Below are 288358 nucleotides of genomic sequence, written 5' to 3' on the forward strand. Positions count from 1 at the left end.
AGGCGGGATTGGTGAGAAGTGCCTAGCCTACGTGACAGTGCTGGCGGACCCAGTGGGCTGGCCCAACCAAGATCCCAGAGCCTGACGGTGGCCGGGAGGGGCAGGCTGCGCGTAGGCTGCCTGGTCCGTAACTCCCTGGTGCGCTGCGGTGGGCGGGAACACCTAGCCGGCGCAATTCGATCAGGCTGTGGCTGACAGGGAGAGAAGCTGGGCCTCTTATATAAGCTTGCATATATAAGGAACAGAGAATATGGGAAGAGGCAGCAACAAGAAAGGCTCCTCAGCCCCCAATTCTGAGAAACAGGCAATAGCGGACACCGCACCAATAGACATTAAGCGCCATATAGAGAGCCTCATAGATCAGTTCAGGAATGAAGTTATCAATGACCTGAAGCTAGAAGTATGCAGAATAGTTAGAGAAATGCTAAGCACCACCCAAGAAAAAACAGATGGTGGAATGGAAGAACAAAAAAAGAGGGGAGAATTTTTTGATGGAGAAAACAGAGAAAGCATAGAATACGTGAAGCAGGTTCAAAGGGACTACCAAGAAACTAAGAAGTCTATCGAAGACTGGCATAACAGCTTGAAAGAAACTAAGGACAGACTATCTGAACTGGAGGGCAGACTTGTAATATGGGAGAATGAAATGAAAAACTTCTGAAAAATAACAAAGAAACACACAGCAATAATACAAAGACAAGAAGATGATAAGAGGATCCATAACTTAAGGATTAAGAACATAAAAGAAGAAGTAGGGACACAAACAAATGAACTACAAAAGCTGCTCACAGAAATAATCCAGGAGAATTTTCCTAATTTAGCAAAAGGTAAAGATACTCAGATGTATGAGGCATACAGGACCCCAGCTACCTACAACCCACACAGAGCAACACCCAGGCATATAATAATAAAAATTCCAGAAATTCAATACAAGAACAGAATATTGAAGGCTGTCAGAGAAAAGAAACAGACCACTTACAAGGGAACACCCATCGGAATTACAGCAGATTTCTCTGCACAAACCATCAAATCACGAAGAGCGTGGGGAGAAGTAATTCAAGCTTTGAGAGATAATAATCTCCAGCCAAGATTGAGATATCCTGCACAACTGTCCCTGGAAATTGATGGAAAAACAAGGTGCTTCCAGGACAAAGAGAAACTGGGGGAATTTGCAACCACCAATTCAACTCTACAGAAAGTATTGCAGGATATTCTAAAAAAAGAAAAATACAAAGAATCCAGAAATAGTGGCAGGGAGGCCACAATGAATGGAGCAGAGAACAAAATGAAGAAGACAAACTGACAGCTACTGACACAAAAAGAGCTCAACAGAAATGAGGCAGAGAAGATTGGATGATAGGAACAGCTATTTTGGAGAAAATGACATCTTAATAGGTAATACTGATTTAGTATCATCTTGTTTTGAAGTCTCATCTAGCTTTTGTTCTTCTGTCTCCAATGGTCTAAATAGGTTGTATCTTATTGGATTTTATTATGTACAATAGTATAAGCAAAAACCTTTTAAAGACAAGATTATACAGAAACTATTGTTCATTTTCTGTTAGTCGATTCTAAATACTCTGTAATGCTGTCATTCTCTTAAATGGTTTTACATTTTGTTTTGATATATTTAATGCTACAGTATACCAAGTTGTACTCAAGGATTTCAAGGAAAGAGACAATATGGTAACTACTTTTAGGTCAGGATTATCTGGTGGTGAAACACTATTCTGCTTAAATGGTTATGTTTTGATCTGTGCTGTTTTGTTGTTATGCCCTCTTTTATCTCAATCGCCACTCCATTATTTACTTTTTTATCTTTATCCTTTTAAAGGAAAAATAAAAATAGCAGGATATATTATAGTAACCCACTTTGACTTTCCATTATCTCAATTTAAAGCCCTGTATTACTCTCACCATCTTGTTTTTGACTGATGTTCCCCTATTCTGTTTTGCTGGATAGTATCAGGTTCGAAAGTTTAGGCATCAGCTGTGAAGATAATGAAATTCATTATAACGCCCATTCTCATTGACTTTTTATCTACTTTTGAAGACCTACAATGTCTCCAATGTTTTGGTTTTGTCGGTCTTGTTCTTTACTGTTTTATTCAATTTTATTATAGCTAATGACATAGGCAATTCTATTAGAGATAGCGGGAGGCATTATGGTAACCACTGTTGATAACCTTGTATTATGTTTTTGTATTATCTATTATGTCCACCCTTTTGACTTGACCGATTCTGTTCTGTTATGTCACATTTGGTTTTACTCTCTTCCAAAAAAGTAATAAGAACCGTGGGAGCAATGAAACCCAAAATGTGTAATAGTCATTGTACAAAAGAGAGGAAAAGAAAGTGCTCTAAACCATAAAACTGCATGTATATTTAAGTGTATAAGATAGAAAATGATATCACAGAGTTTTATTGGATCATTGAACAGAACTGTTTGCAGTATCATTGTTGGAATGTCCACTTTACAAGCTTTAATTTTGTGACTTGAACAATTATTTCTAAGATGACAATATGTAATCCATTAACTGGTGATTTCCTACTGTTTATTTTTTTTTTTCTGTAAATCTGTATAACTTGTACCCTTTCTCTGCTTTTTTTTTCTCCTTAAATAAAATTTTAAAAAAAGAGTCCTATGCATACAGACTCTGATTTAATGCTGAAAGATAAATAGGTATAAAAATCATTCCTGCCTTCACAGGTTTATGATCTACTAGACCAAAAATCACCTATACGATTGTTATATATGTGCTTATTAGTAAAATGCTATTGCTTGTAATTCTCTCATGGAAATATATATACAATGCAGATCTGCATATGGAGATTCCATCTGTATCTCTACCTATAGATACTGTCTATATTTAGTCTTAAATATCTATCACAAAGTATACTTATCTCCAAGACCAGTACAACATTCTTCTAGTATTTTTAATTGCTACATTTATAAGTCCCTTTTCCAAGGTAATGAATCTGGCTCTCAAAATTATCAACACTTTTGCCAATGTTCTAAATCTTACAATGCTCAGGAAATAGGTTTAGCCGAACTAACCAACTCACTTGTGGAAAATAAAGCTCCTTAGCAGACTACAAAGTCTGTCCAGTATTTTATCTTTAGTTTGAGAAACTTATACTGAAGTAACGTTTCAGAAGTTATGTAGTTTTTGTTGTTTATATTATTTGTTTGGGGGAAAAGTGAATTTGGTTCTCTTTGTAATCCATTTCAGGAATTGCCCCTCTTACTGTCCATTTAAATACACATTTGAATACACATATACATTTGAATACACATATATTTATATACACATACATTTAAATACACATACCACAAATATTTATAGGAATGCAGAGAGAAAAGGACCAAGCTCAGAAATTTCAGCTGAGAATGAGGATTCCATTGGCAATTGTACTTAAGAACATGTATAACAATACACTGGCAAGAAAACAAAAAACAAAACAAAACTTGTATTTTTCCCATGGCCTGAGGTTTTTCAGGAGACTGACATCAACAATAGTGGACTAATTTATCTTGCAGAGAAAATTCAAAGGGACTCGAGTATTTGGGATGTGGTCTGGGTACTGCTGGCTACTTTAAGCCAGGTTTGCTTTGAGAATTGGAAGCCAAAGGCAGAGAAGGAAAATGTGAAAACTTAAATTTTGGCCCAAAGGAATTTGAGGTCAAAGTGTGACTGCTGAATAGATTAGTGCCATTAGAAAGAAATGAAGTACTCTGCACAGATGTAAGAAGATTCTTTGAGGACACCTCAGGAGTCACTAGTCGCCAATCATCATAGGCTCAAAGTTGCAAAACTGTAAACCTTTCATTTGAGAAGAGAACCCCTGGGTTCCCTGTTCAAGAAAGACCACTAGGAAATTAAAACACTGAGATTCATTTTATCATGCTCAGCCAGTCAGGAATTCAGAGGCTGCTGCAACCATGGGTGAAGGGGGCCTGGTTACTGCCCATGCTTGTGACTCTGTCAAGTTCATGTGATACTTGTTTCTTCAGTAGACAGAATATGAGTTGTAGGGTAGGAAGGCTTCAACCCAGATTTCAAAAGACTCCAGAGACAGACATCAAGCAAGGTGCCTCTGGGAGGGCAGTGCATGACATTGTGGGAATGAAGCCAAAGGTGCAGTTCATACTCCAAGAATTTGCAGATGACAGGAATGTGGAATATCAGCCAAGGAAACCTGCAGGCTTAAAGCAGAGTCAGTCTAACAGACCAGCTCTGAGGGCCACTAAAGTCATTTGGAACTCACCTTTTAACACCATGGGCCCCACTGTAACACTTGATATGGAGCTTTATGGGACCTACTGTTTGTCCTCCTAGTTTCAGTCTTCTTTTGGTCCAAGTAGTCTACCTCTCTATTCCTTCCTTTTGGGATGGAAATGTTAACCCTGTGCCATTGTACACTGGGGCTGTGTAACTTGAGATTTTCACAGTGGTTAACAGTTAAGAGCTTGCCTTGACTGTCATGTAAGACTCAGTCAGACACGGGCTATTGAGAAATGCTGGAATTTGGTGAACTTAAAGAAGGGATTCTTGCAGTTATGGTTTACATAGAATAATCCTGTTATATTTGGTACAATTATAAACTTGCCATTGTCTTTATTTGGAGATTACATATAGGTTAACATGTATTTATTGATAAAGGGTAGGGATGTGGTGGACAGTAAAGTGTTAACTAGACTGGCTTTCAGTTGCACTAGCAAATTGCTGGAGTACATATCTGACTTTGCCTGGGTGGGTCATGGAGGTGTACCCAAGGGTCTATATCTGGTCCTTCCCATCTTCTTTCCTCTCAAGTATTGGTCTCCTACTCTGTTTCCTGGCCACCATGAACTAAGAAGTTTTTCTCTGTCATGACCTTCCACCATATTTCTACATTTGACCCAAAATCCCTTTAAAATACAAGACAAAATAAACCTCTCTTCGTTTAAATAGTCAGTTTTGGATGTTGTGTCCAGCAGTGGGAAAGCTAATACACTGGCTTCCACTATCCTGGCTATGATGTTGAATCATCCTCTAAATTAAATACCCAATCAAAAATGGGCAACTGAAATAATATTCACTTCTCAGAAAAAGTACAAATGTAGAATATATAAAAATATTTAACATTTCTGATCATTAATGAAATGCAACTTAACACAACACTGAGATTCCATCTAACTCTCAAAAGAATGGCTATAATCAAGAATTCAAATAATAACAAATACTGGCAAGGCTGAGGAGGAACACTTTTACATTGTTGGTGGGAATGTAAACTAGTAAAACACCGTAAAAACCAGCATGGGAATTTCTCAAAAAACGAAGTAGAAATTACATTCAACCCAGCAATACCTCTTGTGTCTATTTTTCCAAGAGTTAAAGACATCATATTACAATGATACATGCATACTCATAGTTACAGTAGAACAATTCATAATAACTAACTCTTGGAAGTGGTCTGTATGTTTATCAGCAGTTGAGTAGATTTTAAAAATGTAGCATTTATCCCCAAAGGAGTACTACTCTGCTATAAAGAAGCATAAATTTGAGTCATTCATAGGACAATGAGTACACCTTGAGATCATAATGTTAAAGTGAAATATGTCAGACACACAAGCTTAAACCACACATAGCTTGTTTTATATGAGAACCTTAAAACATAAACAATTTAAAGAGCAAGATAAGAAACAGATGATAGAAAACAGGATGATAGATCTTTTGCAAATACGAAGGGGAACAACAGATGCTGGGGAAGGAGTTGGAAAAAGAGGGTGTAACAAGAACTAAGATGTTATGTACATGTACCAATTCCCCACAATGAATGTAATCATTATGTACTACAAATGAACTAATAAAAATATAATTTTTTTAAAAAGGTGATGGCAGCAAAGGATACACCTGTTCAAACAGAATGGAGGTTTTCAAAAAAGGGCACACTTCCTTTTTTCCTTTTTTGTTCCCTCCAGTCTGCACACTATTGATTGGTGCCACCCACAATCAGGGAAGGGTTTGCTCTCTCAGCTTGCTGGCCTACATCCCAATCATCCATGGACCCACACTGAACTGGGTGTTAGTAATCTGTTAAGTCTTTCTTACTCCAGGCAAATTGAACTATTACAGTAAACAGTCATAATTGTGGTTTTCTCAGATTCTTTTTCGGTATTTATATAGACAGCCGTATGTTTTTCCTTGTTGCATCTATTAATAAATCCCCTTAATATTAATATTAGTAAATCATGTGTACATTTCTTAGAGAAAGTCAAACTTGGATAAACATCGTCATTTTTCTAAAGTAGCAGTGCATTATGTTAGGTAATATTTATTCATTTTTTACTATTCATAGAAATATTGTCTTTCCCTGTCATACTTAAGGCCTTTTGGCTTAGTCAATTCATATTCTTCTTGATTTTCATTTTTTTTCTTGTGACTTTCCTTTTTGATGCTATCTATACTATGTTTAGATGTCAAGGATGTACCAGACAGGAATAATTCTGAAAAAAGAATAAAAATCATTCCTCAATTTGTATTTGAGAAGAGAGATAAGCAGTACTATATAGGAGATGAGGTAGCAATAAGGAAGATAATGAAGCAGGGAAGGCACCTCTGAGAGACGACTTCATAGAAGGCCTGAAAGAAGTGAACTAGCCATGCAGATAGTCAGTCTTTTTTTAAAAATTTTTTTTATTGCCATCAATATCATCCCTAGTCTTTTTTTTTTTTTTTTCGTTTTTGATCGGCACCGGGGATCGAACTCATGACTGCCTGCTTGCAAGGCAGGCGCTTATGCCACTGAGCTAAATCCCCAGCCCCCCAAATAGTCTTAATAGTTACATGCTATGGGGAGCCTTGTACCCAGCATTTCTGAGTGTACTGTCTGATAAGAATCCTCACCATCATGTTGAGTAGTATTATATTATCTCCTTTTACTTATTTAATCAGTACCAGGGATTGAACTCACGACTGCCTGCTTGCAAAGCAGGTGCTTACGCCGCTGAGCTAAATCTCCAGCCCCTTATCTCCTTTTATTTTTAACAAAATGCATCTGAGATTGAGATCTGCCAAGTGTCTCTGACTTAACCAGGATTCCTAAACACCATGTTAAATGATGTTTTTTTATAAACTTTAATAATTTGTAAATAATTTTTGCACATGTAGCCATGTAATAAAGATAGCATCACAAATCATAAGACTTATCATTTAGTTTTTTGGTTTTCTCTTTTTGTCTTGTTATTAGGAACACAAATTGTCGGTATTGGTGATGGAAGACCTTTTCTGGTTTTCAAGTGCATTAATGGTAACATTTGCAGTTTTGAGTTACTTGTATATGTACTCTTGTCTATACACATAGATACATGTCCGTTATTAGAAAAAATGTTTGGTTTTATTTTTGTTTTCTAAGGATTTTTTAAAAACATAAATGAATATTGAATCTTATCAAAATGTTTTCTGCATCTCTAAGATAATCATGTAACTTCATTCATTTAAATTATTTGCATTAAAAACATTTGTTTTTAAAATCTTTAAAATTTTGCAACATGCAAATGTTCAGGAGTGTACAAAATATAAATATACACTTTAGAGAATATAAATAGAAATTTGCTTTTTCAAAAAACTCTGCTTCCTTTCCCTGAGTCAAGTGTTACTCTGACTTTCATAGGAAATCACTTCATTTGTCTTTCCTTACCATTTTATCAACTTTACTCAAATCTTTAAACAATAAAATTAAGTATTGGGCTGTTTTGTTAGTTGCTGTTTTTGTCTTTTCACTTTTTATCATTTTATTTTTCCTCCTTTGGAAGCTATATACTGTTTTTATTCTTTTGATGACTACCAAAATGATTATGACATGCACCTTTCTCAAAATCTAAGTTACAAAGAAAGTTTAAATGTTTTTATCATAAACAAATGATAGATGTTTAAAGAAATAGATAACATTTAAACAGATTTACATACTGCACAATATATATGATGTATGATAGGATGAATGTATAATTTTAAAAAATTCACTGCAGTAAAACACACACACACACACACACACACACACACACACACACACACACACATATCCTGTCAGTAATTCCCCTTACTTCCCTTAACTTCAACCACACTTATTCCATCATTCCTTCTAGTTTCTGAAACAGTTCTGGAAAGCCTCTTTCCTATCTTTAATTGTGTTATCACAGTTGCCTTGATGTCTTGATTAGATTCAAAGTATTTCCCTTTCTCAGTTATTTTGACTCTGGGAAAGAGCCACAGTCACATAGTGCCAGATCCAGTGAAGAAAGAGGATGCAGACATATCACACTGTTCACAAGGCTGCCTTTCCATTGGATGGCACTCAGTAGCAGCCTTTACCAAACTTTTTTTTAAAAACACACCTCATAAATACACTCACAAAAGATGACTTCCAGAACTGCTTTAGTTAAGTGGCAAGATAGGCTGTGTGTGTTCAAAGCAGGAGAATATTTTGAGGGGAATTAATGGTAATGTGTGTTTTCCTGTAACAATTTTTAAAAATTTAAACATCCACCATATTTCTATCACACTACGTACATGTATCACATCATCACATGGTACTCTATAAATATGCACATTTTTATGTTTCTGTCATTCAGTTACAAATAAGTATAAATTTAAAATGTCTGAATTAAGCAGTAATCTTTACCTTCCTACTAGTTTTATCACAACCTTTTAACATAATACCATTCCTCCACTCCAGATTTATGTAAGAAGTTGTATACTTTAATTTTCTCTACCTAGTCAACATTTGTATTATCAAATAAAATGTCTGTGTAGCAAAACACACATAAAGGCCTGTACTATGCAAAACAGGCACCTATAAAACCATCTCCTAAATCAAGGAATGGAAGGCAGGCAGCAATTCAGAAGTCATCTTAATCACTAATCTTTCCTTCTCCTCAAATTTAAGTATTGATTACTCAAAGATAATCAATAGTCTGATATGCATGGTAATCTACTCCTTGATTTTCTTATATTACCACAAGTCATTTATCTACTTAAGTATTTATGTCAAATGAAATGTATAAATAATTAAGAAAATTCTTCATAACATGTTTATTTCATGCAGAGCTACATAAATTTCTATATTTTAACAACTAATCATATAAACATTTCAAAAATTTCATTACATCACAATAAGTTACAGTACTACAAAGGAATTGCAAGTCACCAAGTTTGTCAAATTCAAATGCAGAAACCGTTATGCATAGATAAGGTAAAAAATGCTAATTTACTTATAGGTAGCACTTTAGAAGCTATTTACAAATACCTATTTGAAAATGTAGGGAGAATTTACAGAGAAAAATAGTTAAACCTACAACACACTGGTCAGATAGGAAAACATTTATCAGATCAGGTAATAATGGTTGATTAAAGATAAATTTAGCATCATGCACTAAAAATGAACATAGTTAACATTTTGAAAAACTCAACAGATGCACATTTGAAAAAACTTTATCTTCTATTTCACGAATCACCTGAATTAGAGGAAGAGAAAAATAATAAGCACTTTATTAATGCAACATATAAGTTAGGCTTTTGGTATAATTTGCTTGGGTACTGAGTATCATATATCTTTATACAGATATAGATATATGATGTAGCAGTGTTTCAAATTCATGTTATTCAACTTTAGAATATTTTTCCTAAGATATGATCAAAACCTATTTGAGAAAAAAATTTAAACAGTAAAAGCAGTACTATAATTAGCTACTTACACAAAATGTTATAAAAATTAAATAGCAAGAAATAATAAGATCAATATTAGAGCAATTTTGTATTTTTCATTGCTATAATTTATAAATATATATTAGAGTATGATAATTGAAAAGGCAGGTCTACATAATTTATACCCTCTAAAATGAGAAAAATATTTCAAGTTGGTTTAAAAATAAGGACAAAAACAAATCCATTGGATTGCTTAAAAAAAAAATACAGATTCTCTCCCCTACAACTTGGTATACTAAATAGGGAAGATATTAGCCAGCATTCTTTCGATAAATACAGCTCTGAGTTAAGTTGACAAGATTTGTTAATAATATCAACTCTAAATGGTGTTATACTGTTTTAAAAGTATGACTTTATATATGTCTGCCATAGTAAGATGTCTTTCTACTCTTCTGAACCAAATACAGTAAAATTCTCCTTTTACAAAATAATTTGAGATTAAGATAATCACAAAAGAAAAGGTTTTCCAGGGAAAAGAATGTTAATTTAAAACAAATATATCTTAGGAGACCTATGACCTATGACCTTAGGAGACCTATAAGAGAAATACACCAATAATCTTGCTTTATTAAGAAATATAATAGTCAGATGCACATCTGTAGTCCCAGCTATGCAAGAGGCTGAGACAGGAGGATCACTTGAGCCTGAAAGTTCATACTAGTCTGGGCAAAATAAGAGATCCTGTCAAAACAGGAGAGGGGAGAGGAAGGGATAAGCACAGAGTTGAAGAAAGGAGGAGAAAGGAAGGAAGGGGAGTATGGAGGGAAGAAAAAACTGATTGACTGAAAAGTTATAGCAAAGCTTCAGCTGACATTAATGACCAAATATTTGAAAATGGAAATAAAATTTTAAATAAATCAGGCTTGGAACAGAAGAATTGGGGAGAAGAGCATGTTTCCTGTCCAGTGGGAAGGGGACACATACTGTGGCTGATGATTCAAGAGGGCTTGGTCTCTAGGAATTTGGAAAGAAGATAATACCACATGATGTGTTGCTGGACAGGAAAAAGTCACTGAGTTGGAAGTACCCTACACAGAGAGGCATTTGTATTTAAGAAAATCTCCTGTATTCCTCATATTGTTTCAACTTTCTCAAAGAAATTTTTAATATTATTATTTATAAATTTCTTTTTATTGAAAAAAAGGTTTCATAGTTCTTAATGAGTTTTGATTTTCTTTTGTCCCTTTTTTGGGAATACATTTTTATGGGAAAAACATTACACTGAAATAATTATTTCACTAAAGTGCCCTCCTTAGTGACCTAAGTGACAACACACTGACCTTGTAGCATACTTAACATTTCCCTTCAAATGTGGCTTAGTGTCTAGCAAAATCTGTTTCACCACTTTACATTAAGTACGTTACTGCTATTACAAGCAGTGAGATTTGTAGTCAGATGTAGCTCTGTTTAAGTGTACTACCCATTGAAAACAACTGTGTACATAAAACAGAAGAAAAATCTATTGGCATTTTGAAAGCCACATAAGACAGGTCTCAAAAAGGAAGGAACGAAAAAGTGACAGAAGTGGCAGAAAAGACAAAAGCCTAAATCCATTTACTTCTTAACATTTAGTGCAATCTATTACACCTGGAGTATGCTAAGTTTCTCAGGAACACATTTTTTAGTGCAAATATACCTTCCTCCTTCTGATTTTCAGGCCTAGTCCACTCACATCATAAGTATAAACCTTATCTTACTGAACAGTGTGAACTGTAAATACAGAATGTATTTATCCTTTACTACAGTAATCAATACAACATCAAGAACATTCCCTAAAACTATTAAACATAATGAAAATGAAGTTTGTTATTGAACACAAATGAAACTCCTTCATTAACATGCTAAAACATACTTTAAAAAAGCATACATATTGACTTTCCTACTTACATTTAATTTAGGTATATATTTTGCTTAAATTTCTAGAGCAATAATTTAAACAAATAGGCAAAAAAAACCCAAATCAACTAACAGGATTATTTTTTAAATGTCTACATTGTTGAATTCTTTGATATAGTCTTTATAATGTGGAAAACTAATGCTCTGATTTAGTTTTCTGCCACTTTTATGAAGAGAAGGCCTTTTGTACCATTAAATTATCGTAAAGCCCCTGTATTCATTTGGAATACAGTCAAGTTTTAATAATTAGACATAGACTTTATTTTTTAAGAATGTTTTTAAGTTGGGCATAGTGGCCTTTGAGACAGGATTGTGAATTCAAACTCAGCCCAGACAACTTAGCAACTTGGTAAGATCCTGTATAAAATGAGAAAATTTTTAAAAAGGGATGGGATATACTTGAAGGCAAGGACCCTGGGTTCAATCCTTGGCACTGCACCAAAAAATAAAATAAATTTTTTGACAAAAACTGCTCTATTGATAATAAGTTGTTTATGTCATAAAACAACCAGCAATTTACAAGTGATTCATGAAATTTACAGGTTAGTATTACTTTCTGCAATGGTTATTTGAATCACTAGCTTACTGAATATCCTTGCCTAATAATTACTTAGAAAAATAATTTAGAAAACTCTAATCAGGTACTCCTCACCATGTAAGAAAGAGATCAAAAAGTAATTATCAGAAATAGTCTTTAAGAAATGCACTTTGCATGTAAAGTATATGAATTTAGTAGTAATATTTTACAATCAGTCTCACATGTTAATAAGCTTCTCAAAACAGAAAATTTTTTGTATATATGTTGTTTACATAAGGTAGTTTAACAAATATTAACTTATTCGCCAGAATAAAAACCCTCTTAAGTCTTCAAAGGTTAAATCAATGCTTTCCAAACTGAAATTTACTCAGCAAAGTAACTTTCCTAAGTGGCTGCATATAAAATGCTTTAAGACAAACTCTGCTTTAAAATTTGAAGACTTGGGATCACAGAACTAATCAAAAATTATTTTGAAATAACTCAAAAGTCAAAGGGACTCTATAACACTTGCAAAGTATAAATACATGTGCTTCAATTATTATAATCATAAAAATTTAATAATAAAGAAAGAGTAACATTTCTTTATATTTTTAACTATCACTATAAAAGTTATTTATTAAAGTAACTGGACAATTTCTTCTTTTTCTATTTCTTTACAACAGCATCTGAGTTTCATGACAAAACCTTATGAGAAACACGATTCTTTAAATCTAAATACTAGGCCGAATAATAAAACAGATTTTCTACAGGACATTTGATGAATTAATTTTAGAAAGTTTTTGCTTTGAGGACTTGTAAGCTTCTCTGTCACAACAAGAACTTCGATCCCTTTCTGGGAAGATCATTTCTCTCATTTGACATCTTCAGGTACCACTAGGAGGACATAGCATCTAAATTCTTATACATAAACCACAGCTCAACTCCCTCACAACAGTTTTGTGAGTATTTCAGTAGGAAAATTGCAAGTATCTTCTTCATTCTGCAAATGAAGAAACTGAGACACTGAAATGTTACATGGTCTGCCCAAAGGAGTCACTGAATCAATTGTGAAATTATAAACAATATTAAATTATCACTTCTTCTAGTCTATTGCTAACAACACTTCAGAATAAAAAGTTCAAATGTGTATCCTCAAATGAGCAGGCTATATGATCTCCAACTGAGAATACATCTATCCATTAATAATTATTTTAAAGGGGGATATAACTTCAAAGATCATTAAAACTGAAAGATCAAAAACAGATAGGGACTGTAGGTTTAGCTCAGTGGGGAATACTTGTTAGCATACACAAGGCCTTGGGTTCTATCTTCAGCACCATAAAAAAAGTAAAGAAGAAAAAAAATTAATACTTGGATAGGAGCATGCTTTTAAAATTTTTCATGATAACATTCATTAAAGAGGAAAGTAAAAATTTTTAATTTATGACTCAGGAAAATTATCTTCAAGAAACATATAATTATATTATTAGGATAATACTAGAATCTTCTAATATAGACAGTTGAAATGGAAAATGAGCACTAGTAATAATTATAAGGACGCTACTCTGAGAATCAGCAGCCAGGTATATTGGCTTATTGCCTTATACCTGTAATCCCAGCATTCTGGGAGAATGAAGCAGGAAGATTGCAAGTTCAAACCCACTTTATGAATTTGTGAGACTGTCACAAAATAAAATACAGCCTGGAATGTAGCTCAGTTTGAAGTCTCTGAGTTCAATCCCCAATACCATCAAGAAAAAAACCAAAAATTAAAAAACTGAGAGGCAAGCTCAAGTATGGTTACCCCATGTGGCATGGATTCTATGAGAATTACAAGTATTTTCAGAACTATAAATACTCTCTGTGAGCATGTTACACTGTGCTACTTCCACTTTGCAATAAAATGCTGGTGCTTTAAAATATAATACTCAACTGTGGCTTAAACCAAAAAGATTAAAACCATCAAGATGAAATAATAAGCACATTTAACCAAAAAGTTATTATTATACAATTCTGTTCTAGTAGTTTTCTATAAAGCATAATTTAATAAATTCATGTTTTATCTTTGAATAGCCACATGTTTTCTTTTTAAAAAGTGTAAACAAGAAACTTTAAATAGATAATTCTGAAGAATTCTTTGGTTATTAAAAATTATCATTAATACTTAAGATTGCCCCTTAAACTGAATCAGTACTTAAATCAATATACTAAACACCCAAAGTGAATTATTTCCCTCTGAAATGGAAATCTTTTCTAATGTAATACCAAAGCGTTTTTAAAATCCAGTTACTTCAATGACTGAAAAATAATATATTGTTTGGTTAGTGTATACATGCTAAAGATACTAACACTATTAATCGAAATATAATCTTAATTATTCATGCAAAATACCTCACAAATTTGCATACAGATTTGAAAAAGAACTTTTTACATTCAGTTATGTCTAGTAAGTAAGTTTTAAGACATGAGTTTTGTAAATATGGTTATTACTTGAGGTCTCCATTCACTTATGTTTCTTTGGGAAATACAGGTTGAATACATTTTTTAGAAACAACAATAATGTAAATCACAACAATAAAATGTATGACATTTAGTACCTTTATGGCTTCCTTGAATCTTTAAGTAACTTTCCTGAAAAGAATTTGCATGAAACTGAAGTATATGTTCTCTACATATACTGATCTTTATCATGAATTAAATCTTTCCACTGTAACCCTACTTCTAAGGCAGACACTTAGGGAATGGTATGTAATAAATCTTTTAGAAAAGATAATACCCTTTAATAAACTAAACTGTGATTAATTCTTTTTGTTGTTGTTGTTGTTGTTGTTATACTGACACTTCCTTGACAGTAGGCAGGAAATTCTAGGGCGTACAGATGTTCACAAAAACTGAACCAATGTGATGTGTTGACCCGCTTAGTTGTTCCACAAATTTTTTCAGACTTTAGATATCTTCAAATATTATACTGGAAGACATTGAGAGATATCGTCCACCAGGCTGATATCTAAAGGGCAAACATAAAGAAATCATCTGAGGCATTAAAAATAGAAAACGATAATGAGAACACTATAAAAGAAACTAACCACATAGCTTGTGAGCTAAATCAATCAGCAGCTAAATGCAGAAACTTACCTTCCAAACATATTATCCAAAAGAACTTAGTTATAAATTAACCAGCAATTGTTTTAGAGTCTAGAGTATATATATGACAGAGAAATATTTTTTTAAAAATGAGAGTATGTAAGACATATTCAGGAGACTTAATCAGTTTAATAACCACTCTCAATTACTGAATATAAATAGAAGATTTTAGGTTTTTGCTATTTATAGTAATAATACAGCAACATCTCTGTGCATCTGATATTTGTTTTAATTATTTTTGCTTTTATTTAATTATTTCCTTGTACCATAGTTGCTAAAACTATAGTCTTTGCAGTAAGAATACTGGAGTCTACATGCCTGACTTGCCATTTAGAGGTGGCTCTAGCCAAAGTTAGGCCTCTCTGTATTTGTAACCATAAAATATCGTTAAAGTACTTAGAAGTGTATCTTCCATCAAGATATAGATACACAGTTGTTTGCTAAATATAATAAACTTCATAAATAGAATTGCCAGGTACAGGCATACGCACATATATGTGCATATATATAAGAACTTCAATTCTTATGTATAATATAAACATACCAATTTTAATTACCATGATTGAATGGTATATTTTTTTAAATATAAAAATATTAAAAGGAATAAAATAGTATTGAAGGTTGTAGTAAAAAGGGCTATTTTTCTTACCTTACCTTATCACTTGTTTCTAATCTTGTCAATATGTTATTAAAATTTCAGAGGAATGTTTGAGTCAAAATGACATAATCAGAACCTACCTTCCTGATTCAGATTCAAGAGGATCATCATTGAATGTTTCTGCATTAAAATCCAAAGGTTCTGCATCTTGGAGAAGTTCTATTCGATCTCTTTCAGTTCTATTATTAGCCCTCGTATATTTGGATGCTGTTCAAAAGGAGAAAAAAGAGAAATGCCTATTTCCTTACTGTCTTTTTATTTATAAATCACAATTCATGGGTTCACAAGAAGAAAAACCAAGATTTTACAGGATCTGAATTTTGACTGGGAAGAAAAATAATGAAAGAAAAGATAACTACATAGTTCTTTAAAGTCTGATTAAAACTATAAACAGTAGAATAGCAAATAACAGGAAAAATTTCCCCAACCTTGCAGCTAAGTTCAGAAGCAGATACAGCAGACTTAGTATGAATGAGAATACTTAACTATTGTATTATAACAGTGAAGCTGTTCATTATCAAATCAAGTTTCAGTAATAGTGACACTCATTTTTTTGGCTAGCACTAAAAAATGTAATCAACCAAAGCTCTTAAAGAAAGTCCAGCAGTGGTCAATATATATAAAATGCAAGTTCCACGTTTAATTTGAAATTTTCTAGTAATTACATGAAACAGTAAAATATATAGATTAAATTAACTTTAGTATATTTAATTCTAACACATTACATACAAAATATTATCAATATGAAGCACTAGCCACATTGTGAGTACTCAGTAGTCACATGCAACTAATGACTACCACACTGGGCAGGACAAATCTACAGAGCTCTGCCTTTTCTCCATGGATGAAGATTTTCTCTACAAACAATTTAAGTTCTCATGAAATTATCTAACAGTCCAAGTAGCTTCGAAACAACTTTAGGATACAGCTCTTTTCAAAAACTTAAAGCAACTATTCATGTCTCACATTTTGTCATCTTGAACTCTGACATAAATTCAAGCTTTTTATTTATTTATTTATTTTTTTGGTCTTTTTCCTTTATATCGGTACCGGGGATCGAACTCACGACTGCCTGCTTGCAAGGCAGGCGCTTATGCCACTGAGCTAAATCCCCAGCCCCAAATTCAAGCTTTTTTCAGTGTTTTTCATAATTTTTTCATTCATTTAATAGTAATTAACTACCACATTCTAGGATCTCAGTAACTCATCATCAAAAAAGTCTTGTGTCTCCTCTTCTATTAACCATTTTCCTATACTACCAGATGTTTCCATTCTGTAAACTTTATGGTAACACCCAATGCCTTTACAGAATCCTGCTATTCCACAGCTTTAGCTGTTCATTATTTTATCCCAATTATGTCAAATAAATCCTTTTCACCTCTGAGATCTCTGCCTTACTTTAAACCCTCTTTATTTCTTGACTGTATTATCAAAATATACTCCAAATTCATTTTTCTAAATCAAACATCCTATCATGCTTCTTCTCAGATTAAAATCCTGTTCAATACAAAACCCAACTTTTGAGTATGACAATGTCTGTTGTCCACATCTGTATGGCCTCCTCTCTTTTCAGTCTCACTATACTTAAGATGCTTAATCACAGAGAGAAATACAAAGGTTCTCTCATATCACTATGTCTTACACTCATTCACTATTTCTCCTGATTAAAAATCCTTCACTTGGCTAAATATTATCCACTCCTAAATATGGAACTATTTTTTTGTTACAGAAATATTTATTGGTCAAACCTATTCCCCAGACAAAACCCTTTTTCTATTCCCCAAGATGAGCTTTTCAGTACCACATATGTACACATCTGTAACAGCTCCCATGAGAAATCTACAATAGTCTAACAGCTCCCATGAGAAATCTACAATAAATAGCCTAACAGTTCCCATGAGAAATCTATAATAAAATCTGTCACTAAAATATTTCTAAAATTTTTATGTAGCTCTTTTGTGGTTTCTATATCTATAATATTCTCCCAACTGTTCATGCACCTCGTTCAAGCTTTCCAATTAGATCTTTTCACATACTAATTTACTATTTTAGTCACTGTACTGTCTGACAATTCCAATATTTGAATCACTTCAAAGTCTAATATGTTGACTGCTCTAGGTAAAAGATGGCTCGTATTTTTTTTTTTATAGTTTCCTATTTTCTTGAATACCTCCTCATTTTGCCAGACATTTTCTACAAAATAAAGTAGAAATTAAGACAAATACCAATTTTGCCCAGAATGGTCATATTTCTTCTATTGGTAATCCTATTGAAGGCTGAAATTAACCTAGTTGAAATATGTAGCTAATCTGAATTTGGACTTTGTTGTTTTATTTCCCTTAAGTCCCACAGATTGTACATTTCTCCAGAAATGGACTGTCATTACCTTAGGCTTTGTAGGACTTCAAGTATCAAATGGTTCTCTCTCAGTATTATTTCCAATCATGCATTTCAGCAGTCACTGCAAGCCTATGCCATGGATGGGGAGAGGGGAGTATGTTTCTACTTTTCTACTTCTCCATCAGTAGAGTACTGCTGTGCAAAATTTATCATTGACTGGAAAGGAGGCCTTGGTTTTCCTGTTTCACCTTCAGTCTTTTGCAGACCCCTGTACATTGAAACCTCAGTGATGAGGTCCCTCAGTATTATATCTCTCCCAGAGACAACAAACTTTGCCTTCTCTACAGTGCAAGGTTCTACACAAAAATAAGAGACAAATGGCTTCTTTGCCTCATGGCAGTACAAGGTCAATGCTATGAGAGTATCAGTCTCTCTCTAAAATGTGAGCATCCTAAAGTCAAGTCATTTGTTTTGTTTATATAGCTATAAACATAGGAAAGTATCTGACATATATGGGTTAATCAATAAACTATTATAAAAATGACTGAATAACCAACATCTACTAACAGAAAAATATAGAAAAACATCAAGGTAAATAGTAGAAATAAGTACTTGCCTAGAACATGAGTGGCCTAAGTGCTTATGTTATTCAGGTTAATATACTTATTCATTTGGTGTTTTCTTTATTAGAATATATATTTGAGTTTCCCTTTCCTTGTGTATATGGAGGAATATAAGAAAGTAAATCACTGAAGATAATTATTACAAAATCTAGGCATTTCTAGATTGGTATCCTAATTCTCAGTCTCTATACAGGTAAACATAAGAAAAAATCCCAAGCAAATATAAACTACTTACACCAATTGGTATTACCATCTGAGAAATTTGACTCTTTTGGATCAGAATGAACATTTCTATTCCTAGTGGAATCTTCTCTATTGTGTCCATAACGTTCTTTCCATTCCTAAGAAGGAAATATAAATGAATATGTAATTAAAGAATAGGAAATACCCATTAGTGTCAACAGATTCTATATAGAGAGTAATTATTTTAGTCAGAAATACATTAGTATCAATACCTTTAAAAATCACAGGCCAATGTTTATATTTTTATATGTTTTATTCAAATCAATCTCCGTAAGCCTGAATTTTCAGTGAAGACATTTATAGACATTTTTGCTAGCTATGATTATGTTAAATATTAATCTATCTAAAATTCAAAAACAATATTACAACTACAAACTTGACCATGTAAGAATCATGAAAACTCATAAATGACTTATCAGATGTCAGTAAAATTTTCTTTCTCTCAAATAAGCTACCACAACCTTGAAAAGTCATTTTTGATGCTGTGATTCAAGTTGTATAAGGTATAATTAGATGATGACTAACAGAATTGTGAATTATCTTAAATGTAGTAAAATCATATTCACTGAGATTGTACTCATTAAGTTCTTAGAATTGTAATGGCCACTAGAATGTAATGGCCATTCACCTAATTTAACCTGCCATGAAAGAACTCATTCTAAACTATGTTTTTCAGTTCTTTGATTAGGTCACAGTTTTCCACATTTGAGCAGGATATTGCAATTTTGGTAAATAGTGGAAGTTAGAAATTCTCATAGAGAGTGAAGTCTTTCTCCAGTAACTTTTACTCTTTGATTTTAGTTTTACCTCTCGCAATAAATGGAGATATGTCTATATGTGTAACTCCTGAAAATGTATATATTATGTACATGCAATTGTATTTCAATAAAGCTGTTTATTTTTTTAAAAAAGAACACGTCTTCCTTTTACATGATATATACTGTAAAATAGACAACTATCAAATTTCATTTCTCCCTTCATTTTATCAGGAAAATACATCCAGCTATTAAAATTTTGTTGTAATTATGACTAGGTTTTTTCATTTGTTGCCTTTTCATAAAGAGAAAGTTAGCTTGTATTAGCAAATGGAGGACTAAGAAAAATTAAGAAGGAATAAAGTTTACACTATGTTATTAAAAAAGCATAACAATTTTAAAACAATCAAAACCACTTTAATACAAAGGTTTCATGAAGTTTTTCATTCATTCAACAAATACTACTGAAAACATACCTTAGGCAACAAACTGCTTGCCACTGACCACAGATTAAGTAGTTTGTCACCAGTATCTTTTTGGAAAAAAATGACAGGATACCTAGTATTTGCATATAAAAGTACTAAAATCCCCTTTCTTGAAAAATATGCCCTGTCATTTTTCCACTGTTTTTATATCTTTAACCAATTACCTTAAATCGGTATGATTCTTACTACTGTTAAGTGATTTAGTAAATACTGTACTTACTCTTCTTCGATTTTCACCTTCTTCTTGCCTTTGCCTTTTTCTCTTCTCTAGAGACAGAAAAATAACCTCAAATTTGGTTGAATATTGTTTAATTAGACATAGAGTAATTGCAATAAGATATTTTCCTTATGGTGACCTAAAATTTGTTGCTCTCTAACTTCTTTTGTTTCTAGCTCTATCTTCTAGGCTGACTCATACTTTTTTCTCTGTGTCTAATAGGAGTGCTTTCTCTTGTTACTCTCTCTCGTTACTCTCTTTAAGTCATATACACTCAGCATTTAACATCGCCCCATACAGGATATACTATAATTTTGGTTGTCCTTCAAATACCTTCTAATTTATTGTCTTATTTGTGAAAATCAGATGAGGTCTAATTAATTCAAAAAACAAAACTATTGTATCAACTCAATAGTAGGGAAGAACTATACAGTACTTGAAAGTGTCAGAGAATGTCCAAATCCCAATGTCCCAAAGTCAAATCCCTCCCGTCCCTACATTCTATCATCTCCTCCACATCAGTAAGTTAATACATTCAATTTTGTGACTGGCTTTTAGTAGAGTGCCATATATTCTAACAGTGCTCACGTTCTCACATTAATAACATGATAAGAGAAACAGCCTTGAATTGAATGATTTTCCATGCAGTATCAAACTAATGACTCTCTAATGAATTTTATAGAATATAGAATTTGGAAAATATGTTTCAAGGGAAATATGAATACAACTCCAAAATGATAAAAAGCTGTTTTTAGTTGTAGATATAATTTATGATGTAGAATCTTTCTTTCTTTCTTTTTCTGTCTTTTTGAGACAGGGTCTCACTAGGCAGTTCAGGCTGGCCTTGAGCTTACTTTGTAGCCCAAGATTGTCTGTCTTGAACTCACAACGATCCTCCTACCTCAGTCTCCCAAATGCTGGGATTACGGGAATGCACCACCACGCCCAGTAAGAATTTCTTAAAGAAACATGAAATATGGATGTTTTCAATTTATTTTTCCTTACAAAAATATATAGATAGATTTTTAGCTAACCAGCATTAATTTCTAATTTCTTAAGATATATTAAAGGTTATTTACAAATTATACAAACATTATTTTTATCTTAGCACTTAGCATCTTCTTTTCATTTACTTTAAAATCTTACCTCGTTTGATTAATTCTTTTCCTTCATCAACTAAGTCTGATGTCATATCATTATCTCCCATAAACTGCTGGAAACCAAGCAGATTCAGACAACGAGTTCCCAAACTAGTAAAAGTAGATGTTCGTAAGACAAGCATTATTTTCCATTGTAAACAACTAAACTATTCTTTAGTATTGTCAACCCCAAAGAAGCCTATGGTTCATTATTACTTATTATTGCCAAGTTACATAGTATTACATCTATAATTCTTTAAGCAGAACTAATTTCTCTTTCTAGGAAGCTTATACCCAGCAGTTTTCTCAGTACTGTGTATAGATTCCTTACGGTATAGACTCCTTACAGAAATAAACTAGGTCAGGCTCAGAACCACCTAAAAATAAAAAGCAAAAAATGAAAGAAGGAAAAAAAAAACCAAAGTGCTTAACATTAATAAAATGTTTTTGAATTCAATGTATGTGAAGATATGGACAACTATTTCAGAGAGAACAGGAGCCATTAGGATAGCAACTGGTGATTTCCTGTTGTCTTGTTTTGAAATCCTGTATTGCTTGCATTGTTTTGTTTTGTTTTGATTTGCTTTGTTTTGTTTTGTTCTCTTTAAAACAAAAAACAATGTTTTTGAAGAAGTGGTATTTTTGGTGTGTTATGAAGCATTTATGAAGTAAGAACAAACAAAAGGATCTTCTACATGTGAAAGCAGAGGATACAACAAAACAGGCACACCTGTCCTTTAATTTCTTTCGAATTTTATATCTTCCAAGCTTCTATCACTTACTTTAATTCCATAAAACAAGCAATCCATGAACCTTGCAAAACTAGAGAATTTCTCCTCCAATCCTAGATGTCCTTCTTGGTTATAACTGCTCCTAACCTGACTCATCATAACGGGTGTGATTTGAAGCATTTAGAAACCCAGCAATGATTATGAGGAAAGCCCTAAGATTAAATTATGAGTTATTAGAAAGAAGTTAGGTATGAAAGGGTCAGGCTATATCGGACTTCACTGACAAATGCCAGGAGTTAGGTGTTAATATACTGTAATTAATCATACCAGTTTGTGCTTAAGTAACTGTAGTAAAATAACACTACTTCTCTTTTCATTAAAATATCCTTAGAGGGAAGAACCTAATTTCTTCATTAAAGCAATTTCTTCAAACTATTCTCAGTTTCCTCAAAACCAAAATCAAACAAACAACAACTATCAAGCAAACAGTAAATATTTAAAGAAGTTTTACAAAGAAAAGATACACAGATCCCACTATGGGTATAAGGAAAAATGATAAATTTCTTACCTAAAATAAGTAGCAATGCAGAGAATTACCACCAACATAGGATAATAAATGTAGAATCCATCTGCAATAAATGATAAAACTTTCATGGAACCCATAATCTGAAGAGCAAAAAAAAAGTTATATCAGCATAGTTGTATATTTTTCATTTGTTTCCATCATTAGAAAATCTGCTGATAACCAGTTATATCAATATAACTAAACTTTAAACTTTTCAAAAGCTAGACACAAAAGCAGTAAGTGATCTGATTTTTTAAAAATTTGCTTTCTATTAAGATTTTCTACTACAGAAAACTGCTATTTTAAAAATACAACCCAAAAGTATATGTAAGTCTATAATTACGAAAATGAACATTATGTTAAGTTAGGTCTCTTAATATTACTCAGCTAGACAACCTAATGAAGTAAAAAACATTTTTCATAATAAGAAAAGCAAAATCACTTTATCAAATTATCAGTAGTTATATGTACAATCTTTAAAAGAAAGTTTAAGTAACTGGAGTCCAATAATGTTACAGAATTTTTCAACCAACATTAAAAGAAATTTTACAGTAACATTTCACACATAGATAACAAATCTAAAGAATTCCGCTTTTTTTTTTTTAACCATACTTACAGATGTATAAGCAGTTGGCTGAGTATTCCGGTGAGAGATGGAGGAATCCATATGGGTCAAACCCAAGAAATTAAGACATAAAGGAGGAGTCAAACGGCAAAATAACCTACAGTAAACAATTTTTTAAAAAAGAATATATAAAAATAACGCAGAAGAATACATTTTTTGTTAAACTGAAATGTATTCAGGTCACTGTACCTATAATTTTCATCTAGTTGTATAATACATACTCTGAATTCTTTTTTTTTTTTTTTTTTTGTCTTTTTCATTTTTATCGGTACCGGGGATCGAACTCACGACCACCTGCTTGCAAGGCAGGTGCTTATGCCGCTGAGCTAAATCCCCAGCCCCATACTCTGAATTCTTAATGTGCACTGCCCTTACTAACTTGGAGTGACATTCACTGTCCTAGTAATAACATCTGTCATGAAAACATCTGTATCTACAGAGCAAAACTACAGCCTCAGGATGCCTGGTATGGCTATTCTACCATTGCTTTATCTGCATAATTTGTGGCAGGATTTTATACTTCTCAATTCCACCACCTGGGCAAGCCCCCATCTTGCTGTATGACAAAAACAGTAACATCCACAAGGCAAATGGAACTCAGTACATAAAGGATCAGAAGTTGTATCACAATGTGTCATTTTGACAGGCACAGCTATAAAAAATTGTTCAGTTTCATCAGATAAAGAAAAAGTACCTTATAAAACTAAAGTTGAAGAACTGGGAGTGGATGGGGTATAAATATAAAGTAATATGAGGAAATTCCTTTGTGGTTAAAAAAATAAAGATGGATTAAAACCCCAAAAGGCTAAGTGTGATGGTGCATGCCTGTAATCCCAGCACTAAGAAAGCTGAGGCAGGAGAATTGCCATGGGTTCAAGACCAGCCTGGACTACATTGTGAGTTCAAGGCCAGGCTGAACTGCAAAGTGAGATTCTGCCCAAAACACATACAACTCACAAAGAAAAACCTCAAGAGAACTAAATAAGCCATATAATGTAGCCAACAGTAAAATTGTAATATAAATGTCCTGGTTTTAATATTGATATTTTAAAACAGCTATAAAAGATATCACCATTTGACAGGCCCAAGACATAAAAGCAAAAGAAACTTAAAAATGCTTGAGATAACAATGTTCTCTGAACTTTCGAGTCTAGCCATCACAAATACATCATAGGATTGACTGAAGAACACATAATATTATGCAACCTAGCCCAAAGAGCCATCTCTTTAAATTATCTCTTTAAATTCCTCAAGAAAAAGTGTTCTAACCAGTTTTATTAGTCCTCCTCAAAACAATTTCAGGTCACCGACTTTCAGATTATTTTGCAGGTATGAGTTAATTTCTAAATTTAGCACCAAAAAATTAAAAAGCTAAACTTCCAATTGTTTCTACTACTTAAGTCATCTATAAACTGACTCTTGACTGGTAACCTCATTTTTCCTATATTTCTTTTCCTACCCAACCTGGCATAATTAACTTTAAAAGTGAAGCAGGATTTAGCTGGTAACCAAAAATGGTACTTATTATTACCTAATCAATTGACTCATAGAAATGTAGGTGTTAGTACAACATTCATAAACAAAAATAAGAGATCCACAGAGATACATGCAATGGAGACATTTCTGTGTTTCCAAACTCAATCCTACTTACATGCCACTGAAAAGTAGACTGTATGCATCAGTCTGGTGATGGGAAGCCAAATAATAATAATTAAATACACGAATCCTGAATACAGTAGAATAAACACAAATACTGAGGAAGAAGATGGAAAGGAAGCAAGCAATCTGGAAAAAAAATTTGTTTAAAACTAATGAATATTACAAGATTTATATTATTCATTTGCAGAAAATATTTATTGATGTTCTGAAATTTAAATATGATAATGGAAGTTTTCTTTATACTGGGGATCAAATTCACAAACCTCACGCTTGCTAGGCAGGTGCTTGTGCCACTGAGCTATATCCCTGGGCCCAATAATGGAATTTTAAAAAATGATCTAAGAAAATGAAATTACAGAAAAAAAAATCTACATTTCAACCAGTTCAGTATCCTAGATCTCTAAGTTTCAAATCTATCTCCTAAAGTCAGCCTGTTTTCCCATTCCCTTGAAAACTCCACATGAAGACTCCAAGTTATGCAGCTTCACTGTGATAAACAGCAAAGTATTCTCATAAAATTATCTTGCAGTATCTTGCACTTTTTCATCTCTCCTTAATTACAGCTCACTTTTTGTACCCTGGGTAAGCTCATTTTTGGAAGTCTCCATAATACTGTAGAAAATATCTCTGCTTTTATTATTACTATATGAAATAAATATATGAGAAACAATACAATAGTTAAGGGTAAGACTATGAAGCTGAATATACTTATGTTAGATATAAAGTCAACTGACCTCGATATAAATATAATTGTATGTTTTTTCTGCCAGCTGTATGAAGACTGCAAAGAGGGATAAGACCGGAGTTGTGCTGAAGAATGTGCACTCTGACCACACAACAATCACTGAAAAGATGGATAAAACCACAGCAAGAATCCTGTAAAACCACGGTCGCAAAAGACATTCCCAGTACCATTCTAGAAGATGGGAAAAATAAAATAATATTAGGAAAAATAAAGTAGTAACAGAATATTTGTACTGTTTCAAAATATATCCAACAAGATAATTACAAAGAGAAAAATAGCAGCTTTACACTGGAGGAACCATCACCTTATCCAGACAGACATCACCCAAACAACAGTTTGTGATAACAAACTATCATCACATGTGCTTCCTTGCTGTGATACACTGAGCAGAAAACAATGTCACTGCCATGGAATTCTTTCCCCAAATGCATAACCTGTATCTAATCATTAAGACATTCAACAGAAAACTGACCCATACCCTCTACAAACATCGATGTCATAAAACACAAATAAAGCCTAGAAAACTGTTCTTGATTAAAGGAGACTAAGAAGATAGGACGACTGAATGCAATGCATGATCTACAATATTTTACAAAGGACATCACTGGAATAATTAAGCAATAAGGTCTGTGAATAATGGCCATATATCAATAACAATTTTCTGATTTGGGTAGTAATAATTGGTTAGGTAAGAATGTACCTTTAATTTTAGAAAATACACACTGAAATGTAGAAGCAAAGAGGTATCATGTCTGACTATAACTCTAAAACATTAAAGGAAAAAAATACAGAGAAAGATAAAGCAAATACAGTAAAATTTTAACATTTGGAGAACTTTATATGAAAATATTTTGTCAGATTCCAGTTTAAGTCTAAATTTAGGTAAAAATAAAAGTTAAAAGAAAAAAGAAAGCACAGTAAGTTGAAAAGGCCTTATTTACATTTTGGGTGTTAGGGAATAAACCCATGGCCTCATGTATGCTAAGTATGTGTTACACCACTCAGGTACACCCTCAGCAAGGCTATGTTTTCACTTCATTCACTAAAACATTGAGCTCCCATCTCAAAGAAGTAAATCCTTTCAACTCTAAACTTAGCATAATTTCTGCTGATTTCATTATCCACACAGGTGATCTTACTTTGAAGACTGTGATCTCTCATTTTATTTCTTCTCTAATCACCTTGTTCTCAACACTATCACACTCCTTCCTATAGTCTTTTCTAAAACAAAACACTGAGAGTTAGCACTATTTTATACTTTCTCCTTCAAAACCTTCTGCCCCCTATACCTACTCTTAGCATTTAGCTAAGCAAACAGAAATATCAGAAGAGAACTTCCCCACATTTCTACTATTATATCTTCTCACATCTATGGTAATTCTGTGCCTTACTTCTAATCAATAGCATGCTTGTCACTGTTCATTATTTTTCATCTGTGAACACTGTTTCAGAATTTTCCACTACCCTATCAAATTTCTTCTCTTTATCCATTCCCAAGTTACTAGCTATAATTTCTCTTCTACCCTTTACCCACTGATCCTCCATCAACTGCTACTCCTCTTTTCTACCCTTTTCTATAAGGTAAACATTGCAAGAGTTTTCTATAATATCTTTAGTTGCCTTACTTACTTCTTCTAAACCTCAATCAGGCTTTATTACCTTTCTTCCATCTCTCTTCTCTGAAATCCAGTTGGCAAATCTTAGTATTCATGATGCAGCCTATCTACAACAATTGAAAGGTATGTTATACACCTTTTTCCTCAAAAAATTTTACTCTCCTGGTTTACATCATATCTCACTGGCACTCCTATTTTAGTGTCTTCTGCTTGCTCCTCTTATCAATTAATCTCTGAAGTCTGGATTGCTTCAGGTTTGGGCCTCACTTTTTCTCGTCTCTGTCACTTCATTACTGATTTTTACCTGACCCATGGCTCACTATCCATTGAAGGCACCCTAATTTGTATTTGCAGACCAGTCTTCTGCCCTAAGTTTCTGTTTCTACCACTAACAACCTGTATGCATTTATTGTGTGTTTTTCTCAACTCACAAGGGCATGAATTTTGGTCTTTTTAAATTGATACATATATAGTACCCAACAATACACAAAATTTATGTACTCAAATATTTATTGAATAAATGAAAATGTATCCATCATACCATGCCTTTGTTTAATTAGAAAAAATCTTTGTTGAAAAAAAATTTTCTGAGGTATTTGTTTGGTTATTAAGTCTTCATATTGAAGATCAAACATTCAAAAGATGATCAAGTGAATACAGCTGTTAGAATAAAAGATGTTTATTTGTAGTTTTGGTACAGAGACAATTTGACACATAGATTAAGTTTCTTCACACTAAATTTGGTAACATTTAAAAGGAGTGTCATAAGCAATCATAGAAGTGAAAAAAAACGATGACTGAAGTATGTAGGTTTCATAAAGAAAGAAGATGAAAATAAAGAGGACTTCTTACTGGGACTTTTCTTTTTGGTAACAAGGATCAAACTCACAACCTTTCATTTGCTAAGCAGACACTTATGCCGCTGAGCTAAACTCCCGGTCCCCTTAGTGGAATATTTTAATAGACTGTCAAAACTGAAGAACAGATTCAAATTTATGCTGTAAATTTCTTAAAATACTAATTAAGTGTATATCATCCATATACAAAATATGCTTGATGTATTATTACATACATTTTTGCATACAATTTCAACAATTTGTGAAGTAATAGTGACAAATGATGGATACACTATATGACAAGTAAACTGGTTACTTCAGAGAGGGAAATTTACCAAATATCACCCCATAATATAAATAATTCAAGTGAATTTTGGCTTTGTTTTGATTAAAATACACTCTTATTTTCTTGCATAAAACTACCATTCAACTTTGAAATTTATATAAAATTACTTACCAACTGTAGGATTATAAAAATATTGGATAAATCGATTTTCTGGCTCTGGAGACTGGAAGGTATGAACGAACTGATGGGTGGCACTAGTTTCATTTTTTGCTACATCTTCCAGATAAAATGCTTGTTCCAAAAGAATCTGCCATTGCACTTGAGTTCGACGGTGCCTCTGAACTGAATAAATCACCTAAAATAGAGAAGTGTAAGGGGTAGACTTGTCATTGTTCTGATCTAACAATGGCTGAACTCTTTTTTTAGTAATTAGTTAATTAATTTATTTATTTTCCTCACAAAAGACAAGTAGTAGTCGCATTTACTGGGTGGGAAAGTGATGAAGAATTCTAACAGTTGCATTTTTCTCTGCCCAATTTCTAACAGTACCCTTGTCTGGAAACATGAAGTTAAATATTTCAAAAATACTGATAAAGACAAGATAAAAAGAAACTTTTAGATATATATTCAGTTAAAATTTCTTCTGTGTAGATAACAATTATAAATATATTTGAAATCATCTGACAGTGAAATAGCTATAATTAATAATGAAAGTTACCTGTTTATGCAATTTTACTAGACTTTTTTCACTTGGGTAGGTATTACGCTTTTCATCAAAATCTTCATAATCATCCATATTCCTACCCATTTTTTCCTGATACTCTGTAGGGCACTAAAAGGAGCAAGCAGATTTTTTAAAAAAAATTTAATTTTAAAACATAAAATTTCACAGAAAACCATACTACTAAGTTTTTGTTAGTTCATCAGACAGAACAGTTTGTACTGTCATTGTTTGACTGCCCACTTTTTATGCTTTGATTTTGTGATGTAAGCAACTACTTCTAAGACGATGATATGTAACTTAATCAGTTAGTGATTTCTTGGTGTTTTTTTGACATTCTGTATCATTTCTACTCTTTTTTCTGTTTTGCTTTTTTCTCTAAATAAAAAAATAACATTTATTTTCATTAAAAGTATCATTCTCAGTCATCTCTAAAATTTTCTTAAAAACAAACTCTTCCTTTATTAGCATCTCCAAATAGATTTCTCCTTACTAATACTTTTCGATAATATCTTAAAAGATGTATTGACTTTCTTCTAACTTCCACTTATACTAATCTTTATGTTCAGTTATGCTAACTGGAGGACATCGAAGGCAGGGAAGCTTATCTACATAAAGTAACTAGTATTTGAGAATTATCCTAAATAGGCAATTGATAAAAACTCACTGATTTTCTAGGTTAGGTACCTTATAAATCCAATATGCTGAATTTTTAAATGTTACATTCAGAAAATTGCATATTCTATACGGAGTATCTTCCATACTATTAGTAATTTATTATCTATGTGAACTTGGACAAGTTAAGTTCCATAATAGGTCTCAAGAAGTAGCAAATAAGAGACATGGTTAAAAAACTTATTCCTACAACAGGATTTTAGCTAAAGGAACACTAGCTAATAATCAATATAACTGATTTAAAACACAGAAAAAGACATATTTCAGTGATTCTGTGGATGCATAAAAGACAATAAGGGAACTCTGCAAATAATCACTTTTGAAAGTATATAAGTTCTAATTTAATACTGCCATATCAAAATCTTAGCTGCATGGCTTTCTATTAAACCCCTACGTCATATATTTCATAATGTTGCTTATTTAATGATAAATATTTTGTAAAGTGACATGTAGGAAGTTTGCTGAAATGGATTACTTTTCTGTGTGTGTGAGAGATAAGGTTTTGCTATGTAGCCCAGGCTGACCTGGAACTCACAGCAATCTTTCGGTCTCAGCCTCCCAGATGTGAAAATTATAGGTATGTGCCACCATGCCTAGCTTCGAGTTTATTTTCCTATAAGAGATATGCCTTTAGTGACCATTTACAATGGCAGTTTAAAGGTTCTACCACTGAATCATGGCATGTACTACACATTATTCAACATCACCGCTATCTCCACATTTCAATAGAAAACAAACTTTAAAACTGATTTAACAAAAAAAGCATTATGTACACATTACCATTAGCTTATGGTTAATATTTCCATATGGGCTGGGAAGACCTCACTCATAGTTCTTTTCATACTTTGCTGAAGCTTTTGTTACTATATAAAACAGTAATCTATATTATATAAATTCATATTTAAAAAGGAAATAGACGAGATAATATAATTTAATTACCTTTTTAAGTATTGTGTCAACACACTTTCTCAATGGGTGGTTATACTTGATGCATTCATTCACTTTACGAACTTCCTATAAAAACCATGAGAAATAAAAAATTTTCACTTTTACATATCAGACATTTCAAATGCGAATGCACTAAATGCTAGTATCCAAGTTTAATTTCAACTCAAATTATTTACTATTACACAAAGTTCTTTTCATCAAGTAAAAATTCCTAATAACCTATATAAAAAATAAAGTAAGATGTAGAGTGACTACTGGCAATCCTGGAGGCCTCCAAAGAGAAAGATACTGGTGGAATGGTGCAATGGACATAGTAGATGATGGTGGCGGCTGAGTTAGTCATGCTCAGATGTCCCCCAGGAAAGGACAACTGGCTAGTAACCATCCTGAAGAGAGGTCATTTGAGCTCAGAACTCAGAGGAGCTGCAGGCTGGCTCCATGTAGCAGCTCTCAGTGTCAGGGTGAGGCTGCTGAGTTCGACTCAACACAAGGTCATAGAGCCAACTTCAAGCTGGCAGGGAGCTACTGACCGACAGGAGGCACATGGGCCATTACAGACTGAACAAACTGGGTAATAGCCTCACAGCTAGCAACCTGCCTGCACTTCTGTGGAACTGAAAGTTCAGGCTTGCTGGAATTATCCACTACGCCACTATAAAGCTATAACTTGCTTGCTGGGATTAATCAACTTGGGTCTGGACTCTGCCCACACTGTCTAACAGTGACAGCATACACATGCCTTGAAGTGGATATTTTTTCTTATTTACTTTCTTTCTTTTCTTGAATTTTTGTTGTGTTTTGATTTTTCTTGTTTATTATGTTTTGTATATAAGTGTTAACATGGTTTCTCATTCTTTTGTTGTTCTTTTCTATACTTGTTTTAATTTCTTCCTTTTCTCTTTCCCTCATATCTTCTTCACCAATTTCCCAAAGTTTGTGTTCTCTTTCTGTGTTTTCCAGGCTTGCTTCTAATCTCTTCCTCTTCTATTTCTCTGTCCCCTCTCCCTAAAATCTTTTGAAGTTTAATGGCAATACTGAGGACTTAGTTATTATTTATAACTTTCTGGTTTGTTTTAGATTTTGTAATATAACCACAGATCCATTTCATATAACTAAAGATGACAAATTAATTATTATCAGTTTGTCACTTTCTAGACTGTGTTTGATGTTACTGTGATTGCTAATTGTACTACTTCAGCCAGGTGACAAAATTATTCTAATCAGTTGTTTTTCCTGATATACCAAGACTGAGATTGCGTAAAAATCATAAACAATGCTATAGACCCATACTAAAGAACCAGGGACTGGGCCAAATAGGGAGCAACTTTCCTTCCTCAATAAATTGAAGATGCAGAATCTTTTAAAAGACGCAAAACCCAAAAGCCAGCTACATTTGGAAGATATCTCCAAGCAGTCATTTCCTAATGGGTTGAAGTACTAGTAATAAAGCTACTCTATATAAGCAATTTATAAGCATTAATCAAGGAATTAAATGGAAAATAAATTAGAAAATGAGATGACATTTGAAAATAAGACACAACCCCAGACTTCCAGCTCACGAAGGCAAGGCCAGGCAGCAATGAGGTGGAACAATCTGAAAGCCACCCACCTGGACTCTTGAAGTGGTAACAACAGAAGGAACAAAGCAGATGAACAAGGTTCTAGAAAAAAAATCAAATCAGAAATAATTTCTCAGATAACTACAGAGGTGGTGACAACAGTGAAAGACATGGTTAGTGACCCTAGAGCAGATACAGATTAAAAAAAAAAAAAAAAAGGAGCTTAGAAATTTATGGAAACCATGAATGCCCAACAAAGCAAGGAAATGAAATCTATGAAACAGATTCAAACAGCTATCTAGGACATTAAAAATTCCACTGAAAGTATATGCAGGAAAATGAACCAATTTGAGGACAGAGTATCAGATATAGAAGACAGGATTGCAGTTAGCAATCATGAAATGAAAGATTTATTAAAAATAGCAAGGGACCATGAAAAATTCAGCTGTTGCTAGATGATACAAATAATAATAATATAAAATTGGTCAGAGTTAAAGAAAAAGAATATAGTGCAAATGAAACAAAAAAACTTGTTTACAAAAGTAAGGACAGAAAACTTCCCTAGCAAGGAAAAATAATTTAACAAACAGGTAAGTGAGGCATACAGAACTCCAATTTACCATGATAAAAACAAAAACAAAAAACAAAACTACCAAGTCATATAAAAGTCAAGATTCCAGAAATTCCACACAAGAACAAAATATCAAAAGCTGTTGGAGAATAGAAACAAATCATCTATAAAGGAAAGCCCATCAGAATCACAGCAGAGGTCTCAACACAAGACCTCAAATCATGGAGATCCTAGAGTAAAATATCTCAAGTCCTCAAAGAAAACAACCTGCAACCCAGACTGATGTATCCAACAAAACTATCTTTCAAAATTGATGATGAAGTAAGATACTTCCATGACCACCAGAGAAAATTCATGAACACCAGACCAGCACTCCAAACTGTCTCAAAAGACATTCTTGAAAGAAATAACAAGGAATACAGTTCCATGAATCCCAACAGAATGAATCTGCCAAGCAAGATAAGCAATTAAACAGAGGGCAGTAAAAAAGGAAATCAACAACAGTAAAGTAACATGACGAAGGTAAGTCAATATAAATCAGGTATAACCATCTATGTTAATGGCCTCAATTCACCAATTGAAAGCAATTAGCAGAATGGATCAAGAAAAAAGATCCGTCAGTGTGGTGTATACAAGAAACACACTGATTCAAAAACAAAGTCACAGAGTGACAGTGAAAGGATGAAAAACAATACTTTATGCAACAGGAAATCAAAGAAAGCAGAGGTCACTATTCTATTTGCAGACAACAAGCATTTAAGCCAAAGCTTATTAGGACAGACAAGGTCACTATATCTTTGTAAAGGGAATAATCCATGAGGAAAAGATAACAATTATAAATATATATGCACTAATACCAATACATCTAACTATGTAAACCAAATACTAATAGACATGAAAAATCAACAAGCAGAAATACAATTGTAATGGGGGAATGTAATACCCAACTGCAACAAATAGTCAGAAAAAGTAGACAAAAATCAATAATGAAATATCAGAAATAAACCAAACTTTTGAACAAAGACTTTAATAGATATTCAGAGTAGTCCACCTCACATCAAAATGTACTTTCTTTTCAGCTGCACATGAGATGTTCTCCAAAATTGAAGATACTTGCTAATAGAACATGCTTGGGTAAATACAAAGGAACTAAAATTATCCCATACATATTAGACCATAGTGCGTTGAAATGGGAAACCAAAGGAAAAGAAACCTTAATTACCTCATAAGCACATGGAAATTAAATAACACCTTCTTGAACAATTAATGGGTCCCAAATGAAAGAAATTAGACTGTTTTTACAATTAAACAATAACGTCAATACTATATACTAAAACGTTTGGGACACAAGGAAAGCAGTCCTATTTAGGATGTGAAAGATCACTTGGACAGCTCTCCTTGAACGCAGGACAACTACTTTCAGTTTAGGTACACCTGGCCCCATCTCCATGTACTCATAGAGCTGGCAAAGTTATTTCCTTTTCCCTTCCATTGGTTCTTAGCAAAGTAAATAGGGCTAGCTGAAGTAATCATAAGACTACCCTATCTCCTCCTTTGTGTTTCTCCCTCTAAAAAGCTGAGCACAGCAGGATGACAGAGCAAATGCTCCAGCAATGTCAACTGGGTTTGAGTCTCAAGATAAAAGGTTATAACTTCCCAAGGCAGAACAAGTTTGTAGATTGAAACTGAAACACCAGTAGTCCCCCAAACATAAAATGCTATCTCGACTGTGTTATGCAGATTGGCTTTCTGCATACACTTCTCTTTATATATTGCAGAGTTGCTTTTTGGTCACCTAGCTAGCACAGCTCACACTACTCAAGTAATTGCCGCCATTCTCACCATCACTTATCCTCAAGCCTCTCCCTTCTTCCAGAATTAATAAATCCTGGGTTAGGCTCTGGGTTGGGCCTTTGTCCTGTGAATTCTCATCTGGACTGGACTCAGGACCCCTTGGCTGTACACAACTATGAATATGTCTTAGTATCTTTATTCTCACCATGCATTGCCCTGGAGGTCATAGATCAATCAGAATTAATTCACCCAGTGTTCCAATAACATTTCAATGGTATTACAAATATAAACTTTCCAGACTAGGAGGAGGTTGGAAAAAGAGATTACAGTATTTGGTTTATAATATGAAGGAATGTACGGCAGAGCATACTCATATGAAACAGAGGAAACTCACAAACAACCTAATGTTGAACCTCAAGCTTATAGAAAAAAGAACAAGTCAAGCTCAAAGCTTGTATGATGGAGGAAATTATAAAGATCCGAGCAGAAATTAACATAATAGAAACTAATAAAACAATATGAAGATCATTGAACTGAAAAGTTGGCTCTTTGAAAGATTAAATAAAACTGACAAACCTGTAGAAAACCTTACCAAAATGAAAGACTCAAATATACGCAATTAGGAATAAAAAGTGAAATCAAAGCAGATACTACAGATATCCAAATATTCATCAATACCTACTTTGAGAACTTGTATTCTACCAGAAAAGAAAACACACAAGAAACAGACAGACTCCCAGATATGTACAAATTACAGAAGCTAAATCCAGAAGATATAAAAATTATAAATGAACTACCATCAATTAATGAAACTGAAGATGTAATTAAAAACTTACCAACAAAGAAAAGCCCACACCATGATGAATTCACTGCTGAATTCTACAAGAAATTTAGAGAAGGCCTAATGCCACTACTTCTCAAAATTTTTAACGAAATTGAAAGAGAAGCAGTACTCCCCAATTCATTCCTAGAAACAAGCATTACCCTGATAACTTCAGAGAAGGATTCAACAAAAAAGACAACTACAGGCCAATCATCCAAGTAAATACTGGCACACAGCATACAGGCTGTCATCAAGAAGATTATACACAATGACGAAGTAGGATTCATCCCAGAAATAGAGAGATAGTTCAACATACACAAATAAATAAATGTAATACAAAATATCAACAAAGCCAAGGACAAAAACCACATGATCATCCCAATAGATGCAGAAAAAGTGTTGACAAAGTCTAACACCTATTCATGATAAAAACCCTACAGAAAATGTAATAAGTGGTCTTCATCTTAATCTGAAAGCCATCTATGAGAAACCAATAGCCAACATCATACTAAATAGTCAAAAACTCAAAGCTCACTATAAAATCAGGAACAAGAACAGGATATCCACTGTCACCACTCTTAGGTAGTTCTGGAAACATAAGCCAGAGCAATTAGACAAGAGAAAGAAATATAAGGATTTAGGCTAGGAAAGTAAGAAATTAAATTATCATTATTTATATATGAAATGATATTCTACATAGAAGACCCCACTAACTCCACCAAAATACTTTCAGATTTAATAATCAAATTCAGTAGCATGGCATCTGAACACTCAAACATCAACAGCCTTCCTATATACAAACAAAAACTCACTGAGAGAGAATCAGGGAAAAACACCTTTCATAATAGCATCAACAAAAACTGAAATGCATAGAAATCAATCTAATGAAGGAAGTAAAAGACCTGTATACTGAAAACTACAGTACTCTGAAAAAGAAGATTGAAGAAGCTATCAGACAATGGAAAGATATGCCTTGTTAGTGGGTAGGAAGAACCAATATAATGAAAATGGCCATATTCTCAAAACTGTTACATAGATTTAATGCAATCCTGATAAAAAATTCCAAAAGCATATCTCACAAAATCAGACATCAACCCAGAAATTCATATGAAACCAGAAGAGACATAGGACAGCAGGAACAATCCTGGGCAACAAAGGCAAGGCAGAGGACATCATAATCCCCAACTTCAAACTATACTATAAAGCAACTGTGATAAAAACACCATGTTACTGGCAAACAAACGGATCTGAGGATCAGTGGAACAGATTAGAAGGCACAGAAACAATCCCAGACATACCCCTTTGTAATAATTATAGATATATTTTATACCAATTCTGAATCTTTAGAGAAAACCAAACAATACTCACTTTTGGTAACTTTCTAGATATATCTCATTATTTGCTCATTCATTATACAAAGATTATTCAAATTATTTTAGAAGTTCACAGAAGATCTGACAAATTTTGTGATTCTTAAAAAACAGGATTGTATCCCACCATCCTGTCTCTCAATATCAATTATCTCATTATCTTAAATATAGTAAAGAAACCAAAGGAGGTAGCAAATGCTACATGTTACAAAATACCTGCTCCTTTTCAGTAAGAGACCACTCTAGAATAGTCACAAGTGATTCATTCTACATTTGTTTATTAAGACTATAAATTAGTTTTGGATAATCTACACTGGACAGTGGGTAGGAAGACTACAACTAACATAACAGCTTGGTGGTGACATAAATAACAGCAAATAGAAAAGGAATAAAAGGTTAAGGAGCGGAATCCTTAGAATTAGCAGTACATAGGGAATCACAATATTATATACTATGAAATAAAGATAAAATTTTGATCAACTATTTTAAGCAAGAAAAACAGCATGACAGCATATGAGTCAAGAAAGGAGTTCACTGGGGTATTAAAAAGAACATCTGAGCTGTAGCGTACATAAGAGTATTAAAGGATATAGAACTTGAGGCACACAAACCATCTGACATGTCAAAAATTGTTATAAATATTCATAACTGATATAACTAAGTATCACTGCCCTTCATAGGTAAAGTTTTGACAATAAACAGAAAAATAAGAATAAAGAAGAAATATAATTAGCATCTACATGTATAAAAGAATGTTTAAGCTCACTAAAAACAATTACGGATACAAAAAGTACACAGTTTTGTTGCAAAATCAGAAAAAAAAAAAAAAACCAGATACCATGTTAAAGCAGAACTCAGGGCTTTGCAAAAATCTTCCCAATTTAGCCTAGCAACTGCTGGGGAAACCCCTCCCCCCCAGGAATGTGGACCTGTTTTTCTCACTGATAAAGTTGACATTTCAGTAGTTCTGTCAATGGAATCTCCTCCCTTAAAGAGGCAGTACTGGGTATCAACACAGACAACACTAACAAATGGGGTTGTAAACAAGCTTTACAGCTCTCAACATCCTGAGATACACAGGATGTGCTTTCTTTCAAGGCTAAAATAAGGTTTAGACACTAGGACGACTGACTGTCTTTGCTTCATCTCTACTTGCTTGATATTCCAAATTGTGCAAAACAGGACTTCCTAGTTTGGGGCTAGCCTAGTTTTGAGCGTTTCTAATGGCTGGGCCAGTGCATCATTAAAGTGCTCCTAAAAAAAAAATCCCTTCTTTATCTCTTCAGTTTTTTGGAATTTCTACAACAATGTAGTGATGTAAGATCATAGAGAAACAGGTGTTTCTATATAGAGTTAAAAGAAACATAATCAATATGGAGAGTAACTTCACTGTTGCATACCACAAGCTGAAAAAATAATTACAAAGACAATTGAATTTTATAATCTATTAAAAGACATAATCAACACCAATGTATTTTAAGTTTTCTCTCAAACTAACTTATTCACACTTTTGTACCATTTTTTCCTATAGCACATTCTATATACCTCCATCAAACTGATTGTCCTAAACCAGCATCACATTTCTTCCTCGTTTAGAAAATGTCAGTGATTTTTCATTACTTTCAAAATAGTCTGGACTTTCCCATTTGACACTGAAGGCCCTTATAAGGCTTCACGATCACTTTAATTTGGCTTTAGAACTTTCTAATATTTGACTGGAATGCTATGAGCAATCAAAATGCATTCTTCAATACTCAAGTCATATTTCATCTCCTCTGATCACTATGAAGATGTGAAATCACTCCATATTAGAAAATGTCCTTTGTACTTTCCACATCACATTCAGCGTACGCTGTAAGGGAGTGTAAAATTTTCTGCTTTAGACAGTTACTATCCTAATGCTAGTACTTAACATGGCAGGGAGATAAATACTTGTTAAATGATGAATAAATTTTCTCAAATGTGTGTTTTTGCATATTCAAATTATCTTAAAGTACACGTATAAAAAAACTCATACCTGAGAAACAGCACTTTTTTTTGGTGATACTGTTTGCAGGGAGAGGGAAAAATTCTGGTATCCACGTGAATGTGCTACAAAATATCCAGTAGGAAGAGCAGTTTCTTGTTTACAGGGAAAATTTTCTCTAAATTTTTTAAAATAATCTACCTGTTTAAACCAATTGAATACACAAAAATAGCATAGAAGGACCAATGCCAGTTCTTAATTTCCTACATCTTATTCCCAACTAGAGGACTCTACTTAATAACAACATCTATTTCTTTTTCAAAAAAATTTTCCTTATTTATTTTAAAGAGGACAAAACAGAATAAAACCAATCAAAACAAACCAGTGTAAGAGATACAGGCCTAAAAACATTACAAAATCAACAATAGTTACATAATGCCTTTTGATGTCTTCAAAATAACTGCAGATAACTTCAGACATAGTAAATATCAAACAGAACAGAAATAGAATAGAAACAACAAAAGCAAAGACAATGAATGCAATAAAGGACTTCAAAATAAGCCAATAGTAAATCCAAAATGGTTACTGTAATATACCTTGCTATCTTTGAAATAGCTACTCCGGCCATCAGAGTTGACATAATCAAACAAAACAAACGAGAATAAAACCCAACCCAAAAAAACAATGGAAAGGATACAGGACTTAAAAACAAGATTACAGGGAATCAACAGTGGCTGCAACCCTCTGAAGGAGATCCCCCCTGCATGTCACCCAGCATACCATTATCCTCTGAACCCATGATCAGACCACTGGCACTACACCTGCAATGTTAGTGAAACACCAAAGCATCACAGGCATCCCATTGCATTTCACCTCCACAGCTACCATCACAGCCTGTGTTTCTCTGGATAAGCTGGCCACTTATGGGGATAGGTAGGGGGCTGGTTGTGGGATGGTACAGCCCACATGCCAGAAGGGGCTGGGAACTGGGATTTGGCTGTCTCAGTCTGGTGAGGGTCCATGTATGGCACTGGTTCCCAAGCTGGGTTTGCTGGCTAAGGTGTCCTTTGTTCTCTCAGTCCCTAATCCACGAATGGTGCTGACTCATGGGGAGAGGTTAAGGTCTTAACATCTATTTCATTCAGACATTGAAGCTTCCAGAAAAATCCAGATCTCAATAAAATTAATTTACATATTTGTTAAAGGAATATTAAATAACCTGGTGAAACTCAAATTCTTCAAATTTGAATCAAGTGAATAGCAACTTTTAAAATCTATAATTAAATATAAATTTAACTAAATAAAAATAAAGAATTTTATCAATAAGTATCTATCAAATATAAAATTTTAAATATCTAAAACCTTCTTCAAACATTTCAAATTTCTAAGTATATCAAACATATAAAAAATTATTAAATATCAATCATCTTTTGAGATAGTAACATTTATTAAAAGCCAGAGAAAACACGTGAGTATACTATTTATAGGTTTACTCCTACAGTTTTGAATTAATGTTTTCTCATGTAATTCTTTACATTTTAACAAGATTTTTTTTCTTGGTTCAGGGGATCAAACTCATGACCTCATGCTTGGCAGGCAGGCACTTATGCTGCTGAGCTATATCCCTGGCCTAGTAATTCTTTATATTTTACAGAATACTAAAAAGTCAACAGAAAGTTTTGCAATCACAGCATACATCCATTTGTTCATTTACTCATTCATTTAAAAATGGTTGCAGGGTGCCTAAGAGTCTAAGAGTAGAGAAGACCAGGAAAGATACTATGAGTTGAATTTTGTGTGTCCTAAAAATTCACGATGGTGTCCTCATCACCAGGATCTCAAAATCTGATCTTATTTGGAAATATAGTTGTTATAGATATAATTAACACAGTAAAGTTGAGCTCATAGCCCCTTGATAGCAAGTCGTCTTTCAAGAAGAGGAATGTAAGACACAAGGAAATACAGAGAGAGCAAAGGTTGGATCTGCAAGTCAAGAATACTAAAGGTTGCTAGACGTTAGGAGAGATGTGAAAGATTTCACCTAGTCCTCAGAAGAAAGCAACCCTGATATCTTGATACTGTACTTTTTGCCTCTAAAAATGTGAGACAATAAATATCTGTTAATTAAGTCTGTAGTACTTTTCTTACAGCAGCCCTAGGATGCTTCCTAGGGGAAAAGCTTCCTTGAAAAATTTTCATTTATGTTACAACCTGAAAATGAAGTAGAAATTAGCTAGAGAGAGTAAAGCATTCCAAAAATTTGAGACTAACATGCTCAAAGACAGGAAAGAGAAATAATAAGTACAATAGTTAAGAAAAAGAGTCATTAAACCAGATCAAAGCTGGTCCACCTCCTGTTCTTGAATTAAAATACATGCATACTCATTCCTTTATGTATTGTGTATGACCACTTTCATGCTACGACACAGTAGTAAAATAGAGACCTTGTGGCACAGAAAGTCTAAACTATTTACTATCTGGTCCTTTATAGAAAAATTTGCTAATCCCTATTAAAGGATTAAGTAGTGTTACACTGTTTAGATTCTTGACTTACTAGTTGTACAAATGTAGTAAAGTTAAACTCTCTGTGCCTATCTGCTGCATTTATAAAATGGGCATTTAAAAAAATCTCTTTATAAAGCTATATGAGAATTAAATATAGTTGACCCCTGAACAATATAGCTTTGACATGTACAAGTCCATCTATATCATTTTTTGAAAATTTCAAACTTTATACAAACCTACAAATCAAACACACAGCATAGAAATATTTAAAAAGTGAGACATTATACATGTAAATACTGTATAAAATATTTGTGAATAGTCTATTTTGTTATTTACTACCATAAAAAGCATACAAATGTATTATAAAATTAAAATTCATTAGAACGTATGAGTACATTTACTTACTACACATAATTAAGTCGAGAAATGTAAATCAATGTAAATATACAGTATTAAGTCATAACTGCATAAAACTAACTTACTGAACTACCATAATAATTTCACAATTACCTCTTTTTGTGAGTGGTGAGTTCAAGTGTGGTATCTGATTAAAAACACCATGTGATACTGAACATCCCACATCAAAAGGTTCTCGCTTAAGTGAATTTTTTATGTCGGTAAAAAGGATTTCTTGATTCTAGGGTATTTTTCGCCATGTATAATGTATATAACATATGCAATATGTGTTAACTTTAATACATGTAACATAAAATATATTACTCAGCTGTTTATCATACAAGTAAAATTTCTGATTAACTATAAGCTATTAGTAGTTAAGTTGTTGGGCAGTCAAAATTTATATGGAGTTTTGACTGCACAGGGGTCAATGGCCACAACTTTTGTATTACTCAAGTGTCAATTATATATTCATATACGTAAAGTGCTTAGAATTTAGGTACATAGTCTACATACTGTCATTATTATTACCATTATCAAGTTTAAGGAGGTAAGGCTGAGTGTGAGGTAAATATTAAGATAGGATCATAGTACGTATAACATATTAGTAATTATAATGCACATATATTAATAATATATATAATACCGAATTGTTTATCATTTCATCATTAGCAAGTTTAAGTAGCCAAAATGAGCAGACATGAAGGGGATGGAGGCCTCGATTATGATAAGGCTAGAGAGCTAAACATAAGCTAAATTGGTTTTTAAAACTGTTGGAGTTTATTCTCACGTGAATGAAAGGCTTTCAAAATGAGATTTTCAGTTGGAAACAAACGTTACCAAAGCAAAATATTTTCCCCCAGAGCAAAAGTGTGAAGAGACTATAATGATCACTTGTAAAACCAAATTATTACTTAATACAGCAAAAGTTTTATAATTTGTTGTGTATTTTTACATAATTACTCAAACTTATACTTTCAAAAGCATAGACTCCAGAAAAATGTGGTTAAGTTTCTTTAAGTCAATTGAATTTTACAAGGGAATAAAATGAAGTGCCTTACAGATAGAAAACAAACTTTGGTGATATAGACATCCATACAAATTGTTCTTTAAAGATGTTTCCAGATTTGGTGGGATTGACTAGCTTAAGCTTTCAGAGAAAAGTGTTCTCTGACCACTTCTTCACTTCACTATTTAGAGCAATCATATAATCTATTGCCTAATCTAGGAAATACTTGAGAATAAAAGAGGTCATTGCTTAAAGCTACCCCAAGCCAAATATGGTGGCTTATAAAGCTACTTAAGAGGTAGGCGGAGGCAGATGAAGCATGAAGTTCATCTTGGTCAACGCTGCCTCAAAACATTTTCTGCAAGAGTTGCTAGAGAATCCAAGTACTTGCCTGGTATGGTCACCCAAGACCACAGTTTAAAAAAAGAATTACCTAAGACAATAGGCTGAACTATCAGTAGAACATCATCCTGAATGAGCATCAAATTTGTAGATGAAGCCACTTGATTTGCTAACAGAAACCCAGCAGTATCAAAAAGGAAACACATTCAACATGGTAACTATCACTTGTGAAGTTTAAATTCGTCTACCTCCATAACATCTTCTAAATTCTCTTCTGCATCTGCTTTCTCTGTCATCAGTTTGGCTGCCTTAAAGTAAGTCTTCATAAGTAGGTAACCTCTTTTTGCTCCATTCCAGTATGACCGAGGTATTTCCACCAAGCCATACCCCAACAACAACACGAGAAGAAACAAACCCCACGTATTGGCAGCAGCTATACCAATTGTCTGAAGTTGGTTCCTAAGAGAAAGCATAAACAGAGCTGTGATAAACATATTTTCCTACAAAAAAGTAAAATAGAACTTACTAGTATTAAGTGTCTTTTCAATAAACCACTTTAAAGGATGGGTAGGATTTTATATGAAAAGTTTAGAATTTCAAATACTGAGATTCATATTTTCAGTTAGAGCAAATGTATTTTAAAGGAAAAAAAGAGGGTTCACGAACTTAATTCTTTCAACAATTCTGGTTGCAAATTTAATTAGATGATAACCAAATTAAATTTCTCCATAAGGCCAACATTGAATCTAACCATTGAATTTGATTCAGTTTTCATCCGAGTCACAGAAAGAATTATACTCACGAACTAGGTACCACTATAACTCAAAAATGGACTTCGACATAGAAAATACTGCTTCTATTACAGTTAAAATTGGAATGTGGGGGTACTTAATGTTAAAAAAAAATGCCTAGAGATTTTTCTCAAAGAAAACATACCTGTTACTGATGCTTTTTGAAAATTTTTAATTTTTTTCTTTTTATTTTAAAATTGTCTTGCTATATCACTTAGTTGCCAGGGCTTCACTTGAACTTACGATCTTCCTGCCTCAGCCACCCAGGATGTTGGGATTACAGGCATATGCCACCACGTGCAGTACCTAACAGTTACTTTTTAATGATGTTATCCTGCATCTTCTTTCTTAGTAATAAGAATTATTCAGATTTTTGTGAAGTAATCTATAAAACACATAAATTGCTAAGTTCCTTGATAAAATGTGTTCTTATATATGAGACAAGAATTTCAAGGAAAAATATACACAGAAACAATATTAAGAAGACTACTTTTCTTACCATTCTAAATGCAAACGTGGGTTTACAGCTACATAAATTAAAAATGCTCCAAAAATTAGCAAATATGTCCCATAGTAGATTGCATTCTCAATCAGTGCAGTTTTTATCTTTCCAGTGATGGAAAATCCTCCAGATCTTGCATATGACTGCATAAAAGGTAACAGAATCCTAGATGGGCAGAAAAAATGTAATTAGAAAAACAAAGTAATTATATATCTGTTGTTCTGGTTTATATTTGGATAACTCCCAAGAGCCTCACATGTAGACAGACAGGCGGGGCTTAGGAAGAGGACTGGACAATGGGGATGCTATAGCTGACTTGCTGTTTGTTAGTGTGGGGAAAGCAGACCCCAGGGATGTGACCTGAAAATGTGTATCTCCTTTCTGGCTTCCTTCTGCCTCTGACTCATGGGTGCAATGACAGAAGCAGGTGTCTTCCTCTGCCATGTTGCTTCTACCTGAAGCTGGCATACCATGCAAGCACTGAGACTTCTGAAACTGCGAGCTAAAATAAACCTCTCCTCCTTCAAACTGTGGATGTATTTTGTCCCAGTGACAAAAAAGTAACTAAGATAACAGTATAGCTCAGAATGCTAGAAATATACGAATCTCAATTTTAATGGATAATTCTCATTAATAATTACATGTTAACAGTGAATAAACCATAAACCAGAACCAATAATTGACCAGTTCTATAATATTAAATTTGGGGGAAACAAAGGCCTCAGGCAAGAGAAAGTAATAAACACTCTTGGGCAAAGGAGACCACAAGGATCAGCAGCACACAACAATGTGAAAGATTTCAGATAAGCCTAAAAATATGACTTTAAAGGCCGTATGAAGAATCCAAGCTGCATTCAAAGAATGAGGAAACTTTTTTAATAGAAAGGATATATGATTAAATTTCAGAAGGACTGAAAGAGAACAACACTGCAACTAGTTGGGAGGTTAAGGAAAGTGATGATAACAAAACAGGAGGGAGAGTCAGGCATGGTGGAACTGTCCTGTAATCCTGGCACTCGCCTGGAATCCCAGCACCTGGGAAACTGAAGTGAAAGGATCAGGAGTCTAAGACCAGCCCGGGCTACACAGTGAATTCAAGGGCAGCCTGGGCTACACAGTGAGATGAGGTCTAAAAAAGCAAAAGAAACAGGAGGGATTGATTGTTAGTCCTAGTGCTCCAACTTAAGAGACATCCAACAAGAGTTGCAATGGGAAGAAGTAGTTGGGCATCCAGCTGCAGTCAGGAAAGACTAGAAATGCAAACAGATTCTGGAATCATCATCCACATAAATGGTACAAAAATAGTATCAGTAGATTAGCTCTGAATATGTGGCATGAAGAAGGAAACAAATGAAAAATATCAACTTTTTAGAGATGTAGAAAAACAGGAGAAAAAGGATTCAGTGAAGAAGGCCAGAGAACAGTAAGGAACAAAGAAGAAAACCAAAAAGTAAGTGGAAGAGAAACCAGGAAAATGAAATGTTTAAAACTGGAAAGAGAAAACAACAGAATCAAATGCTGCCAAGAGGTAAACTAAGTAAACAAGTAAACAAAGAACTGGTATATGTGAGTGTAGACATCAATACAGAAAAAACAGCTGAGCAGTAAGAGTTGAGCAACAAGTAAACAATGAGCAAATAGAGACACCAAGTATGGGAGAGTTCCTTTAAGTATAGCTGGGTAGGCAGGATAAACTATTATATACACCTAAAATGGAGTATCTTACAGAAAAGAAAAAGAATAGAATACTGATATATATAACAGATAAATATCCCAAATATATTATAAGCAAAGAAAAGAAAAAAAATTATATACCATACAATTCTATGTCTATAAAAGTCACAGTCAAGCAAAATTAATTTATGGTGATAGAAGCCAGAGTCATGGTTGTCCGTGGGGACAAGGAAGGAGCAGGAAGACAGCTTCTGAGAGCATTGTTAATGTCCTATTTACATTCGTTCTGAAAAAAATTTAAGTAGCTGGGCACAGTAGCACACACCCATAATCTCAGCTACTTAGGAGGCCAAGAAAGGGAATCAAGAGTTTGAAACCAGCCGGTGCAACAGGACAAAACCCTTTCTCATAAAATAAAAGGAGTTAGGGTTGTACCTCAGTGGTACAGCATTTGCCTAGTACACTCAAGGCCCTGGGTTCAAGTTCCAGTATTTAAAAAAAAAAAAAAAAGTCAAACTAAACACAATCTGTGGCTTTTTCAGTAGAAATATATAATTCAATGTTGTAAGATCTCCAAAAAAACCTTTAATTGTAGTGAAATGAACAAGAGGCTGGAAAGGGATTTGAGTTGAGAGATTTTTTTGTTTGCTTGCTTGTTTTAAAGGGTAAGGTAATTACTTTTTCAAAACTAAAAGCTATAAGTAGGTGACAAAAGCTGAATATGGGTCCTCAATTCAAGAAGAGGGAGCAACTTTGCAAAAATAATTCTTCCATCCTTGGAAGGGAAGAGAGAAAAAAGATGGACAGGAAAGTAATTTGTTAGTGAGAAGCTAAAAGAACAGCCATCCGAAGACTTCTATTTTCACTGTGAGACAGAAAGTAAAGTCATATGCCAAGAGCGAAGGTGACTTTAGTGGGAGAAAAAAGCCATGAAAAGGATAGAAATTTTAAGTGACTGGAGATGTTTGATGAAGAAATGAATAGCAAACCGATTAATGAAACAAAGAAAGAAATGCAATGCTGTGGGTCCAGTAGAAAATGGTAAGCATGAATTTACAGAGGAACTCATTTACACTGTTGTATGATTTTTTTTACACACAATTTACAATACAATATTTGAATTTTACAATATTCAGCCCAGTTTGAAACTTAGCTGCATCTCAAAGATGTTCAGTAGGCAGTGGGTAAATATGTCTATGGAACCAGCAAAGACAGCAGAAAGATGAAGCTATAATAGGTCTATGGAAAAATTTGGGATGCATTATTGACCAGTAAAATCATGCCTCTGATTAAAACTGCCCAGGATGATCACGCTTAACATCCATCAAGGAAATTCAGAATGTTAATTTAGCAGGTAGAAGAAATCAAGGAATAGTGGTGACCTTGGCAAGAATCCTTGCATGTGAAAAAAAGGACTAGAAAAAAGAGTTGTTGAAGGTCAAGAGAGAGGGCAATAACTGGAAGGAAACCATAATAAGGGAAACTTTTTGTTTTTTTAATCTGTTTTCTAATTGTTTATTTTTCTTTTCTTTTCCTTTCCCTCTCTCCCTTTTTAAAAGGGGAGATATGAGCTAGCAGAAAGGGAGAAGATACCAATATAAAGGGGGAAAATACATTGTAAAATACAAAGGTTCATTGAAAAATAACCTCCTCTTTTTACGTTAGCCAGAATTTAAAAAATTTTATCCTTCACTGTCACCTACCATGTTAAAAATTGTGACGTCCAATATACTACCCTCCAAAAAACTGGCATGATTCCATCAGGAATGTAACTCCATGGCTTAAAACATGGATGTTGCCTGTATAATAAAATTTAAAGTCAATTAATCATAAGTGATTATTACTTAAATAAATCATACAATTAATTTATGTGCAGCACACATAATCAGATTAATAATTACTGACTTTGCGTCATAAGACATCATAGAAAACTTAAAATGCAAAGCTGACTCTTAAATTAAAAAACCCATACATACATACAAAGAAAACAAAACAATTTGTTCTAAAGAGAAATGCCATTTAGTCTTCAACTTTCAGAGTATTTTTAGTCAAAGAGTAAAAAGAATGGTCAATTAATAGACTAATAATGCAACAGTCTTCAAAAGTAAATGTGATTAAATCAAATCTTTAATGACTAGTCTTTCCTATTTGTGCAGTTCATTAAGGTTTTTCTTTGGTTTTGTTTTTGTTTTTTCCAAACAGGATCTCACTATGTAGCCCAGGCAGGCCTTGAACTAGTTCTATAGCTGAAGTTAGCCTTGAATTTTTGATCCTCCTGTCTCAGCCTTCCAGGAAGTTTTATTCTGCTTTTGTTTTGTTATGTAGCAATGGGAGTTGGAGTGAAGAAGATATTAGGTGATTAAGTTCAAGAAATTGGAGTGCTAATTAAATTAGTCACTATAGGATTTTTTTTTTTTTGGTACCAGGGATTGAACTCATGACCTCACATCACCAGGCAGGTGCTTATGAAACTGAGCTAAATCCCCAGCTCCTAAGGATAGATTTTATGCAGATGTACACCAGTATCCACACATAATTGTGTTTGAATTTTCTGATGAGTCTCTGCCCACAGATTCTTCCATATAAGTCTTTTAGGTGCAAGGACATCCTTCAATCCAAGGATTTAACAATATTCTATAATTTCAACTGATCTATAAACGATTTCTAATGGTGTTTCAAAGGGGACGAACAACTGCAATTTAAATTATTCAATGTAGGGTTTTTTAAAAGTTGCATAAAGAAACGCAAACTACTTAAAGCATTGGCCAAACTTTATATCAACATAGATTAGTTTCTTACTTGGACATTTGATATGAATTCAATATTACCTTGTGACAACTTGAACTATAGTCACACTTGGTTTAAAACACCAATGCTTTTAAGGAATGTACAATACAAAAGGAATACCCCATATATAGAATAACCTTGTAAGTGAGGCAAAAAATCAAAAACAAAAAACTGCATGCTACTTAATTTATGTGTTCATGGTGCTGAAACCCAGAAATATTCATGCTCTGTTTCTTTAGATATGAGACAGCCGCTGCAAAGAAATAAAAACTCTGGAAGTCTCAAACTTGGAAGTAAAAAAATCAAGACTCCTCTGAGTTTTTTTACTACCATCTACAGTGTATCAACAAATATTTAGTTTAGATTTAAACAGAAGATGATATCATAAAAAGAATACTGGTGAAGGATAAAAGTGGATCAGTAGAGATTTTTTTTATAAATGTAAAAAATATGGGTGATAAAAACAGTTTTTAAACAATTTTTCTCTTATAGGATTAAGTAAAAACAATAAATAAAAAATACAAAGAGCAAAATACCTGGGAACGGGAGCAATAGTTGCATATGATCCTGTACTGTTGTTACTCTCTGGAGGGCTTGAATTTGCAGCAGCATTCCTGCACCGGTTGTATATTGTCTAAAGCAATCATAGTTAAAAATGAAAATCAAGTTATTAAATTTTTAAGAGATAATGTAGTTTATAAATCTACCTACCTAATGTTATCTTTTTGTCTATGCTGTTTAATGATCAAATTCTTAAAATAACACTTAAATTCAAAATATAAGCATAACCTGATGTAATGTCGCTCAGTGAGATATAGTGTATCTCAAACAAATTATATAATTACAATTGCTTCTAAAATTGTGAAAATCAGTTTTGCTTCTTACCGTACTAACATCCAGAGGCAGTATGAAAACAATAAGAAAGCAGAGGTACCAAGCAAGCAGTGTTCCAACAATTACAAGTCTATGCTGTTTCTTGAAGTCTCCGTATCGATGAAGTAGAAATAAAGCCAGAAAAAAGACAAAAATAATCTCGAGTCCCAAAGCTGCACCACTCATTATTGAATATTCACTCTGAGTAACTGAAGTTATTCATGTACAGTTCTGAACCATATCTGTTCACTGAAAACAAACAAAAAAATGAATTTTCTATACATTTAATGGTATTGGGCAAACTGTCATGCTTTACAATGGACTGAGAATAAAATGAAAAGAATAATTCCTAACGTCAAGTCCTTATATCTTAGCATTTAAAATTTATCTTAAAAATTTCACATTGTACCTTCAGAAAAAAAGTCACACCGACTCTTAAAATATTACAAATTAAGACATTTTTAATTCCATATGTGAACAATTCTAATACAGTGTCATCTGGAGTTTCTCATTGTTCTAAATCCTTAAAAAAAAAATTTAAATATACTACTCTAGGAAATTACATATTTAAGAATCTTAGCAAATTAAGATTCTAGAAATTAGATACTTAGCAAAATAAAAGTTTCCTAAGATATTGGAAATCCATAATTTAATCTTTCTTTTTTTGAAAAAATATTTTCATTTTATGCTATTTTTTTCTAACAATTCAACTTTCAGGATTTAAAAATTCTTATTTTTGCTGACATGGTGGCGTACACTTTAATCCTAGCACTTGGGAGGCTGAAGCATCACAGCCAAGGTCAAGGACAGCCTGAACTACAAAGTAGGATTCTATCTCCAACAAAACAAAACAAAAACTTATTTTTTGCTGCCTCACAGCTATACTTTTCCATTTATCTACATAAATCTCATTTTCTTTAGTCACTTTACCTATTTTTATATGCAAAAACAATCACTGAATAATCATACATTTAAAAATATTCTTAAGTATAAATGTTGATGACATGGACATCAGCAAGTGGTTTATTTGATATCACTCTACCAAGAAAAACAATTTATCTTTACTAACTGAATTCAATATACAATTTTCGTTATGTCAGTGTAGGCCAGTTTGTTTTGCTCTAAATGATTAATATGTCAACACTGAGAATTAAGATCATATATAACCAAACAAAGATCAAAAAAATACCTCAAACTGACAACATCTCCTGTGAAAACTAGTTATGAAAAGAATGAAAACCTGAATATTTTAATAGGGTTAAAGGGGGCCTGGAAAAATGTAGCAGGATAAGGAGATAGATAGTAAACCTCATTTGTTGGTGTTTAAGAATGAAAATACACAGAGGACTGGAAAGAAACGTTCAACAATATAAAATAGCAAGAAAATAGTTTATTAAATGTGATTTTTGTTTATGATATATCATGTAGAGGTATTTCCTATATAAATTTAAATTTATTACAGTTCAACTAAATTTTCTTAGAGTCTCACAAAATTGCTTTCCTCTCTAGAGAAGAATCTCTAATTTCTAGTTTCTCAACATGCTAAGATTGCTTGAATCTTAGCACTAGACTCCCTGGATACCCTAATCGCATGTACTGGTTCCAGAGATGAGGGGAGGCCACCTTGTGAGTTAGTCTGTTTACTTCATCATCTGCTTCTCTCCTTTTAACCAAATGTTTTCTTCCTATGAAACAAGTGAGACCCACATTATGAAATGGAGATAAAAATTAGGGTTTCCTTAATCTGAAATGACAGTCACCATTTTAAAGCCTATCTTCGAACTTCTGACTAAATTCAAAAGAATAATTGTTAACAGAATAGCACCTTCTAAGATTTCTTAGGAATTCTGTAGCCTGTCCTGGCCATTTCAACTGCAAGTTTTCTGTGGAAATCTAAGGGTATCTTATTCTCTCTGATCTAGTTATCTGGAAATTAAATTAGAATTTATTACAGAAATTTCAGTTAAACTCTAATAATAAAAACTGAACAATCCAATAATTTAATAAGCCCAGCTTATTAAATAACTCATTGCTAGAAGGGCAGCAATTTGTCAACACATATAAAAAATCTTTCAAAAATTATGTATTCTTTGTCCAAGCAATTTCTCAACAAGTAACTTTTTTCAAGAAAAGCTAAAATGGCAATAAAAATATATCTACAGTATTGTTTTTCTCTATAGCATTATTTAACTCTGAAGACACAGAACTTAAATATTTGTATTAAACAGTCCCATCCCATTGCTGCCCACTGATTTTTTGAGAAAGAGTTAAGGATTTTATAACTTACTAATTCTACTATTTTAGCCATGCTTGACAGAGCAGGGGGTCTATGCTTAAATCAAACACTACCTAACAGCAACACTCTATTGCAGACAGTGATTAAAGGAGATCATCAGATCTCCCAGCCTAGGAAAAAGGAGATATGCATATACATATACATATACATATACATATACATATACATATACATATACATATACGTATCATAGCGGCTATCACATTGTAGTAAAGAGATAATGTCTAATTTTTTGTGTTTTCTTCCATATGTAATTTTTAATAATTAATCTATATTATTTTACAATTCTAAAATTGTTTTTAAAACAGCATAGTAATATGTAGATAAAATGCAAAGAAAATGAAAAGTTTTGCCAGATGTTAAATGCCTAAAATGACAACTTTTTAAAAATATTACACCTTAGCAAACCTAGGCTCCAAATTCCAACTCTATTTCATAATTATGTAACTTTTATGCAAGGCAGGCTGCGAAAGGAGGAAAACACCTTAGATAGGTTGCTATGATCAAATAATACACAAAGTAGAAGTTTCAGGCAATGTACATCTTCAATAAATGCCAGTGCTAATCTCTGCTGCCATACAACTTGTAGAAAATATCTGGTTGCCTCAGTGGTCTCTCAGCATGCCTTTACCCCTAACTGGTCTATTCCTTGTCTCCTCAAAAAATACTGTGACTAGAAAGCAATTGTTTACTTCTCATTCTCTGTAGCTCCAATAGTCTGGGCCCATCATTGTTGCTACATGAGAATGTTATATAGGCTCACAGCAATTGTTTCCTATGCTTCTCTCAACAAACTAGGATAATCTTCCTCAGTCTGCAAGGTTGCCCAAACATCCCTTCATGTTTGTTTTGAAAAAACAGAACACATTTCAGAACCATATCAAGAAGGTATACCTAACACACTCATGGCATTACAGAAAGACAATGTCATTCTTCTAGGTGCATGATTAAAACACAGATGGACTATCACAGGCCATTTGCTAAACTATAAGCATCTGTAGCTTTACAAAAATTTTCAAGGACAAAATTAGAAATATGTCTCTGACCCCAACAGTTGACTAATATTACTCTTCAAATATTACAATACGTTTAAGGAGAAGGTCAAGATCATACTACAGTTTAGAGGCAAATCAAAATTTGTTCCAGGTGATTAGAAAAGACAGGAAAGCCAAGAAGGGTAGCATGTCCCTACAATCCTAGTTACGAAGAAGGCTGAGGCAGGAAGATTTCAAGAGCCAATGTTGGTAATACCGGTCAACTTTCCTATTGGTAGCACAAAATACCTGACACCAAACTTAAAGGAGGAGAGGGTTATTTTATCTCACAGTTTCAGAGATTTTAGTTCTTGGTCAGCTGGCTCCAAAGCAGACATCATGGTAGAAAGGTATGGCAGAGAAAAGTTGATCAACTCAGGCCATCTAGGAAGCAGGAAGCGGGGAAGAGCCCAAAAAGATAGGAACCAGAGACCAGATTTAGTCCCTAAAGCCATACCTCCCTAGCTGACACAAAAGTATGCTTTACTGGTTTCCTAGGTAGCTCTCAGGCCAATTAACCTGGTGATCAAGATTAACCATCACACTGGGCAATTTATCAAGACCCTGTCTCAAAATAAAATTTAATTTAGTTTTAAAAGGACTGGGTATTTAGTTCAGGTAAACCACTTGCCTTGCCTGTGTGAATTTCTGGGTTCAATTCTCAAATAGAAAGGAAAACAAAACAAAAGAAGAGTATCAGGATGGAGTGTTACAGCTATCAAAGGGTATAATTAACAGCAAAGCAGTGAAAAGTTGATTTTACTCAAAATCAAAAGGTCAATTCATTCTATTAAATCTTAGTGCCTGATGTGTAGTTAAAATATCAGTTCCAAAACCTTAAACATTCAAAAACCAACTTAAGTCTTTTTCCAATCAAGATATTATTCAATATTATTTTCAAATGCTTTTAATGACAGATAATAGTTCTTTCAGGAAAACTTCAGAGGTTAATTTTGGAATTTGAGGAATTCTAATGCTTATAAGGAGAGAGAGAGCAAAAACTGGTAGCAACTGATGAAAACACAAATAAAAACCTGACAAAAATTTTATCAAAAGCAAACATTCCTAAGGACCTAAGTCATTAGACTTACTGTTAACTTACACAATTATCTTTACTCAAATATGTGACAAAATAAATAATAAAATAATAGATACAAATTAGGAGACAACTCAAGATCCTAATAATAAAAAACAAAAATAACCAGAACTAGAACTGAATAATAAAAAGTCAAATATGTCTTTAAACGATCATTATTCTCGTATTTAAGGTTTCAGACATAAAGCGAGTTCAGTTTATGATATAGAGTACCACAAGAAACTATCCCTCTCATTTAAAAATAAGAGAAAGCCATTTAAAAATAAGAAAAATAAGAGAAAGCTTTTGAAGCCATCTAAGAGCTGAGCTGAGCTGGCACACCAACCAAAGCCAAAAAAAGCCATATAGAATTAAACTTTTCACTTTACATGCAACAGTGGCACCAATTAATGTAAGCTAATACATGACTATAATCCATATGGGATATGTAGAAAGCATATAGCAAATTAGGGCTTTTTGTTCTTGTCCCATGTATCACGGAGCATTAAATCGATGAGAAATAAAAATCTGCTTTAAGACTAATCAAGGGAAATGACTGCAATTTTAACTAGCAGATGAAACCTTGTTGCTATGAAATCCTAAATAAGAAAAAAAAAACTAAAAGAGTTTTAAAATTTACTTCATGATATGACGGAATTAAATTAAAAAGCACATTGCTCTTTGATGTAAATAGAATTCCCCCTGTTATAGTCGATTTTCAAAAATGAGACTACTGAATACATATATAGTGGGGGCTGCATTTTAAAATATCTTCCATACGTTAATATTAGTTTAATGAATCTTGAACTCAATCTGATATTCTTAGCCTCATATCAACCAAAATCAATTTATTAACGAATCTCTTTATATCAATCATTGCTTTCAAGGGTAAATTAAAGGTACATAATTCCTTCCTCTGCCAAGAGATAGTTACTTTTCAAGCCAACCAACCACTAAGCTTTGAAAGAAGCACACACCTGGGCAAGGGAGATTTAATTTCAGAGTAAAGCAAGTAAGTTTGTTTGCACAGAAACACAAGAGTCTATCATACAGTACACTGAATTAATATTCTACTATGTTTGTGATGGAGCTTACTTCTAAACATTATAAATCTTTTTCGTTTTTGTTAGAGTTAGAATTCGACCTCGTTCTGGCTCCCACTGTTTTCCTAGAATCACAGTTGCAATACACTTTGCACAGTGGATTTCGCATGGTCATCCTTGCCTGGAATATGGCATGCTACCTACTCTAACCGCCCCCATCCTCTTCCAATCAGAGATAAGCTAAATGCAGCTTGTTTTTAGGGGGCCAAGCAAACGAATATAGTCGCTTGAGCCAGTATATCCAAATGGCAGCGCTGGTGGCGTCTTGCTTGCCTGGCAAAGCCCTTTACAACATCTTATTTATTCCCTTGCTAGCACGTACAAGGCTTGTTAAGACTGCAGGAGGACACACTGCTTCCCCACTGCGGTCCCCGGTTCCTCGAAAAATAAACTACCGTTTTTCGTTGGAACTGCGCTTTACCTTACAACAGGCTTTCACACTCATTATCTCACTTGATCCTCACTTCAAGCCTGTGAGATGTACCTCGTCGCCGTGCCAATTTTACAGATGTGGGAAGGATCCTGTCCACCGACGCCGTCCTAAGGGCGGCCTCTCCCCAACAGAAGCAGCTTTACGGCAAAGGGATCACTAGGTGTGATCCTCCGGGCTAGTAGCTTCTCTCCTGTGGAAGGCTGAGGCTAGGAAGGTGGGCCTCGCGGCGGCGGTCACTCACGCTCCCGGACCCCCGCTATCTCAATCTGCACTCGGCCGGGACTCTGACCCGAACGTGCCTCAGACGCCACCCCTTTGGGCTCACCGTCGGATCTCGCCAGACAGCGTCTGGAAGGGACGAGTAAACTGCGTGTCCGCCACAGCCGTCCAGGACTTGAGACCCACACTCAGCGGAGACGACGGTGGGGGTCACTAGAAGGCCTCCTGGCTCCCAGGAAAGAAAATCTCGCTCAGGCAAGCGGCTGACATTTTCCAGTCAATTGGAGCCCCGCCCACTTCCGTCTCCCCGCCTACCCCGCGAGGTGGCCAGCCCTGCGCCGCGTGGGGTTGTGGGTATTTGGAAGGCGGGCAAAAACTGCTTGTACCGGAAGTGGGAGCGAGCCTATGGAACTGCTAAAGGTAAGAAACTACAATTCCCAGCAAGCTGCAGGCACGGACGGCAACCATAGGGAGAGCCGATCGAGGAGCTCTGCGCGCGCTGCAGGGATGGAACGTTGCTACAGTTCGCGGGTCTGACTGCTAGGGGCCAAAACTGCACGCTGGGAGCAGCTACGCGCCAAAGCGGGAATCCAGGAGGCGGGCAGTCCTGCAATTAATGCACGTATTTAAAACTCCGGACCCAGTGGACGCCATGCACAGGTAAGTTGATTGCAAAGAAGTCAGACCGTGGCTGGACCTGTTGAATTCTTTTAGGCCGCGGATATTGCTGCATACTAAGATCGTTATTAATGCTGTTAAGTGAATGATTGCTTAGCCCCTTGGGAAATGTGCGGATTGATGGATGTTTCAGTGCGGGAGTCAGATGCAATTTAGTTTGGCTTCCCTAATTGGGTTTTCCTACTGCCGTTTACTATCACTGTGTGACTCAGTCTTTCCTTGTTTCCTCCACGGAAAGAAAGTCTGGAGGCCTTCTGTATGATCTTAAATCAGAAAAGACTTTTCTGTTTTTTTCTTTTCTTTTCTTTCCCTCTCTCTGTCTCTTTCTCTTCTCTGTTTTCTGTTTCCTCTTTCCTCTTTCATTCTTGGGAATTAGCTAGCAGTGGGCACATAAAAGACACAATTCTGTTAATTGCAGTTAAAGTTGTCTACGAAGCATAACTTGCTGCTTCTTTCATGCCTACCTTAAAATTATTTAGGGTTGGGTTTTCAAAGAGGAATGATATTGGGCCTTTCCACAGGAAGCACCTCCAGGAGATTCCAGACCAGAGTAGCAACGTTACCACCAGCTTCACCTGGGGATGGGATTCCAATAAGACTTCTGAACTGTTGTCAGGCATGGGGGTCTCCGCCCTTGAGAAGGAGGAGGTGGACAGTGAGAACATTCCCCAGGAACTGCTCCCAAACGTGGGCCACCCACAGAGCCCCCCACGGAAAAGGCTGAAAAGTAAAGGAAATGATAAAGATTTTGTGATCATCCGCAGGCCTAAGCTCAATCGAGAGAACTTTCCAGGTAAAGTATGAGGATAACATTGTCAGTTATGTAGGGGTGGACTGAACTACTTTGTTGTTAAATCTTTGTTAGAGGATCTTTAGGATGGGTTGCTTTTTAAATCGCCCTGTCTAGAAGTTATTTTCCAATGAAATGGGTCCAGCCATCATTGAAGTCTGCTGGAGTTATATGTAGTTTATATCTTTTAGTGTGCAATCAACTTGAAACTTTTAACCCTGTGAGAAAACATTCGTATGTTTTTCTTTAGAAGGGAATCTGGCTGCCCAAAGTCCAGCTTCGGGCCACTGATAAATGGGAAGTAAAAAGTGATCTGCTTGAAAGATCATTTTTGTTTATACTCTGCTGCTTTGAGCCCCTGGGTGAGCTTTCTGTTCTAACCACATTAATTATTTGTCAGTGGACTGCAAAAACAAATCTTAATCAAAATGGACAAGATTTGTCTCACCGGCCCGCTCTCAAATGGGCTGCTTCTGGTATGTTCTGTCTTATTGTGGCATAATCTGTTCAGTAACCTAACAAAAACTTAATTCAGTCTGAGTACCTCAATGTCTAATGAATACTTCAACATCTGATCGGTCATCACATCTTTCCTTCTTACCTAGTAAATATTTCTTAAATCTTCATCATCTCTTGCCTAATGTAGTACAATAGCCTCATAATTATTTCAGACTTACTTATCCCAGGGTCATCCTCCACAGGTAGAAAAGATTGTCTAAAATGTAAACAGATGTAACCACATATTAGCCTTTACAAATAGCGCCCAACCTCTGGATTTCTCAGTCTGATGAATGAATGTCTTCTGAATGGATCACAACCATGGAGTACTTACTCAAAGCCATAGCATCGTACAAGCCATGGCACCCTGTATTGACTTGATCAGTTTTTCTTGCTAGTATTTGAAACAGTAGTTCAGCAAATATTTGCTGAGTGCATACTATTTGTTAGGCATTGTGCAGGTGAGGAAGCTGGACAGTGAGCCAAATGTGAACATTCCTACTTTTGTGGAATAGGAAAATATAATTTTATGTAGTATACAAGAACATAATACTAAGTGCTGTGGCTAAAAATAAAAATAGAGCAACCCAGAAGATAGTTGGAGTCCTAGAATGAAAAGATAGATTCCAGATTTAAACAGGGTTTTGAGGAGGCATATAGAAGACTGGGGGATGTGCTGTCCTCTTATCTTGTAGAACAAGCCCCAGGCAAAAGGAATAGCCTTTAAAAGATCCTTAGGGAGAGACTTTTATAGGTAAATGGGTGCAACTGGAGACCATGCTCATAAGTGAAATAAATCAAACTCACATATATAAACATCAAATTGTTTCCCTATACTAAGAAGTGGAAAGAGTAAAAAAGATCCAGAATGTATTAGATATTGTGAAATGGGAAGAAACTGTATGAAAGTAAAGAGAAACTGGGATCGGGAAAAGGAAAAAAAAGGAAGGGAAAAGAAAAAATAAAAAAATAAATAAATACATATATATATATACACACACACACACACACACACACATATAAGTTAAAATAATTATGTTACTGTTATTCCCCTATTATCTTCTTTTGAAATTTCATATTATTGCTTTCATTGGTTTTTTTTGTTTGTTTGTTTGTTTGTTTGTTTTAAAAAGACCTGTTTACCTAAGGAACACAAGGAAGCCATGCAGCAAAAGTGGAGTGGATGAGTTAGAGTAGGGGCAAGTCCACTAGAGGTGGTCTTTGTTTTTTTTGTTTTTTTTTTTTTTTTGCTGTCGTTGTTTTGTCTTTTTGAGACAGGCTCTCACTATGCAGTTCAGGCTGGCCTTGAGCTTACTTTATAGCCCAGGATGGTCTCAAACTTGCAACTATCGTCCTGCCTCAGCCTCCCAAGTGCTCTAGAAGTGTGTTAAGCAAAGTTGTGATGTGATCTGATTGAGCGCTTTAAAAGGAGACCCTGGTGCTGCAGTGAAACAGTAGTGAGTGGCAGAGAGAAGTTTGAAACTTGTTGGAGGAATGTGAGGATGATAAATAGTGGTCAATTAGGGATATTAACATTGGAGACAACAGAATGAGCAGGCTGTTGAAATTGTCTATAGAAGCAATCAGAGACTGACAGTAAGTAATGATGGAGAAGACAGATTATAAAAACATGAAGTCCAAAAAGTAAAAAAGAGAGGCTGGGGATTTAGCTCACTGGCCTAAGTGCCTGCCTACCAAGCCTGAGATCCTGAGTTCGATCTCTGGTACCAAAAAAAAAAAAAAAAAAAAAAAGTAAAAACCAGGAAGTCCTGTAGAGCCAAAGTAAATAAGTATATCTCTTAAGTCCTCCTCTCCATCCTCTTCTGTGGAAGGGTTTATGGGCTGGGTATTTGCTTTAAAAAAAATTGCTTTCTTCTCCCTAGAAAAGATACTTCAATAGACAACATGGGGATCTACATTAAGAATTAATCAGAGAAACAATAGAGAATTGGGAGGTTAGGCAAATCTGAATTTGAATCCTTAATCTGTTCTTTGTCTACCTTGGAAAGTTATTTAAGCACCCTTTCTCTCTCAACCTTAGTTTCTTTTCCTATGAAATGAAGTAATACTCCCCACTTTATAAGTGGCTGAGAGAGCTAGAGATTGTATAAACCTCTTAGCATGTTGCTGAGATATAACACTCATCAAGTAAACCCAGTTAATATTAGTCAAAAGAGGCCTGTGTTTGTAGCTCACTGCATATCACACAAGACGCCTAAGTTCAATACTATGAACAGAAACAAAAGTCCAAATATCTGACATCCATTTGGAAGACTACTTTATTTTTCTCCATAATTCTCTTACTCTGCCCCTGATAGTGTAGAACTTGTTTTCTTTTTTTGTTTTTGTTGAGATGGGTTATCACTATGTTAATGCAAGCCAGGCTTGAACTCACTGTGTAATCCAGGCTAGCCTTGAACTCATGATAATCCTGTTACTTCAGCCTCCTGAGGGCTGGGATTCCAGACATACGCCACCATGCCCCGATAGACGTCTTTTTCTTTAAAATTTAATGTCACTCCTGTTTTAAGCAACTGGCATATGGCACTGGAAGTTTGGTGTTTGACCAACCAAATATGGTGAAAGACACTTACTTCTGCTAAGATGAACAGATTTCAATTAAGTTGTCTTGTGTCAGGAGTTTTCGACATGAAGTGTGATTGCTGTATATCTTTCCACATTCACACATACACAAATTAAGTAAAAAAGACTTTTCTTTAAAGCAAGGCAGTATGGTAACCAGATAGAAATATAGGGAATGGTTTTTCTGTCCTAGAAATTTGCAGATCAAGTTAGAGAGAAAAAATTTAAGAGCAGCTCACTCTGGAAAATATGTGGCTTCTACTAAGACCACTAACAGAGGGGTAGCTCAGACAGTAAGTGCTGTAGGAGAGTGGCGACAGACCTATGGCAGGCGTGACTCAGCAGGCTGTGTGTGTCACCGAAATCTAAAAGGTTTGCCATCACTGTTCCAGGGTGTCAGAGAGGAATTCGGTGGTACAAAAGTGATTGAGTTCCCATTCAGATAGATATGGACCATCTTCCTTACCTTGAACAACAGTGAAAGTTCCAGGGAAAAAGAAGAGCTGAAATAGGGCCAATAATAAGTCTAGATTTTAAAGTTGACTTAAGAAAAGAAGTGACCTTTGTTTTTTAGTAACTAAGAAAGAGGTATAGGAGAGGAAGCTACAGGAGACAGAAAACAGTAGTGTACGTTTATGTGTCCATGATTTACATACATGTATATTGATTAATTGCTGCGGAGGGAGGCAGGAAGGTGTCCAGTGATGCAGAATGAGAGGCAGCTGGTGTAGAGAATTCCTAGTAAGCCTCCATAAACCTAGGCCTTGAGGATAGCTGTGTCCTCATTCCAGGAAGTTTTGCCTCCAGTTGTCAGGACAGGTGGCTGACAGCTCTGCCAGAATTGTGGTAGGATGGGCCATGCCTACTATACATACAGATCTGATGACTGGCCTGGGTGTGAGTTTTTGTTAGTTTTTTGCTAAGCAGTCTTTCCCTGCAAGCTCCAATCTAGCCTCACATCTGGCAGCAAAATCTTTTTTATCTGTTTACTTTGAAAGATTAGCGCTGTGGGGCCTGCTGTACCAGCATAGGTATGATTTGCCCTGGGGTGAGCAATGGAAGACTTGGAAGGAAGCAGCCTAGCAATGAGGCCAGTAATACGTGGAAAGCAGACAGTCACATTTTATTTATGATCATTCAGTGCCTATTCTCTGCCCTTTAAACAGGTGATGTTCTGGAAACTGTGGTTGACTTAATTTGTTGATCAGCTCTTCCATGGCTGTTAGACTGTTTGAAATTCCAGTCCGAACAAAGGTTCTCAGAGTGGAGACTAAAGTTCAGAGTATACCAGAATCTCCAAGGGAACTTGTTCAAAGTTCAAGATTCCTGAGATTCTCATCCAAGAACTTTTTTTAGGACTGGAAACCTGTTTTAATACCCCAGGTGAAACATTTTCATGCAACTTTTTATTTGTTTACCAGTAAAGAAATAGATTTTATATTATAATTCTTGATGTGTATCTGAGGTAAGAGTTTCACAAAAGTATATTTCTCCTTACCAAGATATTTCTAGTCAAACTTACTAAATGAATTTTATGATAAATCAGTTAGTCTCAGCCAACAGTTCCCAAACTTCAGTTCTAAGGGAGACTTTCAGGGACTATCCCATTCATCTTTGTGTTTTTCAGTTTCCTGTTATTCATTCATTTGTGTATTCATTCATTCATTCATTCATTTTAGCAAATACTCATTAAGCATCATTCTTGGGATTGGGAATATAGCATTGAACATGAGTAAAAGACCTTGCTTTCATAGTTTATATCCTCAACCTTATTTCCCAAGTTCCAGTTTCTATCGTTTTTGTTTATTCCTTTCATCCCCAGGGTTGAGCCCATCTTTCATAGAACTAAGAGTTGTAGAACCAAGGTTACACTGGGACCCCTATTGCATTTTGCTATGTTTTGTTTTAGCCAAAATATATTAAAAGCTAGTACAGTCTCATGTTTTCTCTTTATTGTTTCTGGGAAGAGGAAGAACTCATTAGGAAGGTAAAATGTGGATGTAGTTCCCCAGAAAGGAAGTGTTGCTATTTAAAACAAGCCAGGAAAACCACTTGTGAAGTGAACCCCTGGAAGAAGGAACGGTGTCAGAGCCTCAGTGCCACATTATTGAATGCCAGAAAAAGAATAATTTTAAAAGTCAAAATTTGGGATACTAGAATTACTTCGAATTTTTAATCTAAATATGAGTTCTGAGAAATAAATAGCTGAAAAATGCTGAGTTATCTGTATTACAATGACCCAATGCATAGAAAACTATGCTTTTTCCAGAGGAATTTGAGAGGCACAGGAATTGATCGGCCACAGCAGTGGAAAGTTGAGTTTGCACTCTGTAAGTGATCAGAAGCAGTAGTGGGTGTGGGTGATCCCCAGCATGCTCTGCTTGGGCCAATTTTTGATCTTTTCAGGCTCTGAAATATCCCTTATCAGCATCCACGATACTGAAGATGAGAAGCTTCAGGCCTAATCATTTATTTCCTTTTGTCTAGGGCTGGTGTGCAGCCTTTATAGATTTAACAGGAGCAAGCAAAGGCCTCTGCATGCTCCTTTCCTCTCAGCAAGCAGACCAGGCAGCAGTGTAATCAAGAATCCAGGAAACAGATGGCTGGTGTTTTGAGATTTAAATATGGCAAGTAAAATTGGATTAAGTGTGTCACAGCCTAGATGCCAGCCACTAGAACAGCTGTTAAAGACCAACTTCCATCCCCATGTGCTGAGAGAGCAGCCAATTCCAGGCTGTTGCACCCCCATCCAGGGACCCTAGGATGGAGAGTTGTCCTCTGTCAGCAGAGTACATAGAGCCCCAGGTGCTTGACTTTTATCTAAGGCTGTGCGCATCCCTGTTCCTTCCGCTTTGTAGTGAACCCACTGGAGCCTCTGCGGGTTAATATTTCATGCCTTCTTGCATGTATGACTCACTATCCTTGCTAGATTCCTTCCCCAAGCAAGTCTGTCTTCTCACTTTTTGTCAAGTTGTAGAATAATCAGGAGAGCCATAGACTTACTTAGCACATGATAGAGCAGAAAGAGGGCCTGTTTTGAATTCAGACTGGGGTTTGAGTCCCACTCTGCCATGTACTGTTTGTGTGACCTTGTACCTTTTATCCTAGTTGTGGCTTCTCTTGATCCCCCAAACCCCACCCCCATATAACCCTCTCTCCCCCAAAGACTGCTGGTGTACTATAGAGGATACATCATTGTACACTCACCTCTCTTACACCAAGGGTACTGTGCCAGTCCTTTATAGGTCCTGCTCCCCCACCTCCAGTGCTCCCTCCCCAAGTCATCACACTTTTACTTTTGGTGACTGCACCTTCTTGGGGAAGGGGAGTTTGGAAACTCAGAGTTGCCTTTTGCTGCAGTCACCTAGTTTTTGATGAAGTTATTTAAAGCCATTAAGTTAATTCTTCATTTTTAAAATGGGAATAATGCTGTACTTGATACACAAATAGCTGCAAAGGTTAACATCTAAGACTTTTTAGGATTCCTAATGGATGGCAGGTTTTTAATTCATCAGCTGTGTATTTATTTATTAGTTCATCTCCCAGGGCTGCCACTGGGCAGAATCTGTAGTTTAATCTAACTCCTACCATTAATGGACTGTCAAGCCACACAAATGTTGTAGTGGAAAGTAGATTCATAGGCTAACCTTGTCATTTTACAGATGATGAAATAGATCCGAAGAGGTCAATAATCCTCCTAATCTTTAAAATAAAGCTAATATCCTTCTCTGGGATGCCAGTCATTCCTTTGTAAATTACCACTTGGTCATTTTCTAATATTCAGTTCTAGGCTCTGCCCTCTGCACTGAGCATTAGTAATTCATTGTTGGAAGGTTAGACAGACACTAGGAATCACAACATGTACTATGTGTGTAAAAGTGCGAAAGGTGTAATGTACTTGGGAAATATTTATCAAGGGCCAAATATGTGTCAAGCATTGTGTCAGATGTTAAATTTGCAAGCTTGGGCATAGAACTTTAATGGTGACCTAGAAAGCTTCTCTGAGCAAGTAAAATTTCAGCTGAAATCTGAGGATTGAGTAGGATTTGGACAAGTGAAAAGGGAATTTGCAGCTCCTCCCAACTCTGAACTATTCTCTTGCACAACTCTGTTACTAGGTTTGCTGGCCTCTGTGTTCATTATTATGTCAGATTTTTCTCCTAGTACTTTGTCTATTTTCCACTGCTGTTCTTGATTCCCTATATCTTCCCAGGAAAAGAGGAACTGACCTAATTTATTGATGTATTTCGTTTATCTCACTCGCTTTGCATTTCACAGCGAGCTTTCCCAGTTTCCTTTCCCAGTCATTGTTAGTGGTCACTATCGGTGCCCCATCCATAGCCCTTGGAGTTCACATCCCTTTCTGCCAGTGGTTTTCTGCACATAGAGATGACTCCCTTGAGTGTTTTCTCCTGGCAGCGAATGTTGGAGAGTTAATGTTGACTCCACAACTCATCACTGCCAGCAAATGGTAGACTCATAGCTAGCACCCATGTGTTTGGGTGGGACAGCCCTGGGGCAGGTTCCAGATAGTTTCTGGGACTCCCTAGACCATTTGAAGCCATTGCCCTTAGTGGTAATTGCTTATTCACATACTCTGAGTTGTCTTCCTTCCCTTACACGTCTGTCTTCTCCGCTTCTTCCTGTACTTCCTGGCTTACTTCTCAAATGAACTACTTGAAGTCAAACCCTCAGTTTCTGCTTTTGAAGATGTCAATTTTAGACAGATTCTAAACCTTCCTTATTCCTTCGATTTTAGCTCACTGATAAAAATTTGAAACAGCATCGAAATGAAAAGGCAAATATGCAGATTTAGTTAAGACAGGAGAGGAACAGAAATGAGAAAGTTGACTCCCCACTGCTGTTAGTTTCTCGCCCTTCTGACAAAATACCTGAGAAAAACAACTTAAGGGGAGGAAAGATTTATTTTGGCTCATGGTTTCCATCTGTGGTCAGCTGACTCCATTGTTTTAGAAACATCCTAGAAGACGAAAGCTGCTCACCTCATGGCAGCCAGGAGAGCTAGAAAATCCAGAGAAAGAGGCCAGGGAAAAGATATAACCCCAGAGGTCCTCCCCCTCTTAGCTCTCCCTTTCTCCAGGCCACTCCAAGTGGCCCACAGAGCTTGTGAACTCAGTGAATTAATCCATTTATAGGTTCAACACCTTCATGATCTGATCACCTCCCACAGCCCAGCAGCAGCCTTGGGGGACAGTTTAGATCCAGAGTATAACAGCTGTATTACTTAATCTTCCTTTATACATCATTTAATGTTCACATCGTACAACTATGTGAGATAAATCTGTTTATGCTCTCTGCTGCAGATGGAAAACAGGCCCAGAGAGATTGAGTAACTTGCTGAAGTTTGCTGACTTGGGGGCAGCATAGCTGGGATTCCTCTCAAAGTTGAGCTTGTCCCTCAGTTGAGTAGCTTTCAGACTTGCTAGGGAGGCTGCACACCTGGTATCAGGACAGCTTTGTAGGTCATTGTGCATTTTTAACATATTAAAGTCAGACTATGTGAGGATTGAAAGGGTTGCTGGCCCAGACCAGACACTGTAGCCAGAAAAAGCCTCAGCCAGAATTGGGGAGCTCCTGCCTCCCCAGCCCCTAGAGATTTACCTGTAACCCTATATCCCCCACCCTTCGGAACCTGCCCCTGGCGCCAAACGTGTGCCAATGAAATACCTGTGCATCTCTAATGGCCTTAGGGCACTGCCCTAAGCTTAGGCTACTTATATTCCCCCATGCAAAGTGTCCGCGTGAGAGAGATCGCCAGATTCCAGCGGTCAGCGCACCAGTCCTCTCTCCCCATGTTCCCAGAATAAAGGCCTCTTTTGTTTTATACTCCTCAACTTTTGGAAGTATTTTTCATCCTCTGGAAATAATCCTTCAAGGATGATATTTTTTGCCAGCTCAAATACTAGAATCTCACCTATATATGCAAGAGACAGCAGAAGTCAGAGAATTAACAGTTAATGAGGAAAATTTGAGACAAACCTGTCTTTCGACTTTTTCTGACTTGGTGAGTAGGCAGGAACTGGTTTGAGAACCTTTGTCCTCCATCCACGTTGATTGTGGAAGAACTTTGGCAACAACTGAAAGATTGTCACACTGAGAAACCTGAGCACAACCTCCAGCTACCTTCACAGGTTGGGGCCCAACGACCATGTGGATAATCTGCCTTTATCTTTCTACTCATACTTTTCAGGGCCTTAGTCCTTTAATTTTGTTCCCTAAAGAGAAGGAGACGAGCATTGATTTAGCAACTGCTTATCTTCTCATTCTTCAGTAGAGAGCATCACATGTTCAGTAAATACATAAATGGATAACTGGGTTAGACTTTGTGCTCGTTCCTCAAAGTACAAAGAATGGTAAAAAAAAAAAAAAAAAAAAAAAAATTGTGGCTTCTGGTTCCTAAGCACTTGTGAACTAGTGGGAGCCTAGAGAGATGATCAAGGAAATAATGAGATCATAGTACAAAAGAGACTTGTCTTTGATGAGGTCATGAAAACATTTTGTAGGAGTTGGGGCTTTAATAATAATTTGAGTTAAACTAAAGAGCAGCCATAGGGAGGATGGAGCATGGAGGAGGCATTGAGATGTGATGCAAAATGACTCATTCTAAGAATTACAGAAAACCTCAAATGGCTGGAGTACATTTCTAGCTAAGGAGCCCAGAAAAAATGAGTTGGGTCCTGGCATGAAAGCTTTGAACTCCATGCGGAGTAGTACAGACTTCTGCTAAGCATCTAGGGTTCCTTTGGAAGGCTCTAATTGAGGGAAGAGTGTGGTTATCTCAGTCTCAGAAGATGCTGCTAGGGGCCGCAGCTATGATGTTTGTCACTCTCCTAAGCTGTGTATTATGTCCTCAGTCCCCTGCACAGTACTTGGTATGATATAGATGGTCTGTAGATACTGGTGTTTTTAAAGTGCATTTGCAGGGTAGGGGATATCACTAGAATTAGAACATCAATTGGGGGCAGAGAGACCAAAAAAGCGGGTTCTGAACTCATCAACCACTCTTCAGTATTTCTTTGGTGCTACCCATTTACTTGGCCGTTTTATAATATCCTGATTTTGTGGTCTTTTTGTAGATTCATAGGTAAGAGATTAATACTTGTTGAATAGCTACTTAAGACTTGCTATTCTAAGACTTAAGAAAAACAGTTTTCCTCCACCCACCTTTCTACCCTTCCGGTCTGTTCTGAATACAATAGCCAGAGTGAGCATTTTAAAACTTGAGTGAAATCCTATCACTTTGCTCAGAATCCTCTAGTTGTTGAAGTGAGAGCCCAAATCAGAGACACAGGAAGCCTGCAAGGCCCTGCTACTCTTGCCTTCCTCTGCCAGCTTCCTCCCAGCAGACATGCTGTGCCTGGCACCTAGAACACCCTCTGCATATTCATAGCTTGCTCTCGTACTGGCTTCAAGCCTCTGCTTAGTGATCACTGTCTTGGTGAGACCTCCCTGACCACCAATCATACATGCTTACCTATCCCTGCCCTCTCCATTCCCTTCCTTCCTTTGCTGAATTTTTCTGCATAACACTTGTCCTGTTTACCTTGTCACATAATGTCCCTGTTTCTTATGTGTGACTTGTGTCCTCTCTCACTGGCATGTATGCCCCATAATGGTGAAATACACATCTGTCTTAATTTTGTTTGCTGTTCTTTCCCAAATACCTGAAACAACAGTCCTGGGCACTGCCGTAGGGGCTCAGTACATATTTGTAGAATTAAGAACTGACTGCACCTTCTGATACTGCTTCTTGAGGTGCATAGATGACAGTGCGCTTTCTGTAACCCTGAAAGGAGAGGGAGGAAGACTTCGAGTCCACACCAGACAGAAATAAGGCCTTCCTTAGTGACCCAAAGTGTCACAGTTTCCTAATGGGCTGGGAGCTTGCTCTGTGTCCCTGTTAATGTCCTCCCTAGGCTGGCTGGTTTTGAAGGGAAGAATGATAACAAAAGGATTCCTGGTTTTTTCTTTTTGCTGCTAAGAAAATTAGGGACTCACTTCAGAGTATGTAAACAGTGGTTTGGACAATGAAGTTAATATGACTTCACTCAATTCACAATGAGGAATTTAATAATCTCCTTTTTATGTTAAATGGTATGTATTCTTTACATGCTTGGAGAGACTCAGTAGACCTGACAGGGACGATCATTCATGGGAAATTTTTCTCTACCCAGGTGTTTCATGGGACTCCCTCCCAGATGAGCTTCTCCTGGGGATTTTTTCTTGTCTGTGCCTCCCTGAGCTGCTGAGAGTGTCTGGTGTCTGTAAGAGGTGGTACTGCCTTGCGTAAGTACTTTTCAACCCTTTGGACATGTGAGAGAGGAAGGTTGTATAATCATTATAGTGTGGAAAGCTTAAAGAAATACATATATAGCATATATATTTGTGGAGGTTTCAGTCCATAATCAGCTGGCTCCAAGGCAAGGTGGCATGGCACTGGGGCAACCCTTCAAGGCAGCAGCCAGAGCAAAAAGAGGAAACAAGCCTCTTCTCCTCCTTTATGTCATACATAGATCACCCCCAACCCCCAGGGCAGGCATAGCACTCAAAAAACTTATGTATCCTTCTCTTTGCACAGGATGAAGATATTTACAAAGTAAGGATCCTGGCTCCCTGCTGAGTCTGTCAGTTAAATTTCTAAACTTCTCAAGTTGACACAATGTATCAATGATAACAGCCCCAAAGAAACTATCTTTCTTAATTAATATCCTCATTTCACAGCTGAGGAGAGGAGCTTCTGGAAAGTACAAACTCACCCAATTTCTGACAACTCCTTTAACCCACATTGAATTCAGCACCTGTTTGGGCCAAGCACTGTGCTCAGAGCAAACTGAGTTCTGGACAGCTGTGAAGACAGCTGTGTCCCACTGGAGCCCAGAGGGAGAAAAGACAGGGCTCTGATCTCAGATCCTTGTATGAACTCAGCCTCTGCCATGTAGGCTCTGATGACCTGAACAAGTTTCATTGACACTTGTGAGCCTCAGTCTTGTTTGTGAAATGGACATAATGGTGCCTTCCATGCAGGGCGGTTACAAGGATATAGTGTAAAGATGCTGGTGTAGTGCCTGACTCATAGGCATGGTGAGCACAAGGAAACCTTGTAGATTTTTTTTTTTTAGTTTTTGGAAGCACTTTTTGGGTATGGATAGTGAGCTAGGAAGGTAGTAACAGGCTAATGCAAGAAAAAAAGGTTTTTTTGTTTGTTTTTATTTTGTTTTACGGTATTGAGGTTGGAACCCAGGGTTTGTTGTGTATTAGGTATACCCATGGCCATACCCACACCCCCAAAACTGTTTTTAAGTTGCAATTTTTTGCCAACTCCACCCCCTTTTTAGCTGTACTCTATCCTCTGGTCAGTGTTTGCTTTGTTTGACGATCTTTCTGACTTCTCACTCCACGAGTCTAGATGTCTCGTGGAGACTGAAAGAGCTCCTTACTGTTCAGGCTGTGCTGGAAATGAGGTACTGTAGGGATCTGCAGGATTGGGCTTGTTTGCTTAGAAGACAAAGGTTTGCACACCTAGAATGCAAGTGTCAGCCAAGTTGTCCTTATTGCCACCCAAGAAACCCCAGTTTTTAATTTTCCTTTTCCACCAGCTATATATTTGTCTATTCCACGAAGAGTCTGCTTACTTTAAAAAAGTTTTTGTGTGTGTTATTTGTATATAAGGAATGCATAGTATTTGAATGTACATACAGTGACATATTTATCAAAGTGTATTAATATATCCATCGCTTCACATAGCTGCCCTTTTTGGTTAGAAAAACATGTAAAATATGTTCTTTTGGCAAAAATCACTAATAAGTGCAATATCAATAATTAATAGTCTTCATATAATACATTAGATCAGAAAGCTTGTTAATCCTATATATCTGCTGTTTTGACCTACATCTCCCCCACCAAGTCTATTACTTCTTATTTTAGTTGCCATAAATGTCAGTTAAAACTATGTGCCAGGGACTATGTTATCAGTTCAAAGTTCCTTACCATCTTAAGTGATAGTGTTTGTATTATCTCATTTTTACAGATGAAGATACTGCAGAGGCAAGCAGTATAGCAAGAATCTAAGGTCTGGCCAGCTCCATAGCTGAACCATAACTAGTTATGTGTAGCTGAGAACTCAGATAGCTCCTGAATACATCTTCCTGTGTATGCTAAAGATATGTATTTCAGAACATTCCCCAGATTGTTGCAGAATGCTGGGAAGATACTATTTGCTTCCTTACAATGATTAAGGAAACCATGAGATTTGTGATAACTGGAGCATGAGCTGGTATAATTTTCTCAGGAGTGGATCTTAGTGTGGGCAAGAAACTATAAAAAAGTGCAGTCTCTTAAACATGTCTATGTACAGTCTGCCTTTTTAGGAATAAGGGCCAAATCACACACTGATAATTACTCATTAACATGGTTATTTAAAAACTACGGTCACTTATTTTAAGCACTATAAAAAAGAAAATTCTGGTAGATCTAAATGTTTAGAATTTCCCTCATGTGCTTATACTGCACATTTTTTTTTTTTGTTCAGTTGAATTCAATTGTGGACATTAAAAGTCCCTTACTGTGCTGCTCTGCATTTTAGAACTTCCTTTTACTTTGGAAACACTATCCATAATCTAATTATTTTTCTTTGTTCCTTTCACCTACACATACATACATACACATATACACAAATATATGCATAAAGATGTGATTTAAAGTACTACAAAACAAAGCTGCACTGTGACTGAGTTTTCCTAGAAGATAACAGGTCTATAATAGCACTAAATTTTCTTCCTTCAATTATATTTGCATGTTATTTTTGGTAATTGAGGCCTGTCCATGCATAATAAAAATGGTAAGTAGGATTATTTGAGCAAGTTTTGAACCCACTCACCTAGTAATAATCAGTTAAGCAATTTGAATGATCAGTTTTAAATTTGTCATTGCTAAAAATCAAATTCTAGAATTTTATTCTCCAATTCTGGATCATTAGTAGTCCTAATTTTAGTACTAAACAATCTAAATGGGAAATATACAGAAAGATGGATGCTGATCCATGTTATGATCAAGCAATACAAAAAGCATAGTTGGTACATAGTCTACCTGAAAATGAATTTGCCTCAAGGAGATTAAGCAGCTATATCCTCCTAAAAAGCTATGATCTTGAAGACCTGTGGCATTCACTGTAACAGACTTACCAGGTCTAGCCTCTCTTGTCTTTTAGGTTTGACGAGTCTCTTTGGCAGACCCTAGACCTCACAGGTAGAAATCTGCACCCAGATGTGACTGGTCGTTTGCTGTCGCGAGGAGTGATTGCCTTCCGCTGCCCACGATCATTTATGGACCAGCCATTGGTTGAACATTTCAGGTACAAAAGAAAAATCTTTGGGAAAAAATGTTTATTTAAATCTTGAGACAGAAACAGATCAAAACTCCTTTTATTCATGATGCAACCTGATAGTCTGAGACAAGTCATCTGTACGGTATGAGGTGTTAATTGCATATTGCACAATGTGGCCCTTGGGTTGAACATGGCACAGTTTTCAGTGCCACTGTTCTCATTATATTTCAGGATTACTGTGGGCTCTTCCCCAGACCAAAACTGTTCTCCTAGGAGGCTGAGGGTGTGGCTCAGTGTTATAGCACTTGTCTGGCATGCACGAGACCCTCAGGTCAAGTTCTAGTCCCCTCCCCACAGTGTTCATTTAGCTCCTTGGGTCCTCAGCAAATGGGAATTGTGAATCTGACAAAGCAAAGCGGGCAGAACACTCAGCAGCAGGTGAGGACTGCCTCATCCTTTCCTGGCTGCTCATTTCTAGTAAATAAATAAGTGGGAGCTATGTAGTTTGGGGCTTTCTGTCCTATCATGGACAGAACTGCAACCTAAAACAAAAAGCCCTCTTTTTGTTTGTTTGATGGACTGTTTTGAGAAACTGTTTCTCCACTGCTGATAATTATACAGCATTAAGATTTAGCGCTAAATCATGATTGAGTGGCATAACTAATACTGAAAAGAAAAACAAGCTGAAGACAGCTAAGAGTAAAATAGCTCTCTCTCCTGTAAGACTTTTCTGCTGTTTCCATCATCAGAACCTTTTCTTCCCCTGTTGTTGTCTACTGCCATGGCTGGTGCCTCTTAGTCTCCTTTATACATGTGATTTCTTTGGTTCATACTACTATTTATTACTCTTTGCCTTTCTTTTCAGTGCTCACACTGTTGGATAAGCTGTGTCCTGTACACCCACCCTTATACTCAGGGCTCTCTAATCTTTGTCACTCAGCCTTCTCTTTCAAACTCACATTTCTAATTGCCTAAACATAACACCTGAATCTTGTCCAAGTATATCAGTGTTATCATATCTAAAATTAAAACTTGGTTTCCCTTTGAAACTCATTCGTCCGCTGTCTCCTCATTTTAGTACGTACCACCGCTGCTCACCCTCAACAGAAACCAGGAGTCACGATAGGCGACATCGCCTTATAGGTACATCCAGCTCACTCTCCTTAACTCTGTACCTGGGACTGTATTGATGGCAACATCTGTACTTGGCAAAAAATCCTCTCAAATTTTAAAAACCATTGAGAACAGGAATGGAAATTAGCTAGTAGCAGTTTGTTTTATGACCAGAACTATGTCCAGTCTTTGGAATGTGTATTTAGGTTCTTATTTGTAACTCACCTCTCACTGAGACGGAGTAGTGGTAAGACTTGAGATGGTTGTGCTCAGGTGAGACAGCTCATAGAGCCTCTTTCTTCTCGTCTGTGTGTAGCCCTTTCCGCGTACAGCACATGGACCTGTCGAACTCCGTTATAAATGTGAATACCCTCCTTGGCATTCTGTCTCGGTGCACCAAGTTGCAGAATCTAAGCCTGGAAGGCCTACAGCTTTCAGATCCCATTGTCAAGTGAGTAGCAGCCAGATTGTGTTACAAAGGTGGCTGTTGTATGTGTTAATTTTGTTCTATGTGACTGGGGTAGCATTCTGTCCATGACCAGGTAGACAAAGAAAATATTTCACACAGGATTCTAGCTTCTGAAAAACACTCTAGGATTCATCTTGAGGCAACAAAAGTTTGATTGCTAGCTGTATGCCAGGCCCTGTGCTAGGTACTAGAGATGAAAAGATGATCAGTGCACAGTCTGTACCTCATTCATGGGTGAGGCAGAGAATTACACTGCCAATATGTTTGTAAAACGCATTGGCAATTACGTGGCAACACATGGGGAGGTCTAATTAAATTACGAAGGGAAGCCTTAGAGGAAGTGAGTCACAAGTTGGGTATTAAAAACAGTCATAGACAGGAGATCTCTGAGGGATAGGTCACAGGAAGCACATAGGTAAAGCTGTTTGTTTGGTTCCAAATTTTTTAAGTAGCTAAAGTTGCTGATGTGGGAGACTCAGGGAAGGGGGTGACAAGAAGAGGGTCAGATGGCCTACTGTGCTGTGCTATACGGCATCCAGACTTCGGTGGGCTGCAAGCAAGATGAAGAGGGGGCCCTTAGAATAGATGAGACATGGCAAGGCTGAAATTTAGAAAATTAACTTGCAAGGCACTGTGGGGGTGGAGGTCAAGGGGACATGGAAGAAACTGGACTAGTTAGGATACCAGTTAGGAAACTGGACTAGCTAGGACACAAATGAGCGCACTCAGGTGAGTAAAGATGACACCCGAGAGAAGAATAGCACCTTTATTGAACATTAATTATGTGTCATACATTATTACTTAAATGTATTCTCCTTTAATTCCAATAGCAACCCCTTTTTATAGATGTGAAAAGTGATACAGAGGGTGGCTGAATAATTTGTTCAAAATCACACAGGTAGCCAAACCAAGATTTTCATGGCATTACAATATGTTTCCAGAACTCCAGAGTAATGGCTCTTAATCACTATGTTTCCCTACATAGGATATTTAGGAGTATAATAGAGGAGACAGCAAATTTAAGAAATGTATAATTAAATGAGCCTCATAACTTCACAAATAGAAATTTGTTTATAAGCTAATTCCAATTATGGATAAATAAGATATATGACTATTTCATGATCTTTTTAATTTAAAAAGTACATTGATTAGTGTTTCTTGTGCTAGACTGTGCTATGTCCTTTATTACATTATATGCTTTAATATTAGTATCCCTACCAAGAAGATAACTTCTATTGTCATTTTACAGATGAGTCAACTGAAAAGCCCTGCTTAGTGTCACAAAAATAATATAATACAAATTTTAAACTCACTGCTAACTTAGAAGGCCTCTTAATTACAATTATAGCCTGCTTTCCTCTAAAACCTGTTAACTGAATGAGAGAGCTTATCTGTATTCCTGTGGCTTTTTTTTTTTTTTTCTAGTAATCTTGCACAGAACTCAAATTTAGTGCGACTAAACCTTTGTGGGTGTTCTGGATTTTCAGACTCTGCTCTAAAGACTTTGCTAAGCAGCTGTTCCAGGTAAGAAAGATTCCAGACTTGATTGTAAAGCTTTTAAATCAAATGCAATGATCGTTCCCATCTGAATAGAATTGGATCAATTATTGAGATATTTGTAACTCTCTACTTTCTTGTCTTGGATAATGTAGTATCGTTTTTTTTCTAGAAAGTTTCTGTCTGAATTCTGGAGGCAAATCAATTTCATTTGTAATAGAGGGATATATGAAGACTGATTTTTTTTTTTTATTTAGTAATACTAAAGTAAGAAAAATGTAGAAATGTGTTTATCATAGTGTAGTTGAAGGAAATCTAACTCTAATGTGAGATCTTCCCCCCCACTATATCTATAGATCTAACTTGTAGTCTTTGACCCCATATAGTAAATTATAAGTATAAATCATAATATATGTGGGTGAGTGCCTTAATACCTATATATTATGAAATGTCAGTACATAAAGGGTACAAAGCTACAGAATAGCAACGTTCTATGTATAAAATAGCAAGGAACCTTAGGTTTTGTATTTTGTTTGCAACTTAAGACAAACTCATTCTGATTGATGGGTTCATGTTTCTCTGTTATCTCTCTTTCATGCAGGCTGGATGAGCTGAATCTGTCCTGGTGCTTTGATTTCACTGAAAAGCATGTGCAAGTGGCTGTAACACATGTGTCAGAAACAGTCACCCAGCTGAATCTCAGTGGCTATAGAAAGAATCTCCAGAAGTCAGGTGAGAGTTTCCAGGCCAGAGCTGTGGAAGCTTTAACAATAATAACAGATTTCATTTATTGAGCATCTTTTAAGTTGCCAAATGTGTTGACTGTCTTTAGTCCAGTGCATGTATTATTATTTCCATAAGGGGAACTGCTGATCAGAAGTTAGGTAAAGGTAGACAATCACTGACCTAGAATCAAGATTTGAGTGTAGACTAGACTAGAAGGTAAAAACTTTATTTATAGGAAGAACACCTTTAATCAAAACATTAATATAAAAAATAGGTTAAAAAAATAACTGGCCCTCTGAAACCATGTGTTTTGCATGCGTGAATTCAGCCAACAATGGAACAGAAGTATTCTGGAAACACTGAATATGTAGACTTTCTTGTCATTATTCCCCAAACAGTCCAGTATGACTACTTACATAGCATTTACATTACATTCATTATTATAAGTAATCTAGAGATGATTTAAAGTACACAGGAGGGTGGGTATAGATTATATGCCAGTTCCACATAGTTTTATATTAGGTATTGAGCATCCTTGGGTTTACATATCCAAGGGGTGTTCTGCAGTCAGTTTCCCTTAACACTGGAATGTTTTTCTCAAGGTCATATTTAACAATGTTGGGAGACATTTTTGACTGTTGCAGTCAGAGGAGTGGTGCTGGCACGTAATAGGTACAAATCAGGAATGCTGCTGAACATATTATAAAGTAGCAGAATCACACACACACACAATCTAGTCCAAAGCATGAACAGTAAAAATCCGTGTTATAAACGCTGGGTGTGTGTGTGTGTTTATCTTTTGATTGGTCTAAAAGGGCCATGAAGTTGTTTAAATGAACATAGCATCTGAAATAGGGATCTAAGTAGCAGATCTGCTTTATTTGGTATGTGTATACCATTGAGGGAATCTTGTGCAAACATTGATGGTTGCAAATGGAAGGACTTTTTTAACAGTTTCATGTTACAGTATCAAGCTGATATTCAGTCTAGGATGCACAAAACCTCATCTAGTGATGCATATCAAGCAGGTCTCAATGTCCTGATGTTCAATTGAGTATTCATTGAGAAAGTTTTCATTTATTTCATAGCTTTGAAAGATAGGATTCAAATATTTGCAAGTGCTTCCTAAATGTTACTTAGTATTTGAAAACTACATCTCCAGGACTTTGAAATATATCAAGCTGTAGAAAGTAGTGACTACAATTTCATGAATGGCCAGAGATTTGAGTTTGTTGATTTTGCAAGGACTCAAGTTTAAATGATGCCATGCCCAATTCCTGCTTTGTCAGACAAAAGGAACATTCTCTTTAGAGGCCTGTAAAAGCTGCAATCGTATCTTGATTTCTTCCTCTCCCTTCTGTACACAATATTTCTATCCAACATTTTTTTCCTTTATATACACTATTTTAAAACTGATCATGGTATTATACTTCCTCAAAAATACAAAGTATTTTTTAAATAATGAAAAACAAATCACCAATCTAACATACCTTTTTCCAATACAAGTTTTTCTTTTAAATGGGACATAATGTGCAAAATGCTACTTTATAATAGCTTGTTATTTCCCCCAGAGAACCTCATTTTCAGTAGCTATCCTCTATCATCATCAGCTATGTGATATTTCGTCAAACAGATGTGGAATAATTATATTAAATCAGTAATTTACACAATTAGAGTCCTTTCTGACAGCCACTTACACCTTCAGACATTTGTAAAATTTGGTGGTTGGGTATGGTTTGGTTTTGCTTTGTTTCTTTGTTATATTTTGGTTTTGGTTTTTCTTGCTATGCAGTTCAGCCTTACATTTTAGTTACTAACGTATGTAGCCCGTGCTGGCCTCCTGCCTCAGCCTCCCAAGTGCTGGGATTGTAAATGTGTGCTACTGTCACTGTGGTCAGTTGAAATTTGTTGTTTTAAATAAATTATTTATTCTGCTTAGAAGTAGCTCAGTCTATGTAACTTCCAAATTGTGAAAAGTTATTTATAATTTCCAGTATGTTTGCTAACAGCAGTTAATATTTCAGTGTATTTCCTTTTAGACTTTTTCTGTGAGTCTGTATGTAAATATGAATTTGTATTTTGATTAAATTTGAGATTCTAGTGCACTACATATATTTCATGTTGTTTCATTTTCAGTGTAAGGTGTCTCTTAAACCTAGGACTTCATGCATGCCAGGGAGACACTGTAGCACTAAGCTATGCCTCCTATGATAACAACTGTTAGCACTGTAATTCCTGAAATGGGTTAACAAATTTAACTAAAAGATGGACTCTACTTATAATTGTTGCTACAGTGGTTATGCTTGTGCACATCTGTATTTTTCTATAAGTAAAATTATTGAATTAATGGGCCCAGTGTGCAGTGCCCTCAATATTTGTTTAAGAAATCAGTATGCTGTCAAAAAAAAATTCACATTGTCTCCTAAAAGGCTGCACATAAAATTAAATAGCCACTTGCGATGTACAGTGGGTGGACCTGCTTAACTACATTTCATCTATTTGTGGTGTTAGAATATAATTCTTTTCAGTTGGTAGCTGAAAAGTAGTATTTCTAAGTTCACTTAGTATCTCTTACTCTGTTTTTATTATCTTGTATGTTGTAAGTTATCCATTCATGTTCATTGTCTTTTCTATTGTTTATCTTTTTCCTCAATATGACTGTTAACCTTAACTTATATGGCAAATGATCAGTTTTCTGATAATTTTGTAATTGTCCTATTTTAACATGGTAGAATTTTCAGACTTTTATGTAGTAGTTTATAAGTATTCTTTATGCATGTTTATGTTTAGATACCTTACCTATCCTAAGATTCAATAAATAACTGCCTGATTTACATTTACAACTTTTTAAGATATATGGAATATATTAGGATATGTTAGAGTTGGAGAAATATTTTTTTCCAGCTGTGATAGCAACATGTTTTTAATAGACCCGAAATTCCCTATTGTAGTGTAGTGTTAAAGGATAATGGTGTTGGCAAATACTCTTGTCCTGTTCCTCATTTAATAGTGACCATTATGTTTGCTTGTTTTTCCTAGATGTCTCTACCTTAATTAGAAGATGCCCCAACCTTGTCCATCTAGACTTAAGGTATTCTTTGTTTCAGATAAAAACTTGCTTGCTCATTAAATGGTGAAAGAATCTTAGCGTTGAACTGAAGAGACTAAGCGGTAGTGTTCTAGTGGGTAGTTCTGAATATCTTTTCTTCTCTGTTACAGTGATAGTATCATGTTGAAGAATGATTGCTTTCCAGAATTTCTCCAGCTCAACTACCTCCAACACTTGTCACTCAGTCGGTGCTATGATATAATACCTGAAACACTACTGTAAGTATGTTTTGCTTTTAATGCTTGTGGAAGGCAAGGACCAAAAGACATACCCACCTGATGTTAACATTCATTATTATTAGTAGCAGACATTGAGAGCATGTGTATTATTAATCTTGTATATTACTAATGTGAATCAAAAACTAGTTAGGAAAGACCAGCAAGAGAAAAAAAAACAAGCTTTTCATTCAAAACTGTTTGGTAAAAGTAAGTTAACTGATTATTGCCTACATATTATTATTTTGCTGTCCATATTTTTAAAGTAGTAAAATGTCATACTGTGCTAATATCTGTGAAACACTTCCAAAGAAGTACAAGATAGTTTTGAGAGTACTCATTGTATAATTAGGAAGGCCAATCCAATGTGATTATTGTTTTATTTTGTTTTCCAAATCAGCTCTAGTTGATTCCAAAAGTCTTTATCTGGCCTTAGAGGAAAAGTTCTGTAATCTAGTGATGTCTCAGTTGCTTAAGAAATATGAAGAATCAAAACACATAGGTGATATATGTTGTTAAGAACCAAATATACAAAATAGATCAAATGAACCCTCAAATGTAGTTCATTTGAGGGTTCATTTGATCTGTTCATCAGTTCCCACAGGATCGAAGAGTACGAAGCAAAAAAGTCTAATCCATCTTTCTCTTAAAAAAGTGCTTTTCCCAAGGCATCCTGGGAATAATATTATCTCTTTATTTTTTTAAAAATGTTTCCTTTATTTCACTCCAAGTGCTGAATTAGTCTACTTCTGATTGTTAGTCTATAGCAATTTCATGAAAAACCACAAGAGGTCAGTATTTTGCACTTGGTCCAGTGCCCGTTTTCACGATGACCAGTGTGCACAGTAAAGCTGCCATACTCACTTAGCTCACTGTCTGAATGTCAGTCATTTAATTTCAGCTTCCCACCTAAGAAGAGTGGATAATTTGAGCAAATTATTTGTTTAATTCCCAATTTAATGATTTTATGAATTAGTTTCAAAAATTAATGAATAAAGCAGATACTTTAACTGTACAAGATTAAAAGAATTGGGTAATTATGTGATTAATCATTTTTAAACTCAGGATTTAGGGCCTCAGCTGGAAAATCCCTGTCTAAACAGAATACTAGTGTTTATTTGTGTGGCTTTCAAAGGTTGGGCTCTAAATTGATAACTATGAAACTCTTATTAAGATTTCTGTCCTTCTATTTTCCTAGCATGCAGAATTCCTAGGATCCTCTAGTATTTATCCAAAAACATTTCTCCGTCATCTGTTCTTTCCTGTCATTACCATCTGGATACCTGCTTTGCCTGGGCAGTTTCTCAGGAAAGGTTGTGTCTGAATTACTTTTCCATTGCTGAGACACAGTACCTGACATTTAAACGTAAAGGAGGAAACAGGTCTTTTGTCTCACTTTTAGTGCATAGTTTGCTGTCTCCAAGGCAGGAAGGCACGGTAGAAAGGTTTAGCAGTCAGGAAACAGAATGAAGGGAGGAGCCAGGAAGAGACTTCTAGGTCATGCCCCTAGTAACTCTCCATTTCCAACAGCAAGTCAGCTATAAGTGCTCCCATAATCCAGATCCCTTCTAAATACGTGAGGCTTTGGGATCATTTAAATCTAAATCTAAATCATTCTGTTGATTGAGATTGTTTTTTTCTGAAGAGAATACAACCCAAGTGTCTTCTTCATGCACAAAAAAAGAAGCTAACTGGGTAATATCCCAAGTTCTTTCCTTTAAGCTGAGATGAGGGGATACTTTTGTTGTTGTTGTCTTTGAGACAAGGTCTTGCTATGCAGTTCTGCCTGGTGCTGAGCTCAGTGTTAGCCCAGGTTGGTCTTGAACTCGCAATGATCTTCCTGCCTCAGCCTCCTGAGTGCTGACATTACAAGGGTGCACCACCACACCCAGCAAGAGACTTTTGAGCTCTCATATTTTAATAATTTGCATCCAATGGTATAACACTAAAACCTGCATCCCCGCAGGAACTATAGAACTGATAGTTAAGAGCTTGGGCCGGAAGTCATAGACCTAGGTATGAACTTTCTTTACATTATTACTTGTCGGAATTTAATCTTAGAAGAGAAACAGGGATATCAAGGGCTTAAGTGGTGTATTCCAGGTAAGCAGAAGGACAGAATAGGAAAAAGAAGAAAGATACTGTCCTTAAACTGTAAGGTAAAATAATGTTTCTTTAAATACCATGTATTAATAGTATGATTTGTACTCTAAATCCTTTAAGATAAGCCTATTATTGGTGCCCTATCCAGGAGTCTCCCAAAATAAAATGTCTTTTGCTATAATTTCAGTCATTCTTGCAGCTGTCATACTTGAAACTCAGAAGTTGCAGGGTGTCTCATTTCTAGAGAGACAGTCACCTATGCTACAGAAGTGAAGGCTGGTTGGGGGATTTAGCTCAGTGGCATGAACGCCTGCCTGGCAGGTATGAGGTCCTAAGTTCGATCCCTGGCACAAAATAAAACAAAACAAAGTGAAGGCTACTTATTTCTGAAATTGGCAAATAAAATTTTAGGTCTTCTGTAATAGTAATTTTTGTAATACTTGAGAAACTAGTGCCCCCCCCAGTACCCCACTATATTTATTTCCTTATCCTTAATTGATCTTGGGGAAAGTTTGCTGTTCTAAGATTAAGAGACATAAATTTCTATTAGAATCTGTACTTGAGGCATTTCACATTTTATAAAGGAAATGTGATACAGATGAGGTGAGAAATAAACCTGAGTTTAGTAAACCTGAGTTTACTAAACTGAATAAATATCAAGACATGATTGTATTAGAATGACTTCTAAATTCTTCATTTCTCTTTACTGTCTCTGTTTGGTTTCCCTCTCTTCCACTGTAATGTCAAATACATTTTTACATGGTTGTTTTGGTCTGAAAATTTTAAAGATTTTTTCCACTCCTTGACTGGTCAGCCTGCCTTACATGGCTTCCTTCTCATAAAACTCTAGAGTGTGCCAAGACTTCCTTGTTTACCAAGAAAGCTCTTTGCCAACGCTGCTGTAGGAACATTTCCTTCTCTGCTGTCTGCCATTCTTTCTTCTTTTCTAACTACCACCTACAGTTTCTTCCTTTAAATATTATCCACCATAGAATGAATCACAATTTATTGGCTTGGGATATTCCAGAACCAGAATTGTAATAGTTATGACCAATACTCTGCTGTCATCTTCAGTGATGATAAGTATAAACATCTATGAATTGGAATCTTGCTTTTATATTTTGTTGCAAGAGTCCAGAAATTACTTTGAGAATAGCAAGTTATTCTACTTGATTTTCTTTTGTTATGTTAGGATCTCCAAATGTTCTTGTCCCTTTTAAAGAAGCATATTTATTTTACTTAAACAATACTTCTGTTTTCCAAATTCCTCTACATCTTTTGTTCTACTAACATACATTAAACATCTTTAGTGCTTAGGATATTTTGTGGGATGTAGAACAAATACATTTACAAGGGTAATGGGAAAACTAGATGAGCAAGTAAAGTTTGTAAGTCTTAAGGCCTACAGTACTGTCTGGGTTGCCTAAATACACAAAAATCAATGGTTTTAGAACACGTGAGTACGATAATCAGAACAGCGCTTTAGGAGGATGCCTCAAACACTGGTGTGTGGAATGGACTGGAAAGAAAGATGGGAGGACATCTTTCTTTCCAGTTATAATACAAGTTTGACAATGATGATAGAGTAAAAAATAATGGATGCATCTAACACTAGGTCATTGATGTGTTCATTATTATATGGTGGGAATTTTCTGAAATTCCAAAATAAGTGTTCCTCTTCCTGAGACTTTGTACTGTTTCCCAACCTCTGGAACAAAGACAAATCAGAGACCAATGAATTTCTAGGCACATAGGTCTGTGTTTAAAAAAAAAAAAAAAATTCTCAAAACCAAACAAACTTTGGGTAAATAAGCTCTCTTTTTTTGTGACAACCATTTACACAGCTGTATTTCACCTAAAGCGAAATATCTAAGAAAAGGACTGCCTATGACATGAAAAAATGGTAATAAGTCAGAGGTAAAGAGCTGCTGCCCCCTATGCATAAAGGGATATGATTTGGCACCCCTACACCCATCTGCACCCAACTATGTAACTATCTACAGTCTCTTAAGGAATTTGCTGGTATGGCTCATCATACATAATGGACTTGTGGATTGTGAACCATTATTAAGAAGTCATCAGCTGATAGCTCTTTTTTAGAGATGGAGCCACTTCAAATAAAGGTCATATCTACTCCTTAAGTTTCGTGTAACTGGTGGCAGTTCCAGTTGACACTAAAGTAAAACTTACTTTCACCATTACTAGCTTGCTAGTATACCGCTCAGAAATCCCTTTCAGAGCACTGTGTAAAGGAATGGAGAAAGGAAACAAATATGATTAGATTTTATTCTTAAGCCGCAGAGAGCATTCTAAGGTTTCTAAGAGGCTTATTCAACAAAATGCAGGTATAGTTCTGTAAGCCATCTGGGTCAAGCTAAATGGTCTGCCTCCCAGTTTGACTCACCTCTGCTACTCCTTCAAATCATTTCTTGCAGATTCTGCTTTTAGGTTGCATTTTGTAGACTGTGATACGAATTATAACAATTAGGACATATATAACTCCAGTCAGTTTTTCATAGGTATCTGTCCTCTGAAAAATCTTTCTTCCTTCCCAGTGAACTTGGAGAAATCCCTACACTGAAAACACTACAAGTTTTTGGAATCGTGCCAGATGGTACCCTTCAACTATTAAGAGAAGCCCTTCCTCATCTGCAGATTAATTGTTCCTATTTCACTACCATTGCCAGGCCAACTGTTGGCAACATAAAGAACCAGGAGATATGGGGCATCAAATGCCGCCTGTCACTGCAAAAGCCCAATTGTCTATGAAGTATTTACTACAGGATGGTTTCTTTTCTCCCTTTGGAATGGGTGAAGCAAGGAAGAAGCCCAATTGCTGGACACTTGGCTAGTTTTATTACTGATTTTCCTTTAGCCTTTATCCTGCACGTATTTTAGGGAAGCATTTAAAAGAGAAAGCTATGAAGTATTGCTTTTTTTAAAAGGACTTTTAAAACTTCTTTTGGTGCTGGGCCCTTAAGAGCCTTTGGAGGTTTTAGGAGAATGAGCCTGTAATTTCCAGATGACTTTTTAAAAGATCAGAATTTGAGCCACACCTTTCAAGCGCCCTTTTGATTAAGTCTATTTTGAATCAAACTTTAAAAATTACTACAGGCTAACTGTTGTCACAGCCTGTGTGGTAACTTTTATGCATTGAATTTTCTAATATTTTATAAGACACAGCTTAGGAGAACTTTTAGCTATGTATGTACTATGAGCTGAACAGAATCACAGAATAGTGTTTGAGGTAATCTTTTCTGGGGGTTAATGCATTTCAGTTTTATATCTATCTACATTTAAAATTAGTTTATCAGAAAATGTACTGTAATTCACCATAACCCCTAAATAAAAAGAAACAAGTTAAAGATGATCAGAGGTTTAAAAATGGTATAGGATTTGAAGGCTCAGGAGACAGTTCTATGCCAGGTTAATCTGAAGAGTCCTTTAATGTATTGTGTTCTCAGAATTTTGAATTAGGTAAAGAAGTGTTATTGTGGTTTTCTAACTTTATAATCAAATTATGTTATTATGGGTTGTTAGCTTTTTACAATGGCTTGCTTTTAGAGATGATATCATCATAATCAGTCTATTGAAAGTTGGATGGAAGAATTCTGAACTGATACTGCCTGTTTTCTTTTAGTGCTAAAGTTATTACTCTGGAATCAAGTATTTTAAATCGTCTTTTTTTAATGGTCTCTCAAAATAACTGTTTGAAACTACACAGTTTGTAATGTTACCGGACCTATGAAGAGCTTATTCCTTTAAATCACAAATGCACTAGAAGCAAGTGTTCCCACTTTTGGCCACTACTTACACCTACTCCTGTAGATCTCAGTCATGGAAATTTTTGATGGCACGAATAGTTTTCTTTCGAAACCTAGTGCATACAAGCAGAAAGACTAAATGGTTTGTAAAAATCACCAAAAAATTAATAAACCTAGTTTTAAGTTGAGACCTATTTTCACAATGTAACAAAAAAGCCAAAAACCCATCTTTTCTATTAACCATTTAATAGTTTACCCTGAGTGTCACTCAGGCAGCAGATCTGTTTACATACTGACTACCCCGAGTTTTGCTCGAGAAAGTGTCTTTTCAACCAGTTGATTCTTCTATTGAATATATTTGATAAAACTGTTGTTTTTGTATTTCCTGTTACAAAAAAATTAATGAAAAAATATGCAATACTTGGTCATCCTGTATTTAAACAACTGGACTGGTAATTGGTTAACTTTTTTAAGTTAAATTTTAAAGGTTAAAGATATGGTAATAGATGAAGTGCCCTTATTTGCTCAGGCCTAATGAAGACTATTTAGTGTTATACAGGAAATGATTATGTTTCAGTGTCTTAGTTAAAAAGTGCTAACTACTACTTGAAATTGTTGTTTACAGATTAGTGACAAGGGCTGGTGATAGGATCCCGGTGGACTCTGATCTCCGGGTGCCTTCATACTTACCGTGCCTGTGCTTCCAAACTTAGTTCCAACAATAAGCTATTTTTCCAACAGGTCAGAGTAATCTGTATTTTTGTATGTGATTTCTACTTTTATAGACTTGTTTTCAAATAAAACACGTTTTTGTAAAAATGGTAATTGAGCTAAGTTGTATCCCTTTCTTCTTTACATCCTTAAAATTAGAAAGCAGTCATTGGAGGCTGCCATTTAGCTCCATGGCCTCTAAAACCCTATAAAACAGAGCCCTAAACAACATGTCTACTTCATATGCTTGTGGTCAAGTTTAAATGGTAGTTTACAATGCATTTTTAAAAGGTGCGAAATATTGGCTTATTTTCTTAAAAGTGTTTCCAAATGTAGTGGCATTTATAAAACATTTCAATTCCAGTGATTAATGTGATAGTCATGTACTATCAATAAAAGGTAACTAGTAAACATTTTAAATACAGACTCACTTTGTTTATATTGTTTACATATTTTATTGCCATTTGAAAATGAGTTGCTTAGTTTATGCCTGGAAGCCTTCCAGAAATTCAGTTCCTTTTGAAGCCAGCCATCCATTCAAATGGTGCCATAGTATTCTTGAATTCCATCGAGTTTTGGTGTTCATTCTTTTACCTTATCTCTACTGTGGCTTTTTTGAATGATGAAAATATCAAATATATGTAGTAAGTAAAGATTATGACACGTTAGTTCATCATCCATTTTTAGCAACTATTAATTCCTGCCTTGTCTATGACCAACCATTCTTCTTTCCTCACCACACACACACAAAACACATAGATCATTTTGAAACAATACCCAGACCTGTAATTTCTAAGAATTTGACTGTGTACCTCTAGTCTTAAAATATCAGGTAATGTTGAAGATTCTTTAGATCTCACCAGTGTTTTCATACATGGGTTGGTTTTGATCAGGCTCTTAACATGATCCACACATTGCACTTCAATGATATCCTTAAAATTTAATCTTTATATCCCCTCTTTTTTCCCTTCCAGTATACTCACTAATGAAACTAGATCACCTGCCCTATAATTATAGGATAGATTTTGCTATTATTTGGAGTGGTGCTTAGCAGGTTCATCTGTCCCCTATTTCCATAAACTGGTGGTCAGATGTAGCTTGTCTAGTTGTAGACAAAGGATAATTTTTGCCTCCCAGGAGATACTGGGTAATTGAGCTGTATGCCTGTAATCCTAGTATTTAGTCCAGCTGAGGCAGAAGGACTGCTGTAAGGGGTGCGCCTGGACTATAGAGTTAGACCCTGTCTCAGCCAAAAACATAAAAAGTATGCATCAGTTTTTTTTTTAATTGATAGCACTTAATGACCTTTGATTCTTCATTCTCCTTTATAAGTTTCAGACATATGAAGGATACTCTAGCCTAAGGCAAAACTTATTTTTGGATAGGATACATATGTCCCTTCTGTCTTAGTAAAGTCAATTATAATTCAGTGTTTACAGAGAACCTACCATGTGGAAGATGCTATGTTTGAAACAGCACACAGCAAGGTTCAGAGGATGATGCAGGAATGGGCCAATAGAAGGAAACTCCTGGTTACTGTGTATGCTAATCCTAGAAAAGCAATTATTTTTTTCCCCTTCCTACCTGGCCACATATCCCACCCAAAAAGTCAAAAAAGTGTTTTCACCAAGAGGCTAACTCCAAGATATAGGTCCAAGCCTGTACTAAACATTTTATAGCTTGTTTTGCTTTAATATTTTCATGAATCTCAACATTAGAACGCTGGTATTTTTATATTTCTCAAAATGAGTGCCAAAATATTTACATTAGTTTTGAACATTAAAATCAATATATAAGGTGTACTCAGTATAATACTTAAAATACTTTCTATCTAGCTTTTTTAGTGATTTTCTTATAAATGCATAAGACAGCTTTTCTTACTTTCCTTGATGTATAAAATTTAATATGCCTTCTCACTGACAGGCCGTCAACCCCTGGCATATATATGCTTAAAGTCAAAAAGAAACAATTTGAAAAAAATAACTCCTTCAGTTCAAATGTACATATACTCTTATCCCCACACCACCACATATATTTCATCATACTGTTATCCTATCTGGTTGTTAAGTTATCTCTACCATCTGGGTATAGATACTATTTTAAGTATCAACATAAAACAATGGAATGCAATTTTAGTGGTTTAGTTATATATGTATCCTTAAATTTATATTTAACATCTTTAAAACTCAAGTAAATATTTTCAAAATATTTGTACTAACTGGCTGTATTGTTCTACTTTTTAAAAAGTAAAATCTGGGGCTGGAGATTTAGCTCAGTGGTGTAAGCACCTGTCTGGCAAGCATAAGGTCGTGAGTTTGATTCCCGGTACCAGAAAACAACAAAAAAGTGAAATTTGTAAAGTTTTTGTACATGAAAGTTATACATTTACTAAAACTTGGAATATGATTCCACATAGTAGGACCCTAATATTTAAATGGAACATCAAAAATATGTGACAAGTATATGAAGCATCTACCTTTTCCAGGTAAGCATTTCATCCTCTGATTAAATAACTGATCATCATTCTATGTCAAATAACACAATGAAGGAAGTCTTCAGGGCACAGAATAATACACAATAGTGAATAAAATGTCTTTTCTTAAAACAATATTTCAAGAAAACTTAAGTTTCCAAATAATGACCCCATTAGAGTTAAGGAAGTAAGAAATAAAGTAAAAAAGAGATAACAATGGTTTAATTTTATTCACATAGTGACCATTAAAAGATTAACTCATTTATAAAAACATTTTGGCTATTCTAACATCCTTTCTTTTCATCTCTTAGAAATAGATTCCACCATGGAGTAGAAGTTATATTGCAAATAAAACATATTTTAAGTATGGCTTTTCACACAGCAGGTTATCTATTAATATGTTACATATTAACAGATCTATGGTGGCACACAGGCAATCAGGCAATCAATATTCCAACCAATATCCTTGAGATACTATCAAGCTGGCATTTTCTCAAGGTATTTTGAAACCTTCTAAAGCACATTCTATATTGTGGAATTTTAACTTCTTTATAAAGTATTATCTTACATATTTTAAATCCAACTAACTGATACCCCTGGCAAAACACTTTATTTTTATTTTACCTCCATCTTATGTAAATTACCTGCTCTGAGTATTTATGTACATTACTCCTAATTAAGAAAAATACAACAGATTCTTAGAGAATACATCAAAATCTAGGTTAACTTTTTACCTCAACATTCATTTTTAAATTTTTTTTCTAAGAGCAAAGAACACTGGTGACAAAACTAAGAGCACTCAATTTGGCTATATGTCCTGGCTTCAAAAGAATTTTACTGCTGATCTTACTGGTCTGAAATTCTAGTGATAGTATGTTTTATTCATCAACATGTATCCAGCACCTAGTAATACATGGCACAGAGTGGGCACTTATCAGTGACATAAATTTTACCAGCGAGTGAAAAAAACACAACTTTGGATAAATGCCATTCAATTATTCAGCAATATAATTTTTTGTGAAAATTACAGGATTACTTATTATAAGTAGATTCAAGAATTAAATAACAATTTCCAAGAATAAAGAAATTCTCATAATGGGGGAAAAAAGCCATCACATTTTCCCCACAAATTTATTATGTAAAATTTTAAAGATTGATATAACTGAAACCCACAATATTGAAAAAAGCAATTCCAAAATGACTGTTTGACATATTTACTAAACAAACCCATTCTCTTTATAACAATATTCCCAGCACTCAATAAAAATAGTTTTTAAAGATTTTGCCCAATTCTTAAGAAACCATGTCTCATCAATTTATCCTTTTAGTCTCTAAATCCATGTTAAGTGACCTTTAAACACAGAAGAGACTTATGGGACTCAAAACCATCTTTTTAAAAAGATTGTCTTACCTAAAGTAGCTATTTTAGTATATTTGTAACAGCCTCATGATTTTGTCCCAAGAGGTGTTTCATCTGGATATTACTGAAATTGTGATGAAAATATTCATCTATAATTTCAAAAATTGCTGAAATTTTTAAATCAATAAGGATCACATCATTGTGTTTTAGAATTAGGAAATTGTCAGCACATATAAAAACTACATTTAACCTACTTCAGTTAGGTCAATGTCAGGATTTATCAAAATTATCAAAATTGTAAAAATCTTTACTTTCACTTACTATGAAAAATAAGCACTTAAATGCTATGTGACCAATTTCACAAAGAAAGAAAGGGAAGAAAAAACCATCTGTTCAATTAAAATTTCAAATCCTAAACATTTAATCCTTTATTAAACCTGCTTCTAAATTAAAAGATACAACATTCTTGGTTACCAATTATAAATTTAAAAAAAATTCACTGGTATCAATTGTAATCCATTTAGTTCATCTACTTTTTCATACAGTCACCATCCTTTCTCTATCAGAATCCAACAGAAGAAGAATGTAAATCTCATTTTCTTTGTCACTTCTGAGCCCAGGGCAACATGTCTCAATCATAACAAAAAAAAAAGAAGAAGAAGAAGCTTTATGACTGGTGGTCTGTTGCTGCAATCAAAGAATTTTCCCAGTAATCAAAACTTGTCATCTGAGGAAATCCTTCACTGTTCTAGAAGCACAGTTCGAAGCTCATCTTCTTTATTAATCATCATTGAAGCAATTGCCCCATCATTAAACTCAAAAGAAGTTCCTCCATCCACAACCATACAGGCATCCCAACAACGAGAACGAACACAAACCCTAGGTAGAAAGATATTTCATTAACTATTAGTTTTCCTAATTCTAACCAATATATTAACTGAAATTTTTATATGAGCTGGAAAATTATTTGGCCTTGATTTCAAAAGCCAAGTAACATGGCAAAATTTATGTGAACAATATGAGAACAGTGCCACAGTCTCATTTGCACATATTCAGTATACAGCCATTCACTCAAGTATTTCAGTGATCAAGTTCAGAAGGGATAAAATTCAAACGCTGTTTTCATATGACTCTTTAAGTTGTTACAAGTATATTGAGTCGAGCAAGTGCTATTTTCATTTAAAGCTGTTGCATAAAGAAAAACATATATAGAAGAGGCACAAATTATTAGTGGACACACTCGCACCATCCAAATCAGTGCCCCTTTCCTGCTGGTTATGCCTGTGTCTTTCCCTTCTCAAGCATACTCACTATCCTAATTTCCATCATTTTAGTAGTAACAGCTTCATCCCTTCTTGAACTTTATATAATTGGTATTTTAACCATTCGCTTGTGGGTATGTGGTACTTCTTCCATACTTTTATTTTTCATTTTCCAAATGAATTTAAGCTCAAGTGCCTTTATGTATGCTTAATGGATATCCCTTTTTGTGAAAATCCTGTGACCCAGCCATTCTTCTACTGGACTGGGTTAACGATTCGCAGGAATTTTTATTTACAGGTTGAGTATCCCTTTTCTGAAATACTTGGCATCAGAAATGTGTGAGATTTCAGATTTTAGACTATTTATATACAGATAAGGAGATACTTGAGGGATAGACAAACTAAACACAAAATTTACCTATGATTCATATATATCTTGTACGCAACCTGAATGTAATTTTATATCATACTTCTAGTGCACCTACATTTTGATTGTGACCCATCACATGATGCCAGATGTGGAATTTTCTAGTTCTAGTATCATGGCTGTTTTCACAAAGTTTTGGACATTGAAAATTACAATTTCAGATTTTCAGACTAGGGATGCTCAACCTGTACTATATATTGGGCTATGAGCTCATGTTGCATATAGATCCTGCTGATACGTTTCTCTGTAGCACACCTTATTATTGGTAACTTTTATGACTATACGTTCTCAATTCTAGCATAATTTAACTAATTAATCTTTTGTTGTTCAAGTACCTTTTATGACACATTTAAGAAACCTTTCCAACTGCCAAAGTACAAAACTATTCTATTACCAAAACTTCAAACATAAAGGTAAGTGTCTTTGAAGGAATCTTTGTAGTCTCACCCAAACTGAGTATACATTTAATTACTCAAAATTAACTCTCAAATGAGTAAGTAAATATCAAAACAGGTTTCCTTTTTACATATTACCTGGAAAAAAAATCAAATATATACTGTAAAAAAAAAAGAATATTCATAACATAGGTGGCATTTTATAATTAAACTGGCCTTTGTTTCCTATAAGATGACATTTTCTCATAACAAAGTTTTCTTGTTAGTTTGAAAACTTAGGCAAAATTTTATAAAATAAATTATACGCATTTGGGAATATCTTTTCCCCCTCAAAAAAAAAAATGAAGCAAATTCAATGCATGAGGAACTCACATTTAGGAAAAAGCTAAAAGAAATGCATCTGATAAATATTTATACAAATATTTATCCTTTTATTCCACAGCTTACTAAAAAGATTTGCTTTGTAGTCATTTTTTTTAAATGATCAATTTGACCTTGTATCGACATATTAAAAAAAACAGCAAATTAAAATCAACCAATTAAGTAATTATGACTTTTCATTAACATTTTAGTTTCTCTGAAGTCAAAGTTGGATTAGCCAGGTTAAGATAGTTCTTCATTAGTTTCATAGGTACTATTTTTCCTGCCACACTGTTTAAACAAATTAGTACTCTTATTATGGCTGTGTAAAGCAATGAAAATTGAAGTTACACCAAGATTGCTTACTTTGAGGAGAAACAACGCTGGCGGCTGCTGGAGAAAACTCGGTTTGCTATTGGTTCTCGGATACTGAAAAGTATTTTTGGCTCTTCTGGACTGAACAGTAGAGATTCATTATATTCATTTGTTACTACAGAGAAAAAATATTAGCATATTCAATGAAGAGTGGTCATTTTTGAGTATTGTAAAACAATAGATGCTATCCCTAGCTTAAAAGTCTGAGGAGTTTGCTTGGAACTCAACACAAGTCACCAAAAAGAAAAGAAAAAAAAGAATTATAAATAAGAATTAGCTTCCACAAATGATCCACAAAAGCATACATCACCTACAATACAGAAAAATAAGTACAATATAACTGGGCGGGCGGCAAAAACTACTACCTTGTACAAAGATAGTAATTAATTACAAATAGAGGAAATAGACACACTCAAATGTATCAAAAGTAGAACACATTCCAGAATGCTATACCGAACAGTTTTGTAAGTTAACAATCTTGATATAAAACAGTCTCAAACAATAACAGGCTATATTCTTTCTCCAATGAAACTGTCCAGACTCAAGATATTTTTAGAAATCTTTGGGACCTGCCTTCTCTCAAACCAGGAAGCATATGCAAAACATAACTCTAAGTCAGACATGGCGACATGCTCCTGTGGTCTCAGGTACACAAGATTCTGAGGCAGGAAAACCACTTGATTCTAGGAGTTTGAGGCCAATCTAGGCAATGCAGCAATATGCTGCCTCAAAAGACAAGGAGGGGGAGAAGAAAAAAAGAGGAAGGAGGAAAGGAAGAAGAAACTATATGAAGAAATTAGGCTTGAAAGAAAGTTTCACTGATCATTACATTTAAAAACTGACAAGAACATCAGATCTACTTTATTCATGAAAGTGTCATTTGAATTACTCATGTTCAACCTACAATGAATTTTCATCTCTACAAAATCATCATAATCTGAAAATGCTGTAAGTTGAAAATGCACCTAGCATGCCTAACCTATGAAACATCATAGTAACACGGAACATTAGAGGTGTCACCTCCACTGACACCAGACAGGATAATAAAGCCTATTACCAGCTCAGCAAAAAAAAAATTTCAAAATTCAAAGTATAGTTTCTACTGAATGCATATCATACACCATAATAAAGTTGAGAAACCATATTTGGCTCTTTAAAAAACAAAAATCTAATTCATCCAAGAAAATAAAAATGTGCTTCCTTGGGAACACATCACTAAAAATATTCTATATCTGAAAGAAACTTCAAAGGAATAGTTCCAGAAATGTCAGTAACGGTGTTATACCACTATACTAGCATTTACTATTGCTTCTGAAGATAGTTAAATCTTCAAATGAATCATATTACATAAAAACATATATGTTTACTAAAAAAATAAATTGGTATATTTTGTATATACCTTTAATTTATATATCTGATATAAACCTGAATCTTTAGGTCTGTATGTATATGGGTATATATGTGTATCTATCAATTTTTCTACCTATATAATTTTTAGGTTTGCATTTTTGATTGCCACATGGTTGCACATATTTATAACGGACAATGTGGTATTTGGATTCACATTTACCTTGGGTAGTGATCAGCTCAAGGTAATTAGCGTATACTTCACCCTACACCTTTACTACTAGATTCTCTTCACTAAAAAGTAAGTTTTGTGCTATTATCTGTTTCTTATTTATAAGAGAACCTTTTTGTCTATGTCTTGTACTCTTCTGAGTATTTTGAAGGTAATGGCACACAGTGTATTAATTATTACTATTTTATTATGCAATTTTATTTTTTCATAAGATAAAAAGTTTTTAAAAACTTTTACCATTTTTTAGAGTTATATTCTAAGTTAAACTCCACAATTAAGAGTTAATTATTATACTATACTGTCTAATTTTGCATTCTTTGATGTATATTTAGCTAAGGTCCACGATTAAAATAATCCTTTTGTTCTCAAACTGAAAGAACAGAATCTATTTTAAGAAGCTGAAACCATAAAAAGCAAAGCCATGCGTAAGAGACTAATCTGCTGCAGTGGCACATGGAATTTAGATGTACATTTTCTATTTACAAGTTACATACATTTCTATACTTTCATATTCCTCAGAATGTTTATAGTTATGTATAATGTTTCGACAGAAGTTATTAGACTTCATGTACAATATAAATCTAGCTTTAATCTTTATATTGTTGAGTTACATTTAGTGTTATTGTATTAAGCACATGTTTGATTTTAAAAAAGTGCTTTGCTAATTAAACAACTACACTATCACTTTCAAAATACATATAAAACTAAATTAAACTGTTTGTGATTAATATCATTTGTTACTGACCTTTCTCTACCAATTCTCTGTTCAATGGAAGATTCAAATTTCCTTGTCGTTTTGCTGTTGAAAGAAGAATGGGGAACATATCTTCCTTAAATATTTTATTTACCAGCTAATATACAATAACGTAGACGTTATATAACATAATCATATTATAGCATATAATAGTTGTCTTGATACTCACCAATATTTAAAACATCTTCCACAGCCTGAGTTGCTACCCTGTTAATATTAAAAGACCTAAAAAAAAAACTACATAATTATTTCTTGTTTTAATTCTAAAGATATGCTAAAACTGAAAAATCTACTTAATATGTAAATACTTTTTAGAAATTATTAAGACAAGTTATAAATGAACACAGCTAAAAACTGATAAATAAAGTATTGAAATGGCTATGGCACAATACATATTCTCATCCTAATAAGAATACAGAAACTGCAATTCCAGGCCTGGGGATATAGCTCAGTAGCACAGCTCCTGCCTGGAAAGAATGAGCTCATGAGTTTGACTGCAAGTACCAAAAACAAAACAAAAAAAAAGATAAAGGAGAAATTGTAATTGCAATGCAACTTATGCACTATCAAAATTTAAAATAAACATATTTTGCATTCTAACAACTTATCTTAAAACATGTTCCCACATATAATGTACAAAGAGTCATACAAAAATATTTACTAAAGCATTGTAATTGCACAACACATACATAGACACAGGAAGCTGGTTAAATAAATTCCAGTTAGTCATTATGATGTTAAAAAGAATATAGCTATACAGAATGATATGGAAGGATAATCATAATGTTAATTTTTGAAAGGCATTATAGTGTGTGTGTATAAAATGAAAGGGATGCTAGTTTTTCACTGTACAGTGAAATAGTAAGAGTTGGCTTTCTACATTCTCCAGTCTTATGCTTTCACTTTTACACAAATGTGAAAACATTTTGAACATTTTAAGACAAGATGTAAATGTACAAATTACTAAAAATTTAAAATCTATCTTTGACAAAGGGGCCAAACATGTTCACTGGAAGAAAGATAGCCTCTTTAATAAATGGTGCTAGAAAAATTGGATTTCCACATGCCAAAGACTAAAACTAGATCCATGTCAATCATCATGCACTAAAGTAAAAATGGATCAAAGATCTAAATATTAAAATAGAAACACTAAATCTACAGGAAGACTAGGTAGGTAGAAATAGTGAAGATGTTTACAGAGGAAAAGAGTTCATGAACAAATTCAAACCGCACAGTAACTACTTCAAGCAATCAACAAGTGGCATTAAAAAGTTTTTGTACTTCAAAAGAAACCATAAACAGAGTAAAAAGAAAACCCAAAGAATGGGAAAACGTTTAGCCAACTAACTCTCAGACCAAGGACTTCTATCTAGAACATATAAAGAATTGAAAATCATCAGGCCTCCCAAACTCAAAGACAATCCAAAAATGGGCATCTGAAATGGACACAACATTTATCAGATGAAGAAATACAAATGGCCAATAATACACGAAGAAATGTTCAACATCACTGGTCAGTGGAGAGATGCAAAGTAAAACAACACTGCAATCCCATTTCACTCCAGAAAGAATGGCTGCATCAAGAAATCAACCAATAATAAATGTTGGCGGGGCTGTGGGAAAAAAGGAACCCATCTTTACTGTTGATGGGAGTGTAGACTGAACAACAACTGTGAAAATCAGTGTGGAGATTCCTCAGAAAATGAGGATAGGAGGTTCCTTTCAATCCAGCTTTTCGCCCTTCTGGGTATTTTCCCAGAATTGAAAACATCATGCCACAGCAATATATGTGTACTCACATTTAAAGCAGCACAATTTGTAATAGCTAAATATTGGAAATAACCAAAATGCCCATTAACTGCAGAATAAAAAAGATGTGGTATTTTTATACGATGGAGTATTACTCAACTACAAAGAAGGATAAACTTGAGGCTTTTATAGGTAAATAGATGCCACTTGAGACCACCCTCATAAGTGAGATAAATCAAACTTACACGTAAAAATATCGTAATGACTCCCTGGTGTAAAAAATAATCTGAAAGAGTAACAAGAGTCAAAATTTACAGTTATCTATTGTGAAATGAAAGGGAAAGAAAGTGCTCAAAAGGAAAGAACAACTAGGATAGGGAGAAGGATAAAAGGAAGAAGGGAAGAGATTATATGTAGATATACATATGTACGTGTGTGTGATAGATAACTATACTACTAATCTCTGTAAGTTCATCAGAAAGAACAGTTTGTACTTTCATTGTTTGATCATTATTTTTCTATGCCTAAATCTTGTAATCTGAACAACTACTTCTAAGATAACAATATGCAATATATTAACTAGTGTTAATTTCGTATTTTTTGAAATTCTGTATCATTTCTATCCTTTTGTTTCAAAAAAAAACTTAAAATTATTCACATATCAAACTCTTTTGCTTAAAAAATAAACCTAAGATCTGCTCCTTGCCTGCTCCACCTTCCACCATCATCTGCCCTTTGACTTCACAATCTAGCCACACCAACTCATTCCTACCTCTGCGGCTTTGCTAAAACACTTTAAGTCTCCTGACTTTCTTATTCAGTAAATACGTATCTCATTAGTATTACTTTACACACTGCAAAGCATAAACCACTTTGATACTACCTGTGGCAGGGCTAGAACTCAACAAAAAAAAAAAAAGTTAAGACAGAATTCTTACAAGAACTTGCTCTAATGTTCCAAAACTATGATTTATTAGGGATACCATAAATCAACCCTAAATAAATTCTCTGAATTAGAGTTATATTAATATTACTTTTCTATGCTTGTGACCAAGACTAGTCAATTCAGTCTACCTTTTTAGGAGAAATAGGTTATGTTCTATATCAAAGACATACTAAAATTCCACCTCATAAAAATGCCTTTCAGCCAGGCATGGAGGCACATCCTTGTAATCTTGGACAGGCTCAAAAGAACTGCAAATGGGAGGCCAGCATGAGCAACTTGGTGAGACCCATCTCAAATGTTTAAAATAAAAAGTTACTGGGGTTGTAGCTCATGGTAGAGCACTTGCCTGGCATGAGGCACTGAATGGTTCAATGCCAGGATCACAAAAAAAGAAAAACAAAATATGACAAACAAATAAACCCCTACTCCCAACCTTAAGTCTGACAGGACAGAATAAATGCAGGAGGACTGGGGGCAGCCTTAAGAAGAAACTAACTGAAATATGTGATTCCATTCTGTAGTACTTCTCCAAGTACATAGGGTAAATTATGTAATGCACTGTCCAGAAGACTTCAGATAAAGGATAATTCAGACACTTGCTTCTCAATACAATTACTAATCTGAACTCTGAAAAACATATTTTGGAAAAATAAACATGGGATTTCCTCAAACACTTCTGCTTTCTCTGGACACGTAGTTAGGCTTTATTTTCTAGCCCCTTTCACTGTGTAACCATGTGAGTTCTAGCTAAAGGAATCACAGTGGACACAAGGGGCAGCACTTGCAAGCCTGGCTCACCAGCCTCCCAGGGGACCCTCCATGGTCTTTCTTTTTCTGCGGCTTGACATAAAAGAACACAGTGACCTCAGAAGCCATGTTTAGAAGACAACAGGGTCAAGAATGGAAGGAGTCTGACTCCTTGAATAGCCACCTGAAGGAAAGCCACCTACCAATTACCTACTCTTTACTTTATGAGAATAGAAAATAAACTTCTATCCTATTGAGCCACTGTGTTACAAAAACTAGCTTATCCTGAGTTCCACTTTTCCACATTTCTATATTTAAAGCAAACACTGACATTGTCACATTAAAACAAACAAACAAAAACTTTTATTAAAAAAGAAAAAAGAAAACAGACTATCTTAACCTTTTCTTTCCAGTGACTACTCAGCTTTACAATTTAAAGTTAAGTTTCTGATTTAAATCCTGACTTCATTATTTATTAGCCACATGGCTTTGGACAACTTAAAGAGACTTTACACTGTGTGAAGGCAAATAAAATTACCTACCTCCAGAGTAGTTGTGATAATTTACATAATGTAATCACATGGAACCAAAAAAGTATTCAGAAGTGCTGTGTAATAAAATTAAATTATGATATATAGAAATGTATCCTTCTTGCTCCTTTAGTTTCTTTTCTTTTTGCATTTTTCAAAGAGGAAAAAATGAAAGATCTATTTCAGTAAATACAAATCAATAATGGGAAGGAAGAGGAAAAGTGTTAAGAGGTAAACAACTTGCTCAGGGCAAAGAGTTTAAGGATAAGATGTGGAATTCTACAGTAAGTATAGGCATTAATGAGAGACTTTAATAAACAACACAGAGAAGGATGAAATTCTAACCTTAGCCTTTCTTATTCAAAAGTCCACATGTAACCATGGTTACAACATGTACCAATGCAAAGGTCCTGGGTTCAACCTTCAGTATCGGGTGTGGGTGGCTGGGTAACTGTTAGTCTTTATGTTCTTATCATTACTGAAAACTTGACAACTAAAACTACACAGTGTTTGAAGGAAAAAGTCAAAGCCCCCATACATTTAGCAAAAGCACTATTTAACCAAGTTTATTTTGATAGTTTTTCAGCTCAGTAAAACTGCTATGATTTGAGTATGCTCCCTAACGTTCATGTGTCAGAAAATCCACAGAGCAATAGTGCTGAAAGAGGGCAACTGAGTTGATTAGATCGCAAGGGCTCTGCCTGCAAGAGTGCGTGAATTTCATTAACTCAGGCTGGGTTCCTGACAGACAGGTGGGTTCAGCCCTGTCATCTTCTATTAATGGGATAAAGCAGCATGAAGGCCCTCACAAGACGCTGGCACTGTGATAGCAGACTCCCCAGTTAACTGTGAGAAAGAAGTCTGTTTTTCATAAATTACTCATTCTGTGGTATTGTTACAATAAGAAACAGACTAAGACAACAAAGATTCACCTTTCAAGGGTGTGACTTCTATGTATGTCTCGGAACTCCTCCACTCCATTTAAAAGCTGCCTTTCCCCTGTGAGGCAGCACAAGTAATGGTGACAGGGAAAAATGCACTCAAGCATACTGTGCTCACATCCAATTCTGATACCAGTTGTGTGACTTGGCTTAAATTGTCATCCTTGTTAAGCTTCAATGTCTCCCCCTCAGACACACAGTCCTTACAGGGATTAAACCCAGAGCCTTGCACTGAGCTACCGTCCCCTCCAGACCACTCTCTGGGAAAGGATCTCACTAAATGGCTAATTGCCCAGGCTGGGTGTGAACTTAACAATTTTCCTGCCTCATCCTCACTGACAGCTGGGATTACAGGCTTATGCCATCTGGCCCAGCTAACTTCAATTTCTTCTATAAAAAGGAGTATTACTCTATCCTTTCAGGATTTCTGTGAGGATCAATAGACAAAGTGCATAGCACACTACAGAGTAGTAGAGGCTAAAAAACTTACAATGTATGAAAGAGAAACTTGCACAATCTCAGAAGTTCAGAAGACAAAGAAAAACTGTACCTATTCTATGTCTCTTATCTTCCAGATAAGGAAACTTATACTGGCTTACAAAACTAGGTGGTGGCTCAGCCAGCTCCCCTAACTCCCAGGTCAGTATCCTTTTCAATTATACCACTGTGCCCATTTTAATGATGAAAATACTGGGTGGAAACAATTTCTAGAACAATTTCTAATTCTCATTCAACCTTTAACAGATAGCATACTGTGTTCCATATTAAAAAAAATTATCATGACAGTTAATATTTTTAACTTAATCTGAGATTATAAAATAATTTTATAGCATATTATAAGGTTAAGTTTATTTTTTCAAATAATTATTGGAAGTCATTTTAGAAACTTATCATTTTAACTTATTTTAAATATTTGGGGTTTTTTTTTTACTTAACTGAGTTTTAGTAAGAAATTATTTTACTTAACTGAGTTAACCTATCATTTTAAATGCTTGTTTTATTCCCCAAGACATTACTTTATTTGACTAAGTTTTTTAAAAGATGTCAATTTAATATAGTACATGAAGGAAACAACAGAATGTCTGAAAATTACATCAAAATAATATACGACAATGAACAGAAGTACATTTAGGATACCAGCTCAAAAAGTAACAACAGCAACAACAACAAAAAAACAGGCCAGGTTGATAATATTTGGACTGCCTGCTACAGGGATTCATTGCACTATTTTGTCTATTCTTATACAAAGAAAAACACCAGTCACCAATTCAAATCCCTCAAGTTGCTCAAAACTAACTAGATTTTAGCACATTAGATAATAACATGAAAGGTGCTAAATAGCACTGAGAAAATATAGGGAGAAGTAAAAAAAAAGGGATCCACTGCTTATGAAAAAAAACTGAGTGTTACTGAAGATTTCCTAAAGAGAATGACATCTGAAGACGGATTTTTAACTAGCGGATGGAAAGTGGAGAATGTTCAGAAATTCAAAGCAGGAAGCTGCACTGAGAGAAAACAAAAAGCCAAGAGAGAACAAACCATGTGCTGAGAATTGCAAACAGCCTGCTGTGCTGTGGTGTCTTCAGGGTGCTGATGGGTGAGAGGAGAGCAGGAAAGAGGCCAGGAAGGTACCCAGGCAATGCATGGAGCAGACACTGAGTCACCTACGTAACACTGAGCTGCCTCATGCACATGAGGAGCTTCAGATGCACAAATGAGATATCAAACACAGTATGCACTTAAAATATTTCACAAACCTTGATTAAGCAACAGCCCAACTTACCAGGCCTTTGATCCTGTCCCAGTACACAAATTGAGCCCAGAACTCTTCTGTTTTTCCCATGGGCCATCATCCACTGAGATCTCATAATAGGATGCCCTACGAAGACAGAACATGAAACTGTTTGCTGAGCTATGGCTCACAGCAAATAAAATAGAAATAATCTTTCTTACAACTGATAAAATCTAAGTAAGGCAGCTTGACCAAGACATATCTTCTTAGTAGACACACACGTTATGCCTCTAATTCCAAAGTTGATTAAGTACACAAGTTAGAAGAAAAACATTTTTTGTCTGTCTGCATGCCTTTCTCATCTACATGCTCCTCTGTATCAGTACTTTAATACATCAAATAGGAGCTTGTCAACTTTTGGCAAGCATTGCTGCTACCACTTTTGTGAGCTCTAATACAGACATATTTCAGAATTCAAAAAAAACAGAACAACATTCTCAGGTGAATTTCACCTTCATCTAAATCTGTATCTAATGCTTTGAATTACCAACAATTTCTTCTGAACTCCTTTCTTTAGTTATATTATATGTTAATGTACTTTGTAAACTAAGAGATTAAAAAACTGCGAAGAAAAATCCTGATCACTTTATATTAGCAGACAAATTAGAATAAAAATTTTTTTTTAAATTTTTGAGACTAGTTTTCACTATGTCGTCCAAGCTGGCCTTGAACCCACAATCTTCCTGCCTCAGCCTCGCCAGTGTTAAATTATAAGTGTGTACCACCACACCCTGCTTAAACTAATTTCTCAAGAAAATATAAAGTTACTTAATACAGTACATTTCTTAAGACTATTTCATAAGTATATAATGAAGTAGGTTTTCTCATACCAGCAAAAATGGGATTATTCTTTAATCCCAAGAATGTGGAAATGATTTCTGCCTATTCAAAGAACTTTTGAGCTAAGTAAGTCTATTTTATAAATTTTATCTTAAAATAAAGCTGTAACTGTTCAATAGTGGACTGTTCTCCATGAGCTAAAAAAAATTAAACCCTTAGTAGAGCTTTTCAAAATAATGACTATGAGACACTCCTGCAAACATGAACACTCTACAGATAAATTTTATTCTAACCTTTATAATTTCTTCTGTAAGAGCTTAATTTGTGAGGGTTATGCATGAAACAACTCCATTATATTTTTTCCTGTGAAGTTAACATCCTTATAAAAATAAAAGACAGCAGGCCTAACATTCACATTTAAGCTACTTCACAGCTTTGTTAAATATTCTTAGAAAATGCACATTAGAAATCTATTACATTTAGACAAGCTAGCCAGATCCATGGAAATGGCTAGTACTATGGCAATGTTAAGTAGTAACCAAAGGATTAGAAGTAAATGAGAAAGAGTGGAAGAAAAGCAGAAGTGGAGAAAAAGAAAAGCATAATCAGGAAAGAGCTGTTGAGTCTAAACCAATGAACAAATTTAGTGTCAATCTCACATGCAGGTTTATTGAGATTAGTTAATTCACAGAATTTTTGTTTGGGGGAGATTATTTTTTTGAGGCAGCAATAAAACTCACAGTCCCTTTAGAGTGGGTATACTTCTTCTTAAACTGTCCACTGCTACAGCCCAAGAATAAGACATTCTAGTAGAACAAATAGGGGAAAAGAAAAAAAAATTGGGCTTTTAAAATGTTCTTAAATCCAAGAACATTATAAATGAGGCAGGAATAATATTGCTGCACTTCATATTTTCCAAGCAATGCACTTAAATTTAAGGAATATAATAAAGCCTCAACAGAGTATGAAATCATAAATAATGGGCTCATATAGTAGTTTTAATGTTAATTATATGACCTTGCAGGTTGTTTGAAATTTCCAAATGTCAATTTTTTCACTAAAATCTTTTTCATTGGAATGCTATAAACGTTAAATAACATTATATGATACAAAAAATGACACAAAGCGGACAAATTTTTATTTTTTCTGCCTAATCATCACAGAATCTTTAAAAATAAATTCTGCTACATTCAATAGTTACAATGTGTTCAGCAGTACTGGAAGCCCACCCAGTGCTGCCCTTACTTTAATAAAGATACAGGTGAGGCATCAAAAGCACAAAAAGCAGCAGTATCAGACACCACCCTGTGGGACTTCACTGATCCCCCAAGTATATCAGCTAATTCCAGTTTTCCTTCTTTTAGAAGTTATTTTTTAGTAAGTACAAAGTATAAAGCATTGCTAGTAGAAGCTCTCATAGCAGTTAACTACATATTTAAAATACAGAAACAGAACATAAGCCCTTAATTGGCTTGTCAGGGGGAGCATAAACTCACAAAAACATTTTTCTTTTAGTCATCCATTCAACTTAATGGGTTTTCTCTAATCTCATTTAAAGTATTTGTTCTCTATCTTATGTTTTTGGTAATACAATAATGACTAGATTATACCACTAATCAGAGTTATGTCTTCGCTCTTCTGTCACATAGCAGTACCTATTATTTCATCTTCATATTGCTTCAAAGTTGATGTCACAAAAAACTAGATAACAAAACTCTTACTATGTTAAAATCAATTTTACATTTTACCATATTTTAAAATTTCTTTAAATGTTTTATTCTTTAAAAATAAACTTTAAACACTAAAATTGGTTAGGATTGGAGTTATTTTAAGCTGCTAAGTATGTCTCACATAAAGCTTTCTTAAAAAATTTTTTTGACCAACAATTTAAACCTAAATTATATTTAAATTGAACAAATAGATTTGAACAGTAATGAAGTGCATACTACAATTTCATACTCCTAATAAGGAACTATAGTAAATAATTTTTGCTAGTAATTGTTACAGTCTCAGACTGTCAATACTCAAAACACTTGCCTTCTGATGTGTTACACTAAAAAGGGTACATCACCACACATTATGCAGCATTCTCATAGAAATTAAATTAGCCAGTCTGAGTCAGGCATGGTGGGACACATCTTAAATCCCAATGCCTGAAAAATTGAAGTAGGAGAATTTTAAGTTTGAGGCCAGCCTGCGCTATGCAGTAAAACCCTCTCTCAAGAAAAGAGAAGAAGAAGAAAAAAAAAACCTAAACTTATAAGGCAGTGAAAAAAGTCATACAAATCTAAAATAAAATAAATGGTTTAGACTACTAAGAAATATTGGTATCATAAATGATAAAGGAATAACAGGATGAAGCATTATTCTTCATTTTAAAGAGCCATAAAAGCTCAATGGTCAAATGAAATGAATGATTCTTGAATGGACCTGAATAAAAACAAGCAAACAAACAAATCAATTTGAAGGATACTAAGACAGTTACTGGAGAAATTTTATTTTTTGTTTATTTTTACTTTTTATTTTATTTATTGTTGACCCAAGGTCTTACTGTATTTCCCAGGCTGGTCTTGCATTCCTGGGATCAAGTGATCCTTCTGCCTCAGCCTCCTACGTAGCAGGGACTATAGGTGCACACCATGACACTTGGCTCTAGTGGAGGAATTTTAAGGATTGTCTTTAAAAGTTTTGTATCAATTGCGAATACATGTCTAGTGCATCATATGCTAAGCATTTACAAAGCATCTACATAGTAGATTAAAGATCCTAAAAAGTGATGCAGCAAGGAAACCTGAGTAATTCAGTTTAATGTAGGTTTTCATCAACTTTTTTGGTCACAGAATGTTATTTTCCCTGAATATGTATTAATGGATATGATGTTTTGAAAATTTTTCTTTAAATAGTTACTTATATAGTATGAATTATTTAAAAATCTTAGCCAAGATGTAGAAATTAAATAAATACCAAAAAAAGTCCTACATTAGATTCCACACTTAAGGTCACAGTTTAAAAGTACCTGGATGACAGACTCTCCCCAATGAAGACTTCATTTAGTGCTCTCACTGGCAGAAGCTGGGGTCCTGAAACCTCAGAGCCTGAAGTAATGAAGAAAAATTCAAAACAGCTTCTTAAATTTTAGAAATGTTACACAGAAAAATTTCAAAACATTTAAACTTTTATAATTTAAATAGAATCATGTTCTGTAATTAATTCACATATAAATTAAATATTTCTTAAAGCATTCAAAATATAAACCTTAATGACATCTAATTATACCCACAAATGAAGCATTTCTCTAAAATAACCCTTAATTCTATTGAAACAATTTTTAGGAGTGATAAAACAAAAAAAGTGATAGAACATATTTATCCAATTTGTAAGATTCCTGTCACACTTTTACCTTGAAAGACTTAGAGGTAGACTAAGTACTTCCAAAGAAGCACCATCTTAGATTTAAGCAGCAGATTACAATATAGATACGTTAAGCAATCATTGTTTTGTTTCTGTTATTATTTTCCAATAGAAAACCTCAATAGTATTTTTAGCACCAGCAGCACTGGAGAAATACTATCCCATCTCCCTTCACATCTCCTAATTATATTGTTTTTTCTTCTTTCAACCTAGAAGACTGTGTGCACAGTTTAACTAATTTTATATGATTATTTAAGCATCACTCCATCACAGAAAACTATCTAAAGGACTCCTGATGCCTTTTGGAATAAAAATGTGATTGTCATCTTCCTAAAGTCTCCTTTACTTTTTGTCTGTTATCAGCTTCCAATAGAAATGCCATCTTTTCATCAATGATAGCAGATTTATTGCCCTCAGTCTCCCACCAGGCAAACACCATGGGACAACGCCACTTTTTCTGTTCCCTCCAAAACTTCTCCTAAGTCAATGTTTAAGAGTTCATCCCAATTGTAGGCAGCTTCCAAGACAGCACCAGTAATTCCTGCCTCATGGCACTCGCCCTTGTGAATAGACACTCTCCCACAACATACAAGTATTGTCCTTTGTGACCAATAAAATATGCCAGAAGTGGTATCATACTGCACTTCTGAGATTAAATTAGAAAAGACAGTGTGGCTTCCATCATGTCCCTCTTTTTTTCTCAACTCACTTGCTGTGAGGAAAAATATGCATAAAGACATGGCCTTTTGGCAAGGTCAGCTTGGAGAAAAACTGGGGCCTCCAGCCAACAGCAGAAGAAGTAGATCCTCCAGCCCCAGTCACATCTGCAAATACTACTGCCATCCTGACTGACAGCTTGACCTCACCTCATGAGAGTTCCTACATCAGAACTAACAAGTTAAGAGGCTCCTGCATTCCTGACCTTCACAATCTATGGAAGATTATAAACACTTATGTTTAAGATGCTAAATTTTGGGAAAATTTGTTACACATCAATAAAGACTTTATACATATTAGATAGTAAATACACTAAAAAACCACCAGTCACCAACACTACCACTGATATATTCTCCTCTGAGTTGCAAGCCTGATTATTGTAGTCTTCTTTTCACGTTTATTAAAATGAATATTCATTACACTTACCTCATTTCATTTGGATCCTAACTGCCTAATGAGAACCCAACTATTTCACATTCAAAAAGTTTTTATTATAATATCAAGGGTCTTTGTACCTTTGCCTAAATTATCAGTTCAGTCTCATAATACAGAAAACAACTTGACACAAAAAGCTAACAAAAAGATCTTGTGTTCTGTGCTTATCAAATTTAATTGCATTTACAACAGGCTATCTTTTGAAACTGTCTTAAGTTGCTATTAGATATATTCACATTCTCAGGTCTGACAGTTTTACAAATGTAAAAAGCAATACTTATTGTTTAAATTACTTCTCCTTAAAAATAATTACTAATAGAATTTGTTTCAGATCTCCAGATTTTCTTACAAATGTTGAACTGTGGTACTAAATATTACTAATAAATATGAACTCACCAAACTGTAGCCATATATTTCTCCTTTATATTGTCTTGACTTTCTACACAATTCTCACTTCCCCAAATTTTTTGCATATATTTTTATTATGCATGTTTATGAAATTTCATCCCAAAACCTTTATTGAGTAAAATAGCTTCAAATATCATTCGTCATCTTAATCCTGTTTATATTTTAATGCTAATTAACTATCAAACTCTACCAATCACAAAACTATTCAATAACTTGTTTCAATGAGACATTCTAAAAGAATGTATTACAAACTTACAATTTGTATTTTAAATATAGATTTGTTAAACTAATCACAGAAACTACTACCCTGTATAATTTTCCCACATCCTAATATTTCAAGAGTATTTCTGGGTCTACTTACATTAGGTAGAATCAAGTGACTGGTAATGGCCAATGGAATGTGGGCAAAAGTAATGAAAAAAGCCTGGCTCCTAAAACTTAGTATCTTCCATGTTCTCTGTATTATTCTCCCCACAAGATACTGAAGATCCAGTAGAACACTCAGAGGCCTTAGAATATGGCCAGAGCCACTATTTGGAAGAAGGCTGGGCTACCTGGACACCCCCTGGATAGTGAGATGAGCAAGAAAGACACTTAAAGTTGCATTGTCACTAATATACTTGGTACTCTTAATGAAACCAATTCACCTGCCCAAATTAATATGACTAGTTTGCAAATAATAAAGTTATGAGTTATTTTGAGTTCTTTATAGTCTAGACATTAGTCCCTTCTCTGAGGAATAGCTAGCAACACATTTTTCCCACAGTGTAGGTTGTCTCTTCACTCTGTTGGTGGTTTCTCTAGCTGTGCAAAAGTTTCTTAATGAGATTCTAGTTGATTTTGTGTAGTAACTACTGTATGACCAAGGTTTTATTCATAAAGATTTTTCCCACACCAACATCATCAAGAGCATTATTCTATCCTCCAGCAGATTTACTATTTCCATTTTAATATTATTTTAATATATTTCTATCTTTGATCCATTTGATTTTAGTTTAGTACATGATGAAAGATGTGGGTATCGTTTTAATCTCCAGCATGTGGAAAGCCAGTTTTTCTAGCATCTTTTGTTAAAGAGGCTATCTTTCTTCCAGTGAAGGTGTTTGGCTCCTTTGTCAAAGATAAAACGGCTTAGCATGTCACATTAATCCTTTGGTCTCCCTCTCTTTTTTTTTTGGCCAGCAGCTTTGTAGTATTATTTCAAGTCAGAGGCTGTGACGTCTGCTGCCTTGCCTTCATTGCTCAGGATTGCTTGTGCTCTTCTGTGTCTCTTCTGGTTCCAAATGAATTTTAGGACTGATTTTCCCTACTTTATGCTATTGGAACTCTGATTGGGATTGCTTTCTATCTGTGTAACAATTTTAGAAATATGACATTTTCACTATGTTGTCCTTCTTACCTAAGAACAAGGGTATCTTTCCCCATTTTCTGATATCCTATTTGATCTCCCTTTTCAGAGTATGTTAGCTATCAGTGTAGTCTTTTATTTCCCTCTTTAGATAGTTTCCAAGGTATTTCATTTTTTTGGAGGCTACTGTGAAAGAGACCCAATCCAAAAATGAACATCTGAAGTGATTAGATACTTCTCAGATAAAGAGGTAGAAATGGCAAATATATAAAAAGATGTTCAACATCACTGATCATTTGAAAGATGCAAATTCAAACACTGAGATTTCATCTCACCCCTGAAAGAATAGCTATTATCAAGAAATCAACCAATAACAAATGCTAATGAGGCAGGAGGAAAAAAAGAATCCTTCCCCACTGTTGGTGGGAATGTAGACTGGTACAATCACTGTGGACATCAGGGCAGAGATTCCTCAAAAAACTATGACCACAGGTTCCATTTGACCTAGCTATTCCCCTTGTTGGTATTTTCCTGAAAGAATTAAAAGTATCACACCACAGCAATATATGTGCACCCATGTTTATAGTGGCACAGTTTGCAATAGCAAAATATTGGAAACAGCCCAGATGCCCATCGAAACAAGAATATATAAAGATGTGGTGTTTTATACAATGGAATACTATTTTGCCATAAGGAAGATAAGCTTGAGACATCTCTAGCTAAATGGATGCACCTAAGACTATAGTCTTAAGTGAAACAAATCAGACACAGACATGTTAACATCACATAGTTTCTCTGGTATGAGAAACTGAAAGTGTAAATAAGAATCAAAATGTATAACAGATACAGGGAGTGGGAAGACAGTGTTCAAATGAGAAAGGGAATAGAAGTAGGGTGGAAAGGGAACAAGACAAAATGGAAGGGAAAAATGGAAACAAAGCTTCTGTCTATAAAGAAGTGAAGAGGAGCCAACACAAAAGGGGAATAAGAAAAAACAGCAATATATACCCTGTACAGGTTCAAATCTCTATTATGAATTTTACCACTATGTACATCTAAAATGTACCAATAAAGTAAAAAAGAAAAATTTGTTAAAAAATTACCAATTACATGACTAAAACTTTTTTAAAAAAGAAGGAAAATAAATACATAAACCCCACTGTACCTTTCTGGACTTATACTGGTAATAAAAAGTGAATTTCAGTAATTTGTACACAAATATAAACTAAATACAGACAGGTTACACTATATGAAACAGACAATTTCATTTATAACTAGGCATGGTGTGCACACCTGTCATCCCAATTACTTGGGAAGCTGAGGAAAGTGGATCACAAATTTAAGGCCAACCTAGAAAACTAAGCCCAGGTAGTTAGAATCACAGGTATGTGAGACTATGGCTTGCCATAATTGTTTCTATATATCTCATTTTATCTCTACATATTTGTATTTGTTTTGTTTTATTTTTGACATTTCAAAGATTAAGGCCAGAAATCTTTCTTAGCCATCAACTATCCTATCAGTTAATTTTATGATCCTCTTTAATCAAGTTTTCAAACCCGCCTTAGAAAAAGAGCTCTCCTAGACATACTTTATATTTATTTTGGATTTCAATCATAATAAATTTTACAACAAAGTAATTTATTGTCCATTGTTAAGTATTGTTAGCAGCACTAAAATTTTACTACCAGTAAATATTATTACCTCAAAAAATTAAGAGGTCAAAAGAACTAGAAGTTCCACCCCCAAAACCAACTCTAATTGCCAGTCCACCTACTTTCATCACCAACTCTCTCAATGTTGAAGGCTCTGCTATGCTGATTCAAACTTAGCTGCTGTTCATGAAGGTCCACAGGAATGGGGTTGATGCCAGTCCCTTCAAGATACAACCTGATTCGCTGCCTCCATAACCATCTTGGAAAAAAGGAAAAGAAAGTTAAAACACAATGCACACTAAGGATCAACATTACAATAATTTCACCAAATTAAAAAATATATATTAAAAAACTGGGAGTTCCATGAATAAATTTTATATGAAACAATGAAACACCTTAGTTTCCCTTTCAGTGAGAAATATGGATATTTCTTTGATCAATTATAGTGAAACTATCTTAAAGTGTCTGTAAAAATCTTCCAAGTGACTTGAATTAAAGTCAAACTTTTTTTTAAATCAAGACTATTAAGTCTAAGATACTGAGCTTGCTATAACCTTGTATTTTACAAAGCAAGAAAACATATAAACAAAGTATTCTAAAAATAAAATATCATGTTAAAGTGGTTGGGTTGGATAAAATACCCCCAAATTTTACAATGATGGATTTAATAAAAGAGATTTAAAACCAATATGACACCTTTATTACACTTAAAGATTTAAACAATATTCTGATAAAAGTAAAAAGAAATTATGCTTAACTGATTTCAAAACCAATAATGCTCCTTCAAAACCAGTGGGCCAGATTCAGCTTGATAATATACAAAACTATATTCCCTTTGGAATATAGTTATGAATTAGTTACTTCTAGAGGTACCAGACTTCTGATATCATACGACATTAGAATTGCTGATAATAAAGTGATTCTAGAGAAGTAAATTATTTTTGAGGAGAAAGTAATTTTATTTTTGGGAGAAGTAATTTCATATGCTCTACAACACAGCAGAATACCTATAGCTGACAACAACTGGGATTTCAAAATAGCTAATAGGATTTTGAATCTTCCCAATATTAAGAAATGCTAAATGCCTGGAGCAATAAATATACCAATTACCCTGACCTGATCATTGTATACATGTTTTGAAATGTAACACTATATACCACAAACATATACTATGTAGCACTTAAAAACAAATTTTTAAAAATTTAATACTATTTTATAAATATTTGGAGAAGAAACTTCTTCAACTATAAAAAGTAGTTCAAACTTAGTCCTCTCACATACAACTGGCTAACCTATCTCAGCTTCTCCCTCCACCTACCTCTTTTCGTGACAGTCTGACCACTGAACATATTAAGTAAAAGGAACATTTTAAAAATCCTGTCACCACTGGTTAACAAACAATATGCGGGACAGAAATGGCTGCATTAAATATTCAGTCCTCCATTGATCGGGTAAAAGATGAACACAAAAATACAAAATCTTAGCTAAGCATAGTGGTACACGCATATAATCCCAGCACTCTGAAAGATGAGGTAGTGGATCACAAATTTCAGCCAGCCTAGGCAACTCAGTGAGACACTGTCTCAAAATTTTTTTTAAAAAAAGTTTTTAAAAGTCTGGTGGTGCTGAGGATTTAGCTCAGCAGCATAATCACCTGCCTGGCAAGCCCTAGGTCATGAATTTGATCCCCAGTACCGAAAAAAGAAAAAAGAAAAGAAAAACCAAAAAGTTTGGGGATATAAGTGAGAAGGCCTTGAGCTCATTAGCCAGTACCCATACACATACACAAAGCACAAAACTTATATAAAGTATCAGAATCTGAACCTTCATGGCTTTAACTATCTTAAACTGCTAAGAACTTCTAACAAGGTTAAGAGAAAAGATAGGGAAGGGAGAAAAGAAAGAAGGAAAAGATTATATATCATTATATTTATATATATAGATACAGATATATGTATAGCCATATATATGTGTATATATACAAGATAGATAACTATACTACTAATCTCTGTAAATTCTTCAAAAAAGAAGTTTGCTTTCATTGTTCAATTATTTGATCATTTTTTTCGTCTGTCTCTTGTTATCTGAACAACTACTTTAAAGATAACAATACACAATATATTACCCAGTGTTAAACTCCTACTATTTTGTTTTGAAATTTGCATCATCATTTTTTAAATTTATTTTAAATAAAAGAAAGTAAAAGTATGGCCTCTATCTCACTGAAAAAGAAACATCTCTACTTGCACTTATAACCAAGTAACACTTAACAAGTTTTCTCTAATAATTCCAACTGGACTAGTAGAAGCTAAGTCAGATGTATCTGTGACTCAGCAAGTGTATCACTATTTAGGGATATTGTTCTAACTGGAGTAATCCTTACTTGTTCCATTTTTAACAGCATTATTCATGGTATATAGGTTTTAAAATATGTAAGAACAAAAGTAAGAAATTCCTACCTGAACTCACCACGACAGAACTTCTGTAAGGCTTCTGGGAAGGAATGTGTATATCGAACAGGCAGACATAAGTGACCTTCAGACCTTTATTTAAAAGAAATTTTTAGGTAGTATAAAGGGAAGAAAAGGAGTGTAGAATAAAAAATAATTTTTAGAATTATCATTATAAAAATAAAAATTGTATCTTCAAGAACAAAAGACCAAACAGCAATAGTCTATATCTAGCTTTAATGCACAATACTTGTTTCCATGTTATGGTGAAATTAAAAACAGCAAATAGCTACTATTTTATTACCCCATAAAGTTATCCAATAGTACAGTGGTGTTTGAATCTTATCTTTAAACTATTTACCTAAAAAACTTTGGGTAAGCCACTTTAGTATGTTTCCTTATCTCCAAAGGCATAACAAAACTACCAATTATAAAAATTTGGGGCCAGGGATATAGCTCAGTGGCACAGTGCCTGTCTGGCAAGCATGAGGTTCTGAGTTTGACTTCAGGTACAAAAAAAAAATTTCTGAAGAATCAATCTATGTGAAAGTTCACTAAACCACAATCCCCTTTAAATGTCATTTATGATATTCTTAAATGCAAAGAACTGAGACATCTTAACTCTACTGTAAAATGGGACAAACTACAAGAAACTCATAGCTTAATGTGGAAGACAAATTAAAACAAATTGCAAATTACAAGACAGCTAAGCTTCCCTATAATTTGCTATGTGAAGATGAGAATATATGGCAGAAAGTTCATTCTTCATCATTTATAAGATGTATTAAGCCCAAGTTTCCATCCTGTGTTATTTCCCTTTAGAAGATCTTTCTAATGTTGTCATAGGAATAGAAAGGATGACAGATTGATCCCATATATAAAAGATAATGAATAAAATATTTAAGAAACTGTCAAGAAAGTAAAGTGAAGGAGAAGTCAGTGGTATGAACAGGTGGGATCTGAGCCCCGAAAGTCAATGGGAATAAGACTGCTGTTAAAGAAGGAGGCTGTGGTCAGAATTAAATTAGGACTGTAGAAACGGGGAAATTCCAAATGATAATAAAGTCTAGGCATGGTCATGACTGGCTGGAATAGAATAATGGTTAATATCAGTGAAGCTGGAAAAGAGAAAAAAAATAAAAAAGGATAGCTAGGCATGGTGGTACATGCCTGTAATCCCAGTATCAGGGCGCTAAGGCAGGAATATCTCAAATTCAAGGCCAATCTGGACTATACAGTGAGACCCTGCCTCAAAAAAGACAAAAAAGCACAACAGTTTAGATACTGTTTTCATCAAGTCAATGAAGTTACCTTAAGAAGTCAATACAGGAATAACCCGGAATGTGTGAGCAACATAAGGAAGGATATTAACACATTCTTCGTCAGCAATGCAAAAGATCTCCAATACCACCCTAGTCAAGAGTTAAGGTCTAATTTACCAGATTCTCCTCCCAGACTACACAGGAGATAATCATGAGGACTGGTTCATTCAGTAACAGTTATCTACCATCGATGCCAATGACATGCCCTATGTCTGTGCTAAAATTTAGCACTCTCTCCTTCAAAACATCTACATAAAATATACCCCTATTAAAGCTGGTGATTAATTCTACATGCCTAAATTTCATCCAAAATTTTGGGGATGTGGTGCTCCTGTTCATGGTAGCAAGGAACAATAAATAATCCTTCCACTTAAATATCATGAAATATCATAAAATCCCTATAGTTACAGAGCATACTTAATATGACTACAGTTTAGAAAGTAAAGTTTTAAGATTTATCATAGGTACTATCAAACCAAAGCAGAAATGCTCATTTGTGTAATATGCCAAAAATTAAATAAAAAAAAAAAACCCTACAAACCAAACACACAAAAAGAACATGTTCTTCCTTACCGTTCTGGATCAGTGTTTACTCCTATAACTGGTTTAAGTCTGTCTAAGACTTTACTTGCTGCCAGAAGCATTGTACCATCACCTAAGGGTAATAAACACAAGACAACCAGACTTATGTTGCAAAACAATTTTTGACATCACTTTGAAAATAAGTACTTTTGTTTCAAACTATCCTGCTGACTGCTACAGCCTACCTCTCCTTTCTTTTCACTATACCTTTGTATCATCCAAGAGTTCAACAATAGCTAGACTGACATCTGGGGCAGAAAAGTTCTTTGTTGTAGGGGACTGTCCTGTGTACTGTGGAATGTTCAGCAGCATCTTTGATCTACACCTATCAGATGACACTAATTCCTCCTAGCTGAGAACTACTTCTATAATCTTTAAACTTTCCTTCCACTATAACCAGTCCAAATTCATAAATTTTCTTGTTTTTCATTGTTTCTGATGTGGACATTTTATCTTATTGTGCATAATAGTCAAATCCATCACGTCACATATTTATAGCAATCCTTAATTTCCTCTGTTAAGAAAAATTTCATAAATTATTACTTCAGTGAGAACATATTTAACAGGGCCCAACTTCAGATCTTTCCAACAACTACTGTCAATAATAAAAAGCTTTAGAAAACAGTCATTAACAATAACAATGTTCAAGAAATAAAGTAGTATAAATAGGAATATAAAATTTATCTAGTATCATTAAACCATCAACTTTAGTTTTTTGCTTCTGTTTTTTGTTTCGTTTGTTTTCTGAGACAGAGTCTCACTATGTAGCCCAGCCTGGCCTCAAACTTGCAGCAATCCTCCTGACTCTGCCTCCTAAGTGCTGGGATTATGGCAGTTTGCCACCATACCCTGTCTGATTCAGTTTTTTTTAAGGATGCCAAAATTAAATCAAAATACAATTACAACTAATCTTCTTAATTAAAGCTAAAGTTAATAGCACCCCTAAAATATAAACATAGAAATATATACATGAAATCTCACAGGAATATAAATTCATTATAAATGTGAACTGTGATATAAAACATGCTTTAAAACTATTCCCAAAAATCCAAAATGTGGTCTTCCGGTAGGATTTGGAAGTCTTCCAAATAGCTATACCCCAGTATACCTAGAAATAATGTGTATTAAGGAGCATTTCCATGTCATATCTTCATCTCTATAAAATAGTTACCTCCTGCAGCTATGACAGCATCTGCCCATCGAACAGTCTCTTCATCATATTCTCTCCTCTTTACTAGTCGAACCTCAATTCCCTCATTCCTAAGATTAAAAGTAAAGGTCATATAAAATTTCCACTGATAGTAACATAATAAAGGTATATTTTCTGAGACATTGTTACAATGATGATATAAAACAAATTATGTTTATGTCATATAAATAATCTGTAGTTTTGTAGAGTATTTTCATTTAACCACAATAGCCAATTAACTATGATAGGTTATAAAACATATGAATAAACTAAAATTTGATAACTACCCAAATTTCCATGAGCTTTAAAAATACTCTTATAATCACTAACAAATAGCAATACTGATTGGTTAGAATTTAATTTCATTTTCTCTATTCCTTTTGATGCTAAAATTTATTAAAACAAAATGGTCCATAATATTAACACTTGGAGACACAATTTATTACAAAGCCAAGTAGTGTTATTTCAAATCCAACAAATATTCACTGAGTGGCAGACACTCAGTGACCAGAACATCTTAACATGCATATTCTCATACTGGTTTCTCCTGTACACAGAAACTTATCCAATAACTACATTTAGTCCCAAATTAACATAAGTTTCTATAATGATTTTAGACACTAAAAACACTTATGTTGTACTTTTAAAAAATTAAAACATTATCGATACTGTTGAAAACAGCTGAGTACTGAAATAACTACAGAAAATGTACTTCTCCGGTAGATCAAATAACTGAAAATACCTGTGAAATTTCCAGAGTGCAATAAAAATTTCCTTAGAAAGCTATAAAATCAGGTCCATTTACTTCAACATAATTTTCTGACACTGATTTAATAATGACAGTGTTTACTAAAATCTAAAAAACTGTTGCTGGTACAAATTTTTTTTTGTCTTTTTTGAGACAGGGTCTCGTGCCATGCAGTTCAGGCTGGCCTTGAGCTCACTTTGTAGCCCAGGCTGGTCTCGAACTCGCAACGATCCTCCTGCCTCCCAAGTGCTGGGATTACAGGCATGATCCACCACGCCCGGCTGCTGGTACAAATTTTAAAAACAAAGTTCTGAATATAAAATCCCATCCAAGACCCAATTCCATAGACTTACCGTAAGCTATCTACAATATGCTGTACATTTTTGGTGTGAATATGATGTCGTTCAAGTAATCCACTGTAGCTAGAGCCTTTTAATGCAAGCTATATCAAAATAAAAGAAATGTTGTTTTACACATATTATGTATGTTTTCATAATTTTAAAATCCCTATAAAAATAGATTTTTTGAAAGTATATTTTAATGACTACCTGAGAAACCTACAAGTTCATAATGAACTAGATTCTAAGTTCAGAAAACTATACTTTGGATTTAATATTGCATGATTTCAAAATCTGCATGTTTTATTACTTAGCTTTTTAAAATGATTTTTCAACATATCAGATATGCCCATCTGCTGACCAAACACAAACTACTATTTTTAGAGGCAATTAGATGACCTTTATTCCACTTGCTTTTGGTGCTTTCTTGTGTTCAGAGTTATGAGCTCTATTTGGAATTTACCCTATAAAAGGTAAACAAAGAATTGGTTAGCTTCAATGGCATAATTTTTAGACATGAGACATACATCCTTCAAGAATTAACTTTACTGCCTGATTGGAGTTAACACGTTATAACTATCTCATTGCTACATTGCTATTGCCTTTTAAAGTATATGTCTTATAAGTAAGCCATAAAGTAAAATATTGAGGAAGAAGTTCAGAAATATCCTCAGTGAGCATTCATTTAGCCAGCAAGTAGGAAACCTTTCTCCACTGGAGTGAATGCTAGTAGAATTAAGAAGCATGTAATCATCTTTCCTTTTCCAAATTGTTTTATACCTTTCCTCTTTAGGATACAGAATCAATGTTTAAGATCTTGTCCAATATAAATGTTTTTATTTTAAATCATTATGCATTGAATTACAAAGAAAACTAACTTTTAAATTGTAATGTGTATTTTACTTTAAATGCTATAAAATATTAACATGAAAGATTATAAAGAAAAACAAAAATCAAATGAATCTCATGCTAAGATAATCAATGTTAGTATTTTAGTACCTAATCAGCTTTTGTCTATGAATATCGTGTTATAAAGTTTTAAATAATTTTGTGCCCATTCTGAACAGAAATGTGTATTCCTCAAAAGAGAAGCTAAGGAAACATCTGGTTAATGTGAAAATTAACACATAGATGTTAACTCATAGATCAGACATCTTATGTAACAAATTAGTACTTATTTATAAGCTTCATAATTAGAGCAAAACAATGTCAAGAATTTTTTAAAGTAGTGAGCAATATAATAACTAAAAAACACTATCCATTTACTTTGATCAACAAATCAACGCAAATCAGTTTTGAAAAACAGACTTTCAGAGTATAGATGGACACAGCTGTAGCATCCAGTTTATTATTCAATACTCAACTATAGAGTCAAACTACACTAAATATCTCTCAATGAATACAGACCAAAATCCCTTTCTTCTTGACTTTTTCTCTGCAACTTTTACTTTCAACATTTTAAAAAGAAATCTATATGACAATTCTCAACTGCTAACTCTTTAAGTGGTCGCATGAATTTACTCAACTGCCTATTTGACATCTTCTGGATGTCTAACAAATATCCTAAATTAATGTGAACATCAAACCCTTTATTTTCCTAAAGCTTCTCTAGCCAAGAAACTAGTCACACTGTATGCCTTATTAATCCCACATCCAATTACTAAATCCTAGGTCTTATCCATGTACTTTTCTCCTTTCCATGGTCCCACGCTACCCATGGTCTAATCAAGACTCCCCATTTCCACTGTTGAGCCCCAAAGCCTACACAAAGACCCACAGCATGGCTCTCAGTTTAACATACTTGTGACAAATTATGGGCTCCCTACACTCTCTCCAAAACCTTCTCCTATCTCACTTTCCAGATCCCTCTCACCAACTTCTTTCTTTTTACTTGGCGTGTTCTCCGTCCCTCAGCTCAGCTCTGACTGTTCTCTACCTAAAGACCATGAGGGCAGCCTGCTGACTGTACTGCCATCACTGCTGGTACTGCCCTTGAAGCTGCAACAGCCACTACTGCTAGTTCATGCCCAAACCTATTAGTTTCTTACACAGCATTTACTACACTTAAAAGTGTCCTGGATTTTTTTTTTAAATCAATTTCTCTCCCTTACTATATATAAGTACCAGGAAAGCAGTGCTCTTATCTTTTTCACCACTGTCCCCATGGACCAAGGAAGTGGAAAAGGATTTGTTGGGCTAATTCATTCTTGCATTTTTCCATTTTTTGTCTTGGTTGGGTACTAGGGATACATGTTTCTTAAAAGCAACAATTACTGCAATAGCAGATGCTGGAGAAAATAACTCAGTTACCTGAAAATAGCCACACAGGCCATCTTTACCTGATCTGAATAGGACAGCAGCAGATTAACTGTAGTAGTAGTATTTTGCTACAGTAAACACTTCTCATGATCCCATTTTAACATGCTTTACAAGCTAGAAACTGAGCTCTAAAAACCTCAGTGTATTCATCAAACTGTCTGACTACCTATTATGTTCATTTAAGTAATAGTTGAGCTCAATCACATGTATTACATAAGGCACTGAAAACTGCCACGGACAATGAGAACTAATTCAAATGCCCAATAAGTTCCTTACAGTTTCATCAAATTTACTGTTTCTGGCTTACTATGAAGAAAACTTAAGGATAGCTGGTTCTTGGACTTCAATTCCCAGTCCAAATTTTTTGACCTTCTGTTTTAATTTTTGATGAAACATATACCAAGAAATGTACCTTGACACATGTACCAAGGAATAATGGACACAAACTTTACTGCATAAATCTTATAAATACTATTCAGTGATTTAGAAACTTTCACATTTTGTCCTTGTCAGGCTCCAGAAAATTAAGACACTCAGCTACTGCTGTCTATAGAGTGTTAGAGAGCTTCGATTTGAGATGATGAAGGGGTATGGATCTGCGGGGGGAAAAAAATGTCCTTTTAAAAAAAACCCAAAACCTTAAGTTCCTTTTAATTGCTAGCAATACAAAAATTCCTAAAATTCCAAGTCTAAAGTTCATTTAGCATCAGAATACTTAGCATTGGGGCAGAAATGTCATTTCATAAATTCTTAGTCCCACTCAAATTTCTGATTTTAACTAATTCTGTAATGATTCATGTTCAATCTGCATTTAAAGAATACAAGTCTTGATATTTTATTTAAAGCTGTAGCTTTACACATTTTATTTAAAGCTGTAGCTGGTGGGTAACTGGACTTTTTTTAACAAGGGTTAGCTAAACCAGGCATATAAAAAATTAAAAATTTAAGAAAATCATTTAAACAAAATAAATCAAAAAGTTTTAAATCACTGTTCAACTCTTATATTTGTATAATATGCAACAGCCAGTAAGAATTTGTAGCTATATCCCTGTGAAGAGAATATGATCCCTATATCCCTATATGAAGAGAATATGACTTCAAACGTTTGAAAAACATTCCTTAATCAAACGAAAACAAGAACACAGGAATCTTTCTAAAATATTTCACCATTAAGACCTTAGAGAAATTAAAGAAATACAGAATCCATTATCAATTCTGCAATGTTCCATGTTAAGTATTATCTTTTAATATTTTTTCCAAAATTTCTGTTAATTCTTCTATCCATTAAAAAATAAAAAGCTTATTCAACCAAACATTTAGAAAAAGCAGGTGAATATTAAAATCCAGACAGACACATTTCAGTATAAGCAAGAAAGCCAACATCTCTTCTTCTCAAATAGCTCTGATGTTAAAACAGAACTCTATGAAAGAAAGGAAGGCTCTGAGGGGACAAATTCAGTACTCTTTACGGTGAAATATAATGGTTAAGGGTTTTTTTTTTTTTTTTTTTTTTTTTTGGTACTGGGTATTGAACTCATGATCTAGCGCTTGCCAGGCAGGCAACTCATGCTACTGAGCTAAATCACCAGTCGGTTAAGTTATTTTCTACATGGTCTAAAACACTTTTATTAAATTATCACTGACATTTTTACTTAACACAAACTGAATTTCTTACAACTATAAATAATTACCAATCAAGTACTACTTTGCATTCTAATCAATTTCCATAAAACTGCATTAAGAATAGGAGCTACATCTTTTAAAATTTAACACATAAGAAATACACAAGATTTGATACAGTGGCACGTTTGTAGGTAAACTCACTATGCATAATTCAAGCAGCCTCCCAAGAATACACACTCACTAGGCTTAGTGGTACATGCCTACAATCCCAGCTACTTTAGGAAGGTGAGGTGGGAAGATTTTAAATTTAAGGCTAGTCTGGGCAATTTAGCGAGATCCTGTCTCAAACTACATTTTTGTTTTTTGAGATAGGGGCTCGTTATATAGTCCAGGCTGGCCTGGAACTCGGAACAATTTTCCTACCCCTTCTCCCAACTGCTGAGATTATCGGCATGTGGCACCACACAGCTCAAAACAGAATTTTTTAAAAGGGCTGACAAGTATATCTCTGCAAAATGACACACGTACCTAGCATGTACCAGGTCCTAAATTCAACCGCCAGTACACATATATATATATAAAAAATTGTTATTCATAATTGTGTTTAAAAGGCTAACACCACCAAAATAGCACCTAGAAAGTTAAATGCTCTCCTATCACGATCAGGTCTAATGCACTGACCTCCAAAATTCTCTTCAGATATTTTCTACCCATCTTGGATCATTTCTAGTTCAGTTACTCTTTCCCTCATGTTCTTACTTTCACTTTCCCCATTGTTTTCAGCTTCAGTATTGCTTCTGTTAATTATTTCCTCCCTTGAATGTGGGTATTGCTCAGCATTCCATCTTTGGCTTTCTTATCTGTCCTCACTTCTTTTTCCCTGAATTATCTATCCAACTGGACAATTTGACCTAGCAAGTATGAGCTAGCAACTCTGAAATCCATCCTGCCAGCCTAAGCCTCTCTCTTGAGCCACAGGCTCAAATTTTCAATGGCCTACTTTAAGGCCTACGCCAGGTAGCTCAAGAAGTTCTCTCCAAAAAGATTTAAGCTCCACTTGTATTCCTTTTCAGATCTGTTCCGTTGCTTGCCATGTATGCATCATTTGTATAGGCAACAGTCAACAGAATAAACCCTGCTACCACCTTTAATTCTTCCCTCACACTCAACCTTTAGTCAGCCAGTGGTTGATGTCAAGTAACTATACCCACACACTGTTTCTGCAAATCTTGTCATGTGTTTATACAGTCACAGTTAAGTTCTGGGCCATATCCACTCCTATGTGCATTAATGCAAAAGTTTGCCTCCAGATTTTCTCAACTAGTTCCTTCTTTACATGTTTTGTCTATCACCCTCAGTCTAATCACCACCACCAGAAACCTAGTTTTACACTTCCAAAATGCTGATGTCTCAAAAACAAACTGACATTCATACCCTGCTCCTGTGGGGATAAAGAGACTGAACAAGGATTTTATTCTACTGCTGAAGAAGTCTGAAGACAACTGGGAGAAAGCTAGTTCCTTGGCATGACAGCTGACACCTTCGTATCATGTCCAGAGTACTTGTACTTGTTTGGTTTCAATATACTTTCTCCTAAGCAGTGATTTTCTAATTGCCCTTATAATGTTTTACAGGTTGGTTACAGATTGTCTGCTAAACAGAAAATAAAATATGTAACAAAGCTAAATTGTTTCCTATTATCTTTTTTTATTCATACACATCTTCAGTACATAATGTTTACATTCCTTGTGGAACTCCTAAGTAACAAAGCAAAATATTTTTGACTGTAGATCACAAGGTTTGAGTTTTTGTTAACTAAGATTAATTTTATGCATCTTACCATTTCACTCTAGTAATAGTAAAAAGGTAAAAATCTATGAAGCGCTGATTAGAATGCAGAGATTCAAATACTCATTGAATGCTTAGAAAAATTATTTATACTTCTAATTATAGCATTATAACAATCTAATTGTCCAAACAATGGAAAATTACACATTTTAAATGAATTATTAGGTATCAACAAAGGTAAATTTCAAAACCTACAGCAAATAAAAGCAAATTTCTAAAGAATGGGTACATACGCTAAAAAATTCAATTTAAAAATGGCATTGATATATCTTTTTAACATATAAAATACTTTTATAACTATTTGTGGACATAATTTAATTAATAAATGCAATATCACACGCAAGAAATTATATACATGACAACTTCAGGACAGTAAAGGTTACTTCTGGGGAGCCAGGGAGCAGAAAAAGTTCGATGGATAAGATATTAGTTATAACTAGCATTTTTTAAGAAAAAATCTGAAGCAAGTATGGAAAAAAATATTAGGATATGCTCAGTCAGGTGTTGAACACAAAAGTACCCTGTTACTTTCTGAACCTTTTCTATAGTTTTGAAACACTTCATAATGAAAATCTAAACATGAAGAGATTTAAAAAGCTATTTAAAGTTGAAAAAAACCAATTCCTTTTTCCTCCTTTATTCAAATCCTTCCCCAATTACTCTCTGCCTTTTCTGTTCTCCCATGGATCACTCACAAACAATCATAATACCAAAATATTGTTGCAAGTTCAAAACCAGCCTGAATCGCACAGCAAGACCCTCTCGCAAAAAGACCAAAAAAAAAAAAAATAAAGTCAACTTACACTTTACTAGTTAAGACATTAATATGTATTAGTAAGTACATTTATTATTTACTCATAGCTTCATATAATGAAAAATACAGAAAAAGTGACCACAGTGAATAATTAAATCATTTACAATTCCTGGCTGAAAACAAATTTGTATTTTTTTAAAAATTCCTTTAGGTGGGGCTGGGGATTTAGCTCAGCGGCATAAGCAGGCCTTGCAAGCAGGCAGTCGTGAGTTCGATCCCTGATACCGATAAAAAACAAAAAAGACAAAAAAAAAAAAAAAATTCCTTTAGGTAATGCAGATACACAATAAAGGCTGAATAGCAGGGTTTTAAAGCCTAATGGTCAGTGGCTTTGATTCAAAGAAGCCATGTTGGCCCCAGGCATAAATAACAACATATGCCTGTAATCCAGCATCCTGGGATGCTGAAGCAGGAAGACTGTGAGTTCGAGTCCAACCTGAGCAATTAAGGACAGTGAATCACTGTTTCAAAATAAAAAAAGAAAGGGGCAGGGGTGTAGCTCAGGTGGGTGCCCTTGGAAGAAAAAAGGAAGAAGAGATGGAAAGGGGGAGAGGAGTGGAGGGGGAGAAAAAGCTGTGTTGCACTGGCGATCCCAGCCTTTTGTTTGTATCATCTAACGTGTAGAAGACTGACACCTGGCAATAGGGCCGCGATCCTCAGTCTCTTTAAAACATCATCTTAACATTAGAAACGTTTTACCACTTTTTTTAGTGGGTATAGAGGATGATAATTAAATGGAATTCCTGTCCCCAAATAGTTTAGTCTAGAAAAGAAAATAACCACAGATTAATGATATAATGAAGAACTTCTAGCCCAACCTTGGTAGGCAGAGAGGTGTGAACATAGCAAGATTATCAAGGTTTCCTGAGACAGCAAGGTCTAAGCCTGACCTTGAAAGACAAAAACCGGCTAAAGGATGTAAGATGAGCTCTCAAGGCAGGGAGGGGCACAAAGGCAAAGACATTGAGGGATGAAATTAAATCACCCTGAAATATCATTCCTCATCTACTGGTTGGAAATGACCTCAAAATTTGATAAACTAGACATAAAAAGCAAGTATATCACTAACAAAAGTAAACATTGATATAATCTCTAAGGAAGACAATCTGGCAATACCTATTAAAATTTCATATGTATGTGTCTTTTGACTCAGTAACAGTTTCAGGTTTCTATCTTACAGCTTGATTCACACAGATATGAACACAAATAGCCACTGTATATATTTAATAGCAGCTCAAACCAAGTTCAGTGTTAAGTCATGTACACCATTAAATAAATATGCATATAGCAATATCTCAAATACTTCTGTTTGCAATATTCACAAATACTTCTGTTTGCAAACAAAAACGTTCAGAAAAATTTCACTTCTGTTTGCAAACTCCATATCATTAGGTGACAAACACAATCAAGGCCATCTTCACCAAAATCACTTATTACAAAAATCAGTAAGTTATTTCTAGAGACAAAAACTGAATGACGAGTGAAAAGAAAAAGACCTTTTATTATAAAACAGTCTGTATCTTTTACATTTTGAACCATTTTAATATGATCAATAAATAAACCTGGAGATTAAAAATATTTTAAATTGCTAGAATACGAAGTTCAAGACAAGAAGTGATAAGCAATAAAGTTCAAGAGTCAGACAGGAGCCTCAAATTACGAAGACGCTCAATCCACACAGGACTTGAAAATTATAGTAGTTTTTTCTGAGAATGTGAGCCACTTGCAAAACTGGAAAGGGGCTGCTTAAAAATACAGATCCTTGGAATTCAGACGAAAAAAAATGGGTCAGGCAATGTGACATACACTTATAACCCCAGTTACTCAGGAGATCGAGGCAGGAATATTATAAATTCAAGGCTGGCCTGAGCAACTCAGCAAGATTTTTTCTCAAAATAAAAAAGATGAGGCTGGGGCTCAGTGGTAAAGTCTTACTTAGCACACGCGAGACCTCAGATCCAACAGTCAGCACTGAGGAGATTTTAAAAAAAAAAAAAAAAACTGCAAAATGTCAGAAATGTTAGGGTATATTTAGAGAAGCAAAGTCTGGGAATTCTCTACAACTCAACCAGAACCTTGGGGGTTAAGTTTCAGGCATCTGTACCTTAACAAGTTTCCTAGGTGACAAAAAATTATGGGGAGCTTCAGAGGAGTTGTAAGCAGAAGCACCCAATGAATGGCCAGATGTTCAGTTTTAGATAGACCACTCTGGAGCCTGCATCTGGAAGATCTGAGAGGTGCAGGATTCAGTTAGGAGGCTCTGGCACCAGATGGTGTTAACTTAAAAAATACTCATACTGCACCCAATACATTTACTACCTACCTTGTGACATCCGCCCCAAGTGCTACAACCTAAACCTCAACATTATTTTTGGGAAACAAAATCCCAATCAATTAAGAAGGCAAGTAATGGGAATAATTTAATAATAGAGGTGTTGTTAAATGATACTGTGTATGTTAACCCATTATGAATTCTTAAAAAAAAACTCTAAAAGGGAATCGTGGAAAAAAAAAAAAAAGAATGCTTCTGATGTTATGACTTGAAATGAAGGTAGGGGTATAGAAACTGATTTTTCATTTTATATTAAAATATTCTTAAACAAAAAACTTTACAGCTAATGTTTTTATGATGCAAATAAACTATAATGAGATTTATTCATTTCTGCAAGGTCATGAGAAAACAGAGGTAAAATCCTTAACTAAAAATCCTCTATTCACAAGACAAGTCATTGGTTGGGGAAAAGGCAAGACTACGAAATAAAGCAATGTGACCCACATCCTGTGTGAATAGTCACTGAAGCCAGGTGTGGTGGTCTCTGCCTCTCATCCCAGCACTCAGGAGTTTAGGCAGAAGGGTCACCCAGAGGCCCCGGTTACAAAGTGAGTTCAAGGCCAACCTGAACTACATAGTGAAACAGAGTCACAAAAAACAGTAATTGAAAGTCAAACCCAGCCTTGGCAGACAAGGCTTTATCATCTAAAAAGGTATTTCCTATTATTGATTACATTTCTACCAGGTTAGATAACCACAACACTTTAGGGTACAACACTATATTGGCACTCTGTCCCTCATCTTCTATTTACATGTTAATAAGTATCCTAACAGAGACCTACTCTGCATATATGAAAGCAAGCAACCACAACAAAAGAGAATACATTGATACAAAACCAATTTACCATGACACTATTTACAGCAGCCATGTGGCCAGAAAACTCAAGAACTTGGTCATCATCTTTTGTATTCACTCCAGACGGTTCACCTGTTTTTACCCCAACAATGTAGCAAACAACATTTAAGTCCTTTCTAGTTCCATTACAGAATTTCCTTTTAGAACTTCATCTACCCCTGCCTTCTTGAACTGTTCCTTACTGCACTGTAAGTACTGCCCTTAATATAAACATAAAATAAATTCCTATCACTATGGGGTTAATCCAATAAAATTCTAATAACAACATCACCACCAAAAAAAAAAAAAAAAAAAAAAAATCCGCTCAGAAAACTATTCCACTACCCGGCAATTACAACATATACTGTGTATTTTTTCATTTTAGTAGTTTTACTTCAAAGATTTCTAATTTCAAACAGCATTGTGGAGCAACAGAAAAATATTTACCTATTAAGTAATTTCTCCACTCAGGGTACACTAGGCAGATTTTTTTTTAAATATTGATTTTTTTCCCCTACTTTTTAAAAGTTATCAGTGGCAATCTAGTTTAGTGATCCAAGAGTTAATCGCAATTCAAAACCACCTGCTTTTCTGAGGCCTTGGAAAAAATTTCAGTGCCAGCACTACAAAGTATTTGGTCCAACCCTAGCAATTCACTGGGTGAAAGCACTTTGAAAGCTGACAATAGTACACAGAAAGTATCATTTTCACCAGGACCCCAAAGACATTAAAAACATGGAATGTCTACCACAAGCAGAGCTAGCACTTCTGACTCCAATCCCACAAACTGAACGTGCCAATTTGAATGTGTATTTTTTTTATTTTCTTTGATTGTACTATTTCATATATTTGTTCTTTTTCTTTGAGTGTACTATTTCAAATTGTTGTGAGAGGTTCCGCTAAAGTCGTATGAAGAACATATTTATGTATACATAGCATTTGATAACTTCCAAAAATTTGGACCTTGCAAAAGGAGTACAATACAAAGGACACATTCTCTTCCCAAAATAATTTCATATGACTAATTTCACTCACTTTAACAACCCTGTTTAAACTGTCCACTTACTCTAAATATTCCAGATGTGTTCTATAAACTATTACCTCAAACATTTAGGAAAAGGAGAGAACAAATCTCCACTTAGACTTCACCAGGTAAAGGAACATGCCCTCTTCCATTAACCTATAAAGAATCAAAACGTTTAACAGTAACAAGGCCCAGCACTTAGGCAGATTTACAATTTCATTTCGATATTTCATGAAACCTGAAGATTACAAATAATAGCAGGTGTTCACAACAGGTAGCCTGTTCTTAAAAGTAATAATACTATGCAATGATTTCCAAACCCTTTTGGGGCACAGTGCCAACAATCAACGGATTCCTGAAGGACATTTTTTTAGATATATTGTTCCTGATTACATGGGTCAGTCTCTATTTCCTAAAGCTGATGGCTAATGACATGGAAGCAAACTTTTAAAGTCAAACGGGGGAGGCACACACCTGGTACTCTGTAGGCTACTCTGTAGGCTGAGGCACAAACATCCCAAATTTGAGGTCATTCTGGGCAGTTCAGTAAGACCCTGTCTTGAAATTTTTCAAAAGGGAATGGGGGTTGGGAAGTCAGTCAGTGGCAGACCACATGCCTGACATGCACAAGGCCCTGGGTTTGATCCCAGAATCATAGAGTTAAAAGGGGGCAGGGAGGGCTATTGAACTCCAGCACACAGAGGTGCGCGCACATTCACATGCACACAGGGTTTCTATACCTAATAAAAACACAATACAGCAAATTGTGTAGACACTGCTACAGAAAAGACGCAGGTTCTTTATTTCACTCATTACCTGGTGTACTTGCCCCTTGTCTGACTTTCCTACTTAAAAACATACATTCAAGTCAAATTTCCTCTCTTGCCACTCCCAGCAACAGACACGTGTGCTTTTGAAACAAACCGTACACCGCAGTCTGCAGGCCACATGCCGCCACCACCACGGAAAAGGCCAGCCCAGACTAGGACTTTCCCGAACGCCCCAGGCCTCGCAGCCGGCTGGTGCAAGGGGGTGTGTCCGCGCCGCTGGGCCCTCTTTATCCGCTGCCAGTAGCGGCGCCCACAGATCCTCCTGCCTGGGGGTCGTTCCCAAGGCGCCCAGACCTGGAGCTAAGGGCTATCCTCCTTGGGGCTACAGTCGCTATTCTCAATCACAGGCACCACAGCGGTGCCAGAGCAAAAGTGAATCCCCAAGGTGCCACTCACGGGACTCGCAGCTGCCCCTCTGCCTGGGGCGCCCCCGCCGGGCGTTACGAGACGTGGGAGCTCTGCAAGGACACCGACTGCCGCCTACACGCGCGCAAAGGGAGCCACAGGGGGTGGGGGCGGCCGGGGCGCAGGGCCCAGGACAGTCCCGGGAGGACCCGCAGCCGCCTCCCATGACCCCGGCCAGGGCACAACGGCGGGGGCGCCAGGACCCACCAGCTGCTTCAGGTCCTCCTCCGATAGCTCCGCGTAGCGGTACCGCTGCTGCTCGAACTCGTACCGGGTGGTTTTGGCCACCACCACCACCCGCGAGGGGCGGAAGCCGCCACAGCCCGCCAGCTCGCGCGGCTGCCCGTGCCCCAGGTGCCGCCGGCCAGCGGGGCCTCCAGCTCCCGCTCCCGCCCCGCGCAGCGCCGCCCGGCCGCCCGCCACGCGCCGACAGCTGCCCAACAGGAAGCCCCGGTAGCAAGTCATGGTCGGCCGGGCCGCGGCTGCCGGGTCCGCTCCCGCCGCCCGACTGCGCGCCGCTCGCGCCCGCCGGGACTTTTAAGTTTGCACTGGGCGAGTAGAGGTTAAGTGCAGGCCTTGCGTGTTGCGCGCCGCGTGGGGTACGTGCCCAGACGTTAGGCGGGCGGGGAAAGCGGGACGATTGGGAGGCCAAGGAGCTCGCGGGAGGGACAAGTGGGCCAGAAAACCCGGAGGCCTCAGGACGGTGGGTTTTGTTTGTTTATCTTTTTTGGTTCCCATCGACGCCTGCGCAGAGGCCTCTTCGCTCGGGCCCGCCCTCGCTTCTCCTACCCGCCCGGTCGCTCTTTGCCCACCCCAGGCTAACTCTGTCAGCCAATCACAGCCCGCTGCGGTTTCCGAGCCCAAGGGGCTACGCAGATTGGCTGAACCCGGGGAATCGCTGGGATCCTATTTGACGTTAAAACTGCCTCCGAAATCTAGCTGGAACTAGTCTGAAGCGGCGAGGTACGCTGCGGTTTGGGTTACGAGTGTTAGGCGTGAATGGTGGTGCTCAGCGCTTTCTAGCTGCGCTTTATTGTCTGAAGTAAACCGTGTGGCCTTTGCTCGTGCGTTTAATCAATGCCTGTTAGATAACTGTGCCTACTGGTGGGCGAGGGCCTGAGCAGACTGATCTGGAAGAGCCCCCTCATCTGCCGCCTGGCGCGGCTGGGAGAAGCCGAGCCTTAGGTGAGGGCCGCGGGGCCACCCTGCGGGTCGCTGATCCGGCCCGAGGCCTGGAGCACTCCCGCGGCTCTAGCCCCAGGGCAGAAGAGCCTGGCTGGGCGGAGCTGGGCGGGACGGGGCTTCGGGTTGAAAACCCAGATAAGACGCGGCTGGCGGGTTAAGAGCCGGAGTGCTTTGAACTTTACGCTGTAGGCAGCAGTTGAAAGGCGTTGTTTGATGTCTATTGATCTGGGCTTTGGAGCGTCAGCCAGGCAGGGAGGAGGAAAGGCAAGCTGTCAGAAGCTGTTGCGATGATAAGGACCTGGCCCAGGGGAAGGGGACGGGAAGAGCGTCGGAGGGGAGGATCACGGGGCGTTGCGCGTCGTGGTGTTTGATTCCTCCCGCTCCGTAAATCTGCTCCGTCTCGGCACCCTCGGGCTTCTCTTGCTGTCTTTTCACCGCCAGTGAGTAGCGTGTGAGCTTTGAGCAGTTTACTTCATCTTTCTGGGTCTACGATTTTTCCTCTGTAAAACGAGGAGTGTGAACTAAAGTAATAAAAACAGCTACCAAGCTCCAATTGATTTAGTGACTCTCGTAATTCTTAGCCGCCAATACCAGTATTCATTAACAGGTTCATCGTGTGTGTGTGTGTGTGTGCACGCCAGGTAGTATATTTGGGAACACGCACAATTTAGTCTGATAGGTGCTTACTTTTCAAAGTTTTGTTCCTGACTCATTCTGGCCAGAACTTGTGTAACAACCTTAAGTAATTTAAATAATTTAAATTCTGTGAGAGGTAATTTGTAGCTTGGCCCTTGTAAAGGTCCTTCCCGTTTTTTTTTTTTTTTTTCACTGTTCTAACACTTCATAATCCACTAGATACTAGGAAGGAGGAAGAGAAGTCACAGACAGACTTAAAGCTAGGGTAACTAGCGACTTAATTGATCCATTGGACAGAAACATGAATAGGGACAACCTGTTCGGATCACGGATCAAAGTCTGAGTTTTGTTGTTCCTATGTGAAATTTCGGACGTCTTTTCACAATTGTCAGCTAAGACGGGTTTTTGGCTTTTAATGTTTCGGCTGCAAACACATATTGACATTTTGGTTAGGAAAGCCCTTTGTCCATCATTATTTTGAATCCTTTCCAAATAGTGGTTCCAAATAAAATGGTACAGTCGGGTAACTTGAGTTCTTCCTCTCTGCTGAATTTTTCTCTTTTTAAGCATGTGTATAATGTTAAAAATTCAAAAGGAAACATATAAGCCCCAGATTTTTTCATATTTGTCTGGCTTTTCTTTACAGCTAAAATTTTTAGAAGAATAATCTGTTCGTCTGACATTGCCCATCCTCACCTTCTGTTCATCTCTTGACCAGTTATAATCCTGCTTCCTTCTACTAATTACTGTTGTTTCCAAGGTTACCAAGTGATCTAATTAAAACTCAAGACATTTTTCCATCCTTAAATTACTTGATCTTTGTGCAGCATTTGAAACGCCTGTCAAATCTTCCTGAAATCTTCACATCTCCTAGCCTACCATTTCCTAATGGTCCTTTCATGTTTCTTCCCTCTTTTAGGGTTCTTCCTAAGGGATCTGCAGGATTTATCTTCTATCCTCTTTTCTCTCTCTTGCTCACCTACTCACCATCGCCTTCCATTCAGTGTGCGGGGTAAGTTCATCCAGTGTTATGAAACGAAAAAAAGCTTGGCGTTAAAATAAGAAAATCCTTACTTCAAATCCCAACTGTATCTTTTATTAGATTTGTGAACCTTGAACTGGTTGCTTAACCTTTCTGAGTCTGCATCTTCATTTTTAAAGCAATAGCTGCTTCATAAAGTTGTAAATATGTTCACAGTTGTCTCTCTGTTACAAAGGCAAGTATTAGCCACTTCTTTCATGACTTTAGCTATCAACATCTTTAGCCCTTAACTTCGTACTGAGCTTAAAATCTTTATTTCTAGCCTCCTATCAGATAATCTATCTTGAGTTTTACACGTACAACATCTATCAACTAGATTCCCTCCTAGGTAGGTGTTAGAGATTTAAACAATAGAGTCCCGCTCTTGAGGACCTTAAAGTCTGACCAATAACTTCTATACAAAGTGTTTCAAGTATTTGAAGTTGCAGGTCTTAATTCAGCGTAAGAAATTTAGGGAAGGCTATCAAGCTGTGGTACATCTGTTTCCACTGGTTTTAGCATGTTGTATCTTACTATATTTCACTGTATGCTATAGTATAAACAAAATCCTTTATAGGCAAAGAGGTAATAAAGAAACAGTTGTTCATTTTCTATTAGCTGGTTCTAAATACCCTGTAATTCTTGCATTCTCTTGAAAGGCTTCACACTGTCTTGATATGCTTGATGTTATAGCATATGAAGTTACACTCAAATAATTCAAGGAAAAAGGCACTGTGGCGACTACTATTATGTTAGATTATCTGGTGGTGAAACACGATGATGCTTGAATGGTTCGGTTTTGCCCTGCGTTGTTCTGTTACAATGTCCTCTCTTATCGCAATCTCCCCTCTTTTTTTTTAAATTAATCTATTTTCTCTCATTTTTTTAATTAAGGGAAAACTAAATTAAAAATAGCGGCACATATTATAGTAACTTTCTTGGTTTTCCTATCAACCTGATTTGAACCCCAGTATTGCTCTCCCCATCTTGTTCTGTCTGTATTCTATATTCTATTTTGTTTGATAGTATCAAGTTTGAGGGTATAGGCAACCACTTTGAAGGCAATAAGATATATTATGATGCCCATTATGGTTTGACTATTATCCTTTTTTTTGAAGTCCTGCAAGGTCTTCAGCGTAGGTTTTATTGGTCTTGTTCTGTACTGTTTTGATCAATTCTATTATACCTGATGATATAGACAACTCAGTTTAAAAATAGCAAGAGGCACACTTGCTTTTGATAACCACTTTTGATCACCTGGTATTCTATTTTTGCATTGTATGCTATGCCCACCCTTCTGTTCTAACTGACTCTGTTTTGCTTAGTCAAAAAAAGTAATAAGAACCGTGGGAGTAATAAAACCCAAAAAGTCTAATTGTTACTGTAAAAAAGAGAGGAAAGGAAGGTGGACTAAGGGATATAACCGCAGGTACGTTTGAGTATGTAGGATGGAAAACTGTATTACTGAGCTTTTGTTGGATCATTGAACGGAACTGTCTCCAATTTCACTGTATGAATGTCCACTTTATATGCTTTAATTTTGTAATTTGGACTACTGTTTCTGGGAAGATAATATGTAACCTATTAATTGGTGATTTCTTACTGTATATTTTTTTCTTGAAATACTGTATTTGTACCTTTTTACTGCTTTGTTTTTTTATGTCCTTTTTTTCTCTTTAAATAAAAAAAAAGAAATTTAGGGAAGGCTTTCTGGAAATTTCATAAGCTGAGGCTTAAAGAATGAATAAAATGTTAATGTCATAAATGAGAAAGAAATTCTGCAGAAGAAATAGCGTAAGCAAAAGCATTGAGGTGATGCAACAGTGGTTCTAAATTCCTAGAAAATTTAAGGAAACTTATGCAGTACTCTCCTTAAACAGACAGATGAGGCTACGGTGAAAGGCAAAACTTGATCTTCATCTTGTATATACTCTAAAAGGAATAGATAATACAATTAGTTTTGAAAAATTATAAAGAGTTTCTTAGAAGAAACACAAACTGTGAATACATACCTGAAAAGGTGCTTAACCTTGTTACTGTTTTGTTTATTGTTTTATTTTTTAACCAGGAATTGAACTCAGGACCTGGTGCTTGCCAGGCAGGCACTGTGCCACTGAGCCGTATCACTGGCACTTGATTTTGTTACTTGTAGAACTCAGAAAATGCAAATTAAGGTCACAGTAAAGTAGTATTTTTAAAATTTACTTTTATTTTTGCAGCACTAGGGATCTAAGCCAAGGCCTCCCACATTCTAGGCAGATCCTCTGCAACTGAGTTACATTCGCAGTGTTTTTAATTTTGAGCCAAGATCTCCCTAAATTGCCCAGGTTGTCCTCAAAATTGCAATCCTCCCACATCAGCCTGCTGAATAGCTGGGGTTGTACCATCTCCACCTAAATAGTATTTTATATCCTGTAGTTTTGTACAAATTAAGAAATTCAGTCATAATGTAGTTGTTAGTAATAATCTGTTACTCTAGAATCCATACTAGACCAGTCATTTCAGTAATTTTTCTATTGTCACAGTTTGGAAATAGCATCTTTAGACATTTCAGGTGTGTTTGTGTATTCCAGTTTGTTAACTCTGAATCTTAAGTCAAAAATTAATACTGTGGATATGATCTAACTATTTCAAAACAACAATTAAAACACAAACAAAATTCCTGACCATCACTTTCATATATCCCAACAACCAAAAAAATCTGATATGTTCAACCTGATCTGCTGTGAGGCTGGTGTGTTCTACTAGTGAAGAAACCTAGCTAACCATGTCATTTGCTTTCCATATTTTAAGTTTATTTGCAGTATTTTATGGGATATATGTATATGTGTGTGTGTGTATTCACGAATTAAAAATTTACAGAGCTCTAAAATGTATTCTTCCCAATCCCTAAGACCCCTCTACCCAACCTCATGTACATATGCCTCTTTTTATGATAGTCACATACTTTAAAACTGTATAGGATGTTTTTTCTCTGTTGACAAAGGTTCCCTAACATTGGTAATCATGAATATAAAATATTTTTAAGGGAGGACATGTTAATGGTTCATAATTAATCTAGACAGTTGGAGTAAAATCCAACTGAAAGAGGTTTAAGTTATCTTAAGATACATAATTAGGTGTAATGTAACTAATATGTTTGGGGAATGATTAAATTTAAATTTAAAAAAAAGTTTACATGGGAATCCAAAATGTAGGCTTTGAAATCATATCGCTTAAATAACCTTCAAAGGCATTATAAATTATTTGATCTCTTCACATGAAACAGTCAAAGGATACAGAAGAAGCCAGATAAAGTTGCAGGATAAGAAAAAACTGTAAAATGTATCCATTTCTTCTTCCATTTCTTCAAAATGGTTTGAAAGCATGTTTCTGCTCTTTGTATCTATCTCATAATCCAATAATGTTCATACTTTCTCTGCCTTCCTGATATTCTAAACTCTGTTTTTGGTTCTGTTGCACTGACACTTCGAGATCACAAACTAGTCTATTTTTTTCCTTTGATTCATGCAGACAAGTCCAAAGAAAATTGTAGGATTAATTCAACTTGTATTAAAATATTTGGAACACTGAGAAAATACTGCTTCATATCCACTCTAGTGTGGGTCAAGAATCAAAGTATCAAGAAGATAAATAAATATTTCCTGCTTCACTTTAACAATTATGGTGCAATTATAATATTCCCACATAGGTAAAACCTTTCAAGAAAAGAACTAATATTTTAATATCTTCTTCAAACATCTTCCTATTTATATTATGCTTTATATTTTTTCCACTGAGGACTAAGGGGTGAAGGATGGAGAAAAGAAAAAGAAAGTACTGTTTTATCATCTCTCTCCATTTCTCTCCTTATCACATTAACTTTCCTTCTCTTTTATTTGAGTCATTAATTTATAAGTAAAATATTTCATGTACTATCTGTTGTCTGTTGTCACTAAAAGAATGATTGGATATGAACTGGAAGTTAACCTAAATAAAGAATAGTCCGGAGTGGGGAATTATTTAGGGTTCCTAATCAAAAGTTATTTTGAAGATTAGGATGATCAAACTGGACTAAAAATGAAATATGGCTATAAGTACGAAGCCTAATTTTCTTGTGTAAGTTATGAAGTAGCTCTGTAACATCTCAGAGAGCACCAATAGTATGTTGCACAACTGTTAAAATGACGATAGCTTCGTCATTAATAATGGAACTTAAGAAAAAGTCATTTTGCTGTACATGGTAATTTAATTTCAAAAACAGCTCTATATGGCCACTTCTGGTAGAATGTGAGTGACAATCAGATAAATAAAGCAAAGAATAAGTACACATATTTGGATTTTTGTATACTGTATTTTTATACATAGGTAATGCATTACATTTTATTCATTCATTCAACTATTGTGTATTGACCATGACTCAAGCATATATAAGATGCAATGAATACAAGTCCAAGCACAGATACTTTCTGCAAAGAAACCCATACTTGAATGTACAGGTTTATATTACTAGGAAAGCCAAAGGTTAAATAAAAATATGTATTTTCCAGAGGATAAACATGATTTAATGAAATGTTATCATGCAACTATAGAACTTTTTAAAGAAATGACTGATACTGTAGTAAATATTTGTTTTATAGTCAAAGAATATATGACTGAAAAGAACCTTAGACATTTATCAAATCCAGCATTTTATAACTTTAGGCAATATATCCATCAATGTGATGAATAATCAAGATTAGTTGGCAAGTTCTATTCTAAATTTCCTCAAAAATGATAAATTTTATACTACTGAAATCCATCTATTAAATTCTGACATTTCCCCATAGGAATCAAAATACAAAACATGAAAGAAAAAATTAAATGGCCAAAAATTGTATTTCTTAAACTCTTCTAAAAAACTTTCGAGGAATGAATAGTATCTTCTCATTAAGTTAGATGATTTGGAATTTTCAGCAGAGTGACCAAAGTTTTGTAGATGTTGTCGCGTTAATAGTAGGTAATACTCATGAACAGGCAACTGACTGGCTGTGGGTCCACCTAGAAGGATCTGTGATATAAATGTAACATTTTATCATTAATATATTTAGAGTAGATTTAATAGTAAATTCAACTGGACCATGAGTATACTCACTGGTAAGGAAATGAAAGACACAGAAGCTACGTTTTTGTAAATTACATTGGGAATTCTTGCTAATAATCTTAATCATAACATTTTGAAATACTTAAAATTCTTCTTAATTCATGATATCAAAGTAAAAAGGAAAAACCATTTTATACCCTCCATAACATAGTAGCATTTGTTTGCAGTACCTCCTTGAGAAAATACTAAGTAAAAAGGGGAAAACTGGCAGAGGAAGGAAATTTCATTTACTTTGCTTTATTTCTACTTTAAGAAAGTTGCATATCATCTCTTTTCTAAAAGAGAATATAATACATTGATGGGGAAATTTTGTTATTTAGTACCTATTTCATATTGACATTTTTAATGGTAATCAACTGATTTTTTTTAACATCCCATTTTATTAACAATATAAACGTAAAAGGTAATTTTATTACTTTCAGGTGCTTCAGAGAATAATAAACTATTTGTTTAACAGATTTGTTTAAAGTAACAACAAAATCATTTTCTTCTAGTTCTCTGGTTTACTGAGTCACTCAGGCTAGATCCTAATCTGAAAGTTTCATGTATTTTTCCTTTTGATTATATTTTTATTAATAAGCAAAGATCTTTCATCCAGTTCTACACATGTTCTCTGATAAATTTTTAAATTAGATGATTAAAAACAACTTTAAAGTTTTAAAATGATTACAAGTTGAAAATGCTTGTAACTACCCTGTGTTTTTAACTACGTTACACTGTAGCACAGAATTCACAATGAAGTAAAAACTGACTAAAAAAAACTTGAATGGATGGCTTAATTAGAATAGATACATCTATATAACAAAATTGTGCTTTCTAGTTCTTTGACAATATTTTTTTCCAAAAATAATAATCATAAATAATACTTTTAAATCCACACATCAGAGTACGCACTGAAATCTAAAACTCTTTTGCTCCTGGCTCTTCCTCAACCTAAATTAAGATTGAGTACAATTTGGTACAATTATAATGTTTCCACATAGCTAAAACCTTTCAACAAAAGAACTAATATTTTAATATCTTCTTCAAACATACATAATTTGTAAATCCTGACACAATAAGATAAATAGTAATTTATTTGACCTAGGCAAAAGCAGACCTTAAAGACATTATTTGTACAGTGTAGGCTTTTTTTTAAGGTAATTTCAGGGTTTTAAATCATATTTACCTGTGGCCCCATAATATGTATTTATAATTCCTCCTATTATAGCCATTAGTAGAATGAGAACAGCAGAAATAAGTGTTTAGCAATATAATTCTTTAACTCATAAGGATAGTATTTTATGCAAGTTTATAGACAAATGACCTGCAGGAATTACAGTGAGGCTGATTTGATAAGATCCTACTGAAGACCACTCATGGAAGACAATGATTTTCCAGCCTGCTCCTCAGATCAAAACAGACGAGGTTCTAACCACCACACACTTTAAGTAGATCACTTTTACTTTTTAACATCAATATTGGGGCTGAGGATGTAGCTCAGTGGCACAGTGCCTGCCTGGCAAGTGCAAGGTCCTGAGTTCAGTTCCCAGCACCAAAATACTAATCAACAATCAATAAAATTAAGATTTCTGTTTCAAGCCTCTGACCTAATTACCTGATCCAGTCTTGGTGACTTGGATGAAATCATCCTCATCCTCGTCACAGCTTTCATAGTTCACTTGTTGGCGGACTCTTTCTGACTGACTTTCAGCTGGATCGACATCTTTCTGCTTATTATTGAAGCTTCGCAGGGCAACAAGACGATGATGTATTGCTGCATAAAGATATCCTGTGTCTTTAGCACCAGCCTGAGAGAGGAAAATTAAATTGTTAGGAATATAAATCACCTACTAATTACATTTTACAGATTTTTAATTTTCACTATTAGTAAAGAAAGAATCGTAGGGCATAAATCGAGATGTTTTATCTAAATCTAGAATAAGTTCTAACATTCCTACAAGTTAGATAAAAAAAAAATCTTGTACCAAATTTCATCTTAAACTTTGAGTAGTTCTGTATATGCTTTCAATTGAGGAAATAAAATTTTGTAGTTTAAGATATTTCTGTTTGAACTTCAGTATGGTACAACCATTCTTCCTTCAACTATTTTACACTGTAAAATTGTAGAGTTGGAGAAACAAGGCGTCTATTTCCTTTCCATTACTTTGGTTAGACACTCTTCTAAGCCACATAACTTTGTAGAGGAGCAAAACTCACTAGAGCAACTTATGCTGTTTACCAAAAACACACCACAAGTTCTTGTCTCTCAGTACTGTTCTATGCTATTTTATGGTTGCTGTTAATATAAAAATGATGATAACAAGTACCCTTGGTGTAACAGTAACTGCTGTATTCTGTTTTTATTAAGTTCTTACAATACTGTGGGTTCATTATTTATTCCATTTATGTTAGCAAAAATGGGTAGCACAGGCGTTCAATACTCATTTCCTTTAACAAACAGAGAAATTGTGGGTCAGAAAGTAAAATGAGTTTTCTGGGTTACAGTTACCCAGCAAATTGCTGGGACTTGAATCTCAGGTTTTTGTCATTCAAATCAGTGGGATTAATGGAATAAATTAAGAAACACAACAATAGAATTCTTTCATCTACTAAAAGAAATTTGGAAGAATAAGCAACTAATGGCATGAAAAACACTCATTTGCATTAGTAAGTGAAATTACATATGATTTTTTCCACAATCACTTTTGTTGTTTAATCTCAATAGCTTTATAAAGTGTAATATTATTGTTACCTTCATTTGCACATGAGTAAATCAATTTAGGAAGGCTAAGAAACTTGCCTGAAGGCTATATATATATTTGAACTTTTTCAGAGTTTGGAATATTTACATACACATTTGTTTTGTATATACCTTATACACATAGTCTGAAAGTAATTTTTTTTTTTTTTTGGTCTTTTTCATTTTTATCGGTACTGGGGATCGAACTCACAACCGCCTGCTTGCAAAGCAGGTGCTTATGCCACTGAGCTAAACCCCCAGCTCCCTGAAAGTAATTTTATACAATAGTTTTAACATACCTGTGTTTGGACTGGGACCTGTCACATGAGATCAGCTGTGGAATCTCCCACTTATAACAACACATTGGGGATTTTAGGTTCAATGTTTGGAGCATTTTGTATTTCAAATTGTTGATTCAGAAGTGCTCAATCTACACAGTATTCAACTAAAATATTAATGAGTACCATCTCTTAGGCGGAATATTGAGCAACTTTTATTTAAGTTGCTTATCTCTAAGTAAAGGTTCTACAGTTTAAAAAGTCAGCATGAGTCAGGTAGTAAGCCGGGAAGTCTAACCACTGTTAACAGTGTTGGTCACTGTTTCTGGCACCCTGCCTTACTCACTTAAAAACCAAGGGATCTGGCCTGGTCAAGTATCAAATATTCTGCTTCTCAACGGTAAACATACTTTAAACATCATCTTATCCTAACATTTTAAAACGTGATGTCACGTGTACCTGACTGTACACTCACAGTTACTAAAACTTTTGGGTTCTCTTCAGATCAGCATAAATATTTGCTTTTTAATCCACTGGGCACATACTAGATTTTTTCTCCATTTTACTACAGGACCATTTTATTTGTATTGTCATTTTGTCTAAATTACCTGGATACTCAGTCTCCTCTAGTTTTCTGGGTTTCCGCCTATGGGTGAAACACAGCTTTTGAAGGGGAAAGGAAGAAGAGCTTTGTTCTTGGCAGCCTTCTTGTGTCTGGATCTCATATTTGAGGTCAAGCATTTCTGCTGCCTGGATGAGCTAATCTGTGCTTCCATCCTGTTACCTTGGAAATTTACTCATGTTCAGAATTAGAATTTGCTGCTGGACTTCTTGTAACTTGCTACTCCTGTGTTTTTCCATTTTCTCACTGGCTTCTTTCCAGTGATCGCAAAGATTTCTCCATCTCAGCTTGTAGGACAAGCCATCAGGCTTGGGATTTTACAGACCACCCTCTGGAGACATTCCTGACAATCTGGTTACTTGGATAATATAGCATAGTGAGATTGTTGACATATGTAAAGTAGTAATCGACAGAATAGATGGCATATATTAAACAAATGTCTTGGGCTGGATACCAGTTGATTAGGCCTTGGGGTAATTTCTGAATTCCATATACAATTCAGATATTATATTAAACTATAAAAACCATAATAAATGACTACTTTCCTTGCCAACAGGATAGATTATCATGATAAAGTGGAAAAAAATAGAAGTTGTAGAGATCTATTAATATTCAGTATTAATAGGATAATCCTTTGTCCTAAAATTTGTCATTTACCTGAATTAAAAATACTTTGATGCTACTGTCTTCTAAATCAGTAGCTGTTATTTGTAAATTTCTCTGGTTTGCTCTTTGAATCTTCATTTGAGCCCATAGTTTGCTATTGAAGATCAGCCTCAGGCTCCCTTGATTGCGCATAACTGTAGCAGAAAAGTGAATATTATCAGTTTACAATTCTTGATTCCTTAGCCTTCCAGGAAAGTCACCATTTTTGAAAGCAAAGTAAATCTTGCAATTTTCCAGACTATATTTTCACTATTAAATTGTAATTTGACTAGATTACAACCTGGTGTGCAAATTGTATTTGGTGTTTATTATGTCGAGAGGGGTTTTTTAAAGCTTAATGCTACACATATTTTTAACAATAATATTTTTTTTACTATAATATTTTTAAAAGGTTAAATTTTATAACTTTTAAGGCCTATTAGTCTGAAGAATATTTATCTAAGAGTTGTTTAAAATGGAAAAAGTCTGAAAATCTTAACTACCAATAAAAAATTAAATAATTATAGTCCAGCCACGCAAGAGAATATCATGAAACCATTAAGAATACTGAAGAAAGACATTGATGTGAAAAGATAATCATAATAGACTATATGAAAGAAAATATCAGGTTCTGAAACAATGTAACACCGTGAATCACAAGTTTGGCAATCTGTGTACATATATGTATATAAAAAGCAATATCCACAAGAAGATACTTTGTTTACAGAGATTATCTCAGGAAGACGGGTGATTTTATTTTTTCTTTTTGATCCAGTTGTTTTCTTTTTTATACAGTGACTAAATGTTACCTGCATAATAAAATTTGGTTTGGTTTGAAATTTTGTTTGGTGTTAATGTTTTTTTTTTTTTTTTTTTCTCTGCATGCACTGGAATTAAACCAGAGCAAAGAACAGCTAGTACTACTTTATTTGGAAACCTACTGGTCAGTTTCAGAACTAAAAGCACTCTTCCTATTTTTTTGTTCTTCCTATTCTTTTAATCTGAGCTCTATTCCTTACCTGTTTCTTAAGCTTGATATCTGAAATTCAACAAATAGGTGTGTACTTTGGTCCAGTCTTATATATAGTCTACTCTAAGCTTTCAGCTGTCAAAAATGCCTGCCAAACCATTCACAGTGCCAAGCTTTGCCTGTGTTCACTTTCATTTGAGATTCTAAACAGGCCTGGTGTGTATCCAAACCTCTTGGATCTTTCAGTTTGACCAACTTCTGCGTCTCAGCATCACTCTGTCTACAAGATTCAAGAGCCCCACACTTGTTTCTTTAGATACTGAGCCCACACCATGTAGGAAATGGCAAGATAAATTATGAGATAGGTATTTTCTTTTTGAAAAACTTCACTTTTCAGGATGATCTGCAACATATTCCTTCTAACTAATATTGAGATCATTCTGGGGTTTGACAAAGGTGCTTTATATGGTATCTCATTGAATTCTCACAATTGTTTAAGAATTTGCAAACTTTAGTTATCCCCATTGTAAGCTGATACAACTAGGATAGAAAGTAGTTTGGTCACTTTTCCAAAAGAAGCTAGTGGTAAAACCAGAACTGGAATCCATGAAGACTATAAGAAAGTCACCAGGGAAGCCTCTAGAGTACACTAAAAATAATATGGTTTTCAAATGTCTGATTTATTGATGTGTTTTATAACATGTGTCTAGAAAGCAATATGTACCTATATTAGCAGTTTTACCCTGAGAAAGTATGGCTTGCTTTACGAAATGATTCCTTACTTAATCTTGACTGTAATGTCCCACAGTCACTGCTTGCTGTATCATTCAGTCTCAAAGTTCCTCTGCCCCTTTCAATCCAGGATTGTGTTGCCTTGTTGAATATAAAAAGCTTGCAGTTGATCTAAATGACAATTTTTAAAAATGTCAAATGTACAGAAATTTTTTCAAAGTAAATTACTTCCTATGCTATAGAACTTTTGTATCTGTTTGAACTTTTACCAGAATAACCTTGGTTAATGATTTATAACCAGCCTTTTAAAATGTATTTAACTTTTAACAGTATGCAATTTTTGAGTAGTTCAAACTTCACAAAATAAAGACATACAGAGTGAGAAATACTCTCCACCCTTCTTCCTCAGCTGTCAAATTCCACCCATTACAGGTAACAACTGTTACAGTTTAGTATTTTTGTGCTAAATAATTTTATTTGAAAGTAAGGAAATCATGGAGATATTTGCATGTTTAAAATTTGCAGACAGGATGAAAAGTTGGAAAACTGTGATGTGATACAAGAAGGTCCTCTCTTATAGTTTAATGATTAACAGTGGTTCTCAAATACTCCTGTGTACATGAATCACCTAGACAGCCAGTTAAAAGCCCTAGCATGCCAGGGCTTTACATTTAACAATTAATGCAATAAAGATGCAATTTATTTGGTCCAAGAGTTATGCTTTGAGACACATTCATTTAGAGTGAAATTATCCTTAGATTGTGGAGAATGTGAACAGGAATGGAGAGAATTTGGAAGAAAAGCAGATGGAGAAAGGTAAAGGAAAATCCTTGACTTGTTGAAAAATTACCAGTTATGGTATCCTGAGTGTTTCCATTTAACACTCAAACGTGACTGTAGAGTACATATAGTAAACTTGATTTATGCAAAATTCTAAACCGTAAAAGGAATAAAAATTGTATTTTAAACTTAAAACAACTCATGTTTTGAACATTAAAAAACCTTCAGTGTAAGTAGAAGTTGATGACTAGTGATAATAGCAATGATTATAAAAGCAGTCATGGAAAGTGTAAAGTAAGACTGAAGTTTTAAGACAGGATCTTTGGAACCATTGTAAACTCAACAACTCACTTTCCTGCAAATTGTACATAGAAAGGTAAGAAGATACTAACTTAATGGTTTAAGCTTTGTAAGCCTCTAACATTTTTATTTCAGCAACTTAGTCTTCCTGAAAACTCTATTTCTGTCAGCATTTTTAAGATATCCCTGCTGATATTAACTTTATTCTAAACTTGTGAGTACTACCAGAAAGAACAATATGCACATACAGACCTTTAACACATTGTGTTCTGTTTCCTCTCCTGTTATAACATCAATTTTCTCCAGCAAGCATTTTTGTGATGGTTGGGATGAGAAAGCGGCAGCTGATTCAATTAGAGATGTACTTTTAACAGAGTTTGTTCCTAAGAGAAATTGGGGAGGTGCACATAAAAACCTCATTTTTTTCCTATAAATGTTCCCTGTTGCCACTGTATACATGCATGTCTCCTTATATATAAAAAGTCAAAATATTGCGCTAGGTAAAAACTGCTGATTGACTCCCCCATAGCATTAAATTGCAATGTTCATAAAACTTGTATTATCAAGTTGCTATATTTATACATCTTAACCTTTACCAAAATTGTTTAAATACTAGATTGTTTTGCTTTTAATTTTATAGACAGATATTGACAAAGTACTTATATCTAATGTTTTATACATAATAAAATTCTTACTTGATTTTGGAGAGTTGATAGGAAATTTTAGAATGGATTTAAATGTTTTTTCCTTGACATCTGAATCATTTTCAAGCTGAGGTTGGGTTAGTGTTTCAGTGCCCTAGGTAGGGAATAGATGCGTTATTTAATTTTATCCCTGTATACTTGCAGTAAGCCAAAAGATAATTTTGTTGTTCTATTTCGATATAGCATACAAACCCAGCTGCTGTGTTTTTGTTTGCAGCTCCCTGTGTGCTGATCAAGGAAATCTTCCCTATTGGTGGAGGCCCTTGGTTCTAATTGTCAAAAACAACAAAACAAAACAAAACACCATAATCTAGTTACCATCAGCCTACTTCGAATGTCCAGGAATAATGGAAAAAGTTCTAGTGGTGCAGAAGACAATGGCCATTCCATGCTTCTACTAACTAGATCAGGTGCCTAGGAAAGGCTGCCCTCATCTCTGTTTCAAGTGATTGAAGTATTTCCCAAAACTCACTCCTACTATCCACTTAAAGGAGGAAAAAAAAACTTATCTGAAAACCCCATTAGATATGTCAGAAAACACCTGTGTAGAAAGAATCCTAACTTTTCCTCCAAGACAATTATCGCCAACATTGATTTTAAGGCTGCATACTGAGGAATGTATACATCTAATGTGATCAACGCCTGAATGAAAAAAAAAAACCTGATGTCATTTATGAACAATGATAGGACCCTACAGAACAGGGAAAAATGGCACAATATACTTGAATATTTTTGTTTATATATTTTCCTTTATGAATTCAAGGCTGAATCAGACATCAAGATTCCCATTAAAATTGGTATAGACCAGTATAATTATCTTCATTTTAAGAAAATAGATTTTAAAAAAAGAAAGAAAATAGAAACTCAGGCTCTTAAATTCACACCAAGCATACATTGTCAACCAGTAACCAAAAGTGCATCTTGACACCCATAGTTCAGGGCCACTGGCTTACAAAATTATCGAGGAATACTACAAATTATCTCCATAGTTCATATTATCCTTTACTATATTGCTATCTGAAGGACATAGGAAATTTAGACTCTTTTATAAACCAAATTCAAAACCCTCATTGGAAATGTCAAGTCAAACTTCTGTAATCTTTATGAAGCACAAGTCTCCTCCTACGTAATCATATATCCTGCTATGAAACATGTGACCACTTTACACGACTTTACCCTGATAGCTCTCAAACTTGACTATACATTAGAATTACTTGATAACTAGTATTACCTATAGAGATCCTAACATAACTGCTTCAGGGTGAAGCCCAGGCATAAGAAATTCTTTAAAGTTCTTAAAAATCACCACATGATTCTAATATGCAGCCAAACAAGAGACCCTTGCTTTATGTATCATGGAAGTCAAAACATGTTTGGTGAATTGAGTGTTCAAGTTGGTCCTGTGAGGACTGGAAAACATCTTAGTTCTGCCTGACAATTTTACAGAAGCTGTGGCTCATGTCAAACTTAAAATGACAAAAATAAGCATGTCTAAATATGTTGCATGGAGTGTCACCCTAGAGCTTCATAATTCTGGTTCAGGTCCAAAGATGAAAGTCAACAACTCTAGGGTTATTGAAGCTAACTTTCTTGGGAATGGCAAAAAGGTGCTTTTAAAGCTAAAAAAACCTACAATACTACTTATTGGAACTGAGAGGTAGACTGAGGCAGGTCTAGAATAAGCAAGGTCATAAAAAAAATGGTTAACTTATTAAAGCATTAATAATCTTGGAATAAACTGACATTGTGAGTTGGCCCTTCTATTAAACTGAGTCTTTACAATTTTTTAAAAAGTCTCTGCAACTTCTTTAGGATTTCTCATATAACTAGTAACTCTAAGATAAGCAGCCACCTTGGACATATTTCAACCATGATCCTGGTCTGGGTAAAAGTTGAAAGAAGCAAAAATCTATGAGAGACCAGATGAATTCAGAGTCACAGCTGCTCCACAGCTTTGACTTAGACGCTTCTTAGATTATGCTGTCTTAGAAATCAGAGCTACAGAAGGCTGAGCTCATGCAGGGAAATGCTCAGTATTAAATAAAGATGATAGTAACAGTAGTTAAGAGATTTCACTTGGTATGTATGTTCCCCTAGGCAAACAAAGCACTGTGTTTCTGCCCTAAAAGCTACCAAACGAAGTTATAATAATGCTTTTGGATGTAACAGTCTGAAGGGTAGAGTTGTAATTAATTAGAATACTTTGTTATGGTTTTGAATGCATCCTGTCATAAAATGTTATTAAAAATTAAATGTCACTACCAGTTGAGCTTATTTAACTACTGCAGATAATATGGGATTTCCTCAGGTACTTCTGCTTTAACATGACTCAAAGAACTATTTAATATTTTGCCACAGTAATAATGGTATAATTATGCAGTTCTTTTCCTTTCTGGGTTTTTCTTATTCTAACTAGGACGTGCACCCCGGGAGAACCTTTCTAGTTAAAGAGAGAGAGAGCCTTTGAATCCAGTATGCTACAGTTCAACACTACTTTTAATTAATTTGCCTTCAGAAATTAAAGTGATAGTCTAACATAATGGAAATATTTGTCAAAATCTTACCAAAACTCTTTCTACCATGTTTTCTCCAAAAACAAAGTCAGAGCTGCAGCTTTTACTAGAACATTTATCTTCATTTGGTTGACATCTGAGAATAAGAAATAAGAAATTGCTGTTTTATATATATGAGTAAATTACTATAAGCCTTAGCAATAAAAAATCAAATGATTTAATAGATTTACATAAAGCATAAACATTTATTGATGATTTTTCCCCTGACGTTAATAAGAAATTAACAGAAATAAGGCAGGTACTTCCAGAGGTGATGTTCAACATACTTGCCAAGTGTTGAAGCACTGGCATTGACTTTGCAGACCATTTGGGCCCATGTCTATGCTGACTGTGTGATTGGCTTGGGGCTGCCCTGTTCTTGCTTTTCTGCTTTTCCAGCACAATCCCTCCTGTTAATTGTCATTCTTTTCTGTCCCAAGTGCTGATGATGCTTTTAGCAAATAGAGATAATCAGAACTAAAGCAAAGCTAATCTATCTCATCAATTATACCTGAGTGTGCATTAATTTAATATTTTTTCCTAGAAACTTTTTTTTAAATGATGTTTTTCATGGTAAGAACCTCAGAAACATGTGACTCTATGTTCATCGTGCTTTGGGTTCTCCATTGCATCTCCAATATGCACAGTAGGCCAGTGCTGCTGATGCAGCCAATTCATGTAACTCAGTGTATGTGCACAGCTAGGTCTAATATTCTCTCTCATCAAACAGTCCTACTTTATCACCAAAAATACTAAGAAATATTAACTTTTTTTTTCCATACTGGAGATTGAACTCCTGGGCCTTTGCACGTGCCCTTTTTAGTTTTTATTTTGAGACCAGTTCTGGTTAAGTTGCCTAGGCAGGACTTGAATTTTAACCCTCTTAGCCTCCCATGTAGGCGTACACCACTGTGTCTGGCTTAACTCTTTTTGTTTTGTTTTGTTTTGTTTTGTTGTAGATTTACATCACTTTCCTGTGTGTTTACACACTTAGGTCAATAAATAATAGACAAAAAGATAATATAAAAGAGGGAAAAAAGAATGTCAGAGAAAGAGGAAGGAAGACAAATCTAATAACCATATCATTAATGCCTAACTGAAGCTTCATTGTATAACTTTGAAACATCCTAACCCAAGTCAGTGAGACAATGAAGACAACCCAATACTAATAGGATATTTGAAACACTAAAGATATTTTGAAAAGCATTTTAAACTTGTATGCTTATAAAACATTCTTTCAAACATGCCGCGAAGATGTATGCCTCTAATCCCAGCATTCAGGAGTCTTCAGGAGAAGTGAGGAGTGCAGAGACCACTAGTCAGCTTAAAAGCCTAAGAACAGCCTGAGTAACACAGCAAGATGTTGTCCCTACCTTCTCTGGGTATTTTCCTGAAAACATGAAGGACATCCTATCCGTATACCTTTGTTTATAGCAGCACCACTCATAATAGCTAAATCTTGGAAATGGCCTCCATGCCCATCAACAGTGAGATAAAGGGTGTGGTATATATTGCACACTATTCAGCCATAAAGAAGGATAAGCTTACGTCATTTGTAAGAAAATGGATGCACCTTGTGATCATGTTGTTAAAGAAAGTAAATCACACACAGAAGGTTAAAATTGTATGTTCTTTACGTATATGAGAAACCCAAAACATAAATGGCTTAAAGAGCAAAATAAAATATAGATTATAGAAAATAGGCAGGTAGACTTTGTAGTGATGGGAAGGGAATCTGGGAATGGGAAAAGATAGCAGAGCTGGGAGGGAAAGGTGAAGTAAAAATGATTAAGATGTGATATGAGTATGCAGCAATTCCCCAAGGTGAGTGGAATTACCCTGTGTTACAAATATGTACTATTAAAAAAAGAAGTCTTTCAAATGGAATTCTCCTCAATTCCGTACAGTGTCAGAAAATTGTTTTCTAAGAATGTCTATGATGACATTCTTAGAAGGACAATATCACAGTTGGAAAATTTCTAGCTCGTGGGATGGGCCACCATCAAAATGAACAAAGTTATTAAAAATATTGTGTAAAATTGCCTTTAGAGTACATGTCTGAGGTATATTTGAAATATAAATGAATTTTAAAGATATATTTAATTGTATAATTCAAATATTTAGAATTTTGAAAAAATCTAAAACAAGTTTAGACCCAAATATTTTGCTAAGGGACATGGACTCTATACTAACTTACCCTACTAATGCTGCACCTAAAAAATGTTCAGCTGAAATTCTGGAAATTGGTGAAGTTTCACTTAATAACCCGGAGTTCTCCTCAGAAATCTGAAAGAAAAGAAATCCACCAAAAAAATTCATTAGAATTGCTTTACTATAGGAACGTCAGACAAGGAAGCTCATCTTCATCATGAGATTTTCTACTAGTCTATGAATAAATGAGTTATTCTCTCTTATGGTCATGTATTTCACACATTACCTGTATGAATACATAAATGTAGAAATAAGAAAGTTTAAAATTAGGAAGAGACCTATATCTGGTCTAATGTTTACATTATTTTGTGGACAGCTCTCTGCTCCTACCTCAGGAATTTTTGCAAAGATGTCTGGAGGTTCATGTTTTTAGAGGCAAGTGATATCTGTTTCTACTTAAATTTTTCTATCAATAAAAATGAATATATTTTCTCTTTTATAATAGAAATTTGAAAACTGATAAATATGTATGAGGAGAGCATGTGTGTGGTTAGCAAAGATTATAGTACATACTCAATTTATCTTTCAACCAGAATGGTAGTATTTACTCTTATGTTGCTTAAAATAGTTCTTTAGGTATATATTATTTAATGTATCCATAATGAGAGATCACTGATTAATGACAGGCTGAATAATAACTTCTGATGTTCATGTATGTTAATAGAGAACACAAAAATAATTATTCTACAAAATTTATCTCGGGATAATTTTCACTAGTGGCAAGTTACATTCATTTGTTAAAATGTCCTACAGTGTATTTTATACATACTGTCTATAGATCTCCAAATAATTTTCATAATACTGAAAACTCAATAATGGACATATCCAATTGGATTTGTCAGTACTTAAAAATAATTTCTATTCATTAGGACTTATAAATTATTCAAGAGGAAATACTTGGAAGCAAATGTCATTTATGCAAAGATATAAGACATATTGGGGCTGGGGATTTAGCTCAGCAACATAAGCACCTGCCTTGCAAGCAGGCAGTTGTGAGTTCAATCCCTGGTACTGATAAAAAAAAAAAAAAAGAAAAAAAATATAAGACATATTAACAAATTTTGTTTTTAAAGTATATAATTAAAGAGTTATAAAAAGCATGCCAAGAAAGAAATATTGACCTAATTTTGACATCAAACCATATAATCAAAATTTTGATACTCCATTCCAAATCAAATGAAATATAATGTTTTTATGTTGGTCAATTTATATGCTTATGTAATTTAAAATAAATTAACATACTTTTCCCTAAATAATAGAGTAATAACTATTAATAGAGTAATAACTTGTATAATGTGATAATTTTTAAATTATATATATACATATACATATATATATATGTATATATATATATATATATATATATATATTTTTTTTTTTTTTTTTTTTGAGACAGTGTCTCACTATGCAGTTCAGGCTTGCTTTGAGCTCACTTTGCAGCCTGGGCTGGTCTCAAACCTACAATGATCCTCCTGCCTCAGACTCCCAAGTGCTGGGATTACAGGCATGCGCCACCATGCTGGCTTTTAAATTATATTTTAATGCAAACTTTTACTACCACATTGATGAAAATTAAAAATATATTCTACTTAAAAACTACTTATCATATAATGTGCTTAATTGATCAAATGATTTTTAAAATTGTAATGGGTCTTACTAAATTATATCTCACAAAAAAAGGGTTTGGAAATATAAAAACGTTGGTAAATGCTAACCAAATTCAACTCCTTCGTTTTACTAATAAACAGAGAATGCCAGGTGCTTTGGATAAATATAGAAGGTTACAACAGGCGGAATTAAGTTTCATTCTGATTTTTTAAAAAATCGAATCCAAGGGGCTATGTTTTTCACTTGGGTTGTTCTGTAGGTTCAGAATGGAAAAAGAAACAAAATGAGACCCTCAGTAGTTTTCTGGAAACAAATAGCTGATGGAATAATAACTCAGATTCTAGCTACAGTGCCTGTCTTGTGCTCCATTTCTCCTAAGTGTCTGCTTCTGTGGAAGGCACACCTAAAGCTATAGCAATAAATGATCCCTGGACCCGTACCTGCAGCACCTGAACAAAATGAGTATCTGCTTAGAAAAGTTTAGTGAATAATCAGACAGTTCTGTAGTTAGTGGAGAGAATTCTTATGTCTTCCAGAAGCTGCCCAGGCCCTCCAAATTACACTGCACAGCACGTCCACTGCTCCTGTGTCCAGGAATAAGGGTCTGGAGTGGACCTCTGGTGTGACTTAAACTGCCAAAGCCACGCTACAGTGTTGAACAGCTGGGATGCAGGACATTCGCCTCCCTTTTTCGATGACTGATTCTGCTCCCTTCATCATTGCTTCTCTAATTCTCTTATGAGAACAATACTCTCAAATAAGTCCCAGAGGTTTTCATTGCCCAGTTCTCACAGCTTTACCACTTAGAGTGATCACAAGATTGGTTCAAGGGAGCAATTCTTGTTTTGTTTTGTTTTGTTTTTCTGTTACTGGGGATTGAGCCGAGGGCCCTGAGCGACATCCCAGTCCATTAATTGAGGGAAGATCTTAGATCATTACTTTGCCCAGGCTGCACTAAACTTGTCATCTTCCTGCTTCAGCTTCACAGAGTGCAAAAACTGTAATTTAGGAGGAGACATTTAATATGATCAGCAAGGCTTTTTGAGATCTATCCTGGGTGTTTTATCAGCCTGGCAGTTGCTTAACTCTCAGGTGGGCCCTAACATTGGAAATGTGGGTTCCAAAACAACCTCTCATGGAAAAAGATGAGGGAGTGAAGCCAGTGTGCCACAGGAGTTTTTCTTACCTTATGTTTTGTTTTTTCTTTAATCTTGCAGGATTCTGACTCATTGTGCCAACATATTTTGCTTCCATTTTCACAGCTTTGAACTTGAGGTGGCTGCAGAATAGCAGGTCTTAGAACATACTCAGAGTGTTTTACAGGACCTTAAAAGAACAGAATTAAAGAGTCAATATCTTTTTTTTTTTTTGTCTTTTTCTTTTTTTATCAGTACCAGGATCGAACTCACAACTGCACACTTGCAAGGCAGGCGCTTATGCTTCTGAGTTAAATCCCCAGCCCCTAGAGTCAATATCTTTTTAGTGAAATACTCTTTTCTCCTTACTTTTGACTAATATCATGCTATTTTCTAGTATTACAATTAAATTAAGAACTATTGTTAACCAATCAGATTGCCAACCACTTCCTCCCTGTCTAGCTTTTGCTTTTGTAAGTTTTTATTTTGACCTTACAACCTGGCTTACCAGATGTTTTTATTATTTATGTTATATGATTCTGCTCTACCACCATATAACCAAAACATATGTATATGTAGATTAAATATAGATAGTAAATATATCTGAGGTTCTTGAAAAGGAAGCTCCATACCTTGTTCTACACTGTTCATATCAAAATTCCTTTGCACGAGAGTTGATGTCATAAAAACATTGTGTTTTTTTACTGTAAGATAAAAAGTAAAAATTTAGTCAGTAGAAGTGCATGAAGTACACCAGTGGGGGTCAAAAAGTCCTGTTGTGAACTCACCAGTAGGTGTCACTATTGACGTTAACAGTAGCAGCAGTGCCCTCTACAGGATTGATTCTGGTAAAAATGGGATTGCCAAATTTTGCTAGGTAATATTATTTACCTACTCTCAAAAATCTGAGTAAAAATTAGGTCACAGAAAGAAAAGATAATTTCTAATCATGAACTACTATCCTGTAAGAAACTGCAGATTAAAAAAATCTGATTTGGTGTTAGACTCCTGTGTGCATTAATACAAAACATTTTTTAAAATGTTACAAAACTATCAGCAGTCTCCCTTCAACTCCTTCTTAATGAATGTACCTGAAGACAGAAGTAGAGATGCCCATTACACTGAATTATTTTTCTGTAAGTATGTTGTTGGGATAAGACTGGGCATGGCTGCAAGCATTACATTTCAAGGGGTAGGAAAATCCTCTTAATTGGAAAATGCAGAAACAGCAACTGCTTTATGGACATGATAAAAGAATAAGAATTGTTTTTGCAAGTATTATATTACAAATGCGGAGATAGAATTGCTTCTCAAATTAAGATTTAATGATTTTATGATCTTTATTATTGAAAACCAACAAAAAACTATCCATATAAAACTGTACTGCTTTCTCATTTTCAGTGTCATCAGCATTCTTCACAATATAAAATGTAATAGTGTTTACTGATATAATTGTTATTTTATTCTTTCTTCGTGTGTGTCTGGTTTTAGAAAATGAATTTAAATGAATTGAAGTGGCTCTGTAGGTAACTTAAAGCTACCACTTTGCTTTACACACAAATATAATAAAACAGAACATTTTGCTTCTGAGATTAAGTTCTCTATTTCTCCTAATGTCTGTAGATTGCCAGTGGGTTAAGAAAGAATCTGCTGAGCTAGGAAGATCTCTTCAATATCTGAAAGGTACCTTGACATAGTGTTATTCACTTATGCTTATACTTATTAATAAGAATTTGATCCATTCATTTGCAAACTCTAGTTCCTAGGCAGAGGGGCAATGGTTAAAAAGAAATGAATAGGTTTAATTTTTTAGTGGCAAACTTAGCTTAGGAAAGGCAGTTGGTAGTTTGGTAGAAACCAAAACAAGAATAAAGTTATCATTTTAATGAGAAGAAAATGTTGATCATTTCAAATATTTGTTATGATAGCTCTACTTAACATAAAATTTAAGTAGAGAGAAGTAGTGTTTTAATTAGTAAAAATCTATTGGGATCATATTCTAATCATTAAACTATAAGTCTAAAGCATAGTTACATATTTTCAGTACAATGCAAGCTATGTAGGATGGACTATAATCAATAAAATAAATTGCGCTTTTTTTGGTACTGGGGATCGGACTCATGATCTTGAGCTTGCCAGGCAACTGTTTATACCGCTAACCTAAATCCCTGGCATAATTGCCTTTATTTTATAATGTTGCCTTATATAAAATAATCATAAACATGATGTCCTAAACAAGTCAAGTTCAAATTTCCTACCAGCAAAACAAAACATATGCTGTCTGGATTTTTAATTAGTATTCATCAAGTATACTTCCCTGCATATTTTGCCAAGGACTTTATTGGATTTGTTGGTAATATTAACGTTTTATGACACCTGAGAACATAAACTTATCATTAGTAAGAATGATTTTGAAAAGCAGAGTGTCAGGCTTAGGGTTCTAGAAACTCTTTATTACCTGGCCCAAAGCGGGAAAGGTTGGGAAGTCAGTAAAGGATGAGGATCTCAGGGGCTTCTGAGACAAGGTGACACAAAAACCAGATGACAAACTCAAATTAATAAAGAAGAGGAGGGTTGTTCCTTTTGATTTGGATTTTTGGTGTTTGAGAAAAACTCTAAATCAACAATTTAGAAAAATCTTTGTATTTTTAATCAAAAATAAATGAAGAGTATCTCTGATGAGGAGTATAAACTACTTTACTTTCCAATCAATTCACTAAATGTTTCTTCTGTCCTGATCATGTATAAGACACTCTATCAGGCGTGAAGATGATATCAAGGAATTCACACTAGAGGAGACAGACATACAAACAAACAAACAGCTGTACCATGAGGCCGAAGGCAATACAATTAACCCCTAAAGGATGAAAACACTTTGATATAGATGAGAAACAAACTAAGTTACTGACTCAGAATATAGTGTATGAGAAAGTTCTTTGTAAAGAATAGGTATTCATTTATTTAAATAGATGGTCACTTTTAATATGACCATTTCCTCAATTACAAAGCTAATACACACTCAATGCAGAAACTTTGAGGTTTTGCAAAATATAAAACTGGGGCAGAAGAGAAAACTACTTGGAATTCTGTTACCATACCTAAGATAACCACTGCTAATATTGTGACTTATGTCCTATCAGTATTTTTTTTCAACGCTATACTCACTATACGTTCCACAGTATAGCTTATTTTTATACTAAAATGTAAACATTGTCCAATGGGTAGACTTTTAACATTACCCTTTCAGAAAGTTCCTTAGTAATGTCACATTCAGAACAAACACAGCAATGAACAGCCAATAGTCAAGGCTTTACCTACCTCCATGGAACCCAGAATCTGTATTATGAAGAGTAAAAGATGAAGACCGTACACGTTTTCTTGAGAAACCATTACATCCTGCAAGAAATTCAAGGGGAGGATATCACTTGCAGGATAGACAGAACTTCCTTTTGTTTACATAAGTCATCATTTGTAACGTTAGTCATCATAGGTAACATTTGCAACATGTTAAAGCCCAGTTTTAAATACTGGGATTGATAGGTTGGCAATTATAAACCTGTTGTCATATTAGCATAAAATAATTAGAAATAAATTGCTTCAGAAGAAAATTATGTGTCCATTCTGAGGTTCTACTGAAAATACTTTTGGGAGTTTAAGAGACAAACTGGAGAATTGTGAGTTTTTAGTCATTCACATCAGCATTTCTAGGGACCTACATGTCACCTTTGGAAACAAACGCCAGTGTATATGCATGTATAAAAGCATGCAACACAGTCAAGTTTTACAGAGTCTGTGCCTATTTGTTTTTCTTTGTATGAGAACTGATATTTCAGTACAGAATGTGAATCATTACCATGTTGTGCTGCTTCGTGCAGGGTATCTTCTGCGGGTCTCTGAAAAGACACAAAGTTGCCAATGAAGCTGAGTATTTGCTGCTTTTGTATATTTCTACCTGCCGCTTTATAACACGGTTCCCAAAAACCAGAGCTAGCTAACCTCTTCTGGACAAAACAGCTCATCATTATTTGCCAGGCGTGTTGTTAAGAAATATACAAATCGAGTAACACTTTTATATTTCAGTGACTACAGAATCACTTATGGGAGTGTGTTTAGAATGCACATTTTGGAAGTATCCACCCTCAAGATTCTGAAGTGGTTGGTCTGGGGTAAGAATCTACTTTTAAACAAAGCTTACAGGTTGAGTTTTCCTTTATTTTACTTAGTTTTATGTGTATGGAAGTAAATGATCTGCATAAACAAAGGTAAATATCAGGAAACAATAATAAGAATGCTGTTAATTTTGTGTGTGTTATGCAGCAGATGATTTTGGTATGATGTTCAAAAAGCAAATAAGGTCCATAATATTCTTTTCAAACAAATGTTACAATTTAGAGTTATATTATAGTCAGTTTTAAGCTAGGTCAGTGGTGGAAATCCATGAGGACGCTTGACCTGCCTACCTTCTTGTGGCCCCCAAACCCTTTTCAAGTCACTCCAAATAAACATATTCTTTTAAAAAGAAACATATTACTGATAGTTTCAAGACCATCTCTGAGTTCTCTTTTTTGCCAAACTGACTTTTCTGCCAAACTGACTTCTATAAATACTTGCTCAGTTAATGGTGTAGAGGCTCTACTTTGATAGTGGAGAACAGCAAGGTAAACCTAGGTAACAGTAACACCTCCATAGAGCCAGGGTCTTGAAATATAATTTTCTTTGTCAAAGTAAAACTCAAAGAAAACAATGTAAAAACCAAGAAAAGCAATTCATCTTACCTTAAAAGTTTGTTCTCCCTTTTGAAATATAAATGTTGGTTGAGCAATGACAGATTTTTCTATAAAAGATAAAGAAAGAACTGATAAGACATCAAAGCATATACTGAAATCTCTACAAATATTTGAAAAATTATTTTCTTTTGTATTTTCTTTGCTTTGGGGTAAAAAATTATATAGGGTTTAAAACTCAAGCTCAGCATGTGTTCAAGTGTAAATTTTACCTTTAAATGACTGTGTAATATGGAAAACTTAAATATCTCTGTAACTTGATTTCCTCATCTGAACCCAAAAATATATAATAGTTCTTACCTCTTAAGAGTTTATGTGAAGATCATGTCTTTTGTAATTGAACAAATATTTATTGAGCACATGTGTGTGTGCATGTGTGTGCTTGGTAGGGTGTAAGAACACATGCTCCGATTGAAAATGTATTAATGCCAGTGCAGCCACCATCTCTCCTTAAGACTGCTTAACACATTGCTAGGTTAGAAGGCAGACAATCTCCATTCTTCGTCAACCCAGATTCTGTCCCCTTCCTCGTAGCATTTCTCTCGGCTCCAAGAACAGTCAAAACAAACATTAATAAAACCAGTGAATTGGAGGCAGACGTCTTAGCTGACCCCATGAGGAGATTTTCTAAACTAAGAAAAGTTCCTAAAACTATATTTTAGGATTTAGCCTGATTTTTTTTTTTTTTTTTTTTTTTTTTGCCTTTTTCCTTTTTATCGGTACCGGGGATCGAACCCATGCCTACCTGCTTTACAAGGCAGGCGCTTATGCTGCTGAGCTAAATCCCAAGCCCCTAGCCTGATTTCTTTATAATGAAGCTATTAATCAATGTGTTCAACAGGTATTTATTGAAGGGTAACTAAAACATTCTAGATATTTTCAAGGCATTATGGAGAAAGCTGTCGAAAAAAGAGCCATCATCTTTCTACTCAGTCTGCTGATACTGAGAAATAAAAGCAAAACCAAACTGCTAATTAAATAATTAATTAAATTCAACTAAGATAAGGGTTACAAAAGAGAAGTACAAGATTTTCAGCAAGTGACAAGCAAGGATGCCTCTTCTTTTGGGGGCCATGGTGTGTTCTCAGGAGAGGTGATATTTAAATAAGCTTGAAGAGTGAGCAGAATTAGCTAGGCAACCATGAACAGGAGGCATTCTGACCATGGGCAGAAGCAAAAGAAATGTTTCTGAGCAAGAAGGGAGCTTGACAAATTCCAGCAGTGATAGGGACCAGTGTGACTATATACCAAGAAAAGAGAGAGCAAGGACTAGAAATAGGGTGAGAGATGAAACCGAGCTTTTCAAGGACTTGAAAATTCTAGCAAGTTCTGTTTTAATTCCAAGAAATATGAGAAACCAATGAGGGAGTATTTGCTCTAATACACATTTTTAAAAAGATCATTCTGCCTGCTGTATAGAACATGAATTAGAGGAGACAAGACTGAGAAAAATAAGGAATCAAAGGCACAAGGCTTTCAATACTCTAAGGGAAATGATTTCCACTCTAAAATTATGGACTAGTAAACCTTTGATTAAATGTGATATCATGAAAACATTTCCAAACTGCAAGTTCTCAAGCATGTATCATACATCCACTGTTGTCAGGACGCTTCTAGAGAAAATGCTTTACTAAAATAGCTGGTAAACTAAGGATCAAAGACATAGGGGAACTGATTCAGGAGAGATGAAAGCAGTCTTCCAGGCAATGGTGAGCGAATTTTCCCAAGTGACAACAATACACAATCACAGGCAGCCAAGCCAGAATGGGAGAGACCCCTGAGGAGACTCCGGGAAAGGGAATCCAGAAGACTGGACAAAAACTAGTTGCTTTCTTCAAGTGATTCAATATTTTGGAAGACTACTCAAAAAAGTAAAAGAAAATTTTGGGATCACCTGGTAATATGTACTAAAGAACTAAGAAAACAACAATGAAAAATATGACACAATCATCGACTCCAGAGGAAACAAAAAATTGGCAAGAAAGGAAAAGTAATCACAATATATTTATGTGGCTCAGCTGCAGTGATATTTATAGGGTCATGATAATGGCAATACAAAATATTTTCTGATCCATATTGTAGCACAATGATTTTTTTTTTTTTTGAGACAGGCTATGTAGTCTAGGCTGGTCTTGAACTCACTATGTAGTCCAGGCTGGCCTTCAACTCATGGCAATCCTCCTGTCTCAGCCTCCTAAGTGCTGGGATTACATGCATGCACCACCATACCTGGCAACACAATTTTGAGAAGTGGAGGAGCAGGAAAATGCACATGTGTGGTAGTAAAGATTACAGGATCCGGGTGAATCCACGAAAGGGTTCCAAATTCTCTCACTGTGACAAGCCAATAATTTCTAAAGATAAAAATAAAAAGTAGCACTACATACATGATATTTGGAGGTGTCAAGATGAACTGCAAAAGGATGATCTGAGAGAGTTGGATGCTCTTGTCTCTGGAGATCCAGAAAAGAGGAAAAGAGGGAACAAGGAGGAGACTGTAGTTTTTCAAGGAAAGACTTATGGGCCCATTTTATTTCTTAAATGACATGAATATGTCTTCTCCATACTCCCAGTTTTCTTATTACATCTTCTTCTTGTTTTCCTGCTTTTCTTTTCTTTTTTTTGAACACCTCTAGATTTCTTAATTCAGAAGTAGTCTAAATAGTCTTAGAGATCTTTGCTCCTCAAAGTATGATCAGTATTGATAAGCAGCATTGATGGGGAGCCTGTTAAAAATGCAGAATTTGAGCCCCAACTCAGACCTGTTGAGTCAAAAGCTATATTCTACAAGCTTTATAAGTAAACTGTATGTACAGTTACGTTTTTTAAAAAGCCAGCAGGTTTCTGTCCAATGAGGCCAAAGGCAGGAAGATGGCAGTGGGGACTCCTGAAGTTAGTGGCTGCAACTGCACATGTCCTGGGTAGCCTGGCAATTTAATTACCACTATACTCAAGCCAAATCCTGCAGTTATTCTGATTCAATTTAACTTAAAATCATAGGCTACTCTGATGACTTTACAAGAAACTGTTGTAAGGATATTGAAATATTGATATAGTATTGAAACTCATAATTCAGATATTCTACTTGAAGCAATGAATAATTTTCTCTAGGGTGAAAAAGTTTGGTTTCTGTTTTTATATGTCTGAAATCTGTTTTTTTTCCCATGAAAAGAATTTTAAATGTCATTGCATAAGGTTATTTAATAATAACTAAAAGATTTAGTTTTGTAAAGCAAAAATTTAATGCGGAAGCATAAATTACATCAAAAGTACTTGTCATATTTCTAAAACTCTTAAGTATTTGAAACTTCTGAATTGAAAAATTGTGGAAAGTGACATTATCTGTAGAAAAAACAGGCAAACCAGAGCAAGTGACTTCAATCTCTGCACAGAATGAGAGGACACACAGTATATGAATGACTTGTTTTTTTTTTTGAAGAATAAACAAAACCCTCAAGCTATATTAAAGTCTTCTAAAGATGTTTCAAAAGAGAGTAAAGTGTAGCCCAAGAAGAAAAGGGAATCTATGCCAGTTAAAATAAACTACAAGCATAAGACATTTTGTACTTATTTAAGGCATAGATGGGGAAACCTTACAGATACAAAAAAGAATATGATAAACTACAAATCACCCACAAACCCATATTTTTAAAATTTCTTTTCAAAAGAAGATAGTAGGATCACAAAGTGATATTAGTAATTGTGATGGGACACTTTGGATTCTGTTTTGTCCAATGCCTTTTAGTTGCTTGAAGGTAAAATGATCAGGACCCCAAGGAACAAAATAACAGCTCACAGAAAGTTTCCAGGTGGACTGCAAAGCATTAGCACAATTTGAGACACAAGACAAAGGAGTTTTCCTGCAAGAGTGCTCCTCAGTCATTCCTGCTACAGTTACTGAATAACAGTTTTGTGTGTCGTAAATACCAGCTGTTTGTAAGAAACACAGAACTACACAAAACAAAGGTGTGAGTGAGCAAGACTTGCTTCTCTCGGGCGGTACCCAGCCGCGCCTGGCCGTCGGTGTGCGGAGGAGGAGCTGCGCGGACCCGGAGCCGCCTGCAGAGGCCCCTTCCTTTGTCTGGAGGAGGAGGGGTCCCGGGTTCCCGAGGCACCTCGGCCCGTACCCAGCCGCGCCTGGCCGTCGGTGTGCGGAGGAGGAGCTGCGCGGATCCGGAGCCGCCTGCAGAGGCCCCTTCCTTTGTCTGGAGGAGGAGGGGTCCCGGGTTCCTGGGGCACCTCAGCCCGTACCCAGCCGCGCCTGGCCGTCGGTGTGCGGAGGAGGAGCTGCGCGGATCCAGAGAGCCTGCAGAGGCCCCTTCCTTTGTCTGGAGGAGGAGGGGTCCCGGGTTCCTGGGGCACCTCGGCCCGTACCCAGCCGCGCCTGGCCTCTCGGTGTGCGGAGGAGGAGCTGCGCGGATCCGGAGCCGCCTGCAGAGGCCCCTTCCTTTGTCTGGAGGAGGAGGGGTCCCGGGTTCCCGAGGCACCTCGGCCCGTACCCAGCCGCGCCTGGCCGTCGGTGTGCGGAGGAGGAGCTGCGCGGATCCGGAGCCGCCTGCAGAGGCCCCTTCCTTTGTCTGGAGGAGGAGGGGTCCCGGGTTCCTGGGGCACCTCGGCCCGTACCCAGCCGCGCCTGGCCGTCGGTGTGCGGAGGAGGAGCTGCGCGGATCCGGAGCCGCCTGCAGAGGCCCCTTCCTTTGTCTGGAGGAGGAGGGGTCCCGGGTTCCTGAGGAACCTCGGCCTGTGCCCAGCCGCGCCTGGCCATCGGTGTGCGGAGGAGGAGCTGCGCGGATCCGGAGCCGCCTGCAGAGGCCCCTTCCTTTGTCTGGAGGAGGAGGGGTCCCGGGTTCCTGAGGCACCTCGGCCTGAGCCCAGCCACGCATAGCCATCTGCGTGCAGAGGAGGAGCGGGGTAGATCCGGAGTGCCCGCAGGAGGCCCTTCCTTTGTCTGGAGGTTTGTGGATATCTCTGCAAGCAGGGAGGGATCACAGGCTCCTGAGGCACTGCGGTCTGTGGTGAGTACCCTAACCCGGCTGCGATCCAAGAGCTGTGGATCTACCAAGGGGCAGGTGGGCGCACAGTGTCCCTGAGGCCCAGCTGGTCTGGAACCGCGGAGTTCTGAACAAGCAGAGAAGGGCCATTGGTTCTGCAGGCCCAATGGCCTGGGGTAGAGTGGTGCCAGAGTCTCAGTAGCTGCAAACATAGAAGGGGATTTTCAACAGATCCTGAGGAGGCTTTCAAATAACACTTGAAACACAGAAATATAGGAAAATGACAAAACGAAAGACCAAATTACAACCTCAAACCTCCAGCCCATCTCAGGAAACCCTAGGAGAAGTGTATTTAGAAGAAAATATATCCCATCCTCCTCATATATTAGACACAATAGCTACTGAAGTTGACAAGCAACTCCAGGAAGCTTTAAAGAAATTCAAACTCGAAATAATTTCCCAGATAAAAGAAGAAATGATAAAAGAAATGAAAGAGATTCTAAATATATCTAAAGAAAACACAGATAAAAAATTGGAGGAATTAAACAAAAAGATAGAATCCCTAGACGAGCAATATAAGAAACAAACAGAATACATAATGCAGATGCACAGAGATATACAGGAAATAAAAAACTCCACTGAAAGTTGTAAAAACCGCCTTAATGAAAGTGAAGATAGAATTTCAGACCTTGAAGACAGGATTGCAGCAAGTGAACAGGAAAGGAAAGATCTTTTAAAAATAACAAGGAATCAGGAAACAACAATTCAACAACTGCAAGACGATGCAAAGAAGAATAACATAAGAATGATAGGGATTAATGAAAAAGAAGGAGACAACATAAAGGATATCAAGAGGATATTTAGAGAAGCAATAGCTGAAAACTTCCCAAGCATGAGATCAGAAACTGACATCAGGATCAGTGAAGCATATAGAACTCCAAATAGTCATAACCAAAATAAAACTACACCCAGACATATAATAATCACCATCCCAGAAATCCAACACAAGAATAGATTATTAAAACCTGTCAGAGAGAAAAGACAGATCACTTATAAAGGAAAACCTATCAGAATCACAGCAGACTTCTCATCACAAACAATAAAGTCAAGAAGAGCATGGAGTGAAGTATTCCAGATCCTAAAGCAAAATGATTTCCAACCTAGACTGATATATCCTGCAAAACTATCATTTAAAATAGATGGTGAAATACGATACTTCCATGACAAAGAACAGCTGAAAAACTTCATGAACACCAAACCAACCCTGCAAAAAATATTGAAAGACAGTTTAGATACACAAAGGAAAAAACCACTAAGCAAAGCAAATAAATTAAACAGAACAGAAAGATAAAGATGCAACAGCAGAGAGATAACATTCCTACAATTAACCAGCATTTAACAGTAATAACCATTAATGTAAATGGTCTCAATGCACCAATCAAAAGAAACAGACTAGCAGAATGGATCAAGAAACAAAATCCAACCATATGCTGTTTACAGGAAACCCATCTAACCCAGAAAGATACTCACAGACTGAAAGTCAAAGGATGGAAAACAATTCTTCATGCAGCAGGAATCCAAAAAAAGGCAGGAGTAGCCATTCTGTTTGCAGACAACGTGAACTTTAAACCAACAATGACCATAAAGGACAAAGAAGGTCACTACATACTCGTAAGGGGAAAACTCCAAGAGGAAGAGATAACTATCTTAAATATATACGCACCAAACTCCAGAGCGCCCAGTTATATAAAACAATTATTAACAGAAATGAAAACTCAAATTATCAGTAACACAATTGTAACGGGAGACCTTAATACGCCATTGACACCAAGGGACAGATCGACCAGACAGAAAATGAGTAAAGAAATAACAGAACTGAATCATACCTGTGAACAAATGGGTTTGATAGACATATACAGAATGTTCCACCCAACAACATCAGAATACACATTCTTCTCAGCAGTACATGGATCATTTTCTAAAATAGACCATATATTAGCTCATAGAACATATTTAAACAAGTGCAAAAGAGCTGAAATCATCCCTTGCATGTTATCGGATCACAGCGCTCTGAAATTAGAAATTAATGATAAAAGATACTGCAAAAATCCCACAAACACATGGAAACTGAATAACACACTCTTGAGTAATCAGTGGGTCACAGAAGAAATTAAAGAAGAAATCAAACAATACCTAAAAGAAAATGAAAATGCAGATACAACTTACCGGAATCTGTGGGATACAATGAAAGCCGTTCTGAGAGGAAAATTTATTGCACTGAGTTCCCACATCAGGAAAACAGAATGAATACAAATAAATAACTTGATGCTACACCTCAAACAGCTAGAAAAGGAAGAGCAAGTCAAGCCCAAAGCCAAAAGAAGAGAGGAAATTATAAAAATCAGAGCAGAAATCAATGCAATAGAGACTAAGAAAACAATCCAAAGGATCAACAAATCAAAGAGTTGGTTCTTTGAAAGAATAAATAAAATCGATAAGCCCCTAGCCAACCTTATTAAAAAAAGGGAAGAAAAAGCTCAAATTCATGCAATAAGAAATGAAAAAGGAGAAGTCACTACAGACCCAATAGAAATACAGAAGATCATCAACACCTATTTTGAAAACCTCTACTCTCAAAAGTTTGATAACACAGAAGAAATAGACAGTTTCTTAGAAGCATATGAAGTGCCAAAGCTAGATCAAGAGGATGTAAAACTGTTGAATAACCCAATCTCGGTTACTGAAATTGAAAATGTAATTAAGTCCTTACCCACCAAGAAGAGCCCAGGCCCAGATGGATTCACTGCAGAATTCTACAAGAAATACAAAGAAGACCTAATGCCGACACTCCTCAAACTATTCAATGAAATTGAAAGGGAAGCAATCCTGCCTAAGTCATTCCTGGAAGCAAATATCACTCTAGTACCAAAACCTGAGAAAGACCCAACTAAAAAAGAGAACTATAGACCGATCTCCCTAATGAACACAGATGCAAAAATCCTCAATAAAATATTGGCAAATAGGATCCAGCAAATCATCAAGAAGATTATACACCATGACCAAGTGGGATTCATCCCAGGAATGCAAGGATGGTTCAATATACGCAAATCAATAAATGTAATTCACCATATCAATAAAGCCAAAAATAAGAATCACATGATCATTTCTATAGATGCAGAAAAAGCCTTCGATAAGGTCCAACATTTATTCATGATAAAAACTCTACAGAAAATTGGAATAGATGGTCTTTACCTCAATATAATAAAGGCCATTTATGACAAACCAACAGCCAGCATCATACTAAATGGCCAAAAATTGAAAGCCTTTACTTTAAAATCAGGCACAAGACAAGGATGTCCTTTATCACCACTCCTATTTAATATAGTACTGGAAGTACTAGCCAGAGCAATTAGGCAAGAAAGAGAAATAAAAGGGGTAAAGATAGGAAAAGAAGAAGTTAAGTTGTCATTGTTTGCAGATGACATGATACTCTACATAGAAGACCCCCTAAGCTCCATTGAAAGACTCTTAGATACAATAAATAAATTCAGTAATGTGGCTGGATACAAAATCAATACTCAGAAATCAATAGCATTCCTATACACAAACAACAAAACCACAGAGAGGGAAATAAGGGAAACTGGACTATTCACATTAGCAAGCAAAAAAATGAAATATTTAGGAATTACTCTTACGAAAGAAGTGAAAGACTTATACAGTGAAAACTATATTACACTGAAAAAGGAAATTGAAGATGATCTCAGAAAATGGAAAGACATCCCTTGCTCATGGATAGGAAGAACAAACATTGTGAAGATGGCCATTCTCCCAAAACTCTTATACAGATTCAATGCAATCCCAATAGAAATACCATCAACATACCTTATAGATCTAGAGAAATCACTCCTAAATTTCATCTGGAACCAGAAGAGACCTAGAATTGCAAAAGCAATTCTAAGCAGCAAAGACAAAGCAGGAGGCATCACAATCCCTGACTTGAAATTATACTACAAAGCAACAGTAGTAAAATCAACATGGTATTGGAATCAAAACAGAGCTGAAGATCAATGGAATAGATTAGAAGATACAACCACAACTACAAACACACTCAACCACCTTATCTTCGATAAAGGAGCCAAGCAGGTTCACTGGAAGAACGACAGTCTCTTTAATAAATGGTGCTGGAAAAACTGGCTCTCCATTTGCCAAAAACTAAAGCTAGACCCATGTCTATCACCATGTACTAAATTAAAATCTAAATGGGTCAAAGATCTGAATATTAAAACAGAAACGCTAAATCTATTGGAAGACAAATTGGGTAGAAACCTTGGAGACATAGGAGTAGGTAGAGAATTCATGAATAGGACTCAAACTGCACGGGAAATACTTCCCAGAATCAATAACTGGGACCACTTCTTATTAAAAAGCTTTTGCATGTCAAAAGAAATCTCCAGCATAGTGAAAAGAAAACCCACAAACTGGGAAAAGATTTTAGTGAACTCTCTCTCAGACAAGGGACTCTTGTCTAAAACATATAAAGAATTAAAAAAACTCAGACCTTCAAAATTCAAAGATCCAATCCAAAAATGGGCATCTGAGATGAATACGCAATTCTCAGATGAAGAAATGCAAATGGCAAATAAATACATGAAAAAATGCTCATCATCATTGGTCATTAGAGAAATGCAAATTAAAACCACACTGAGATACCATCTCACTCCTGAAAGAATGGCCAGGATCAAGAAAACCAACAACAACAAATGCTGGAGAGGCTGTGGGGAAAAAGGAACTCTCCTGCACTGTTGGTGGGAGTGTAGACTGGTACAGCCTTTGTGGAGATCTGTCTGGAGGTTTCTCAAAAAGTTGGGATTGGAAATCCCATTTATTCCAGCTATTCCACTTCTAGGCATATTCCCAGAAGAACTGAAAGCATCATACCACAGGGATATATGTGCACCTATGTTTATAGCAGCACAATTTGTAATCGCCAGATCTTGGAAACAACCCAAGTGTCCATCAACTGAGGAATGGATAAAAAAGTTGTGGTATTTCTATACAATGGAGTATTATTCAGCTATAAAGAAGGATCGCATTGAGATATTTATCAATAAATGGGCGCAGCTTGAGACCATACTCATAAGTGAAATAAATCAATCTCGCATGTATGAATACCGAATAGTTTCCCTAATGTAAGTAATGATTCAAATATATAAAAATATGTGATAATCATGATTCCCCATTATGTGGCCTTGAAGCCTTATAAAATTTTCACTTATTAATTAGAAAGGCTTTACTCTGGGCTTTTTGATATGGAAATATTTGAAGCTATAGTATATGAAGTTTTATCCAAATATTTTAAGGAAAAAGACAGACACTATGGTAACTACTATTCTTTAAAAAAAATTATTTAGCTATTTCTTATGTTTATTTTAATTAAGGGAAAAACTTAAAAAATTAGGATATATAGTAGTAACTCTTTTTGATCTCCTATTAACTTGTTTTGAAGTCCTGTAATACTCCCAAGATCTTGTTTTGACTGATTAGACTCTGTTCCATTCTGTGCGATAGTAGCAAGTTTGAAGGTATAGGCAACTAATTTGAAGGCAATAAGATTCACAAAGATGCCCATTCTGGTTTGACTATTGTCTCCTTTGGAAGTCCTGTAATGTTCACAATGCCTAAGTTTTATTGGTCTTGTTCTCCACTGTTTTGTCCGGCTTTATAATATCTAATGAGATGGACAATTCCTTTTAAGGAAACAAGAGACAATGTTGATAACCATTGTTGATGACCTTGTACTCTGTTCTACATCATGTGCTATGTCTATCCTTGGTTTGGACTTACAGCTTTGTTTTGCCATATTTGACTTTATTCTCTCCCCCCCAAGAGAGTAATGACAACTGAGGAGTAATAAAATCCAAAATGTATAAATTTTGTTATAAAAAAGAGAGGGAGGGGAAAAAAAAAAGAGCTCTAACGGATATAACAACAAGTGTGTTTAGGGATGTTAAATAGCTGACTATATTAATGTTTTTGGATCATTGAACACAGCTGTTTGCAGTCTCTCCGTTTGAATGTCTACTTTGTATTCTTTGATACTGTGATTTGAGCAACTATTTCCAAGATGATATTATGTAATCTATTAACAGGTGATTTCTTACTGTTATGTTTTTTTTTTGTAGTTATGTATTATGTGTAACCTTACACTGCTTTGTTCTGTTTTGTGTTTTTCTCTTTTTCCTCTTAAATAAAAAAAAAAAAAGACTTGCTTCTCTCAATCTAATTCTGAAGTTGTAAAAACTAGTTTAAATTTTTCTGCAAAATGAAGTTCCTTCTTTAACGAACGTAGCATTTCTAAATTTAAGTTCATTTACAAAGAGCACCTGCTAGAGAAAAAAGACGTAAAACCTCTTTCCTTTGATACTAAGCTGATGAAAGATGAGAAAACTCAGATGCTCTGAACAGAATCATCACCACCCAGTGCTTTGTCTAGTCTGTTCTGTTTTTCGGACTCATCTGCTTCTTCAGTTTACAATCTTCGAAGGACTAGTTCAGGCTAAGCTAAAAAGAATTTCAACTCTTTCCATACTGCTTGTACACTGGCCTAAATCTAGACACATAGTTTTTTTTTTTTTAAACTGAGGCACAAAGATAAGATAATATGTGATATGGGTAAGTACCAAAAAGCCTCAAAGGTTGTATCAGACATAGTCTTTGTGACTCTCCTTGCAAGCAGGACCGAAGCCTTGGAAGTTCTGAAGTTCTGTGTCAATGTGCTCTAACCCCAGCCCTAACTCCAAATTGTGCTAGTTCATTATACCCATCATAGGTGGTAGGTAGTATAGCCAGTGATTTAATTTTACTCACACTTTTGAATATAGAGATTTACAACAGTCATAGTTTAATAAAAAATTTATCCTAATTTCTTAAAATCATTTTCTTGATATTTTTATAGTAAATATTTTTAGATTCTGAAGAATAGAAAATATTAATTAAATCATTTCATAGAAGATATCTGGCAAAATTACCCTGTTGATCAAATACAGCAGTGGCTGAAAAAACTAGCTTTATTTAATTTTTGAGAGGATTTGTCGTCTTCATATGCATGTAATTTACATTAAAAGTGGTCAGGACTGAAACAATTTCATAAATACTTTCATTTTAAATGGTTATTATAACACGCTCCATTAAATTTCAGTGTGAAAACATTAATCTTTGAATTATTTCTTTTTTATTTTTACTTCTTTTATTCCTTTTCCATTTTAAAGATAGCAACTATTAAATGAAATTCTTAGGCAAGCCATGACTAGTCTTCATCCTTCTGATTTTTTAAATCTTATTTTAAAGAGAATAAAACCAAGCAAAATAAGACAGAATAAAGCCAATGAAAACAAGACAGTGTAAGTGACATAGGATTTGAAAACAAGAAATAGGAAATCAACACTGGTTACCATAATGCATCCTGTTATCTTCAAAATAGCTTCCCATACCTTTAGACATAGTAAAATCAAATAAAACAGAACAGAATAGAACCCATAAAACAAAACAATGAATGCAATACAGGACTTCAAAACAAGATAATAGTAAATCCAAAATGACTACTATAATATATCTTATTAATTTGAAATAGCTGACCATGCCATCAGATATAACAAAATCAAACAAGATAAAACAGAATAAAACCTAACCACAAAACAATAAGAATGATACAGGACTTCAAAATAAGATAATAGGGAATTAACAGTGGCTACCACCCTCAGAAGGAGATCCCCCAGAGATGCTACACTGTGCACTGTCATCCTCCAAACAGATGATCAGATTACCAGCTTCAGGCCTGCAAAGTCAGTGAAACACTAAACACTACAAGCAGTAAGCCGTATTTCACCTCATTAGCTAACAGCACAGCCCATTTGTCTTTCTAAATGTGTAATTTCATATGATCTTAACAAGTGCTGTGAAAAGTTAGACCTTACTGATTTCCCAGGACACTTTTTTTTTGTACTGGAAAAAATATAAAAACTTACTTGCATCACATTTTGCCTATTGTAAAACATATTTAAATTAATTTATGCAGATAAATGAACGACTGCTAGGAATCAGAATTATTATTTTAAATGCCTACAGTTTGGAGAAAGCAGATGCAGATTCAAGTTCTTCCTTTTTACTTGACTGTATGAGCTAAGGCAAGTCCTCTGAGTCCAGGTTTTTGCCTCTGTGAAATGGGGATCATAAGACATACCTCGCAGAGTTGTAATGATTAAGCAAAGTCACACGTTAAGTGCTTAGCACAGTGTCTGGGTGGTAATAAATGCTTAGTAAGCTGCAGCTTTTATTGTAAAATGACTCTGAAGAGATAAGTTACTAAACTTGTTCACTTGTGACAGAACTGAGGCTCTGAAATGATAAGATTGTCCAAGGTCACCCATGTGGTATTTAGAGATCTGAGACTTTGCATGAGGGCTGAATCTCACGGCTTTTTCTGTAGGTCAGCTTCCCTCCCGGTTTTTATTATGAGTCAGTGGCTCTTACGGCTTCTTCCTTTCTGAAGGGTGACATAGCTAGTTCCTAGTGGCTCTCCAGCTTTCACAGTCCTGTACAGAGCTGGTGAAGATGCTATCTCTTGTTGCGTGTATCTTCTTGTACTTTTGTTTTGCTGCCTATAAATAAGTAAAATGCTCCCATTATTCTTGCCATTATTTGTTTGTATGCTGATTGTAAAGATGTTTGTTCAAGAATGTGGCATGGTGATCTTAGCAACTTTAAATCTCAGTGTCAGTATGCATTTTCAGGCAAAAATAACAGAAAAATGTATTACCTTTGATTGAACACATTCATTTCTCTATATATAAAGGCATTATTTTGTCTGTAAATAAGACCAAAGTGTGCTTTTGTGATAAGGATACTTATAATCTTTACTTGAATATGTTCATTAGAGCAAATCTAGGGCTTTTGGGGTGCTAGTGCCAGAAAAATCTGCCTGCTCTTTCTCTATGCCATTCTCTTATTTGGGACCAGTGGCTAATAAAGATCCAGAATGTGTCCTAGCATGGGATTGGTCAACCAGTACCATTTAGAAATGCACACTTCATTTGAAAATAACATTTTCCCCTCAGAATAACTCACAATGAGAAAATGCTTCCATATGTTAAAAATGGGTCTCCATTTTGCTGAAAGAGAGGGAATAGAAATAAAGTCTAGGTTTCCAGGGATGTTGAAGATGTATGTTGAGCAGACACATACAAGGCACAAAATTGTATCCTCTTAAAGTTAATTTGAATAATTCTTCAGCAGTATTTACCGCTGAAATTAAAGAGTTGATTTTTGAGATAAAATATGATTTGTAAGAATTAAATCTCTATGGCAACCTACTCGGGACCCCTTCTGTCTCTCTCAGACAGAAGCTTTCTTTGTCTCAATAAATATTTCTGCTCAAAAAAAATTAAATCTCTATTAAAATATTAATATGTTACTCTAGCTTTATATGTTGAATTCAGATCAATTTAAATTTTGTGACTTCAGTGAAAAAACAAGGTGCTTTAAAATTCCTTCATGGAGTCCAAAAAAGCTGCCCAGATAGAGAAATGATTGTGACTTCTCCCAGTTCCCAAACTGTTTTTCTTAAATTTAATCTCTTAGTCTTGAGCCTTTGAGTAAGAAAGGAATAAGTGGATGTTATTCCACTGAGAACAAATAACTAGGGGCCTAATCAGAAAAGAAGAACCCAAATTTCTACCTAAGGTACCCTAAGGTGCCCTAAGTCCCTAGAACCTGAGAATAGGCAAAATCCCAGGAGGCCAGCTCCTAGCTGCTCCTTAGTGTGAAGACTGCCAGAGCTTACTCATCCCAGTAGGGGACAGGAATGGAGCAGGACTACTGTGATGCCTGAGGCAGATGGCTCTGCCCAGGCCCCGAACTGCATTGCACTAGAACTAGTTTGACAGAAGTAAAGACCCAGCAGTAACTTGACATGTACCAGGCACATTTTGTTCATCATGCTAAAGAAAGTTATAAGAGAGAAATGTTCACACTTCTATTTATGTGACTTAAGTCATGTATAAATTATAAAATTTATAACTTAAAAATGTCTCAGGAAAACTGAAAACAATCCTTCAAATCTATTCTTTTAACTTCAATGATTGATCATTGGAGTACTATGACAAATCAAGATAAAAATATTGCGGAATATATTCTAATTAATTAAAGCCCTTTTACCATTTTAAAAAATAGTAATAAAACAGTAATAAAACATACCAAGATACTTACCACTTTATTTTCAAATGTACCAAGTAGCATTTAGTACATTTACATTTTGTACAAGCACCACTTTCTATCTCCAGAATTTTTTTATCGCCCCAGACTTAAACTCTGTACCCACCATAGTAACTCCTCATTTTTCTCTTCATGATGGTTGGAGACCACTATTTTATTTCTGACCTTGAACTGACTATAAGAGTAATGCGCAATACTTGTCTTTTTATATAAGGCATATTTCACTTAGAATGTTTTCATTCACTTGACAGCATGTTATCAGAATTTCATTACTTTTAAATGCTGAGTAATATTACATAGCATGTACATCCCACAGTTTTTAATCCATTTGTCAAGAGAAGCGCCCTGTAAAAAATTCTCTATTTTTTCTCTGCTTCCATTTCCTTCATTTCTAACACCCACTTCTCCACACATATTTCCCATTCACTTTTCTCCTCGTTTCTCCTTTTTCTTATCTACATTATTAATGTAAGAATTATTATATAACAAGTAAATACTCGCATGTACTTGAAAATTATGCTTCCTTAATTTTTCTATCCATTTCAGATACTGCTTACTATAATAGACTTACATCATACAACTTGTGGGAGTAAATGAATAGCACCAGCTCTTCATATTAACCATTAACTTTGAGCACTACCCATTTCTGCTATTTGAAGTTTTTTAATACATAAAACCAGTTGCCTTTAAAGCCCTAAAGCTTAATGATTGGTGGGTGTTAATCACTTGAACTATCTGAAGAACAGTATTGATTCATTTAATGAATATTAATTGTCTGCTGTGAGCAAGGTAGTATTTAATACCTGAAGTGTAAAGTTTAAAATATGAGAATTGTTCATAAAAGTAAAATGAAATTTGGTAAATCTATTACTTTATTTTAGATTTGTTTTCTTTATGCTTTTTTTTATGTTTATAGCTAGGATTGTTTTCTAAAACTCAATCAAAACCTATTTTGCTTCATCTCATTATGAAGAAAATCATTTCCACTAATTAATTTTAGCTTAGTTTTAAAAATGATAAATCGGGGGCTGGGGTTTAGCTCAGCGGCATAAGCGCCTGCCTTGCAAGCAGGCAGTCGTAAGTTCGATCCCCGGAACGGGTAAAAACGAAAAAGACAAAAAAAAAAAAAAAAAAAAAAAAAAGATAAATTGTGAAAAATACCAAATTTTAAATTCATATTTGAGAATAAATAAGAATTTTAGAATCAAAGTTGGTCTTCTTTAAAAATAGAGCCCCAAAATCTGCAGCACTGGTGTCTTGCCCACACTCAGTTTATACAAAGAGAAACACACACATACATGCATAATCTTTATCTGTAACTTCATTTCTTTACAGACAACTAAAATGTAACACAGATAGCGTTAGTCCAAAACTATCTATTCATGGTTAGGAAAATTCATCTTTTCTTTATTCTTTCTAGATGATGATCCCTTCTTCTTATGAATTTTGTCAGAACAAGAGAGATTTAATGTCAGTTATTTAGTCATTATGCAAATATCTTCAGATTATCACACTCTGTTGAAAGTCTGGATCTTTTTCCTGTGACCTTTTGCTTGTTTACTGTTGTCCATGCACTGACACAACTGATCCTGGGTAAAAGAATGCAATTTCTGATTGAAAACAAGTGTTTCTTGCATTTTAAATCCTGCCTTTTGAATATGTTGCTAGATTTTCCAACAGAGTTCATTAAAAAACAACTCAGATGTGAAATTTATCTTGCCTAAATGTTGATTAAATTTCAAGTCAAGTTAATGATTTAATATAATGGTTGAGCCAACATTTTAAGTGGACTCCTGAATTTAAATTAAAAATAAATTATAACACTCACTATTAGTAACCTCTTTTAATTTGTACTTTTGATACTGCCTGTTTATTTTGTCAAAAAAAATAAGTCATGTATCAGCCCAGTTCCAAATTTAGTACAGTTCTATCTTTCATGTGTCATACATCGCATGAGTTGCATGGTTACTTAGGGTCAAGCAGAAACAGCTAGACTTGTCAGCAAGTCATTAACTCTGTGCAGATACATTTGCACTAACATGTACATCTGAATCTTATCCTTTGTTTCTTTTACATTCAAGTGTAACTTTCCAAGGGACAGTTGGAGATGGTTCATAATTCATATAAAATTTAGTTGGTGATTTAATAGCATCCCATGCCACGGATTGGGTTCAAGAGCCACAAGTCAGGCTCTTCCCAGGAGCTAAGCAGAGTGTCTATTTTTGTGCAAGGGTAGAAGGCAGTGATAAGGGGTTAGAATACAGGCACTGGCATCAGTATCTCGGGTGGGAACATGATTCAAGACCCATCTCTGAGGTCTTGATGTTACTGGCTTCCTGGGCATTTGAAAAGAAATGAGTAACTATGTGAATAGAGATTCAAACAATCTGACATGTGATAAACATTCATGCATGTGATTTGTTTATAAATCATGTTAATACTGTGGCATGGCCTAGGATATAAACTATTTTTCTATTCTCAAAAGGCTTTTACAATGTAAGTTATTTTATTCATGTAGGTGTTGCTCCTCAAATTACAGAACTTTCATTCTGAAAGGGATTTCATTGGCTTCTAACATGTCTAGGGCATCCTCAGTAGCTGGATTTTCATAAAACAGAATAGCAACAAGGATTGCAATGATGCTGGTGCCAGTACTTACGTACAATGTATGGCAGCGCACTGTTGTGTGGGCTGCATGGGTGCCAGCATCCTGGCTCTCCTTCCCATAGTCAGTCTCCATTTTCTGTGTATGCCTTAGCATGAAAAATGTGAGGAAGCACTGCTTCCCGTCATGACAGTTGTAATCGAGCTTAGAAAATATCAGCACATAATAGATTAAATGGTGGTGTCTGTTGACCTACTAGGGAATTTGTACTCCAGGGTGATTGCTAATGCCAGGAAACCCACATTTCCGAGGCTTTGCATTATTAGCCTATTGTTTTTCCATCTCAATCAACATTAGGGGCTATGTGAGTTAGCATAATGAACTTCAGGAATAAATTTCCATGGAATAAATGTTCACGTGAAATTTATGGCACCCAAGACCTTTGGATTGCCAAAAATGTCTTAGGAATACTTCTAATGTTGCATGAATTGGGCAGAAGAGTTTACCAGGCCTGTATTTTGTAAATATGGTGCCCAAAGGTTTACACTAAATGTACCAGTGCCCACTGAGGAAGGAGAGAACGCCTGGTTACCGACCAAGTCTACAGAATACTGTCTGGGAAAAACGTGTCCAAACTAACCTTTAGACAAATATCAGGTATCGTATAGTTTCATGCTTGTTTGCTAATAATGAAGGCTTAGCAAGTGTTTATCTGAAATAATTTAGCCTAAGACTTGCTTTTATTTTTTACCGTGATAATGAAGTTGTAGAGTACTTTCTTACTTTTAATCTGTCTCTCATTTTATGGTTGCTACTACTAGAAGTTGTAAATGACCAAATAAGCTCAAATCGATGTGTAATATATGCCATCTCACTCACAGTGAAAGATGAAAGAGCTTATTACACTGGCCAATATATTATATTAATGAGTTTTCTTTGTATTAACGACTTTCTTTTCCCTTTCCTTTTGCTTCCTCTTATCTTTCAACTAAGTTCCTGATACTCACTTAAGCAAGTCACTGCATTGGCCTCTTTTTGTCCCTTCACACTGAAGTTTTCAAGTGTGATCTCTGCAGCATCCAACTTTTTAGAAATGAAAATTCTCAGCCAGGAGTAATGGCACATACCTATAATCTGAGCTACTCGAGAGTCTGAGACAGGAAAATAACTTGTCTGGGGCCAGCCTGAGCAATTTAGCTGCACCCTGTTTCAAAACAATATAAAAAGACTAGCACTGTAGCTCAGCGATAGGCCCTGGATTCAATGCCCTGAGTTTAAAGGATGTTCAGTAAGGACAGATTTCTGTGGGGAAAAAGTGATAGTGAAGTCTTGTCTGAGCTATGATGATGATTATTATTACTACTACTATTACTACTATCTTGGTGTTGAGAATCAGAGCCAGTCTAATCAGCACATACATGCTAATTCCCTGCCACTGAGGTATACCTTGGCCCTACCAAGTTCTTTTTTTTATTATACTTCAATTATTATGATTTGATAATTTTAGGTTACTGTATCTCGATATAGAAGTTTTAAGTTTCATGGTAAATGAAGTAATAAAATATTACTAATTGTTAAGTTTATCTGAGGTAATGCCTAGTATTTCACCTTGAATAATGGAAAATTCCGAGTTCAGCGATAGGTATTATGCCAGGCAAGGTGCTGTTATGTTCCTGAGCAAGTTGTTAAAATTCATTGAGACTTTCCAGTTGCTTCAGTACAAAGTCCTAGAGGCAGCTCTGGAGTATGAGACCTCCAAGGTAATCCTATGTTTTAAAAAATGTATGGATCACACAAAATAAAATGCACAGATAAATTTTGACAGATGTATGTATATGTTCATGTAACCAAAACCCCTCGCAAGTCATGGAACATTTCCATCATTGCAGTGAGCTCCTTAGTGTTCTGTTCCAACTCCTGTCCCTCCGTGAACAACTATTCTGATTTCTACCACCATTACCTACTGTTATCTGTTCTAGAAATTTCATATAAATAAAATAATACATATTTCTTTGTGTTTGGATAGTTTTCACCCAAAATAACAGTTTTTGAGATTCATCTACATAGTTACATGTATCACATAATTCCTTCTTTTCTCTTACTGAGTAGTATTCCAGCAAATTAAATGGCTCCCAATTTGCTTATCTATTCACTTCCTTAAGAGTATTCATGCTGTTCATACTCGGCTCATGTGAAAAAAAGTCTCATGATGGCTTTTTTCACATACTTTCATTCCTCTTAGGAAAACAGAGTGGAACTCCTGCTTCACAGGGTTGGTATAGGTTTAACTTTATAAAAAACTGCTAAGCTATTTTCCAAACGATCATAGCATATTACAGCAATGAATGGGAGTTCTGTTTATTCTATATCTTCCTCCAAAAATCATATTGTCAGTATTTTACTCATTCTACTTATTAGTCAGTTTTTTATTATCATAACAATATCTGAGATAATATCAAATAAAGGTTTTATTCAGACACAGAGTGTTAGAGAGTTCAGTCCGTGGTCACTTGCTCTTACTGCTTTTGACCTTGTGGCAGCATATTATTGCAGGAGAGTTTGTAGGAATAAAAAAGACAAAGGTAGAAGCTAGAGTCCCACTGTCTCCATTTAAGAGCTCAGCCCCAACAACAGAAGGCCTCTAAGTGCCAAAATGAGAAGTTATCCTTTAGCACGTGGACCTTTGGGGATAGTCCAGATCCAAATTTAGCACTAGTGAATGTAAAATGATATTTCAAGGTGGTTTTATTTTGTCTTTTCTCAGAAACTAACAAGGTTGAGCATGTTTTTGATGCACTTGTTGGCCCTCTTCTTTTAGAAGTGTCTGCAATATTATTTCCCAGTTTTTAAATCCAATTATTTTCCTTGACTTGTAAACAGTTGTTAAATATCCTGATTGTAAGTTGCATGCACACACACACAGACACATACACACACATATAATAAAACACATGTGATGTATTATACATATCCAGCATATATATATATATATATATATATATATATGCTTGTGTGTATGCAATTTCCTGTTCTTTTCTTAATGATATCTTTGGAAAATTTTTGGTTTTTGGTTCTGAGTATTGCACCAAAGGCCTTTGAACTGAGTTATATCAGCAATCCTTTTTTTTTTTTTAGAATAGGCTCTAACTAAGTCACTAAGTTCCCCAGGTTGAGTTCAGACCTGTGATCCTCCTGCCTCTGATTCCCAGGGTGCTGGGGTTATAGATGTGCACCACCACAACTATCTTATCTTTTTTTATGTACAATTCAGTAGCATTAACTATATTCATATTATTATACAACCAACTCCAGAACACTTTTTGTCTTGCAAAACTGAAATCCTATACCATTAAATATTCACATATCTTACAGTGATTAGACAAGTTTATTATGGAAAAGACTCTGGTAACATATAGCAGCCTGACCATGATAAAGTCCAGTAGTTACAGGAAAATGAATTTTCCCTTTTCTAATTACTTTTTAAAAGTCTATACTTTTATCAACCAATTTGTGGCTATTAATGCTAATAATGGCTCTAAAGATAAAAACAAAACTCAGCTGAGCCTCTTTACAGTTCTTTTTTTTAGTAGCAGATAAACAGAAATATGTAGATGTCGTCTACATTTGATACCAGTCCATTTAAACTATATATCACCTCAAAAACATTATGCTATTTATGTAGCATCACTATTTTAGAAGCATAAGGAAAAAAAAAGCTAATACAAATTTATTCTGAAAAGCATAGCACTGATTTTTTTCATGTTTTTTATATAAAATGCATTATTTAACTGTATATTAAATAGCCACTGGATTCTCTTTTCTAAGCCTATATGTTTATTTGTCAGGACTAAAATTCATGAATTGTTTTAAATGAAGTGCATTCATGGATATATGCAGAAAGCACTTAAAGGAAAGAGTATATTCACAGCTATCTAAATGAAATTTGTGTTTTGTGGTTTAGATTCCAAGCAAATTTGTGGCATAGTACATGGGCACTCCTTAGCCTTTAAATTCATCTCTACAAAGTTCTCAGCTATGTAGGTTTAAGTGTCTTCCAAATCTCTCAAGAGAAGTCTGACTAAAGTGTAAAGAATGATGAAAAATGCAAAGTCGGAGTTTCATGGAATTGAATGCTTTCTTCCACCCAGAGAGCGGAAGAAGTGTTACTAGTTTACTTTTTAATTACAGAATTCCTTAGCAGAAATGTTAGGAAATAGACTTGGAAAAAAAACTATCTTTATATTGTCAGTTTGTAAGACAGATATTATACAGACGTAATAGAAACATAGTTGTAATACAGATTGTATCTGGTACATGGTGGGTATGTAGTACAGAGGTGTTGAATAAAGGAATCGTGGAGGGCATTAATCTGTGTTTTGTTTTGTTTTGTTTGCAAGTTCTTGAATTTTAGGAAACTGCCTTGAAAAAGTATATTAAGAATCAAATAAATGTAGAAACTCACAGCTCTTTGGCCATGATCCTCCCGGACCGCATGCTATGTATCCCTTCATCAGGTTGTTTGGTGATACAAATAAAATAGCAATCTGTAAGTAAAGAGCTCTGCTGAATTCTGCGAATTGTTTTAGCATATGATCAAATCTAAAGGAGCAGTGAGAAGTCTTGAATTTGTGGCTGGTTTGGCAGAAACGAAAGTGGCTTGGGGACACCTAAAATTTGTGGCTGTACTCTGAAGTGGAGCAACCTTTAAGAGTGAGTCTTTCTTAATTTGAGGTAGTGTCAGAATTGAATTCACCTGTAGGATACTCTTAAACTGGTGTCAGAACATATAAACAAAACCAGAAGGAATTCGAGACATTTTGAGTATCCAGGAAGAAGATACGGATCAACAAAAAACATAAGCATTGTAACCCTGGGATCATAGATTTTATGAGACAGCTATATAGATAAGAATCAACATTGAAATTATCCATTAATAACTGCATGATCTTGGAACAGTCACAGCCTTGAAGATTCTTAGTGTCCACATCTCTTTTGGTACCAGAGATGGAACTCACATTATGCTTGCCAGGCATGTGCTGTGTTGCTGAGATATACCCCCAGCCCTCCACATCTTTAAATATGAAGTTAATCATATTTATCTGCAATGATTAATTTTATGTGATTGACCCCTACAGGACCTAGAGAATTGGTCAACATTTTGCATGTTTCTGTGAAAGGATTTTGGAATGATGTTACATTTAAATTGGTGGATTCTGAGTCAAGCAATTGCTTTCCACCATGTGAGTGGGCCTTGTCCAGTCTACTGAAAGCCTGAAGAGAGCAAAAGGCTGACATCCCCAGAGAAACAGGGGCCAGACTTCTGTGATACTAACTCTTTTCCTGGGTCTGCAGCCTGGTGATCCTCTGCCTACTCCACTAATATCCTGTGTCACCTGACTTTTACAAGAATTAAATGAAAAAATGTAAAATGAGACCCCTGTAAAATTTTAAAGTCCTGTAAAACATTCATGGTTGTCTGCCTAACACATGAAATGTGTAATGAACTTTGCTGAGACTTTGTAAGCATATACATTAGCAATTATGAATGTGGTCACAAGATAAGTATTATAGATAAATAGATTGAAAATGCTGTAGAAGAAGCTACCAGCAGCAACAAGTGAAGGAAATATATTTTACATAGACAGGAAATCACGACTTAGTCGACTTAATTTAATTACACATTTAGCATTTGACACAATACCTTGTACATAGTTTTACCAAATAATTGTTGAATTCATGACTTGTATCTATGTGATCAGCCAAAAAAAAATATTTTGTGGGTGACTAGGTTTAGTCCAATACTTAGAGCCAACATAAAGCATTTTATTTTATTTTTTTCTTTTTTGGTACCGGGGACTGAACTCATGACCTCACGCTTACAGGCGAGCATTTATGCCGCTGAGCTAAATCCCCAGCCATAAAGCACTTTAGAATGGGGGATGAAGAATTAGAAGATAGGGCCAAGGATTTAACTCAGCAGTTTGAGTGTGCTTGCTTGGTAAGTGCAACATCATGAGTTCAACCCCTTATATCTATATTAAAAAAACAATTAGAATATATGCATGTTTGGAAGCTGGTTGTGGTCTCAGAACAGTTAAAAGTCAATGAATCATCATCCATGTGAGCTAAATAAGAGGGATATAAGATTAGTCTGTCTGGGGAAGGCCAAAGCCATGAACCCAGTGTGCTTCTGGAACAAATTCACAGCCAGACCTCACTCTGTAATGAATGGCACTGCCTCTTTGGACTTTCGTTGAACTTTGCATAATACCAAGGTGCAAATATAGAATAGAGGAAAAATCTGACCGCTGCACTCAATGAGTACTTTAACTTCCAGAAATGGAGTGAATGTAAACCTTTAAATTCCAGTAATTTGAATGCAATTTAACAACATAGCAAACACTACTATTGTCACTTGTCAACTCAAATCTCTTGATGACATTTCTTACAGCAGACATGGCCAGTATGGGCTGCATTAACATGCTTCACAACTGTAGGAATTGTGGTTTACGTGGGCAGATATTTTGAGACTTAGCCACGGGAGAATATGGTTGCTTTCAAAATATTCTAGGCAAAAAGCTTCAGTCTGAGAAAGAAGACCAGACTTTTAGTCTTGTTGGTATTTTGGGAAATATGTCATCATAATGATATTTCCAGGCTTCTCTGAATATGGCCAGTAAAGAAGAGACTGTCAAGACAGCATGCCTTAAATTAAAACAACAGTGAGATATTATTTTCCACTTGTAAAATTAAGAAAGAACTTTTGAAAAGAGTATAATTGAGAAATATCCTTTACTGATAATTGGAGAGTTATTCCAAAAGAAAAACAAAAAAAGTAAAAAGTAAAAAGTGTGCAATCCTTGAACACACAATTCTACATATTGATCTGCATAGATCTATAGTTTAGGCTTAACATGTTATTAATAATAGCAAAAAATAGAAATAAATAAAATATCTACCAATAGGGAATTGCTTAAGGGATTTAGCTGAGTGCATATGAAAGAATCATAAAAATAAGGTTATTTTTTGCACCTACTAGTGTGGGAATTTGTTCATCACGTGTCATTCACTGAAAAAACAGTTTACAGAACACTATGTGAAGAATTTTTTATTTTTATTTTAAAATCTAGCAAAAAATGTTATACTTGTGCTTTGAAAAAAGGCTACTAGAATTATATTCAGAATATTAGTAACAACTATCTTTGGATCATGGAATTACAGGTGAACATTTTACCATATACTTTATGTTCTTTTCATCAAATTTTCTACAATAAATATTGTATCAATTTTGAATATTACAAACAAAATGAACAGCAAGCAAAAAATACCCCCAATAAATTAGGATTGTGTATTATCAGAGGAACAAAACATTTTTTGTTTTGTTATTTTAAAGAGAATAAAACGAAACAAAATAAAACAGAACAGAACATAGCAGGTCAGAACAAAACAATGCAAGCAACACAGGATTTCAAAACAAGACAACAGGAAATCAACAGTGGCTACCATAATGTCTCTTGTTTTCTTCGAAATACTTGTGTGTCTTCGTACACAATGAATTCAAACAAAACAAAACAAAAACCAATCAAAACAAAAGAATGAAAGCATTACACGCCTTCAAAAGCAGACAATAGGACAATCAACAGTGGCTACTATGATGTCTCTTGTTCTCAAGTAAGAGCATTTTGAAGAGTGGTACCTGAACCCTCCTGCATCCCAGGACAGTGGGATCACAGTGATTTATTTGAGCCTTGACAGTACAATGTAGTCTAAAAAGTTAACATTTAACAAAAATTATATCTATACTGTGCTAAGCCTTGTATAGTGTGAAGTCACTTCACAGAGCTCCACACAAATGGAAGATTTTGGTTCATTAGCCACAATGTCCTTGCCACTGAAATCTAAAACTGTCTACAGAAAGATAAATGAAAAGCTCACAGCCTAAATCCATACATAAACAGATCCATCACAGGCTATTAAGGCGACATTAGGAATGTCCAGTAAATCCTTAACCTCTGGGAGGTGACAACGTCATCTGTGGGAGTACCTAAGCTTTCTGACCAATGTCCTTTGCCAGCCCTGACATAGTGGATTGGAGAAATCGTCTAGTCTATTCATGTCAACCATCTGCCACTAATCGATGCAGCTGGCTAGGTAGCAGATTTTAAAATTTAAAAGACTGTTTATGAAAATGGCTGTGAGGTTGGCTAGCTCTGAATGAGTACCCATTAAGTGAAATGTGACCCTTTTCCTGTCCATTTTCTGTTGCTTCTGGACTATAGAGTCAAGAACATATTTATATTTCCCAAATTAACGAGCCAGAAATCCAACAAAAATTAGGCTTAAACTAGGTCCAAAAAATGTGCTCTAATGACAAAACCAGGGCGAGAGCTCCAGGCTAAATTAAAGCTACTCTTGACTAAATCCTTCCTGTAACCAATGCAGCCTTGCTCAGACACATAGCATAAAATATATCAGACTAAAAAACTAACAGTGGCTAGTTTAAACATCTAAGTTTCAAAGGAGTATGCTTTCTTGATAGTCTTTTGATATTTGATAGTCTTTTAAAAATCAATAGTGAATCCAAGTTAACCCATCCTGATGCCTCCCTACTGTACACATTGCTATAAAAAATGAAAGATTACGAAGTGTTTTACAGTCAGAGGGCCCCACAGACACTGCACCAGCCCACCACTCTTCTGGATGTGCAAATGGACAGAAGGTCCCAGAACACAGAACTCATTAGATTGACTCACCTTGCTGTTGCCGGTTCTCCTGCAGCTCCAGTTGACACGTGTACAAACTGGTGAACAGGTGGCTGCTGCCTTTCCTCTGTGTAGCAGACATGGTACTAGCAGCCTGGCTGTGGCTTTACGATTACTACAACATTTCCTTCCCCCAGCCACTCACCTAAAATTGTTCTCAGAAGGCATGCAGAACCACATACTCACATGAGTTGCTGCTGTGCATGTAAAACATTTACTATTCTAGTAAACTTCCAAGTTTTTCCTAGACATGATTCCTGAAATAGATATTTACCAGTGTTACCTCCCTTACATATAAAGATGCCAAGTCATGTGGCAAAACCAAGATTTAGTTCTTCTTTCTCCTCAAAGTAAATTGAAACTGTCCTCCTTTACAGTTTAAGATCCCCCAAAGTAGCTATTTCTAATAGATTATAGTTTTGGCAATGCACAGTGCCTTCCACTGATGTGAAATTCAGTTCCTCCAGTATTTAGAGAGGACTGCTAGAGTTATACATACTCAAAGGAAAACAAATGTTGTGGGGATAAATCAAGGGATTTCTCCCCTGGGCTGAGTTACCCTCTGTGACAGCTGGACATGTACAGCCCTTAAGGGAGGCTGGAAGGAGGAGGAGCAAAGGAGACCAGAAGATTAGCATAAAGAGGCAGGCAAGAAATAGCCTTAGAGTTAGTTTGAATAATAATGACCAAAGCAGGGATTCTAAAGATACCCTGCTGTTACAGTAATTAAGTATCTGACTTTAGCTTCTCTGTCTGTAATTAAAATACAATCTGAAAGTCTTATCCTGTGTGTATGTTCATTTGTACATAAAATCTAAAAGGCACACTAGCACTGGTAATGAGCTCATGGAAATGTACTGCTGAACTTTCGATTTCTGTAAACACCTCTGAGACTTCAGGAGAGGGCAGTTACAGGGCAATCATTCTGCCAAAGCAACTATTTAGAGTTCTGGAAGAAAAATAAACACACAAAGCACTACCTTGCCAGAAACTCATCTCAGTTTTCCCATTAGACTCTATTTCTATTTCTAAGTGATAAGACAAGGCTATTTCTAGTGTTTTCTTCTGCTTGCTATTTCATTACTGTCAAAAAATATAAAACCAAAATATCTTTAACTGAAGTCATGAAGGCTAATAGATCCTGACTATCAAGATTCATAGCTCTTTATAGAGTCAGAAAAGAGGTTTCAGGCAAGACTAAGAAGGAAGGCAGGGTTGTTTAGCTTCAAAATCTGCATCCCACATCTTCCTGTGCGTATTTGGAAATTGGTGCCACACTGGACATCCTGATGAGAAAGGTTTTCTAGAGAGATCTAGGGAGGTGCCCACTTTTTACTTTGAGAAAATCAACAATACACAAACATACTTTAATTTCTGAACCATCTCTAAAATGTATGGTTGTGAGTTGTGTGGTAGCATATGCCTGTAATCTCAGCACACTAGCAGACAGAGACAGGAGGATTGCAATTTTCAACCTAGTTCAAGCAAGTTAGCAAGACACTGTCTCAAAATGAAAGAAAGAAATAAAGAAAGGAAGAAAGAAAGAAAGAAAGAAAGAAAGAAGAAAATAGAGAAACACTGGGGATGCCACTCAGTAAGGAGACGTTGGGTTTAATTTCAGTACAATTAGTTAATTAATTTGCTCTTTTACAATTCTTAAGATTTATTAAAATTAAAAAAATAGTATCTCTACTGGAGTTTTAGGCCCATTAAGGTATGACACTTTAAAAGACTTTTTTTTTTTTTTTGTCTTTTTGTCTTTTTGAGAGGAGTTTCCACTGTGTAATTCAGGCTGGACTTCAGCTCACTTTGTGGCCCAGGCTGGCCTTGAACTCACAATGATCCTCCTGCCTTTGCCCCTTGAGTGCTGCAGTACAACCAGTCCAAGTCCTGTTATTAGAGAACTAGAGTTTCTGCTTTAAATGTCTGATATTCATCTCATCCTTTAAAAAAGCCATGACAGAAAGCTTTTGTTGGTGCTCTCGTTTTTATTACTCATAGGTGGTGTTTTCTTTTACATGCTTCAAAATTATCCTTCAAAAGTGATGAACTAAGGAATTTTTGTAACAAAGAAATCCAAAAGAAAAACATGACTACTAAATCAGCATTGCAGAAAATTCTCAATGGAATCCTAATCAGAGACAGGAATGCCACCAGCACCAAAGAGGCCAAAGAAAAATATACATCTAACTGGGAAAACAGTCAAAGGAAAAAAGGAAAGGAAAAAACTCCATAAAAGCAAAAGACTCAACACTGGAAAAATAATGCAATGACAGGATTCATAAACACCTTGTCAATTATTTTAAATCCTCAAACAAAAGACACAAACTAGAATATTAGATAAAAAAACAAAATGCAACAAAATATTGCCTAGAAGAGACACACCTCATTCAAAAGGAAGTTCCTAGACTAAATGTAAAAGGATGAAAAATGATACTCCACACAATTGGATACCGTAAGCAAGGAAGAATAGCAACTTTATTTTCACACACAGCAGACTTCAAGCCAAATCTGTTAGAAGACACAAAGATGGCCATTATACACTGGAAAAGTGGACAGATAAGCACCAGTATAATTATAGCAGGAATCTTCAACAACCTGCATTCACCATTAGGTCAACCAGACAAAAATTAACAAAGAAATATTGGGATTAAAACACACCACTGAGCAAATGGGTTTAACAGGTAGCTACATAGTATTTCATCTAGCGACCAAAGAATACACATTTTTTTCTCTGCAGCACACAAAACTTTTTCCAAAGTAGATATGTAATAAGAGACCATGAAGCATGCCTAAGTAAATACAAAATGAATGAAGTAATTCACTGCATACTGTCAGATCTTAGTGGAGTGAAGCTAGAAATCAACAGCAAAAGAACTGATAGAAATTAAGCAAACACTTGAAGAGTAAGTAATATATTACTATATAATCAGTGAATCACAGAAGAAATCAAAAGAAAAATTTTAAAAAATTTCTATAGTTAAACAACACTGGAAGCACAACATGCCAAAAAATATGGACACTATGAAAGCAGTTCTAAGAGGGAAGTTTATAGCTATGGATGTACACATTACAGGAACTAAGAAATTTCAAATAAAGAACCTAACAGTGCATCTCCAGGTTCAGAAAAGAAAGAGGAATCCAAATCTGAAATTAATATGAGGAACAAAAACATAAATTTTAAAGCAGAAATTAATGAAACAGAAACTAAAAAATATAAAATATCAATGAATTAAACCTTTGATTCCTTGAAAGTATAAACAAGATTGATAAACTCTTAGCCAAACTTAACAAATAAAGGAAGAAGAAAACCCTTTTCAATGCTATTAGAAATGAAAAAGCCAGAAGTACAACCAACACTATCAAAATCCAGGGGATTCTAAAAAAATCATTTGAAAACTGATATTTCAATCAGAGAACCTAGAAGAAATGGAGAAATTGCTAGATGCTTATGAATTACCAAAATTGAACTAGAAAAACAAGAAAGGTCTAAATATGTCAATAATAGATATCAAAATATAGGCAATAATAAAAACTCTACCAACAAAGAACAGTTCAGGGCCTGATGAATTCACCATAGAAATCTACCAGAATTTCAAGGAAGATCTAATGCCAATATTCCTTAAACTTCAATGAAAATGAAATGAAACTGAGTACTACCAAATTTATTCCTGGAAACTAGCATTTTCCTGATACCAAAACTGGGCAAGGACTGAAGAAAAGAAGAAAGCTACAAGCCAATCTTCTTAATGAAAATGCATGCAAAAACTTCAACAAAATACTGGCAAAAATAATGCACCAAACCATTAAAAAGGCCATATACCATGAACAAGTTGGCTTCATCCAAGGATGCAATGATGCTTCAATGTTCATAAAACAAAAAAATGAAATTTTTTTGAAATTGAAGAGTCCAGCAGAAAATGGCAATAATCCCCTCTTCTAATATAGGTGAGAAGAATATTGTCAAAATGGCCATATTTTCAAAATTGATTTTTAGATTTAATGCAATTCCAATCAAAATGCCAACAATATTTGTCATAAAACTAGAAAAAAAGTCTAGAATTTATATTCAACTGGGGTGGTAAAAGAGAATAGCAAAAACAATTTTAAACAGGAGCAAAGCAAGAAGCATCACAATTCCATATGGCAAGTTATATTACAGAGCTATAGTATCAAAAACCACATGGCACTGTCATAAAACAGATGTGTGGCACAATAGAACAGAACAGAAGATGAGAAACAATCTTAATTACTTTTAGCCACCTGATCTTTGACAAAGGGGTTAAAAAACATACCCTGGAGAAAAGATACTGCCTTAACAAATGGCACTGGGAAAACTGATTACTCACAAGCAAAAAATTGAATCTAGACATATCACTCACCTTGTACTAAAATAAATTCAAAATCAACCTTAGACCTAGCTATTAAAACAAAAATTCTGAATCTACTGAAAGATAAATTAAGTAAAACTGGTGAACATAAGAACAGGCAAGAACTGTCTCCACAGAACCCCGTTTGCACAAGAAACATCACTACCAAGCAACAAATGGCATCACACAAAATTAGAAAGCTTCTGCACAATAGAGGAAACAGACAGTCAAGTGAAGAGATAACCTACTGTATGGAAAATAATTCTTTCCACTTACTGTTTGGACAGCGGCCTAAAAGCTAGAATAATGAAGAACTCAAAAAGAATTAGACTTACTCCAAAAGAAAAGCTCCAACAAAAAAATGAGCAATTAAAACAAACAGATACCTCTCATAAGAAGTACAGATATCCACAAAGTACATGAAAAAAAGTTTAGTATCTTTTATCATTAGAAAAACATAATTTAAAACAACACTGAGATTTTATCTTACTCCAGAAAGAATGATCATCACCACAAACTCAAAAACAATGAATGCTAGTGAAGTTGTGAGCAAAAAGGAAGCAGACTATATTTTTGGTGAGAATGTAAACCAGTACAACCACGACAGATGCCTTGCTCCTTAATGATACTGACTGATGTCATTGTGGATGAGAATCTTGAGTTTCAGGATCTCCCATGATTGCTTTACATGAGTACATATATGTTACAAAGCCCTCATACAGATAAGTTTTTGTGACTGTCCAAACTTGTGCTACTCTAAGTTATTATATGAAAATTTTTAGCTTGTAGAGTTTCCCAGGCAACACAATTCTGATAACGGTTATCTGTAACAGTGTAAAAGACACAGATGGTTATATTACAGATTGTTTTGCTTGAATGCTTGTTCTCCCCCATAGACTCTGGAGGCTACACCGCGTACATAGCACCAAATTGTCTACTTATCAAAAGTCCTTACTACTCTTCAGTTGCTATGATTGATTATTAATTTACTAAAAACTGACATTTTGATCTTATTTCTGAAAAACACTGCCCCATTCCATAAACACTGTATTGGTAATTTAAAATAGTTTTGACTCTTTTGCTATTGAGTCTTAGATTTGGCTACATTCCCTAGAGCTCCCTGTGGAGGTCAAAATAGTCCAAACTCAGGGAAATAGCCTTAGCTTTAGCTCATCAAAGGGCCCACAAGAATGGGCGCTATATTTTTGAGCTTAGGAAATGTTTATAATTTATATCTGAAAAGGTAGGAAAGTTACATTATTATCTTCCTTAGGGTAAAATTTTTCTTATCTTTACTCTAGTCTTTTAACCCAGATGATAACAAAAAAAAAATAAAGCCAAGGCTCAGAAAAATGTGAATTTTAGTTTATCTATTTTGGTGACAGGGAAACTCAGAGTATTTAATTATAGGTCCATAATGCTCACCATCTGGTAGGATTGAATGGTTTTACAGAATCAAAATATGATCCAGAGGTGTATAAAGTAGGTAGGCATCAGAGTCAGTGAGTTCAAGGAAGAACTGAACTTCATCTTCAAAATAAAGCAATTAATCTTGCACCAAATTAAAATTTTATAGTTTCATTTGAATTTGCATTTATAGGAATAAAATTCTAAACTATGTTCTTTGTTATCTCCTTCATACTTTCTTTCCTTCTTGGTTTCTTAGTTCTTTGGTCCCTCCTACTTTCTTTTTTATTCTACTTCTCATTTCATTCATTTCTTTTAATTAGTTGAAGTGTAATATGATTTTGACATATTAAAAATGAAATTGCTTTTATTTGGAATTTGTTTCAAAATAATATTGAAGGAGATATGGAAAGTATAGGTGAACCAAGGTTGGCTATAATTTGATAATTATTAAATATAAGTGATGGGAGTACCATGGGGATTTATTGTTTTATGTGTTTTTGTATATTTCAAAAATTTTTACAAAAGTAGCTTTAAAATATAACTTAAGTAAATATAATTATTCTTAATCTGATTGAAATGGGTAAAATAAGCACCATATTCTCGATTTATTTATTTTTTATGTGTATGTGGTACCAGGGATCAAACTCATGACCTCACACTTGCCAGGCAGATGCTTATGCTACTAACCTAAATCCACAGTCTAGATTTATTAAAGTATGATAAGAAATTCTTCAAATTTCTTTTCCTATGCAGTTTTTTACTCTATTTACTATATGATACAAGCAAGGATAGCAAATGTCAACACTAGTATAGAGCATGGGAACATGTTTATATACAAACAAATGAAGCCCACATAAATTCTCAACCATTTGTTGTCAGTAGGGATACATGACCATCAAATTCAGAGGCCTCCATGGCTGATCCTCATGTGAAAGTGATGCATTCCTTTGAAGGGAATCAGTTGTTTTCCTTTTCAACTATATGAACATTCCTTTCTACATTATTTATCAACGCTATTTCTAATATATTATTAGGCTGTGCTTTATTTGGGCTGCTATAAAAAACTACTATAGACTGGGTAGCTTAAGTAACAGGAATTTATTCCTAACATTTCTGGATGCTGGAAGGTTCTGATCAAGATGGCAAAATAGTCAGATAAGGGATCTCTTTTCTACATTCTCGCCAGGCATAAAGGAGAGGTCTCTGAAATCCCTTTCATAACAGCACTAATTCCATTCAGGAGGGCTCTACTCTTGCAGTCTAATTACTATCTCAAAGCCGCGACTCCTATACCACCATAGGATTTCATCACACACACACACACACACACACACACACACACACTCTCTCTCTCTCTCTCTCTCTCTCTCTCTCGCTCTTTCTCTCTCTCTCTCACCTACTCTCTTGGCTTTGGCAACAGGCATGTGAAGATCAGGTGTTATAGCTCTCAGACATTGATCTTCAGCTTTAAATAGCAACAGCACCTAGTCAGCTGTAGGGAAAATTCTAGGATAGTCTGGAGCTTTCTGAGAAGTTGTACCGATACCAGGGCCATTGCTCATTTCCAAATCCACTCAAATGATATGAAATGTTATACCATGAGAAAAATATGTTAAAATATAAATATTACATTAGAAAGTTTCATTTATGTATCTGCCATCATGGACGAGAAATTATATGAACATAACAGAATATAAAAATGAGATGTAAGCTGAACAGTAAAAGTAGAATAAACTAGGGTAAGAGAAGAAATCTAGAATGAATAAATATAAACAACAAGGACAATTGTTACATAGTAATGAAAGCAATCTGTGCTGTGGTCAGGGTTTACAAGGAAAAAAATACAGGACACATAATTTGTAGGATCATTTTATAATATTCACCCAAAGAGTCAAATATAAAAGAATATGGGAAATCTATCCACACACTAGAGATCCAAAGAATCCAGCTGAAGGCCTAGATCCCATGGTAATGTCCTGCATAAGGCCAGCTAAAGGTCCAGAGCTATGGTAATGTCCTCCACAAGTCCAGCTGGAGGTCTAGAGCCCATGACAATGTCTCATAAGTCTGTATCAAGGTTCTGCACTGGGAAAGTCCAAAAGTCAATGGTGAAAGCTAGAAAGTCTGTGCCAATGCGATCAAGGATCTGTGTCAGCAGGCTGAGAGATCTGCACTGGAACCAGGAAGTGATGCTCAAAGTAAGGACCAGAGCTGCCCAGAAAAGAACTGTAGCCATCCCCAGAAACAGTGAAGTCCTGAGTTCCTCCAGTGATGACACAGCTGAGTTTATATGAGGAAAACCAGCGTGACTATCTTCTTCAGGAGAATCAGCAGCACACCATCTTCCCCTCTAGTTATCCTTTTATGCTATTGGCAACAGTTTAGATGATTCACTTTAGATGGGTGTTATAAGTTGACCATTAGTTAATCCACTATCTTGTGTATGTGTTCATGTGTGAATATGAGTGTGTGTGAAATACTAGTGTATATCTGTAGGATAAGGCCTAAAAATTTCTCTTTTAGAAATATGCATTACTTGCCTGGGGAAAGCTTTTAAACACAGACTAAAAAGAGATGCAGAGCTGAAGTACCTTAATATTCCTCTCTTCTTAACCACCGAAGTGTGGAGAGAGACTGGTAATTGAAGGATCCCTTCAGGCCATCTGACTGCGTCAGCCAGGTCTGTGAATCCAAAAGTGAAATATATCAACACAGCTTCACACAAGTACATGGCCAGCCTTCAGAAGACTGCTGGGAAAATGACTCACACAGCTGCAGTGAAAAATTATACTTATTCCTCACAATAATCAATCTAAATTTTTACTCACAAACATGAATGATTCTTGCAAGAGCAGCAAATTTTTGAGGAAAATGAATAGTAAAAAAAGGAAAAGGATCAGATGAGCAAACATGTCTGATGACCCTGAAGTGAATAGGAAAGTGGAGAGAACTTTTTAAAAAAAATTTCATTTAGTCAAAAGGGAAAGAATATTGTACCCATAAGTAAATATTGTTATGCAAAATGAGCTATCAGTACATTAGAAAGCTCTTAGACAGAAGTGAAATGACCCAAAATTTCAACTTGCTAAAACATTGAGCTGAATGACAAACATGATTAAAGAAAAAATCAGTCATATAAAAAAATTAAGAAAATCCCAAGGGATATAGAAGGGTAGAAACAGGAAAAAGTGTGTATAAGAAATAATGGAAAACCAAATAATTGGTTCTGAAGCCCCCAAATTGCACATTTAAATTCATTTTTCCAAGACTTTAATAAATTTGCAGTGGTTTCTTTCTTTCACTCCATGGTGGCACTGATAATTTTCCTCTTAGCTTTACTGCTGGTATCACTGAATTTCTTTGGTGCCATGTTTATATTTTATACAAATCAAGTGCAAAATAAACAAACAAAAAGCACAGTAACAAATGTTTTAATCACTAACACAAGTGTTTTATGTTGTCTGGACAAGATTAATGTGACCCCTTTGTGTCCACAGCAAACATGACTCACTCTTGGCCTGAACAGGGTTTTTCACGTTGGATTTTAGGTTCAACTATCAAAGTTATGAACACCAAGTAGATTTTTTCTGAACTTTGCTGTTCAAGTAGGGAAAAGTTGAACTAGTAAGTGTTTAAATTTAAAATACTTGTTACTGTAAAAGATACCTTGCTGTTAATGGCCCCAAATATTTCCCCTTACCCCACACTTACCCCATCATCCTTGCCACTTTCTGAATCTGTTCCACAAGTCCTTTTTCAGCAACGTCTTTATGAGGTATGATCAAACATACAGTGAACGTTGCTGCAGAATGCCATCCAAGAGAAAGGCAGGCTCATAAAAACATTACAGTGTGTCTTCCTCCACCTTGTTCATCAGATCTGGCACCAGGGGGCTTCTGGCTCCTCTCCAAAGTCAAAAGACGAACATTTTTAATGGTTTTAAGGACAGTGAATCAGCCATGGCAGTGCTGTCTAAAATAAAGACATTCACAAAATTACTTGTAGAGCTGATCCAGAAAGTAGCAAGGTTGATTGGATATGTGTTCAAAATGAGGGAAAGTATTTTGAGGGGATGACTGTCAATGTATCTTATATTGTAGCAATGCTTTAAAATTCAAATTTTCACTACATATTTTAATCACATCTCATAGATGGCCTGTCCAACATCCATGTCCTCTTTATTCCTGCTAAGATAATCTCTATTTTGTTCAGTGGAAATGTCCTCAAGGGAGGTAACCCAGCCAGTCAAGTCAGTAATGATCATCTTTTTTTGACAGTCTTACTCTGCAGTTCAGGCTGGCCTTGAGCTCACTTTGTAGCCCAGGCTGGTCTCAAACTTGCAATGATGCTCCTGCTTCAAATTCCAGAGTGCTGAGATTTCAGACGTGTGCACCACACCTGATTCTGTAATGATTATCCTATCCCATTATGTAAATGATTGGTATAGGGGAGGCTATGAAATATTTTAAGCATTTAAATGTAAAAGAAAACTGCCCAGTGAACTTGGGGAAATGTTTTTATCATGATAGAGAAAGCGAAAGGAACAAGAGGGAGAAGAGAAAGAGTAGGAGGAGAATAGGGTGAAGGAGGAAAAAGGGGAGGAAGAGAGGAAGAAGTGAGGAGGGTCTCTCTAAAAATGTGTCTAAGCTTTGAATGAGATTGTGTAAGAATATGATGTTGAGTTAGGATGGATATTAGACAGCCCTAGGAAATGTATGTATTGAGGACAATGAGGCAGATGGTTTTTTGGGGAGAGTGTTAAACCATTACATTATCTACCTCTGGAATCCTGATGTGAGATTGGTGTGATTATTGTAGCACATGCTGTATTGCCAATACTCTGTATGTGTATTGGTGTAAGTTTCAAGGGTAATCATTGTAGAATACCCTGCTTCTTTCAGTCAAAATCATTCTACATTGCTCCTTTGGCTGTATGCTTTGAGTCTGACAATGGGTCTATTTCTAGGCTCTGCTCTTTTGGACTATATGACCTTGGGAAAGTTATTTAACATCTTTGAAGCTATTTCATCATATTCAAAAAGGGAGTAGGTAATAATATGACTTACCATATGCATTTGCAATGAGGATTAAATAAGATAGCACAGCATTTAACACATGTAATAGCTAAATAAAACATGTGAAATGTAATGATAAGAATAGACTAAAAAGAGGATGATGAAATAGAATCTATTTTAAAGAAAGATGCTCCATGACTTGGTAAATTATTAGATGTAAAGGAGTGAGAGGTTTTTTTTTCACATGATTATGGGATTTAAGGTACTATGATTTTTTTAATTCATAGTTTACTTAGAAATTTTTTACATTAACTTCTATTATTAGAGAATTTCAAGTTATCTTTGTGTTATTATTTTCTGGTTAAATTATACTGTGCTCAGTGTTATTGGTTTAGAGAGAATGTTCCCAAATGCCTCATGTATTCAGAGGTGAGGGCTTTGGAAAGTGATTGCATTATGAGAACACTGTACTCGTCAGTGGGTTAATCCCCTGATTCTTTCAGTGGATTGAATGTGCTGTTAGGAGGTGGGGCATGATTAGAAGAGGTGGGTCCCAGTGACAAAACCCGGAAGAGAAGCCCAGCATGATGGCTCATGCCTGTAATCCCAGCACTTGGGAAGCTGACACAGGAGGATCACTGGGAGTTCTACACTAGCCTGGGCTACAAAGTGGGCTCAAGGCCAGCCTGAACTGCATAGAGACACCCTGTCTCAAAAAGACAAAAAAAAAAAAAAAAAAAAAAGACCTGAAACAGAATATGTTCTCTCCTGTCACTCTCTACTTCCTCGCAGCCATGATATAAGCAGCTTTGCTCTGCCAGACCCTTCTACCAGAACTTTCTACCATGCCATTTCTACATTTGAACCACAGACTGAAATTTCTGAAACTATAAGCCAACGTAAACCTCTCCTATTTTTTTAGAGACACCAATTATTATGACTCTTTGATGAAAATGACTGAGATTTTAATCCTTTGAAATTTTTGTGATTTGAAGTGGGGAATATGTTCAGTTTGGATAATGTTCTCTGTATACTTAGAAAGAATGTGTTTCTAGTTATAAAACATTTAACGTACCTTGAAACTTGAACAACTGCTTCTAAGATAATAATACGTAATTTATTAACTAGTGATTTCTTACAGTTTTTTTAAAAATTCCGTGTTATTTTTACTGTTTTTCCACTTTTCTTTTTCTCTAAAAAAGTACCTTGTACTTAAATGATCTCTAGATTACTTATAATAACTAATACAATATAAATGCTATATAAATATACTATATTTAAAAGAATGACAAAAATAATACAAGAAAATAATATGTACATATTCAATATATATTCACATAAGGGCATATTTTCAGTCTTCACTTGGTTGAATTAGCAGATACAAAATCTACACATACAGGTTGGCAAAGGGCCAACCACATGCTCAAAATATAGTTCTAGCCTAATAAAAAGTGTGATTACCCTAGGTTTTTTCATGGAAAGAATGATTTAACAAAAGAAAGAGCACAGTGAATGAAAACCGCAGAGGCATCTCTGGTGGCTACAAATCCCTACACCAGTGGCCGTTATGTACATATTAGGAGGAGGCAAGGAGATTAATAGAAAGGTCAGAGTAAAATAGTGTGTTACTATTACCAAAGTGTGTGCTGTTTCCACAGTTAAGTCAAGGAGGAAGAGGAAATAGAAAAAAATGAGTTATTTCTTTTGGTATTTCCCCAGTAGAACCATAATAAAATAACCAATTTGTGGTATGTTTAGAAGATTGTGCTCCAAATTAGAATTTTTTCCACTGTTTTCCATGATTAGGAAACAAACTTGAAGGAACACATCTCTTTTTGAAAACTCATTTGAAAAATACAATAGATCTCCTTAAATAAATGGTAGACACCAAAATAAAAGAAATAATGAAGTAAAAATGACTTCAAAGGCAAGATGGGCTTAATATTATTAAAAGAGACCAAAATCATGGAAGTGGAAAAGTCCAGAAGTCAGACAGGCATACTGGAATCTGACCTTCACCACTTCCTGGGTGTTGACGAATCTGACCTTTACCACTTCCTGGGTGTTTGACTGTGGACAATTTGAACTTGTAAGTTTCTGTTCCTGAATTGCATGAAATGAGTACAATATTGTATTTATACAGTTATACTCTACACTGGGCAAGGTAAACACACCTACCTCTGCACATAATTTCAATGGTTACACACTATCATCTTTCCATTTGTAATAAGTACTGGCTTTGAAATTATATGTAAGCATATAATTAAATATACTAAAAGCATATATACATACATGAAAACAAACATGTGCATATATATTCTCCTTGAAGATTCTACATAATTCATGTAGAAATGCTACATCAGGGTTAGAGGACTTGGCCTGTGTGGTAAATTGAAAAACAGTTATTAAGAGTGTTGGATTAGCTCAGATGTTTTGTGATTCACAGTCAATCTGTTCTGATTTTGTTTACAATGACTCATTTTTCCAGAGAGTAAACACTTTAAGGAAAACGGAGATTCTGATGCACTTAACTTGAGGTCTTGGATTGTAGGAACTTGAGAGAGATGACACAAAGATTCTCTGAGCACAGGCAACTGGTCCAATTGAACTTTAGGGTGGAGCACACAGACTGACCCATCACAAAGGACAAATGCATTTTGCCTGAAGAATGTATTCATGAAATCACATTCAAGACTTTGTCTTAGTCAAACTTCCGGAATTTACATCCAAATTTATAGAATTTGTGTTGATACAGCAAAGCCAAGAACACTTTGTACAATTTTTCTTTGATGAAATATTTTTTAAATCTGCATAAACATCAAACAAGAAAGAAATGAACTTCATTTTCCTAGCTTTCTTCACACTTCCATTTTCTTTGAATGGAACCTTTTTAGAAAGCTTTGTGACTGAGAGAGAGCTAGCTTTTCAGCTGTGGGAATTTTCCAGTTACATGAGAAAGCTTTGTGGTAAACTACCTCCACTGTTGCTTGTTAAGGGAAAAAAAGTAGCAAGAGAAAAGAAAAAAAAAAAAAGAGAATATTAGCAATGATAATTCCTCCAGAAAACAGATACTTTTGCTCTTTTCCTTGACTGGATTTTTACAGATTATTAACAGTGTTTAAGATTATAAATAATTTATAAAATTCAAAATAAAATATGATTAAGAATCATGCAAAACATAAAAGATGCTAAATAAATGTGAAAGAAGTATCCAGATAGCTATCTGGTCTGAACTGGAGGAGAAACCCAACAGGAGCTGATCACAAGTTGTACATACAGTCATTGTTTGACAGCCCAGCAGGTCACAGACCTAATCAGTGACAAGCAGAATTATCTGCAGTGAGTTTCAAAGAGTCATCCATGCTTGGCATGAGAAATAACTTTTTTTTCAAAATTACTGTATTTCTTAAAAATTATAAATATGTTACAGGGTGATAATTCCATAGATTCATATAATGTATAATGATCAAATCAGAAATTGGCATTTCTATCTCCTTAAACAATTATCATTTCGTTGTGTTAGGAACTTTCAAACCTCTGTTTGTACAAAAATAGATAATAATTGTAGCCACCCTTCTACACTGCAGAACACCAGTAGTTACTCCTTGGTCTAACTGTATTTTATTCAGTCTCCCTCTATCTCTCTCTTCATAACCCTTCCTAGTCTCTTGTGACCACTATCCTCTCTACTTCAAAAAAATTAAAATTTTATTGCTTTCAAATATAGATAAGAACATATAGTATTTGTCTTTTTGTACCTGGCTTAGGGAAGAAATATTGCTATCATCAATTTGTCTGTCTATCCATCTAGCTATCTATACATTGTATCTACCTATTTTTTTCATCCCCGTCTCCTCAAAGTCTATCTTTTATGTTTTTCCTTTTCTGGTACTGGGGATTGAACCCAGGGTCTCAGCAGTTAGGCAGGCACTGTATCACTGAGCTATATTCTCAACCCCCTTTTATTACTTTGCTCTATTTATTTTGGTTGTTTCTCATATAAGAGAAACCTGAGATAGTTAATCTTTTATGTCTGATTAACTTAACTTAGGCTAGGATGGTTTCAAAATGCATCTACTTTCCCACAGAAATTTATCCTTCTTTATGACCAAGTAGTATTCATATATATGTATAACACATTATCTTTATTTATTTATTAATTTTTTAAGGAATTAGAATTGTGGGGGTAGAGTCAAGTATGTAAGTGAAAACTGTGTAAAACTTTTTTGGCTTATTAACAATATTATCTACTCTATAGTAGTTGCTTTCAAGTTTGTAGAATACATCTTTAACTGATTACAGTCAACCTTGACATGGCATTCAGATATGCTGGAACAACCTCAAGTAACATCCTTCTCTTTCTTCCTCTTGGTAGTAGTGTAATGGTTCACTTTTACAGATGTTACAAATCCTACACTACACTACTGTTTTCATTTCAAAATTGTATTTAAGATTAAAATTGACTTCTATTTAAAAAGGAAACCATTCTTCTAGCTTTACCCACACAGATACCATTCTCTTTGCTCTGCATTTCTTTTTATTTGTTTGCTTGTTTGTAGTTTTTAAAATTTAATTTTAAAAGACATAAAAGAGAGCAATGAAATGAATTGAAACAAAACTATGTAAAACTTTTAAGTAAAAATAAATATTTTCTTTTTTTGAAGCATATTTTAGACAAAATTTTTAAACCTCATTTTGAGTTTAAAACTAAGCAAATATTTTTTATTTTAATATTGGGTTTTTTGATACCTAGAATATTTTGAATTTTAAAGACACTTAGCGTCTAAATTCCAAAAAGCTTACAGAAAATAACACAGTGCCCTTGAATTGTCTAACAAAACATGGCAAAAATTTGGTTGCATAATTGTTTCAGGTGAGCTATTGTGCTCCAAGCAGTTCTGTGTGTCCTTAATTTGAGAAGCTAAATTGTGGAGTTCAGAGTCAGCTTGATGTTAAGCTTTTAGCCAAAAAACAGTCATCAAAGACATTTCCCAGCTGGGAAACTGTTCTTAGATGGTTTCATGAATGGATCAGAACAATCCTTGTAACACTCCTATGGCGGGAAAGATTGTCCAAGAAAACAATCTGACACCAGAGCATGTGCACATTCTTAAAAGGATTCAGGACCTGCTGGATTAAGCCAGAGGCCATGGAAGTAGAAGTAGGAGAGGGAACATATCCTGCTGGTGCCATTCCTCACCTACTGGACCAATACTTCTCAAGACCAGCTGAACATTATGTTCACCGGGGTAGCTTCAAAACATTTTGATGCCTTAGCTTCAGTGTCCAAAATGTGATGAATTAGGTAAGGCTAGGGTTTGGAGGCAAATATTTTTTAAAAGAACCCCAAAATGATTCTGATTAAGAGTTAGGCTTGAGAAATCCTGCACTAGAGGGATCATCTAAACCAGGCATGGTGTCACACTCCTGTAATCCCAGCACTCAGGAGGCTGAAGCAGGCAGATCGTTGCAAGTTCAAAACCAGCCTGGGCTAAAAAGTGAGCCTAAGGCTAGCCTGAACTGCATAGTGAGACTTTGTCTCAAAAAGACAAAATAAAATAAAATAATAGAGGAGTCGTCTGGGAAACACATTTATTCACTGCTGCTCACTTCATCATTTACTATACTGCCCAACACGTGGCATCTGAGAAATATTACTGGTGTGTGTGTGTGTGACACACACACACACACACACACACACACACACACATATATATATTGGCAGGGATTTTAGCTCAGCTGCATAAGCATCTGCCTGGCAAGTACACGATTGTGAGTTTGATCCCCGGTAACAAATAAAAAAAAAAAGAATAGTCTTTTCTTGACTAGGATCTGTCATCTTGCTACAAGTCCTCTTTGGTTGTCCATCCACAAGGATGCACATGGACGTGTTTTTATTTAATTAGGTCCCATGGCAGTTAGCACAGGACCTTAATTTCACCTCCACAACTGAGGCCCATGCTTGGGGTTGGCTTTCTGTGAGTTTTTTGACTCTTTCAGTGCTTATGACCAAGTGAAGCCATGCTCTCTGGATGTGGAATCATAGGCCCAGAACAGAATCCCTGTTTCTTGTCTCTTTAATACTCTATATGGAAGTGTAACCAGATACCTCTAGATACTCAAGACAACGTGTGCCAGGTCATCCCAGGCTCTATTCCTTGGGGATGAGCTCGTTCCAAGAGCCAGGCCAGTGAACTGTGCCCACAGCTGCTTCTAGTGGAGATGTGTGAGATTGGACTTCCAAGATGGTTCTGACATGCCAGGTTTGAGTCACTCAAATTCTTTACATGAGCAGGGTCCAAGCACACAGACACACACAATTGCCTGGAGTTTGTATAGCCGTAGGGTAGCTCTGCCTCTGGAATATTGATATTTAATTTTCTTAGAGATTAAAGTGTAAGTGGTCCTTCACTGAGAAGATTATTCACTAGAAAAACTTGTTTCCTGGGAAAAAAACCTCCAAGATTTATGAGGCCAAATCAATTAAAGCAGTTATCTACCTTACCTAGAATGTATCTAGCAGTTGTCTACACTATCTTTATTTAAAAAGTGTTTCTGTCAGATTCTTGTACAATGAGAAAATTTCTAGGTGTCTGAAAGGATCCAGAAATTTTAAAAGTAGACACTAAAAGTGGTCATCTCCATTTTTTTCTTGTCTTCTCAAGGAAAACTTAATAAAGTAAAAAAAAAATATGTCAAGGAAGGAGAAAGCAAATCACAACCTTTTAAAAAGTCAGAAGACTGATTAATCTTTCTTGGGAAATCAATTTTTGTTCATAATTTTTATATTGCTTATGTGTTAAAATAATATTTTGAATAGGTTTAAGTTAAATCAAATCACCACTTTTTGAATATAACTATTAGAAAATATCAAATTATGTAGCTTATACTTGTGGTCCACCTTCTATTTCTTTTATTTTTTCTTCCTTTCTTTTTTTAATTAAAAAATAAAAAATTAATTTAAAAAAATTAATTAAAAAAATAAAAGAAGAAGGGCATTGAGATAAAAGAGGACCTAACAACATAACAACACAGGTCAGAACAGAACAATTTAAGCAAGAGTATTTCACCACAAGATAACCAGACATAACAGTACTTACCACAGTGTCTTTTTACTTGAAATATTTGAGTATAACTTTGTATACTATAGCATCAAACATATCAAGACAGTGTGAAACCATTCAAGAGGATGAATGTATTACAGAGTATTTAGAACCAACTAATAGAAAATGAACAATGGTTTCTATATTATCTTCTTGTTGATAAAAAATTTTGTTTATACTGTCACATATAATGAAATCCAATAAGATACAACGTGATAAAACCGATGGAAAAAGGAGAACAAAACTTGATGGGACTTCAAAACAAGATGATATTAAACCAGCACTAGCTATTATGATGTCTTGTTTTCTTCATAATAATTGTTAATACCATCACAGACAATAAAATCAAACAACTCAGAATAAAACCAGTCCAATTAATGAATGAAAACATTATAAGGCTTCAAAGCAATATAATGGGGAATCATCATACCACATACTTTTGTGTATTCTTACCATTTCTTACACTAGGGAAACTATTCGGTATTTACACATGTGAGTTTGATTTATTTCACTTATAAGCATGGTCTCAAGCTGTGCCCACTTATCTATAAATATCTCAATGTGATCCTTCTTTATAGCTGAGTAGTACTCCATGGTATAAAAATACAACAACTTTTTTATCCATTCCTCAGTTGATAGACACTTAGGTTGTTTCTAAGATCTGGCTATTAAAAATTGTGCTGCTATAAACATGGGTGCACATACATCACTGTGGTATGATGCTTTCAGTTCTTCTGGGAATATGCCTAGAAGTGGAATAGCTGGGTCAAATGGGGCTTCCAATCCCAGCTTTTTGAGAAATCTCCAGACTGGCCTCCACAATGGTTGCACCAGTCTACACTCCCACCAACAGTGCAGAAGAGTTCCTTTTTCCCCACAGCCTCTCCAGCATTTGTTGTTGGTGGTTTTCTTGATCCTGGCCATTCTTTCAGGAGTGAGATGAAATCTCAGTGTGGTTTTAATTTGCATTTCTCTAATGAGTAATGATGATGAACATTTTTTCATGTATTTATTTGCCATTTGTATTTCTTCATCTGAGAATTGTGTATTCATCTCAGATGCCCATTTTTGGATTGGATCGTTGAATTTTGGGGGTCTGATTTTTAAAAATTCTTTATATGTTTTAGATAGAAGTCCTTTGTCTGAGGGACAGTTCACTAAGATTCTTTCCCAGTTTGTGGGTTTTCTTTTCACTATGCTAGAGCTTACTTTTGACATGCAGAAACTTTTTAATAAGAGTTGATCCCAGTTATTGATTCTGGGAAGTATTTCCCATGCGTTTTGATTCCTGTTCATGAATTTTCTACCTACCCCTATGTCTTCAAGGTTTTTATCCAACTTGTCTTCCAATAGATTTAGTATTTCTGTTTTAATATTCAGATCTTTGATCCACTTAGATTTTAATTTAGTACATGGTGATAGGCATGAGCCTAGTTTTAGTTTTTGGCATATGGAGAGCCAGTTTTTCCAACACCATTTATTAAAGAGACTGTCATTCTTCCGGTGAACATGTTTGACCCCTTTATCAAGGATAAGGTGGTTGAGTGTGTTTCTAGTTGTGGTTGTATCTTCTAATCTAAGATCATTGATCTTCAGCTCTGTTTTTATTCCAGTACCATGTTGATTTTACTACAGTTGCTTCATAGTATAACTTCAAATCAGGGATTGTGATGCCTTCTGCCTTGCCTTTGCTGCTTAGAACTGTCTTTGCTATTCTAGGTCTCTTCTCGCTCCAGATGAATTTTAGGAGTGATTTCTCTAGATCTATGAGGTATATTGATGGTATTTTTTTATTGGAATTGCAATGAATCTGTGTAGCAGTTTTGGGAGAATGGCATTTTCAAAATATTTATTCTTCCTATAAATGAGCAAGGGATGTCTTTCCACCTTCTGAGATCCTCTTCAATTTCTTTATTCAGTGTGTTATAATTTTCTCTGTATTGGTCTTTCACTTCTTTTGTGAGAGTAATTCCTAAATATTTCATTTTTTTGGTTGTTAGTGTGAAGGGTGTGGCTTCTCTTATTTCTCTGTCAGTGATTTTGTTGTTAGTGTATAGGAATGCTATGGATTTTTGAGTATTGATTTTGTGTCCAGCTACATTGCTGAATTTATTTATTGTACCTAGGAGTCTTTCAACAGAGTTTTAGGTGTCTTCTATGTAGAGTATCATGTCATCTGCAAACAATGATAATTTAACTTCCTCTTTTTCTATCTTTACCACTTTTATTTTTCTCTTATGTAATTGCTCTGGCTAGTATTTCCAGTACTATGTTGAATAGGAGCAGTGATAAGCGACATCCTTGTCTTGTGCCTGATTTTCAGGTAAAGGCCTTCAGTTTTCAGCCACTTAATATGATTCTGGCTGTTGGTTTGTCATAGATGGCCTTCATCATATTGAGGTAAAGACCATCTATTCCAATTTTCTATAAGGTTTTTATCATGAATGAGTGTTGAACATTATCAAAAGCTTTTTCTGCATATATAGAAATGATCATGTGATTCTTACTTTTGCTTTATTGATATGGTGGGTTACATTGATTGATTTACATATGTTGAACCATCCCTGCATGCCTGGGATGAATCCCACTTGGTAGTGGTATATAATCTTCTTGATGATTTGCTGCATCCTGTTTGCCAACATTATATTGAGGATTTTTGCATCTGTGTTCATTAGGAAGATTGGCCTGTAGTTCTCTTTTTTAGTTGGGTCTTTCTCCGGTTTTGGTACTAGAATGACTAGTACAGGAATGAGTTAGGAAGGATTGTTTCCCTTTCAACTTCATTGAAGAGTTTGAGGAGTATCAGCATTAGGTCTTCTTTGTATTTCTTGTAGAATTCTGCAGTGAATCCGTCTGGGCCTGGGCTCTTCTTTGTAGGTAAGAACTTAATGACATTTTTAATTTCATTAATAGAAATTGGGTTATTCAGCAGTTGACCTAGCTTTGGTACTTCATATGTTTCTAGGAATCTGTTTATTTCTTCTGAGTTATCAAACCTATGAGAGTGGAGGTTTTTTAAGTAGGTGTTGATGATCTTCTGTATTCCTACAGAGTTTGTAATGATTTCACCTTTTTCATTCCTCATTGCATAAATTTGAGCTTTTTCTTCCCTTTTTAAAATAAGGTTGGCTAGGGGCTTATCAATTTTATTTATTCTTTCAAAGAACCAACTCTTTGATTCATTGAGTCTTTGGATTGTTTTCTTAGTCTCTATTGCATTAATTTCTGCTCTGATTTTTATAATTTCCTCTCTTCTTTTGGCTTTGGGCTTGACTTGCTCTTCTTTTTCTAGATGTTTGAGGTGTAACATCAGGTTATTTATTTGTGTTCATTCTGTTTTCCTGATATGGGAATTCAGTGCAATAAATTTTCCTCTGAGGACAGCTTCATAGCATCCCACAGATTCTGGCAAGTTGTATTTGTATTTTCATTTGCTTGTAAGTATTGTTTAATTTCTTCTTTAATTTCTCCTGTGACCCACTGATTACCATGTGTTTGTGGGATTTTTGCTGTATCTTTTATCATTAATTTCTAATTTCATGGCACTATGATCTGATAACATGCAAGGGATAATTTCAACTCTTTTGCATGTATTTAAATATGTTCTGTGAGCTAATATATGTCTATTTTAGAGAATGACCCATGTACTGCTGATAAGAATGTGTATTCTGATGTTGTTGGGTGGAATACTCTGTATATATCTATCAAGTCCATTTGTTCACAGGTGTGATTCAGTTCTGTTATTTATTTTCTGATTTTCTGTCTGGTTGATCTGTCTGTTGGTGTCAATGATGTGTTAAGGTCTCCTTTTATAATTGTATTACTGCTAATTTGGTTTTTCATTTCTGCTAATACTTGTTTTATATAACTGAGTGCTCTGGAATTTGGTGCATATATATTTAAGATTGTTATCTCTTCTTCTTGAAATTTTCCCCTAACCAGTATGTAATGACCTTCTTTATCTCTTCTGATCATTCTTGGTTTGAAGTTCACATTGTCTGCAAACATAATAGCTACCCCTGATTTTTTGGGGGGTTCCTGTTGCATGAAGTACTGTTTTCCATCCTTTGACTTTCAGTCTATGAGTATCCTTTTGGGTTAGATGGGTTTCTTGTAGACAGCATATGGTTGGATGTTGTTTCTTGATCCATTTTGCCAGTCTGTTTCTTTTAATTGGTGCATTGAGACCATTTACATTAATGGTTATAACTGTTATATGTTGGTTTATTGTTGACATGTTATCTTTCTGCTGTTGCATCTTTATCTTTCTGTTCTGTTTAATTGTCTGCTTTGCTTAGTGGTTTTTTCCTAAATGTATCTAAACTGTCTTTCAGTATTGTTTGCAGGGTTAGCTTGGTGATCATGAAGTTCTTAAGCTGTTCTTTGTCATGGAAGTTTCTTATTTCTCTGTCGATTTTGAAGTACAGTTTTGCAGGGTCCATTAGTCTCTGCTGGAAATCATTTTCCTTTAGGATCTGAAATACTTCACTCCATGCTCTTCTTGACTTTATTGTTTGTCCTGCGAATTCTGCTGTGATAATGATAGGTTTTCCTTTATAGGTGATCTGTCTTTTCTCTCTATTCTTATATTGGATTTCTGCGATGGTGATTATTATATATCTGCATGTAGTTTTATTTTGGTTATGGCTGTTTGGAGTTCTATATGCTTCACTGATCCTGATGTCAGTTTCCATTCTCATGTTTGGGAAATTTTTCAGCTCTTGCTTCTCTAAATATCCTTTATGTTGTCCCCTTCTTTTTCATTTATCCCTATCAATCTTATGTTTTTTTTCTTTGCATCATCTTGCAACTGTTGAACTATTATTCCTGATTCCTTGTTATTTTTCAAAGATCTTTCCTTTCCTGTTCACTAGCTGCAATCCTGTCTTCAAGGTCTGAAATTCTATCTTCACTTTCATTGAGGTGGCTTTTACAACTTTCAATGGAATTTTTGATTTCCTGTATATCTCTTTGCATCTGCTTCATGTATTCTTTTTTTTTTCTTATATTGTTCATCCAGGGAGTCTACCTTTTTGTTTAGTTCCTCCAATTTTTTAACTATGTCTTCTTTAGATATGTTCAGTATCTGTTTCATTTCTTTTATCATTTCTTCTTTTACCTGGGAGATTATTTCTAGTTTGAATTCCTTTAAAATTCCCGGAGTTGCTTCTTTATTTCAGGTTCTATTATGTCAGATATTTCAGGTGTATGGCATATATTTTCTTCTGTGTGCATAGCTTCTAAGGTTTCTTGGGATGGGCTGGAAGTTTGAGATTATAATATGGTCTTTCGTTTTATCATTTTCCTATATTTCTGTGTTTCAAGTGTTATTCCAAGGCTTCCCCAGGGCCTGTTGGAAATCTTCTTCTATGCCCTCAGCTCCTGGGACTCTGGCCACCCAGTTCCCCTGATTGAGAGAGGGTCACTGGGGGTCAGGCAGGCCAGTTCAAGACCCCACTGAGCTGGTCCAGTGCAACAGGAAGCTGCGAATTTCTCTGTCTGGGCACAGTGAGGATCCCAAACTAGCTGGGTTTGGCTGGATGGTGCAGGGACACTCACCCCAGGCCGCCCAGGCCTGGAACCGATGGCACTCGCAGGCCCAGAACTCCAGAGTCTGCCAAGCACGACAGGGAGTGGGGATCCTGGTACAGGCAGGCTCAAGACCGGCTGAGCTGGTCTGTTGCAGTAGGGAGCTGCGAAGTTCCCTGTCCGGGAAACTCGCTGGGATGGGGTGAGGGGTGGGGGGAGATGGTGCAGGGATACTCGCCCCAAGCCGCCCAGGCTCTGGAACCGATGGCACCAGAAGACCCAGAACTCCAGAGTCCAACAAGCATGGCAGGGTGTGGGGAGGCCAGCACAGGATGACTCAAGACCCGCCAAGCTCACCTTCTATTTCTTTTAAACAGCACTGTAAATTGTCAAATGATCCATGACGTTAAAATGTCAAGAGCTATTAACATAGTATAAAAGTTTCCTCAAAATTGGCTAAAACCTTTGATTCAGGAAAAACAGAGAGGATAGCAATGGGATAGAAGGAAGAGGGATAGAAGGGATAGAAGGGTATCCAAAGGGATAGAAGGAAGAGAACAACTGAGAATCTAGTAAGAGAGGACAAAGAATGTGAGTTAAAGTGTGGACTTACCTACACAGAAAGGGAAGCTCTGGAATAGAGCAATTCCAGAAACACTGGCCCAACCAGGAACGAGAGGAATGCTTCACATACAGAGCGACAATGAAGCGCACCAAGAAGTGCGCCTGCCTCCCTCCACCTTGGGTGAAGTGTGAGCACCTCATTCTTCAGCCTAATCCTCATAAATTGATTTTGGATGATTTACAGGCTATAGCACAAAATCTGGACTGAGTTTTAGTTGAGAAAGCAGTCACTGCTCAAAATCAATTTGTCAGGGACTCAAGTTACAGAATTTGAGACATTCATAGCACATATTCTCTTGGTTTTTAGTCATAGGCTTCTGAGATGCAGACTTTTTAAAAATAGAATAAATAGTATAGAAGAGATTTTATGGAGATTGACATATCTAAAAGCATCACACTTCAGATAAATTCTAAGGGAGATTAAAATAATTTTAACGTAAAATATCCTGTCACACACCCTACTCAGAATGCTTTTTTTTTCTGCCATCTGGCCTGACACCTTTTCAGATATATCAGATGCTGAAGCGAGCTCCTCGGAAGGAAAAGGAGATCCTCTTGGGAGTGGGGGGACCAGCTTCAGAGGGCACTTGGAGTCTCACCCCTTCAGACACTGCAGGCTTACTTTCCTCTCAGTATGTGAGACTGTATCTAGTGATCAAAACAGAAAACAAAAGCGAGAAAGATTTGACAGACAGCAGTGCCTGTAATCCTAATGCGTCCCCAGCATTGAAGTCGTTGTGGAATTAGAAAAGTACAATTTCTCAGCCTTCAGTTTTTTCCAGGGCAAATTTAGTGCCATATAATAATTGTACATATTTATAGGGTGCAGTATGGTAATTTGCTATAGATATACAATATATTAACATCTCCACTTCCTAAAATATTTAAAGCCTCTTGTTTTGAAGGCAAACACAAATGTAATGTCATACTAATTAAAATTATATTCAGTTGTTTATATCTTTGATCTTGTCAAGTAAATGCTTAGGAAAAACAAAGATTTTCAACTTCTGGCTTTTCTGAAGATTTTTAAAGAAAAATGCTTTCAGGGCTGGGGATTTAGCTCAGCGGCATAAGCACCTGCCTAGAAAGCAGGCAGTTGTGAGTTCGATACCTGGTACCAATAAAAAAAAAGGAAAATGACAAAAAAAAAGAAAAATGCTTTAATTAAAGGGTTTCTCCTCCAGTCACTTTAGTTTCTGGACTTACTCATTTGTAGTAAATCCAAAGCAGATTTCCTTAACAGTGGCAACATTGCAAAATAGAGAACAGAGTTCCCAGGATCTTATTTCATGTTCTTAGTGCCACTAAACTAAACAAGCAGGATAAAGAACTACACGTTTAGAGCATTCATGATGGTGACACTGACAACGTAATTGGCAAAGAAATTACTGATAGAGCTGTTACATTTCCTCTTTTTCACAAGCCTCATTCTTCATGATCCCCTTCTACCCAGCTGCCTTTGAGGATGTTGAGAATAAAATTCCTTCCCAGGAGATCCAATGAGAATTATTGAAGGCGGTTTGAGAAAGAGTTTTGGCTTAGACAGTAATGGAAATAGTAATGCTTGAGTTTGACAGCAGGTGCACTAAATTAAGCCACAGCTTACCAACTTTTATTTTCTGCTGTAGAACAAGAATGGAGCTTGTAAAAGTAAAATGAATATTGATGCCAAAATAAAGATAAGATGTTTTTACTGACATTTGATTTGGGTTTTTCTTTTTTATTTGTACATGTTTGCAGTACATAGTGATTATAGTCATCACAGGGAATTGGTACATATACATAATAATCTTAATTTCTTTCATTTCTCTCTCCCCTTCTCTTCTGTCCCTCTCCCTCCCTCCATCTCTAATCTTTTTCCATTTGCAAAAGACCAATCTCTTTAATTCCTACTATCCATCTTTTATTTTTCTTTAAAAATTACTTATACTTTAGGCTTCTCATATAATAGAAACCATGTGATATTTAAGCTTAGGTGTCTGATTTATTTCACTTAACAATATGGTCTTGATTTGGATTTTTCTAATGCATACTTCCTATTGGTATTACCTTAGTAGAAAATAGAACACCTTTGAATCAGAGACATCAGCAAAGGAAGAAAGACAGGAATTATTTATATGTTGCAGTGATTTGCAATTTCTACACAGTAAAATTATCTAAAGCTTAAAATGCATTACAATTTCCCTGTCCCACACCTGGCTAATTGAGAGCTCAAACACTCATAAACTCAGATTCCATGTGATTTAAAAACTCAAGTGATTGTAATGAGCAGTCAGCATCATAGCCCACAGGGCAGATGTCTGAGTGGTCAGTTCTTTGTCAGTTTTGTGTCCGTGGTCTCAGAAGTTAGCAGTTTCACCAGTTGATGCCATACTCCTTTCTGTGCTTAAAGTCATGGCCTAAGACCCTGCCAACTGACTAGGACTTTTGTCTCAGATACCTTGAAAAATGACTTTTTACAGCAGAGTGAAATAACCTGTATCAAATAACCTATATCAAAGCCCATTAGCTATACACTGTCCATTTTAATGAAGCAGATCAATTAAGGAGAGAGTTGCATTGGAAATTTCTATGACCTGCAAAACCATCAGTCTTGGGAGCTACATAATAGTCACAAATTATTTTATGCATTCAATAAACCCACACTGAGCACCAATTAGTGCTTTGCCCTGAAAATGAAGGGTTCTCAGTTTTTTGTCACCTCAGAAATCAATAATTTCTAAGCTGGAGTTCAACACTTTTTAACTTCCCATTTCAACCACTGTTTTCTAGACTTTGGAATTTCACAATCTAGTTTTATTTTGTTTGTTTGTTTGTTTTGTTTTTTAACTTGGAAGAGTTGCCAGTTTTTAACTTTGACAAATAAGTAACATAACCAAATGCAAGTCTTTTTCAAACACAAAAAGTAACAAATAGATTATCTTGTTACAAGGAAATATCATTTAAATGAAACAAATTTAGCTTCATGAAAAACTCTACCCAATTTTTTTCTAATTTTTTCTAATTCCCAATGAGTCTTTTATTAAAATTAGATTATTTTCTTCTTCTTCTCTCTCTTCTTTCTTTTTTCTCCTTTTTCCTTCTCTCTCTCATTCTATCTTTCTAATGAGCAGTACTTTCCTGCATTCTCCAAATAAACATGCTAATCTTCTTCTTCTCTCTCTTCTTTCTTTTTTCTCCTTTTTCCTTCTCTCTCTCATTCTATCTTTCTAATGAGCAGTACTTTCCTGCATTCTCCAAATAAACATGCTTTGACCAAATTACACTTCCAGCTAAAATGGAGTAACAAGACCAGATTTACCCCACCCCATAACCCTATACAACTAATAAATGAAGGAAATATATAAAGCAATGGTTTTCAACAAAATAAAGAACAGAGATTTCTGAAAGATGAGAGATTAGTAAGGTAAGCCCTATATTACTCCAGCTTACTGTTATAAGATTAATTCAAATTCATAGTGCACGTGGGGTAACCCAGATGGGTCTGGAAGACCCCCTGATTTGAGATGGACCTAAAAGTTTGGAGTGAACAAGGTGGGTAGAATTTATAGGAAGGAATACTGAGGAAGAAAGAGATATATAGACAGAAGGCTCTGAAGATTTGCAGATTTTCTCCTGACTTTTTAGCTGAGAATAATGTTAAACACCTGAATATGAGGAAATTATCTACAGCTAGGAACAGAATCACCCAGCGGGATAGAGGTAAGAATTCTTGGCACACATGTAGGATCAGAAGAGTGCTTATGCCCAGAAATCACACTGGAAACCTCATGATTTATGTTTTAAAAAATGAATACAGTATCAGTGACCTGTTAGGTAACTTCAAGTGGATTTATGCATGTTAGGAGTCATCAAAGGAGTAAGAGAGCAGAAGAATATTTGAAGAAATAATGCCTCAATTTTCTGAGTTCAATAAAATTATAAATTCATAAATTCAAGCACAAGAAAAATAAAACCATACCAAAACACATCTAAACCAAATTGTTCAAAACCAATGATAAAGGAAAATATATTAAAAGCAGTAAGGAGAAAACACATTATTTATAGTGGAACAAAGATTAAGATAATAATGATTTCTATATTTTTAAAAATGCATGTGAAAAGATAGTTTTCATTTATGGTGATTTAAAAATTCTCAACAAATTTTAAATTCAAGGAACTTCCTATACTTTATAAAAAGAACCAATGAAAAATCTGAATCTAGCCTCATACCTAATTATGAAAGACCAGATGATTTCCCTCCAAGATCAGGAACATAAAAAGCAAGACTATTCCCAGTAGTTCAATTTAACATAGTATCAGATGCCCTATTAAATGAAAGAAGGCATAGGAATATGATATTCCAGACTGAAAAGGCAGACATCAGATTTTTTTTCAGATGATATAACCATGTATGTAGAAAACATAGTATAATCTATTTTTAAAAAGTTATTTGAGTCAGTAAGTTTATCAAAGTGGCATAATATAACATTGAACAGATTGAATATAATCACTTTGTATTTTCATATAGTAGCAACAAAATCAAAAATTGAAAAAAGACAACCACACAATTTACAATAACATCAATAAATATGAAATATCCATGAATAAATATGACAAAAATATGAAAGACCTATAAACTGAAGACTATAAAACATTGCTTAGAAAAACTAAAGAGGAGGTTGTTCCCTGCCCAGCTATGCAAGTCCCAGAGATTCTGAGATCCCCCCAGCCCAGTGCAAGGACCTAGCACCATACTTCAGGGGTGCACCCCAGCTAGCCACATGGATTCCAGAGGATTCAAACTCTGCCCAGCTCAGCATCTCAGTATAATCCAAAGTGGGAGCATGCAGCCAAAAGCACTAGTCTTGAAAGTACTGAGCCTTGCCCAGCCCAGCCTAGAGCCCCAGAGCCATCTATCAGGGGAGTGCACCAGCTAGCCCTGAGGTTCCAAGCTCCACCCAGCCTAGCACAAGGCTTTGGTGCCACACTTTGGAAATTTGCCCTGGTGAACCACAAAGGACTTGGAGGAGCTGAACCCTGCCCAGAGCAGTGCCCAGGAACCCCAGGGAGAAGTATGATCCAGAAGAGACCTTCCCAGAAATCCTCTGCCATCTGGGAGAAGCTCCAGGAGCCAAGCGATAGCAGAAGCCACACTCATCATTCTTCCATCATGCTGGGAACCTCAGGTCAGAGGAGCCCCAGTACCTAGCCCACACCTTTACAGCATTGGACAGTCAGTTAGGAATCACCTTGTACTTAAACAGATCATTTGGAGGAACCTAGGAAAATGACAAAATGAAAGAGCAAAATGCAGTCTCAGGCCTCTAGCCTGCTGACAACAAGCCCAAGAAATACTGATATGGAAGATACTAGAAATCACAACAGAAAGTTGTGAAGTAATAGGAACTGAAATAAAAAACCAACACCATGAGGCTATAGAGGAAATTAGATCAGAAATAGTATCTCGACTTCCGGGAGAACATGGCGGACAGATAGCAGATACTACGGAGGCTCTCTGAAAGGCTTGGTTCAGAAGTCAGGAATGGTGCGGACTAAGGAGACATAAGCCAGTAGAGATATGCTCTGCTGACTCAGGAACGAACTGGGCTGAGAAAAACCAACTTGGAATGCAGTCCTGGTGCTAAAACAGGAACAGAAAAGCCTCGGTGTGGAGGCTAGACCCCGCGCCATTGGAAGCCGCGATTTGGGTTTCCCGCCACGCCGCGGCTGGCTGCCTCTACATCTGCTCAGCAAGGAGAGAGACGCGCAGAAGCTCTGAGAATGGGAGTCTGTGAACGGAGTCGAAAACAGGACGGACAGGGAGGCGTGCACTGACTTGTGGTGAGGTGAGTGAGAGAAACTGACACTCTACCACAGTTTGACTCCAGCGGAGGACTTTCTGGGCTCGGGCAGTCCTGCGGAAGCAGGGCGCGGTGGCAACTCCAGCCACACATACCACTCTCGGACGGGATTGGTGAAAAGTGCCTGGCCTGTGTGACGCTGCTGGCAGACTCGGTAGGCTGGCCCAACCCAGATCCCAGAGCCTGACAGTGGCCCGGAGGGGTGACTCCTGCGTAGGCTGCCTAGTCCGTAACTCCCTGGTGCGCAGCGGTGGGCGGGAACACCTAGCCAGCGCAATTTGATCAGGCTGTGGCTGACAGGGAGGGAAGCTGGGCCTCCTATGTAAGCTTGCATATATAAGGAACAGAGAATATGGGAAAAGGTAGCAACAAGAAAGTCTCCTCGGCCCCCAATTCTGAGAAACAGGCAATAGCAGACACTGCACCAATAGACATTAAGCACCATATAGAGAGCCTCATAGACCAATTCAGGAATGAAGTTATCAACGACCTGAAGCTAGAAGTATGCAGAATAGTTAGAGAAATGCTAAGCACCACCCAAGAAAAAACAGATGGTGGAGTGGAAGAACAGAAAAAGAGGGGAGAATTGTTTGATGGAGAAAACAGAGAATGCATAGAGTACGTGAAGCAGGTTCAAAGGGACTATCAAGAAACCAAGAAGTCTATCCAAGACTGGCATAACAGCTTGAAAGAAACTAAGGACAGACTATCTGAACTGGAGGGCAGACTTGTAATATGGGAGAATGAAATGAAAAACTTCTTAAAAATAACAAAGAAACAAACAGCAATAATACAAAGACAAGAAGATGATAAGAGGATTAAGAACATAAAAGAAGAAGTAGGGACACAAACAAGTGAACTATAAAAGCTACTCACAGAAATAATCCAGGAGAATTTTCCTAATTTAGCAAAAGGTAAAGATACTCAGATGTATGAGGCATACAGGACCCCAGCTACCTACAACCCAAACAGGGCAACACCCAGGCATATAATAATAAAAATTCCAGAAATTCAATACAAGAACAGAATATTAAGAGCTGTCAGAGACAAGAAACAGACCACTTACAAGGGAACACCCATCAGAATTACAGCAGATTTCTCTGCACAAACCATCAAATCACGAAGAGCGTGGGGGGAAATAATTCAAGTTTTGAAAGATAATAATCTCCAGCCAAGATTGAGATATCCTGCACAACTGTCCCTGGAAATTGATGGAAAAACAAGGTGCTTCCAGGTTAAAGAGGAACTGGGGGAAGTTGCAACCACCAATTTAACTCTACAGAAAGTATTGCAGGATATTCTAAAAAAAGAAAAATACAAAGAACCCAGAAATAGTGGCGGGGAGGCAACAACGAATGGAGCAGAGAACAAAATGAAGAAGACAAACTGACAGCTACTGACAGAAAAAGAGCTCAACAGAAATGAGGCAGAGAAGATTGGATGATAGGAACAGCTATTTTGGAGAAAATGACATCTTAATAGGTAATACTGATTTAGTATCATCTTGTTTTGAAGTCTCATCTAGCTTTTGTTCTTCTGTCTCCAATGGTCTAAATAGGTTGTATCTTATTGGATTTTATTATGTACAATAGTATAAGCAAAAACCTTTTAAAGACAAGGAGATTATACAGAAACCATTGTTCATTTTCTGTTAGTCGATTCTAAATACTCTGTAATGCTGTCATTCTCTTAAATGGTTTTACATTGTTTTGATATACTTAATGCTACAGTATATGAAGTTGTACTCAAGGACTTCAAGGAAAGAGTCAATATGGTAACTACTTTTGGGTCGGAATTATCTGGTGGTGAAACATTATTCTGCTTAAATGGTTATGTTTTGATCTGCGCTGTTTCGCTGTTATGCCCTCTTTTATCTCAATCTCCACTCCATTATTTACTTTTTTATTTTTATCCGTTTAATTAAAGGGAAAAAATAGCAGGATATATTATAGTAACCCACTTTGACTTTCTATTATCTCGATTTGAAGCCCTGTATTACTCTCACCATCTTGTTTTTGATTGATGTTCCCCTATTCTGTTTTGCTGGATAGTATCAGGTTCGAAAGTTTAGGCATCAGCTGTGAAGATAATGAGATTCATTATAACGCCCATTCTCATTGACTTTTGTCTACTTTTGAAGACCTACAATGTCTCCAATGGTTTGGTTTTGTCGGTTTTGTTCTTTACTGTTTTGTTCAATTGTATTATAACTAATGATATAGGCAATTCTATTAGAGATAGCGGGAGGCATTATGGTAACCACTGTTGATCACCTTGTATTATGTTTTTACATTATCTATTATGTCCACCCTTTTGACTTGACCGATTCTGTTCTGTTATGTCACATTTGGTTTTACTCTCTTCCAAAAAAGCAATAAGAACCATGGGAGCAATGAAACCCAAAATGTGTAATAGTCATTGTACAAAAGAGAGGAAAAGAAAGTGCTCTAAACTATATAACTGCATGTATATTTAAGTGTATACGATAGAAAATGATATCACAGAGTTTTATTGGATCATTGAACAGAACTGTTTGCAGTATCATTGTTGGAATGTCCACTCTACAAGCTTTAATTTTGTGACTTGAACAATTATTTCTAAGATGGCAATATGTAATCCATTAACTAGTGATTTCCTACTGTTCATTTTTTTCCTGTAAATCTGTATAACTTGTACCCTTTCACTGTTTTTTTTTCTTTTCTCCTTAAATAAAATTAAAAAAAAAAAAAGAAATAGTATCTCAAGTAGAAAAAGAATAACAAACATAATGAAAGAAATTTTGAGCACATCTAAAGAAGACATATATAAAAAGATAGAAGAATGTAAGGAAATGATGGAAATCGTGAATGAACAATACACGAAAGAATTAGAATGCATAAAACAGATTCAGAGAGATATTCAGGAAATTAAAAATTCCACTGAAAGCTGGCAAAACCACTTGAAGGAAGTTAAAGATAGACTCTCAGACCTTGAAGATAGGTAGGAAGCTAATGATCATGAAAGAAAAGATCTCTTAAAAATAACAAGGGACTAGAAAACAACAATTCAACAGGTACAAGATGATGCAAAGAAGAACAATAAAAGAGTTATGTGTCAATGAAAAAGCAGAATTCAACACAAATGACGCAAAAAGACTATCTGCAGAAGTAATAGCAGAAAAGTTTCCAATCAAAGGAAAGGAATCTGACATAAAGATAACTGAGGCATATACAACTCCATTTATCCATAACCAAAATAAAGTATAGTAATTAAGACATATAGTAATTAAGACATATAGTAATTAAGAACCAAGAAATTCAACACAAGAACAAAACAATAAAAGCTGTCAGAGAAAAGAAATAGCTCAAGGAAAGCCCATCAGAATCATAGCAGACTTTGCAACACAAACCATCAAGTCAAGAAGATCTTGGAGTGAAGTATTTCAAGTCCTGAAAGAAAACAGCTTCCACCCTAGAATGATGTACCCTGAAAAATTATCTTGTAAAATGGATGGAGGAATAAAATACTTCCATGACAAAATCAACTGAAGAAATTCATGACCACAAAACAAACAAACACTACAAAGAATATTGACAGATATTCTAGAAAGAGATAAAGATGGTCATAATTCCAAGAACAACAGAAAGAAACCAATATGCAGGGAAAACACTTAAACAGAGAAAAAGAAGAGAACCAACAATAGGAAGATAACAAAGGTAAGTCAATTCATATCAGTAACAACATCAATGTAAATGGTCTTAATTCACCACTCAAAAGAAACGGACAGTCAGAGTGGGTTAAGAAACAAAGTCCAACAATATGCTGTATTAAGAAACACATTTAATTCAAAAGGAAATTTATACATTGAAAGTCAAAAGATGGAAAACTGTACTCCATGAAATAGGAACAGAAAAAAGCAGGAGTAGCTATCCTATTTGCAGACAATGTGAACTTCAAACCAAGAAATGTTCAAAAGAGATAAAGAAGCTCACTACTTATTTGTCAGAGGGAAACTTCAAGAGGAAGACCGCAGTCGTAAGTAAATATGCACCAAACACAGGAATACCCAACTATATCAGACAAACATTAATAGGCATGAGAAATCAAATAAGCAATAACACAATTACAATTAGAGACCTCAGCACTCTATTGTCAAAAAGAGATAAACTAGATTTTAAAAAATCAACAGAGAAATAACAGGACTAAATCAAACCTGCGAACAAATGGACTTAGTAGATGTATAGAGAGCAACAACGTGAAAATACACATTCTTCTCAGCTGCACATGGGTCATTCTCCAAAACAGACCATACCCCACAGAACTTGCTTAAGTAATTGCAAAGAAATTGAAATTATCCCATGCATATTATCTGACCATAATTGAAAATTAACAAAAGAAGCTGCAAAAAACTCCATAAACACATGGAAATTAAATAACACTCTCCTAAATGACCAATAGGTCACCAAAGAAATTATACAATATCTAAAATCAAATGAAAATGCCAATGCAACTTGCAAGAACCTGTAGGGCACAATGAAAGCAGTTCTCAGAGGGAAATTTATAGTGATTAATTCTCACATCAGAAAATGGAAGGAACACAAGTAACATTATGTGGCTCTTCAAACTTCTAGAAAAACAAGACTAAGTCATGCCCAAAGCCCAAAGAAGGGAGGAAATTATAAAGATTAGAGCAAAAATTAATGCAATTGAGACTACAAAAACAATATAAAGAATTAATGAATCAAAGTGTTGTTTCTTTGAAAGAATAAATAAAATTGATAAATCCCTAGCCAACGTTATCAAAAAGAGGAAAGAAAAAACTCAAATCTGCATAATAAAAAGTTTAAAAGGTGAAATTACTGCAAATCCTGAGGAAATTCAGAAGATCATCAATACTTATTTTGAAAATCTATACTCCCATAGAATGGAAAACAAAAGAAATGGACAGATTACAGGAATCATATGAGTTACCAAAACTGGAAAAAGAAGATATAAAAATCCAGAATAACCCCATATCAGTTAATAAAATTGAAAACATAATTAAAAACTTAACAACAATAACGAAAAAGCCCAGGAATTGATGAATTCCCAGCTGAATTCTACAGGAAATTTAGAGCAAATTAAATGCCAATACTCCTCAAACTCTTTAATGAAATTGAAAGGGAAGCAATTCTCCCTAACTCATTCCTGAAGCAAGGTATTATCCTGATACTCAAACCACGGAAAGACCCAACCAAAGAGGAGAACTACAGGCTAATATCCCTAATGAGCATAGAGACAAAAATCTTCAATAAGATACTGGCAAACACAATGTATCAAATCATCAAGAAGGTTATGTACCATGACCAAGTGGAATTCATTCCAGGAATGGAGAGATTATTCAATGTATGAAAATCTATAAATGTAATACTTCATATCAACAGAACCAAAGACAAAAATCACATGATCATCTCAATAGAGGCAAAAAAAAAAAAAAGCTTTTGACAAAGTTCAATACCCATTCATGATTTTAAAAAAATACTACAGAAAATTGGAATACATGTTCTGTACCTCAATTTGATAAAAAAAACTCATGTAAGACAAACCAAAAGCTAACATCATACTAAACACACAAAAACTGAAAGCTTTTCTTCTAAAATCAGGAACAAGACAAGGATGTCCACTATCACCACTCTTATTCAATACAGTTCTGGAAACATTAGCCAGAGCAATTAGACAAGACAGAGAAATAAAAAGGAAAACATATGGGAAAGGAAGAATTTAAATTACCATTATTTGCAGATGACATGATACTCTAATTATACTCTACACAGAAGAGCCCAAAAAGTTCACCAACAGATTTCTAGACTTAACAAGCAAATTCAGCAGTTGTAACTGGGCACAAAATCAACACTTAAAAGTCAATAGCATTCCTATACACAAACAACAAACTCACTGAGAGAGAAATTAGGGAAAGCACATCCTTCACAATAACATCAAAAAAAAAAAAAAAAGAAAAATTTAGGCATCAACCTAACACAAAAGAAGCAACAGATTTACACATTGAATGTTACACTACTCTGAAAAAAAGAAATTGAATAGAAATTCAGAAATGGAAAGATATTCATTACTCATGGATAGGAAGAACCAACATAGTGAAAATGGCCATTCTCCCCAAACTGTTACACAGATTTAACACAATCCTGATCAAAATACCATTAGCATACCTCACAGATCTAGAAAACACATTCCAAAAACTCATCTGGAACCAGAAGAGACTTAGAATAGCAAAGGCAATTCTAGGCAGAAGGCAGGCAACACAATCCCTGATCTGAAATTGTATTACAAGGCTGCTATAATAAAATCAGTATGATCCTGGCAAATAAACAGACCTGAGGATCAGTGTAACAGGTTATAAGATACAGACCCAGCTACAAACATACTCAGCCACTTTATCTTTGACAACGGGGTCAAACATGTTCACTGAAAGAAAGCCTCTTTAATAAGTGACACTGGAAAAATTGGCTTCCTGCATGCTGAAGACTTAAACTAGACTCATGCTTATCACCATTCAGTAAATCAAGTCAAAATGGCCCAAAGGCCTAAATACTAAGACATATACACTAATTTTACTGGAAGACAAAGTAGGTAGAAATCTCAAGGATATAGGGTAGGCACAGTTCACGAATAAAAACCAAACTACTTAAGACATACTTCAAAGGATCAACAAATGGGATATCATCTTATTAAAAAGTTTTCACACATCAAAATAAATCACCAAACAGAGTGAAGAGAAAAATCCATGGATTGGGAAAAGATTTTTGTCAACTGTCACTCTTACAAAGGGCTTATATCTAGAATATATAAAGAATTGAAAAATTTAAGGTCCCCAAATTCAAAGACCCAGTTTGAAAATGGGCATCTGAGATGAACATGCATGTCTCAGATGAAAAAATAAAGGTAGCAAATAAATACATGAAGAAATGTTCAATATCACTGGTCTTAGAGAAATACAAATTAAAACAATACTAAGATACCATCTCACTCCAGAAAAAATGGCTGTCATTGAGAAATCAACCAATAACAAATGTTGGCAGGGTTGTGGGGGAAAAGGAACACTTTTCCACTATTGGTGGGAGTGTAGACTGGTACAACCCACTGTAGAAAACAGTGTGGAGATTCCTCAAAAAAGCTAGGATTTGAGGTTCTATTTGACCCAGCTATTTCCCATCTGTGTATTTTCCCAGAAAAATTAAAAACATCATTCCATAGCAATATATTGAGCCCATGTTTATAGTTGCACAATTTGTAACAGCCTTATTTTGGAAACAACCTAAGTGTCTATCACCTGAGGAATGGTTAAAAGATATATTTTTATGCACGGGAGTACTACTCAGCTAAAAAGAAGAATGAAGTTGAGGATTTTATAAGTAAATGGATGCAACCAGAGACCACACTCGTAAGTGAAATAAATCATACTCACATGTGTAAACACTGTATTGTCTTACTAGAGTAAGAAACTGAAAGTAATTAAGACCCAACGGTTACAATAGATGTAGTGAAAGGAAAGAAACTGCTCAAAGGGAAAACATACTGCTTGATTAATTTTGTATGCCTGTATCTGGTAACCTGAGCAGCTGTTTTGGAGATAATATGTCATATAACAATCATTGTTAAATTTCTACCGTCTTATTTTGAAATCCTGTACCACTGTTTTATTGTTGCTATTGTTTGGTTTTTGTTGTTGTTTGTTTGTTTGCCCAATTGCTTTCTAATTTTTCTTTACTTTTTTTCTCTCTTTAAAATAAAAAAAAAGAAAAATTGAAGATCTAAATTATGGAGGTATATATGATATTCATAAGTAGGAAGAGTAAATATTGTTGTGATCTTAATCTTATCCAATTATAGTTTCAATAAAATTGCAATCAAAATTTCATCAAGCATATTAATAGAAATGGACAAATTAGTTATAGTATACGGAGTTGAGGATAAATAGAATAACCAAAATATTTTGAGACAGAACACAACTAGAGTATTAACATTATTTGATATTAAAGTTCACTGCAAAGTTTAAAAATCACAACAGTAAGTATCTTGGTTACTTTTCTCACATTGCTGAGACAAAATACTGATGCCCAAAATTAGAGAAGGAAAAGTTTATTTATCTTACAATTTTGGAGGTTTCAGTTCATACTCAGCTGGCTCCAAGGTAGGGTGGAATGGCTGAGGCACAACCATTCATGGCAGCGGCAAACGGAAAAGCAACAGGGTGAGAAAGGAAAAGCATGTTTTCTTCGCATCCCTGTGTTGTGTGATGGCTGTAGGTGGATACAGCACTCACAACACCAATCCCAGTGCTAGACAATGAACCAATCACAAATGGTAGATTCAGTTGCCTTCATGATTGTATGAAGCTTGGGGTGAGGGCATTCCCAAACAAACCATAACAGTGAGATATGGTTATCGATATAAATACATAGAATAATGAAATAAAGTTTTATGAATTAGAATAGACCAACAGGCTGATTTTTTAAATTTTTTATTTTAAAGCAGATAAAACAAGGAAAATAAAATAATAAAACCAATCAAAACAAAGCATTATAAGTGATACAGGATTTCAAAACAATATAAAATCAACAATAGTACCATACCTCTTGTTGTCTTCAAAATAGCTACAGATACCGAAAGGCATATTTAAAAATCAAACAGAACAGAACGGAATAGAGCCAATAAAAACAAAACAGTGAATGCAATAAAGGACTTAAAAACAAGACAATTATAAATCCGAAGGGGCTACCATAATATATCTTACTATCTTTGAAATAGCTGTTCATGTCATTGGATATAACAAAATCAAACAAAACAAAACAGAACAAAACCCAACCCAACAAAACAATGACAGTGATGCAGGACTCCAAGACAAAACAATAGGGAATCAACAGTGGCTATCACCCTCAGAAGGAGATCCCTGCTAGATGCCACACTGTGTACTACTATCCTCTGAACAGATCAGAACCACTGGCCCTAGACCTGCAAGGTCAGTGAAACACCAAAACACCACAGGCATCAAATTGCATTTTACCTCAATAGCTATAATCACAGCCTGTGATTCTCTGGATTGGCCAGCCAGGTTTGGAGGTGGGGGTGGGGGAGGGATTGGATCTTCTTGTTTGCCAACCTGCATGCCAGAATGAGCTGGAGTCTGGCTATCCCCCTGCTGTGCTGGCTCACACATGGCACTGGTCGCAGAGAGGGCTTGCTTCCTGGTGGATCCTTGTTCTCTCCTCCTGCTGTCCGTGAATGGCACTGACTCATGGAGAAAGACTGGGTCTGGCTGTCGCCCCACAGCAGGCAGCTCATGCGTGGTGCTGGTTCACAGGGAGAACTTGCTTCCTGGTTGATCCTTGTTCTCTCCCCACACAGGCCATGAATGGTGCTGACTCATGGGGAAAGGTTGGGTCTGGTTGTTCCCTTGCCAGTGGCAGCTCAGGCATGGCACTGCTTCCAAAGAGCTGATTTTTAAAAAAATTTTTTTTAATTTATTTATTTAAAGACTAAACAAAACAGAAAAAGGGTAGAAATAATAATACTTTCAAAGAAAAAATAAATAGTAAGAAATGACTAGTTGATTATATATGGTCCTCTTACAAATAGTTGTTCAAGTTACAAAAGTGAAGCTCACAAAATGGGGATTCAAACAGTGAGACGGCAAACAGTTCTGTTCAACTATCCAACAAAAACTTAGTAATATGGTTATCAATCTTATACACTTAAACATGCATGCAGTTTTCCATACCTTCATTTATGTTAAGACAAAACAAACCTAAGCAGGTTAAAATCACTCTGAACAAAGAATAATAGTATTGCTGGATTTCATATCATGACACTATGAGATCAGCACTGAGGACTGTAGTGTCTCTTTTTCTTCAGAGTAGTTGTTCATTGCATCATGCATCATAAGATCAGTTCTTGTAAACTGTTTATAGGTTCTATGCATGCATGAGTCTCAACATGTATTTCTATCCTTTCTATATTAAAGGGAGAAACAAAACAAAGCAAGACAAAGCAAAACATATTCCTATAAACACATGAAATGAAAAAGTAATATAAAACCACTGTACAGGGTGTTCTACAATGGTTACTGTGCTCTCTTATTATCTTCAGAATTGTCTATATCATCAAACATAGTATAATTGAATATAGCAGTACATAACAATATTAATAAAAATAAAACTTTGTAGATAGTGTAAAACATCGAAAACAGGTAATAATCAAACCAGAATGGGTATCATAGTGAATCTTGTCATCTTCAGTGTAGTTGCCTATACTCTCAGACTTGATACTACCAATCGTAACAGCTTTGAATAAAATCTGTCAATACCAAACAGCAATCAAACAAACCAGATTTAACTAAAGTCAGTCATGGTAAAACAGTATAATTTATACAGGGCTCCAGAATAAGTTTATAGGAAATTAAAGATGATTATTGTACTATATCCTGTTATTTTGGGGATAGCTGTCTGTGCCCTCAGATCTAGTGCAAGTAGACAAACTGGGACAGAATAAAATCTATCTAAACAGAGCAGTGCGAGTAATGTGGGTTTTAAATCCTGATACACTATTAGCAATATCTTCTGCCTTCTTTTTTTAAGATTATTCCTCCTCTTTCACTCCCCCAGGGTGCATGGTGCATTTTTGGGTCTCACCAACACCTTCATTTTTTAGATTAGTGGGGCAACCTAAGTGGTTCTGAACCTTCTCCCTCCTGGACTTGATCTCAAGTTGTATTTCTTTACCTATTAAAGTCTGTCTTTCCAACCTTTCTGCAGGTGCTGGTCCAGTTGCTCCTATTACTCTCTGGTTCCCTATCACATAGAGTATTGTTTTCTCATATTCGATTTTCGGTCCACAAACCCTTTTCCAGATTAATTATATTACCTACAAAGAGCATCTGGTGGACCCTACCTCCTGATCTACTCTGTCTGTGTTTCTCTCTCTCTCTTTTTTTTTAGTGTAACAAGGCCATCTATATTAGAAATTATAGCCTACCTTCTCTTCCTCATTTCTGTTGTGCTGTTTTTCTTCCACTAGTTGTCTGCTTTTCTCCTTCATTCCACTGTCTGCTCCATTCATTGAGGCCTCTCTGCTGCTGTTCCTGGAACCCTGGTACTTTTCTCTGTCTCTCTAGAATATCCTTCAGTATTCTCTGTAGAATTGGATTGGTGGTTGCAAATTCCCCCAGTTCCTCTTTGTCTTGAAAGCATCTTGTTTCTCCATTAATTTCTAGAGATAGTTTTTCAGGGTACATCAATCTGGACTGGAAGGTTATTTTCTTTCAGGGCTTGGAATATTTTGCTCCAAGCTCTTCTTGATTTGATGGTCTGGGTCAAGAAGTCTGCCATGATTTTGCCGGGTTTTCCTTTATAAGTTATCTGTTTCTTGTCTCTAACAGCTTTTAATATTCTGTTCTTATATTGAATTTCTGGGATCTTGATTATTCAACCAACCTGTTTTGGTTGTAGGTGGCTGGAGTTCTGTATGCCTCATGCATCTGAATATCATTTCCTTTTCCTATGCTTGGGAAATTTTCCTTAATTATTTCTGTGAATAGCCCTTGTAGTTTCTTTGTTTGTACCCCTGCTTCTTCATTCACATTCTTTATTCTTAAGTTATAGATCCTCTTGTTGTCTTCCAGCCCAAAAGGCTGATTTTTAATAAAGATGCAAAGAAAACTCAGGAGAGAAAGAATAGTGTCTTGGTCTGTTTGGTCTATGATAGCAAATTACTATAGACTGCACAACATAAAAATAAATCTATATGAATTTTATTTTGTAGAAGTCCTGAAGGCTGGAAATTCAATATGAGTATACCAGTATCATCGAGTTTTGATTAGTGCCCTCTCTCAGGTTGCCTACTGCCGTGTTCTCATTGTATCTAGAGATTATAGAAAGAGGGCAAGAGTTCTCTGGTATACCTTTGATACAAGCTTCTTAAACCAGTAAGAATATTCTTAAACTTGTACTTTTTTGACATTTGAGTCATATCTTCCTTAAATCCTAGAGATAAGGTAAAATCCTTCTAGATTTTCTTGTTGATAGAATGTTCTCTATCTCACTGTCACTCTTGTTCTTCCATTCTCAATGGGAAGGAGAGGGAGGATTTGTTCACTGTTGTAAATAAATTATCAAGAGAGTAAATCATGATAAAAAATCCATGGAAAATCTACTCTAAGATTCTTAGTCATCTATAGCTCATAATTTTACATTACTTTATGATAATTACAGATATTAAGAAAACATCCTAAGACAATGAAAAAACATGCTATGAGTCAAAAGCCTACTTCTTGATCTACAGGTGCATCTATAATGAGCTGTAATCTTCAATTAATAGCCTAATTAACTCCTTTTACTACTATGCTCTTAAATGACACAAGAACCTTTTAAGCTTTCCACCCAATATTTTATTGCCAAGCTTTTGGGGTTCCTACACATGTCTGGGGCTCTCGGCAGGAGATATATGAGTCCAGGTGGCTATTGGACTTGCCACTATTGAAGAATTATTGGATGATTTAGTACTAAATTCTCCCAATAGATGAAATGGAAACTTTAAATGTTCCAGAAGCAAAGTCTGGAACAACATTTTGTACATCTAGTTTGTATGACAAAAATAACAAATCTGTGGAAATATGGGATTTATGTTGTTGATTCTAAAGGGAAGAATACTGTGAAAGACACTTTAATCTTTTTTCCCCCTTAAAAAAAAACACCTGATGTACATGTTCATATCTTAATATTATTGATCAAATTTTGATGACCAAATGCTTTTATGTGTTTTTATTGCATTCTTAATATCCTTTTATTTTAATTAGTATATATTTGCAGTATACAATAATTACATTTATTGGGAGAGGGTGCACATGTAAATTACAAATCTTAATTCTTTTTTATTCCCTATTCCTCCTCTTTCATTCTACTCCTTCTCTTTGCTCCCTTCCACTTGCCAAAGTCCCATTTTTATCATCTTCCCTTTGCTTTTTTCTTTCATCCCCCCTCCCTCCACCTCTTGTTCCCTCATCCTTTTGAAATAGAGCTCCTAGACTTCCTCAAGATTTTATTTTCCTGGAAAAATAAGAACATTGTTGATCTTTATCATTTTAATAAGATTAAGCTAAGCCTATATAAAATGCCTTTATGCCCTTACTAGGAAAATTCAATGAATTGAATTATAAATAACAAACTAAAACCATAAAACAGAGCATGAATTTACACACTTAAATATCCACTGCTCTCTGCTTGGGCTGGAGCCAAGACCTTTCTCACCTTTCTCTGGCTACTGACCAGAACTAAGAAGTACACAGATACCCGAAAATAAAAATATTAATAACTGTCAATGATAAAGAAAAGGGACACAAATGGCATTTTCACATCCTAAAATAACCTTTATCAAACTAATTATCATTTCATTTAAAATTATTTTACACACTTTCTGTCTCAAAAACTCCTCTGAAAGAGGTAGTATCAACAGACTCAATTATAAATACTCTCCTAAAAACAAGCATTTGGATGAATCAGTGCTTTCATGTATTTAAGTTAATTTTTCAGAAAATATTATTACATTGATGTGCCTTGTCCAAACTCAAACTTATGAAGACATTCTAATAAAGTTATTTGCTGTTTTTCTTTCTCTTTACATATGCTCAAATAAGTTTTGTCTCTTTAAATTTAAATATGAATTTATGTAATTTATTTGAATTAAGTTCTTACCAAATTAAGTGCGATTGGACCAGAAATGAGAAAATAAAACTTACCAGAAATCATGGTCTTTTAAATATTTTTCCAGCTGTCTCTCTTAGAACTTGCTGCCTGTTGCTTGGAACAACGTCCTTCCTTCTGAGATGTGGGAGTTGGTGTTTGTTTATATAATCTTTCACTCAAAACATCAAGACATGCTTCTTTGTATAATTAGGAAATAAGGATATAGCAGTAGGTAAAACAAGATACTTGCTCTTTAAAGGTTTATTAGAAGATGACCATGAAATGAAAGCATAAATAACTTATAGGTTAGGGAGTGGTTTTTGTGTTGGGGGATGTATTAGTCAGCTTGGGCTGCTGTAACAAATATGCCATAGATAGGAGTATCTTAAGCAACATTTATTTCTTATATGTAGTTCTGAAGTCAGAAAGTCCAGTATCAATGTGTTAACAGGTCTGGTTTCTGGTGGGGGCACTCTTTCTGGCTTGCAGATAGCTGTCTTTTCACCGAGTCTTTGCAGAACAGAAAGAAGAAAGCACATCTCTAATATCTCTTGTTATAAGGGCACAGATCTCACTCATGAAGATTCCACATTCATGAAGATTCCACTTTCATGACTTAATACCTTAAATATCAGGCTTCATCATATAAGTTTTAAAGATACACAAATAGTTCATAAGAAAGAGCCCTATAAAGTGAAAGAAATCATATTTCTTTGGAGTCAGATAAACTCATGTTGAGTTAGACTTCAGTTGATGTGTCACTTTATACATCATTTTTAACTCAAAGGGCAGGGACCACCACATACTCAATCTGGAGTTTTACTTTCATGAACTGATTCTAAGCAGGAAAAGCAATACTACTGTTTCAATGTACTTGATAATTTATCTTTGCAAAATATTAAACAGACTTCTGGCATGAGGCCCTTGTGAACTTGGTCAGGCAAGTAAATCCAACTAATTCTACTCACCTCAGGAACTCTGGAAAAATCAGCTGTGGAGCTTTCAGCTAAGAATGGAGCTTAATTTTTAATGAATCTTTTGTAGATACTTCACTCTTTCATTCTGAGGCCCTCCTTGAGTGGCTGCTTTTAAAAAGAGCTCCTCCTCACTCTCATTTAATTACAACCTCATGACAGAGATGGATTCTGAAAAGAAATACTTTAAGACAATGACAATATCAATGCATCATCTATGCTTCTCTAACTGGGAAAAGCAAATATGTGGCAGTAAACAAGAATATATGTAAAGACTCAAGAAAATTTGTAAATCATTCAGGGATATTATTTTAGCTGAAATTAAAATTACTGTTTTATTGAAACAAAAATGGATGGATATTACTTGTAATAACATGACAGAACCCTGAATTTTTTAGGCATCATGTGATTATCAAAAACTTCACACTTATCAAGACAGAGAAATGTAGCTCAGTGGTAGAGAGCTTCCCTACTGTGCCCAAAGCCTTGTGTTTGATCCAAAACAGCTCCAAAGCAAAAGGAAATAAAGAAGGAAGAAAGGAAAGAAGGAAGGAAGGATGGAAGGAAAGAAGGAAAGAAGGAAAGGATGCAAGAAGGGAGGAGGGAAAAGAAGGCAAGGGAGGCCAGTGTTGACATTACCCTCAAACTCCGCTGGGCAGTGGTAGATGGCATGCTGGTAGTAAGCATCACTAAATGTATGGCTGAGAGTATTCATATATATGAATATATGGCTGAGAGCATAGCTTAAACTAACATTCACCATGCACTACTGTAAGCTAGGCAGTTTAGATGAATGCACCCAAACTTCAGCACTCTGAAGTCAGCATTGTGGCCATTTTACAAATGAAAAGGTAGCAGCAGTGGTGGGGCCAGAGTTTGCATCCAGATCATTTTAGGAGGTGGAAATTTTTTCTGCAAAGGACCAAAGAGTAAGTATTTTATATTTTGTGGCCATATGGTCTCTGTCAAATCAATTCTTGCAATAAGAAAATATATAAACAAATTTCTGACTTCCCATAAAAATTTATGAAACTGAAATTTAAATGTTTTTTAATTGTTTCATGTCACAGAATATTGTTCTTCTTTTTCTAAAGAACTCAAGAATGTAAAAAGTATCTTAGATTATGGTGCATACAAAAAATATGGCCATAGTTTGCAAATTTCTGCATTCATGAGTTGCCCAATTCAATTTTATGAATTATTTCTAGCATTAAAAAATAAAAATGACATAAAACAAAGCAGGGAGGATGAGAAAATATCACCATATATCAGATGTAGTGATTGTGTTATGAAATTTTACTGTCATCGTATTTGATCAAATCTAAAACCACTGATTATCTGACATACCATTGATACAGGTATCACTAAGAAAGAAAGAAAATGCTGACAGTTATAAGTACATCTATTACAATACACGTACCAATTTAGAAATATTAAAATGTAAAAAGCTATGCATCTTAGAATGATCACATAATTATAGTTTGTGTATACGGCCTCTGTGCGTACACATTTGTATGCATGAGTCTAGGTGTGAAGCATGTGGTGCTATAAAATGTGTTTTCTAACATGAGTACAGGCAATAATTCTCTAATCTTTTGCTTGTACAATACTGTATTTTGAAACAAAGAAAAAATGTAAAATTAACACAACACTGAGATTCCATCTTGTCCCAGGAAGAATAGCCATCATTAAGAAATCAAATAATAATAAATACAGACTGGTAAGGCTGCCGGGTGAATGGAATCCTTGTACATTTGAGGGGGGGGGGTGTAAACTACTACAACCACAATGGAAATTACTATGGAGATTCCACAAAAAACTAAAAATAGATATTCCATTTGTCCCATGTTTTCACCTTCTAGTATCTTCCTGAAAGAATTAAAGATGTCACATCACAGTGATACATACATGTCTATGTTGATAGCAGCACAATTCATATCTGAATCTTGAAATTAGTCTATATGCCCATCAACAGATGAATGGATAATGAAAATGTGGTATTTACACACAATGGAGTACCACCCTACCATTAAGAAAAACAAACAAATCATCTGCAGGAAAATGGATACAACTTGAAGTCATAAGGTTAAGAGAAATAAATCACACTCACAATCTTAAATATTGCATAGTTTCTCTTAGATAAGAAGCCCAAATTAAAAACCAAGAAAAAATATAAGGCAGATAATAGGAACAGGGAGATAATCTTTCTTAAAAGAGAAGGGAATCAAGAGATGGGAGAGGGAAGAAAAGAAGATGAAAAGTGGAATTAAGATACGTACATATTCCAAATACACAAAGGAATGTAGACATTATGTACTGCACAGATGTACTAATAAATATAAATTAATTTAATTTTAAAAAATTTAAAGGAGAGAAAGAAGATGAAAAAAGGAATTCGTATGTGTTATGCACATTTACAAACTTCACACAAGGAATGTATACATTATGTACTGCAAACAGGTACTAATAATAAAAGACAAAAGAAAAATCTAAAAAAGTTTAATATTCTATAACTCTAATTAAGGTATTGTCCCATTTCATTCTAGTTCTTGTAAAATGCATGCCTAATTTTAACATAGCTATGATCATAAAAGAAATGCAATTTATATTTTTTCTGTGTCCTAGGTTGCTGAATAAATTTTTGTAATGACTATCTTTAAATAACTATATCATATCTAATGAAGTAGACAATTTCTCAAGCATAATTTACCAAATCAATCTCCTGCTGTTTAAATATTGCTTTTTATTTTTTTCATTGATCTATAATGAACACCTCTGGGTTTTAGTCTTTTCAGAGAATTATGTTAGATGGCATAAACACTTTTATGGCTTTTTAGATGTATTACCAAATAGCTTCTTAAATGTAAGGTGATAATTTACATTTTTAATGCATTTCAGCACTTTTAAATTTTGAAAATAAGTTCTTAACGGAATAAAACCACTACTTTCTCATTAAAAATAATGTATTTTACCCATAAAACTTTAAAAATAATGTTATCTTCAAATTAGTAAATCCAAGAAACAGCTTTAGCCTAGCTGAGAAAAAAGAGAATGGTAGTTCTCTGCTCTTACAGTTGATTTCACCCTAACAGAATTAGGACACATGGCAGACAGATAGAAGTGACTCCCATTGTACAACATGGAACTACTCTTTGAGCAGAATGTCAGGATATCTGGAAGTGAAGATGGCTTTGGTAACTCCCCCATAGGTCACTCCGCAAGCTGTTTTCTTATTTATGGAGATAGAAAAATTGGTAAGAAAAGCCCATTTAAGTGGGGGGAGTGATTCATCTCATTTTAGATAAGCTAAAATCAAGACTTGAAAAGGCAGAGTACCCTCTCATTCCAAGATCAGGAGTGAGAGATCAGAATGGAAAATGTAGTAGTGAGTCATTAGCATGAAATTGATGATAATTCTATCCATGAGAAAGTTTTAAACTGCAGGCGGAGGGGAGATTACAGGAGAAGAGAGAACAGGAGGCTACATCCTGTGGCTATCTTCCAAGGTTCATGAGATAGGATGAAGCAGAGGGTATGAAAAACATAGTAAGTACAGTTAGACTGGCAGCCAGGAGGAAGCACAGAGGTTATCAAGGAATGAATGCCCAGCCAATAAAAACATAACTAACTCTGAACTTACGATTATTCCCCCATGGCTTTTCCTTCCCAGAGTTAGAGGTGTGGGAGGAGAGCTCTGTTTCCATCTTGCACTCTCTAAGGTACCTCAGCCTAGAGTTAATCTGGCATAATTTAGATTGCTTCTTGCTGGCCTTGTAGGGGGAAACCAGAGTCTCTCCAGGGGCAGATAAGAGATGTGGCTGAACCATTCTTTAAGCCAGTGATGGGAAGTCTTTAAGAGTTTTCAGTGATAGCGAATAGCCAAATGTGGTACCCATGCCATAGGTTTGCTACAACTGCTTTAGACCATTTTCAGGCTCATTCTGAGTCACCAAAAAATTGATCAAGCTCCTATGGTTTTCCTAGTGTCAGTCAGGGTTCTCCAGAAAACCAAAAGTATGTGTGTGTGTGTATATATATATATATATATATATATATATATATGCACTGTAGCTCTGTAGCTCGGCCAAGTTGACTCATAGAGTTAATCATTCTGCCCCTTTAATAATAAATCACACCTTCCCTTTTATAGGCTGTCCAACTAAGAGGACAGCAGTGTTGCTAAGGAACTGTCTGACTTTTCAGGTACAGATGGTCCGGTTTAATGATTTTCTTTTGTTTTTACTTTAGGGTGTTCTGAAAGCCATATTCAATCAGTGGGAATTAAAATTTAGATTAAGTTTGCTATCTTTCCAATCTTTCAGTACATGGTACAATATTTTCCTGTGATGCTAGGCAATGGTAGAAAGCCATATCTCTCAGTTAGCTGTATCGTTTCAAGAGGAAACAACCCATGTACTCTACAATTACTGTTTCAATAAGCTATGAGGTTAGATGTATTAAATGCACTTTTGACTTACAGTATTTCAATACATCATCAGTTTATCAGGGCATAAACCCACCATAAGTCAAGTAGTATCAATATTTTTTATTTTTATGAGTTGAATTAAGATTTTCCTCAAATTGAAACAGTAAGAAAATTTTTATATATTTAAGAACTTTTTTAGGAACTTGGAAATAAACCATTCATATATACTATGTCATATTTTAATCTTTAATTCTGATTATCTTGTATTTGTAGGTTGTACTGAATTAGCAAATACCTGCTCTTTTTTACTTCAAGTACTCCAGAATTTTTGGCCCAAAAAACCAGCTAAAAAAGAAAATAAGTCTTTTGTATTTGCTTGAATGTAGATTTCAATCCCCTTACCTATGAATTAAGAGAATTGAACTAAATTAGGTCTAATATCTGTTCAGACACAACCGGTTGTTTTGTTTTGTTTTGTTTTGTTTTTTAGTTCAGAAGTATGATGAAAAGCATAGGAATCTGTCCACGGAGAGTGGAAGAGTGTGGGAAGGAAAGGGAAACACACACCAGGCATTTACATATGGCAATCAAGACTTCTCACCCTTTCCCACCATCACATCATGGCTGCTGAGAACAAAGAATCTAGCTGGAGAGGGCCAGACTTCGTGGAGATCTTACTAGGTGCTGGACAACACTGACTGAAGCAAACTAAAATCTCTGATTTGCGATTTATGAAAAGAGGCAGGGAGGTGAGAAGTTGTAGAATCTGCCAGTGATAAGGAAGAAGGAGAGTACTGCATCTGCTAACTTCGAATTAGGGGCACTAAAAGAATCCGTCAAGTCAGCTTTGGAGGAGTCATCTGAAGGTGAGGCTGGTGTTTTCTTATCTGGAACCCTCTGGAGGGCTGGTGCTTCTTAGAGGGCCTCTCTGTCAGTTAGTACAGCTGAGACAGGGAAAAAGTAGCTGGACACAGTCCAGGTTCCCACTGTGGGCTGTGTGTGGCAAAGGCACGTGAGCTTTCCATGGGGTCAGCAAGAGCTATGAAACTTGGCAGGATGTAGGAACTGGCTTGATCCCAGACTGATGTTTCCTGATGAACATTGGAGGTCATGGGGTGATCATAAATTAGGTTCCTGGGGTAAAGGGGAGAACATTCTTGTGTGTCCATACCCCAAATCTGTACTGAGGCACATGTAAGTGCATCAAGCTTTAGAGCTAACAAAGCACAAGGATACAGAGCCTAGGACAGGCCACAAGCCTGATGCACAATCTCCCCATCACCAACATTCAGCCAAGGTCCCTGAAGCATCTGCCTTCACTTTTTGAGGGCAAGCCAGCTAGAAACAATCCTAGTAAGGCCCTCTATGACCTCAAGGCTCAGAGAGGAGGAAGGGCAAGAAGAAACCTGAAGAGACATTGAACCGGATGAAAACTGTTAACACTAGCAATAATATTAATGTCCATATTTCACTGAATACATACCAGGCACAGACTGTGTTTCAGTTAAAAGGACCTGAAACAACTTAGGGTCAGTGTGAATTTTCAAAATCATCCTGAATTTAGTCTTTGTGTTTCTGGGCTGATATGAGGCTAGTCAAAATAACATATATAAAAAGCACAAGTTATAACAAGACTAACATTTTTATATCACTACTTGATGACTTTCCAATTCATACTGCATTGAAAGTTCTGGAATTATTTTCAATAGATGTATAAGCATGACTAGTGTTTTCCATGACTGTTTTACGTTGCTGATTTAATCATCCCTAAATCTAGCCTTATTTGAGTGATTTCAAAAACTTTCCCAATGAAAAGAAGAGCTGAAATGATGAGAGATAGTTTAGAGAAGAGGAGGGCAGAATGATTGATACTAATTCTATCATTACAATCTTGGCTACTTATTAGTGGGACCATTTTTTAATTTTAACTTTATTAGTACATGTTTAGTGGAAATATTTGACCAAGGCTACATTGTGTCAAGAATTATACTTGCAGAGCTGAGCTCATACATAGTGCTCAGTAAAGGGTAATTATTTCTGTTATATGGAGAAGTGGCTCCCTGAACTTCACACCACGTTCCTACAGGGAGTCAGGCAGTAGGGTGGCCCCAGTCTGAGCCTCCAGTCCATAGGGAATTTCTATACCCTCTTCTTTCTGACTCATTGCTTGGCTTTGGGGGTCTCCAGTTGTGCTCTCTATACTTTCCTCTAGGAAATTCCAACTATGTGCTAGTAACAGCTAATTGACTCCATAGCATTTTTGTTCCGTGAGGCTTTTCCTCTCTTTCTTGGATTTTAGCCCCGGATTTCAGAATTCCTGTACCAAGTACCAGCAAACACAGTTCCCATCACAGATGATCTGCCTTGGACACATCACCGATTTTCCTTTTTTTTTTTTTTTTTTTTTTTTTTTTTTTGTTTAATCGGTACCAGTACCAGGGATCGAACTCACGACCACACACTTGCAAGGCAGGTGCTTATACCGCTGAGCTAAATCCCTAGCCCCGATTTTCCTTTCTTGCAGATAGCCATTATATCAAGACCTGAGACAGAAAGAGAGTAGGACTTTCTGGACCCAAATTAGCTTTGCTTACAGAGCTGAAAGAGTCTAAGCAGCACCATAAACTCTATGCCCTTTAGCAGTAGAGATAGAGCATAAATGAAAGATCAATTATTTTATACATAAAAATATACCAAAAACTGCCATTTTTTGAATACATATGTAGTCTTAATGCCCCCAACAGCCCTCTGGGATGAAGTCATTTTCTCATTTTGCTGCAAAGCATGAGAAGATCACGTAACTTGTCCGAGGTCAGGCAGCTGGTAAATGGGCTTGAACCCAGTCCTGTCTGACTTCAAAGCCCTATTCTTGTCTCTGTGTCAGACTGCCTCAGAGTTGTCCTTGGCGAAAGGAATAATTCATGTTAGTTTAAAGAAGGTATTTTGTGTTGCTTTTGAGAGCAGAGGTGAAATCACAGGGTAAAGCTATGAGGCAAACTGCAGCTCAACATTAGACATGAGACAAAACTTTTAACCATTCCATTTTTTTGAGGTGATCAAAAAGAGAAGATAGAGATAGGGATGATAGAGATAGAGATAGAAAGTTACACACACACAGAGAGAGAGAGAGACAGAGACAGAGACAGAGACAGAGACAGAGACAGAGAACAGAGGACAAATGCGTTGCTTTGGGAACCCGTGAGTTCTTGTGCATGTGAACCCTGGACAGGTGTGGATCTGGGCCACTGTACTGAACACTCAGGCATCAGCTGAGAGGCTGCAGTGCTCACGTTTCCAGGCTCTCGCAACTCTAAAATGCTGTGGTTCTGTGAGTTTAGAGGACATGTTTTGGAAAGTGTAATGGGTGCCTTCGGTTCCTCAGACATTCCTGACCTTTCCAAAATGATTCTTGCCTTCGTACTGGTTCTATCCTTCACCCTCCGTTTTCCACACAATCTCCTCACTCATCCTGGGCTAAACTTCTTTACCTCCTTCATGTCCTTTCAAAGAGTGTGCCCTGACCGCCTCATTTAAAATACACCTTAGTATCACCTCTGACAGCACTTCAAATACCTCTCCCTCCTTCTCCTTTTTTTCAACAGCACTTAACACACTTAGTGAACTATGTAGTTTTGCTTTGTGAACTCATTCACTGTCTATAAAGTCCCTTTTTCTGCTAGCTCTATGGGATCAAAGGGTTTTTTTTTGGTTTGTTAGTCTTTTAATTTTGCATCCTAGCATCTCAACTGGTTTCTGACATAAGTATAAAAATCAACAGCCATTTGTTGATTGGTAGAAGAGGACTGGGCAGTCAGAGATCAGGCTCTGTTGAGATCCAGGTAAATCATTTCATCACCCTGGGTGGCAGCTTTCCAAAACATAATTGTGTGATTTCAAAATTCAACTGTGTTGATTGTTATTTGTTTCTTGAAAATACACTAAGTGACTCCAAATAAATACCATTGCAAATATTAGGACAAAATATGTCAATCATTCCTTTTGAAGCACATTTGGTTCTTCATGCAACTGAGCAGCTAGTCTGAGTGTTTTTATATTCAGACTCTTTGTTGTTCCAAGAGCCATTTATTATTGGATATACACCACTGAATGATAAATCTAGTGACCAGAGCATGTTTACCACACTTCATGCTGAACCTTCATGCTGGGAATTTTCCACTGCTGGGTTACTGCTTAGGGGAAATTTTTAGAGCAGCAGGAAAAAAACATTGAGGTTCTTTCGTGTCACTGATATAAGCCAGGCTGATTGGCACATTGCAGCACACCAGAAACTAGTGATATAGCTACTTATATCAACTACTTGATTCACTTTTCAAAATCTACACATATTTTGTAGGTATTATGATTATTTTCAGTTGTACTCATGTGGCTTATGAATACAAAAAAAATTGTTTTATGTGCTATGTGAAAGTATATAGTTATTAAATAATCATAGTTATTTTTAGATATGAAATAATATCTAATACTATGTTTAGAAAAACTCATGTAAACTGAAATAGTATTTTCCTGCAAAATAAAAAACTTCAAGGATCTATAGAAATATGACTAAAATAATTCCAAAACAAGCAGAAAAAAGAAAATAAAGCAGAAATCAATAAAGTTGAAAACACAAAAATAATGGGAAAATTAATTTATCAAAAATTGATGCTCAGACAAGACCAGTAAAATTGACAAACTCTAGAAAGACTCACAAAAACAAGGAGACATAAATTAATCATATCAGAAATAAAGGAGAGGATTTCACTACAGACCCTGAAGACATTAAAAAGGATAAAGGGGGACTACTCTGAACAACTCTCCACGCAAATCTGACAATGTATTCAAAATGGACCAACTTCTTGAAATAAAAAAAAATTACCATAACTCACTTAAAATGAAAGACATAATTTTAAGGCTCTTACAAGTATTAAGAAAATTAAACTAAGCATCTAGAAACTTTCCCCCATCAGAAAAATTTCCATTCCCAGAAGGTTTCACTGGAGAATTCTACCAAATATTAAAGAATTAAAAAGAATTAATGTCAATCCTATACAACGTCTTCCAGAAAAATAGAATATGTCTCTAACACTTTTATACTTTACATATTTTGAAATTGAATAGTATTTGTGTCATTTAGGAGTACAATAGCCCATCTTTTCTTTTTTTCTTTCTTTCTTTCTTTTTTTCTTTCTTTTTTTGGTACCAGGCATCAAACTCATGACCTCACACTTACCAAACAGGTTACCCCACTGAGCTAAATCTCTGGCCCATCCAATCATTTTTAGAAACAAATTATAAGATTTCTTCTGCTTAGTTTATCCTGACACACCTTATAGGTACTTGGTAAATACCTCTTAAGATAATTGTCCCATAACTATACATATCTAGACATAATTAAAGGATAAGTGGAATCAAGGTTTTTTCTCTGGGCTGCATTACTTTGTGGTTTAATTTTTCTCAAGAATCCTAGTATTGTCCCCTCTATATGCTTTAATTTTGTAACTTCAACAACTATTTCTAAGATGACAATACATAATTAACTAGTGATTTCCTACTGTTTATTTTTTCTGAAATTCTGTATAACTTGTACCCTTTTTCTGTTTTTTTTCTTTTTTCTCCTCAAATAAAATTTTAAAAAAAAATCCTAGTATTGTTTTTGTTGATGCTATCCTGAGATGCAAGTGAAAAATTATTAATACAAAAAAAAAAAGAAAATCTACTTTAACCTCTCAACTAAGACTGCCTGTTGGAAGGCTCTTCTGCATATCTAGAATGTTCTAATTGTAGTTCACAACTGTGTTAGTTATGTATCTCTATAAAACAAACTTCTCCCAAATTTAGTCACCTACAACAATAACTTATTATTCCTCATGATTTCACATATTGAATAAATAACTGTTATAATCTTATTCAGGATCAGTTCCACAACTGCATTCCATTGGCTGCCAGTCTGAGGTCATCAGATGCAATATCTGTATTCTCTTCCACAAAGTGTCTCAGTATATCATGCTTGAGTTTCCTCCAAACACAATGATCTCAAGGCAATATTCCAAGAGAGCTGAATTATCTATACTTCTCCCACATGGTAATGGAGAACTATTTTTTATTTGCTCCCATATAACACAATGCTATATCCTTTTCCCAAATCCTCAAAAGTATCATCCTATTATGGCATCAGGCTGAGACGTAAGTTCCAAGATTTTGTCATCTAAATCAGATCAAGATGTGTATGAAGCTCCTAGTGTGTGAAGTCATTCAGGGTGGTTCTTCTCCATCCAGACTCCTGAATAAAAATATGAGTTATATACGCAGAATACCAAGGTGACTCAAAGGAAGGATAACAGTAATGGACACTCCCATGCAAGCAAAGAGGAAGGTCAGCACCTGGCAGCCTTTGTTCCACAGTAATTTTGAATTCCACTTGGACATGGGTTCTCAGAGTCTCCTACTGAAGGAGTTGTTTCTTGGTTAGGTCCAGTTCTGTGCTCTCATTTCTCACTCTACTCTTTAGCTTCATTGTTTCCCTTATCCACTATTCTTGGTGGCTTTGGGCTCTGCTTTCTAGGTCCTAGCTCTGTCTTTCAAGAACTCCTTTGATTTCCATTAAATGAAGTTCATGATTACAGCTTAGTAAATTTCTTGCCTTTGTTTCTTTCTACACACATGGTTTATTTTGTGCTGCCTATTTCTTTCAGTCTGAACCTATGGTGCTTTACCAATGCAATTCCTTTTAACATTTTGTATTTTTTGATGCATCAAATTACAAATTTGCTTCATTAAATAAATCATATCCATTCTTCTGTATTACAGATTCCATTTAAAAAAAAACAGATGAGTTAGGATGCTATGGAGACATGCTCTGAAGATTGTATATCTTTCTGAGATCTAAAAATGGTTGTACAACACAAATCAAGATCATGTGTGCTTGATTTGTTTGTTATTCTGAAGCTGTGTATTACTGTCCATGACTTGGATTTAATCTTTACCTTGGGACCATTCCTTCAGAATCTTTTGCCTCATGGGGAATAAAAACAGTTTAGGTTTCTAACTTAGTAAGTCCATAGACAGAAATTCTTCCTTCTAATTCTGTTTTTAAAAAGGAACAGTTTCTTCTTTGGTTCATTTTGTGATTCCCATGCTTTATCAGGGATGGCTAAAAGAAGCCAAATTTCACTTTCAGTATATTTTTGAACATCTTTTAGACAGACCTATCCATCTGTTGATGTGTTTTCTATCTTTCAGACTACTAGAGGCAACAGTGTTGCCAAATGATTGACCACTACATAATATGGGTCTTGTTTCTTAAGTTTCCAGTAGTGAGTACTTCACTGCTTTTCTAGCCCCCATAACTAGCCTCCATGGAACTCTTCTGAACTTTGCCTACTATCTGAACCCAAACCAAGAACATATTTGAGGTTTTTGTGATGGCATTGCTCTGCTTATAGACACCAATTTCTGCATCAGTTATGTTTGCTGTGTAACAAACAAGCATAAACTTCATGATACTCTTGTTGACTGAATGATTCTTAGACTAGACTCTGGAAAACAGCCACAGGTCTGTTAGTGTATGAAGTGTATTAACCTAGCTGGTAGCACTTGGCAGCTGATCTGGGGCATGACCAGGCTGTCTTAGTTCTCCATTGTTTTGCCACATGACCAGCTTGGGCTTCTTCACATAATGATCTAAAGTCAGTTTTTTAAAATGGCTTTATTCACCTTCGGGATGACTGGAGCAGCCACACATTTCACAACCTGTCATGGTTTATGTCCGTGGCCCCCAAGCCTCATGCAATTATGTGCTTGTGATTGGTTCGTTGTCTAATTCTCTGATTGGTGGTTTGAGTGCTACACCCGCCTCGGGGTGGAGCCCGAATATGATGTAAGGGTGGGAAGATTGTATATCTCACTCTCCTGACAGTTTCTGCCTTGTTGTTTGCTGCTGCCATGAACTATGGCCCTGCCATGCCACCCTGCCTTAGAGCCAACCGAGAATGGACTGAAACCTCCAAGAACTATAAGAAATAAACCTTCCCTTCCTTCATTTTGGGTGTCAAGTATTTTGTCCCAGCAACAAGTAAAAAGTAACTAAGACACCACCAAAGTATCTGGGCAACTTCATATGGTTGCTGAATCTTACAAAAGAATGAAAAAGTTACTAAATTTCTTTAAGCTTAGGTCTAAAAACTAGTTCTACAATCACACCCACTGTATTTATTGGTCAAAGAAGGTCACAAGGCCAACACAGATTCAAGGAGAAAGGAAAATAGCTCTCATCTTTTGATAAAAACAGTGACTAGAATTTGAGGTCATCTTTAATTGACCCACATAAGGAAAATCTTAAATTGTGTGTTCCATTTCTAAGAGGCAAGTTTAGCCCCAGTTTATCCATCTTCAACCACAGCTATAATTAGGCCACAAAAAAATCTACTGCTAATAAAAAGTTTGAAAACACTAGGATGTTGTGATAGCTTAACACTCTTGGCTTTGTGAAATAGAAAAATAATCGAGATATTTTTCTTGGCATTTTTATGGCTGATATGCATGAACAACTTTGAGGTTGTGATTGTTTAATAAGAGGCAAGATCTTCCTTTCGACACCTCCAGGGTGTTCTCGGCTTGTACAAAGCATTCTGACCACACTGCAGATTTGGAGTGCATTGATATCTTCTTTGTTTATCCGAAGGATGTCAGTGCATGGTAGACTAACAAACCTTTTCCCTACCTCTATGGTGGGTACTTTAGGAGGCTCACTGTCTGACTTCTCCCAAAGCATTCTTTTCAAAGGAAAAAAATGTCAAATCATTTTCCTTGCACTCTATAGACATAATTCTTGTAGGCAAGAATTGTTATGGAGTAAGGTTTTAAAAACATTCCTCTAAAGAGTCTAAATAACTAAAGAACCAGGATTAGAATGCTTTATTGTTTGGACCTTTCCTCAGATCAAAAGGTCAGAAGTAATTGTTTACCATCCTTGCAGCCCAGATAGGTCAGAGCTGAGGATAAACATCTACAATTCAGCAAACCAGAAATAAAAACTTGTTAACATCTACAGGAGTATTCATTTTATGGATCCTGAAAAGCAGTCATTGGTCCCATCCACATTTCCTTACCTCTTGTCACTACACAGTCTCTAACCTGGGTGTTTCTCACACCATTTCACCAAACCCTTGCCAGTTCAATGAACAGTTGAAGGTCTTTAGTTGGCCATGCTTCGTAGCGGTGTTAACTAGGGCTCTCTCCTCTAAATTCTTTACTTCCTTCTCTTCTCTGGCAAAACACTCTGCTGGTTCTGTTGTAGCATTCATTTTGTCCTGCCCTTAAGCTTTAGGGGTACTCAAATACACATGCTTGATACCACTCTTCTCATATTATGTTTTTCTATGACTCATTCACAGTCTCTTTTTTAACTATTAACAACTATTATGGTTCCTAAGTCTCTTCCCAGGAAGAAAGGTGCCCCACACTTGGGGTCAGTGTTTCATATTACTGCACTTAACAAATATTTTCTAAAATGCAACCGTGTGTTTAGCTCAATGGCATAAGTGCCTGCTTGGCAAATGTGAAGTCTTGAGTTCAATTCCCGGTACAAAAATAAAAAAAGTGCAAATCAAGCTGGTGTGGATGGTTTTATAGAATCAAATCCATATGTTGTGCTAAAATCCTCTCTCACCGTTCCTTATGCTGACTTTTGACCATCACTGAGTAACTTTCTTTCCTCGGTTAATTTTACTTAAGGAGCATTGGCAATGTTGCCTGACTTCTGCTATCTACTCTGTCCCTGCCCAAAGACATCATTATTACATCTCAGGGTGTCATTTGAAAACGTGTGCCATAAAAGACAAGAGACACAAATAAGATATACTAGTTCATCCCTTCTGTTCATGTTATTTGCAGCAACTATAGTCTTACTTATTTTAGTGAATTTGTCTTTTCACTCTGAACTTTGGTCAAGATTTTGGTAGGTCTTCCAACTATGATGTTAACCTGGGTGTTTGAGGACAGGTAGAGTAGACTCCTGGAAGTTTGCACATTGGCTATAGTTTAGATATGATTTGTTCCCAAAGGTTCAAGTACTGGAAATTTTGTCTCCAGTGCGCATGAGGTGAATCTTTAAGAGGTAGGAGCTGGGGAGTGAATTAGGTCATGGGGACCCCATCCTCATGAATGGATTAATGCTGTCTGCCACAGTGCAGTCTCACTTCCCTCTCATTTGGAACACCCTCCAGAACTGCCTATGTGTTCTCCTCAGCTAGATTTCTGAGTAAATAATTGCAGTATTTCATGTCTCAGGCAGATTGTAGGTGATGAAGGTAGAATAACAGAGTAAAGAGTCTGAACTACCTCTGGGGTCAGTTGAAAATGAGACCAAATCAAGACAGATATGATATGAAAGTTCTGCCTTCCAAGAAAAGAATTCTGTTCCTCCATCTACTATCTCTACTTCATTTTCTTTGCAATGAACATGTTTTTTTTAGCTCTATCCCTCAGCCAGTACTAAACATCCTTTGCATTATATATTATTTTAAATCTTCCTAGTCCTACATGGTAAAAATTATTATATCCACTTTATTGATGAATCTGAGACACAAAGATTCCAAGAAATTAGTGGCTTCTCTCAAGTTGATAAGCAGCAATTCAAAATCATATATTCTGATGCCAGCACTTGAACTCAAAGCATGGTCTATATTACATACCCTACAATCAATTGGGAGCAGTTATTTGAAATAAGGTGGCTCGAGTAAACTTCTTAGCCAGATGGCCAGGAAGTGATGCAGGAGGTCTCACCTTCCTGTTGGTAAACAATATAAAATTTCCACCATCTGGGTATTTTTCCACTTAAGGAAGCATATTTTACCTAAGTCAAATTGTAATTTACTGACAGCCTGAAGAAATGCTAGAAATTCAGAACCCTCTATAGTTGGTCTGTCCTCAGTCCATAATTATGTAAGCTTATTTCTGAGCATACCAGTAACTTTCCACCTCATTCTAGATTGGAAATACACCCCATCTTCTCAAAACCTGATTTATATGATTTCTGCAGCATAAGGTCAAATGTCAGTAAATTCAGTATTCAAAGATTTTTCTCTCCTTCATACTGAATTCAAATATATGTATTATCTTTTGACCCCTACTTCCTAAAAAAATGTGGGATGCACAAAAGGGGCTTGAATCTAAGGACTGAATTTGACCCACCTTTGTTTTTCTATCACATCTTTGTTTTTCTAATACAGTGCCTGACACATTATAGGCATGCAGAAAGCAATTAGTGGGTGGATGGTTGAATGAAAAACATTAATGAATGAAGTGTGTACTTGGAATGTAAAGAAGGTACTCTGCACCTCACCACTGATAGGACAGAGCAGAGGAATTTTTCTAGGAGTAGTGATAGATATCCAGTGAACCATCATGTTGTCCACTGCCTCACTTATCCTGTTTTTTTCTAAACTGCTTTATTGAAGCTGGATTTACTGACACATCAATTGTGACACTAGGATTACTCTCATCCTCACTAAGTCCTGAGTTAATCAGGTTGCAACAGGAAGTATATCAGTGGCTTAAGTGTCCATCACCCACGAAGGCTTAAAATGGACAAAGCCTTCAAAGGAGGAATCTAGGATCAGCTATGCCTCGTGGGCTCACTTCAACCTTTTGAGTCTCCAAACACATCAAATTCTTGCAACAATCCTATATGATAGACATGTGCGCCTGTTATGATTAGATTCATGCTCATAAAACAGAAACACCACTATAATCAATTAACCAAAGAAGTTTTATCTATCTCATGTGACAAAAAGCTGCAGTAATAGTCAAGCTAACCCTCTTCATACCTCTTCATACCTTTTAGTTTTCAACTCTACCAAGCTTAGTGTGTGACTTTAGGATTCAAGCTCACTAGATGGCTATTGCTCTTTCAAATTCCTGTTCGAGTTCCAGGCAGAAGTATCTTTGGAAAAGGACGGGGAGCAAAAGTGTATACCAAATGAACTGACCCTGTGACAACTTTTCCCTCAGCAACCCCCCACACAACATCTGCTTGCATCTGACCAAAAACAACTGCAACTCTGGGGACATGAGTAGTTTTAATCAATTACATTGCTTCCAAGACAAAGTCGGAGTGAAACTGGCTGTCTTTTTTTTTTTTTTTTAAATTTTTATTTAAGGAGAAAAGAAAAGAAAGAAAAAAAAACAGTGAAGGGGTACAAGTTATACAGGTTTACAGAATAAAAAAATGCGCAGTAGGAAATCACTAGTTAATGGATTACATATTGCCATCTTAGAAATAATTGTTCAAGTCACAAAATTAAAGCTTGTAGAGTGGACATTCCAACAATGATACTGCAAACAGTTCTGTTCAATGATCCAATAAAACTCTGTGATATCATTTTCTATCTTATACTTTTAAATATACATGCAGTTATATAGTTTAGAGCACTTTCTTTTCCTCTCTTTTGTACAGTGACTATTACACATTTTGGGTTTCATTGCTCCCACAGTTCTTGTTGCTTTTTTGGAAGAGAGTAAAACCAAATGTGACATAACAGAACAGAATCGGTCAAGTCAAAAGGGTGGACATAATAGATAATATAAAAAACATAATACAAGGTGATCAACAATGGTTACCATAATGCCTCCTGCTATTTCTAATAGAATTGCCTATATCATTAGTTGTAATACAATTGAACAAAACCGTAAAGAATAAAACCGACAAAACCAAAACATTGGAGATATTGTAGGTCTTCGAAAGTAGATAAAAGTCAACGAGAATGGGCGTTATAATGAATCTCATTATCTTCTCAGCTGATGCCTAAACTTTCAAACCTGATACTATCCAGCAAAACAGAATATAGGAACCTCAGTCAAAAACAAGATGGTGAGAGTAATACAGGGCTTCAAATCGAGATAATAGAAAGTCAAAGTGGGTTACTATATTATATCCTGCTATATTTTTCCCTGTAATTAAATGGATAAAAATAAAAAAGTAAATAATGGAGTGGAGATTGAGAAAAAAAGAGGGCATAACAGCGAAACAGGGCAGATCAAAACATAACCATTTAAGCAGAATAGTGTTTCACCACCAGCTAATCCTGACCCAAAAATGGTTACCATATTGACTCCCTCCCTGAAGTCCTTGAGTACAACTTCATATACTGTAGCATTAAGTATATCAAAACAATGTAAATCCATTTAAGAGAATGACAGCATTATAGAGTATTTAGAATCGACTAACAGAAAATGAACAATGGTCTCTGTATAATCTCCTTGTCTTTAAAAGGTTTTTTCTTATACTATCGTACATAACAAAATCCAATAAGCTACAACCTGTTTAGACCATTGGAGACAGAAGAACAAAAGCTAGATGAGACTTCAAAACAAGATGGTACTAAATCAGCATTACCTATTAAGATGTCATTTTCTCCAAAAAAAGCTGTTCCTATCATCCAATCTTCTCTGTCTCATTTCTGTTGAGCTCTTTTTCTGTCAGTAGCTGTCAGTTTGTCTTCTTCGTTTTGTTCTCTGCTCTATTCGTTGTGGCCTCCCCGCCCCTATTTCTGGGTTCTTTGTATTTTTCTTTTTTTAGAATATCCTGCAATACTTTCTGTAGAGTTGAATTGGTGGTTGCAAATTCCCCCAGTTCCTCTTTATCTTGGAAGCACCTCGTTTTTCCATCAATTTCCAGGGACAGTTGTGCAGGATATCTCAATCTTGGCTGTAGATTATTATCTTTCAAAGCTTGAATTATTTCTCCCCATGCTCTTCGTGATTTGATGGTTTGTGAAGAGAAATCTGCTGTAATTTTGATGGGTCTTCCCTTGTAAGTGATCTGTTTCTTGTCTCTTACAGCTTTTAATATTCTGTTCTTGTATTGAATTTCTGGAATTTTTATTATTATATGTCTGGGTGTTTCTCTGTTAGGGTTGTAGGTAGCTGGGGTCCTGTATGCCTCATACATTTGAGTATCTTTACCTTTTGCTAAATTAGGAAAATTCTCCTGGATTATTTCTGTGAGTAGCTTTTGTAGTTCACTTGTTTGTGTCCCTACTTCTTCTTTTATGTTCTTAATCCTTAAGTTATGGCTCCTCTTATCATCTTCTTGTCTTTGTATTATTGCTGTGTGTTTCTTTGTTATTTTTAAGAAGTTTTTCATTTCATTCTCCCATGTTTCAAGTCTGCCCTCCAATTCAGATAGTCTGTCCTTAGTTTCTTTCAAGCTGTTATGCCAGTCTTGGATAGACTTCTTGATTTCTTGATAGTCCCTTTGCACCTGCTTCACATACTCCATGCTTTCTCTGTTTTCTCCATCAAGCAATTCTCCCCTCTTTTTCTGTTCTTCCACTCCACCATCTGCTTTTTCCTGGGTGGTGCTTAGCATTTCTCTAACTATTCTGCATACTTCTAGCTTCAGGTCATTGATAACTTCATTCCTGAATTGGTCTATGAGGCTCTCTAAATGGCGCTTAATGTATATTGGTACAGTGTCCACTATTGCCTGATTCTCAGGATTGGGGGTCGAGGAGCCTTTTTTGTTGCTTCCCTTCCCCATATTTTCTGTTCCTTATGAAATGTAATCTTACACAGGAGGCCCGGCTTCCCTGCCTGTCAGCTACAGCTTGATCGAATTGCGCTGGCTAGTTGTTCCAGCTCACTGCTGCGCCCCAGGGAGTTGCGGAGGAGGCAGCCTACGCGGAAGTCGGTCGCTCCTCCGGGCCACCGTCAGGCTCTGGGATCTGGGCTAGGCCAGCCTAGGGGGTCCGCGAGCAGCGTCCCTCCAGCCAGGCACCTTTCACCAATCCCGTCCGAGAGGGAATCGTGCGGCTGCAGTTGCCGCCGCGCCCTGCTCTTACAGGACTGCCCGCGCCCAGAAAATCCTCCGCTGGAGTCAGACTGCGGTAGGGAGTCAGTTCCTCGCTCACCTCGCCTCCAGTCAGCCTTCCTTCCTGTCCGTCGCGTTTCCGACTCCGTTCCCGAGCTCGGCGGTCGCGTCTCTCCTTGCTGAGCCGCTGTGGAGGTAGCCGGCCGCCGCGCGGCAGGAAATCCAAACCGCGGTTTCCAATGGCGCGGAGTCGAGCCTCCACACCGAGATTTTTCTGTTCCTATTTTAGCGCCAGGACTGTATTCCAAGTTGGATTCTCTCAGCCCAGTTTGTTCCTGAGTCAGCAGAGCATATCTCTACTGGTTCGTATCTCCTTAGTCCGCATCATTCCTGGCCTCTGAGCCGAGCCTTTAGAGAGCGTTCAGTAGTTGCTGTTGTCTGTCCGCCATGTTCTCCAGAGTCCTCCGAAACTGGCTGTCTTGCTAACACAGTGGTGTTTGGTGCTTCAGGGAAGAGTCCTGGGTGCGCATGATCTTAGGATCATGGGGCCTCCTCCCGCCTCTGGTGCCCCAGTCTATAGCACCAGGCTTCAGTGTCGTTTCCCTGTCTTCATCACCTTCCCTCACTCTAGTCTCCCTCCCCGTCTGTAGTGCTTCCCTGACACCAGTCATTCCTCAGTGCTCCTCTCCTCTACCCACTTCAGTCCTTGTCAGGACCAGGGCCTCTTTCATGAACCAAATGCTAGTGGTCCATCACTGTGCTGCCTGTCCTCTCAGTTTACCAATTTGTGGCATCCTTGCCCATGGCCTTCTAGCTTTCAGGTTGGACTTCCTTGGACTTGACACTGTCCCAGTCATATATGAACTTGTCCAGGGGATTGACCCGGAGTCTTTTCCCCATGGTCAGGGTAGATTCAGTACTCGGGAGTCAGGAAAGAAGATCAGATTTCCTGGGGTTAAAAAGCTCCAGGATATTTTGTCTTTGGCCCTCCTCTGGGCTGAATGTACCACACACAGAGCCACACAGAGCCACATAGAGGCTGGCTTCTCCTTTTCACATTGCCTGACTGATCAGGAGCACCCAGAATGTGGTTCTAAACCACCGGCATAACGGCTGTGGGGCGACCTTGCAGGAGATAGGGTCTAAGGGAACTAGAAGGCATATTCCCATCATGAGCTTTTTAAATGGGAAAGTGAAGTCCAGAAAGGTATTTGTAGCTCTAAGTGAGGCAGAACTGTACCCACATATGTAGGAACTCAGCAATGCCTCTTGTGGTGGGTTAAGCTAGGTATCTGATGCCAGCTGGTTGAAGTCTTAAGAGAGCATCAAAGCTTTCACATTGATCTTGCTACCAAATAAATTTGGGCATCCTACTTATGAAAAAATGTTTGGTTTTTCTGAGTTTTCAGGATTCCAGAGGGTTTCTTTTTCTTTTTTTTCTTTTTTTTTTATTTTATTTAAGGAGAAAAAGAAAGAAAAGCAGAAAAAGGGTACAAGTTATACAGAATTTCAGAAAAAAAAAATAAACAGTAGGAAATCACTAGTTAATGGATTACATATTGTCATCTTAGAAATATTTGTTCAAGTTACAAAATTAAAGCATATAAAGTGGACATTCAAACAGTGAGACTGCAAAAAGTTCTGTTCGGTGATCCAACAAAACTCAGTAATATCATTGTCTATCTTATACACTTAAATATACATGCAGTTATATTGTTTAGAGCACTTTCTTTTCCTCTCTTTTGTACAATGACTATTACACATTTTGGGTTTTCAATCTGCATTCTTATCATCATTTTCTGGAGGATGAAAGTGGCAGTTTGCCTCCAGTCTCTGAACAAATTATTTTGTTCTGCTACCTGAAAATAATGTACTTCTAATATACTTCTATCATATTATTTCAATTTATGTCACCATTTTATACACACACACACACACACACACACACACACACAATGACCCTTTCAGCCTCCAAACACATTGAATCCTTCTTCAGTCTTCAAAGAAATGCTAAGGAAGAGGAAGCACTGTAGGGTACTACTCTTTAACAAATGGAGAAATTGAGGCTCAGAAAAGTGGTGCTTTGTTCCAGAGTACACAACAGATAGATAGAGGCACAATCTAAACTAAAAGGCAGGTTTGCAGATTCCTGGCTTTCCTAATTTTCCTGTATCATTTGGGTACATTCCTTAGGAATTCTTTGAAGAGCCAGAAATATGAAGCCAATGTTAATATTTGTGATGCTCAGAAGTGGTTGGAGATAGCAGCAAAATCAGAGTAAAGATTTAAAAACTTATGCTCATCTCTTGAACACATTATAGAAGATGAGATCACAGTAGGCTCTCTCCAAATGCCACATAACAAGGTTCTAACAGGTGGGGAAAGCAGATGTTACAAGGATCACAGTGGCACCCAGCCCATACCTCCAGCAACTTGAGCATTTGCTCTCAAGACTGAGATGATCCCTCCCAGTAACATACTTATCTGAGACTTCTACTTATCTCCAAGGGCTTTGAAGAAATCAAACAAGCAAGCAGACATTATCTTGAGCACTGGAAAGTTATGGTGAAGTTATATAGGACTTGCTGTCAGGACCCGGGTGCCTATGCTCTACAGAAAGGAATCCAAGGGGAAAGATTTATTTTCTGCTCCATACTCCAGCCATAGTTGGGCCCTACTGGACACTAGCTTTTATCAGCTACCATTGTACCTTATGGCAGAGTTACTTCATTTACATAAAAAAGTATAGGACACAGTTTAATGTAAATTTCAAATAGATAAAAAAATAAAATTTTAAAGTCTGGATCTTAAAAAAAATCACTATTTCCTGCTAAATTCTATAGGTTCTAGGGTAAACAAAAAGATCATTTAGTGACTGACAACACTCATATTCCATTCTTAGATATTTAAATTAATGTTAACCTCAACCCAGACACAAGAGCATTCCAGGGCACCTTTGACCACCATGAATTCTCTGACTGCCGCATTCTTCCTCCAGGGTCAGGCTTGTTTCCAGTAGGTGTGCCGGGGCTGTGTACCCTTGCCTCACTCTAGCCTTACTTGCTGATAAATGCAGTGCTAACTTTCACCCAAATACACCCCACTGCAGACAGGACTGTCTTATTCTGCCAAGAAATTCTGTCCTGTTTTCTGGTTACACTGTTCTGAGAGCAATACAAATGATCTGCCCAAGGTAAATCATTCTTCATGTCTCCTGATGGCCCCATATGGGAATGGGGAAAACCTTGGAAAAGTGAGATTCATGAAAGTACGATGTTTGCTAGGACTCATCGAACTCAGGAGTTGGGATGGGTTGAGGTAAGGGTGTGTGTGTGGGTGGGGGGGTTCCTTCTGAATTTTTCCATTGTAACATTACATGTGTACTAGGTTATAAATGATCTCCAAAGGTTAATATATGATCCTTTCCAGGAAAAAAGAAAAAAACAGAAGGAAACTGTTTCTACAATAGTGAAGGTCAAATTATGAGATCTGGGCCGTGGCCAATGTGAAGAGCCTGTATTTCAGGCTGAGGGAGCCTTACTGATGTGATGAGGAGCAGACTTGGTTAAGGACCAGGGTACTCTTTGCTTGATCCCTCTGCTCTTAACCCTTCACTTCATCAGAAGGGTCAGTCTAGCTTAGAGTTACTGTCACGTCCCCTTTGTTTATTAGTGAGCACCTAATACTAGTAAAGGGCATAGAAATAGAAATATTCAACAGGTAATTGACTAGAAAGGAAGGAGAATACTTTCTATGATCTGTTTCTTAAATGACTTTCTTCCAGAAATGTCCTTGTATTTTCAAAAATAGAGCTAGGATCACCTGAAGATAGTTATTGATTTATTTGCTTATTTTTTTCAAAGAGATCTTACAATCACATGGTTCAAAAATTTAAAAAATAATCAGTTGAAAGTCATACACCCATTCTAATCCCTGCCCACTCCCTGGTTCCCACACTCCCCACCATTCACCCGTCACCTCCAGCAGACAATGACTTTTGTTATAGACTTGTGAATTGTTCTGTACTTTCTAAAGACACACACAACCGAACGCAATTCCTGTTTTCCCCAGAGTGGTTATCTAACTTGGGGCTCTATAAAGAAGGAACTTTTAAAATTTTATTGTATTAATACATGCAGTTTACAGTTGTCGTGGGGAGCTAGTACATGTACATAATATAGCTCATTTCTTTTTTAATACCCTACCCTCCCCTTCTCTCCCTTCTCCTCTAGTTTTCTTATTCCCTTTTTCAATCTTGTTGATATTGCTGATCTTGGTCCTCATTTATAGCATTTTTTTCAAAAAAAAGCAAAATATGCATTTATGGAATTAACTATATGTATACAGTTTATGAAGCAGTCAACTTGAAACTTGTAGTTCTGTAGAACAGGAAATTATGTATTTTAACTGCATGGCGTTAATCTTTGGCTTCAGAATATTATGATCCCTTTAAAAGAGACCTTCCCCTTTTTAGATATTTAAAAATCAGTACCATCTAGATCTTTGCCAATCAGAGCAGAAACCTAGTCAATCAGAACAGCTGCCAGTGATTCACCATAATAACAGGTATAAAGGTATACCATACTGGTGTGTCCTGCTGATTATCCAGCCTACTTCATCTGGTTCAGTCTGTAAAGTGTCAAGGCTAAGGTGATTCACCACCTCTGTCTGCTCTGAGGTTTTACTCATCACACACAAATGTGGTGCTTGTAGACAGCTGTGGCTTTCCATGGGAAGCAGGAACTCCCCCTCTGAGCCCTGCCATTTTGAGAGCCTGTTTATTTAGAGCATTTCTTGATCCCTTATGGGTTCCACCAGCCTGGATTTTATGCAATCGTTGCATTTTCTCTCACGGGTAGGCTATGCCAGCTTAGGTAGGCTACTGCCTCATTTACATGGCTGGGAGGAGAGCAGCCCTGCTGAGGGCTCAAGAACCAGCTATATCCAAGCCTATTACCCTGCTCTCTCTTCTTTTCCATGCAGCAGTCCCCGCCCCCCCCCCATGTACATGCAACCCTAAATTTTAAAGTCCCAGCTGTTCATTAAAATCTAATCCACATATTCTCTAAAACAACTCTGATCTCCCTTAGGAATGTATTTCTCCCTCTCCTGCTTCACTTGCTACTATTTCTATGATAGCATCACAATTCTCTTACAGTTGTGTTTTAGCTCTAATAATAAACAGATTTTCCCCACCATAAAACTATAATTTTGTGACCATGGCTATTTATCTCTAGTCCCATGAAACAGTTCAGCAGTGTGCCCAGCATAAAGAAAGAACTCAATAAATATTTACAAAACAGAATGGACTGTTTCATTTAACCCTTGTCCTTAGCCCAATTGGGTGATACAGGAAACAACTGGGTTTAAGAAGAGAGAAGGAATAATGAAAATCTCTTACCAAAAAAGTCCCTCTAAAGAAGAAAGTTCTCCATGTGGACAGTGTAGCAGGTTAAGCACTAGTCTCTGGCCTTAACATGACCTGGATTGAAATCTAGTTTCTGTGTTTGTATTACTTTAATTTCAGGCCAGTTACTTCACTTTTCTAAACTCCTGTTTTCCCAGTGCAAAACAAAGATGAGAACAGAGTAATGTTTGCCATATAAACTACTTACTACAGTGGTTAGCAGATAGAAAAATCCAATTATTATCATTCTTATTAATTTGTATGGAGACAACTGTTACCATCTCCACGTGGTCAGAAAGCTTTGGTAAAAGAGCTGAAACCAGGAACTCCTGAAATCAAAGTGCTGACGTCTTCCGCTCTCAAGCTACAATTTGCTTGGAAGGAAGAAAAACTTAAAAAGCCATTAATGAAACCTCAGTGAGCTTTAATTTCCCACTGGGAAAGCAGGATGAATAATAATTTTAAAAGTTTTGTTCAAGTCTGTTCACTGGTCCAAAAATAAACATCCTATTTTCCAAACTGGCACCAATACAGGGAACCCCAGGACACAGTTTTTGGTTTGCTCTTTGGGATTGCGTTATTGTTCTTAAAGGTAATTTTTGAAAATCTATCCAATTATCTCATCTGAGTTGAAATATTAGAAAGAGAAATTTTCTAACATGAAGCAAGTAAAAAGAGCACTCAGATAACAGAAAGACTCGGGAAATTTATAATGTCTCAAGTAAAATTTTTAGGTATGATGCAAATACAATAAGCTCTTGCCAGTGTTTGGGGAGCAAATTTAACAACTGGAAATTGCCTGTCAGTAGTGCTGGAAATTTCCACTGCACCCTGTACTTGTTTTGCTGTGAAAGTGGTGATACAGTGGGGAGATGCTACCTTCATGTGTGTGGTGTGGTGTAGTATGTGTGTGTAAATGTGTGTGTATAAATGTGTGTGTAAATGCATGTTGCATCCACATCAAACCTTCCCAACACTCTGTCTCATTCTGTTTTCCTTCCAGCTTTATTTTCTTCTAACTTTTCTGGAGTCATTAGGGAGCCCTCTTCTGGTTTGCTTACTGTTTAATCACTGACCTGATGTACCTGGCCAGGTCTCATCATCTTACCTCTTAATATCTTCATTGCAAAAGCCTTGTTGACAGTTGTTAAAAAAATAGACGTTTAGAAAAAAACTAATAAGATATTTTTTGACTTGTGTACACAAAGGACATATTAAATTCAAGTCATTTGACAGTGTACAAAGAAAGATAAAAGTTCAAATGCTTGGGAATATAAGATAGTACTTGATCCAATTCTCTTTTAAAAATCATAAATGGTGGATTGAAGCACAGAAAAATAAAATGTTCCCAAAGTCACAAAGTTAATTAGAAAGTCTGGCTTTAGGACTAAGAATTTGTGGCTAACCACATAAAGAATAGAAATAAACTGGTTACCAGCTGTCATTGTGGCCCAGAAACTAAAAAATAGCATTTTTTGGTGGAGGGCATTAAGTTTGGGAAACAAAAATACTCCTATGACACTTTAAAATTCTATTCATGTAGCAGCACCACTAAAAAAATTGAAGAATTTAAATATCAGTATATTATGGACAAAAAGAATCATGTTGGGCCAGGAATATAGCTCAGTGGCACAAGCAGTTGTCTGACAAGGGCAAGGTCCTGAGCTCAATTTCCAATACAAAAATCACGTTGCCTGCTTCACCTCTACCTTTCCTAGGAACATGCAGACCCTGGAAGAGTCACAGCTCAATCACAAGTGCATGGGTGTGGCTGAGAATGACACAATGGCACATCCTGAAACTGGAAGGGGCTGGTCTATCTGGGGTCGTCACCCTGGACCAGAATTCTGTGGAGTGGAAGTTTGGCCGACGAGTGAGAATTACACAGGAAAAGAAGCCAAAAGATGCTTGCTTGTGCTGCTGGTGCTGCCATTTTGGTTTTGGGGGAAAATTACTGAACTCTCAGGAAATTTTCTCCTTTTGTCTCTAGACACTTACTCCAAGAACCATCTTTTGGGACCTTTTCAGGTTGTTGTGGTAACAGGGCTCCCTGCAGTTGGAGGGGAGACCAGAAACTTTCCTGAGAAACCCAGCCTTGCAGCACCTTTAGGACATTGATGCCAGGGCGAGGGGGATGACTGTGGTCAGTCTGGCTGTGCGTTCAAATGGACCCTGATGAGTGCTTCAGGTTCTGCCTGCAACCATCAGCTTTCACGTTTCCCTCCAACTCAAGGCAGATTAGCAGGTCTGAGCAAGAAGAGAGTATGGTTTGGAATTTCAAATGAGCCTATAGATTAACCTTTTCAAGACCTTCCCAGACCTCTCCTCTCCTTTGCAAGAGAAGAATAATTACCTGCCAATAACAATATCTCCAAGGCTCCAGAAATTCCTTCCACTGCTGATTCACTTTCTTAGATTAAGTTTATCTCAATTGTTCAGAAAACAAAACAAAACCTGAAGCTCAGAGAATTTAGACACATGGAAAGAATCAGTATCTGAATGAGGCTTTTAAACCTGGATGCCAGGGTTTTGGGTTTTATTTTTTTATTTTGTTCTTTACTATTGAGACAGCTTTACTACCCTGTCAAATCAGCTCTTATGGATGAGGAGAGGAGAAAAGAGAAACAGCATACAGCTGGGAAGAGGAACATTTCTTTATCATAAGGAGAGGGGCATTAGAAGCATCATTTCAGCCTATGCTATAGTTAGTCAGAGAAAAATTTAGAGAATAATTTTCTATTTGTATCTTAGCATCCCATATTTCCCAGGGATACTTGGTTTTATTAGCCCCTTAGGGATTTTTCTGAAGGCAGTTAGACAGTTTGAGCTTTCCAAAATCTCTTAAAAGTCTTTCTTTCTACCTATTGAGGTTTTTAGAAAGGCCACATTTAGCTTAGAGGTGAATCAATGTAATACATACCAAGATTCTTTCTATCAGTCACATAAACCCAAATTAATCCAAAATAAGCAAAATGGAATTTATTGGTCTAGAGAACAGGAGTCTGAAAAGTGATTGGACCAAGGACTTAGATATCTGAGATTCTCAGATCTCTCTGGTTATTTTTGGATTGGTTTCATTTCTCCAAGCACACATGGACTTCTTCTGGGAGCAAGAGGAGAGATAGCATAGGACCCTTGAGCCTTACATCATTCTAATAAGTAGCTCTGGAAGAAAGCAAGAGCTTCCATCTTCCACCGTCTTCTTCAAAGCCCCTAGAAAGAGGTCTGAATGGCTGTCTTTTAGAAGGCATCCTGCTTGTAGGTCAACTGCCATAATTATTTACACAAAATACTCTGTTGGACCTGGACAGGTTTTTGTGTCAGCCAAGTTTCCAGAAATATATAGCACACTCAATTTGGGAAATTTCCATAGTCAAGTGGAAGCCAAAGAGAATGGAACTAATTGATTAATCCATGCAAATCGGGAAGATGGAGAAAGGACCTTGAAAGGAGAGGCTTAGAATTCATCTAATAGAAGACTGTGATTGGTATCCCCAAAATGATCATATGGAATCGGGAAGAGAAGGCTTGCAAAGGAAAAGCACATTGCTGCTGCTATGAAAAGGGAGAGAAGTGGTGCTGAATGGTCCAATCTAACAAATATCCGTTGCAAACACCCAAGGTAGGCGCCCATGCCTAGGGGCTGTACAGAGTTAATATTACAATCTGTCACAGCCAGGCAAAAGTCTATGGGCTAGAATACCTGAAACCCATACTCTTCCTATTAGAACTCACCAGGAATTGTCTCTTTTCAACACCCACCCACTCATTACAGGCTTCCATTTGCTCTATTAGATTGCTTGCTTCCTTTGTTGTATATGTCTTAATTGCTAAATAGACTTAAAATTGGCAGCCAGCTGAGAGACAAATGTTAAATAGGAGTTTAATAAATGTATGGTGATAAAACACTGTTGACTCTAGATAAAAGAAGAGTGTGATTTACTTTTTCAGTCACTTAAGCTCCAAGTCTTTGCTTATATATTTTCATTAAATAAATGTGAAAGGCAGACTGTCAAGTGGGCCTGTTTTTAGGGCTGGTGAAATGGTACAGTTCGAAATTTTAAAAAGCAGTTGCCTGATCTGGGTATCAGGAGACCTAGGTAATGGTCTCAGACCCAATCACTTGTGTGGCACCAAGGGCTGGAACTCTATCCCTCTAAGCCTTGAATTCTCTTCACTAGTAATTGAGGCACATTGATAGTGTATCTTGTAATGAAGGAGGGATGTCCTAGTCTTGTTAGATGCTTAGCAGCATCCCTTAAATCTATCCAGTGGATATCAGCTGAAATTTGGCCCCCCTTCTACAAGTATGACAACCATGTCTCCAAACATTGTCAAAATCAAACGTTCTTTCTTTTTTTTTTATTTATTTAAGGATAAAAGAAAAAAAAAGTGAAAGGGTACAAGTTATACAGATTTACAGAAGAAAAAAATGAACAGTAGGAAATCACTAGTTAATGGATTACATATTGCCATCTTAAAAATAATTGTTCAAGTCACAAAATTAAAGCTTGTAGAGTGGACATTCCAACAATGATACTGCAAACAGTTCTGTTCAATGATCCAATAAAACTCTGTGATATCATTTTCTATCTTATACACTTAAATATACATGCAGTTATATAGTTTAGAGCACTTTCTTTTCCTCTCTTTTGTACAATGACTATTATATATTTTGGGTTTCATTGCTCCCACGGTTCTTATTGCTTTTTTGGAAGAGAGTAAAACCAAATGAGTCATAACAGGACAGAATCGGTCAAGTCAAAAGGGTGGACATAATAGATAATATAAAAACATAATACAAGGTGATCATCAATGGTTACCATAATGCCTCCCGCTATCTCTAATAGAATTGCCTATATCATTAGTTATAATACAATTGAACAAAATAGTAAAGAAACCGACAAAACCAACACATTGGAGACATTGTAGGTCTTCAAAAGTAGATAAAAGTCAACGAGAATGGGCGTTATAATGAATCTGATTATCTTCTCAGCTGATGCCTAAACTTTCGAACCTGATACTATCCAGCAAAACAGAATAGGGGAACATCAGTCAAAAACAAGATGGTGAGAGTAATACAGGGCTTCAAATCGAGATAATAGAAAGTCAAAGTGGGTTACTATATTATATCCTGCTATTTTTTTCCCTTTAATTAAATGGATAAAAATAAAAAAGTAAATAATGGAGTGGAGATTGAGAAAAAAGAGGGCATAACAGCAAAACAGCACAGATCAAAGCATAACCATTTAAGCAGAATAGTGTTTCACCACCAGATAATTCCGACCTAAAAGTAGTTACCATATTGACTCTTTCCTTGAAGTCCTTGAGTACAACTTTATATACTGTAGCATTAAGAATATCAAAACAATGTAAAACCATTTAAGAGAATGACAGCATTACAGAGTATTTAGAATCGACTAACAGAAAATGAACAATGGTTTCTGTATAATCTCCTTGTCTTTAAAAGGTTTTTGCTTATACTGTCGTACATAATAAAATCCAATAAGATACAACCTGTTTAGACCAATGGAGACAGAACAACAAAAGCTAGATGAGACTTCAAAACAAGATGATACTAAATCAGTATTACCTATTAAGATGTCATTTTCTCTAAAATAGCTGTTCCTATCATCCAATCTTCTCTGTCTCATTTCTGTTGAGCTCTTTTTCTGTCAGTAGCTGTCAGTTTGTCTTCTTCATTTTGTTCTCTGCTCCATTCGTTGTGGCCTCCCCGCCACCATTTCTGGGTTCTTTGTATTTTTCTTTTTTTAGAATATCCTGCAATACTTTCTGTAGGGTTGAATTGGTGGTTGCAAATTCCCCCAGTTCCTCTTTATCCTGAAAGCACTTTGTTTTTCCATCAATTTCCAGGGACAGTTGTGCAGGATATCTCAATCTTGGCTGGAGATTATTATCTTTCAAAGCTTGAATTATTTCCCCCCATGCTCTTCGTGATTTGATGGTTTGTGAAGAGAAATCTGCTGTAATTCTGATGGGTGTTCCCTTGTAAGTGGTCTGTTTCTTGTCTCTTACAGCTTTTAATATTCTGTTCTTATATTGAATTTCTGGAATTTTTATTATTATATGCCTGGGTGTTGCTCTGTTTGGGTTGTAGGTAGCTGGGGTCCTGTATGCCTCGTACATCTGAGTATCTTTACCTTTTGCTAAATTAGGAAAGTTCTCCTGGATTATTTCTGTGAGTAGCTTTTGTGGTTCACTTGTTTGTGTCCCTACTTCTTCTTTTATGTTCTTAATCCTTAAGTTATGGCTCCTCTTATCATCTTCTTGTCTTTGTATTATTGCTGTTTGTTTCTTTGTTATTTTTAAGAAGTTTTTCATTTCATTCTCCCATATTACAAGTCTGCCCTCCAGCTCAGATAGTCTGTCCTTAGTTTCTTTCAAGCTGTCATGCCAGTCTTGGATAGACTTCTTAATTTCTTGATAGTCCCTTTGAACCTGCTTCACGTACTCTATGCTTTCTCTGTTTTCTCCATCAAACAATTCTCCCCTCTTTTTCTGTTCTTCCATTCCACCATCTGTTTTTTCCTGGGTGGTGCTTAGCATTTCTCTAACTATTCTGCATACTTCTAGCTTCAGGTCATTGATAACTTCATTCCTGAATTGGTCTATGAGGCTCTCTATATGGTGCTTAATGTCTATTGGTGCGGTGTCCACTATTGCCTGTTTCTCAGAATTGGGGGCTGAGGAGCCTTTCTTGTTGCTTCCCTTCCCCATTTTCTCCATTCCTTATAAAATGCAAGCTTACATAGGAGGCCCAGCTTCCCTGCCTGTCAGCTACAGCCTGATCAAATTGCGCTGGCTAGGTGTTCCCGCCCACCGCTGCGCACCAGGGAGTTACGGACTAGGCAGCCTACTCGGGAGTCAGTCGCCCCTCCGGGCCACCGTCAGGCTCTGGGATCTGGGTTAGGCCAGCCTACCAAGTCCGCCCGCAGCGTCACGCAGGCCAGGCACTTTTCACCAATCCTGTCCGAGAGGGGAATGTGTGGCGGGAGTCGCCACCGCGCCCTGCTCTTACAGGACTGCCCGAGCCCAGAAAGTCCTCTGCTGAAGTCAAACTGTGGTGGAGTGTCAGTTTCTCTCACTCACCTCGCCACCAGTCAGTGTACGCCTCCTTGTCCATCCTGTTTTGGACTCCGTTCGCAGACTCCCATTCCCAGAGCTTCTGCGCGTCTCTCCTTGCCGAGCCGCTGTGGAGGCAGCCAGCCGCCGAGCGGCAGGAAATCCAAACTGCGGTTTCCAATGGCGCCGGGGTACAGCCTCCACACCGAGACTTTTCTGTTCCTATTTTAGCGCCAGGACTGCATTCCAAGTTGGTTTCTCTCAGCCCAGTTCGTTCCTGAGTCAGCAGAGCATATCTCTACCAGTTCATGTCTCCTTAGTCAGCATCATTCCTGATTTCTGAGCCGAGCCTTTCAGAGAGCCTCCGGTAGTTGCTATTAACTATCCGCCATGTTCTCCCGGAAGTCCCAAATGTTCTTTCCCTGTGAGAACCACTAGGCTAGATGGCCAGTAGAGAAACGTTTGGCCTAATGCTTCAATGATTGAAAATATGAAGAACAAGTACAAGCTAAAAATTAATTTTTCTTTTACACTAAAGTCAGATCTGGTAAATTAGCTCATCTGCCAAATTATTATATTTATTTTGCCATCCACAGAATATTTTCTTTGTTGTTCTGCCATCATAATCACATTCCAATTAAGAAGGCAAAACACAAGCGATAAGGATGAGAAGAACCATGTTCCTTCCTGTGACAGTGTGGACATAGGCTGCATTTGTAACTACTTAGTCACATAGCTGTATCTAGCTGCAATGGAGACTGGGAAATAAGGTCTTTCTTATGGATTGCCTTAGACCCAATGAATTCATTTCAAATTTCAGATCTGATTGTTCTTTTTGCACTTTGGGTAAACTTTTTGTGGACAAGGAAAACAACTTGCAAATGTGTCCTTGCCTGATATGAGGAAGTGGCGGCAGAACCCTGTCCTTGCTTTTTCATTTCGTCTGAACTTGAGAGCCCCTGGAGGACTTTCACAGTTGAGTTCATACAGAGAAAGAACTCTGAGGATTATCTCTCACTTTCTTATGTAGACAGAACTGTGTTATTGATGAACACTAAGCTTGAAACAGTGTTTAAAAATTTTTGTGTGAAAAAAGAATTATAAGAAATTCGAAGTGAAAGTAAACCCCAAAAAGTCAAAGATTTGGCCCAAAACTGATGGTTTCTAGGAACAATGGAGAGCAACTGAGTAAAGGGGAGAACCAAAACTTTTTGTTTGCTGTTTTTGTGGCAACTTTTCTGTTGTCTCTGGATTATTCACTTATCAACTTATTAAGCAAATTATTTCATTAATAATTTTTTTTTGATTCAAGATTAGAAAATTGTATATTGTTACTCCTGTGAGCTGGGAAAAGCATGGCAGAAATAAGGCTTAATATCCCCAATCTGACTTCACAGTACTTATAATACTTGTAGTTAATTACTTACCTACTGACTAATTGATATACGATCACCTATTGTAATGTATAATTGCCTACTTATGTACTTACCTAGCTAATATCATTATCCCCAGCTATAAAACAAAAAAGATAAATTATAAAAAAACCCAAGCAGCATTAAAAAATCTAACTTGCATAGTTTTTAACCCCTCCAAAGCTACAAACAATAAGGAAAGCTTTTTCTGTTTCACAACAAAGTAGATCTTCTGAGTAGGAATTTGTTTACTCTCAAGCTGTAGGCTTCATATACGTTTTGAACATTTTTATTGTGAAACCTCACACACATACCTCAAAGTACACAAATATATAAGTGAATTATCATAAATATGGATATAAATAAATTTTCCTAGAATGAACACTCATCTATCTTCAGGACATGAAATATATACTACCACAACTGATAGCTACTCACGCCTCTACCCAACCCCCACGCCACTGCGTCTCCAAAGATAAAAAGTTGGCTGGCTTAACAGTGGAATTCTGCTTTGTCCATTTTTGAACTTTATAAAAACAGAATCACATCTTTTCTTAAGGTAACTATTTCAGGAGCAAAAATTGTGTTCTTGAGTGTACCATTCAGTCAATAAGATGAGATATTTAAATTAGAGACTGCCTTAAAATCCAATCAGCAGCGAACCATCCCGATCTGGGACATTTCATTCTTGAGGCAGAAGAAACAGAAGAGATGGTGGAACGCTTCGCAGTTAGTAAAATCACTGCTTGAACTTGACATTACCATTTTCATCTTACCTTCGCTTGACATTAGTGTGTGCTAGGGACCCAGATCATTAGGAACAATACTGTAGACTGTTACAAGAATGATTTTCAAATGAAGGTCAGGCAGAAACTATGAGAAAATAAAGAGAAGTAAGTCCTCCAAATTCAGTGTACATAGATTTCATCCATTTCATTTATAAAAGACAACCCACAGAAAAATCAAATATATATGCCTTTGATACATTAGAAGCCTGTACAGTCCATGTAAAAACAATGACACCTATGACATAGGAAATACCTTTTACTCAACACATTATATTTCCAATAACTTTTTGTTTTCTAGCAGAGTTTAAAGAATTCTAAAAGGATATGTCAGTTGAAAGGGAAATAATCATAGCCTAACCCCTGCTTTGTACCATAAACTTCTGCTTCAGTATCTTTTCTGTTCTATAATCTTCTTTTTTGAATGAGATATAGATTACTCATCTTCCTCTACAGATCACCTCTGATGAATTTGCAGGCATTTCGTGAGGTCTAATCCTTGCTTACAATATAAACTCTGTTCTCAGGGGAAGATAAGAAAACATTCCATTTCTTCAGATGCCTCTCGACTATAAAATTTCTTCATTTAAGCAGCACTTTCTCAGTTCTTGTAGATTTTGTTTCATTGAGACATTTTGTTTCCCTCTATAAGATTTTTTTCCTCTAAATTTTCAATAACTGAGGCCATGTGAATTGCTCATCTTGAAAGTAAGGGAGAAACGGTTGATAGCAAACAATAGTAAGTGGATCTCAATCTTCAGAGATGCAAGTCTGACCCCTTCTGGACAGCATGGGAACGATTACACTCCCAAGTAGTTTCCCTTTCCCAGTTTTGAGAAGGCTGAGTATCTGTTTGGAACAATATTGTCAGTTCTTTTTTAAACATTTTATTTTTATTAGTACATGTTTTCAGTACATATGATTATGTTCCTCATGGGGAGTTTGGTACATGTACATAACACATCGTAATTCTTTTAAGAATTAAGCAGTCTTGCAGATTTTGGGAACCTCTTTCCAGAAGAACATTCCCTGATCTAAGTAGAACTGAGCAGTACATGAAATTACATGGGAAAGTCTTGCACCTTTAAATTGCTATGGGAAATTAAGCATTTTCTTCAATTATGAATACATACAATAAACAATATTTGTGTTATCAGTGATGTCAACAGAAGAAATTACAGATTTTAAACCACATTAATTACACATATATTGCATTTGCTTGTCATTGCCTTGAAATTCTGATGGTTCACCACCAGACTGTGTTATTTAATGTGTTAGTGAGCACATCTATTAACATTTCACACATTTTTTTGCTTAACATTTTTAATTTTTATTATCTTGACATAATTAGCTTCCCTTGAAAATTATATCTGTTTTATTTGACATAGTTAAAGTTATTTTGAGATGTTTATAGTTTTCAGTTAGCAAAAGTTTCATGGTACAAAGATTAAGCTTGTTTGTTCCAAGAGCATCCAGGAAGGACAGAGGAGGGCAACAAAGCACACAGAATTATTTCATTGTTTCACTAATACGATAGATTTTTAGTTCTTGTGCATAGAACTAAATGGCAGGAGAGCATTTTATAAGGTTCAATTCAAATTAATATTCTCCAAGACAGGCAAAGCTTGTCTTTCTTTTTTTCTTCTTACAAAATTGGACACCAAAACTGAGTGGAAAAAAGGATTTCATTTTCTTTCACTTCCTTTCCTCCATCCCTTACCCCACACAAAAGTGTGTTCAGTTCTCTGAAAGTATTTTCTAAGCTATGACACAGAATTTGTAACTTGCATAGCAGATAATAGTTGCTGAACAGTAAGTCATGATTTAAAAGAGAACAAGGAGACTGCAGCATGTTCCTAACAGCTGATGAAAATGCAGCGACATCAGGGACGTCGGACACTGACGACACCCTTTCTAAGCTCCGTGGCTTCAAAAGGAAGCAAAAGAGATGTCCTGCTATGGATTTTAGCAGAATGGCCTGGTGTTTTGCCATCAAGTGTGTGGCAGACACCTCCAGGGAGCACAAGATAATCCACTTGGGAACAAAAAGGAAATATTAGAACTTCTGTTCATGTTTATCTAAAATTTTAAAAGTATGTATTTCAGCAATATTTTGCAGATAACTTCATCCTGTCTTTAAGTCTGAGATCAGGATCAAATGAGAGGCCTGATGTATTTTGAGAGAGGCATGAAAATTCACAAGGCGGGGGTGCTGACAGCACACTTTACGATTCCTTGCTGTGTGCCTGCTGAGGTACTGGCTGCTTGTGTATGTGTGCTCCCAGTCGAGTAGCTTCATAGATGACATTATCTACTTTTAATTAAGCTGTCCCTAACAAAACGGAGTTTCTTATTGAACTGTTGGTTGGAGATAATATTTGCAATAATGCAGTCTCATAAATATACAAAAGTACCTTGCTAGAGGTCCGCTTACTCCTACAGTGGTTCTTTCAGAACTAATAAGGAGAAATATGATCATCTCAACACATTTGACAATAAAATGGGTCTCAAAAATTTGCACTTGTCAAGATAATTTAAGAGGCATTTATAAAAATTGTAATTAGTGATTATCTTGCTCATAGTACATATTGAAACTTGAAAAATTAGTTAATAAAAGCTATACATGTGTATAATTCTATATATTTAACTTTACTACTATATATTTAATAATAAAATTTGTCATCAAAAAGTCTGAATATCATTATTTTACAGTTCAAGGTTAAAGTTTTTCAAAGTAAAACATAGAGAAGTTCTCTTGTGAATTCAGAATCATTAGAAAAGGGAGTACCATGTTGGCCAAAATAATTTTTTTAACTTTAAAAATATAACAAAACAAAAAGGATAAAAAGATTCAGAATTTCAAAACAATGTATTAAGTCTAGTTAAGACATTGCATATTGTTATCTTCAAATTAGTTGTTCAGATTATAAGATTTAGGCATAAAAATGATCAAAAAAATCAATCAATGAAAAGAAAACCTATTCTTTTTGATGAGCTAACAGAGAATAGTATAGTTATTTACCTTGTATATACATTCATACATACATATATATGCATTCATAAATACATATAATATTTTACCATCTTCCTTCCTTTCTCCTATTCCAGTTATTCTTTCCCATTTGACCACCTTCTTTCCCTTTCATTTTCACAATATCCATTGTTCATTTTACTCTTTCAGTTTTTGTTTTTTATACTGGGGAGACATTACAATATTTACACATAAGAGTCTGATTTATTGAAACTTATGAGGATCATTTAAAGTAGCATCCATTTACCTATTAAAGCTCAAATTTATCTTTTTGTATGGCTGAGTAACACTCCATTGGATAAAAATATCATATACTTTTTAAAATTTTATTTAAAGAAAGACTAAACAAAGCAGAAATGGGTAGAAATAATACATAGTTTCAAAGAAAAAATAAACAGTGCGAAATCACTAGTTGATGACTACATATTGTCCTCTGACAAATAGTTATTCAAAATATAAAAGGTTTTGAACTTAAGTTCAAAATAAGTTCTAATATTTCCTTTTTGCTCCCAAAAACATACAAATTGGGGATTCAAATAGCAAGACTGCAAAACAGTTCTGTTCAACTATCCAACAAAAACTTAGTAATGTGGTTATCAATTCTACACACTTAACCATACAAGCAGTTATCCACATTTTCATTTTGTTGAAATTAAACAAATCAAACCAGATTAAAATCACTTTAAACAAAGAATAATAGTATTGCTGGATTTCACATCATGACACTACAGGATCAGCACTGGGTACTGTAGTGTCTATTTTTCTTCAAAGTATTTGTTCAATTCATTTCCTCATGTGTCATAAGATCAGTTCTTGTAAACTGTTTATAGATTCTACATATGCATGAGTCCTAACATGTATTTCTATCGTTTCTATATTAGAGGAAGAAACAAAACAAAACAAGGCAAAACAAAACATATTCCTATAAACATATGAAGCATAAAAGACATATAAAACCACTGTACAATGAGTTCTACAATGGTTACTGTGCTGTCTCTTGTTATCTTCAGTAGAATTCTCTCTGTCATCAGACATAGTATAATTGAATGTAGCAGTACATACCAATATCAATAAAAAGAAAGAATCATAGATAGTGTAAAACTTCAAAAACAGGTAATAATCACACTAGAATGGGTATCGTAGTGAATCTTGTCATCTTCAGTGTAGTTCTGTCAATACCAAACAGCAATCAAACAAACCAGATTTAACTAAGGTCAGTCATGGTAAGACAGTTTAAGTTATACAGGGCTCCAGACTAAGTTTATAGGAAATTATAGATGATTACTGCACTATATCCTGTTATTTTGGAGATAGCTGTCTGTGCCCTCAGATCTAGTACAAGTAGACAAACTGGGACAGAATAAAATCTATCTAAGCACAGCAGTGCGAGTAATGTGGGTTTTAAATCCTGAAACACTATTAGCAATATCCTCTGCCTTCTTTTTTAAGACTATTCCTCCCCTTTCACTCCCCCAGGGTGCACGGTACATTTTTGAGTCTCACCAACACCCTTATTTTTTAGATTGGTGGGGCAATCTGCTGTTTACCTAAGTGGTTCCAAACCTTCTCCTTCCTGGAGTTGATCTCAAGTTGTATTTTTTTACCTATTAAAGTCTGTCTTTCCAATCTATCTACAAATACTGGTCGAGTTTCCCCTATTACTCTCTGGTTCCCTATCACATTGAGCATTGTTTTCTCATATTAGATTTTCGGTCCACAAACCCTTTTTCAGGTTAAGTATATTTCCTCTAAAGAGCATTTTGGTGGACCCTACCTCCTGATCTACTCTGTGTTTCTCTTTTTTTTTCTTTTTATTTCTTTTTTTATTTTTTAGTGTATCAACGCCATCTATATTGGAGATTATACCCAACCTTCTCTGCCTCATTTCTGTTGTGCTCTTTTTCTGCCATTAGTTGTCTGCTTTTCTTCTTCATTCCACTTTCTGCTCTGTTCATTGAGGCCTTTCTGCCACTGTTCCTGGAATCCTGGTACTTTTCTCTCTCTCTGGAATGTCCGTCAGTGTTCTCTGTAGGGTTGTATTGGTGGTTGCAAATTCCCCCAGCTCCTCTTTGTCTTGGAAGCATCTTATTTCTCCATTAATTTCTAGAGACAGTTTTGCAGGGTACATCAATTTGGGCCAGGTTATTTTCTTTCAGGGCTTGGAATACTTCACTCCATGCTCTTCTTGATTTTATGGTCTGTGTCAAGAAGTCTGTTGTGATTTTGATAAGTTTTCCTTTATAGGTGATCTGTTTCTTTTCTCTGATGGCTATTACTATTCTGTTCTTATATTGAATTTCTGGGATCTTCATTATTCAACCAACCTTTTTTGGTTGTAGGTGGCTGGAGTTCTGTATGCCTCATTCATCTGAATATCATTTCCTTTTCCTATGCTTGGGAAGTTTTCCTGAATTATTTCTGTGAATAGCTTTTGTAGTTCCTTTGTTTGTACCCCTGCTTCTTCTTTCACATTCTGTATTCTTAAGTTATAGATCCTCTTTGTCATCTTCTAGCCTTTGTATTGTCACTGGCTGTTTCCTTGTTATTTTAAAGAAATTTTTCCTTTCATGATCACATATTGCAAACCTGTCTTCCAGTTTGGATAATCTATCCTTGATTTCTTTCAAGCACTCTTGCCAGCTTTCAATGGAGTTTTTATTCCCTGGTAATCTCTTTGAACCTGCTTCATGTATTCTATGTTTTCTTTATATTCTTCATTGAATGTTTCTCTTTTTTGTGTTCCTCTGTTCTTTTGTCTGTGTCTTCTTGAGAGGTGCTCAGTATTTCTTTTATTAATCTACTTATATCTTGTTTTATGTGGTTAAATATTTCACTTTTGAACTCATCTATGAGGTCCTGAAGATATCTCTTTATGCCCACTGATGCCATGTCTGATACTGTATATTTGCTGTCCTCAATCGCTTTTGTATTTACCTTTCCTGGATCAATGTTCTCAGGGTTGGGGGCCGGGGACATATTCTTGTTGATTCCTCTTCTCATGTTTTTGGTTTCTTCCATACAGACATATAGTCCCATTCCTTGTTGGTTATAGTTCTTCTGAAGCACGCTGGCTAGGTAATCCTGCCCACTCCAGTGTGCTATTGAGTTATAAACAGGGGCAGCATATGCTGGGTCTTCCCCTCCGGGTCAGTCAACCTGCTGAAGCCTTCACTGCATTAGTGTGTGCCACATGTAGGGAACTAGTTTGGGGACAACTTATTGGATCTCAGCTGGGGTGTGACCCTGGCCAAGCATAACCCACCAATCTCGTCTGGGAGGGGAAAAACTGACTGAAGTCACTGCTGTTCCTTGTTCTTGCCACTCCTGCCCAATTCAAAAAATGTTGTCCCACTGGTGCCCCTTTCCCGTAAAAGGGTTTTACTCCCTGGCACTCACTGCAGGTCAATGCAAGTCCCTTGTCAGTCTCCCTTCTCTGTTGGGCTCACCAATCTCTGACTTCAGTGTGACTGCACTTCAGTGTGACTGTGGTTTGAGTGAGTCAAAGCAGCAGGAATTCGGGTGCGCAAGATCATGGAATCTTAGCTGACTCAATAGTAGCCCTGGGACTGCATGTTTGATGGGTTCTTTTTGCTTTAGTTTCTTCCTGCATCGAGAGGATCCATCTCCCTCTATCTGGAACTCCCCACGATGTGTTATTTCAGCATCTGAGTTGTCTATCTCAGGGAGCCTCTGTATTTTGCTCCTATCTATCCACCGTCTTTACTGAAAGCCTCAAAAGTATCATCTACTTTTTATCCATTCCTCAGTTGATGGACATTTAGGTTGTTTCCAAGATTTAGCTATTACAAATTGTGCTGCCATAATGATGGGTGAAAGTATATTGCTGTGGCTGTGATGTTCTCAATTCTTCTTGGAAAATATCCATAAGGGGTACAGCTGGATTGAATGGGACCTCCAATTCTAGTTTTTTGAGAAATCTCCAATAAGGACTTTCACAGTGGTTGTACCAGTCTACATTCCCATGAACAGTGAAAAAGTATTCCTTTTTCTCCCACATCCATACCAACATTTGTTATTGATTGATTTCATGATGGTAGCCATTCTTTCTGGAGTGAGATGGAATCTCAGTGTTGTTTTAATTTGCATATCTCTAATAACCAATGATGTTGAACATTTCTTCATGTATGTGTTTGCCATTTGTACTTCTTCATCTGAGAAATGTATATTTGTCTCAGATGTGCATTTTTGGATTGGGTCTTTGAATTGGGGGGTCTTATGTTTTTCAGTTCTTTATATGTTCTAGAAGAAGTCCTTTGTTTGAAGGACAGTTGGCTTAAATGTTTTTCCATTTGGTGAGTTTTCTTTTCACTCTGTTGGTGATTTCTTTTGATGTGCAAAAGGTTTTTAGTAAGATGAGGTCCCAGTTGATTCTTTGAAGTATTTTCCATGAAATCTGGGTTTTGTTTATGAACTCTGTGTCTACACCTAGGTCTTTAAAGATAACTATCTACATTCTCTTCCAGTAGATTTAAGGTTTCTGTTTTAATATTTAGATCTTTGATCCGTTTTGACTTTAATTTAGTCCATGATGAAAGACATGGTTCTAGTTCTAGTCTTTGGCTTTTGGAAAGCCAGTTTTTTTTGCACCTTATCTTTGACATCTTTTTGCCACCTTATCTTTTTGCCACCTTATCTTTGACAAAGGGGTTAAACATGATCACTAGAAGAAAGATAAGGTGGCTGGGTGTCTTTGTAGTTGTTTCTGCATCTTTTAATGTGTTCCACTGATCTTTAGGTCTATTTGCCAGTATCATGCTGATTTTATCACAGTAACTTTATAGTATAATTTCAAGTCAGGGATTGTGATGCCTTCTTCTTTGCCTTTTGGCCCAGAAATTTCCTTTGCTAGTCTAGTGCTCTTCTGTTTTCAAATAAATTTTACGAGTGTTTTCTCTAGATCTGTGAGGTTTGCTAATATTTGTTGATAAGAATTGCTTTAAATATGTGTAACATACAAAAAATTTATAAATCTGTGTAACAGTTTTGGGAGTGTTGACCAAAGTAAACATAACTACAATGTGGAAAAATGAGAAGACATTGCTTATTGAAATGGCTACTGGGGTGTTGTAGTTATTTGCCTCTGCCTATTCTATAGGCCATAGGCCTCATGTGAGCAAGAACTGAAGCCATTAGTAGCTTTAAAAGTTGCCAGCCACCTACCTGGGATCACTAGACTCAAAAATTATTTCCCGAACTAATGAATTCAAAGAAACAAAGAACTAAGAGGAATTTAACTTTTGGTTCATAATATAATTTCCCTTTGCCTTTTAGCATTTCCCAGTGACAAATAATTACTCTTAGTTGGAAAAGCACTCTGTATATACCAAAGAATTGCATGACAACATCAAGAGTCTTATGGCTTCTATCTGGATGTCCTCCCCAAAACCTGGTGCATCCTATGCAGGGTTTTTGGAGATGGCTGGATCTAGGGTGTGTGATACTGGGATTAAGACCCTGACTGTGAGTGCTATGTACCCTAAAAGCAGGTAGTGTGGATGGAATATAAGGGAAAGAAAAAATGATTGTTATTGTTGCTGCTACTCTGCTTCATTGATTTGCTGCCTTCTGCCTTCTGTTTCTCTTCTGTATGCCATGCCACCCTGCCTTGGAGCCAGACAACTATGGACCGGAAGGTCTACAAACTGTGAGCTAAATAAATCTTTCCATCTTTAACTTTGAATGTTGGGTATTTTGTTTCATCAAGGGGAAAAGTAACTAAGATAAGAAGATCAACTTGACAGAAAATATCAACTCCAGGAGAAAGTTGGGAGGAGTCCCTGGTCCATCCCTTTATTTACCTTTGTATATTGTGTAATACTGTAGCAAGTTCCATATTGGCCTTGTTCATGGTTTTCATTGTTTCCCACTATTAGTTGTGACACTTCTGGAGGGAAGACACCTGGCCTTACTCATTCTTCTTCCCCTGGTACCTAGCACAGTGCCAAACACAGAATAAAGAGTCAGGGAGCAAATACACATGATCTCCATTCAAAGTCAGAAGATTGACATGTTATGTTTGATTATCACATTAATCTTATGAAAGTAACTTATGAAAATAACACTTCTGAGGTCACACAGTAAGTGAGGGATTCAGGAGGAGAATCCAAGCTTGATTCCAAGTCCAAGACTCCATCCACTTATGCACATTATGCCACTTAATATGAGATACATAAATTAGTTGATTAATTAACATAGCTTCTTTTTTCATGACTTTCGATAATATAGCACACACTACCAAACAATGGAGTCTCCTTTATTTTCAAGAACTTTTTTTTTAATTACTTTATTTGTTAATATTAAGAAGAAAAGGTAAAACAAATTTTCACAACAAAATAATGAAAAAGTAACAATTGTTGATAAATTATACATCATTATCTTTAGTCACTCAAGTACAAAATATAGGCATAAAAATTTCTTCAATCAATATTAGCACAACCTTTCCTATTCAGTGAACTAAGTGACACTAATGGTATAACTAACTTGCATTTTTTTCTTTTCCCCTCTATCCTATCTCTTTTCCCCTTAGTTTCTTCTTTTTATTGAACAGTTTCCTCCCATTTCACAGTGACTATTGTATATTTTGAACCTTATGGTTTCACATATGTCACTGTGGTGTGATGTTTTTCAATTCTTCTTGGAAGATACACAGAAGGGGAATACCTGGGTTGAATGGGATCTCTAATCCTAATTTTTTGAGGAATCTCCACACTAGTTTCCACAGTGTTTGTACTAGTCTACTCTCTAACCAACAGTTATAAAGGGTTTCTTTTTCCCTACAGATCCAGGAGCATTTTTTATTGGTTGATATATATTTTTTTAAATTAAATAATTTTTTAATGAATAAGGGAGAGGATGAGATAAAAGGGGGCACAACAACATAACAATACAGGTTAAAGCATAACACTTTCAGCAACCTAGTGCTTCACCACCAAATAACCTGACTTAATAGTAGTTACCATAGAGTCTTTTTCTTTGAAATATTTGAATATGACTTCATATGCTATAGCATCAAATATATCAAGACTGTGTAACACCATTCAAGTGGATGAAATCATTGTAGAGTATTTAGAATCAGCTAACAGAAAAAAAAATGATCAATGAACTTTTCAAGAACTTTTTAAACTTTCCTTTATTGACTTGAACTACAATTCCCTGTAACAGGGATCTCTGATTCCCTAGGCCATTGACCAGTACTGGTCTAGTTTGTGGCCTCTAAAAGCTTGGGCACATGGCAGGAGGTGAGTAGAGAATGAGTGACTAAAACTTTATCTGTATTTACCACCACAGTTCCACCTCCTGTCAGATTAATGGTGGCATTAGATTCTCATAAGAGTGAAAACAAGAACATCTTGGTGAACTGTGCATACAAAGGATTTAGGTTGCATGCTCCTTATGAGAATCTGATACTTGATGACCTTAGGCAAAGCTGATGCAGTGAAGCTAGTGCTGAACAGTGGCTCATATATAGATTAACAAAAGTGGAGAAAATATAATAAATCAATTTCTTCAGAATCATATCAAAAGCCAATTAGTGAGTAGCAAGTAATAAGCTGAATCTAGTGGCAAGCGTTATGACAAATAAGTTGATGCATTTCAAATGTACGGCTACTTCTGGTGGCAGGTTTATGTCAGAATCCAACACTCAGTTTAGTTCATGTGTGACTGATCCATTATTTTATTTACCACTTCCACCTGCACCAGGAAGATGCACACTTTTCTCAGTCACAGTTTTAGTAAGCTCACAAGCTAGCCCTAATTAAAATGAGTAAAAAGCAAACATCATTGGAGAATTGTTTTGCAAAGAGGGAAAGAGGCATTGATGAGACAACAGAAGACTTTAAAACTCCAAACCAAAAAAAAAAGTTGCACTTAAAATATCAAGTCTGAAAGAGTTTTGCTCTACAATAAATTATTGCACAGTTATGGCAGTGGTCTAACATGGTGGAAGGGAAACGCCTACCACTTTCTGCTTCTTCCTCAGCCTTAATTGCAACTCCCCTTCCTGTTTACATGAGAAGACAATTCCAGTTAGCTCCTTGTGTGTCATCAATGCCCACCCTAAGTACCACCCCAGCTCAAAGGTTACACATGTTCCATACACCCCATATTCCCATTGAAGGAGACAGCTCAGCCGCTATGGATTGTGTGCTCCTTCCTATGTCCTCATCTCAATAAATCTTCTTTTTGTACTTTTGCTTCTCTATTGCATCAGAAACTCTTTCAAAGTCCTGCTTAAAGTACATGTTCATTGCAACAAGTGATCCATATTCTTCCAGCCTGCTTTGTACAATATGTGATGACCAACTATCCAATGAGGCCATGAAACATTCAAAACTTCTCTGCCACATAGTTTCCAAATATCACGCACTAAAAAGACAAACTTTCATGGTTTTTCAAAAGCAAAAAAAAGCATGACATGAAGAACACAAGGCCATCACATCATCAAATGTGTCTGTGCTGGGAGCATCGATCTTAGTGGCTAACTGCATTACTGAAATGTCAAGAAGCCCTTTTTTATTTATTCTGCCTGCTGCTAAAGGCATTTGTCATGAATTTTTAGGAGAGTCTACATTTCAAAAAGTGACAACGTTCTTCTTTTGGTTAGCACCTAATTCCGCAAATTGATTAAATAATAGAAGATTTTGAGGCACAATTATTAGAGACAATTGATAAGTCACTGTGGTACCCAATTAAAGTTCAAGAGTCTAATATCAACATTGACAACGGAACACTTGTTTTTATGTGCTGTATTTTTTAAGAGGATGCACATGAGGGTATGTATCATGTGTACTTTTTTTTTTATTGCCAACCAACACTATAGGGTCCAAACTATTCAAATCTTTGAATGATACTAAGAAAACTGAGTTGTCATTTGGTGCTGGTATATGCATGGAAAAAAATAGCTGCCATAACTAGACAGCTTTCTGGTTTCATTAATCAGGTCAGAGAGGTCAGTTCTAAATGTGAGCCAATGCACTGTGTCATCTATAGAAAAATACTGGCTAACTAAATCGTGGTGCCTGAACTTAACACTGTTTTGTAGACTGTGATTTAAATTGTAAACCAGATGAAAGTACATGCCCTTATGTCAGGTCTGTTCACACATATCTGTGAGGAGGTATACCCAGAAAACACGTGTTTTCTCATATACACAGAACTGAGATGGATTTGTATAGGTAGATAATTGGCCAGACTTTTTAAGTTACAAGCATCACTCCAGAGATTTCTTAAGAAAAACAGCCACCACTAGCAACACATTTCAGTGCCACAAAATTGATCACAAAAAATACTTGCATGTCAATCTGTTACTTTAGGGGAGAGTAACAAGTCAGAAGATAAGTGACTACATTCAAAGCAAATTGGAAGTATGAGGGTAGTGAGATAGCACTTTGTTTTGGTCGTTTGGTTTTTGTTTTGTTTTGTTTTGTTTTACATGTTTCAAACATTAGCAGAGACTTTAGAAGAGACTGAGCTAAAGCTTCCTTTCTCCCAGCATGATAACTGATTTTAATATTTGAAAAAGTTTGAGCATTACTTTCCAATGACAAAGACCCCCTCGCTGGAAAACTGTCTTTTTCATGCAAGAGAAGATCAACTGGTGAGATCAGAAATAACATGATCTTAAAAGCATGTGTGAGACAACTTTAAATATCTCCGTATGTTCTGGATTAAACTCAAGGCAGAATACCCTGAAACTGCCACAAAAGCACTGAAGTCAGTTTTCATTTTTAACACTCTATCTTTGTAAATCAGGGTTTTCTGCAGTGACAGCAACCAAAACAAGATTACAGAGTAGACTGTGCTTAGCGGCATACTTCAGGGGTCTCTGTAGCCCATCATCCCCAGGTGAGACAGTCTAGATTGCAGGAAAACAAGTTTAATGCTTCCCCTGATTCTGCAGTTTGGTGAGTTGTATATGATCGCATTATGTATTACAATGTAATAATAATAATAGAAATAAACTACATGATAACTATAATGCATTTGAATCATCATAAAAATATCTCTCCTGGTCCATGGAAAAATTGTCTTCTACAAGACCTGTACCTGGTGCCAAAAAGACCAGCACCCCACAGTTCCATTTATGTTCCTCCTTCTGCTCTGGAGCCACACAACATTACTAATCCCCCTTCCACACTATCAGCCCTTAGCTTATATAGATGATTACTGCATGTCTCCCTCTAGCCAAGTGATTCTTTCTCCACGCTGCTATGATCAAAGAGCTTGCGGGAAGCAGATTGGGAGCCTAGTACTAGTCTTTGTCATGAAGTGTGCGCCTTATCTAGCCAGAGGCTCTTATGCTGTGCCCAGATGGGATCCCTTCCTGGCCCTCTTTCAGTCATCAAAACATGGTAGTAAGATGCCTTACCCCGTGCTTATTTCTTTGTAAAATTTTTCTTGTAATAGAGACATATTACAGACCTGGAGGACCTCAATAATACACAGGATGCTCCTGGATGGACTCTACAGAAAGCACTTCTGTCAAAGAGCAGTCAAGAGTCACTTGCACCAAAATCACTGGAATTTCAAGTTAAACTGCAGAGTTTCTAGATCAAATTCCTATGATAAGACTTGAAATCTGTACTTTTCAATGATCATTCCTTCATGCATGCATCTAATATATACTTGACTCCTTAAGCCTTTGAATCAAAAACCAGCCATGCCTAGGAAGCATGCCAGTCCCTTTAATGTAATCCAGACTGGGGGATGGCAACTGTAGTTTGCCCACATAAATGAGAAAGATGTTCAAAAGAAGTGGGATTATCAATATTTATGTAATATAAAAAGAGGATCTGCCAAGGGGCTTGGCAGCAATCACATATAAAACCATGATGAAAGGAGAGGATTCTGTAGTTAGCAGGGCTAGACCAGACAGTGTAGCAAGGCCTGCATCAGCCATTTCGAAAGGTATTAAAATTCCTGGGTGAGACCCTCTGGTATCCACTTATGAAGGAGTGGGCTGATAAACCCTGTGTGTGTGTTTGATTGCTTGTTTGTTTTTACAGATAAGAGATTCTGTTTGATTCAAATGAACCACTTAGGTAAAATGAAGGGGATCCTACTGTTAGTTGGGCCCGTTTGAGAGTTGTGTTGAAAAGCAAAGGTTTTACTGACATGGTTCTTTCGATTTTATCTATGAAGGATTTCTAAAATAAAATAGCCTTTCATCTCTACTCTCAAACTCCTTTATCAGGAGAAGAATATTTTTGTATAAATTAAAGACATTGAGAAACTTTACATGCTCAGGTAATATACATATATAGAGAGAGAGATAGATATAGATAGATAGATAGATACATTTAGAAAGCACAGATCAGTAATAAAAAGAAATTCCATTTCTACTTCAGTTTTTTTAGTGTGATTAAGGGAAATTTCTATCATATTTTTTTCTCCAGTCAGATTTTATTGGTACATTTCAGATGTACATAATCACATTCATTATAGAGAATTTATACCTGTACATGACATAGCTTGTTTCTTTTTTTCCCATTCCCCTACCCTTCCTTCAACATCTCCTCCACTCCGCATTTACAAAAGCTTTGTTTCCATTGTTTCTTTCTTTTATCATTATTTTTTACTTTTCCCTTCTTTTCTTTTCCCCTCCCCCTTCTCTTGTTCTTTCCATTCGAACATTTTCTTCCTATTTCATACCTATTATACATTTCGATCCTTATTTACACTTTTGATTTCTCACACAAGAGAAACAATGCAATATTTACACATGTATGATTTGTTTCACTTAAGAGTATGGTCTTAGGAGCATCTCTTTACCCAGAAATGTCTCCAGCTTATCCTTTGTCATAGCAGAGTAGTAATCTATTATATATTTAAAAGTTATATCTTCTTTATCTACTTACCAGTCAATGGGCATTTGGGCTGTTTCCAAGGTTTAACTATTACAAACCGTGCTGCTATAAACATGGGTGTACACACATTGCTGTGGTTGGTATGATGCTACTAATTCTTTTGGGGAGATACCCAGGAGGGGACTAGCTGGGTCAAATGGGACCTGTAGTCAGAAGATTCTTATTACACAGCACTGCTTGAAATGTTTCTTCTGTTGTTCCTCTTTCTCACACCCCTCAGCTGCCTAGTCTCTTTCTCCTTTCCCCATTGCTCAGTTCCGTCAGCAGAGAGCCTCTGTACTTTGTGAGGCTAAATATTTAAATAAGAAGGAGTCACAAGACAAAAGCCTTTGTGGAAATTATGACCTGAGTCCTTGAGAATTCTGCTGTTGTGAGAGCCTTTGGGATGTTTGAAGCTCCTCTGGAGAGGAACCTTACTGTTAATGAAGTCATTCCGTCATTGCGTTTTCTTCTTCTCAGCGTTTATGGCTTTGCATCTGTTTAAAATAGATGGAAACCAATTTAAATAATCAGACCCCCAAAATTCAAAGATCCAATCCAAAAATGGGCATCTGAGATGAATACACAATTCTCAGATCAAGAAATACAAATGGCAAATAAATACATGAAAAAATGTTCATCATCATTGGTCATTAGAGAAATGCAAATTAAAACCACACTGAGATTCCATCTCACTCCTAAAAGAATGGCCAGGATCAAGAAAACCACCAACAACAAATGCTGGAGAGGCTGTGGGGAAAAAGGAACTCTCCTGCGCTGTTGGTGGGAGTGTAGACTGGTACAACCATTGTGGAGGTCAGTCGGGAGATTTCTCAAAAAGCTGGGATTGGAAGTCCATTTGTTCCAGCTACTCTACTTCGAGGCATATTCCCAGAAGAACTGAAAACATCATACCACAGTGATGTATGTGCACCCATGTTTATAGCAGCACAATTTTTAATAGCCAGATCTTGGAAACAACCTAAGCATCCATCAACTGAGGAATGAATAAAAAAGTTTGATCACTTTGAGATATTTATAAATAAATGGGTGCAGCTTGAAACCATACTCATAAGCCAAATAAATCAAACTCACATGTAACGGAATAGTTTCCCTAGTGTAAGAAATGGTAAGAATACACAAAAGTATGTGGTAATCATAATTCCCCATTATATTGCTTTGAAGCCTTATAATGTTTTCATTCATTAATTGGAATGGTTTTATTCTAGGTTGTTTGATTTTATTGTCTGTGATGGTATGAACAGTTATTTTGAAGAAAACAAGACAATATAGTAGCTAGTGCTGAGGTAATATCATCTTGTTTTGAAGTCCCATCAAGCTTTTGTTATTCTGTCTTCATTGGTTTATCATGTTGTATCTTATTGGAATTCATTATATGTGATAGTGTAAACAAAATTTTTTATAGACAAGGAGATAATATAGACACCATTGTTCATTTTGTTGGTTCTAAATACCCTGTAATACTTTCATTTTCTTGAATGGTTTTACACTGTCATGTTATGTTTAATGCTATAGTGTACAAAATTATACTCAAATATTTCAAGGAAAGAGACACTATGGTAACTACTGTTATGTCAGGTTATCTTGTGGTGAAACACTATGTTGCTTAAATTGTTCGGTTCTGATCTGTGTTGTTATGTTCTGATGTCCTCTTTTATCTTAATCTCCTTCTTTTTTAAATTTTTGTAATAAAAAAAAATAGATAAAAACTACTAGAGAGGCCATGAGTGGGTAGAAGCTCATTAGTAGAACAGTTTATATATTTGACTTGATAATCAATAAATGTTTTTTCTCTTAACTTCACCTGTTTGAAGAGCATCTTTATCTGGTGACCTACTTGATTCTTCCACAAAGGTGAAAAGATCAAAAGAAACAGCAATTGCTCAATAACTGTGAGCAGCAGTTTTAAATGAGATAATTACCTGGACACTGAGCTCAAACTGAAATATTTACATGACATCTTGTTGAAAGCATTACTAGTACTTTGGAGAGAGACATTAGAATTTAGAAGACAAGAAAAAGCATTAAACAATATCAGGAATCACAAGGTTTAGGAAAACATGAATTAAAGCTTTGTGTTAAATTTTTCCAGCTTTAATTTTTTAAAGAACCATTGGTATAAGAGTTTAGGCTGTGGATCAGGCCAGTTCCCATGATCACAGACCAACGAAAAGAAAATAACTCTGGCTCTCACAATTTCCCAGTAGCACTGTACAGAAATACAGATTATGTCACAGAGTCCTGGAATTTATTCACTCTTGTGATTCTAAACTTCATATTATTTATGAAAAAATTTTCACTTTATAGAGGAAGAATTTTAGAGCATCATTACAGGATTGTTCATACGTGCACTTGAAAAGTATGATTCCAAGTATAAGACTTTGATTTACACAACTTTTCAAGAGCACATCTCTTGCATTAGTGAAACATTCTGCAAAATGAAGTCCATTAGACCCACACAGTTCCAACAGTTGAGCAGCCCATCTGGGAAACAGCTCCGGAACTCCTGCAGACATACTGTGGCAAGGCGAAGGGGCAGTCACTGAGCCTCCGCCAGCTCATTTGTGGCCAGTATTTTTCACAAATGCTCCCTGGTGAGTAGCAATTTCCGGATATTTTTCAAATGTTTTTCATCCTGCCAGTTGGGCACAGTGCAGGAACTATGTGTGGAGAACTCAGCCAGATGGACCAGTCAAAGACGGCTTGCTGGCCTCATTTGGACTGGCCTGGATAGGTTGGGCTTTGTTCTAACGTTGGCAACTCGGTACTTTTCCCTCCTCTGTTGATCTTCATCATCCTTCCTTCCACTTCCCTAATCCTCTGTGTCCCTGTTATGAAATCACCACCCTGTCTTCTTACCCTCTCCCAACACTTCTTTGCTAGTTAATGTGCAGGCAATGTGATAGGAAATGTAAACATAAATTCAGTTCTCTCACCAACCAGTTCCATGGCCGTGCTTAAATTGTTTAACTTCTCTGAGTCCCACTTTTCTCTTTGGTAAACTAAGGGAAACCATTCTTAGTTAATAGTTAAGTCCTTTTCCAAGTCATCCAATTCACCATTAATTGTACGTGTCTGATAACAGCTCATTCCCCCAACTCTCTGTATGTTTCCTGAGCTATTTTAGAACATGAGACTTGAGAAACAAAAGTTATGTTTATTGCATGAATCTATTTCAGTGAGAGGCAGAGGCTAACACTGAATTTGGAAGAAGATATGAACTCTGCGTGTGGGGAAGAAGAGGTAAAATGAAATGCAGCAATACAAAACCCCCTGGGGAACTGGAATTTGTGTCCTTGGTGTGAGTCTGACCTCCCAGAATTTCTCTTCTAAGGCCCCAATATGCTAACTAATGAACAAAAGCCCCAATATGCTAACTAATGAACAAAAACATGTTCTTTGTCTTTTGGGATGTACAAAGATAGAAGTTTGATTTAAAAAATAGAATGAGAAAAGTTATGGAAGCTGAACTTAGCTATATTAATCTAAATTAAAAGTAATATTTTCTTATACTATAAATGTAATACAGAAATTTGGAGACTACTGAAAGATACCTCAAGACCATACTGTTAACTGACAAATCAGGCACACGAGTTTAAATATTACCTGGCTTCTCTTATTCCTTATTTATTTATTTAGGTTTTTTTGAGACAGGGTCTTGTATATGAGAAACCAGAAATACAAATAAATTAAAGAACAAAATGGAAAGTAGATAACAGGAAATGGCAGCTAGATCTTTTGCCAAAGTGAAAGGTGTTAAGAAATGAAATGAGAGATGAAAGAAGAGAAAAGGATGAAAAAAAAGAACTAAAATTGTTACATACATGTGCCAGCTCCTCACAATGAATGCAATTGTTACATATATCAAACATGTACATGTATATCATAAAATAAAAAATATGATGTGTATCACAGAATAGAATCCCTCATAATCAAAATAACTGATGTCAACATTTTAGCTAATATTTGTTTTATTTTTTGTAACCTGGATGCTATAAAGCCAGTTCCTCCATTATTTTGGAGTCAGTTTATGCTGAATCATTCTGACTCAAGGACCTCTCTGAACTCCAAAGTGCCAACATCACTTTTTGTTTTCTTTGCCATATTTTACTCTAAGGAAAATTTAAAATATTGGTAATATTGGTAACAGAGGAATATATGAATATGTGACATAAACTATGGGTAAACTTTAGAGTTTGTTGGTGCTTACCATTTGTTAACAAAGTTTTATCTGTTCCTTGTTTCACTACGAGGTACAAGATACTTTCCTAATATACACTTTTTGCCCCTCTGCTTTAATTCTTCAGTGGCTTCCAATTGGTTTTTTGATACAGGCCACACTCCTCAGGAAGGTTCATAGAGACCATCATGATCAAACCCTGCTTCGCTCTTTGGTCTTTGGCTCTTATACCACTGTTTTTCACACTCTCTTCACTAGTAACAGTCCTTTGCCCACTGTTCTTATTCCTGAATCACTCCTCCTTTTTCCCTTTCCTAGTTAATTTCTAAATTATCCATCAGATAAGGTCAGATCTCTTTGCTATGCGCCCCCCACCACCTATTCTTATCATCTGAGCACTTAGTGCATTTTATTGCGATGGCTTATTTTTGCCCTTCGTACTAGATTTCAAATACCCTGAAGATAATGAACAGGTAAACCTATTTTGTTCACCCTTGTGTCCCCTTGCCCAAGCATGGGCTTACTGCAAGTGAATAGCAATAAATGCTTGTTAAATATATTATAAATATGTAAAAATAAATACATAGATATTTATAAATGAATAGTGGCTCTAATCTAATCAAGAAAGATCCTCAAGAAAACATATGCACATATAATTTTTTTCAGAGTCAAAGATTTTGTAAGTGGCAAGTTTTGCGGAAAGAAACACTCACAACATATGACTTTGGAAAGCTGTTCTTGAGACTTGCATGTAACTTTTATAATCGATGCCACTACTCATAAACTTCCTTTGACATGACAGAAACTAGGGGGATGATCAAAAGCTTTGTATCTGCAACCCCAGAGAACAACATTAATTTAGGTCTTGGCTTTTATACCACTGTTTTTCACACTCTCTACCATCTTATCACTTATGGGGTAGCAGAAGCAACTTAATAGCATTAATACCACAAAACCCTACAGTGCAGACTTCTTTACTAGCACCAAAACTTGATAATATAAACCATACATGCAGTAAACTTCCAGTTATCAGACAAATGGAGCACTGGAGCTTAACTTAAAGAATCAGAAATCTAAAGCTACTCATACTTAGCATACTTGACATTTTCTATGGATGTAATAACCAACTCTGTCTTCAAATGAGAGTAGAGAGCTCATATTCCCTGTTAACAGTGCTTTACTGAAGAGAGAGAGAGAGAGAGAGAGAGAGAGAGAGAGAGAGAGAGAGAGACAGAGACAGAGAGAGAGAGAGAGAGAGAGAGAGAGAGAGAGAGAGATCCTGGAGAGACTGAAATAATGAAAACCAGCCACTACTAAGGGGATCTAGCATTAGCCTACATCTCAGCTACGATGTAGTAGCCCATGGCTCCAGTTAGGCAAATTCCCATCCTCCATTTCAAGAATGTAGAGGACAGAGGAAGAAAAGGACATCCCAACATCCTAAGGGGAGAGGTTTTTAATCATCTTGTCATATTTCTAAAAGTTATTATGTATGATGAGTTACAAAAACATGAAAATAAATCATGCTGTTATTGTTATACAAAATGTTTGTAAAAATTCCCACTTTTTTGTTATAAAAAATAAAACCAAACAACCACAACTCAAAGACAAAATTACTTTCCACATCCATCTAAGCTTCCATGACCATTATTTTCAGGCTCTGTTTACACTGTTTTTGCTGACATCACACTTGTTATCAAGGCCAAGTTATGGCTCATGCTGACTAGATACCTGGAAAAAATTGCCTTTCCTTTTCCTTTTATACTGCAAGTTCAGCCTACTCCACAAGGACCAACTTCCTTACTGTCTTCTACTTAAAATCTTTGCCAACATCTGCAGTTCACACTGGCCTGCCACTTATTAGACTTTCTTTGCAGTTATAACCAGCATCAAACATCTTGATGACTACACTTTGCTGTACATCATCTTGCCCTGATTCCTAATGTCTCTGAGCTCCTTACAGAACTCTAAGTCCTTGGAAGAGGAAAACTGTGATTTACACAGTTTATATTTTTATTATGGTATTCATCACAAAAAATATATTGGAAGATGTAATAAATGATTGAAATCATTAAAGTTACAGCAAACAAAAGGTAGATCTCAGTAGTAGATCCATAATGCTTAACTAAAACCAATTATGAAATAATTCATTTAATAACACATAGACTGGGCCCAGGATTTAGCTCAGTGGTACAGCATGAAGTTGTAAGTTCAATACCTGGTACAAAACAAAACTACACAGACTAAAGAGAATCTGTGCACTAGTTTTAACTTTTAGATGGATTTCTTTGCAATTTTAGAGATGAGGTTAAAAATGAAAGAACAAACCAGTAGAAAGTATGCATCCTGCATCTGAATTTGTAAATACTTATGAACAATTAGCTGTAAATACTTGTGAACAATTTGAGTTATAAAATAGATGCTTGATAAATGTGTTTTATGATTCAGAAAGAGACCTAAATCCCAATACTAATGTTCCTTGGGGGCTGAGAAAAAGAGATTGAAAGAAGTGCAACATCTATTTAAAATAACCAGTGGTGAAATAGGATTTATCACATCTGTATGTGTCTGACTTCCCAGGACTTCCCCTTTAGGGTTCCAGTGTCCTGATTGTTGAATAATGAATCAAAATCTGTTCTGTATGATCTTCAGGCTATGCAAGATGAAAGTCTGATAAAAGAATAAAATAAATGAGGAAAATTTTGGAAAGTCTGACTTCATTTGTATTGCTCTAAATCAAATAGCTGATAATAAATCACACGTGCTAACTGCAGCTCAACCAAAAGCAGACAGCAATCTTCAGTGCCCACTACTTCTATACTTGAGTAATGCTTAAAAATATTTACAATACCTATAACATTTAAAATGAACAAAAACCCTACAACTAGTATCATATTCAATGGTGAGAAATGAAAAGCTTTCCCAGTAAGATTAGGAAGAAGTTAAGGATGTTCCCTCTCTGTATTTCCTTTGAGTATTGTACCGAATGTCCTAGCTAATGCAATAGAAGAAAAAAAGAAATAAAAATACAGACTGAAGAAGTAAAATTATCTTTTTTTCACAAATGATACAATTATCTATGCGTAAAACCTGAAAGAATCAATAAAAGTTTATGGAACTAGTATTAATTTTTAGCAAGGCTGAAAAATGATTAATATATAAAATTTTATCATATACTAGAGATAAAAAGCTAGAATTTGAATTTAAAAACATAACTCCATTTACATTAGCAGTCCCTAAAAGTAACATACTCAGATACACATTTAATAAAATATGCACAAGATCTATTTGAAGAAAACTGAATAACTCTAATGAAAAGTTACAGAACTAAGTAGAGAGATAGTCACTGTTCATTGACAGAAAGACTCAAAATAATCAAGAAGTTACGTTTACCCAACTTGATCTCTGCATTCAATGTAATCTCTAGCAAAAATCCAGGCAAGCTATTTTCTAGACTTTGCCAAACTGATTCTAAAGTGTGTATGCACAGTCCAAAGACTCAGATAAGTTAACACAATAAATGAATTTGGAGAATTGACACAACTTATCTTTAACAATTATTATAAAACAATGATAATCAAAATAGTGTGGTATTTATAAAGGAATAAACAAACAGATACATGGACAAAATAGAGAGCTCAGAAATTGAGCCACATAACTATAGTTTTTTTTTTTTTTTTGTCTTTTTCATTTTTATCAGTACCAGGGATCGAACTTACAACTGCCTGCTTGCAAGGCAGGCGCTTATGCCGCTGAGCTAAATCCCCAGCCCCCAAACACATAACTATAGTTAATGCATCTTTAGGAAAGCAAAAAAAGACAATATTGTACAGAGTGGAATGAAGATAGTCTTTTCAATAATAATAATAAGTATGGACCAACTAGGCAACCACATGAAAATAATATAGATGAATAGATTACAGTGTCCTCAAAAATTAACCAAAAATGGACCATCAACCTAAATATGATATGTAAAACTACAAAACTCCTGTAAGACAACATAGGAGAAAAATCTAGATTGCTTTGAGTATGATACTGTGGCAATGACAATTAAGCTTATTGTGTCAGCTTCACTGGCCTAAGAAATGCCCAAGGAATTAATAAGCTACATTTCTGTATGGATTATGGAGGAATGGCTTCTACACGTGGCCCACGGCCCCTTCCTTTCCAGCACTGTTCCCTGTTATGCTTTCCAGCTGCCATGCCATAGGCTACACATATTTGCTCCCCCATGCCCTTCTGCCATAATGTTTCTGCAATGGACCCAATCAACTATAATCACACCCTGAGAGTCTGAAGTAAGTTAAATCTTTCCTCCTTTAAACTGTGAGTGTTAGATACTGTTTCTCAGCAATGGGAAAGGTGACTAATACAGATGCCACATAAGGAAACTCTAGGATGCTGTAAGTGGAGCTTAATGGAAGAGTTTGGTCAGGGCTCAGAAGACCAGAATGTTTATAGAAATGCACAGAGTAAAGGCAAAGCTCAGAAAGCCTCAGTTGGGAACAAGGACTCTATTGAAAGTTGGACTGTAGGTCATATGTGTTAAACTCTGACATAAAATTTGTCTAGGTTTTTTCCCATATGTTGAGACATTACATCAGATTGAAATTAAGGGGAGTGAATTAGTTGATCTGGCAGGTGAATTGTCAAAGGAGCTCAACATTCAAGCTGTAGCATGAGTACTGCTGGTGGCTTTTAACCAGATTTACAATGAGAATTGGAGGCAAAAGCACAGCAGAAAATCTTGAAAATTTTAAGTTTTGCCCTAAAAGTAAGCATATGCAAAATTGGTGCCAAAGGAGGTGAATGCTAAAAATGATCGGCACCATTAAAAAGAAATCAAGTACTTTGCACAAGGAGAACAACGTCTCAATGGCCTCTATAGAATCAGTAAGACTTCACTTATTGCAGGTTCAAGGGTGTAAAAGTATAAACCTTTAATTTGAGAAGTCCCTAAAATACCTGTTCATGAAGGGCCTCCTAGGGCATTGATTCACCAAGATTTATTTCACTGTGCTCAGCCAACCACACACTCAGGAGCTATAGTCCCCATGATCCAAGGAGGCTTAGCTACTGCCTACATTGGTGAAAAACTTGTAATTATTTATGATGCTGGTTTTATCAGCATGCGGAATGCAAGGAGGAATCAGGGAGGGCTTCTACTCAAGAAAGCCTGAGGGGAGGGGAGACAAGAAGGCCCTGAGGGGACAATGCATAAACTAGTGAGAATGTGGCCCAAGTGGAGATCCCTGGGAACTGCAGAAGCCAGGGATGTGGAATATCTTAAAAGGAAAGCTTCAGACCATGAGTGCAACCAAACGAAGAGAGAGGCCACATGGGCCGTAGATGGCTTGCCTACCGCAGTGGGGGTGCTCAATCCTTCCGGTTTTTATAGCATACAACTATGTGCCTGGACGCTGGATACTGAGCTACAGCACTTACTACTTTCCCTGCCAGGTTTCAGTCTTGCTTTGATCTTACTCTTTTCTACTTCCTCCACTTAGGAGTGAAAATGTTTGCCATGTACTACTGTACCTCTGCAAAAAATCATTGTTAAGAGAATGAGGAAACAAGCCATAGTCTGGAATAAATATTTGCAAAAGACATACAGACAAAAGACTGGCATCCAAAATATACAAAAACCTAAAACTCAACAAGAAAACAAATAACCCAGTTTTTAAAATAAGCAAAAAGTTTTGAATGGACATCTATGAAAAAATGTTTGATGTCATACATCATTAGTGAAGTGCAAACTAAATCAGTGATTGGTTTACATACCTTTTAGACATTCCCAAGGATACCAAGACAGGAAGTCTTACTCATTGCAGGCAGGATTGCAAAATGGTACAGCTACTTTGGAAGACAGTTTGACAATTTCTTACAAAACTAAACACAGTCTTCCCAAACTATCCAGCAATCACTCCGTTATTTATCAAAAAGATTAAAAAATTATATCCCTCAAAAATTCACACAAATATTGTTTACTTCATAACTGTCAAAGCTTAGAAGCAACTAATATATCTTTCAGTAGGCAAGTAAATAAATAAACTCTGCTGCATCTAGGACATGTGTACAAACTTTTGACTTGTGTGGATCTCATTGAGTGAAGAGAAATTGTCTTGAGCTACATAAAAAATTTATAATATAATAAATAAACGTGTATACATTTTCCATTTTCATTATAACATTTTAAAAAGAAACCAATATAAGCATAAGTTACAGGAGTGCATGTGATGCCTTGTACAGGTTTTGATTTGACTGTGTGTGGTGATACAAAGGGTAAGTTAGAAGTGCACTGGCCCATGCCTACACGGTCTATTGCTCTTACCTATGAAGCCCATACTTGAGCACTCATGCATTTGAGTCTTGAAAAAAATCACCTAAAATCACATAACACGTTAAAAGTTTGTGTTCTTGTTGAGCTGCCTGACTAAATTTCCACTATTTCTTTTTTTCTGGTTGCTGAGACAAAATACCCAAGGTTAAAAGAGGAAAGGTTTATTTTAGCTCAGTTTGTACAGGTTTCAGTCCAAGGCGGGGGAGCATGGTAGAGAGGGATGGCAAAGGGGTCCATGACAGGGCAGGCAGAAGGAACCAGACGGCAGGCAGCAACAGCAGACCTGCCTTCCTCTCTCCCTTTATATCCCATCTAGGTTGTAAGCCTATTGATTAGCTCCAGACACATCCAGGATATGTACATTCTTAAGCCTAGTATCACCGTCTTATTTTTTTTATTTTTTATTTTTTTGTCTTTTTGAGACAGGGCCTCGCTGTACTGTTCAGGCTGGCCTTGAGCTCACTTTGTAGCTTTGGCTGGTCTCAAACTTGCAACAATCCTCCTGCCTCAGCCTCCCGAGTGCTGGGATTACAGGCATGAACCACCACGCCCAGCTAGTATCTTAATCCACAGTCACACACCATAATCCAGCCACCTTGGAAACTCCTCACCTATGAGCACACGAGGCTTTGGGGAGACGTCTAGACAAAAGCCATAACAACACCACCTGCAGCCTGCCACAAACTGTGAGTCAGACACACTTGAATGAAAAGGAAATGTGCTATCAATCTACGACAAAACATGGAGGAACTTGAAGTAGATATTACTAAGTAATAGAATCCAATGA

The 288358-nt window shown here is 35.8% G+C and overlaps 4 protein-coding genes and 1 long non-coding RNA gene across 16 annotated transcripts; 2 read left to right on the plus strand and 3 right to left on the minus strand.

Moving 5' to 3' along the window:
- Window positions 1–8719: 8719 nt before the first annotated feature.
- Window positions 8720–56608, minus strand: Lmbrd2 (LMBR1 domain containing 2). 4 transcript variants are annotated; one of them, XM_063258069.1, is made up of 18 exons: window positions 56399–56608; window positions 50145–50381; window positions 49796–49893; window positions 48176–48271; window positions 44796–44963; window positions 43754–43964; window positions 31162–31236; window positions 29545–29658; window positions 28998–29181; window positions 26078–26259; window positions 25336–25469; window positions 23676–23781; window positions 23063–23160; window positions 21771–21874; window positions 20628–20674; window positions 19160–19265; window positions 16042–16168; window positions 9051–15166 (listed from the first exon to the last, which is right to left on the minus strand). In XM_063258069.1, the coding sequence occupies exons 2-18, from the start codon at window positions 50316–50318 to the stop codon at window positions 15106–15108; spliced, it is 2085 nt and encodes a 694-aa protein (XP_063114139.1). In that variant the 5' UTR covers window positions 50319–50381; window positions 56399–56608; the 3' UTR covers window positions 9051–15105. The 4 variants fall into 4 exon arrangements, with proteins under 4 accessions (XP_063114141.1, XP_063114139.1, XP_063114140.1 ...); XM_063258070.1 differs by having other exon boundaries at window positions 56125–56608; XM_003470219.5 differs by having other exon boundaries at window positions 56062–56608.
- Window positions 56609–56695: 87 nt separating this feature from the next.
- Window positions 56696–106102, plus strand: Skp2 (S-phase kinase associated protein 2). Of its 3 annotated transcripts, XR_010050437.1 has the most exons (11): window positions 56696–56952; window positions 57492–57763; window positions 69037–69148; window positions 72069–72212; window positions 73615–73749; window positions 75193–75291; window positions 75866–75996; window positions 79030–79081; window positions 79210–79317; window positions 100366–100433; window positions 105899–106102. XR_010050437.1 is itself a non-coding variant. In XM_013152845.3 (10 exons), exons 1-10 carry the CDS (start codon window positions 56909–56911, stop codon window positions 100367–100369), a joined length of 1101 nt encoding a protein of 366 aa, XP_013008299.1. In that variant the 5' UTR covers window positions 56697–56908; the 3' UTR covers window positions 100370–101317. The 3 variants fall into 3 exon arrangements, 2 of the variants coding, with proteins under 2 accessions (XP_013008299.1, XP_003470218.2); XM_013152845.3 differs by lacking the exon at window positions 105899–106102 and having other exon boundaries at window positions 56697–56952; window positions 100366–101317; XM_003470170.5 differs by lacking the exons at window positions 100366–100433; window positions 105899–106102 and adding an exon at window positions 83973–86006 and having other exon boundaries at window positions 56699–56952.
- Nadk2 (NAD kinase 2, mitochondrial) lies at window positions 88577–129665 on the minus strand. Of its 4 annotated transcripts, none has more exons than XM_003470218.5 (13): window positions 129203–129665; window positions 116981–117069; window positions 115862–115950; window positions 114682–114763; window positions 112796–112879; window positions 110459–110595; window positions 105379–105457; window positions 103103–103168; window positions 101574–101669; window positions 95047–95102; window positions 94869–94922; window positions 92536–92659; window positions 88577–90604 (listed from the first exon to the last, which is right to left on the minus strand). In XM_003470218.5, the coding sequence occupies exons 1-13, from the start codon at window positions 129458–129460 to the stop codon at window positions 90466–90468; spliced, it is 1353 nt and encodes a 450-aa protein (XP_003470266.2). In that variant the 5' UTR covers window positions 129461–129665; the 3' UTR covers window positions 88577–90465. The 4 variants fall into 4 exon arrangements, with proteins under 4 accessions (XP_003470266.2, XP_063114145.1, XP_063114147.1 ...); XM_063258075.1 differs by having other exon boundaries at window positions 95047–95114; XM_063258077.1 differs by lacking the exon at window positions 103103–103168.
- Window positions 129666–129854: 189 nt separating this feature from the next.
- On the plus strand, window positions 129855–142065 carry LOC134478073 (uncharacterized). Its single transcript, XR_010050438.1, has 2 exons — window positions 129855–130180; window positions 131736–142065. It is a non-coding gene; the product is annotated as an uncharacterized LOC134478073 (long non-coding RNA).
- Window positions 136151–184308, minus strand: Ranbp3l (RAN binding protein 3 like). 4 transcript variants are annotated; one of them, XM_063258074.1, is made up of 15 exons: window positions 183622–184303; window positions 156995–157053; window positions 156073–156112; window positions 155534–155615; window positions 154680–154768; window positions 152852–152926; window positions 152270–152409; window positions 149462–149550; window positions 147277–147361; window positions 144704–144806; window positions 144261–144391; window positions 142979–143099; window positions 141239–141381; window positions 138557–138749; window positions 136151–136866 (listed from the first exon to the last, which is right to left on the minus strand). In XM_063258074.1, exons 1-15 carry the CDS (start codon window positions 183710–183712, stop codon window positions 136823–136825), a joined length of 1485 nt encoding a protein of 494 aa, XP_063114144.1. In that variant the 5' UTR covers window positions 183713–184303; the 3' UTR covers window positions 136151–136822. The 4 variants fall into 4 exon arrangements, with proteins under 4 accessions (XP_063114144.1, XP_003470217.2, XP_063114142.1 ...); XM_003470169.4 differs by lacking the exon at window positions 154680–154768 and having other exon boundaries at window positions 152852–152923; window positions 155538–155615; window positions 183622–184294; XM_063258072.1 differs by lacking the exons at window positions 152852–152926; window positions 154680–154768 and having other exon boundaries at window positions 155538–155615; window positions 183622–184296.
- Between the last annotated feature and the right edge of the window lie 104050 nt (window positions 184309–288358).

This window comes from Cavia porcellus, unplaced genomic scaffold, assembly GCF_034190915.1.
Source record: "Cavia porcellus strain 051 isolate PalLab524CR breed Dunkin Hartley unplaced genomic scaffold, mCavPor4.1 scaffold_11, whole genome shotgun sequence".
In the NCBI taxonomy this organism is placed as follows: domain Eukaryota; kingdom Metazoa; phylum Chordata; class Mammalia; order Rodentia; family Caviidae; genus Cavia; species Cavia porcellus.

Excerpts from the sequence above, each read along its gene's own strand:
- Nadk2 (XM_063258075.1), bottom strand. The coding sequence starts at position 129,460 with ATGACTTGCTACCGGGGCTTCCTGTTGGGCAGCTGTCGGCGCGTGGCG. Across the intron at positions 117,070-129,202 it reads AGGAGGACCTGAAGCAGCTG|CTTGCATTAAAAGGCTCTAG; the intron begins GTGGGTCCTGGC and ends ATTTTGATATAG. Across the intron at positions 115,951-116,980 it reads CATATTGTAGATAGCTTACG|GAATGAGGGAATTGAGGTTC; the intron begins GTAAGTCTATGG and ends TTTTAATCTTAG.
- Lmbrd2 (XM_063258069.1), bottom strand. The coding sequence starts at position 50,318 with ATGAGTGGTGCAGCTTTGGGACTCGAGATTATTTTTGTCTTTTTTCTG. Across the intron at positions 23,161-23,675 it reads AGCCAACTGCTTATACATCT|ATTATGGGTTCCATGAAAGT; the intron begins GTAAGTATGGTT and ends TTTGCTCTTCAG. Across the intron at positions 16,169-19,159 it reads AGATGGTAATACCAATTGGT|CATCCAAATATACGAGGGCT; the intron begins GTAAGTAGTTTA and ends CCTTTTGAACAG.
- Skp2 (XM_003470170.5), top strand. The coding sequence starts at position 56,909 with ATGCACGTATTTAAAACTCCGGACCCAGTGGACGCCATGCACAG. Across the intron at positions 79,082-79,209 it reads CTTGTCCATCTAGACTTAAG|TGATAGTATCATGTTGAAGA; the intron begins GTATTCTTTGTT and ends TCTCTGTTACAG. Across the intron at positions 79,318-83,972 it reads ATAATACCTGAAACACTACT|TGAACTTGGAGAAATCCCTA; the intron begins GTAAGTATGTTT and ends CTTCCTTCCCAG.
- Ranbp3l (XM_063258074.1), bottom strand. The coding sequence starts at position 183,712 with ATGTCTGCTACACAGAGGAAAGGCAGCAGCCACCTGTTCACCAGTTTG. Across the intron at positions 144,807-147,276 it reads ACATGGTAGAAAGAGTTTTG|GGCACTGAAACACTAACCCA; the intron begins GTAAGATTTTGA and ends TTCCCTACCTAG. Across the intron at positions 144,392-144,703 it reads TATCAACTCTCCAAAATCAA|GAACAAACTCTGTTAAAAGT; the intron begins GTAAGAATTTTA and ends AATTTCTCTTAG.